General features: G+C 37.8%; 1 protein-coding gene and 1 pseudogene across 5 annotated transcripts; one reads left to right on the top strand and one right to left on the bottom strand.

Annotated features, from left to right (window-relative positions):
- Positions 1–3,375: 3,375 nt before the first annotated feature.
- Positions 3,376–241,553, top strand: CDK19 (cyclin dependent kinase 19). Of its 5 annotated transcripts, XM_036766309.1 has the most exons (14): positions 3,439–3,862; positions 42,985–43,046; positions 67,119–67,194; positions 143,495–143,605; positions 145,750–145,890; positions 188,721–188,778; positions 193,713–193,844; positions 216,062–216,205; positions 216,390–216,459; positions 227,349–227,421; positions 230,785–230,882; positions 231,738–231,816; positions 232,648–232,914; positions 237,017–241,553. In XM_036766309.1, the coding sequence occupies exons 3-14, from the start codon at positions 67,171–67,173 to the stop codon at positions 237,146–237,148; spliced, it is 1,329 nt and encodes a 442-aa protein (XP_036622204.1). In that variant the 5' UTR covers positions 3,439–3,862; positions 42,985–43,046; positions 67,119–67,170; the 3' UTR covers positions 237,149–241,553. The 5 variants fall into 5 exon arrangements, with proteins under 5 accessions (XP_036622201.1, XP_036622204.1, XP_036622205.1 ...); XM_036766306.1 differs by lacking the exon at positions 42,985–43,046 and having other exon boundaries at positions 3,376–3,862; XM_036766307.1 differs by lacking the exons at positions 3,439–3,862; positions 42,985–43,046 and adding an exon at positions 114,173–114,328 and having other exon boundaries at positions 67,121–67,194.
- On the bottom strand, positions 165,940–167,469 carry LOC118856178 (annotated as a pseudogene).
- Positions 241,554–288,358: the final 46,805 nt, after the last annotated feature.

A 288,358-nucleotide genomic window follows, 5' to 3' on the forward strand; every position in this document is an offset into this window, starting at 1 on the left:
ATGGAACAATTTGTTCTGAATCAGTCAATTTGGAGTGCTTGTAGCTTGGTCAGACATTAAAGAAGCCAAGGTCATCCACTGTACCCCAGGCCACTGTCAGTAGTTCTGACTTTTATCTCTGACTTTGATGACTCTGGGAAGAGAGTGAGGCTGATGACTTTGAGTAACTCTGCTTCACTTAAATTCAATTGACATGCAAGTCAAGATATCATCTGTGATGGCACTGGTCCTCCTTGAAAATGAAGGACAAAGAACAACAATGGGCATACCACTCTCCATTCCTTTCCAACTCCTGCTCTTGAAACAGAAATCAAATTAATGCCACCTTTGCTACTGGAAAGGGTGTGACAGTCTACTTCCCTGTGACCTTACTCATAATCCCTGTGACTCCCCAAATAAAAACTCCCTTCCTTTTCCCTCACTTTCTTATGCGTACAGTATTCCCCTATCAGAATGTAAGCTCCTTGAAGGTAGGGCCTGTCTCTCTTATCTGTATCTTCAGCCCTTGGCACAGGCCTGACACAGAGTAGGCATTTAAATGCTTTTTTATTCATTCGTTCATCCAACAAGTTGTCTTCCAAGGATGTATTAAAATTACACAAGATTTCTTGAAAGATGTAGCTAGAGATAAATTTGTTCAATATAATAACATTCAATAATAGCAAACATGGCATAAAACAAGGAGATATATGTTTGCCAAAGGTGTTTGCTGTAGGCATGTAGATGTGTAGCATAACAGAACACAAATGGAAGAGGAATTCCCTATAGATAGTAAGGTCCTGCAGATGCTCTTTTTTGAGGATGTTATTGTCTATCGGTTAGTTCATGTAGCATTAATGTGATCGATGGCCATGAATCTCCCAATTCTGATTCTTCCGCATAGCCATCCATGTAGCTAACCCATTAGCTACCGCCCATCAGTCACTAAATATGTGACATTATTTCATTGCTATCAGTTCAGCATATTGGCTACTTCTACCTATTCCAGAACTTTCCAAAGTTCTCTTAGTACCCGGGTTATAGGCTACTGCTTTCCAATATCTCTTGTGTCCCAAATGTTTTGCTGTCCCATCAGCGAAACAAGCATATTTCTTCTGTTCCTCAGTTAGCTCCTATGGGTATAATTAGTCAAGTGAGCAAGCATTTATTAAATACCTATTACTACCAAAGTGCCAAACACTGTGCTAAGTATAGGGATACAAAATAAGGCCAAAAAAACCCCAAATCAAAAACAAACACAGGCCGTGCTCTTAAGGAACTTAGTCTAGTGGGGGAGACAACATGCAAACGACTGAGTACAAGTAAGATGTATTTGGGAGAAACTGGAGATAATCAACAGAGGGAAGACATCTTGAAGAAGGTTGGATTTTAGTTGAGACCTGGACGCTATGTAAGCGATGCGAATTCTTGCCATGGGGGACAGTGAAAATGCAGTCTGGAGATGGAGGTTTTTGTTTTTTTTTTGTGTGTTATCTCCCATGCCTGGAACATACTATCTCCTTTCCACCTCCTCATAGAATTCCTCTCCTCCTCCAAGACACAGCTTAAGCGTCATTTTCTAAACTTAGCCCTTCATGATTCTCCATCCCCACACCAGTCCACCAACTTCTAGTACTCTTCCTACCAAACTGTGTGTATATTTGCATTTATTTTATATTTATTTTGTCTATATTTATATAAGTATTTAATTTCTGCTCCATTAGAATGCAAGATCCTTGAGAGTGGGGATGGTTTCTTTTTGGTATTTGTAGCCCCATCACCTAGTAAGAATCTGGCACACGGGAAGCACTTCATAAATGTTTGCTGATTGATAGGGTGCTGACTGTATCAAGCCCTGGAAGACTGCAGGGCCTCCACGATATCTGCAATACCTCAAAAAATCCCTCCTAACGATACAAGGGTAGGTAGGTAGGTAGAATGCAGGCTTGGAGTCGGGAAGACCTCAGACACTAGCTACGAGTCTCTGGGCAAGTCACTTAACTCTGTCTTATTTTCTTCATCTGTAAAATGAGCTGGCAAACCACTCCCGTATCTTTGCCAAGAAAACCCTTAGGATGATGAAGGCTAGGACATGACTGAACAATCTGGAGGTGAGAGGGAGCCAGAGGAGTTTGAATGGGACGGTGATATGGTCAAACCTGTGGTTTAGGAAGGTCATTTTGATAGCTGGGTAGAACATGGATTGGAGTGGGCAGAGACTCGAGGCATGGAGACCATCAGGGTATTCTAAATAGTCCAGGTGTGAGGTGAGGAAGGTCTGCACCAGGGTGGTTATGGTATAAAGGAGAGAAGAGGGCATAGGAGAGAGGCGTCAGGAAGGTAAAATCCACACAGTTTGGTACGGATGGTTCCTTTTTTTGAGCCTTTAAAATATTTTTGGCATGGAGCCCTGACGATGGAATCGGTGGGCTCAAAACTGAAATCAATTTTGTCACCATAATCGTGTTGCGATATTGCACTTCAAAATATTTGCAGCAGTCTATCTATAGTTCTACTGATAATTCATTAAACTGTAAGAAATCCTGTTAACAATTCCTGGGGTAATTCGGTATTGGGCCTAGACAATGCATGACCTTTTCAGTCTAATCTTCACTATTGTTCCAAATTGCTGCATCCTCTGTGCACATTCATTGTCTTCTCGAGGCAGCACGGTTTCTGCGGCTTAGGCTTCATGCTAGGAGCCGCACCTGTTAGAAGAAAGGATGATTGGCCGGCCCTGGTTGCTAACACTCACCTCCTACGGCTGAGAGCTTAAACTGCTGAGGGCTCAACATTTGAACTGCGGTTTTGGCTTTGCCATGGAACGGGAATAGCCTATAGGGAAGGACTGTGCAGAGCCATCGACCAACCAGAAGCAAGAATCAGGCTAAAGGCTGGGACTCAGCAGACCAATTAGAAACGCATAGCCTAGCACTGGCCAGTTAGATGTAGGACTGAGAGGAGAAATAGGCGGGCCAATTGCCTTAGAAAATAAACAACAGTCCTCAGCAAAGCATCTTTGACTGACGTGCACTCTCAACTCATCTAAAATCCCAGAAGGGAGTACAAATTGAGCTAAAACACTCTTCACCCTTCCCATTAGCGTGCCGCCTTGTCAGTGTCGGTACGATGGCCTAGCTGCCCCTTTTTCATGTTAGCTTGAAGAAAGCAAACTGCAACTTTTTCCGGGCTATCATAGCATTTAGAACCACCAACCCTCTCTCCCCGAAGTGGGAGTGGCGGCCGTAATAGCGCAGGCGCGGTCACCGGGTGGGGGAGAAGGGGCAGCCTCCGCCCCGGGCATTCTGGGATCTGTATTTCTCCGACGGACAGGTTACGAAGCTTCCACCACCTCTGGGACTACATCCCCCAGAAGCCTCAGCCTCTCTCAGGGGCGGGCGGTCTGATCGTTAATGAGCTCGAGGAAGCCGCGGTGCGGCCCACCGGGTTCCAAAACACGGAAATGAAGGAGGGAGGCGGGACTGAGGGTGCCTGCGGGAGCCGCCGCGGAGGAGAAGGAGGAGGAGGAGGCCGCCGCGATTGCGGCGGTGCTCCGTGCTGAAGGCGAGGGACGCTCGAGTTGGGGAGACCGAAGGGGGGGCGGGGAGCGCTAGTGCGCGCGCCCGGGCGCCAGGCGTCTGTGAGGGGAGAAGTGGAGCGGCGGGCCGCGGGAGGAAGCGGCGGCAGCAGAGTGAGTGAGCGAGTGAGCGGCGGCGGCCCCCGCGTCCCCCGCGCCTCTATGGGGGAAGCAGACAATGGATTATGACTTTAAGGCGAAGCTGGCGGCGGAGCGGGAGCGGGTGGAGGATCTGTTTGAGTACGAGGGCTGCAAAGTGGGACGCGGCACCTACGGTCACGTCTACAAGGCGAGGCGGAAAGATGGGTAAGAGCCCCCTGAGGATGCGAGAGGTTGCGGCGGGGACGAAGAGAGGGGTCAAGGCGCGCGCGCGGAGCAGCCTCCGGCCCCGGGGGTCCCCAGCTCGGGCTCGGGGCCCGGCGCGGGGGGGGGGGGGGAGGGGGTGCGGAATCGCGCCCGGGATGCCTTGGGTGGCGGCTGGCGGCTTGGGGTCTCTCAGTCCTTTCGTCCTGCCCCTGCTCCGTTCGGGAGGCGCCGCCGCCGCGTCCGGCGAGCGTCTCCCCCTCTCCGCTCCCGGTTCGTGGTGCCGGCGGAGAGGCGCCTGAGCGGACCTGGGCTGGAGGGAGGAGTCTGCGGGCTCTGGTCTCCTGGGGAGACGGCGAGGGGCGGGCAGAGCGCGGCGCGGGCCGTTCGGCTGCTGCTGCTGCCGCGGGCATGGCTGTGACGGGCGTCCCTCGACCTCCAATCGGCGGAGGCCCCCTCTCCCGGGGGTGGGGGTGGGGGCTGTTCAAAGTCGGCTGCGGGAGCCTCGGGCAGAGGCGGGGACGTCTCGGGGAGGGGGTGGCCCCGGGTCCAGGTTGGTGTGGATTTCTATCTGTGACTACTTATTATGGGAAGGTCCTCCTCGATCCTGCAGGTTACCAGGCTCCTGCTTTGGGTCCTCTGTAAATCAGGGGAAGAGCTTCCCCCCCACCCCGAAACAAACCACTCTCTCCCTTCATAGTAATAGATAACGTGTATATGGCGCTTACTGTGTGCCGAGTAGTCGTGCTAAGCTCTTTACAATTATGTCATTTGATCCTCACAACAACCCTGGGAGGTAGGTGCTGTTATAATAATAAAACAATAATCGTTGTTGATAATAATGGCTAACATTTATATAGATTACTATGTGCCAGGTAACTGCGATAAGCTCTTTAGTTATCATCTCATTTGATCCTCACAATAACCCTGGGAATTAGGTGCTGTTTTAATAATAATAATTAATAACAATAATAATGATAGGAACCACAACAACTAACATTCATATAGGGCTTTCTGTATGCCGAGTAACTGTGCCAAACTCTTTAAAACAATAATAATAATAATAGCTAACATTTACTTAGCTTACTGTGTGCCAGATAACTGGGCTCATCTCTTTTCAGTTACCATCACATTTGACCCTCACAACAACCCTGGGATGTAGGTGCTGTTATAATAATAATAATAATAACAGCTAACATTTATATAGCGCTCAGTACATGTCAGGTACTGTGACGATCTCATTTGATCCTCACAACAACCCTGGGAGGTAGATGTTTTTATAATAATAATAATTATGGTGGCTAACACTTACACTCGCTAAGTACTTCATAATTGTTTGATTTGAGCTTCACAACAACCTCATGAGGTAGGTGCTGTCATAATAATAATAGTAATAATAATAGTAAGAATAATCATTACTGACGTTTACATAACACTTTTATGGGCCAGGTAACTGTACTGAGGACTTTACCGTGATCTCATTTGATCCTCACAACAACTTTGTGAGATAGGTTCTGTTATAATAATAATAACTAACTGTATAGGGCTTGCTGTGTGTCAGGTGCTTTATAATTACTGTATCATTTTAACCTCCTAATAATCCTGGGAGGAAGGCACTTTTATCCCTGTTTTATAGATGAGGAAACTGAGGCAAACAGAGGTTAAGTGACTTACCCATGGTCACACAGCTAGGAAATGTCTGAGGCTGGATTTGAACTCCCAGTTTTCCCCATTCGAGGACTAGTACTCTACCACTGTGACACCTAGCTTCCTTTCTCCTTCCTCACCCCACTCCTACCGCTTGGACTCTGCTATTATACTCTGTTCTTAAATTCTAAGTTGTGGTTAAGTCTCCACTAAAATTACCTGCGTTTCCTGGATTTCCTTAATTCTGGAGCCTTCCCTCTACTATTTATCTCCAGTAATTTTGTACATAGTTGTTTGCATGTTGTCTCTCTGATTATACTGTGAGTTTCTTGAGGGCAGCCCCTTTTTTTTTTTAAACTATTCTTGGTATCCCCAGTGCTTAGCATGGTGCCTAACAAGTTGTAGTGCTTGTGGGCTTGACTGGGATTGTGAAACATCCTCAGAGAGTGTCACCTAGATTTAAATTACTTGGGGGGAGTGAGAGGAGGGGGGGAAAAGGGGAGAGCAGCAAGGTGGCTGAACTTGGAATAAGGAAAGACCTGAATTGAAATTCAACCTTATCCATCTGTTGGCTGTGTGACCTTGGGCAAGGCACTTCAGTCTCTTTCAGCCTCAGTTTCCTCATTTGTAACGTGGATATAATAGCAAATACATCACAGGGTTGTTGTTAGAATTAAATAACATGCAAAGAACTTTGCAAATTGTAAAGTTCTCTATGTAAATGCTAGCTAGCTGCCTCTATTTCCTGACAAATCCACTTGATTCCTCTGCTTCACCTTGGGGAACTTTGTGCCCAGCATAGCTAGCCTTGTTTTTTATTTAAAATTGGTGGGGAAAGTTGTGTAAAAATGGTAGCTATATGTGGTTATTCTGTACTGGGTGAAGAGTTCACATAGATGCTACCTGCAAGCCTGCCCAAGACAGACAGATGTAAAATTACTTTTTATTTTTTTTGTAGCATAATTAAAAACCCTAGATTCTTAGGGAGAGCTAAAGAATATCTTTATGCCTGAACTCATTTAATGTTGTTTATATACTTTCCAAGAGGGGAAAGATGTGAAAGACTGTCCTCTTTTGAAGTGTCTCTAAATAAGTTGAAGATACATCAACTAGCCTGAAATTTGTCAACTTTATACTTAAGCATTCTAATGATAATATTATTGTAGTTATATAAGGTTTAGAAAATTTTAATAACAAGCCTATGAGTTAGTATCCCTATTTTACTCAGCTAATAAGCCTTTAATCAGAATTTGAACTCAGGTCTCTGCTGATTCCAAGTCCAGCTTTCTTTCCACTACATAGTCCTGAGAAAAAGAAAGAGGAATAAATAGTAAAAGTGAGAAGCGTGCCATCATACTTGGAGTTTGAACTTTTGCTTAATTTTTCCCCCTCAGACTAGAGTTGTACTGTCAGTGTGAGGTCTAAATTCCCCACAACCGCACTCCACAAGAATTTGAGAATAAATTTTTCTTCCTCTCTGGAAGAAAAAAATACAATGTTACACAGATGAATCAGGTTAGCGATAGAGGCTACATGTTTTAGTGAATAAGATCAGGAAAACCTGTGTTCACATTTCACCTGTGACGGTTATGTAATTGTAGACAAGTCACTCTGTTTTCTCCCATGGATAATGGGGATGATAATACTTGTATTTACGTCACAGGGTTGTTGCAAGGCTCATATGAGATAAGGCATGTAAAATGCTACATGAATTTCCATTATTATTGTTACTGATATTTTGAAAACAGGCAGTTATTTTCCAGGCCCTTTGGGTTTTTACCTCCTTTTTCATTATTTTAGTCATCAGATGTACATTAATTTATACATTGTCTCTAGTGGAATCTGCTTTTCTTGTTTCATTATTGGCCATGTGGGCTGGTTAGACCAAAGAGCATAGGATCTGATTATAACTTGTTCTTTTTTTTATGACATTTAAAAATGAATTGGGTTATCATCTTTCCCTCTTAATGTATGCTATAATGTTTTTCACCTTAAAGACTTTGATATCTGTATCTTTATTTTGATTTGTTTAAGCATCATTGTTATGTAGTAGCTAGATAGTTATTCTTGGAGCCAATAAGACCAAGTTGCATCTCAGACACATCCTGATGGGGCAAGTCACCTAAACTCTCAGGGCTCTAGACAACTTCTTGTGGCTGCATCTTTTGGCCTGAGTTAACTATATCAGTAAAATTGTAAGGACTGCCTCTATTCCAGTCTACTTAGAAATAGAATTACTTTTAGAAAAGCAACTAAATGATACTGTTTTTATCCAGGATGTAGCTGAATAAATAGAAACCGCTTTTAACATAGTCCTTATCTGAATATTTTTATTCTTTTCTAATAAAATCACATGTGTTAATATTGATTATCTCAAATAAAATGCATTTTCTTCTTGAGTGAAAGTGAAATTTTATCTAGCGAGAAGGGGCATTTGAACAATATAATAATTTTGTGTCAATTAAAAGAATCATTAAGTATTTCACTAGATTCAGCAAAGGCTTCAGGTGGAATTTTTAACATTTAAGCACTCACATTCAGTAGGAAATTGGAGGAACCAAAAGGCTGCAGTTAATGGCTGTAATTGAACAAGCCCTGTACCATTTCTTATTGAACAAGAATCTAGGTGTTAACAGTTTAGTCATTTCCTCTTCTTGGCCAATAGTGAAAATTCCTAGTGATGCTTCTTTGAGGCAGTCTACCAATGCTTTTTAGTGCTTATACAGAAACATGGTATAAATATAGTATTAAAAAAAAGAGCTATGTAGTACAATGTTGTAACCAGAAAAAAAACCGCTTAAAATACTCATTCTATTACCACAGTCCATAAAACATTAAAAGGGTTGTGTCATTTGTCTTTTACATGTGTGAATTGTATTCATGTTATCTTCATTACTCAGTATTTTGACTTTAGGACAGAGGTCCCCAACAGATTGCTGGATGAATTGTTTTCATGAAGTTAGCCTATGAATATTTTGCAGTTGCTTTTTAAGTATATTATTTCTTTAGGCATAAATGGAAAAAGGCATTTAAACTTTAAAGACTGCATTTCCAAAAGGAAAAAAAGTAATAAAATACTGTACAAATTCCAGGTATTCTTGATCTTTCTGTATATCAGAATTAAAGTAGACTTCATATACATGCACAGTCATTTGGGATTACTTTATGAAACTTAAAAAACTCTTAGGATAGAAACCTTACTCTTTTTATCAGATAAAGGAAAATTTGCCAACTAGTTTTATTTTATTGTCAATAAGCTCTTTATTAGAAGTCATTCTGTGGTGTAGTTTTGAGTTAATACTTTTGCTAATACTATTCTTCAATTTTGTAGACCTGTCATGTTGACTTATTCTTTGGGCTACTTTAAAGTAACTGATGTCTGTACTACAGGGTGTTCCTAAAGTCTGGACACACAGGCAAAAATGTATATATTCAAGAAATGAATGAAATTTTCAACAACATTTTATTTAATTGGAATATTAACAAATAACATCTTCAGTATGACTTCCATCATTTGTGATGCAAAGGTTGATGCGCTTTGCCAGATTCACGTAAACTCGATGAAATAACTCCACATTGCCGTCAATTTTAGCACATTCATTATGATTTCAATCAAGTGTGTCGCATCTGTGATTTTCATTGAGTACACCTTCTCTTTTAACATACCCCAGAAAAAGAAGTCAAGGGGGCTAAGGTCTGTTAATATTCCAAATATATCAAAATATGTGTTTTGTCCTATGTGTCTATATACATACACCCATATTTATTGAGGACTTTAAAATTGGAATAGAAGTAGAGAGCATTTCACTATGTTGGAGTTTGTGCTAAAGAGTTGTCGGGTGGTAATTACCTTAAAAAAACTGTATTATTCTCATGAAATCTTCCATTACAATATTTAAGTTCTTATGTGAGCATGTCGTAGACTGTTTTTCATAGGTTTACAATTCTGGTGGCAGTGTAGTTAGAAATACATTTAATAAATTTTGCATCTCACTTGAAGACCTTGAGAATTTTGAGAAACTAAATAAATAAATGATGGAACATCATAAATGAGGCAGACTCCTCATTGGCCCCTGTGTTGTCTTTTCCCCGTTTCAGTCCGTCTTTCATACATCTGCCAAATGATTTTCCCTGTGAAGGTCCAGCCGTGTCACTTTCCTGCTCATCATTCAGCGGCTCTTGGTTAACTCCAGGATCAAACACAAACACTGGCACTCGAAGCTTTTTACACCCGGGCCTCGGCTTCTCCGTCCATGCGCTCTGGGGTCCAGTCAGATTAGCCTTCTTGTTTCTTAGGCAGGATGCTACCTTGCCTCACCCTCTGAGCCTCCTTTACTTCTTTCAAGACTCTGCTCAAACGACACCTTTTTAAAATTTATTTTTCAAATATTTTATTTTTTCCCCTATTTACATGTAAAAACAATTTAAAACATTTTTTAAAAAGTTTTGAGTTCCAGATTCTAGCCTCCTCCCTCCTCCCTGAGATGGTGAGCAATATAATAAAGGTTTTATGTGTGCAATCATGAAAATGTTTCCATATTAATCATCTTGTGCCAGAGGATGTGAACAAAAAGAAAGTGAAAAATGGTACGCCTCAGACACCAGTTCTTTTTCTGGAGGTGGATAGCGGTTTTCATCATAAGTTCTTTGGAATTGTCTTGGATCATTGTATTTGCTGAGAATAGCTAAGTCATTCATCTAAGTCAGTCCTACTCTTCATCATACAGTATTGCTTTTATTGTGTACAGTGTTCTGGTTATGCTCACTTCGTATCAGTTCATGTAAGTCTTAACAGGTTTTTCTGAAATCATCCTGCTTGTCATTTCTTACAGTACAATAATATCCCCTTACAATCATATTCCACAACTTGTTCAGCTATTCCCCAGTTGATGGGTATCCCCTTGATTTCCAATTCTTAGACTCCATGAAAAGAGCTGTTATAAATATTTTTGTACATATAGTTTCCTTTGCATTTTTTAAACTTCTCTTTGGAATACATACCTAGCAGTGGTATTGCTGTATCAAAGGCAGGGGTGGGGAACCTGCAGCCTCAAGGTCATATGTGGCCCTCTAGGGCCTCAACTGGTGCCCTTTGACTGAATCCAAACTTCACAGAACAAATCTGCTTAATAAAAAAATTTGTTCTGTAAAACTTGGACTCAGTCAAAAGGTTGCACCCAAGGACCTTGAAGGTCACATGTGGTCTTGAGGCCGAAGGTTCTCCACCCCTGATCAAAGGGTACGCACAGTTTTGTAGTCCTTTGGACATAGTTCCAAATTGTTCTCCAGAAAGGTTGGATCAGAGGCAGCTAGATAGCACAGTGAGTAGAGCACCTGCCCTGGAGTCAGGAAGACCTGAGTTCAAATCTGTCCTCACTTGATGAACTTACTAGCTGTGTGACCTTGGGCAAGTCACTTAACCCCAATTGCTCTGCCTTCACCCCTCAAAAAAAAAAAAAAGAAAGGTTGGATCATTTCACAACTCCACCAACAGTGCATTAGTGTTCCAGTTTTCCTACATCCCCTCCAACATTTATCATTTTCTCAAACTGTTCCTTTTAAGTGGAAGCTCTCACACAATTTACTTATGCCCTCTTTCTCAAAATTACCTTGAATTTTTTTTCTTTATGTGCTTATATATGAACATATTGTCTCTCCTCCGAAATTATGCTAACTCTTATCTTTTCATCTTTAGCACATGGTAGAGAACTTGGCAGACAGATCTGTTTTTCTAAGATATTGATAATAATTTGAATCATGAACATTCAGAAACATTCAGGAAACGGAGAAACTTATTTTGCTTAGCCAACAAGCAGATCTCAGTCATTGTTGTATTTTGATATTTTTTTTTTCTTGAGTAGTTGTTTGAAAACTTCTCTAGGATGTCTTTCTGCCAAATTATCTAATGTGCGTGATTCTCAATAACTATGTTTCTAATTTTTGGCAGTTGAACTTTATACAGGTCAGAGTGGTTCATGAATTTCCTTTAATATAAATAAACAAGGAAAACTGGCAGATTTTAAACAAATTTCTTAACTTAATCATCTCTTTTACGAATACTGGAATGCAGCAATCCTTCTCATGTTCTGTTATTTGCCATTTCAGAAATACGCCCAGAAAACTTGTATTTTTCATATAGATATTTAACCAAATGTGGTTCATGTTATGTCATACATAATTTTGTTCATATATTTAAAATTAAGTATTAACAGTGTTTTTAGTTACATTGAATGGTTACTGAATTTAGCTTTGATGGTTTTTTCATTTCTATTACATGGATATCTTGAAATTGGGCTTGTAGCATTTTTGTGGGCTAAGGAAAAGTAGCTTTCCTTTTCACTAACAGATATATAGATTTGTTTGCAACAGAAAAATTTCTCATTCCAGTATGCTAAGTCTAGTTGGTCAGTACAGTTCACTGATTAGTGATGTCACCATTCATACATATGTATCACTACATTTGCAAAAATTGAATTTGTAACTGCATTTGTAACCAATGGAAAACTATTGAGAGGCTAAAGTAGCAAAAGGAGATTTGATATAATTTTTTTGTAGAATTAGGCTGTCCTTTTGTAAATAACAAATTGATGTATAAATCTCCTCGAGTTCTAGATTAAATCACTAGAGATGAGAGGAGACAAGAATTGGGAAGATAAGTGCCAGGTCTTTTATAATTTAAAAAATCTTTCACTGGTTAAAATGGCTTGAAGACTTTGTTGAGACTGGTAACTGAAGATGATATGAAGCAAGTCATAATTTGAAAGGTGTGCTTTTACAGTGTTGAAATTGGAGGGAAAATACAATACATTATATTTCAACATAAAACATGTTTGTGTTGGTGGATTCTGCATTCTTACTGCTTTTTATTTATCTTATGTACCTGAAATTGCTAGATAGTATATTTCAGCACAGCTCAACACAATTAACCTGTTTCTCAAATAACAAAGATCTGTTTGTTGGCAGACTGTTTACTTGAGTACATCAGAGGCAGAGTAGACAATGAGTACTCATAGGTAACTTTCCTTTTTCAGCACTAATGATAGCAAATATAGTGCTTTAAAGTTTGCCAGTACTTTAAGGATCTCATGTGATCCTCACAACAACACTGGGAGGTATGTGCTGTTATTACAGAGGAGGAAACAGAGGCAGAAGTTGAGTGACTTTCCCAGGGTTTTTCAGTGTCAGAATCAAGTTTTAAACTCAAGTCTTTCTGGCTCCAGGCCGAGCATTCTTTCCATTGAGGTACCATACAAATGTGAGGGTGATGATACGGCTATATCACATTGGCATACAAATACTTTTGTGTTTTAGGAAAATGTTATTTTTGGGCATTAGAACTCAAAGTTGTGAAGTGAATGGAAAACTTTTTATTGAACTAACATTTTGTATTGTTAATGTATTTATTACTGTTGTTATCTTTTAAGGCCAATTTTTAGCTCTAGATCAGTTTAAAAAAAATAGTGGTCTTGGCATTTAAGGATTTTGGTCCTTAATAAATAGCTGGTAGCCTTAATTCCTGTGAGGACTGTTTTCAAAATGTGTTTATGTGGTGTGAATTGTGCAGGATGAAAGACTGTCTCAAGAGAAAAAGGTTGTAATTCAGGATGCAGTATGCAGCAGTTTTTTTTTTATTGAGGATTCAAGTTTTTGTCTAGAAAGTAATTTAAACAGATCAAAGAGAGAATTTAAAACCTGTGTAATCATTAAATAGTAATTCTTCTTGGAAAGTATAATTGTTTCCAATAAATGGAGCTTCTTTGAGGAGAAAAGCACCAAATGAAGCTTTGTGGTTAGTTATCTCACTTGGCTAGTACATGCTACTAATCAGGTCATGGACTTAATCCCCATTTCGGCTAGCTAATTTTACTTTGTCCTGTGACCACAGACTGTAGCTCCGACCTTGGCCAACTATAATGCAGATATTTAGAAGGCAAACTGAGTGTGATTGTGATTAGATCTGTATTAATCTGTCACCAGGTCTGGAGGTGGAAAAGCTCATACTTTAGTACTGTGCAGGAAGGACAACATTATTGTGTGATTTTAGTAATTATAATTGCATTCGAGGAAGCACTATTCTGAAAAGAATAAAATTTGTGTTTATTGTTCTTGGCTGACAGGTTTTTGAAATTTTGCTTTTTATTTTCTCTAAAAAGATACAAGCAACATTATCATATGTACAGAGGAATTCCATAGTATTTGGATAACTTGAGTTAACTTTTGTGCAGTTTTTGTAGCAAATACTTAGAAAGCTATGCTAAGCTTTTACTTCCTATGTTTTAAGCCTTTTAGTTCTGTGACAGGAAAATAGAAATGTGTGTGCTAGGTGCTAGTAATACTTTAGATATTTCATGGTCTCTGGTATCATGAAACTTACAGTAAAATAGGGGAATAAGGCACACATACCAGGGAAGGGTACTGGAACAGCAGTCAGAAGATTTGGCTTCTAGTACCAGTGGACCTCTGGTTTCAGCTTTGTATATTTCTTAGGCTTGTTTAGAGGATCAGAATTGGCACAGTAATACACTTGAAACATTATACCAAGCTTCAGTAAAGTATCATTGTAATGAATGTGGCCCAGGGAATCTGACTTCTTATCTCTGCCTTATTGAGGTCACTGTCTCCTCCACTGACTTACTTATCCTCTGCTATTACATGGGGAAAGGTAGTGGGAGGGTTATTTTTAAATCTTGAACCACTCTAGAAGATCACTGGAACAGAGTATTGAAGGGTTTCCTCTCCTTTAAAAGATGACACAGAGTAATAATGGGGAGGAAGGTTGCTGGGCAAGTCATTTAACCTCTCTAAATTTTCCTTTTCCTAATTTGTAAAATAAGGTTAATATATGCATTATCTTTTTTTTTTTTTGCTAAAAAGTACTTTGTAAACCTTAAAACACTATTTAAATAAGATTTATCTGTCACTAGAACTTATTTTTATAAGCATTTATTATCTCTCCCTCCTACTACCCCCTCGATTTGAACAATTAAAAAAAGGAAAAAGACATCATAGCAAATATGCGTAGTCTAGAAAAACAAATGCCATGGCTAGAAATGTGTGTTTCAGTCTGCATTTAAGCCTCACACTCTTCTGCTAGATGGTGGTAGTGGGTGATGTGTTGCAACTTAAGTTGCAAGTTAAGTTTTTTCCCTTGGTTAATGTTGTCATTGTACAAATTATTCTCATTTTACTATGTTATCAGTTCATAGAAGTCTTTCCAGTTTTCTTTGAAGCTGTAAATTTCATCATTTCTTACGGTGTGATAATATTCCATTATATTCATATATTATAACTTCCTTAGCCATTCCTTAATGTCTGGTACATCCCTTAGTTTCCTGTTTTTGGTTACTTTGGTAAGGGCTGCTGTAAATATTTTTGTTCGTGTCTGTCCTTTCGTCATTCTTTGATCTCTTTGGGGTATAGGCTTAGTAATGATATAGGTGGATCAAAGGGTATACACAGTTTACTAAATTTTGGGGCATAGTTCCTGGTTAACTTTTTTTTAAAACCTAAATACAAAATGAGAAAAGGAAAAAAAAAAAACATTGCCATATACACAGCAGACCATAAGGGAGGATTCAATATAAAACAATAAATTTCCATTTCAAGAAAATCTGTATAATAAATACTACATATTGTTTTCAAGCTGTCCAGTTTTATTTTGTTTCCTTGTTGTTTTTCTTTTGTTCTCTGCTGTGCACTTTTTATTTTATTCCCCCTGCCCCCAAGAAGGCTACAATTAAGTGTGGATGTATATACACATATACATAGATATCTATAAACATACACACACACACACACATATATATACACACACATATGCACTTATACACATACATGCAAGACCACTATGCTTATTTGCACCTGTCATTTATTTCTCTGAAGTTGGATAGCCTCTTCCTTCATAGATCCAAGTCTTTCAATGTTTTATTGAGTCCCTTATAATTGGTCTTTAATGTTTACCTTATATTTCTCCTGGATGTTATATGTTGATTTTCCCTTAAGTTCTGGGGCTTTTGTCACAAAAATCTGAAAGTCTTTCAGTTCATTAAATGTCAGTTTTTTTCATTTAGGATTATACTTAACCTTTCTCAGTAAGTTAACCTTGGTTGTAACCCTAGCTCAAAAGCTCTACAAAAAATAGTATTCCAAGACCTACAGTACTTCAGCGTAGTAGCTGCTAAGTCTTGTGTAATCCTTATTGTAGCTCCATGATATTTAAATTGTTTTTGTTGCTTCTAGTGTTTTCTCCTTAACCTGGGAGCTTTATAAGCTGGCTATGATATTCCTGTAAATTTTCCTCCTGGGATCTCTTTCAGGTGGTGATTGGTGGATTTTTTCAGTTTCCTTTGCCTTTTTGTTCTAGAACTTGGGCAGTTTTCCTTGGTAATTTCTTGTAATACTGTATCAAGATTCCTTTTTTTTTTAAAACATAATTTTCAGGTAGTCTGACTACTCTTTATTTCTCTTGGATCTGTTCTCCAGATTAGTTTTTTCTGATGGGATGTTTCAGATTCTCTTCTATTTTTTAATACTTCTGATTTTGTTTTATTATTTCTCAGTTTCTTTGAATGTCATTAGCTTCCCCTTGCCCAATTCTAGTTTTCAGGGCATTATTTTCTTCCTTCAGTTTTTTGGTTCTCTATTTTCAGTTGGTTGACTTTCTTTTCATAATTTTCTTGATTTTCTTGGATTACTCTTTTTTTCCCCTCCAATTTTTCCTTGATCTTTTATTTGCTTTTTAAAGTCCTTTTTAAGTTCTTCCAGGAACTGTTTTTGTACTTGGGATCGTTTGGTGTTTCTCACTGAAAAAAGAATGGCTTTTTTAGCTCCATTATCTTCCTCTGTATATGAATGCAGATCTTCTCTATTCCCACCTATGGTTAGGTTTTTTTTCCTTTGCTTACTCATTTTTATTTATTTATGTTTTGTTTTATTTTGTTTTTAGCAGTTATTGGTGTAACCAAGTTTTGGTCCCAAGGTTTGGGGAGCAATGCCCCAGGCCTCAGGTCCTTCTTATTTTTTGAGGTCTGTCTCAGGGCCCAACCTTGGGGCTCTCCTCTCCACTCCTAAGCCACTGCTGGGGCCCCCAGCCACACTCTCTAGCAAGTGACCTTCTCCCTGGGGTTCCTCAGATGGCTGCAAACTACAGCTGTCCTCTGTGCCCTGGAACTGAAACCAGAGACTCTCCTGCAGGTGCTCACAGCCAATAGGGTCCCACCCCTCGTTACTGCACTCACCAACTGTGTTCTGGCTCCTTCTCCCAGAAGCCAAAGCCCGGAAGGCATCTGGTTAGCCCAGCTGTGCTTGGCATGACCAGTGAAGGTCCTTCAATCTTTTCCTACTCAACCCTCAGACCCCGACCCTGTCTCCAAGATGAAAGTTTCTAAGGCTGAGGTTGCCTCTCAACCTAGTTGCTCCTAGGGCTTGTTGTTTGCTGATTGTGAAAAGTTGGCCTGGAGGTATTTGTGCTTCATTCTGGTGAAACCTCCCTCTGCCCTTGAAGGTTAGGTCTTTCCTGGGGTCTTTTCAAATTGTCTTAGGACAGCTACTTTACCCCGTGTTTATTTCTGTTGCTCTGAGGTGATGTTCTGTCTTTTTTTTGTGGAGGAAATTTGGAGAGCTGAAAGTTTTCTTATGTACTCTGCCTTCTTCCCAGAATCCTCTCCCCGCTGGTTAACCTAAAAAATTTTTTTTTTTTTCCAAATTGCTTTCCAGAATGATTGAACCAATTTGTGGCTCCACTGCTGTGCATGTTTTTCAGAAGTCTCCCCAATTTTTTTTGTCATCTTTGCCAATCTGATGGGTATGAGATTTAACCTCAGAGTTCTTTTACTTTGCATTTCTCTATGTAATTATTAGTGATTTGAAGCATTTTTTATATGTCTGTAGATAGCTCAAATTTTTTTTAGAAAGTTTCCTTATTCATATCCTTTGACCATTTATATTGGATAATTGCTGTCACTCTAAATTTTAAGAATACTGAACTAGGTTGTGATAAAGTAGAGTCAAGTTTGTCAGGAAAACTCCCAGTCACTTTTAAAGAAATCTTATACTTGTTTATAAGTGTGTTAAGACTTTTCATTCATTTTTCACATATATCTTACTCCTCTTTAAAATAATATTCATGCAAATAACAAGGAACATATTTTTCCACGCATAGGCCAATAATTCTTTTTGTCTGTTAATTATTTACTTACAAGGGTAAAGTCCTTGACAAACTTCCAAGGAGCAGGGGAGGAGAGATAGGGAGACAGACAGAAACACACACACACACAGACACCACTTGAAGATAAAACCTGAAATTTATGGGAGAGAAAACTGCACACATAGAGGAGTTATGTGGGAAGCAGTTCTGTCAATCAATAAACACTTTATCAAATGCCTACTATGTACCAGGCACTGTGGATACAAAAGGAAGCAAAAGACAATCCTTTGCTCTCAAGAAGCTCCCAATTTAATGAGGGATACAACAGAGAAATATATACAAATGACATATATATATGTATAGGGGTTCTCAATGTTTTTGCATCATTGGTTGCTTTGGTAGTTTGAAACCTATAGGCTCCTCAGAATAATGTTTGTTATGCATGCTCATTATCGAATAAAATGCTACATTTCCTGTAGTGGTTAATGAAGATAAAGATGTAATTTTTTTTCCATCCAAGTTCATGCATGGATCCCCTGAAATCTCTCTATGGACCCACTGACCCATGTTAAGCCCTGATTGAAAGGACAGCATATAATGTTTAAAAGCTAAGATAACTAATTCAAAAGACAATTTCTAGGAGCATTTATTTTGAAACAAAAATCTAGACTGCAGGTTAATCAGTGGAATAATAATTTATGTTTTCATTACCGTATCAATAAGCTTAGATAAGGTATTATTACTGTGTTCTAGGCACTGTATATGATCTGTTTTGATGACTGGTACAATCTCTAATCGTGTAAGCATTTATTAAATGTCTGCTCTTTGTTAAGCAGTGTGCTAGAGATAAAGACAGAAATATGACAGTTCTTGCCTTCAAGAAGCTTATGTTCCATCAGAGAAGAAAACATGTGCCTATATATGTATAAGATGCAAAATAAACGTAAGGGGATTTTTGTGGTTGTTGTGGGGAGGTTTTAAAAGGTGAGATCCTGAAAGGCTTCATGTAGAAGATGATATCAGCTGTAGGGGCATGAATCCATTCTAGGCATGATAGTATCCTTTGCAGAGCCTTGGGGATGGGAGAGGAAATGTCATGTGTAAGGAACCAAGAGGGCCAAGAGAGTATGTAAGAGAAGAGTAGTAATATATTACAAAGTTGGAAAGGTAGATGGGGCCCATATTTTTAAATGCTGAACAGAGGAGTTTGTATTTAGCCCAAGAGGTCATCAAATCATTGATCTAGACTTTGAAAGGAATCTCAGAGGCCACTGAGTCTAACACCTTTGTTTACTCATAAGGAAAATGAGGCTGACATCCCGTTTTGCCCAGGATGATACAGTAGACAAAATTGGAACTAACTCAAAGCCTAGTGTTCTGGTCACTGCTGCCCAGCCAGGTCCTAGAGCAACGCTGGAGTTTGAGTGGTGAGTGATATGGTTACACGTATTTTGGGAATACATGTGTACTTTGACAATGGTGTGGAGGATCCCACTCAGGTCACAGTTCTATGATTTAGGTGGATCATTCTCATGAATTAGTGTGGCAAAACCCGAAAACAAACAAACTCACACATCAAAACTCCACCTAGTGGCCATCCTTCTGGTGATGAGCCTTTAGATCTACTAGAAAACTGTTTTTCTGTCAGAGCAGTACTTAATTAGGATGGGGCAAATTGGGCTAGCCTCAAGGGAGCCAATTTGATAGTGTGTGGTGTGTGCCTTTTCCCCATGGCAACTATAGCCTTTACACTTCACTTTGTATTCCTTTACCTGACATTTTGCAGGTACAACCATGTAACTGCTACTTTATCTGAGGTCAGGCTCTTCTTCATGATGCTCTGTACCGTCTCTACACTCCCTCCATTTTTCTGCACTTTCTGCTTCTTTTTTTGTTCTATATGAAAGAAATGCCTGTATTAGTAGTTATGCCTGTATTTTCTGGACTAGCTTTCAGAGGAAACAAGGGTGGCTCCTATGACATGATCATAAGAAAAGAATAAGGCTTAGGTACAGGATCAGTGGATGTAAAATTGAAATAAATTTGCATTTTCAAATTGTGTAAAGAAATTTTAGTTAGTGGCAAAGTTAAAGAAATATATACCTTATATTATGGCACTATAGGTAGTGATCGGTCACTAAGCATCTATAATAAGATAACTCTGAGGTTTTGGATCTGGGAGATTAGAGGGGTGGTGGTGTTTTGAACAGAAATTGGGAAGTTTGGAAGAGGGGAGGGTTTTGGGGAAAAGATAGTAAATTCAGTTTTGGATATGGTGAGTCTTTGGAACATCTAGTTTCAAATGTCCAGTAGTCAGTTGGTGATGCGAGACTGAAATTTAGGGGTGATGCTGGGGCTGGATATATATACACCTGCAAGTCAGCTGTATAGAGATGAGAGTTAAAACCCAGTGGAACTAATGAGATTATCCCTAGGGAGAGAAAAGGGCCTAGCATAAAATCTTAATAAGCAGAGGGTGGACAACAGTGTCAGATGTAGCAAAGAGGTCAAGAAGGAGGATATGAACTAAGACAAGACCATTAGATTTTGGAATTAAGAGATCATTGGGAACTTTGGAGAGAGCAGTGATGGTGTTAGAAACCAGATTATAAAAAACTGAGGAATAATTGAGAATAAGTGGAGGCAGTGGATATAGATAGCCAGCTTTTTGCTAGTACTTTCCTTCTGAGATTACTTCCAATTTACCCTGTATATTTTGTATCTATATAGTTTGCCTGTCATCTCCCTCATTAGAATGAGATCTTCTTGATGGCAGGGACTGGTTTTGGTCTTTTATTCCCACCACTTAATACAGTGTTTGAAACATAACTCCTTAATAAATGCTCATTGATTTTTTTTTTTTTTTACTTTTTTCAAGAGTTTGGCTGAGAAAGAGAGGAGAGCTATATAGGATGGGGGATTGTGGGGTTTACTGAAGGTTTTTTTTATAAGTATGGGGAAGACTTATATATGCTTGAAGGCAAGAGGGAAACAACCAGTAGATAGGGAAAGGTTTTTTAAAAATTATTAAATAAAATTTTCACGTATTTTTATTAAAAAATTCTGAACTTACAAGCACCAAATAAAATGTGCTTTTACTAAAATGGAAAAGAGGATTGTATATTAAATTGCTGATCTGTTATGCACATTTTTTTTTCTTAGTGTCCAATAAACAGTATATGGGAAATTCAGCATGCAATTTTCAAAGCTGTCTTGTTTGTGCTTCCTTCTGGATTTTGTTCTGTTAACTTAAAAAATACTCCAATAACCTTTTTTTCTTTTTCCGCATTTTTGAGGCAATACTATCCATTTCTCCCCACCTTAAAAACAAAGAAAAACAAAACTAGTAGGGAAAAAGTTGAAGATTTGAGAGAGGAAGGGGGAGTGATTGTGCAGTCTGCTGGGGATGGGATCAAGTACACATGTAGGGTGGTCAGCTTGAGAAGGAAAAGGAACAGACACCTCATTGCCAGAAACTGGGAGAAAGAAGAGAGTGGGATGATAACAAGAGGTTTTTGAGATGGAAACTCATGACTAATTTTCTCAATAAGTAAGCTGAGGTCCTCATCTGAGAGGTAGAAGGGGGAAAGTGTGGGAGGCTTGAGAAATGAAGAGAAGTTATTTCCTTTCCTCATTGAAGTACCGGTTGAGGTTGGATAACATGAATTTGTGATGTATCCAGTCAGAAAACATAAGCTGTCCTACCATTTATTTGTTTTTTTTTTTTTTTTTTTTTTTTGGGCAGGGCAATTGGGATTAAGTGACTTGCCCAAGGTCACACAGCTAGTAAGTGTGTCAAGTGTCTGAGGCCAGATTTGAACTCAGGTCCTCCTGACTCCAGGGCTGGTGCTCTACTCACTGTGCCACCTAGCTGCCCTGTCCTACCATTTAAAAGCAATTCAAACAAAGGTTCTGTTGACCGTGGACCATTCTGAATGTTCCTTAATGATAGATTGGAGAAGGTAAGTCATTTCATTATCCATAAACGACTTTTCCGTGTGTGTGTGTGTGTGTAATTTGGCTACTGAGAAGCAACAGCATACTTTGTCATCCTGTTAGCAAATATTTATCAGCTATCCATGACGTTTAAACCATTGTGCCAGATGATGTAAATGCAGAGAAAAATAATGTAGGTCAGAGGTAAATTACATGACAGCCCTAGAATTGTAGAGCCATAGAATCACAAAGTTGGAAGGGACCTTTGGGATCTTCACCAACTCCTCATTTTATGTTTGACCAAAATTCCAAGAAGAGAAAAACCTTTTAAGATAAAACTTGAAAAAACTTGAGGGTTTTGAAGGTTTTGACCCTTCAAAGGTAAGATAGGGGTTTGGAAGAAAATTTATTGGCAGTGTTTGCTAATGAAATGCTTTTCTACTTGTGGAAATAAGACTTGTGTGATGAAAGGCAGTAATCGTGTGGTGAAAAGGGCACTCTGGAGTTGGAAAAGGTACATCCAAATGCTTCCCCAGACAATGGCTTCCCATGTGACTGTGGCAAATTATTTAACCTATCAGGAATCTGTTTCCTCACCTTTTTTTTTTTTTTAAAAACAGGATGGGCTTGGATTAGATGGATGACCTCTGAGGTCCTCTCAGCTGTAGATTCCTGATCCTCAACTAACAAAACCACTGAAGAGGATATCATTGTCTTGAACATGGGGAAGACTTCTTATCTCTTAAAGGAAAGCTTTAAAAAAATTTTATGCCCAAAGAATAAATTTTAAAAAAATAGAAATTGCTGATATATTACATAACAATTTTTATTTCTTTTTAATGTGTGTGTGCTTGTGTTTTAAAGATATCTTTAAGACAGATCTTTAGGTTTTTGGAGGTAATGATAACACAATTGTCATTTTAAAAATTGTATCCTGACTTGAATGATAAACCCTGTTTAGTGGGTGGAGGCTTTTGTTTTATTTAAAAAGAATTAGATTAACAATATATTTCTGTTGCTTGGCTTTGCCAGATCCGGAGTAATAACTATTTTCAAGCTCACTCTTGATGGTTTCAGCCATCTGTCTCTGTGTTTATCCACATGCGTTGACTGAACCTGGCTAGAAGCCAGAAGATTCATATTATTTTACAATTACAGTAGAACCAAAGATATTTCTCATTTAGCATGGATAGTGTAAAAAAATCTTTATACATTTCTTGCCAGCAAACATAAACTGTTTGTTCTTTTTCCTGCCATTTAAAAAAAATTTAGTTATTAAGTAGCAGTTGGTGTTAGCCAAAATGTTTGATTTCTCTAGTTGAGAAAATCTCACATGAAAGCCTCTTAGATAGTCAGATGGAAAGAAAATCTTTTATTTTTTCCTCGGTTTTGGTTTCTGTTAAAGAATAGTTTTGTTTTTCTAGTTTATGTCATTTTTTAATGGAAAATTAAGAACACTTAAATAAGAGAGGTGTGAAAGGTCACAAATTGCAATGTAGTTAATGGTTCACAATTTGATCTTGTTAGGTAGAATAAATTCTTTCATAAGGGTAGTGCCATATTGTGCCTTTAAAAAAAACATATTCAGGTGTGTTATACCATAAATGTATGAGCTCTTGGAGGTCAGAGACCATTTTTTTTTTGTCTGTCATCAGTACCTAGCACAGTACCTCAGAAACAGCTTGGGGTGCTGTGGAGCAAGGAGTGATGAGCTTGGAGGCAGGAAGACTTCAGTAAAAATTTGACCTCAGACGCTAGCTGTGTGACCCTAGGCACATCCTTTCATCTCCATTTGCCTCAGTTTCCTCTTCTGTAAAATGGGGATGATAACAGTTCGTTGAAATGTTGTTCTGAGGATCAAATGAGATATAATCAGTATTTGTAAAACACTTAGCATGGTACTTGACATATAGTAGGCACAATATAAATATTCCCTTTCCTCCATCTCCTCTTCCATGTACACAGTAGGTACTTTATTCACATTTGTGGAATCTAATTCACAGAATATAATTAAATTTTTTTTTATTATTCATGCTAGTGTAGGGAAACATTGATACAGATAATATAAGTTAAGTGGTTCTGTTGTGGCCATTGGCATCACTTGAAATGGAAAAACTGTAAAGACTTGAGGCAAATAAAGCTAGAGAGTAATCAGTTTACTAATTCCAATTTGAAACTTTTCCCAGCTTTCTTCTCTAGCTTTACTAAAGTGTCTGAATAATGTATATCAACTAGAAGTGAAGTATTCTTTTTTTTCCTATGTGAAACTATTAATGCCCTTTTATTGGCTTGGGTCACTTGTGATTAAAAAAACCCAGACTATCCATTTTCTGGCAAAATCTGCATATAAGACATTATATCCAAAGCCCCACCTGTGGACAGTGAACATACCTGTTTACCACAATTGATGGGGCTCTTTGAATCAGCTTCTCCTTATTTCACTTCTGTCTTTAAATGCTAAGAACAAGACTGTTCCTTTGTGACAAAAGGATCTTTTTCTTATGTGGTAGAAATTATTTAGTATCATTGTAAGTTTGAAGTATTTTTGATATTATAATACTGTAATATTGTGTTTCTGGAGAAGTTAAGGGTTAAGGCAGAGAGGGTATTAATGAACTGAGAGCCTTAAGAAAGTTGTGATTACTTACTAAGCTCAGGTATGTTGTCTATTGTCTCAGTATTGCATATAGAGATGAGAATTAATAGTTCCCTGTCCAAGCTATTTCGTCCTTGACTATTTGTGGTGCCTTGTTGTAGCACTCCTGCTGTATTAGCTATAGGGCTAGTGTCCGTGAAATCTTAACATTTTTAGTTTTGAGAAAGCATGACATCTTTCCCTTGTAGTGACACTGAATTTGGAATTGGAAAACCTTTGTTCAAATCTTTTGGCTTTTTCTACTACCTTTATGACCATGAGCAAATCATATAACTTCTCAGTTATAGTTTCTTCATTTGTAAAATGAAAAGATTAAATTGATAATGTCTAAGGCCCTTTCAAGTTTGAAATCTGTGATTCCATGCCTGTCTTCTTCTTTTCCTGACTCGAAAGAAAAATCACCTGGAGACGTTTTGATTTTTGAAGAGCAAATAGAATTAGTTTTTGGAGATCAAGCTGACATAGTTTAGTATCTTTATGCTGTGAATGCAGCCTCTTCTGAAAAGTTATGATTATCAAATGCACACAATGTAGTATTTCCAGACCCTTGCCTGTCTTTGTAAAATTATATTCTTGGCTCTTGAGAATTTGAAGAGGACATTAGAGAGCATCTTTTTTTTTTTTTTTTTGGAGGGGGGAAGGCAGGGCAATTGGGGTTAAGTGACTTGCCCAAGGTCACACAGCTAGTCAATGTGTCAAGTGTCTGGGGCTGGAATTGAATTCAGGTCCTCCTGGCTCCAGGGCTGGTGCTGTACTCACTGTGCCCGAGAGCATCTTTTAACCTCCTGATTTTATAGACGAGGCCGTATAATCGAGAGCCAACTGTAGAATCAGAAAGACTTGGGTTCAAATTGTGTCTCTGATAAATATTTACTGTGCCTGTGGGCAAGTCATTTAAACTCTTTTTCCTCAGGTATCTCTAAGACACAGTTGCTGAGCAGGGGCAGATACGCTTTGGTAAATGGAATTTCTTCACTGGTAAGCTTCCTTCTACCAATAAATCACAGGTTAAATAATTTTTTTTTTTAAACAAGGAACTAAAGCCTGAGAAGTTGTGATTTGATCAAGGTCATATGATTAATTTCAGAACTGGGATTAGAACCCTGGCTTCCTAGTCCCTGGTTCAATGCATTTTCCATTATACTATGTTGTCTCTTCCTGTGGTCTTTGGCTCTTGAGCGGACACTGGGAAAGACACTAAAGGTCTGTTGGTTCATCTGATTTTCACTTCCCATTGTCACTTTGTGATGCAGTCAAATGACATAAACTTTGATGATTAGGCTGTCTAATAAAGTTCTAATAGATAAAGAACGTGGTTAGAAATGCATGTAATGGCTGTGGGTGGAGAATAGTGTGAGGAGTTTAATCATAGAGTTAGAAGGGATTTTACATAAATAGCCAGTATTCTAATAGATCTATAATTTGGATGATTTAAGGGTTCCCTCCAGTGATGGAGATCCTAACCGATCTATGCCTCCCCATCATATGTAATTCTTGTTCATGTTCTCCTGAAAGTTCTCCACAGGGGTTCCACTCAACATTGCTGAAGATTTTTCTTGATTTCTTCCAACATTGTTTAGGAGGCTACAAGTGGAACACACTGACACCTGTCATCAACTGCATTCAACATGTAAATGTCTCTTTCTATTATGTGATTCTTGACATCTTTTACTCCCGTTGTTTCTTGTTGCTTGTATGTAGAAGCCTGGACATGTCCAACACATGGCTTTCCATTGCCCTTTGTGTGATGTTCATCCTTAGTCCTTTAGAGGCAGTGTTGTTCCAAGTCTCATTGCCATACAACAATACCAATAAAATGTATTGAAAAGATGAGTCTTTGCTGTTGTAAAAGCTTTGGGGGTGAGTAAAAGTGCTTTGTAATTTTCTGAAAGCAGTCAAGTCTTCTCTTTTTTTCCAACTCTGGACCCATCTCATTTTCATCTGTATTATTTGTCCCTAATACACGTATAAGCTCTAGAGGGTGTCCATTTGGATGGATTTTGAATTCTGAGTAATGGATTTTATTCATTGATTTGCTATTTTTTGTATATATGGAAAAGCCAAACTCCTTTGCGCGATTCCAGAAAGCTCTAAAATGCCTTGGGGCTTGATGCAATCAATAAAATGTTATCTGTGAACTGGAGCATCTGGAAGACCTCACTGCCTACAAAGAATCCTTCCATAACTTAAACTTACTTCTGTCACAGAGGCAAATACTTCTGTCAAGCATATACCTTCTCATTTTATGACTTGTCTGATGTTTGCTAGCAGAGGGTCATTAGACAAGGTAGGGTTATTTCTCTTGTAACATCTTCCAAAGAATCTTTAATAGTTTTGATATTTGGATAGGCAATACCTTTGTCCCAAAGAATTTGTTTTGTTCTGTGAAGTCAAATGCTTTTTTTTGTAATCAAGCAATAGGATCTTATGTTCTCTTTATCTTTCAGTTAGTTATGAGATACTAAAGATATGGTTTATTTAGACAGGTTTCACCATTTACTACTTCTCTTTGCTTTTTGGAGGGTTAGGGGCTGGGACAGGGATCTTGTGTTAGTCCTGGATCTAGGACATCTGCCTCTCTGCCTATGTACTCTGGGACTTTAGCTCCAGATCCAGGCTGCTGGATTTTCATTTCCTACCTGGCTGCCCTCCTGGACTTCATCATCTTTACAGTATAGACACTTGTCTTTCCTGCAAGATCATCTGTTTTTTTAAAAGTTATTTATTTACCTAGCTTTATTTTTAGCATTCATTTAACAATTTTTTTGCATCCCAAATTCTCTCCCTTTGTTTAGCCCTTTCTTCATCCACTGAAAAAGCAGGTAATATCTCTTGATGCTGACATTATTCAAATATATTACCTAAACGAGAGTCTGGGGCCCATTATTTATTGACCCTCCAGGACATTCTTTTTCCTCAATGAGTTTGCTTCCTAGATTACTGTGTTTCTCTAAACCTTATGGGATTTCAACACAAATAATACTTCCTCAAATATCCTAACTACCAAGTTCCTCAGTCTGCTTAATTTTCATGACCAACTTCTCTTCCTCAGTTGCAAATAGATATGATCATACCTTTGATTTTGCTGTCATTTCCAAGTATTCTGCCTCAAAGTTCATGAACTTTGAAATTTGTTTAGTTCTAATCTTTTAACATTCTATCTTTTCTTCTGCTTTAGGACCCCAACTCTATTCTTTGTCTTTACTGTTACCTCTAATCACTCCATCCTTCAGTTCTTTTCTAGGCCATCAAACCTGCACTGACTTCAGTTTCAGTCTTCCCTTTCTAGATGAAAAGTTAAACTATACACTCTCTTCTACCCTGAAATCCCTTGCCCCCTGTTCTTTCCTTGATCTTGTTGCTAACCTTGAATTACTCCCACCATCAGCTTACTTTTGCCCCTATTCACATGCTGCTTAATGAGTTATGTAATCTCATTTGGGCCCTCACTGCAGCCCTTTTACACCTCCCTGACTGATTTCTTTTCCCACTTACCACAGAGGCTGTCCCAAACATCCTGGTATCTCCTTAAACTTCCCATGGAATCCCTCCCCCAGCCTCTTCTTCACTGAAAAAAAAAAAAACAACAAAAAACTGAAGCCATTCAGGGAGACTTCCCTCCTCTTTATCTCACATAACTCAGATGCCTTCCCCCATTACCTCCTTCTTTACTTTTTTATTGCATGAAGAGATGGCTCTTCTCCTTGCCAAGGAAAACCCCTTTACTTGCATCATTGATCCTATTGCATTCCAACTTCTACATGGATTGCACTATCATCTTCATTCTTGGCTTGAATCTCTCTCTTAGCACTTTCGCTGCTGCCTACAGTCATGCTTGTATATCCCCTCTCTTTTAAAAGCCCTTCACTTGATATTGCCATCCCTACAGGTTATTGTTCCATGCTAGTTCTCTCCTTCTCAGCTGAACTCCGTGAGAAAGTTACCTGTACGTAAGTAATACTTCCTCAAATATCCTAACTTTCCAGTTCCTCAGTCTACTTAATTTTCATGAACAACTTCTCTACCTCAAGTCTCTGCTTCCTCTTCTTTCACTCTCTGAAATCTAGCTTTTGACCTCATTATTGGACAGAAAATGCTGTCTCCAAAGATGCTAATGATCTCTCAGTTGCTGTTTCTAATGGCCCCTTTTCAATCCTCAGCCTTCTTGACTTCTTCAATCTTTGGCACTGTCAGTCAGCCCCTTATCTTGGATGCTTTTCTAAGTTTTAGTGAAGCTATTCTCTTTTAGTTCTGCTACCTACTCCCCAGTCTCCATTTCTTATTCTTCATTCGCATCATGCCCACTGACTGACATGCCCCCAAGGTCTCTCTTGGGCCCTCTTCCCTTCCCCTTTTTGATGATTTCATTTGGTGATCTCATCAGCCCCCAGGGGTTCATTTATCAACTCTCCTCAGATAATTCCCAGATTTATGTATCTAGTCCTACTCTCTCCTGAGCTCCAAGCTCATGTTACCGACTGCTTTTTGTACATCTCCAGCTATATGTCCCATAGGCATCTCAAGCTCAACATTTCCAGAACAAAACTCATTATCTTTCTCCCTCAAGCCCTTCTCTTTTCCAGACTTCCCTATTACTCTTAAGGATACTACATCTTTTCAGTCACCCAAACTCTCAGCCTTGGTGTCGTTCTCCTTGTTTGTACTGATTTTACATATCCAGTCTTTTGGCAGATGTTTTTTTTACTTTACAGAATCTCTCCTCTAGTTCTGTCACACACTATCACTGGTGAGGCTCTGGATTTGGTCCTCGAGACTGGACCATTGGTTTTCTTCTTCAAGTCTCACTCTAATCTTTCACTAGGCTGCTGCGAAGATTTCCTAAAACAGTAAATCAGACTGTCAGTAAATTCTAATGTTTCCCTATTACCTCTAGGATCAAATGTAAAATACTCTTTGACTTTTAAAGTTCTTCATAACCTAGTCCTTTTCTTTGTTTCCAGTCTTCTTATACTTTATTCCCCTCTATGAACTCTTATCCAGTGACACTGGCCTTCTTGATGTTCCTTAAATATGGTACTCCACCTCCCAGTTCCGTGACTTTTCATGGTTTGTTCCTCATGACTGGAATGCTATTCCTCCACACCTCTGCCTCTTGGCTTCCTCTAAGATACAGCTCAAATCTTCCTACCCCTCCCCCATATTATTTTCCATTTTTTCTGTACAGTTTATTTACATATTGTTTCTCTGATTAGAGTGTGACCTCCTTGAGGGCAGTGACTGACTGACTTTGTATCCTTATTGCTTGCTTATTACACAATGCCTGGCACATAGTAAGCATTTAATAATGTTTTTTGATGGACAGACTGATGATGCTGTATATAATCATCCATCATCCTGTTTAAGATTTTTTTCTCTCATATTTTATTGTTTAATATTTTAATCTTCAACATTGATTTCCATAAGATTTTGAGTTACAGTTTTTCCCCCCATTTCTACCCTCCCCCCACTGCAAGACGGCATATACTCTGATTGCCCTGTTCCCAAGTCAGCCCTCCCTTCTGTCACCCCACTCCCCCTTCCCCCTTTCCCTGTACTTTCTTGTAGGGCAAGATAGATTTCTATGCCCCATTCCCTTATATATCTTATTTCCCAGTTGCATGCAGTTGCAAAGCGTCTGCTTTTAAAACTTTGAGTTCCAATTTCTCTCCCCTTTTCACTTTCCCACCCACCCTCTCTAAGAAGGAAAGCAGTTCAACATAGGATACACATGTATCATTATGCAAAATACATCCACAATAATCATATTATGAAAGACTAACTGTATTTACCTCCATCCTATCCTGTCCCCATTTATTCAGTTTTCTCCCTTGACCCTCTCCCTTTTCAAAAATGTTTGCTTTTGATTACCTCCTCCCCCATCTGCCCTCCCTTTTTCACCCTTCCCCCTTCTTTCCTGTGGGGTAAGATACCCAATTGAGTGTGTATGGTATTCCCTCCTCAAGTCAAATCCCATGAGAGCAAGATTGACTCATTCCTCCTCACCCTACCTCCTCTTCCCTTCCAATAGAACAGCTTTTTCGTGCCACTTTTATGTGAGATAATTTACTCCATTCTGTCTCTTTCTCCCTCTCTCAATATATTCCTCTCTCACCCTTTAATTTATTTTATTTTTTAGTTATCATCCCTTCATATTCAAGCCACCCTGTGCTCTCTGTCCATATATATGTATATTCCCTTCAACTACCCTTATACTGAGAAGGGTCTTATGAATTACAAGCATCATCTTTCCATGTAGGAATCCAAAGAATGCAGTTCAACTTTAGTAAGTCCCTTATGATTTCTCTTTCTTATATACCTTTTCATGTGTCTCTTGATTCTTGTATTTGAAAGTCAAATTTTCTATTCAGCTCTGATCTTTTCATCTAGAAAGCTTGAAAGTCCTCTCTTTTATTGAAAATCCATATTTTGCCTTGGAGCATGATACTCAGTTTTGCTGGGTAGGTGATTCTTGTTTTTAGTCCTAGCTCCTTTGACCTCTGGAATATCATATTCCAAGCCCTGTGATCCCTTAGTGTGGAAGCTGCTAGATCTTGTGTTATCCTGATTGTGTTTCCACAATACTCAAGTTGTTTCTTTCTGGCTGCTTGTAGTATTTTTTCCCTGACCTGGGAACTCTGGAATTTGGCTATAATATTCCTAGGAGTTTTCTTCTTGGGATCTTTTTCAAGAGGTGATTGGTGGATTCTTTCAATTTCTATTTTACCCTCTGGTTCTAGAATATCGGGGCAGTTTTTTTGATAATTTCTTGAAAGATGTCAGGCTCTTTTTTTGATCATGACTTTCAGGTAATCCAATAATTTTTAACTTATCTCTCCTGGATCTATTCTCCTCGTCATTGGTTGTTCCCCGTGAGATATTTGATATTGTCTTCCATTTTTTCATTCCTTTGGTTTTGTTTTATAATTTCTTGATTTCTCATAAAATCACTAGCTTCCACTTTCTCCAATCTAATTTTTAAGGTGGTATTTTCTTCAGTGGTCTTTTGGACCTCTTTTTCCATTTGGCTAAGTCTGCCTTTCAAGGCATTCTTCTCATTGGCTTTTTGGAGCTCTTTTTCCATTTGGGTTAGTCTATTTTTTAAGGAGTTATTTTCTTTAGTATTCTTTTGGGTCTCCTTTAGCCAGTCATTGACTTGTTTTTCATGATTTTCTTGCATCACTCTCATTTCTCTCCCCAATTTTTCCTCTACTTCTCTTACTTGCTTTTCCAAATCCTTTTTGAGCTCTTCCATGGCCTGAGACCAATTCATATTTTTCTTGGAGGCTTTTGATGTAAACTTTTGTTGACTTCTTCTGGCTTTGTCCCCCCCCAAAATTCAATAGTCTGCACCCTTTTTCGCTTCCTGTTCATGTTCCCAGCCATCTGTTTAACCCTTGAGCTTTGTGTCAGGGTATGACTGCTTGTAGAGTAGAGAGTACTTTGTCCCAACCTTTAGGGGCTGTGCTCTGTCACAGCAGCGCTCTTCCTCCCCCAAGAACCGCCAACCAGGACTGTGATGCAGATACAAACAGGGAAAAGCAAGAGAACCTGACTCTGTGACAGCAAAGCACTCCTTGACCTCCCAGTCTGATCTACACTTGATTTCTCCCACTGTGTGAGCCAGGGACTTTGGAAGCAACTGATGCTGGAGCTCTGGAAGCAGCTTCAGGAGCTTCGTGCTGCTGCTGTTGCCACTGCCAAGCCACCTCCCCCACCCCCAGGTCTGGGGCCAGACTGCTCTCTAACCTGATCCAGCAGTTTTCCCAGTAACTTGCTTCATTGTCTTTGGCGTTTGTGGGTTGAGAAGTCTGGTAACTGCCACAGCTCAGTGATTCATGGCCCTCAAGCTTGTTCCACCTGACTCCCAGTCTGGTTGGTCCTGGTGGGGCCCATGCTGGGCTGTGCTCCAGCACGGTGTGATAGACCCTTCCCAGCAACCATCCAGGCTGTCCTGGACTGGAGACCTGCTTCCTTCTGCTATTTTGTGGGTTTCGCAGCTCTAGAATTTGTTCAGAGCCATTTTTTACAAATGTTTGGAGGGATTTGGGGGAGAGCTTAAGTGAGTCCCTGCTTTTCTCCCGCCATCTTTCCCCCTCCCCGCTTTTAAGATTTTATAGGTGTTTATATTCAAATCTGGTATTGACTTTGACAGCCATCATTATTTAGTTAAATGTTTGCTGACTAAGATTCTTTCTAAGTTCTTTTGTTCACCTCGTTACAGAAATGAATTAATGTTGGTTTAACTTTAGGATTAAATGATTATAGTTGGTGTTGATGTCATTTCCATTTATTTCCAATTTTTGTTTTTCAGTAGCTTGTTCAGGGTTAAATCTTCTTAACTATATATTGCATTTTTCCCATTACTATTTTTTAAAAAAAGCTTATAAATTCTTATGTTAGCTCTGATGAGTCAGTGGCTGTGCACACACAGGTGACTCATTGATAACTCTCCTCCCACATCCATAAAAAGGCTTTTTCTGTCAGTTACAATATAGTCATTTTGATTTTTTGTGGTAATGTTTGGTGCTTGTCATATCTCGGAGCCTACCAATTTCTCCCTCCATTCTTCCCTTCCTCCCTTCCTTCCTTCCTTCCTTCCTTCCTTCCTTCCTTTCTTCCTTTATTTCTTTTTCTTCATGATGGAGAATGAATTTTGGAGGGATGATTTATTTCAATTTCCTGATTTGAGATAGGAGTATATTTCTGCCTTCTCAAACAGAGATAAGAATCTGTCAAGAATCCTTAGGAATTTTGCAGTCTTTAGAAACTCATCCCAGAGCTTAACAATTCTTACTTAGAGGACATTTTCCTATCAATTAAATTGTAATTTAGTTCCATTTCATCTTTTTCATTTTTTTGTTCTACCCTTTAATGAGTATCACATGAATAGTTGCTTAAATGTGCTATTGTTGTAAGTGTTTCCTCAGATTTGGGAAGATTAGAATAGGAGCTGTTGAATTACTGTAGTGAAGTAACTAAGGAAACCTTCCTATAACATTGACTTATTTGCTTGACTTTTGCCTGCTAATCTTTGAATCATTTTTATAGTGGCAGATAAGTGGTATAGTGAAAATTGCTGGACTTCCGTGGTGGAAGTTCTTATCTTCTCTTGGCTGCTTACTAGCTATATGTTACTTTGTCAATCAATAGTCAATAACCTTGTATTTGTATTCCTAGCTCTTAGCACAGTGCCTGGTGAACAGTAAATACTATTCACTTATTGACTGAGGTCACTTAACTTTGCTCAGTCTCAGTTTCCTTATCTATAAAATGAGGATAATAATAGCACCTGCTTGCCAGTGTTGTGAGGATTGAATAAATTCATATATGTAAAGCACTTTGCAAATCTCAAAACACTATGTAAACACTAGTTATTGTTAATACTGTTTCTAGTGTAATGAATTACGTTATTTGAAGAACAAATTGTATGTACTCTTCTCTTTCAGTCTTTAAAGATCAATTACTCAGCTTCATTAATTTAGAAACACACTTAAGAGGGGCAGAAGTTTCTTCTAAATCTTTTTTCTTCCTATTTATAAGGACAATAAAAGACATTCTTGTTACTCCATCCCCATCCCTCCAGATGTTCTATCATTTCTTAGTAAGCCAGATGATTGTTGTAAGTACAGTGCCTACACATGGTAGGTCCTTAATACATATTTGTTGTACTGAATTGATAAAGGCTAGAACCTACAACAAGGCAGTGAGCTAAGAAAAAGAGGGAAGATGAGTTTGGGCTGGAGAGGAAGGATTGTTTATGGGAGGTAGGATTAAGTATGGATAGAATTTGGACATGTAGAAGTATGGTAGAAAAATACAGAAGGATGATGATGGAAAAGGATCATGACGAAATGAGAGTCTAGATCATGGTATGATCTAGAGTTTGTTGTCGAGGGTAGATGTCAGTATAGAGTATAATTAGCGCCAGTGATAATGAGAGTCAGCCAGCTTTTTGGAGTGGAGAAGCCTTCAGTGGTGTGGAAAGAGCAATAAGGTTAATGAGATAAAGATAATGATTTTTTAAATGGAAAATTAAAAGTTAAAATTTTTTCTTGCCTCATATATTAAAAAACTGAAATTAACCTTTCTTCCTCCCCATCTTCCCCTGCCCCCTTGAAAAACATTAAAAAAAAAAAGGAATAATCATGGGCAGACTGGCTTTTTCCTTTGTTACTCATACTTTACTCTGTATTTCCCATCCCCATTCCTTTGAATTGTCTGTCCGCTATGCCTGAAATATACTCCCTCCTTACCTGTCTCTCAAGAAATTCCTCTCTTCCTTCCATGTGAAGCTTTAGAATTACCTTTTACATGAAGCTTTTCCTGACTTTCCATTCTTAAGTTCTTTTGCCCTCCCTACCAAACTATTTTGTATTTATCTACTTTTTTCTTGCTTACTAAAACTACCTTGTACTGAATTACTTTTTTAGGTCTAATTTAATATCCTCATGTATATGCTTACATAAGTATTTATTTGTCTTCTGGCTTAAATATAAGCTTCTTGACAGTAGGGATCTTTTCATTTTTTATATTTATATTCCCAGTACGTAGTATAGTGCCTGCCACATGATAGGTGCTTAATAAATATTTGTTGATTGATATTAAAATTAGATATACTTACCATTTAAAGACTATATCAGTAAATTTGAGGGAAAATGATGTTACTGTGTTGTTTTATTCACATTAAGGAAATTAAATATTTCCGCCTGGCATAGTGTTATACAGTAGTTTGCTTTTGGTCTATATCATAGATGTCATGATTGTCTTTTAAGAATCACCACTTAGATACCTGCCACCTACACATACTTCATAGGGTGAGAAGTCCATAGGTGTTATACATTGTACATGTTTTTGGACTTTTTCAATATATATGCCTACAGTTGTGCTGAAATTTCCTTTCCTCTCTAAAAAAATACTGTTTGTCATATGTGAGGCTCTCTACAAAGGGCAGAGGGAGGGACATTTGGGATAACTATAGGGATATGAGAAAAAGAAAATAACATACATTACCACTTAGAAATGGAGATGTGGAACCTTCATGGAGTATCACCTTTATTTTTTTTCCTATAGTAAACTATCTCAGCTCAGTGGTGCCATCTTCAGGTTTTAAAGATGTCAACATTTTTCCTTGGTTAAGTTAGTCTCTTGTAGAGAGACCACAGAGTTATTTGTTCTTTACCTTCCTGTCTCCATGACAGCTTAGTATTTAAGGTGAATTTCTCAGGAAGCCTAACTATGTTCTTTTATAGAATATTCAGGGTCCCACAGGATAGGAACAAATAAAAAAGGTTCTATACCTCACAATTTACAAAGGCTCTTGGTATTTTTATCTTTTTATCTAGAAGGTATAGGCACAGGGGTGGGAAACCTGCAACCTTGAGGCCACATGTGGCCCTCTAGGTCCTCAAGTACAGCGCTTTGAATCCAAACTTCACAGAACAGATACCCTTAATGAAAGGATTTGTTTTACAAAACTTGGACTGAGTCAAAAGACTGTTCCCAAGGACCTAGAAGGTCACATACAGCCTCAAGGCCACAGATTTTCCACTCCTGGTATAGGGTATCTGACTGCTCTGGGACATGACTCCTTCCTGCATAAAATTCTTTTTGTTCTGGGTCTTGCTGTTCAGTTGCAATTTCATGGCCACAGAATTTGCTAGCTTTGAACGACCCTTTCTGAAACAATCTTCTCCAGCTTTCATATATATTGGAGCCTAAGCAAAGACTTCTTTTCAGTTGGCCCTCCAGCTAGGTCATCTTAGGCTCTCCCCTTCTAACTCTGTGGCCATATCCTGGAAAACAAAAAAAAAACCGGTTCAGCAAACATTTATCCTGTGTGAGGGACTGCTTTAGGGACTGGTGATCTGAAGATGAGACATAACCTATGCTGAAGGAGTTGATATAGGGTTTAATTAGGAGAAAAGACACACAAATAACTATGATACAAGGGAGAGTGTGGTAAGTGCAAAGGAGAATTTTTAAGGGCAGAACATTCCCAGAAATTTGAAGAGTGGGAGACATAGCACTTGAGCGTTGGGCTTTAATGGAAAGGAAGAACTTTAGTGAATGGAGTAGAATTTGATGGCTGCTCCATAAGAAATAGCTAGAGCAAATGTTTGAGATAGAAAAGAGTAAGATGAGAATGTGGGATGGATAGGAAGTAGTTCTGTTTGGCTGTAATACGAGAGTAAACATGACAGAGTGTAGCATGGGCATACCTTGGGGATATTGTAGGTTTGGTTCTAGACTTTTGCAATAAAGTGAGTATCACAGTAAGGTGAGTCACATGGCTTTTTGGTTTCCCAGTGCATATAAAAGTTTATATCTTATTGTAGTCTATTAAGTATGTAATTATGTCTTAAAAATGTATATACCTTAATTAAAAAAATACTTTTTTGCTAAAAAATGCTAACCTTCATCTGAGCCTTCACCAAATTGTAATCTTTTTATGAGTTATAATCTTTTTGCTGGTAAAGGGTCTTGCCTTGGTGTTGATGGCTACTGACTGATCAGGGTGTGGTTGCTGAAGGTTAGGGTGACTGGCAATTTCTTAAAAGAAGACAACTATGAAGTTTATTGCATTGATTGACTCTTCCTTTCATGAAAGATTTCTCTGTAACATGGGATGTTACCCACAGTAGTAAAGTTGGAGTCAGTCTTCACAAACCCTGCCACTGCTTTATCAACCAAGTTAATTTAAAATTCTTCAATATTGCTGTTTCTCAGGGAACAGGGAGAATCTAAGGAGAGGAAGAGAGATGGGGGAACAGCTGGTTGTAGGAGCAGTTCAAACACATACATTAATTGATTAAGTTAGCTGTCTTATTGTAGATGCAGTTTGTGATGCCCCAAAACAATTATAACAGCAACATCAAAGTTCACTGATTGTGGATCACCATAATAGATACAATAATAATAATGAAAAATTTGAAATATTGGGAGAATTACCAAAACGTGACAGAGATATAATGTGAGCATATGCTCTTGGAAAAATGGCACCAATAGACTTGCTTGATGCAGGGTTGCCACTAACCTTTAGTTTGTAAAAAATGCAGTATCTGTGAAGCACAATAAAACAAGATATGCCTGTACTGTAAGGGTAGGTTGGAGCCAGATTGTGGGGAGCAGAATTGGAGCCAGGAAATGGATAGATTGGTGAGGTGTGAAGGCAGGTTTGAATCCCTCCTCATGCACTAACAGCATGAAATTGGGCAAGCCATTTAATCTCTCTGAGACTCAGTTTCCTGATCTCCAAAATAGAAGTAATAATAGTACTTACCTCACAAGATTAAGGATCAGAGGAGATCGTTTATGTAAAGCACTATGCAAATCATCAAGTGCTATGTTTAATTATTAGATACATTCCAGGATCAGGAGTTTATACTTTTATTCTATAGGGAGTAGGGAGCCCCTGAAGGTTTTTTGTTTCTTTGTAGAGGAGTGATATGGTGAGAATGATGTTTAAGAATTATGCTAGTAAACACATGAAGGATGGAAAAGTAAGCCAGTAGCTTGGAGATAAGTAGAAAGATAATGAAAAAGGTCTTTACAGAATCTCAGTATCTTAAGTTTTAGACTTATCTTGGAAGAAACTTAAGAGGACACAGCACCAGAATAAGAATCTCATCTACAAGATAACTCTTGCATTAGATGACACTAGTGGTTTCCAAGCTTGTTTTCTCATGTATCTTATCTGTACCTAAAAATTTTTATTTTAGAATGTGCTCTAAATTTACATATGTCTGTTATATGATTTACTACTGTATTAGTATATTATACATGCACTGTAAAACATAAAAATAGAAATAAAAAGAATTGAAACAATATTTAAATATAATTATTCATTTCATTAGTGGTGTAAAACCTTTTATTTTCACTAAACAATATTGATAAAAATATTTTTAGTGAGGACAATGCAATTGAATATGCTTCTGCATTTTTAAAAGTATAGTTTCAGTGATTTATGATATCTGGTGCTATGTGGATTTTTTTTTCAGTACTTTATAAAAATTGTTGTTGTAACTGAAAAAGATACCTCACAAAGATCAGTAGATTGAAATGGAAGAAAGGCATCATGGACTGTGCTTACTAAATCAGCACACTCATTTTTCAGTGCTGTCCACCAGTCATGCAAAGGTTTTTCTTGAAATTCCTTTGGCTAGTAAAGTTCCATCTTCCATGATGTTGGTTACCTGTATTTGCGAATTGAGTGAAAGGTACTATATTTTTTTTAACAAAGTCCATTAAAATTCAGTTTTGGAGATTTTTTTTGTTTGCAGAGTTTTAAAATGTGCAGATGGTAGAGTTTTTAGAGTGACGCCCATGTCCTTTTTGATAACAAAAAACTTAGTTTTAAGATATCTTGGTAATTGTGATGGCTTTGTATTATGGTTCTCTCATTTCAAGGTGCAATGTACACTTAGGGTGAGACTTCTCAATTCTGTAGACTCTTCCATATTTATAGTGAATTTCAATCTATATTTCAAATAATCTATAATTTTGGATTTTTATGCCAGCTTTTTGTCAGATATGATTTATTTTTACCTCTTATTAAGAAGTGTCAACTGCCATTTTCTTGTTATTTGATGGTGTTTATAATGTCAGTATTATTTTAAAGCTGAAGTTTCCTTGTTGAATCCTTTTACGGTTAGTTTGTACAATATAATCTGCGCAAATTCCCTTAACTGGTTATATGCAAATGGCAATACACCACCATATACTGAAGGCAAATGAGTAAGGGTAGCATTGTCAATCTATCTCGTCTATAAAATGCCCTTTTCCCTCTAAGATACCTTGAGTACTGATTGTGATGCATGGCATATCTTTTTTGATAACAAAAGTGTTTCCTATCTTTTTATACTGTATTCCCTCCCATTTACTCTTTGATATAATGACACTAGCCTTCTTATTATTCCTCACACAAGAAGCTCCTAGTTCTGTGTATTTTCACTGGCTTTCCCCCCTTTTCTCTCTCTCTTCCCCTCCCCCCTTCCCCTTTTATGCCTGGACCTTCTCCCTATTAATCTCTACTTCCTAGCTTCTTTCAAGTTTCAGCTACAGTCCACTTTGAAAGTTTTTTCCCCCCATTCTTTCTTAATGATAGTGCTTTCCCTCTGAGATTATCTCTTCTATAAGTTTAGTATGTTTTATATATAATATATATACATATATATGTGTATATGTGTGGATAGATAGTTTCAGTTATTTTAGTTGTGACTCTTCATGACCACATTTGGGGTTTTCTTGGTAAAGATACTGGAATGGTTTGCCATTTACTTCTCCAGCTCATTTTACAGATGAAGAAACTGAGGCAGACGGAGTTAGGTGATTTCCCCAGGGTCACACAGCTAGTAAGCATCTGAGGCCGGATTTAACTCAGGAAGTTGAGTCTTCCTGACTTTATGCTCTGTACTTTATCTACTGCACCACCTTGCTATACATGTTTGTGTGAGTTCTTTGAGAGCAGGGTTGTCTTTTGCCTTTGTTTCTACAGGGTTATAGGTCTGGTACATAGTAGATGCTTAATGAATGATTCAACTAAACTAATGTTTCGCTTGGCTGCCATGTCTCTCTACTTGGTGAGGACGTAAGGTATTTGTTGTCTAAAGTGGTATCTGATAATGACAACTACTTTAACATTAAGTAAACTAATGAAGGAAATTGTGATAATCAATATCTTTATCTTTTTCAATTTCCTGTTTATTAGCATGATAGCTTGTGGGAATAATTCTTAATGAAGTAGTTGGAGATGTATAGTGTTGTCTTATTACCCATTTAAAAAATAGATATTGATTATGACCTTTGTTCTATCTGGTTAATTTGACTGTACCCAGAGATTCTTATATGATTCCCAGATCGATAACTATTACTTACTATGTGTTAGGATTTAGATAATTTTATTTTTGTGATGTTTTGATGTTTTCAATTTTCTGGCTCTTCTAAGAAAGTATCATAAATAAGTGCAAAATTTCTGAGTAGTCTTCAAATTTTTGGCCTTTTAAATTTCTTAACCTGAATGATTATTTTTTCCACATACTTTTTTGACTTTTCTTCTGTGTTCATTTTTTTTTTTGAAATCTCTGCATATCAACGTATGTGTTAACTTGGAGACCGAAAGCATCCTACAAAATTGTTAATAGAATTTTTTGTACCTCTTCATCCTCTATAACAAATGTTGGCCCATAATCTGAGGCTAATACCACCCCTTCCCATTCCTGCCCTGTGTTCGTTATGAACATTGCAAGAGGAGCTGACCCAAATGTCTCATTCAATGGTTTAGTTATGATGAAACCAAATAATTTTGAACAATTTTTTTTATTTGTCAAATCCTTATTGGGTAAGTGGGGAAGATTGGCAGGGTCCAGTTTAGTCCTTCTTGGCAGCAGCCTTCCTCATGGCAGCTAGGACATTGCTGAGCTCCTCTCTCTTCCTCTTCACCTGGATGGAGTTACCACCCTTTTTTTTTTGATGAACTTAAGGGCTCTCCTATCCTTAGAGACCTTTAACAGTTCCATGGCCTGCCTCTCATAAGGGGCAAATCCACACACTTCCTGGATCATCTCTCTCACAAACTCAGTGTGTTTGGTCAAGTGCCCATGGCAGCGGCAGTGTCGTGGCTTTGAAACGTTTTTTGGTAACTTTGTGGCCCTTGTTGAAGCCCACGGCCATGGGGTATCGGATGTTTATGGCTGTGGCGCGTAGTCCCAATGGCAGTCACAGTAGAAAGTGGGAGAGGTAACCTTGTAGTCTAAGGTGGTATCTGGTATGACAACTACTTTAACATTAATTAAAGGACTTGTGAGCCATTCTTTCATTAAGTTACAGCTTTCTTTTTTTTTTTTTGGATTTCGTTTATAATGAAACCTCCCGTATTGATGTGACTTAATTCTTTTAATAGAATTTCAATTTTTTGGTTTTGGACAATGATACTACATTTACAGTAACAATTGTTAGTTTGCAGACTTTCTATAAATATTGTATCATTCTTGGCACACTCTGACCCTTTTCTACTACTTTATCATTGTCACTTTGGAAGCAAAAGAGGACTGCATAGTTCTGACAGCCTTTTTTCTTTTGTTTTGTTTTGTTTCATTGGTTGTCTTGGCCAAAAAATTGATCAACTAGTGGACAACTTATTGGTGATACACCCGTTTAGGTATGGTACTTTTACTAGGTCTGTACTTGTATAGCTTGATCAACCCTGCCTACTGCTTTTAGTACTAAAGTACTCATTGCCTCCCAGAACTCTGGGATACCCCAAAGACTTAATGATGTATCAGCATGAAACTTTGTGGAGGTTGAAATTAATTTTACTCACATAAAGTATTTTAAAGTAATGGCACCTAAGCACTCTTAGTCATTTAGTGATCTTAATTGGCCCTTACTAAGTTTTGTGGATCTCTCCTGTTTTTAAAATTTATACTTGTTTATCTGACTTCTCCTTAGCTCGTATTATTACATTTCCTTGTATCATTTGAAATCTAAATGTTTCACTTGATGGAATCCCTGATTCTCTTATGAAAATTTGATTGCCTTGTAGGATATCTTTTACTATTGCAATATCATTTTACCTCTTTCTGTTTCTTTAAATAATTCTTTATCGTCTCCTCTTTCCTCTTGGAACTTAATCTCCTCTCTCCTCCTTTAAACTGTAGGTGCTTAATTAGGTTTTAATTGATACTTTTATTAAGCACTTACATTCAGACCACTGTGCTAGTTGCGGGAGAATTGTCATACGTACATATATCATACAAAATAATGCAGAAATGTATTAGAAAGGTACAAAGTAACGTATGAAATCTGGTCAGGGGACATAGCATTCTTGAATTGGGAGGGGGACAAGGGAAAAAGCTTCTTGAAGGGAAGTGGCCAGTGGAAGCTAGACTGGTATGTTTTCTAGATTGAAACCTTGCTCAAGGCATATACCTCTAATACATAAGCTTTATAAAATATTTTCCTCAGAACAACCCTGAAAGGTAGATAGTACAAATATTGTCCCCATTTTAGAGAGTAGGGGAACTGAAACTAGGATCATATAGTTAATAAGTATGAGAGCTAAGATTGGAACTTAGGTCCTCTAACTTTTTTTTTTTTAACCACTTGCCTGTTGTCTCATTATAGATGAGTTAGAAAACTTTTTCCTTTTCAAGATTGGGAAGAGCGGAGTATATTTATATACAAATGGAAAAGGAGCCATTGGAAGTGGAGATTTTGAAGATACATGAAAGATGGAGGGGGATGATTGTTTACACAATATGATCGTTTGAACACTTTCTGAGAAGATGTCCTCCCACCTTTCTAGCTTTTTACTAACCTTGAAAAGTCTTAGTTAAAGGCGAATATAGCTCTAGGGACCATCAAACTCCACTTTGGGAACAAGAGTTTTTGAAAAGTTTTGTATTTAAATTTTTCTCCATACTGTTACGATGAGCTATCACAATCTATTTGCTTAAATATCTACATTTATATTTTATGATTATAATTTTCCTTATCCCTGGAGCAATTATTTTTGTCAGATGAGCCAAGTCCAAATTTTTTATATTTTAAAATTTAATTCGTTAACTGAATGAAATGTAATATCTGGATGTTACTAATACAGTGTTGGTTTGCATGTTGTCAAACCTAACTGACTTTTTTTGGTAAGATGTGTAGACTTGTAATAGGCATTTGGCATTTTATGTTTTGGGAAGTAGAACAAATCTACATAAACTTCTCTGCCTTTTGCCTCTGCTATGTTCATAGATTCCAGAAGGGCTTCCTGTATGGACCTCAAGCCTTGGAGGTAGCAGAATATTCAGCAGAAGGTAAAGAGGAGTGCTGCCTTCTGGTGTCATTGTGTGTGTGTGCTGGATTGGGTGCCATGACTTAATGCTGCTTTTCAGGAAGGATAGCAAAAATATTAATAATTTAAATAGTGTCCTTACATATGATATCCAGGAATGGATCCATGAAAAGATGAAATTATCTTTAAGTCTCTGGACTTCTTGAATATCTTTACTTTTGCCCTTAACTAATAGCATCTCTTTATTTTGCTTGATTACAGATAATTAGGGAAAAATAGAGGGAGAGTTATTGTGATATGTAGTGTTTACCATATATTTTTTTGCACTATCTTTACTAGAATGGGTCTTCGTATTTAATTGGGAGACAGTCTATCAGGATTGGGGAACCTGGGTCCTTGAGGCCACATGTGGCCCTTTGACTGAATCTAAACTTCCAAGTGGGACCCTTTTGTGAACTTCAGATTGAGGGCTGCATGTGGCCTAGAAGCAGCAGGTTCCCCACCCTTGGCTGGATCCTAACGAACTTAAGGGTAAGTATTTTTACTAAAGGAAGACTTGTCCTTGAAATTTTATTATATGAAGAATGTGCCAGAAAGTTTGGTTTTTATAGTAAGTATGCTAATTGCTTGTCCTTTGGGAATTCAGTACTTTCTCTTAGGTTCCTTTTTTTTCCTGTGGCAGGGATTTTAATCTTTTTTACATAGATCTTAATTACTTTTTTACAAGTTAGTAAATATGGCTAATATATTTTGAAATCTTTATTCTGGTTAACATTTTTTATATTTCAGAGAAAGAGTTTGACTTTTAAATGCCAGATGGAGATATTAATTCCTTTGAATTCTTGAAATGGCTTATAAAACTTCTTTGGAAAATTCATGGACAGCACACTTTTTAAGAAAGATATTCCAGCCTCCATAAACTATTCCTGGATAGGTTAAGCATTTTGGGGTACAATTTTCTTTAGGGATACTCATATGAAATGATTCCATTATAGTTCTTTAATCAGCTGTTCAGATATAATAGTCTTATTTACCATTATCCCACTTTGTTGGTAGCCAGTGATAAAAATTATTAGAGTATTTTCTATTGTTCATCTACTTAATTTTCCAAAATTAAAAATATACAACTTAGGCTTTCCTAATGGGAAATATTAATCATTTAATAAAATACTATCTACATGTCATTAAAGAACTATAAGGCAATCACTGTACTAGGTGTTGGTGATACAAGTATGAAGAGTAACAGTGCCTGCATGTAAGGCACTTATATTCCAGTGGAGTAGACAAGTACTTACGCTATAAATAAAAAGTAGCAAAAACAGCAATAAAAACAGCAAAAAATAAAGTGAATAGATGGTAGTTTGGGGGAGGGATGACCCTAGAAGTTGAGAGGAAATCAAGAAAAGTTTCCTTTAGAAGATGCTGTTTGAGTTGCACTTTATAGGAAAGGAGGTAAACTTTGAGTGCATTCCAGGTATATGGGACAGCCAGTGCAAAAGTATAGTGTCATCATGTGAGGAACAGAGAACAGGTCATTTTAGCTGCATCTTAGAGTGTTGACAGGGCAGTTAATGTGTCAAATGAGGCTGGAAAAGATAGGTTGTGAAGGGATTTAAAAGCTTACCAGAGGAGTTTATATTTGATCCTAGAGGCAATAGGAAGTAAGAAAAATTATTTTGGCAGCAGGTGTATAGGGTGGACTGGAATGGTAAGAGATTTGAAGTAGGGAGACCAATCAGGAGGCTCTTGCGGTAGTGGAAGTAAGAGGCAACAAGAGCTTGAACTCTCTGGTGTTAGTTGTGTTAGTGAAAAGGAGTTGGATTCAAGATTCTGTGCTTTTAGAAATGATTAAGATTTAGCAGTTGTGATATATGTATCATGAGGAGGGAAAATGAGAAGTTTAAGATGAACTGTGTGAGGTTATGAACCTGGGAGACTGGAAGGATGGTAGTGCTTTAGGTAGACATAGCAAAGTTTGAAAGAGGGGAGGGTTTGGGAGAAAAGAGGAGCTTTGTTTTGGACATGTTAAGATGTCTACTGGACATCCAGTTTGAGATGGCTAAAAGGAAGTTGGAGATGTGTTACTGGAAGTCAGAGGAACAGCATTTGCGTGTAGATAATGGTTGCATCCATGAGAGTTGATGGATGAGATCACCAAGTGAAGTAAAAGGGAGGGAGACGTGAAGCGGGTCTAAGACAGAACCTCGAGAGATACCCACAGTTGGGTGGCCTGACCTGGATGAAGATTTAGCAAAGGAGCCTGAGAAGGAATGGTCAGGCAGGCTCTGGAGGAGAACAAGGAGAGGGTAGTGTCATGTAAACATAGAGAAGAGAGCATCTAGAAAAAGAGACTGGTCCACAGAGTTAAAGCTGCAGAGAGGTTAAGAAGCATGAAGCTTGAGAAAAACCCATTAGATCTGGCAGTTAAGAGATCATTAGTAACTTTGGAGAGAGCAGTTTCAGTTGAATGATGAAGTCACATGCCAGATTGCAGAGAATTAAGAAGAGAGTGAGAGCAGAAGATGTGGTGACACGTATTGTACAGCCTTCTTAAGGAGTTTAGCTATGAAAGGGAAGACAGATATGGAACAAAAGCTAATAGGGATGGACAAATCAAATAAGGGTTTTTTCAGTTTGGTGAAGATATCCTCTATCATTCAAAGCCCTTCATAACCTATCTCTCCTACACTCCCCTTTCTCCAAAGGATGGGGAACAGGAGAGCCATGGAAGGTTTGAGGAGGGATGAAAAGTTTTAGAAAAGATGTTGTGGTGAGCAGGATATGTAGGGAGGTGTAAAAGGATTGCCTCGCTGCAGTGAGGGCCCAGTTGAGATTGTATAACATAAATTAGAGTGGCAGTAGTAAGTACTGGTTCCTGAGTTTCTTCATCAGCAGTATATAAGTAGGAGTGAAGGCAGCAGATAGTGGAAGTAATCCAAGACTGTGGCTTAAACACTGTAAGGTCTTTGACAGGATATGGAGGCAAGAGACTTGAGAGAAGAGAGCAGTGTAGAGTTAAGCTGGTTCACTGTGGAACCATAATTGGGAAGGGAGGAGAGTGTACAGTGTAAGAGTAAGGGTCTGGGAAAGAACTGAGGAGTGGAGGGATAGGAGATCATGGTGAGGACAAAGAATAGATTTGGGGGTGCGAGGGAGAAGTGGAATAACAACAGCTTGTGGTCAGATAAAAGAATTTCAGAGTTCATGAATATGAAAGTGTTTCATTTGTGGGTGAGGGCAAGGTCAAGGTTATGACCTCTGTATAGCTGTGGTGGGGTGGAAGTAGTAGATCATAGGAAATGAACAAGCTCAGTTACTGGGAGGCTAAGGGTGTTTAAGGGAGTATCTATATGTATGTTGAAATCCCCTACCATGAGGGCAGGAGTTGGAGAAGAGAGAGATTGTGAGCTAGGAGCTGAATTCATTGAGGAAGGAAGGAGAATGTTATAGAAGTGAGTAGGCAACAGACACCAGAACCTTGATTGAGTGATGAATATAAGTTTAATGAACCACAAGGGGGAAGAGGTTACTGAGTGATAGAGGGAGAGTCTGCAAATGCCAGTGGGGACAAAGGGATATTTAAACTCTTCCATCACAGTCAAGGATTGGGGGTAGGGTAGATGTATGAATGAAAGTGCAACCAGTGCCAGAAGGGGTAGCCAGGGAACCTATGCCATCAGGAGGAAGCCATGTCTCAGTGAAAAAAGATGGGAGCAGCTGGAAAAGATTTAGGATCAAAGCTGGTTTGTTTCCTATGGAATAGGGATTCAGGAGAGCACAATGAAAGGCTTAGGCAGGCTTTGAATGGGATCTTAGCGGGGTTTATTTGGGGGGATAGGAATAAGGGAATGGTCAGTAGGGTATGTAGATGGGGAGTTTGCATAATGGTAGCCCAGAGTTTAGAATGCATGGGATGGGAAGAAAATGACAAGGTGGGAATATATTAATTGAGGAATGAGTTCAGACTGGTTATTCTCCATAGGTTCAGTCAGGGGTAGACTTGTCCAAGAGCTTCAGGCAACATTGTGTACTTTGAAAGAGGATGGGGCAGCAGTGTGTAGTTGGAAAGAGGCTGGGGGATTTGTGTGTAAGAAAATGGCTCAGGAGTGGTAGGTGGTCAGCTGTCTGTAATGCGATTAGGTGGCTGCTCTGGGAGGCTAGGAAGCCCTCCTGGACAGACTCAGGCATTAGGACTTTGATTTTAGGTGACTGTAGAGAGTGCCTAGCTCCAGATCTAATGGCTGCTCTGGGACATACCCTTTTCTCATCTGATCTGGAGGATTATTGGATCTGCTGAAGGTGGAGTGAGGGGGGAGGGTGGCACAGAAGCTAAGGTTCAGTGGGATCTAGCAGAATTTCAGGGAGGAATTGCCCTGGGGTTAGGTGCAGCTCAGTCCACATTTGCTGATCTGATAGTCGTTGGCCCAGAGAGGAAGAATGCTTAGGTTAGGTTAGGAGGTACAATGTCTTCTGGGAACCCCTCATACCTGGGGCACTTACTGAGGCATAAAAAGAGGGAATCCCCATCATAGGCAGTGGCTAATATTTCACCTTTACTTGGGAGTTGATTTTGCTTTCAAAATGATTACTCCTTGAGTCTCTTCTGTTTATGTTATGGTCCATGGAATTAGGATTTTAAAATCCTGGATCCAGTAATTGAGGTGAAGACTTGTTCTCTCTCCTCATCCTTTCATACCATGCCCCTGGGTAAGGCCTTTTGTTGTGTATTGCCCTTGAATTGGCCAAATGTAGAGGTATTGTTACTTGCTCCATGGACCATAATTCTCCCTGTAGCTTTTTTTTTTTGGCTTTAGATGCAGAGGTAGATGGGGCATTCATAACAACCCCTCTCCATTGCCCAGAAATTTCATGGAGACAGGGCCTCCTTTTCTTTTATAGGTGGCTTTAGGGGTTCCTTTACTTAGTCATGCTGACAAGTACCTAAATCTGCCCTCTCTAGTTTTGTGAACAAGGCTGTCAGTATTTTCTGAACCACTCCAGGGCTCATTATAACTAGAGCCTAATAGGGGCTTCACATGGGCAGAGTGATAGATTGTGCTGGATCGTTTCTTCTTTGCTAGGAAGGTGGTTAGGTTTCTGGGGATACTGTGATTTCCTTCTTGGTATTTTTGTAGATCTAACCCAGAAATGCCATTCCTGCATGAACTTAGTCCCCATTTGGGGGGTCAACCCATTAATCTAAAACTCCCCTTTTTTTGGCTACTGCATTTGTTTTGACTCCTCTATCCATTGGAATAGAGTTGGATCACCCTATTGGGGTTCTGTTAATTACATTTAATGTTTCTGAGAAATTTCGCTTTGAATAATTTCAAATGCCATGTTCTATTATCTGGTAGCTGAAGCAGCTAGTCAGTGGAGGGAACCTTTTTTTGTTACAGGGTCTCTAATAAGTGGATTGGTACTTGGCCTTCATCCCCTTTCTTACCTTTGCCCTTATTGCCCTGAAATCCTCAGTGGATTAATCTGGTGTTAATGACTAGTCAAGAAGGAGTCTTTATATTCCTCTGAGAGATGTTAGCAGGCAGCCCAATAACTTGCTGACCCTTGGTCTTTGTCCCTTGTTTAGTGGGTGGTAGAAAGTAGATCTTATGGACTGTTAACAAATAGGTACTAGTTCCTTTCACCATCTATACATCGGTCACCTTCTAGAGTTTGTCTGTTTCCTGAATTTGTTTTTAAATCTTGAGGAGTAGGCAGTGTTCCTTGTAATGCCCTGGTTGTTCATCCTTATCTTTAGGCTTCCTGGTCTCTTTGATTGGATTTACTCCAGAGGGTACGTAATAATTGGGTGATGGAATACCTGGCCCAGGTACCCATGAGGGAATATTCTGGCATTGGAGGGTTTTTTTTTCCTCTTGACTACTGTCTCTAAAACATTATGAAATAATTGTGCCAAGGTCTGTGCTCCTCATCATCCACTGTAGTCACTGGTTTAGGCCAATGCCTGCTGTACAAGGGACCTAATTTTGGCGCATCACAATGGCTTATTATGAGTACTAATAATAGAGCAGTAGTTCACTCTGTTAGTGAAAGGGGAAGAAAGGGCTTAGTAAAATAAAAATTAGAGATTTATTATTGAAACCTGGAAGAAAAGATAGTATTCTACCTGGTTTTCCTCCCACAGAAGCTACCCGTATGGCTGAGTTAAAGTTCATTGACCAAGACCGTGGCCACCCTGGGGTCAGGGAGGCTGATCATGTCAGTTCAAGGGTCAGGTCTTGGTCAAGTGTCCAGGCCTACTGCTCAGCATAATTTGCATATGTTAAAGAGGGAGAATGTAGATTAATCCTAACTCAGACAAGGAAGATATAACTATTTAACTTCACTTTCGCTCCTGTATCCTTACTATCCTACTTACGTAAACTGTATAAGTTAAGAAAAGTAAAGAATGTAAACTAACCCTACTTCAAATGGCTGGAGGAACTGGTTACCCTTGCTCCTGCTTCTGTATCAATGTGAGTGTTCCTACTGAGCACTGTACATGTTCTCTCTTGAGGAGCTTAATAAATGCCTTCCTCTGCCCACTCTGGTCCTGAGTTCATTGAGTGAGAATGGGCAAATCACATGGATCTTCCTAAGGTTACATTACCAGGAAAGCAATGAGCTGTGGAAGCATGTCTTGGGCTTACTTCCTGACCCTGCCTTGAGGAGTCCTGTGATCCCCACAGTGGTGTTAAGGGGACTACCACTTGGGTCTGCCTCAGGGAGCCCTGCGGTCTGCACAGTGTTCTTAAGGGGCCATCGCTTGGGTCTTCTGGCCCTGTCTTGGGAGCCTTGTGGTCTTTATCGCCGTTCTAAGGGGCTATCACTTGGGCCTTCCTCAGGGTCTGACCCTGCCTAGAGGGGTCCTGTGATCCCCATAGACTAAGGGACCATCATGTGATTCTTCCTCAGGCAGGGGCCCAGGAAACCCTGTTATCCCCACAACTGTGTTTCTCACCTTTTTCTAGCAATCAGGAAGAATATACCTTGATTCACTTACTGCCCTTGGTTTTCCCTTAACTCCTGTCTAAGCAAGAGTTTGATCTCTCTTTTCTCTTTTTACTGAAAGAAAGTAGATCTAAGTAAAAATTTTGTGAATTGGGCTTATCTGTGGCCAGGGTACACTTAACCAGAATTTTTATACAATCTATATTGTAGCTGAATTTTTCCCTTGTGATACTTGGTACAAGAAGGTATTGATGTAAATTAAAAGGTAAGAGCTTTTGGCTTTCACGTGTAATTGAAAGATTATGGTTTGTTAATCGCCAAATAGTTTGTTCTTACTGGGATACTGAAGAAGAACTATCACAGCAATTAACATTAGCTCTTGGGCATCCACTCACAATTCCAAATTTCAACGAAAGGGAATTTGCCATAGCAAGATCCTTATTTGTGGATTCTTTGTTGTGTTTTGGTAGAGTGATAGTTTACCATTCTTTAGGACATAATGTCTTTAAATGTTTTATATTGATTTTGAAATGCCATGGTTTTTATTTTTTTTACAATTAAAAACAAATTTCAATCCTGGAATAATTATATATTGAAGAGGGAAATTTGAAAAATATTATTGAGGGATCAGCATCAGTGTCCTACTGGGCATAGCAAGTATGGATTTGGTGATAATGCCACATGCTATTTCTATCTATCTCTCTCTCTCTCTCTCTCTCATACACACATCACACACACACAAAAGAAAGGTATAATTGACTGACCTTTTTTATGTATAGGTACTATTTATCCAAGGCAGATTTTAATGTCAAGTTATTATTGTTCTTAGCTGTTGTTGTTTAGATGTAGAAGATGGTTTTACCTTGAAAATGCCTCGATTGTGTTTGGAAAATAATTAAAGGATAGAAATGTTTTGAAAGGTAGAAAGTGGATTTTTGCTAGGAGAATTTTCATTATGTGCATTCAGTTCTGCTATTGCAGTAATATTGAACAAGAATACTGTGGTAGGTGTATCTGCTGGAGTCCCTTGCCATGTAGGGTATCCTATTTCTTTTATTTAAAAGATATTGAAACAGTTCTTGAGACTTAATTGACTCAGGGAACTAAAGGTTTGGGCTATTAATGTAGATTCTGGTAGCACAAAAAACCACAAGGAGCCTCCAGCTTTTTAATGTTTGGCTGTCTGACCACTATGGAAAATTCAGAGGCAAGAGAGAGCTTGGTGTTCTCTCAATATAGTCTTACTGAATATCCTTTCCCTGTTATGGCTAAGTAAATCTCCTCTTGCTAACTGTTAGAAGAACTATGAATAAGTGATTTCATTTCAGTCTTGATTCTAAACTATCAGAGAACCAACTTGGTCAATCCTAGATTTACATAATAAATACCAAATAAATTTTTATTACTGTAATCTGTATAAGGAGGGAATTGGGGATTCATGTCCCAACTCCCAGTCTCATAGATGAATCTTGGGTCAAGTTTTAGGGATAGTACTGAGGGATTTTTCTCTACTACCATCTGCGTAACCTCAACTATTATCCCTTCCCCTCCTCCCTTCCCAGTACAGTTGATTATAGTCTCCTCTCCTTCCCCTGGCCTCTGATACATTCTTTTATAAGCTCATAAAGATTCTAGGGGAAAATGGGCTTCAGCTTAAATAGCACATATAGTGAAGGGGGTAATTATAGATCTTATTTTCTGAAAGTTTTTTTTTCTCTCATTTGTGGAGTTCCTAAGAAGTTTTCTTCAGGTAAGTCATAGTGTATTTCTTTGCTGGACTTCTTGTAGAGCTATGAATCTATGTCTAGTCCATTCTTAGCTTACAAAATAGACACTGTCCTCAGCTGATCTGGAGATGATGCTAGGACACTGCTGATAAGATGAGAAGTCCAAAAGGAGACCTGGCCACGCCAAAGCTGAGGCCTCTCCTTCCTCTCCCTCCCCTCCAAGGCAGCTCTTCCTCAGGAGTTTTATTGGAGGGCACACAGTTCTAAACTAGCTTGATAATTTATAGATGAACCTTAAGGCATGAGCTTCAGTCTTCTGAATGCTCGTACCTATGCAGTGTCATTCTAATTCCAAAGCACTTTTAGCATTTAGTCCAAAGCCTGTGATTGAGGATGATTGATTGAATATCTTATCACTTGCAAACTTATTTTAACATTGATTTTTTTTACATCACTTAAATTTCCCACGTATCCTTTCCATTATCCCCTTCCCAATACCCGTCCCTTATAACAGAGAATAAAAAAAGTTTAGGAAATGAACTAACATATTGAAAAAATCTTACATCACATGTAGTATTACACACCTCTTTACAGAAGGTAAGGGAGGTGCCTTCTAAGCTATCTTCTTTGAGGACAAGCTTAATTATTATGCTTTTACTGCGTTTTGTTTTTATTGTTTTATCATTATTTCCATATATATAGCTATATCATATCTATATCTCTTTATAATGATAGCTATAGATACATAGCTAAATAGATATTGATAGGTAAATGTGTATAGATATAGAGATAGTTATCTGTATCTAAGTATCTATCTGTATATAATTGTAGTCGTGCATATTATTTTCCTGGTTCGGCTTACTTCTCTTTATATCAGTTCATATTCTGAATTTCTCATTTATTGTTTCTTACAGAATGCCAGTTTTCCCTAGACAGCAGTTTATTTAGTCATTTCCTAATTGATGAACATCTATTTTCTTTCTAGATTTTTTGCTACGGTAAAACAAATGCTGCTATTAATAGTTTGGTATATAGGAGACCTTTCTTTTTGTTAATAATCTCTTGGGAATATTTGTTTAGCTTAGGATGTTCCAGGGAGGCTAGACATGACTTTTCAGAATGGTTTGACCAGTTCATGACTCCACCAACAAGTGCATTAGGTCATTTACCACACTGATGTTAAACTATTTAACTTGAAAAGGCTACAAGCCACCACTAAAATGGAGGGAGAGTTGGGCCATGACTTTTTATTAGCAGCTGATTATGCACTCTCAGTGCAGCCTCTGAGGTTGAGGTGCGACACAGTATGGATCAGTTCTCTGTTGTGCTAATTTTGGCCTGACAATCAACACCAAGAAAACAGAGGTTCTCCACTAGTCAGCACCACACCATCCATATGTGGAACCATAGGTTGTAGCAATTGAAGAAATTTTGAGTGCTGTGGATAAATTTGCTTACCTTGACAGTTTACTTTCCAGGGATGTCCACATAGATGAAGAAGTTAATGCACACATTGCCAGAGCTAGGTCAGCATTTGGGAGACTCTGAAAAAAAGTGTGGGAAAGGGGAGGTATTAGACTGCCTACCAAACTGAAGGTGTACAGAGCCATTCTGCTGACTTCATTATTGTATGCCTGTGAAACCTGGACAGTCTACCAGCCTCATGCCAGAAAATTGAACTGCTGCTATTTGAATTGTCTTAGGAAGATTCTGAAGATTATCTGGTGAGATAAGGTAACTGCCAAGCATTCCAACTATACTGCAGAGTGGAACTCCAGGGGCCTGGGCATGTATTTTGAATTTTGAGCATGCATTGACATAAAAGACTATCTTATGGAGAATTTGAACAAGGCAAGCACTCACATAGAGGTCAGAAGCAGTGGTACAAGAACACTATCATAGTTTCTCTGAAGAACTTTAGTATTGATTCTGAGACATGGGAGATACTGGCACAGGACTGCTGAGTATAGCATGCCCACATCAAAGAAGGTCCCCTGTGCTCTATGAACAAAGCAGAATTGCAGTTGCACAAAGGAAACATGAGATGTACAACTCTAGAGACATATCCATCTCAAATGTTTAAGCGAACTATTTGTGCCCAACCTGTGGTAGAGCCTTCTTATCTTGTGTTGGATTGACTAGCCATGGTCAAACACGCTATGTCTTGACCCCAATGTAGTGATGTTATTTTGGTCCTCTTCAGAGTATGAAGAATAGCAGTGTCCCTTTTATTATCTGACTGCTCCAACATTGATAATTACCCTCTTTTGTCATCCTTGCAAATTTTCTGAGTGAAATCTTAGATTTGATTTGATTTATGTGTCTCTTAATGGTTTGGAGCTTTATTTCATATAGTTGTTAAGAGTTTAAAATTCTTTTTTTTTTGGTGAGAACTGTATGCTCATATCTTTTTTTACCACTATTGGGGAATAACTTTTGGTTTTATATATTTCTATTAGTTGTATGTGTATCTTGGATATCAGACTCTTAACCAGAGATGTTTGATACAAAGTTGTTTTCTTTTTTCAGAGCAAACTATGAGACTACCTAGTAAAATTTTTTTTCAGAATAAGTGTTTATTGACATCTTTTGCTTTTACATTGCCTAAATTTTCTATATTTCTTCACTAGCCCCTCAAGAGAGCCATCCCACATAAAATTAAGACTTTTTTAAGAAAAAGGATGAGAAGACAAATTAGCAAAACTGATTAATACATTGGTAAAAAATTTCATAAACATATATTTGACTCCCATGGATTTCCTCACTTCCGCAGAAGAGTTGGGGAAGGGAACACCTAGTTCTTAATTTCTGTTTCAATTTCATCTTCGTAGAAGCAGGTATTTGAATTGTAAGGAACCCTAGAGGTCTCATAGTCCCACCCTCCCATGCAGTTTGGGAATCTTAGTAATGCTTGTAAGAGATGGCTATCCAACCTTCTTAAAAATATAATTAATTAATTTATTTTTAGTTTTCAGCATTCACTTCCATAAGATTTTGAGTTTTAAATTTTCTACCCCTTCCTCTCCTCCCCCCTCCCCAAGATGGTGTGCAATCTGATATAGGCTCTACTTATACATTCATAATATTAAACATATTTTCATATTAGTCATGTTGTAAAGAAGAATTAGAACTAATGGGAAGAACCATGAGAAAGAAGAAACAAAAAATAAAAAAAGAGAAAAGGAGAGCAAATAGTATGCTTCCATCTGTATTCAGACTCCAGAGTTCTTTTGGAGTTGTCTTAGATCCTTGCATTGATGAGAAGAGCTAAGTCTATCAAAGTCATTTATTGCACAGTGTGGCTGTTGCTCTGTACAATGTTCTCCTGGTTCTGCTCACTTCACTCAGCATCAGTTCATATAAGTCTTTCCAGGTTTTTCTGAAGTCCATTTGCTCTGCATTTCTTATAGCACAAAAGTATTCCATTACATTCATATACCACCACTTGTTCAGCCATTCTCCAATTGATGGACTTCCCCAAAGTTTCTAATTCTTTGCCACCATAAAAAGAGCTGATATAAGTATTTTTGTACATGTGGGTTTTTTTTCCTGTTTTTATGGTCTCTTTGGGATATAGACCTAGAATTGGTATTACTAGGTCAAAGAGTGTGCACAGTTTTACAGCCCTTTGGGCATAGTTCCAAATTGCTCTCTAGAATGGTTGGATCAGTTTACAACTCCACCAGTAATGCAGTAGTGTTCCAGTTTTCCTACATCTTCTCCAGCATTTATAATTTTCCTGTTTTGTCATGTTAGCCAATCTCATAGGTATGATGTGGTACCTAAGAGTTGTTTTGATTTGTGTTTCTCTAATCAGTAGTGATTTAGAGCATTTTTTCATATGACTATAGATAGCTTTAATTTCTTCCTCTGAAAACTTCCTGTTCATATCCTTTGACCACTTGTCAGTTGGACAATGACTTGTATTCTTATAAATTCAACTTAGTTCTCTATATATTTTAGAGATGAAGACTTTATTAGAGACACTGATTGTAAAAATTGTTTCCCAGCTTTCTGCTTCCCTTGTAATCTTGGTTGCAGTGGCTTTGTTTGTGCAAAAACTTTTCAATTTAAAGTAATCAAAGTCATTCATTTTGCATTTTATAATGTCCTCTTCTCTTGTTTGGTCATAAATTCTTCCCTTCTCCATAAATCTGTTGGGTAAACCATTCCTTGCATTCCTACTGTGCTCATAGTATCAGCCTTGTCCAACTTTTACTTGAATGTAATTAGTGATAGGAGCTTCTTGGGGAATCCTCTTCCATAGGTGGAGAGTTTTAGTTGTTAGAAAATGCTTCCATATACTGATTTGGTCTTCCTCTTTATTCTTTTTCCTCTTTGGTTCTAGTATAACAATTTGCATCTGCTCCATTCTCCCAAATAGGAATTTTGTTCTTGGATGGGAGTCTTCAACAGGCTAGACTCAGTCCCTGGCTTTATATCATCATTCTCTGACCTCATTTCTAGAATTAATTGTATGGAACTCTTGCTCTTGACAAGTAATTTTTGTTTATCTACAGTAGAATTAATTACCTCGGATGCCCCCAAGGTTGATGATTCCTCTTGTTTGTCATTTTGCCAGTTTTCTGAGTGAAACCTTAGACTTGTTTTGATTTTTATTTCTCTGTAGAAATAGAAGGTGGAGCATATGTGGGAGTCAGAAGACTTGGGGGATCTTACCCTGGCCCTGCTAGTTGATAGCCATATAACTTTGATGTTATCTATAAAAAGAGAGGGTAGTAGTAGATAACTTTATAAGGTCATTTCATTCTATAATTCTGTAAAGTCATTCTAATTCTAAGTCCTGTGATTCTCTTCAGGGCTATATTCAGGAATGACTTTGAGAGCCTAGTAGTGGTTATCTCTGCGTGGAAGGCTATGCGCATTTTAGTGACTTACATGTGAGTATAGTTTTAAATTTCTTTCTAGAGTAACTGGACTAATTCCCAACCTCACAGATTTAGAGCTGAAAGGGACATCAGAGACCATCTAGTATACCATTATAGTTGAGGAAACTGAGGCTTGGAAATTAGATGACTTTCTTGGGGTCACAGAGCTATTAAGTATGAAAGATGGGATTTGAAGCCAGATCTTGCTGATTCCAAGTCTGGCACTCTATCAGCTATACCAGAGGCAAAACACACAATATTCCTAAGTGCAGCTGAACCAGATTAATCAGGAAATATTTGACAAAATGGATAAAAATACAACATAGATAATGTCAGTACATAGTTTTCTAAGTTAGTATGTGCCCACAGGGATCCTTATGCACACGTCCTTTGACCATTTATTAGTTGAAGAATGGTTCTTGTTCTTATATATTTCATTCAGTTCTTATGTATCTTGGATGTCAAATCTTTCACTTGTTGGAAAGTTTTCCCCTAGCCTATTGGCTTCCCTTCTAATGTTAACTTCAATGATTTTGTTTATATGATGTTATCCATCATTAAAATTGCCCATTTTGTCTCCTGTGAACCTCTCTATTCCTTGTTTGGTCAATAACTTTTCCCCTATCCGTGGTTGCCAAGGGTTTTTCCTTTCTTGCTTCTCTTTTTTGTTTATGCTGTGACCCCAACTGTGTCCAGTTGGAGCTTGGTGTAAGGCATGAGATAGTAATTTAAGTCATATCTTTGCCAGATTGTTTTCCAGAAGCTTTTTGTCACATAGTGACTCAGTAACTGATTATTAAATACTATGCTATTATTATTTTGCTTCTGTATGTTGTATACATAATCTTTATAGATTGAGTTTTCTAATTTTTAACCTGTAACAAATAGTTCTGATCAATATTGAATTTTAGTATAGTTTGAGATTTGGTACTTCTAGGATCCCCCTTCCTCCTAGTTTTCCCCCTTATTACTTCTCTTGAGAGTCTTGACATTTTGTTCCTCCAAATTAATTTTATTTCTTTCTACTTCTTTAAATTAACTCTTTGGTAATTTGATTATTGTGGCGCTGGATAAGTAAATTAATTCAGCTAGCATTTTTTTAAGTTGCCCTGGCCTAGCAATAAGCAATGAATATTTTTCTAATTATTTAGGTTTGCATTTATTTCTGTATTTTATAATTATATTAATATATAATTATGGTGTATGTCTTGATAGTTGGCATCCCAAATATTTTATACAGTCTGTAGTTACTTTGAATATTATTTCTGTCTCTTCCTTCTTGGTTTTGTTGGTAATGTGCTGCAAAGCTGATACCTTATGTAAGTTTATTTTCTATTCTACTCTGCTGAGGTTATTAGTTATTTCAGTTAGGTTTAGTTGAATATCTGAGGTTCTCTAAAATAGAATATCATGTTATCTGGAAAAAGCAACAATTTTCTTTCTTCTTTGCTTATGCTTATTCCCTCAATTTCTTTTCTTTTCCTTTTTGTTCTTGTTCTATAGCTAGTTTTTATAGCACTATGTCACATAGTAGTGGTAATAATGGATATTCTTGCCTTATTTCAGTTCTGCAATTTATTTTTTTAATTGTATTTTAAAATTGAAATGGTCCTACCAATTTGTCCTGTTTGTGTCACCTGAACTTTTGGATTTCTTCAGTGTGCTTAAGTATTTTATAAATGTTCTCTTTTTCCTTCTCCCCGCCCTCCCTTTCTATTTTTTTCCTTTTTTTTTAAATCTCTTTCACTGTTTTCTCCTTCCATAGAAGTCTTCCCTTGTAACAAGTAAATATAGTCGAGCAAAACAGTTTAAAATATTAGTCATGTCTGAAAATGTATATCATTTGGAACCTGTAGTATATTGCTATCAATATGTCATTATCGTTCTTCCATATTTTTGACTTTACTATAATATTTCTTATTGCATTTTAGCGTTTTGACATTCTATTTTAATTTTTATTGCATTATGATCTGAAAAGGATACATTTACTGTTTCTACTTTTCTGTATTTGTTTTTTATGCCCCAATACTATGGTCAGTTTTTGTGTTGGTGCCAAGTACCACTGAAAAAAAGGTATATTCCTTTCTGTTCTCATTTGGTTTTCTCCAGATATCTACTGTATCTAACTTTTCTAAAAATCTCTTCTCCCCTTAATTTCTTCATTTTTTATTTTTTGGTAAGATTTATCTAGTTCCAAGAAAGGGAAGTTGAGGTTCCCCAGTAATATACTTTGCTAATATAGTCTATTTCTTTCTGGTAATTCATTTCACTTCTCCTTTAAGAATTTGGATGATATACCATTTGGTGTATACATCTTTAGTATTGATATTACTTCATTGTCTATGGTACCTTTTAGCAAGATGTAGTTTTCTTATCTCTTTTAAAAGACCTATTTTTCGTTTTGCTTTGTTGAGATCATAATTTTTTTTTGAAAGCTTTTTTTACTTCAGCTACAGCCCTTTACTCAGCGTGTTTCTGTGTCAAGTGTGCTTCTTGTTAACATCATATTGTAGGATTCTGGCTTTTAATCTATTCTGCTATCATCTTCTGTTTTATGGATGAGTTCATCTCATTCACATTCACGGTTATGATTTCTAACTGTATATTTCCCTGTATCCTGTTTTTTCCTTCTGTTTATCCTTCTCTCTTTTCACATTTTGCTCCTCATAAGTGTTTTGCTTCTGACCACTGCCTCCCCTGATCTGCCCTTCCTTTTATCGGCCCCTTCAAGGTCTCTACCCTCCTCTTCCTGTCTCCTGCCTTTTCCTCTCTCTCTCTCCTTTCCTACTTGTACAGTAAAGTAGATTTCTCTACCCAATTGAGTGTGTATGTTACTTCCTCTTTGAACCAATTCTGATGAGATTAAGGTTTGAGTGTTGCCTGCCACCTCTTCATTTTCCCCTCCACTCTGAAATCTCTTTTATGTGAGATAATTTACTCCATTCCACATCTCCCTTCTCCCTTCTCTCAGTACATCCCTCTTTTGACCTCTTAATTTTTTTTATATCCTTTCATAGTCAACTCACACCTGTGCCTGCTATGTATACTCCTCCTAACTGCTCTAATGGTGAGAAAGTTCTTAGGAATTATAAGTATTATCTTCCAATGTAGGTATGTAAACAGTTTAACTTTATTTGAATCCCTTAGGAGATCTCTTTCCTGTTTACATTTTGTTGCTTCTCTTGAAATAAAGTTTTCTGTTCAGCTCTGGTCTTTTGATCAGGGATGCTTGAAAGCCCTCTGTTTCATTAAATGCCTATTTTTTTCTCCTTAAGGATTATACTCACTATTGCTGAGTAGGTAATTCTTGGTTGTAATCCTAACTCCTTTGCTTTCTGGAATATCATATTACAAGCCCTCTGGTGCTTTTATGTAGAAGCTGCCAAATCCTGTGTTATCCTGACTGTGGCTCCACAATATTTGAATTGTTTCTTTGTAGTATTTTCTTCTTGACCTGGGAGCTCTGGATTTGGTTATAATATTCTTGGGAGTTTTCATTTTTAAATCTTTTCCAGGAGGTGATTATTTATTTTCTTCAATTTCATTCTTTTTTAATTTCATTCAAAATTTATTCAATTTCTTCTTTACCTTCTAGTTCTAGAACATCAGGGCAATTTTCCTTGATAATTTCTTGAAAGATGATGTCCAGGATCTTTTTTCTTGATCATAGCTTTGAGGTAGTCCAATAATTCTTAAATGATCTCTCTTCCTTCTGTTTTCTAGGTCATTTGTTTTACCAGTGAGATACTTCACATTTTCTTACATGTTTTCATTCTTTTGTTTTTGTTTTATTGTTTGTTGATGCCTCATGGAGTCATTAGGTTCCACTTGCCCAGTTCTAAGTTTTAAGGAATTTTCTTTGCTGAGCTTTTGAACCTCCTTTTCTATTGGGCCAGTACTACTTTTTTTTTTTTTGTGGGAGGAAGGCAGGGCAATTGGGGTTAAGTGACTTGCCCAAGGTCACGCAGGTAATAAGTGTGTCAAGTGTCTGAGACTGGATTTGAACTCAGGTCCTCCTGACTCCAGAGTTGGTCCTCTACTCACTGTGCTACCTAACTGCCCCTACTACTTTTCTTCACATAATTTCAGATTTTATTTTTAGTTTTCAATATTGGTTTCCACAAGGTTTTGAGTTACAAATTTTCTCCCAATTTCTACCCTCTGCCCCACTGCAAGATGGCATATATTCTGATTTCCCTGTTCCCCAGTCAGCCCTCCCTTCTGTAACCCCACTCCTCCCCCCCTCCCCATTCCCTTTCCCCTTACTTTCTTGTAGGGCAAGATAGATTGCCTGTATATCTTATTTCCCAGTTGCATACAAAAACAACTTTTTTTTTGAGTGTCTGCTTTTAGAACTTGGAGTTCCAAATTCTCTCCCCTCTTCCCTCCCCACCCACCCTCCCTAAAAGGCAAGCAACTCAACATAGGACACACATGTATCATTATGCAAAACACTTCCACAATAATCATGTTGTGAAAGACTGATATATTTCTCTCCATCCTATCCTGTCCCCCTTTATTCAGTTTTTTCCCTTGACCCTGTCCCTTTTCAAAAGTATTTGCTTTTGATTACTTCCTCCGCCTATCTGCCCTCCCTTCTATCATCCCTCTTTTCTTATCCCCTTCCCCCTACTTTCCTGTGGGGTAAGATACCCAATTGAGTGTGTATGGTATTGCCTCAAGTCAAATCCCATGAGAGCAAGATTCACTCATTCCCCCTCACCTACCCCCTCTTCCCTTCCAACAGAACTGCTTTTTCTTGCCACTTTTATGTGAGGTAATTTGCCCCATTCTATCTCTCCCTTTCTCCCTCTCTCAATATATTCCTCTCTCACCCTTTAATTTATTTTATTTTTTAGTTATCATCCCTTCATATTCAACTCACTCTGTGCTCTCTCTCTATATATGTATGTTCCCTTCAACTACCCTTATACTGAGAAAGGTCTCATGAATTACAAGCATCATCTTTCCTTGTAGGAATGCAAAGAACGCAGTTCAACTTTAGTAAGCCCCTTATGATTTCTCTTTCTTATTTACCTTTTCATGCTTCTCTTGATTCTTGTATTTGAAAGTCAAATTTTCTATTCAGCTCTGGTCTTTTCATCTAGAAAGCTTGAAAGTCCGCTCTTTTATTGAAAGTCCATATTTTTCTTTGGAGCATTATATTCAGTTTTGCTGGGTAGGTAATTCTTGTTTTTAGTCCTAGCTCCTTTGACCTTTGGAATATCATATTCCAAGCCCTGTGATCCCTTAATGTGGAAGCTGCTAGATCTTGTGTTATCCTGATTGTGTTTCCAGAATACTCAAGTTGTTTCTTTCTGGCTGCTTGTAGTATTTTCTCCTTGACCTGGGAACTCTGGGATTTGGCTATAATATTCCTAGGAGTTTTCTTCTTGGGATCTTTTTCAAGAGGTGATTGGTGGATTCTTTCAATTTCTGTTTACCTCTAGTTCTAGAATATCAGGGCAGTTTTCCTTGATAATTTCTTGAAAGATGATATCTAGGCTCTTTTTTTGATCATGGCTTTCAGGTAGTCCAGTAATTTTTAACTTATCTCTCCTGGATCTATTCTCCTCGTCATTGGTTGTTCCCCGTGAAATATTTGACATTGTCTTCCATTTTTTCATTCCTTTGGTTCTATTTTGTAATTTCTTGATTTCTCATAAAGTCACTAGTTTCCACTTTCTCCAATCTAATTTTTAAGGTGGTATTTTCTTCAGTGGTCTTTTGGACCTCCTTTTCCATTTGGCTAAGTCTGCCTTTCAAGGCATTCTTCTCCTCATTGGCTTTTTGGAGCTCTTTTTCCATTTGGGTTAGTCTATTTTTTAAGATGTTACTTTCTTCAGTATCTTTTTGGGTCTCCTTTAGCAGGCTCTTAACTTGTTTTTTATGATTTTCTTGCATCACTTTATTTCTCTTCCCAATTTTTCCTCTGCTTCTCTTTTCTTGCTTTTCCAAATCCTTTTTGAGCTCTTCCATGGCCTGAGACCAATTCATATTTTTTTTGGAGGCTTCTGATGTAGGCTCTTTGATTTGGTTGACTTCTTTTGGCAGTATGTTTTGATCTTCATCACCAAAAATAGATTCTGTAGTCTGAGTCTGAGTCCATTTTTACTGCCTGGTCATGTTCGCAGCCAGCTATTTGACCCTTGAGCTTTTTGTCAATGTATGTCTGCTTTCAGAGTAGAGAATACTTTGTCCCAAGCTTTAGGGGCTTTGAGCTGCTGTTTTCAGAGCTACTTCTACTCCACAGTCACTGCAAGCTCTGCCACACCAGTGTTCTTCCTCCCCTCAAAACTGCCAACCAGGACTGCGACTCAGATCCAAGCAGGGCAAAGCAATAGAACCCTGCCTCTGCACCAGCAAAGCAATCCCTGCATACCCACTCTGACCCACCGCTTGATTCCTCCCACTGTGTGGACCTGGGGCTGGAAACAGCCTTTGCTGGAGCTCTGGAAGTAGCTGTAGGAGCTTCCTGCTTCTGCTGCTGCCACACCACCTCCGCCACTCCTGGGACTGCAGCCCAGACCGTGCACTTCTCTCACCCAGATCCAGCAGTTTTCCCACTAACCTGCTCCATTGTCTTTGGCGTTTGTGGGTTGAGAAGTCTGGTAACTGCCACAGCACAGTGATTCAGGGCCCTAAGTCCTGTTCTGCCCACACTGTGCTGTACTCTGCTCCCAGCGCTTGTGATAGACCCTTCCCAGCTGTCTTGGATTGGAAACTTGTTTCCTTCTATTATTTCGTGGGTTTTGCAGCTCTAGAATTTGTTCAGAGCCATTTTTTTATACATGTTTGGAGGGATTTGGGGGAGAGCTTAAGTGAGTCCCTGTCTTCCAGCCACCATCTCGGGTCCCATGCTGCATGTTCCTAACATGGGTTTGGGTCTGAGCAACAACAGATCTTTGGACTTGCCTTTTGAAGATTTTGGTAGAAAACTGCCTGACCCAGCTATTTCTAGCCCTGGTAATTCCTGTGTAGGAGAACTTCCTTTCTCATTCCCCTTCCATCCCACCCCATCCCCCTACCTTTGGGCTGAAATCTCTGCCAATAGATCTAGAAAATCTGTCAGATTGAATCTTGATCAGGAATTAAAAAAAATTATGGTGAGTCATTTTTCCAGCCTGGGTTAGCATAGGGAGACAGATATTTGGGATGAGATTCAGACTAGACTGGAGCCTTGAACCTAGACCCCACTCCACTCCTGGTATCTGAGCCATACCTTGCTTTTGAACTTGCTCCTTTCTGGGTACACAGCCCTAAGGCCCACATGGCAATGCCATGCCTCGGTCTGCCCTGAAACTGGGTAGTAAGTGATACAACTACCAGTTGGTACCTGTTCCTATAGCGTACTGAAATTTTACTTCTTCTATTCTGGGTCTGGGACCTCATGTTGGCCCGGTGCACAGCTTTTCCCTCTACTGAAATGTTCTCTTGAGCTGTCACTGACAGTATCTCATCCCCATTGTCTACAGGCCTCTCTGTCTGCCTCCCTATTCTAACCTGGGCTGGAAAAAATGACTTGTGATTTTTTTCTTGGAATTCTTGGTCAGGATTCAGTCTGGTATGTTTTCTACATCTGTTTAGAGGAATTTTTTGTTTTGGTTTGGTTTTGGGTGGGGGAGTTCACTGTATTTCTTCCTATTAACTTCCCTGTCTTGGATCCAAGGCTAATCATTTCTATCTCCAACATGTCCCTTTCTATTCTTGTCCAGGCCTTCATTTTAATATACTGTAGTCCCTGTAGTAACCTAACCAGTCTTCCTGACCTCGCTTTTTCACTCTTCAGCCTACCTGTTGTACTTGTAGCTTCCTAATCTTCCCTGAGAATAAACTTGGTCATCTTACTTACTTGCTTAAAATTTTTTCTGGCTTATTTATTTCCTACTGAGTCAAATTTAGATTCCATCACACAACATTTAAGACCTTTTATAATATTAGGCCCCCATAGCTCAATATTCTTATTGACTGTTATTTCCTGCTTTATACTTTATCATTCAGCCAAACAACTGTCCCCTGAACATTCTGTGCTTCTTTCTGTGACTTGGCTCATATTGTTACCTGTCCATCGAATATTCCACCTCAGCTTTGCCTCTTGAAATTGCTACCCTTCTTTTAAAGTCTATTTTTAATATTTGACTTAAATGCTTCTTCCATAAAGTTCTCTTTGTTGATCCTTCAAACTGGTACTCTTGTTCTTCCTCACAAAGTAGTTTTTGTACCTCTTTAATGCACTAGATGCAAACTAGTGTGTAATTAGACAGCTGGCCTTGAAGCTAGGAAGATGTGGGTTAGTCTTACCTTTGACATATGCTGGCAGTGTGACTTCAGGCAAGTCATTTAATCTGTGTGCTCTAGGTCACTCTAGGCTATAAATTGAAGAGGAAATGCTGATCTGAATTTGTAGAGGGAATTTTTTTCACCAGGGAAATTTCTATTCCAGTGAAATTTCAGGTCCACTACCTATTCTAATGAATTAACAATGTGTTTTGTATTACAGTTACCTTGTATGAGCTACCATTCCACTAGACTTGTAACTTCATGAGGACAGGGATCCTGTACCTAATTTTGTGTCTTGTCTTGTGCTTAGCTTAGTGCTGTGCATACATAATAGATGCTTAGTAAATGTTGGTTGAATTATTGAAGATAGAAACTGAGTCCTTTTTTTCATGCTGTATTCCTCAAGTTATCAAATTCCTCTGACAGTCTAGATTTAGAATCCAAAAGGCATTAATATGTGATAATTTTATTCTTTCACTTGTTGTAAAAAAAAGAATCTTATGGTTTCCATAGCAACTATTACTCCTCCAGATTGTATCTTCCTTACAGCATTAAAAATAAACCTATACAGTTTTTGAGCTTATGTAGTATTTCATGTGAAGGGGGAGATTAAAATATTTCTGTTTAAATTATTGTGATTACATATGAAAATTTTGTCTGGATTCTGACATATAACATTTTAATCTTAGTATTTATTAAACAAAATTGCAGTACCAGGCACTTGATACTTAAAAACATTCATTGCTTTCATGGAATTTACTTGAAAATATCAAATCAGAACATGGAGGATATGCTGGTGCACTAACCCATATATTAATGTGGGACAAAGGTGCATTTGGAGTTTGGTTATTTGGATATTTAGTTACTTGCTACTTATTTTCTATTTTTGCTTCTGTAACATCTGAACAGAAGTTGAATGGTTATATATTAAGTGGAAAGAATGGCACTGGATGTTTTTTTTTTCTTGCAGTATATTAGCTCCCAATTCATGTGTTAAAAAAATTTGTTGATGCTAATTTGAAAGTAAGGTCTACTTTAGAATTAGAATATTTTGAGTTTTCCCACTATTTTTTCTAGTGGTTCCAATTTGTTTATTTGCCAAAATTCAGCTTATTGCCTCAGTCTTTTATAGAAGAATTTGAAAAATGTATTCTTTTTTCAATGTTGGAAGTATATATAACTTAAGTATCCTATAGCCTAAATTTTGACATAATCTAAACATTTGTACATATGAAAATATTTTTAAAATAACTCAACTTTAAAAAAGACTTTTTGATTTCTTGTATCAAATAGTAAGAATAGAACAGAAAAATGAGGGATAGCTGCATACTGTTTTTCAAAGCTACCCAGATATATTTGTGGGACTAGGTGAATATCTGAGATCAGAATAGTTTTGTGTTTGGCAGTTTCCATGGCATCTGGGACTACAAAGCCATGATATCCCACAAATGCTTTAGGAGCTGTTGGTCCTTGTAGTGTCCTTGATGTGTGATACCAGTTGCTCTTTTTGTGTTCTATCTCCTGAGGGTTGGGATTTTTTCCTGTAGCCTTCTCCCACTTTTTTGTTTCTTCAAGTGGTAGAATTTGTTGTAAGGTCCACTTGTAACTTTTACTAAGGAAGTAGTAAGCAGTGATAATTGAGTATAAAACAAAATTCTGGTAACAGCAGTAGCATCTGTTGGATGTTTTAGGCCTTGTTTCTTGTGCCATACAAAAATGCTTAGACAAGTTAATGAGCAAATGTTCCCCTCTCTAGTTCTTGATTCTTGTGAATATTTCCAACATTGCCACCTTGCACTACTTTAAGACATAAGACCGCCAATAATTTGGTTTTTTTGTGAATTGTTCCATTAGAATGTATACTTTTGATTTTGAGTGAGCAGTGATATTTTCCTGTAATATACTTTAGTTTATATTCTTAAAAACTCATAACTTGTATAAAGTAACATTTTTGCGTCTGTGTTCTGATTAGTGTCTTAATGTTTTAATCAGAATTTTATGTCAGTAGTTTTTCTTTTAAGTTGATATGAATTTCTTCTTGAAAGTTCACCTTTCTGTAGTTGAGATGCCAATGCCAAAAATATTTATTGAAGCATTACAAGGATTTTGAAAAGGTTTTCTTATCATTGAGAATCCTTTTTCATTTCATGATTCATTTTAGGGAGATTACTGTATCTGGATTTATAATTTTTAAACCTGAAGATAACTTGTAGAAAAATAAAATGATGATTTTTTGTTTATGTGCAGAAAAGATGAAAAGGAATATGCATTGAAGCAAATTGAAGGCACAGGAATATCCATGTCGGCTTGTAGAGAGATTGCAGTAAGTGGATATAAACACAGTTCTTTATTTTATCATGTTAGTTATTTTAGATGGTATTAATATTAGAAACTATTTTTATGAATACGTGTTAATTTCATAAGTATTCAGTGATTCTTCAGTTAAATATTTGTGAAAGAGGCCACAATCCCTTTTGAATAGTGAATTTGATGGCATAATTGAACAGTAAAACTGTTTGGGTGAAAATATTAATAAGATCACATTGCATATTATTAATAAGAAGTCTCTGAACCTAAGTGATGATTTAATGATTATTTGTTTTTGTATGAGTTTCATTTTCTGTTTCATAGGAGGCTGTTATGAAGGGAAGTAGGGAAGCTTGCAGGGTATTGAGCTAAATACAAACTAAAAAAGGAAGAGTGAAAAGGAGGAAGGTGATAGCATATGTAGCCATTTGAACATACAATATATGGGAAGATTTGAGGAACAGAACAGTATTCCTTTATATTAAAATTGGTTTCTTTTATGGTGACTCACTTTTATTGTGAATATTTTAGTAACTTAATGTTTAAATGAATTATAAATATAATTTAAAAATTGACTGCACCAAAGTTTTCGAAAGTATATGCTGATAAATTCTAAAGAAAAAGAGTGCTATAGAAAGAGAGTTTTTGTTTGTAACCTTTACGGTGGTGGCTGATTCCATGAAAGCAAATCTTTATCACAAATTGCTTACTGGAAAAGTAGAGAAAATGATGGTTGAATGGGGCAGGAGAAATGATATACCATTGGAGTTAAGATGAAAGTTTTCCCATACCCTCTGCTTTTCTCTCAAATCAAGGTACTGATATAGAGCTGTTTTCTTAATTATCCTTCTACACTGAATCATTTTACAAGATTCTCCTGTAAACTTCTAGTTATAGATATACATTAGCTTGAAGACCTGGTCACTTTGCCTTTGCCTCTTGGTTATCAAGATCAAGAAGCAGGAAACAGTGGTATGTGGCAGAAGCTGCATTTATAACTGACGAGATTCTTAAGATTGAAGTAGTAGCTAGAAATTCACTCATAGCTGCTCACTGTATGAATTAATTGTAAAGAGATGTTTTCCTAAAACTGAGCAAACTAGTTTTCAGAGTGAGATGAAACATTTACCTCTGTACATTTTGTTACAATACGAGCAGTAGCAGAGGCATATTCACTATCTCTTCATAATTGATTAAAGAGGCAGGATGAGAGAAGGAGATTAGCATAGGAGAGTCTGAGCTTTTTATAAGAGCATATAAAGAAAGAGAGGGAAAATGGCTGGGTTTCTTCCTAACACTTTGTAGACACTAGCTGAGAGTGCTTCTGTTTGGTTTAAGATTTTGGCAGGAATCTCTTCATTGAAGGTAAGTTGTACTTGAGCAAGCAAGTTAAAGGGTAAAATATTCTGGAAAGGCTCAGAAAAAAGGGCTTTTCATCAGGTATTACCAGGTAGGCAAATAAACATTTAGCTCTTTGATGCTGAGAATTAGCATCTCCATTATAGCAAGTTTAGAAGGCAAGGAGACATTCAATTAATGAATAAACATTTATTTGGTGCCAACTATGTTATATATACTATGTTCATGTTTTTCTTAGGGCAGAGTAACTACTGCATTGGCTTAAAATATGAGTTGACCCCAGTTAGAAGAGAAACTGAAAGGGTTCTACATATGTCTCTCTTCTGTAGGTTATCAGAGAAAATAAGTTCTTGAAATAATGGAAGTACTTTAGAGGGAAAACTAAGAAGAGCAAAGAATCTGAGTAGGCAGAGGGGAATCCTAGCCTGAGTCAGGAGATTGGAATGTGGAAAAGGAAGGTAATACAGAGAAGAAAAGCCATGTTACTATTATAGAGCTATATAATATAGATGAGATACTTCCCTGTGTTTTCTGTGAAAGACACAGCCTTTTAGGTTCCAAGGAATTTTTATGGAGATTGATAGGACCTACTAGTGTAGAGGATATCCAGTATGGTGTTTGGTGACTCTTTGCTGAGGTGGTGGCCATCTATCAGCCTTATAACAAGAGTAAAAAGGAGTGCTCGCTTTCCTGGGCATACATTCAAGATATAAACTTGGCAAAGTTGACCCCTAGTAATGATAAATTATATTGCCTGTAGAGATCTAAAAAGAATTTCTGGGGTTTATGGAGTCCAGAGAAAGGATGAAGACCATAGAGGGAAAGCTGCTCTAATTATCACCACTTCCAGTTGAAGATAGGCACTTTGGAAGAAGACAGCTGTTTGAGCAAATCTTGAGAGTTTGGATTTGGATTTCTGATCCTGGTTTATATGGTGTGAATGCTGAATGGTGAACTCTTGAACAGGGATGGTGTACATTTCCACAATACTAATAAATAATATATTGGCCTGTGAATTTTTGTGAACCTCCTCAAGAGAGCTTTAAATTGAAAATGGAGAGGGAAGGAAAGAATTGCCCATCTATTTTTTCCAAATCAAATACCATAGAGAGTAGCAGGTACTTCATAGGAAGAACATCATTGGAGATGACTAGTGATTTTCAAGGGGATAGTACTCTAGAAGGTAAGCAGTAGAATCTACAGCTTTAGATGTCTTTATGTAAAAGCACAGAATATAGTTGAGAAGGTAAACTGGGAGTCTTACTTCAAGGAGGTAACTCTACTGTACAGTATTCAATGAAGTTTGATCAAAAGTATTAGAGTATGGGCATGGAAGAGTATATGCCTTATTTAACAAAAAGAAACATTGTAGTATTATTGTGTATCGAAAAGTTTTACTTCTGTGAGGCCATGAACTGGCCTGGGAAGGAATTGAGTAACATTAAATGGAAGGACATGTTTGTTGTGGTAGTGTATACTAGTGGTATTAAACAAATAGAAATGGGTGCCACAAAATCATACACAGATTTCTGCCAGCTGCATATTAACTTAGAAAATCACATAATAATGTTATTTTTGTTCAATGCATTTTTTATTTTGTTAAATATTACCTAATTACATTTTAATCTAGTTTGGGCTAGGTGATGTTGAGGTCAGCAAGGGCTGCATGTTTGACACTACATACTACCAAACTAGGATGAGGAAACAGATGAACAAAATAAGAAACAAATCATAAACTTAGCATGGAAGTGCAAATGGCCTTAGTACAGATAGATGACATCAATTACTTGAATATTTGCTGAAATATTGATAAAAGCAGAGCAGATGTTAAGTTCTTGGTTTGTCTTAAAGCTATTTTTTTTTTCAAAAACTGGAGGAAGTGATGACAGAACAGTTATTTTGGATTTGGTTTTGAATAGTGCGAAGTATCTGGTTAATGAAATAGAAATGATGAAAACCTTTGGAAGTAATAGTTACTATATTTTGCGTTCTGTTGTAGATAAGAGGCAGAAGTTGGTCATATTCTGTGCAATTCAGATTTTGGGGTAGTAGATTTCAAAGAGTAAAGAAAGGCTAGGTAGGATCTCAAGGCCTAAAATTCTGTAGGACATGTGACACAAGAGAATATAATCATCAGTCCTCTATCCTTTGTTCTTACATTAACCTCCTTTGCACTACTCCTGTAATACTACCTAACTTCTTTTTTAATGGAGATTTTTTAAAAAAGGAAGAAAAAGTAGTTTAATGAAATTAACGAACAATCATCATGTCTGATAGCATGTACAGTGTTCTACACTCATAGATTGCCTCTCTAAAGAGAGGAGGGAGGTTTATTAACTCTTCTTTGAGGCCAAGTTTAGTTGTTTTAGTTACAGTGTTCAGTTGTGGTCAGACACATGACTCCCAGATTTATCTAAACAGTGCCATTCTCTCTCCTGAGCTCTAGTTTTACATTCTACTGCCAATTGGATGTTTCAAACCGGACATTTCATAGACATCTCAGATTCAACATGGCCAAAACAATTCATTATCGTTTCCCTCAAATTTACCCCTCTTCAAAACTTTTCTGCTCCTAGTAATCATACTCCTTTAATTACCCAGGTTTTGTAACCTCAGTGTTATCCTTGACTCTCTAGTTCAGCCAGACTGCCCTTTTTTCTGTTACTTATGCATGATACTCCAGCTTGTCTCCATATCTTTCCACTGGTTTTCCCCTATGCCTTTAATGTATGCTCTTTTTCCTTCTGTCCCTTAGAAGTCTTTATTTGTCTTAAAACTCATCTCAAAGACCAATTTCTCTATGGATCCCTGAGATTCCCCCCATCTGCTAGGGTACTCCCCTACCCGCTTCATTGCTTTGTGTTTGTTTTGTGTATGCTTATTTGTGTTCTGGAGTACAGGGTCTTTTTCATTTTTGTATCACTGTTACCAATTCAATGCCTGTCCTGTAGTAAGTGCATAATAATGATTTCTGCCTACCTTTTACATATGCCCAGTTGTGAGCTCTTTGGGTCAAAGAGTATGGCTGTTTTAGTCATGCATATTGCTATCTTTCTGGCACAAACTTCCTTTGAAGGAGGAAAGGGAAGTGTTCTAAAGAGATAGAAATTGATACACATGTTTTTTTAAAAGGCATGTATAGCTTTCCAGTCAAGATGGCTTTATGAGAAGTTCCAAGGAAGCAGCTACCACCACAATTTCCCCAACAAACAATGGAAGTTTCAAAGAGAAGAAAAACTGAGTAAAAATCACAACAAATACAAATGACCAAAAACAGAAAATGAGCAAGGTGAAGAAATATGTTGAAACAATTGGAAAAAAATATGAAGCAATTGAAAGACTTAACTACCAGAATAATATAGGTGGAGAAAGAAACAGGAGTTGTTATCTGGAAAGACCTCTTCAGATAGATAAACAACACATTTGAAGAAGTTAGATAATGGTGAATACCAGCAAGAAAATCACAAGAACAAACAGAAGAAGAGCTTAACAAAATAAAAAAAATCACTGATAGAAGTGAAGCTAGAATTGAAAAATACCATAAAAGGTTTTAAGGCAATAATTTTGGCATGATTTTTGTGTTCTTCAGGTAACAAGGATGTATGCTAACAATCAAAGAAGTATGCTAAATTTGTAACGAATGAGGAATGACAGATTGTAATGGCAAGCAAAGTGGGCCTTTCCCTGTTTTTCCTTTTGAAGTGCTTCTCCGCACTAAGGCAATCAAGTGCCTTTGATTGAATCAAGAGTCTTTGATGACCTGCCTAAGTCACATGAATTTGAGTCACATGGCTGTGACGCCCTCTGATGCTGAAGAAGAGAGTATGTATGTATGTATGTGTGTATTTATATATATATATATACACACACACTCAGAGGTTAGCATTTTGCTTTGGGGGCTCATTCATTGGAAGAGTGTTCCTGTGATTTTTCCAAATGAGACTCTGGGAAGCTGTTAAGGAGTGCCCCCCCCCCCCCGCCCCCCTTTAAAAACCTAGATGTTGGTGCTTCTCTTTCTGGTAACTGTATGTATTGCTATGGACAGACAGAAGCCCTGTTTGCTGATTTGTGTTATTTGCTCTGTATATATAATTTCTTTTTTTATATTCTCTGAAGTTCAGGGTGCTGACTTTTTCCCCTGAACTAAGTGAATGACATATGTATGTTTAATTAAAGTGTGATTGTAAAGTTGCTTTCCTTAGAAGAGCAGATGAAAGAACCTCTGCTAGTAGCTCTCCTGTGTGCTGGTGGTGTTGGTCTTATAACTCCAGAGCAGCTGTTAGTAGCATTGTTGTTACACAGATGGATAGCCTAAGTGTTATACTTGAGCCATGGAAAAGACCTGCACAGAATGAGAAGGCATGAGTGGGTTGCTGTCTGCACCTGTTTGGTGGTAATAGCTGAGTTAAGTTATCAGATCCTTTGATGTATGAAAAATATAATAGAAAATGTTCTTTCCTCCCCAAATCAAAAGCAATGACCAATAGACTTAATGCTGTGAAAAGCAGAATTGCAATGCATAAAGTGGAAAAAAAACAAGCTTAGAAAATAACTTGAAAGAATTGAAAAAAAAATAAAGATCAAATGCTGAACTTGGAAGATGTTGATCAAGATGCAGCAACTCCAGAACTATTGATGTTGTAGGACGTTTAGAAAGACAAAAAAATCTTGACTTCATATACTAGAAAATCATTCAGTACAATCTTCCAGAATTATTTAAAACCAGTTATGGCATTTTTTAAAACAAAAACTCTGAAGGGAGAACTCAAGGATTCAACTCAAGTGGACATATCCTAGTTAAACTTCAATTTCGAACAAGGGAAAAATCCCACAAGCATAGGAATACCAAAATTACCATGCTGAAAGGCATGGTCAGTCAAAATCACAGCAGTTTTCTCAAGGAAGACAAGAGTTAATTAGAGAAATTGGATTCCAATGTAAATAAAAGAAGCCTGGGCTGTGAACCCAGTTATCTATCCATCAAAACCTATTAAAATATATGAAGCATTTGGACTTTGAAAAGTTTGTGGAGAGATGCGTTTTGTAGGGAATCTTTGAATGATAACAAAGCTTCCTGTCTATAAAAAGAAGTCTCTAAAGCAATTAAAGTCACTTCTAGAATTAAATGAATTGCTAAGTGAGTCTGGTATTAAATAAACCATTAAATATCCCTGTATTTAAAGGAGATGCTCATTTCAGAACATCTTCTCACATCTCCCATGGCTGTTCTATTCCAGGACTTTTCTTCCATGCCCCTTCCCTATGGTATTTTCCTTACGTAGTCTCTCATCCCTGCAGCCTTCTTTATGTGTTGTATTCCCCCATTAGATTGTAAACTCCTTGAAGGCACTATGTTTCTGTCCCCGATGCCTACCACAAAGTCTGGCACATAAGAAGTGCTTAATAAATAGGTATTGACTGACTAATGTCTCAGAAGCATGTTCCACATAAATATAAAGAGAAAAGAGAATAGGACCAGAGCTATCCTAAAGTAGAGGACCTGTTTTTAAGGTGTAGTAACAGTAATAAGGATAAGAAGTAATAAGGATAAGAACATAATTTAGTCAATACCATGAATGAAGCAAATATTGGTTTGATCCTTAAACTGGTTAAGAAAAAGTCTGAGAACATTTTAGATCAATATAACTAATTAATATCAACACAAACACAATTAATATTCCCAAAAGACTGTTATGATCATAACATTAGATGCAGACACAGCCTTCAGTAAAATGTCATTTATTTGTGTTAGAGAATTTTAAGTCTAAGCTTTGCGTAGCATGATAAACTATATATTCAAAATCGTCAGCTAATAATTTATAAAAATGGAGAAACATTAGAAGCACATCCACCAAAAACAGGGCTGTCTACTTTTCAGTAGCCTTATTTGACGTAAATTTAGAATTTTTAGAAATAGTAATAAAGCATTATAAAAAGAAAGTGAATAAGCATCAGGAATGGAGGACTTAAAATCTTTCTTTGCAGAAGACATAATGCATACCTAAAAAATCCAAGGCTGTTAGCAAAAAAATAAATTTTACAGTAATACCTTTTCAACAGTAAGGTTTTAGATCCTGCTACTATAACAAAGTAATGAGATGTAAGATAAACTCATAAAAGTGTCATCTGCATTTCCTAAGTGCCACCAATAAAAATATAGATAATTGATAATTGCCCTTAATAATAAACACAAAATGTATCAAAGATTTGTGTTAACTTATCGGAACATTGGAAAAACCTATATACAATTTGAAAGACAATTTGAAAATCATTTTGCCAAAAGTCTTGAGAATGGATCAAATGAAGAAAATCTTCCAATTATGGTTGAGTAGAGCAAATAGAAGCAAAATATACTTTATGACATCCCAAACTAATTTACTTAATGTAATATTAATCGAGATATAAATATAACTATCATTTTTCTAAATAACATGATTCACATGGAAAGGTTAAGAATATAGAAATCTTTGCAAAAGAGCATTTGTGAAGAGAGGCTTTGCTGTAGTAGATTTCAAAATGAACTAAAAAGTAGTAGTCTCCAGACATTTTTGATCATATACCCTTACCAGTAAAATTATGGATTTGTACCCTAACCCAAACCGTATATACAAATGCTCATGTAGTAATAATTATGTGTATTGTAAAATTCACAGTAAAAACAGTTATTTAAAGAGGAGATAAATGTGGAGTGATGTAATTACACAATGTTCAGTTGCAGTCAAACAGATGATCTCCAGATTTATCTAAACAGCTCCATTCTTCTCTTGAGTTCTAGAATGACTTGAGTTTGAATCATATCTCTGACCTTGGCTGCATAATCCTGGGCAACTTAACCCCTCTGCCATATTTTTTTTTTTTGGTAAAATATAGATAGTAATAGGGCCTAGATTTTTTTTTTGTAAATAAAATGAGATAATATATTAAGCTGCTTCATAAATTTTAGCTGTTCTTAGCTGTTATATGGCAGTCAGAAAAGGTAATTCTACCTTAGCTTTAGGGGGATAGCATCCAAAATGAGGAAGGTAGTAGTCCCACTACTGATTGCCCTGATTGATCATAACTGATTCCACTTATTTCAGTGACTCAGTTCTAAGTGCCATGTTTTAGAAAAGGCTTGGACAAACTGGAGTGCATCCAGAGAAGGATAGTCAGGATAGTTTGGGGTATAGAGGCCGTGCCTTCTAAGCACCAGTTGAAGGAACTGAGGATGTTTAGCTTGGAGAAGAGTACACTTAAGTGGACATGATAGGTGGTCTTCAATCGGCTGCCATGTGAAAGAAGGCTTGACCTCAGCAAGCTCAACTAGTAGGAGTGGGTAGAAGAAGTTGGTGAGAGGTAAAGTTTGAGTTAGCAGAAGAAAAACCTTTCTAATAAGCAGAGATATTCAAAAGAGTTCAGTGGGCTGCCTCAGGAGGTAATGGTTTCCCCATCACTGAAGATTTTCACCTGGAGCTTGATAGACTCCTTGGGAATTTTGTAAGGAGATTCCTGTTCAGGCACAAATTAAGCTAGGTGAGTTTTTTTTGGTCTCTTTCAACTTTGAGATTCTGTAATTATCTTTAACTATTGCTTAGCTATGGGTAAGTTAGTAGAAGTCACTGAGGCTCAAATTTTTCATCTGGAAAGCAGCAATATTTTTCCTTGTTTACCTCCTGGGTTTTAATGAGGACCAAATGAGATAAATTATGAAGTACTATGTCATTGTAAGATCGCTGCTCTTAACATTAAAAAAAATTTAAAATCCTGTTAATAAAACAATTCCTATAATGTTATTCTTTGAGTGGTACAAAGCAAAAAGTGTGGAGTGCCGGAGTTTATACAGTAACTGTTTAGGCCAGCATGCTTCCATAATGGTGTTTCTTCATTTGGTATTGGGAAAGCTTGTGATCACGTGCCTTTAATTATTAACTTCTGCTATCCCTGTATATTGCTCATTTTGTAATTTTTGAAGGGGAAGGAAAGTTACCCATGACACGCTAGTTACTGTGATGCCTTGGTATATAGCTGTTTAAACCAGTAGAATGCTTCTGACATTTTTCCTGTCAACTAGAGAAAAACATTGGTTTTTTGTGTGTCTTGCAAAATGGAAATGATACAGTAGAGAAGGAATGATGTCTGTGTATACTCATTGGAAGGGAACTTTAAAATTTTATGTAAACAAGTCATATATTTTAGTATTTTCTAGTTGCATAGCCTAATTTTATCTATCATACTAAAATGAAATTTCATGTGTTATATTTTAGCACGTCAGAGAATATGCGTTTAGGCATAAAATCCTACAGCAATGCATGAAATCACTTTATACATGTTTTTTCTTATTGCTTTCATGTTATGCCCCAGGTCGTGAGTTTATTTCCTTCAAGCAGGTGGCTAACCTTAACCAAGCATAGATTAACACACTGTCTTAGCAATACCTGTACTTTTCCTAATACTTAAGAAAAACCTTGATCTCATTTTTCTAAGTACTACAATTGATGATACAGTTCCATGCCTTAGTAAATTGTTTTGTGAATTGGTTTGGTTAAAAATTTTATCACCTGATGGCCAGATTTCTCATAATGAGTATATCTAATCTTAGTCAAGTTGGTCCTTGTATAGAATAATAAATGTAGCAGTTACTACAAGTATGTACAATTGTGCAGTTACATAGTGCCAGGCCCTGAGCTAATCACTTTGCAATTCTTATCTCATTTAATCCTCACAACAATCCTGAAAGGTTGGTGCTGTTTTTATCATCTCTATTTTACAGATGAAGAAAACTGAGGCAAACAGAGGTCATGACTTGCCCAAGATTATATAGCCAGTAAGTGTGTGAGGCTCTCTTTGAACTTAGGTTTTCCTGACTCTCAATGTGGCTCTCAATCTACTGCATCACTTAGGCCCTCAATCCTTTGCAGGACTTTTTTTCCCAAGGTCTTTCTAGCTTGAGCATGCTAACCAATGAAGCATTTGAAAATGAAGGGTTCCTTGTCTACTACAGTGTCATTGGACGTAGCCTTCAGTTAGTGCTTATTAATATTTATTGCATCAGTGCAAGCACTTTTTTATTTTGGATATTATGGAATTTGTTACTCGAGAAAACAAATCACTCTTTAGGAGGTATGGCAATTTTTTTTCTTGAAGTCTTTTGACAGATTTAATGTATTTCTTTTTCAATAATATTCCACCATGGTCTTTCAGCAAATTTATTTTCTGATAAAAGTTTTCCATGAAGTTTAAGAATATAATATTGAATTGTAAATCCTTATCAACATACTGTTATTTGATTGTGTCATTTAATGAAATGGTGTGAATAAGTTTAATCAGAAAGTAGTTTTTCTTCTGTTTATATCCATTGTTGTCTTTTTTTCTCCCTAGGTTAATACAAAAATGTAATTTTTAAAACCTGAAAATCCAAATAGATAATCACCCTTTAAAACTGTTATTATTTTTTGTGTTGTATTGTTGCAGTTTTTTCCTTCATGGTAAGAACTTGGTAAGATAAATGTCTTTTTTGACTCTCTTCACTCAAACCGAAGCAGATAATTAGAGGGCAGTACAAAACCTGTGTCTTGGCAGTGCCGCACACTGTATATAGCTTTTCTGCTTAATGTAATTACCTTAGTCAAACGGGCAGAAGGACAGCTAAAGTAGATATCATATAGAGTTTGCCGGTTTGTATTACAAGAAATTTGTCTAACTGGATTATTATTTAAAAATAGGTAATTTATTATAATCTCACTTGAAACAATAACAAAACCAATGAAGCTTACAGTATCACTTTGTGTACCTACTCTACTAGTGCTGATTATGAACCTTTCTCTTCTTAGGTGATTTATGTCAGTGCCCATCCACCAGTCTTTAATAACATATCTTCCCAGTGGTTATGGATGCTTTCATCTTGACTGTGAATGTTTTGTGAATACCAGAGGAAAGCTAAGGCTGGCTACCCTTCCTCTCATTACATGACTAGCTTTCTTTCTTTTTCATTCATATATTCTCTATGTCTTTTATGCTATATCCTGTGCAGACATCATTTTTAATAATGTGCCTTCAAACACCTGCTATATGACTTTCTAGTACCATTTCAGCCAGCTGCAATTTTAATTCTTTTGAGATGTGATGTTTAAGGGCTTGTATTCATATAGCAATGCTAGGAGAATATTTGTGTTAAAAAATAATGGTTTTTTGTGTTTGTGAACATCTTAGCATTTCTTAAGTGGGATCTTAACCTGTTCTCTCATTCTGTAAACTCATGTTTACAATAATGTAAATTTTTGACAACTGACCTTCAAAACATATGTACATATGTAAAATAAATTATTTACTTCTTCTAGCTAGAGTTGCATCCATTTATGTGATTTTTTGACCTTTATGTATATATTTTCCTTTTAAATAGTGATATAATCAGGGCGTATATTGAATTTTTTGGTACTACTTTCATCACATATATGTATTCTTTCATATTCTTGATATTATTCTTCTGAAATGTGTTCTGTGACATCATTTATATTTATCCTCTCCTGTTGTTTCTTATTTAGGTTGCTTATATATCTTAAAAATTATACTATTGCTACAAATATTTTTGCTCATATAGTTCTTTTTGTTAATGTACTTGGGGGTATATTCAAAATAATAGGAGTACTGAGTCAAATCACGTGGTTGTTGAAATTGATGATGACAATAATGATGATGTAATTCTTGATTAGTCTCCAGTCTACCAATTTGTAATTTTGCTAGCTCATCATAACTAACTCTTCCAATATCTAGCATTGTTTGCAGATTACTTTATATATAACCTCCTTTGAGTCTCACCCTAGCCCTATGAGTTATTTATTCCAATTTGCTGTTAAAGAGATGAAGACATTGAATTAAGTAATTTATTTGCATGTGGTCACAATGCTACTAAGTAGTAGAGGAAAGCTGTGAACCCAGGTTCTCCTGAAGACAAATTCAGCATTCTGTGCCCTAAATAATATAAGGTTATTCATCTTAGCATTTCTGCCTCATTCATACCAGAACTTCAGATCTCCCCTTTTCTTCTCAAGCCTTCTATACCTCCTTCCCACCTCCAACTTTGGATTTGACTTTACTGGAAAAATTGAAACCGTTCAATATGAGTTCCTTCTTTTGTTCTCATTTTCTGAAATCCTCTTGACATTATCTTCTACTCTTTCTTCCTTTCTCCATAGTCTGACAAAGGAATGCCCTTTCTTCTTGCCAAGGCCACCCTGTCTACATGTGTACTTGATCCTGTCCCTTCCTGTCTCCTGTAGGAGACACAAAACCATCACCATGATACTCCTGTGTGTTGCCCAGGCCAAACTAGATTAAAATGTAGTTGGGAAATACTTAACAAAATAGATGAAAATATAGTAAAATATAGATAATGTTAATATGTCATTTACCAAATCAATATGCTCTCATAGGGATCTTGATGTATGGTTTAGTGGCCTCCATTTTTATTTGAGTTCAACTGTCCTAAACCACTGTCCTAAAACTCTCTCACTTTATTTAAGAAGTCATAATTGGGAAACATTTTTATTTAGTTTTAGGGATGAAAGCAAGAAAAACAAAATTAACAGCTACAGAAAATACATGCCTAATGACATGGGCAAAACACTCAGGGAGTTTGGGAAAAATACCAGGAGAATGGCCTGTAAGAGATGAATTATTGCCCATGAACTTGGAAACATTCTTGTTTGATCAGAAAGGCCGTGGAGTTTTCTGGTTAAAATATGGTTCGGTATATTAAACTACTCTTCACTTTATCCTGACTAGCATAATTGTTTATTTTTGGGAATTGTTTGGGATTTCAGCATAAAGTAGGTATAACTGACTGTTACCCAACATTGTTCTCACTTCTTGCACTGAAGTTTGATTCTGAAATTGGGGAATTAGTATTTTTTCTTTTTGAAATTCAGAAACTGCTGAGGAAAAAAAATAATTATCTTTTGATCAACCGCAAGTGAAAAGAGTAAATGAACTCTTGGTTCACTAGAGTACTTAAATTACTGTTCCTATATAGGGAAGTAGCAGTAGGAGTAATATTTAAGAAAAAGTTAATTTTTCTGTGTCTTCCTTCCTTCCTTTTAAAAGATTGCTTTTCAGCTGGAACTGGAGTTAAAAATGATACTACATGTCCAATGATCCAGAATTTCATCAGTATAGCAGTAAAGCAAAATTCATAACCTCAGAGAGGGCGATGGATATGCCTGAGTGGTTTGGAATCACGAAATATAAGGAATTCTCTAGGTAGAAGGCGGAGGAAGTATAACATTTATTTAGACTCCAGAGTATCAAATCCAAGGACCAATGCCCCCAATTTGATATTGTAACAATAATATTCCAAAACCGATAAGTCCACCTCACTGTAGTAACAAGGAAATTATAACAAAGTATTATAGCAAGGAACCAAGGATACTGTAGCTTCCCCTCGATGCTAGGGCCTTCCTATAAAAAGATCGCTGACAAATCCCAACTCTCTGCTCAGCACTCTGAGTTTCTTGATCTCCACCACTCTCTCTTGTTAAGCGCACTCTGCTTCTGAATCCTGCCTCTCTCTGCTCTGCTGCTCCGAGACCTGGGCTCTCTTTTTATACAGTCTTAGCTTTCATCTGATTGACTAGAATTCAGCTCGTATATCATTGGCTGTGGTTTTAGCAACTCGCTTTAGGCCCTGCAGACTTTAGGCCTACTTAAAAACAAAGATATAATCTGGTTTTCCCACCTAGGCCCACCTGAGCCCTATTGAATGGGCGGGGAAGATCTTTGATGAGATTAAGACTACAGTCAGCTTGGGCACTCCCTCCAACCTTGATCGCAACTCCTCTCTGTTTTGGATTCTTAGGTTTTTTTGACTGAAAGATTCATTAGCAGGTGTGCCTCTTGATGTTAAACTTCTCAGAACTTAGCTTGGCTGGTCTGTGGATGACACATGCAAACACACATATGCAAAACCTTTCCAGCTTGGTAGCACCTGTCGGATCATAGATTGGTGGAATTACTTTCAGCAACTTAGAGCCATTTCCATACCGTGATGTAAGCATTGTAGACTCTAGTGGAAGAAACATGATTTTTATACAGGTACAAATAAACCCTTAGAAACAAATTTGCACAAATAAAACTTTTAATTTTTAAAATTTCTTGCTTGACTTAAATATTGTACTTTCTTATTTGAATCTATAAGGAAAGAGACAAGCTACAAACATGTTAACTGAGTGCCACAGCCAAATTCATGCTGAATAAAGCAGAAAAAAATTTGTGATTTTTTGAGATTATACCAAACAGAGGTATTACAAAATAGACAAGATTAGTAGCGAAGATATAGTGGGGCACAATGATAGGAACGTTTTGGGAACAAGTACTACAAGTTGAACAGCTATACCTCAATTATTCTTCCTAGGGATAGCAAGTTTTCTCAAGTTAAAAAGTGATTTCACATAGTCCTTTAGGGTGGCAGTGCCTAGCATACTTATAACTTTTTGTAGATGTGTCAGACTTTTTAGAATCTCTCACTATAAAGTAGAACACATGTAGATCTCTGATTCTATATTCCTACCTTTTTGTGTTTCTAGAGCAAAAGTGTTACTATTCTGGGAATCAGATAATATACTACAAGGCAGTCATTACAGAGGACCAGGACCATTAGGCAGATTTTGTTTCTTAGATTGGAATTAAAAGCTGTGGTTATTTGGCAGAAAACTAGGAACAGTAGCAGTCCCACTTGAGGACTAGAATGATGTCAGAAATGAGGGGAGAGGGATACCCCAAAAATAACAATGACAGTTGTTCAAATCCAAGGCAAGCTGTTCAACATTATAATAATACAAGTCTATGCTCTAGCCACTGAGGCTGAAGAGGCCAAAATTGGTCAGTTCTATGAAGACCTACGACATCTTCTAGAAATAACACCAAAAAAAGATGTCACATTCCTTGTAGGGGATTGGAATACTAATGTAGGAAATCAAAGGATAATCAGAATAACAGGCAAGTTTGGGTTTGAGTACAAAATGAAGCAAGGCAGAAACTAATAGAGTTTTATCAAGATAATTTGCTGGTCATAACAAATACTCCTTTTTTCTTTTCCTTTTTTTTGTAAATTAAAAAAAAATTAAACTTGAATCCAAAATGAGAAAAGAAAAAAAGAAACATTGCCACGTACACAGCCAACCATAAGAGATGATTCAATATAAAACAATAAATTTCCATTTCAAGAAAGCCTATATAATAAATACTAAACATTGCTTTCAAAGCTGAGTACTTGGGTAACATTGTCATTTTTTTATTATATTGGCTTTACCTACCCTTGAACAATAAATATTACTTCAGTTGTTTAGATCTGACTTTATTTGTATAAAAAGTATTTTATGTATGTGTTCATATAATTTCCGTGACTGTTTTGGCAGGTATACTTTCAGGTATTTTAGCTGTCCAATTATTTTAAATGGTCTGAAAGAATATTGAATAATATTACTAACACATAGAATAGTTTTTCTGTTTTTCTCTTTTGGTTAAATCTATTTTAGCTTTACCTTTGTCTGAGATCATGATTTCTGCCCCTGCCTTTTTTACATAATAAATTCTACTCCTCTTTATTTTATCTTTGTGTGTATCTCTCATTTTTATTGTGTTTCCTGAAAGCAACATATTGTTAAATTCAGAATTTTAATCTATTTCCATTTTATGGATAAATTCAATCCCATTCACATTCTAAGCTATAATTAGTTGTTGTGTATTTTCCTCCTTTCTATTTTTTCTCACTATCCTTCTCACCCTTTTTACCCTATCCCTCCTCATTCCTCTACTTTACTTTTACCTGCTGCCTTGTCCTCCTATTCCTTAACCTCTTAACCTACCCATCCCTCTAAGAATCCCTCCTTTATTCTGTCCTCCCACTCTATCCCCTTGCCCTCTTATTTCTTTCTGAATTTAGACGACTTTGATATCTATCTATCTGTCTGTCTGTCTGTCTATCTATCTATCTATCTATCTATCTATCTATATGTTGTTCCCTCTTTAACACATTCCTGATAAGAGTAAGGTTCTAGCTATCCTGACCCTCTCTTCTACCAGCTTCTTCTGTATCAGTTTTTCCTTTTATGCCTCATTTGTATGAGATAATTACTCCTCTTTTTATCTCTTCCTACACAGTTTTTTTTTGTTTTTTGGCAGGGCATTTAGGGTTAAGTGACTTGCTCAAGGTCACACAGCTAGTACATGTGTCAGGTGTCTGAGACTGGATTTGAACTCAGGTCCTCCTGACTCCAGGGCCGGTGCTCTACTCGCTGCCCCAACCGTTTTATTTTTTTAGGTTCACCCCATCATCCTCAGCTCAGCCCATGCCTTTCTTTCAGACTACCCAAATAATGACAACAGTCATAAAAGTACTGATAATACTTTTACATATAAGAAGTAAACAATTTGACTTTATTGAGTCCCTTATAATTGGTCTTTAATGTTTACCTTATATTTCTCCTAGATGTTACATGTCACATTTTCCCTTAAAGTTCTACTGTTTTTGTCACAAGTATCTGAATGTTTTTCTCTTCACAAAGTGTCTGGTTTTTTTTTCATTCAGGATTATACATAACTTTTCTGGGTTAAGTTACCCTTGATCATAACCCCGGCTCTTTTGCTCTGCAAAGTATTACCAGACCTATGGTCCTTTGGTGTAGTAGCTGCTAAGTCTTGGGTAATCTTTATTGTAGCTCCATGATATTTAAATTGTTTTCTTTTTCTTGTTGCTTCCAATATTTTCTATTTAACCTGGGAGCTTTGAAACTTGACTATGATACTCCTGTAAGTTTTCCTCCTGTGATCTCTTTCAGGTGTTGATTGGCGGATTTTTTCAATTTCTGCTTTGCCTTCTTGTTCTAGACTTCAGGGCAATTTTCCTTGATAATTTCTTGTAATATTGTATCAAGATTCTTTTTTTTAATTATACTTTTCAGGTAGTTTGACTATTCTTATATTATTTCTTCTCAATCTGTTTTCCAGATCAGTTGTTTTTCTGGTGAGATATTTCAGATTCTCTTCTATTTTTTTATTCTTCTGATTTTGCTTTATTATTTCTTGGTGTCTTTGAGTGTCATTAGCATTTCCTAGCCCAATTCTAGATTTTGAGGAATTATTTTCTCCCAAATTTTTGATTCTCTATTTCAAGTTGGTTGACTTTCTTTTCATAATTTTCTTGATTTTCTTGGATTGCTGTTATTTTTTTCCCTAATTTTTCCTTGATTTTTCATATTTGCTTTTTAAAGTCCTTTTTAAGTTCTTCCAAGAATTTATTTTGTGCTTAGGACCGTTTGACATTTCTCATTGAAAAAGGAGTGGCTTTTTTTTTTTTAGCTCCATTATCTTCCTCTGAATATGAACCCAGATCTTTATTCCCATAGTAGCTATCTATGGTTCAGTTCTTTCTCCTTTGCTTACTCATATTTATTTATTTATTTTTAAAATAGCTATTAGTGTAATCAAGTTGTCATCCCAAGGTATGGGAAATGATGCCCCAAAGCTCGGGTCCTTCTTACTGTTATTTTCTGAGGTCTGTTTGGAGGCTCAACCTTGGACTCTCCTTTCCACTCCTAAGCCACAGTTAGGCTCCCAGCCACACTGTCCTGCAAATGATCTTGCTCGCTGGGGTTCCTCAGGTGGCTGCAAACTACAGCTGTCCTCTCTGTCCTGGAACTGAAACCAGAGACTCTTCTGCAAGTGGCCACAGCCACCCCTCACTACTGCACTCACCAGCTGTGTGCTAGATCCTTCTCCCTGAAACCATAGCCTGGGATGTGTCTGGTGAGTACAGCTGTGCTTGGCATCCTTGGACAGTGGAATGTCCTTCAGTCTTCTACTCAGCCTTCAGACCCCCATTCTGCAAAATGAAAAGTTTCTAAGGCCAAGGTTGCTTCTCAACCCAGATGCCTCCAGGGCTTGTTGTTTGTACAGAGTTGGCCTGGAGGTGTTCATTTAGGCTAAATCTCCTTCATCTTTCCTGGGGTCTTCTCACTTTGTGTTAGGACAGCTGCTTTGCCCTGGGTTTATTTCTCTACTCTGAGGTGAAGTTCGGTCTTTTTTTTTTTCTGGAGGAAATTTGGAGAGCTGAAAGTTTTCTGGCTGACTCCACCATCTTCCCAGAATCCTCCCTCAACCACTGTTTTTCAACACCCCAAAAGGCAACTCAATGCATGCACATCATCAGATGGTCGATATCAAAATCAGATTGATTATGTTCTTTGCTTCCAAAGGTGGAAAAGCTCTATACAGTCAGTTAAAGTAAGATCTAGAGCTGACTGTAGCCCAGAAAATGAGCTTCTTGTATTATAAAAATCAGATTGTATAAGTATGACCTAAATAACATCCTTTACAAATATGAAGTAGAAGTGATAAGTATATTTAAGGGATTAAATCTGATGAGAGTGCCTGAAGAACTATGGGCAGAGGTTTGCAATATCGTACAAGAGGCAGCAACAAAAATATTATTTTTTTTCTTTTTTTAAAAATTTATTATTTAACATATTTAATTTTCAGCATTGATTTTCACAAGAGTTTGAATTACAAATTTTCTCCCCATTTCTACCCTCCCCCCACTCCAAGATGGCATATATTCTGGTTGCCCTGTTACCCAGTCAGCCCTCCCTTCTGTCATCCCACTCCCCTCGCATCCCCTTTTCCCTTCCTTTCTTGTAGAGCAAGATAAATTTCTACGCCCTATTGACTGTGTATCTTATTTTCTAGTTGCATGCAAAAACTTTTTTTTTGGTTTTTGAACATCTGTTTTTAAAACTTTGAGTTCCAAATTCTCTCCCCTCTTCCCTTCCCACCCACCCTCCCTAAGAAGTCAGGTAATTCAACATAGGCCACATGTGTATCATTATGTATAACCCTTCCACAATACTCATGTTGTGAAAGATTAACTATATTTTGCTCCTTCCCAACCCATTCCCCTTTATTGAATTTTCTCCCTTGACCCTGTCCCCTTTCCAAAGTGTTTGTTTTTGATTACCTCCACCCCTATCTGCCCTCCCCTCCATCATTCCCCCCCCCTTTTTTTTATCTTCTTCCCTCTTCTTTCCTGTGGGGTAAGATACCCAATGGAGTATGTATGGTATTCGCTCCTCAGGCCAAATCTGAGGAGAGCAAGATTCACTCATTTCCCCCTCACCTTCCCTCTTCCCTCCTCCCACAGAACTGCTTCCTCTTGCCACCTTTATGCAAGATAATCCATCCCATTCTATCTCTCCCTATCTCCCTCTCCCAATATATTCCTCTCTCATCCCTCTCTCTCTCATACATATATACATACGTACACATTCGCTTATACGTGTGTGTGTGTATATATATATATACACACATACATACACACACACACACACACACACACACACACACATATATATATATATATATATATATATATATATATATATATTCATATTCCCTTCAGCTACCCTAATACTGAGGTCTCATGAATCATACACGTCATCTTTCCATGTAGGAATGTAAACAAAACAACAGTTCAACTTTAGTAAGTCCCTTGCAATTTCTTTTTCTTGTTCTTTTTCTTGATTACCTTTTCATGCTTCTCTTGATTCTTGTGTTTGAAAGTCAAATTTTCTATTCAGCTCTGGTCTTTTCACTGAGAAAGCTTGAAAGTCCTCTATTTTATTAAAAGTCCATATTTTGCCTTGGAGCATGATACTCAGATTTGCTGGGTAGGTGATTCTAGGTTTCAACCTAGCTCCATTGACCTCCAGAATATCGTATTCCAAGCCCTTCAATCTCTTAATGTAGAAGCTGCCAGATCTTGGGTTATTCTGATTGTGTTTCCATAATACTCAAATTGTTTGTTTCTGGCTGCTTGCAGTATTTTCTCCTTGATCTAGGAGCTCTGGAATTTGGACAATATTCCTAGGAGATCTCTTTTTGGGATCTATTTGAGGAGGCGATCGATGGATTCTTTCAATTTCTGTTTTGCCCTGTGGCTCTAGAATATCAGGGCAGTTCTCCTTGATAATTTCTTGAAAGATGATATCTAGGCTCTTTTTTTGATCATGGCTTTCAGGTAGTCCAATAATTTTTAAATTATCTCTCCTGGATCTATTTTCCAGGTCAGTGGTTTTTCCAATAAGATATTTCACATTACCTTCCATTTTTTCATTCCTTTGGTTCTGTTTTATAATATCTTGATTTCTCATAAAATCACTGGCTTCCACTTGCTCCAATCTAATTTCTAAAGTAGTATTTTCTTCAGTGGTCTTTTGGACCTCCTTTTCCATTTGGCTAATTCTGCCTTTTAAGGCATTCTTCTCCTCATTGGCTTTTTGGAGCTCTTTTGCCATTTGAGTTAGTCTGTTTTTTAAGGTGTTGTTTTCTTCAGTGTATTTTTCGTTATTTTTTTGGGTCTCCTTTAGCAAGTCATTGACTTGTTTTTCATGGTTTTCTCGCATCCTTCTCATTTCTCTTCCCAATTTTTCCTTTACTTCTCTAACTTGCTTTTCCAAATCCTTTTTGAGCTCTTCCACGGCCTGGGACCAGTTCATGTTTTTCTTGGAGGCTGTTGGTGTAGGCTCTTGCACTTTATTGACTTCTTTAGGCTGTATGTTTTGGTCTTCTTTGTCACCAAAGAAAGAATCCAAAGTCTGAGACTGAATCTGGGTGCGTTTTTGCTGCCTGGCTATATTCCCAACCAACTAACTTGACCCTTGAGTTTTTCAGTGGGGTATGACTGCTTGTAGACTAAAGAGTTCTATGTTCCACGTTTGGGGGGGAGGTGCCAGCTCTGCCACACCCGCACTGCTCCTTCCCCAACAACCTCCAACCCGGATGGGGCTTAGATCTTCAGCAGGCTGTGCACTCCTGCTCTGATCCACTACTTAATTCCTCCCACCAGGTGGGCCTGGGGCCGCAGCTGTAGCTGTCCCACCTCCGCTGCCCCAGGGGCGGTGGCCGAACCTTGAACTCCTTCTACTCCCGCAGCTTTTCCCCACTAACCTTCTCTGCTGTCTTTGGTGTTTGTGGGTTGAGATGTGTGGTAACTGCTGCAGCTCACTGATTCAGGGTGGTAGGGCCCGCTCCGCCCGGCTCCTGGTCTGGTTGGTCCGCGCCGCTCCCGCTGGGCTCTGCTCCGCTCCCAGCTCCGTGTGGAATAGACCTCACCCAACGACCATCCAGGCTGTCCTGGGCTGGAGCCCTGCTTCCCTCTGCTGTTTTGTGGGTTCTGCAGTTCTAGAATTGGTTCAGAGCCATTTTTTATAGGTTTTTGGAGGGACTTGGCAGGGAGCTCACGCTAGTCCCTGCTTTCCAGCAGCCATCTTGGCTCCGCCCCCAACAAAAACATTATAAAGAAAAAGAAGAGCAAGAAATCAGAATGGCTGTCTGAGGAAAGTGAAAGGGAAAGACATAGCAAATGGAATGCAGAATTCCAGAGGATAGCAAGGAGAGATAAGATTTTCTTAAATGAGCAATGCAGAGAAATAGAAGAAAACAACATAATGCGAAAGATGAAATCTCTTCACAATATTAGAGATATCAAGGGAATGTTTCATGCAGAAATGGGCATTATAAAAGACAAAAATGGTAGGGACTTCAGAAGTGGAAGAGATTATGACTATTTGGCAAGAATATACAGAAGATCTATATAAGAAAGATCTAAACACCACTGGTAACCACAGTGGTGTGGTTACTGATCTAGAGCCAGGTACCCTGGAGAATGAAGTCAAGTGGGCCTTAGGAAGCATTGCTAACAATAAGGCTAGTGGAGGTGATGGAGTTCCAGCTGAGGTATTTAAAAATCATAAAAGAGATGCTGTTAAAGTCCTGTATTCATGATGCCAGCAAATTTGGAAAACTCATCAGTGGCCCCTGGATTGGAAAAGATCAGTTTACATCCCAGTCCTAAAGAAGAGCCATGCCCAAGAATGTTCGGATATGAAATGGTTGTGCTCATCTTATATGCCAGCAAGATCATGCTTAAGATTCAGCAACCTAGGCTTTGGCAGTATATGAATCAAGCTGTATTGAAGAGCAGGCTGGTATTTGAAGCCACCGAGGAACTAGAGACCAGATTGCCAGTAGTTGCTGGATTATGGAGAAAAGCAAAAGAGTTCTAGAAAAACATCCATTTCTGCTTCATTGACTACAATAAAGACTTTGACTATGTGGCTCACATAACAATGTGTTAAGGTCCTCAAAGAGATGGGAGAAGGAGATCACCTTTTCTTCTGAGGAACCTGTGTGTGGGACAAGAAGCAACAATTAGAAGTTGATTTGTTTAAGATTGGGAAAGAAGTTTGATTAGGCCATGTGCTGTATACTGTCACCTTATTTACTTATATACAGAGTATATCATATAAAATGCCAGTCTGGACATCTAAAAATCTGGAATTAAGGTCGGGGGAGAAATATCAATAATCTCAGATGTGCAGATGATACCATTCTAATGGCAGAAAATGAAGAGGAATTAAGAAGCTTCTTGATCAGAGTGAAAGAGGAGAGTGTAAAAGCTGACTTGAAGCTTAACATAAAAACAAAAACTAAGATCTTGGCAACCAGTCCCATCACTTCCCAGCAACCAGAGGGAGACGAAATCAAAGCAGTGTCAGATTTTATATTCTTGAGCTCAGAGATCACTGAAGATGGCAACTGGATCCATGAAATTAATATGCCTGCTCTTTGGAAGGAAAGCTATGGCAAATCTGAAAGCATACTGAAAAGCGAAGATACCACCTTGCCAACAAAGGTCCATATAGTCAAAGCTATTATGATTTTTCCATCAGCAATGTATGAGAGTTGGATTGTGAGGAAAGCTGAGCACTGCAGTTGATTCTTTTTAATTGTAGTGCTGCAGAAGACTTTTGAGAGTCCCTTGGATAGCAAGCAGATCAATTCAGTCAATATTTAAAGAAATTGATTCAGGCCTTTCACTGGAAGATCAAATATGGAAGCTGAAGCTTAAATACTTTGGGCATATAATGAGAAGATAGGACTCATTGGAAAAAGACACTGATGTTGGGAAAGATTGAAGGCAAAGGGAAAAAGGGATGACAGAGGAAGAGATGGATAGATAGTGTGATGGAAGCAATTAGTATGAACTTGGACAGACTCTGGGAGATAGTAGGGGATAGAAGGGGTCACGAAGAGTTGAACATGACTGAACAATACCACCACCTCCTATAACCCATTCTCCAAGTTTACTGAGGCCTAGGCTGTTAGGAATGCCTATTAAGTGAATTTTTAAGCATCTAATATTAGCTATAAGTCTGTCAAAGAGTTATGGGATGTAAGTATAACATTATTATTCCGTTATGGCACAGACAAACCCTTCCTAACTATAAGGATATTTTGTCCATTGAATCTATATGATATTAATGAATATGGAGTGCAGCAGGACTCTCCTGTTGCTAATGCAAAGGTTCATTCCCATAGACTCAATTATTGGTAAAGTATAGGATTTTGGCAATTAGGGGAATGTAAGTTATGGCACTGTTATCAGCCACAGTCCCAAGTTGATTTGTGCTTTTTCTGGGGTGGCTAAGGGGTAATCTGCTGGACCAAAGAAGGATCATCCAGACAATACCTGTAACACCAAAATATGGCTTGCCATTTTTACTTAGGGCTAACAGAAGACCATGTTTCATTTACAAAAGATACAATCTTTGCTCTGGAGTGGCAAATTCTCTTCTGTGATAGGTGATCTACTTGACTCTTGGGGTTTTCTGTTGTTTGGTGGAAGTGTTCAAAAGATCCAGGCAGAAGTGATGGTAAAGAACTATGATGCTCCTGAAGAATGAGGACTAATTAACATTGTGAGTCATGAATCCAAATTGGAAGGCAATGGAACTTTACCATGTGTAGTGTCAGTGCTGAGGAAAACCTGGTATGGGCCTTTACATTGAGGTTCCCTTGACATCTTAGGTTAGTTGACTTTGATGTGGACCTAGTCATGAGGTTGGAGGGAATGACAGGATTCCTCTTGTTCTTGGAATAAGGCAATTTATGGCTGTATGTGGAAATCTTTTCTATATTTCTTAGTGTTTCAGAATAATTCAAGTTGCTATCATCATCAGTTGATGTCTAGAGTATTGACTGCCTGTTAGATTTATGTGGAGTAAGTCCAGTTTTTCAGATGGGAGAGGCAGAGGTTAAAATATCTGATCGTTTATGTTCCATGTCAGTACAAAATTTAACTAACTTAAATTCCAGTTTTGTCATTCTGTTGCCCCTGAAGGTTTAAGGACTTAGGGTAAGTGAAAATTTTTTTTTTTTGGTATCCATTCTGCTTTACAGACTTCCTTTACCATCTGTCCCGTAAAGTGAGCTCTTTGGTTACTGTTGATGGGCAAAAGGATACCAAATCTATGAATAAATTTTTTTTAAAGCCTTTTCACTAAATATGCAGAATCTGCTTTTGTGTAGGGTTGGCCTCCACACACCCCGAATACACACACACATACACACACAGCAATTAAGTACATGGTATCAACCTTTATAAAAGGCCCCTATGGTGGGTGTAAGGTACCCTCTTTGCTCTTGCGGGCTTTTCTGCATTATTAGTTTAGCAAATAGATTAGCTCATTTAGAACTATTGGACCACAGGGGAAAAATGTAGAACAAGTCAGTCTTTTCTAACGGTCTTTCCTTTTTTGATTATGTGCCTAGTGTGATACCTAAGTTTACTGGTCTAACAGCTGGGACATTTTCCATTCAAAGGGAAAAATCAAATTCTTCCCTTGCGTGGAAGATTGCTGGTTGGCAGTAGAAGCACTTTTTACCAGCATCAGAGTGAGATCGTAAGCAATAAGTAAATCAGTTTTACAATCCCAAGAGATGATACTTCAGCCTGTGATGTTCAGCGCTTACAGTTCAGGCAGGATTCAATTGCCTTTGAGTTAACATCAATACATGCAGGTATTGGAATTTGTTTACTGCTTTTAAATAGTACATGATAAGCAGGGTTCGCTTAGAGTTCATAGTTCAAGGATACAAATCACCACAGTCATTATTTATAGTGTATACAACCTTTTTTAACACTTTGATAACATTTTATATATCTCAGTTCTTATGTACCTTACTGTCTTGGTTCTATGCTATTTGTGCCCTTAAAGTTTTAACTGTGTACTACTTGCAGAGGAAGGTGATTGGAAGATTTGAATGTATTCAATATCATACAGATTCTTTAATAAACTATTATAAAACTTCATCTTGCCATCTCATAGGAATAGTAGCACAAGATTTGGAGTCTCAGCACAAATTTATGATTACAATGTCCAGAGGACTGTTGATACCATTTGTGTGTGTGTGTGTGTAAGTAAATTCCACATATGTATATATACATGTGTTTATGATTTAATTTTTGTGTTAGGCTTAAAAATGATGAAGACATTGCAGTTCACCTGAATTGCTTCTTCCTGTAATTTCTCAGTTGTTAGTTACTTTTGTTTTTCCTGCTATTTAAAAACCCGAATTTAAAGCTATTGGTTTGGACTCAGATGTAATTAATGCTACTAAACTCTTAACTGTATTAAATTTTTTTTCTCTCCTTCTCAAGGTCTTTTGTACTGTTTACCAAAAACGGATCTACTGTTGATATGCCAGGGTATGTGCATTTAAATATGTAGACAAGTTATTGGGAAGGAGACAGATATGTGATGCTTTCAAGTCAGCCCTTCTTTTCTTTATATACATGTTGTCTTCCATTAGAATATAAGCTCCTTAAAGAGAAGAACTCAACTTGTGTGTAGCTACTAGATGATGCAATGGATAGAGGGCTGGCATCTGAAATAAGGAAGATCTAGTTCAAAACTGACCTTAGGCACTTATTAGCTGTGTGAACCTGGGCAAGTTCTTTAACCTCCTGTCTCAGTTTCCTCATCTGTATAACAAAGATAATAATGGCATCTATGTCACAAAGTTGTTGTGTGAGGATCAAATGAAATAATATTTGTAAAGTGCTTTACACATATTAAAGCTAAATGCTAACTAAAATTTTTTATTTAATTTTTTAATTTTAAAAACAAATTTATTTTCCCCAGGTACGTGTAAAGACAATTTTAAACCTTCATTTTGGGTTCAAATGTTCTCTCCGTCTCCCGCATATCCCTCTTGCCTGAGAGAATAAGCAGTTTGATATAGGTTATACATGTTCAGTCATGCAAAACATATTACTATATTAGTCAAGTTGTGAAAAAAGATGCTGACCCAAAGGAAAAAAAATACAGAAAGTGAAAAATAGTATGCTCTGAACTGCATTCAGACTCCATCAGTTCTTTCTCTGGAGGTGGATAGTACTTTTCATCATGAGTCTTTTGAAATTGTCTTGGATCATTGTATTGCTGAGAGCTAAGTCATTCATAGTTGATCACCCTATACAGTATTACTGTTACTATGCATGATGTTTTCCTATTTTTGCTTACTTCACTTCGCATCAGTTCATGTAAGTCTTTCCAGGTTTTTCTCGAAATATCCTGGTCATCATTTTTTATAGTACAGTTATATTCCATTACAATCAGATATCACAAGTTGTTCAGCCATTCCCCAATTGATGGGTATCCCCTCAATTTCTACTTCTTTGCCATTACAGAAAAAGCTGCTAAAATATTTTTATAAAAGTAGGTTACTTCCTCTTTTTTGATCTGTTTGGGTTATAGACCTAGTAGTGGTAACTTTTGCTAACTTTTTTTTTAATTGCATTCCCCAGCTCGTAGCATAGTTCCTAGTATGTAGTAAATGCTTAAAAATTGCTTATTGTTGTTTTATTGCTGCATATAATACACCAATCTATTGTTTCAACCATATCAGTATCTGTAGGCAACACCAAAGTTTCTTTTATTGAATCAGTGTTTATTATGGGCAGTTATGTAAACCACTTAATGGGATACAAAAAAATTCTTATAATGCTTACTTTTAAAAAGTTTGTTTTTAATTGTTAAAAACATTTTCTTTTGCCTGCGTGTTTTGCAACTCATTTCTGTTTATTAGATTTCATGCTGTCAGCAGCTAAAGCATTTGTACGGAACAGTCTCTTCTGCTTCAAAGCAGTTATGAATCCCAGTGTTTAATAGAGTGAATCATATTTTCTGGATTTGAAGAGATTGGAGTTGGGAAGAGACTTAAGTTAGGATCTCAGCTAGTAGGCTATTGGAATAGGATAGGCATAGTATAGGCATGAGGTGATAGAGAGTCTGCCTCAGGGTGGTTGCATTGTCAGAGGAGAGAAGGGAGAATATACTAGAAATGCCAAAAAGGGTAGAAATGATGGGACTTAAAAACCAATTGGATTTTGGAGGAGAGGTGAAAAAGAGTGAGGAATCAAAGACAATAGGCTGGTGCCCTCAGTAGTAATAAAGAAGTTAAGAAGAAGAGGGGCTGATATGGAAGTGTTAGAAATATGCTTGACACTGAAATTCAAGTATCAAAGGCAATTTTTTATTATTGAGGAATTCAAAGGAATTGGTAAATGTTCCTGGCCTGGAGCGGACTCCACCCTTCTCTAGGAAAGGAGAGTGGGGAGTACAGGAGTGAAACCAACTTTATTCTGTTAGACTGACATAGATTGATGCACCATCAGCTCAGTACCTCCCTTCAGAGAATGGATTGGTCCACTCCCTTCTGGGTTACAATCTTCCCTACACGCCCCTGGCATGTTCTCTACTTGATATGTACAAGCATGTCCTGCCTTCGTCATCATATGTCCCATGTTCAAAGTGGCAGAAAACTCCTCCATGTGGGTGTGTCAGGTAATATTCAGTTAGCCAGTCAAGCATGCGTAGTAGCCATTTGACCCAGTTTTCTCTTCAACCCTGATCGTTTATCTGGCCAGTTTAGACCAGTTTTCCTAACATGCTGGATCTGCGGTTTCTGCAAAACCACAAACTCTATTCCCATTGGCTGGGGACCCTCATCCTGGTTAATCTTTACTCCTTCTTTGTTTCAGCTGACAATTATTCTGTGGAACTCAATTAACTCTTCTATGGAAACCTAACTTTCCCTAACTTTTACTCATCTCACAGAAATGTTTTTTGCATGACTGCACATGTATAATCTATATCAGATTGCTTGCCTTCTCAAAGAGGTAGGAAAGAGAGCATTTGGAACTCAATTAAAAATGTTAAAAATGTTTTACATTAAGAAATTAAGAAAAAAATGGAAAAAATTTGAAAACTTTGAAAAAAATGCACCTTTCTATCTATTTAACCAGATAATGATTGCAGTTAGATTAATAAATGAAGCATAGAGATAAGCAGTAAGGTCCAATGCACTTTGTTTTGTTGCTGGTAGATAGTTACAGTTCACTAACAGACAGTTGTTTACTGTTCTCAGTTTCAACGGTAGATTTGGAGGTTGAGAAAAAATTGAGAAATTAAGAATAAAATGAAAGAGATTTTAAAAAAAGAAGAGGGAAGTTTTGGGGAAAAGACAGTGAGCTTAGTTTTGGACATGTTGAGTTTAAGATGTCTATGGGATACCTAGTTTAAGATGTGTATTAGACATTTGAAGATATGAGACTGGAGGTCAGGGGAGAGATTGAGGTAGATAAATAAGTCTGAGAATCATCATCATATTGTTGCGTTTGTCCTTCGTTTTCTAAGAGGAATGTTAGAAACACGCCTGTCACAGAGACTTAGGTATCAAGGGCAATTTATTATTACTGAGGAATGCAAAGGAGTTGGAAAACATTCCTGGCCAGGAGCAGACTCCACCCTTTGTACTGCCTACAAAAGTGAGATCAGGTTTGTAGTGTTAGACAAGTACTGATTGGTCTAGTATCAGCTCAGTACCTCCCTTCAGAGAATGGATTGGTCCATTCCCCTTCCAGGTTACAGTCTTCCTTATACTCCCCTTCATGTCACTCCTTGGTATGTCCCCCCGCCCAACATATGTCCCATGTTAAAAAATGGCAGAAAACTCCTCTGTGTGTGTGCTAGGTAATATTCAGTTAACTAATTAAGCATGCGTAATAGCAATTTGACCCAGTTCTTCAATCCTGACCGTTATGTGGCTGGTTTAGGCCAGTTTTCTTAACGTCCTGGATTTGCAGTCTTCGCAAAACCACGAGCTTTATTCAGATTGGCTGGGCACATCTATCCTGATTAATTAAAAAAATTTTTTTTAAAAAAAATTTTTTTCCGTGCCGGGGGCAGGGGAAGCGAGGGCAATTGGGGTTAAGTGACTTGCCCAAGGTCACAGAGCTAGTACATGTGTCAAGTGTCTGAGGCCAGATTTGAACTTAGGTCCTTCTTATTCCAGGGCTGGTGCTCTACTTACTGAGCCACCTAGCTGCCCCTGTCCTGGTTAATTTTTATTCCCTTCTTTGTTCAAGCTGACAATTATTCTGTGGAAACCTAACTTTTCACCCATCTCTCACAAGGATCTCTACCCTCCCCTGACCCCAAGACGGCATGTGTTCTGATTTCCCCTTTCCCCCACCTTACCCTCCTTCCTATCACCCCAATCCCCCCCCCATCCCCTTCCTCCCAACTTTCTTGTAGGGCCACATAGATTTCTATACCTTATTTCCCAGTTGCATGTAAAAACCATTTTTAACATTTGTTTTTAGAACTTTAAGTTCCAAATTCTCTCCCTTCTTCCCTCTCCACCCACCCTCCTTGAGAAAGCAAGTAATTCAATATAGGTTATACATTTATTGTTATGCAAAACACTTACATAATAGTCATGCTGTGAAAGACTATATTTCCCTCCATCCCATCCAGCCCCCCATTTATTCTCTTTTCTCCTTTGATCCTGTCCCATTTCAAAAGTGTTTTCTTTTGACCACCTGCTCTTCTAATCTGCCCTCTCTTCTATCATCCCCCCCCATCCCTTTCCTCCTCTACTTTCCTGTAGGGTAAGACACCCAATTGAGTATGTATGTTATTTCCTCCTTAAGCCAAATCCGATGAGAATAGGGGCCACACATTCCCTTTCACCTCTCCCCTCTTCCCTTCCATTATAACAGCCTTTTCTTGCCTCTTTTATGTGAGATAATTTACCCCATTCTGTCTCTCCTTTCTCCTTCTCCCAATATATTCCTCTCACCTCTTAATTTTATTTTTTTAGATATCATGCCTTCATACTCAACTCACACTGTGCCGTGTGTGTGTGTGTGTGTGTGTGTGTGTGTGTGTATGTATGTGTATTCCCTTCAACTACCCTAATACTGAGAAAGGTCTCATGAATTACAAATATCATCTTTCCATGTAGGAATATAAACAGGTCAACTTTAGTAAGTCCCTTATGTAAGTCCCTTACTTTAGTAAGTCTCTTTCCTTTTTACCTTTTCATGCTTCTATTGATTCTTGTATTTGAAAGTCAGATTTTCTATTCAGCTCTGGTCTTTTCATCAAGAATGCATGAAAGTCCTTTATTTCATTTAAAGTCTATTTTTTTGCCCTCAAGTATTATACTCAGTTTTGCTGGGTAGGTGATTCTTGGTTTTAATCCTAGCTCCTTTGACCTCTGGAATATCATATTCCAAGCCCTTTGATCCTGTAGTGTAGAAGCTGCTAGATCTTGTGTTATCCTGATTGTGTTTCTACAATACTCAAATTGTTTCTTTCTGGCTGCTTGCAATATTTTCTCCTTGGCTTGGGAACTCTGGAATTGGCTACAGTATTCCTAGGAATTTGCCTTTTGGGATCTTTTTCAAGAGGCGAGATCAGTGGATATTTTCAATTTCTATTTTACCCTCTGGGTCTAGAATGTCAAGGCAGTTTTCCTTGATAATTTCTTGAAAGATGATGTCTAGGCTCTTTTTTTGATCATGGCTTTCAGGTAGTCCAATAATTTTTAAATTCTCTCTCCTGGATCTGTTCTCCAGGTCAGTGGTTTTTCCATTGAGATATTTGACATTGTCTTCCATTTTTTCGTTCTTTTGGTTCTGTTTTATAATATCTTGATTTCTCATCAAGTCACTAGCTTCCACTTGCTCCAATCTAATTTTTAAGGTAGTATTTTCTTCAGTGGTCTTTTGGACCTCCTTTTCCATTTGGCTAATTCTGCTTTTTAAGGCATTCTTCTCCTCATTGGCTTTTTGGAGCTCTTTTGCCATTTGCCATTTGGGTTAGTCTATTTTTCAAGGTGTTTTTTTCTTCAGTATTTTTTTGGGTCTCCTTTAGCAAGCTGTTAACTTGTTTTTCATGATTTTCTTGTATCTCTCATTTCTCTTTCCAATTTTTCCTGTACTTCTCTTACTTGCTTTTCCAAATCCTTTTTGAGGTCTTCTGTGGCCTGAGACTAATTCATATTTTTCTTAGAGGCTTTTGATGTAGGATCTCGGACTTTGTTTTCTTCCTCTGGCTCTATGTTTTGATCTTCTTTGTCACTAAAGTCAGATTCTATAGTCTGAGTACTTTTACACTGCCTGCTAGTTTCCCTAGCAAATTGCTTGACTTTTGAGCTCTTTGTCAAGGTATGACTGCTTCCAGAGGGGAGAGTGCTCTGTCCCAAGCTTCAAGGGTTTTGTTTTCAGAGCTACTTGTAGGCACCCATAATTTTTCAGTTCTTCTGAGGTGTTATGATCCAGTGAGATGTGTTTACTCATCTCCTGGACTGTGCTCTGGTCTGTGAGTGATATCAAGCACCCTTTTCTGCCATGTAACTATCAGGAGGTCTCCCTCTCCACAGCCACCACAAGCTCTGCCACACCAGTGTTCCTCTTCATCCCAGGACCACCAACCAGGACTGTGATCCAGATCCAGTCAGGGCAAAGCAAGAGAATCCTGCCTCGGTGCCAGCAAAGAGATCCTTGCATTCCCGCTCTGATCAGCCGCTTGATTTCCCCCGCCATCTGTGGGCCTGGAGCTCCAGAAGCAGTAGTCACTGCTGCTGCTGCCACTGTCACTGCCTCTGCTGCCCCCGGGTTTGGGCTGGACCATGCTCTTCCCTCACCCAGGTCCAACAGAGTTTTCCCACCGATCTGCTAAGTTGTCTTTGGCATTTGTGGGTTGAGAAGTCTGAAAACCGCCACAGCTCAGTGATTCAGTGCCTTGAAGCCTGTTCTGCCTGGTGTGCTCTGACTGGTGTGGCCCACGCTGAACTGTGCTCTGCTCCCAGCCCAGTGCGATAGACCTTTCCCAGTGACCATCCAGGCCATCTTGGGCTGGAGACTTGTTTCACTCTGTCATTTCATGGGTTCTGTAGCTCTAGAATTTGTTTAGAATCATTTTTTACAGATGTTTGGAGGGATTTGGGGGAGAGTTCAAGCAAGTCCCTGCTTTCGCTCTGCCCTCTTGGCTCGGTCCCCCTCGTCAGGGTTTTAAAGGAATTTATATTGGTCTTGGATGAGCAAGCTATGATAGTCATCTTTCTTTCACTTTACAGATGAGGAAACTGAAACCCAGGGAGGTAAAAATGAAATAATTTAACAAGAATTTAATTGCCTAGTGTTGTGTTCTAGACATTGTACTTGGTGTTGGGAGTATGAAGATAAAAAGTGAAACAATTCTAGTTCTTCTGGATCTTAAGTTCCATAGAGTGAGACATGTATGTGTTGCATGAATGCAAAATAAATAAAAGGTAATTAAATGACTGCAATTAGGGAGAGAAGGAAGGTACTAACAATTGGGGCATAAGGAAAGACTCTTTAAAAGGGCAGTACTTGATCTGCATGGAAGTGAGGGATGTTAGGAAGTGGATGTGTGTGTGTGTGTATTTACATATATACACACACACACACACACACACACACACACACATACGGGGGGAGGGAGGGAGGGAAGGGGAGGAGAGAGAGAGAGAGAGAGAGAGAGAGAGAGAGAGAGAGAGAGAGAGAGAGAACGAGAACATTTCAAACATGGAGGATGTTCAGTGCAAAGGCATGAAAATGGAAGATGACCTGATATACATAAGAAACAGAGAAAAAGCCAATATGGCAGGAGTCTAGTTTGGTAGAGGAATAACTGGAAACTGGAAAGATTGGGTATATACCCAGCTGCCATGTGTATCTACTACCACCTGGTAGGCTGCATGGGATATGTCTGATAAGCTGTTTCTTCCTCCCTGACCCTTCTATTCTCTTCCAAAGAGTACAGGACTTGGAGTCAGGAAGTCCTTTGTTTGAATCTTGTCTTAAACATTCTCTAACTGTATGAGCAAATCACTTAATCTCTGTCTGCCTGTTACCTGAATTGTAAAGAGGGGATAAGAATAACATGTACCTCCCAGGAGTGTGAGGATCAAATGAGATAATATTTGAAATACCCCTATTTTCCTTTTTTTTTTTTTTAATTAAAAAATATCTTTTTTCACTCATTGTTCCTTTGGTTAAACCTCAGGCTATCTTTCTGTATAGCATTTTCAGAATACTTCATTTTCATCCCTTTTCTTCCCCACCCTTGTCTATAGTTCTTGTGTTGTTACTTCAAGATAATATTTTTCCCTTTTCATTACTAGTTATTTCATTTGTAAGCCAAAACAAAAGTTTTATTATATCTGTTAAACATTGAGTAGTAGAAGAAACATACCTCAATTGAGGAAAAGTTCTAGGTTATGAAATGAAATCAGATATAATAAGAAGCAAGATCACCATCCCCTAAAGATCTTGAAAATTCCTTGGAGTTTCTTTCATAATATCCTTAAGTCATTTCCTCACTCTTCATGCTTGTTTAATTAAACATTTTTCCTCAATCACTATCCTCAAGCATTCACATAATCATATAATTTTACAATTCTAGTCAAACTCAAACATGGAGAAAATCCCCTTTATAATATCCATCAAATGGTCATCTAGGCTTTCCTTGAAGAGACCTAGTAAAGGGCAACCTATTGCTTTCTAAGGTAGCCCATTCCACTTTTGTTTAGTTATGTTTTTTCATCTTTAAAATGTAAATTTACCTCTTGGTAACTTTTGTCCATTACTTCTGCTTGCATTTGATGTATCTAAATAGAAAAAGTTTAATTATTTTTCCATATTATAGTCCTTCATGTAATTAAAGACAAGTATCATATGTATTCTTGAGTCTTCACTTCTCCAAGCTAAAGTTCCCCTGTTTTTTTGGCTGAGAAGTAGTATGGAAAAAATAGAAATAACAATCTTTGGACCATGTGCGATATCTTTAACCTTTTTGGACTTCGAGTTTTCATTTGTAAAATAAGAGGGAATTGGACTAGACATATTTGAATGTTCCTTCGATATCTAAAGCTGTGATACAGTGAGCCTATTAGATAGGAACTTTAGGCCTTTCGTCATTTTAGTTGCTCTCCTCTTCAGTGTGTCTGATTTAGCAGTCTCCTTAAAATATGCCTATCCTTGCCCCCCGCCCCATCTTGTACTCAAGTTTTTGAACCCATTTAAAACTTTAAATTCATCTTTATTAAATTTAATCTTCCATTCCACCAAATGTATCTTTCAAGATCTCTTTGATTCTTGACTCTTATCAAATGTGTTAATTAGCCCTTTTGTTGTACGTTTTGCTATGCCCGGTGTACTTTCTGCCATATCCCTCTCTCTCTCAATGGAAGTGGAAAAAGAAATCATTTAAGGTATCATCAGAGTTGCATACAGATGAATAACACATTCAAACACATCTGATGTGTCCAAATAGGACAAGAAATTAAACAAGAATGAAAAAGACTAAGAAAGTCAAGAGACTGACTATAAAAGAAGAGCCTTAAAAAATCAAATGAGGAAATTGAAGAATTAAAAAATGTGGAAAAAAAGAAGTTATTGAAAGTGAGCAATATAATGAATGCATTAAAAAACCTAAAAAATTATAGAAGCAGCTGACTTCTGAATTGTTACAGTCAGAAAATAGATTGTATATAATATAGAACAATTGGGAATACAGGCTCAAAAATTTTTGGAATTATTCAAGCTAGTGGAAAGCATGGATCATAGTGTTGCAGTTTCAGAATCATGGGGAGGGAGAACAGATCTGAACATTCTGTTTCATTAAAGGAAATTTTTCATAACTAGTGTAAACAATTAGAGAAATACAAAGTAATACATTTTCCCTAACAGCTATATAGCTAGAAACATTTTAAATTACAACATTAATAGACCTTTTGAATGGTTGTCATATTTATAGTATAAGTAGAAAGAATGTGTTTATTGGTATTGTAGGATTAAGTTAATTTGATGTCATTCTGAATTAGTTCCTCTATGAGTATGTAGAAATGGTGCCTGCCACCTTTTCCCATCTCATGAAAATATGCCAAAGTCCAATGGTGTATATCTGTCCCTGAGGATTTCTTTATGAAATGATTATTGAAGCAGCACAGAGTAAGGGTGTTTCCTAGCACCAAAACCAAGATTGAAATTGATGTTCAGGCATGTCCTCTTTTTTTTTTTCTCTCCAAAAGATTAGTGGGAAATGATACATTTACAGTAATATATTGTTAGCCGTATTGGTCTATGACTCAGAGTCGGAAGGGCTTTTAGAGAGCATTGTCACTTCCTCATTCAAATGAGGAAACTGAAGTCTAGAGAAATTAAAAATGTCCTCTGGGTAATATAGCAAATTAGTGACAATGCTGGTACTAGAGTCTCCTGAGGCAAAGTGCACTGTTCAATATCATGATGCTTCAAGGGATGATTTCCTTTTTTCCCTCCATTGGTTACCCTGGAAATAGGTTCTGTATCTTCTTTTTACTGAGTAGGGGAGTACTTAAATATATATAATAAAGAAGTTAAGGGCAGAGAAGGGGTCTGATCTATATTTTCTCTCAGTGAGAAAAACTGGAAAATAGTGTTAGCAGATACTATTTTGTTATCTGGAGAATGGATTATTTTGGACTAGTTAAATGGGTGTCCTGAAGTCTGAGGCCTGATCTGACATTCTAATGTAGGTGTTGGCAGTGCAAGGCTGTATAGAAATAATTTTGTTGGTGTTCTGGCCACTGCCAAGATCCTATGCAAACTTTCCATGTAAGCAAACCAATATAGACAAAAATAAAACAATTGATGCCTTTAAAAAATATAGTCTGTCTGAGGAAACAACATATACAAAATATACACAAGCTTCTCTTTTGGAGGGAAGGCATTAGCAATTGGAGGATCAGGAAAGGTCTCAATATACTTAACCTTTGGTTACCTTGCGGTTGACACTGATAGAAAGAGGCCAGTTGGCTATTTCAGGGGCTTCACTTGGTGGGGTAAACTTCTTCTAGAGTTCTCTTTTCAGCTTATTAAGATTTAGAAACTCAGTTTTGTAAATTCATCACAATATGATTAGGTCTCAGGGCACAGACTAACACTAACTAAACTTACAGAGAACCAATTAATTAACTAGAATTCCTATTTATTAATTTATAATGGGAATCATGTCTACTACAACATATTGTACCAGTTGTTTATATAATGTGTTGCCTTCTGGTAACTGTGCTCACTCAGGAAATCAAAGTGTAGATTAAAGATTTGTTGAATTTAAAATAGAACAAAGGGAAAGAGCTTTAGACTGAGAGGCAGAAGGCTTGAATAATTATTTGAACTTTACAACGTTGTTATTTTGATTTTATAGGTGATGAAACACTTTCAGAGAAGTTGTGTGATTTGCCTGGTAAATGGAGCTACTGATTCTGATAAACTGTCTTCCACTCTTTGGAAATTCCTATTTAAATAACTGCAAGTAATTTTTTAGGACCATAACACCTTTTTCCTTGTTTCATGATGGAGACATTTGAAAAAACATACATTTATTTTGGTAATCCTTTGACCTTTTCCTGTTTGATTCAGCAGGTGTTTATTAATTGCTTTGTTCTATACTAGATACTAGGTATACAAAGACCAAAAAGCAGAAGCAAACCAAAAAAAATCTTACCCAAGACAGTCATTTACATTAAGGAACTTCAATTCTCCTGGAGCTATATAGCATATACACAGATAAACACTAGCTATATGCAAGTATACAAATTAATACAAAGTAATTTCTAGATGGAGGCCCTAACAGCCAAGGTAATCAGTCAATAAATACTGTTTGCCAGTCACTGCACTAAGTACTAGCGATATGAAGGCACAGAAAAAAACAACCCTTTATATTCTTTTGGGGGAAATAGTGTGTATACATGTTAAGTACAAAATGAATACATGGGAGAAGGCACTAGAAGCTGAGGGAATCTGGAAAGGTCTCATAGGAGGAGAGACACTTAAAATCTTGAAGGGAGCTTGGGGATCCCAAGAGGCAGAGGCAATGAAAGAGCATTCTAGGCTTGCAAAAATGTACAAAGACATGGTAGATACAATATGATATAAAGGGAATACTGAGTAGGATATTTGAGTGTGGGTATTAAGGGAGAATAATGTGTAATAAGCCTGGAAAGCCACATTACAGAACACTTTAAGTATTAAATAGAGGAGTTAGTATTTTATCCTTGAGGTGATAGGGAGCCACTGAAACTTCTTGAGTAGGTATGGTTAGACTTGTATATTAGGAATAGCATTTTGGTGTCTGATTTGGAAAGAGGAGAGAACAGATTGTGTGGGACAATAAAAAAAACAGAGGTGTCTCGGTTTTCCCAAGGTAGAAACAAAACAGAAGCTTTATTTGATCAAGTCTCACGAGAATTGGGCATCTCCCACTACCAGGGCGGAGATGGTAGTGAAGAGAGGCAAGGGAGAGAAGGCAAGCAAGGGGATAGATATCCTTGTACAGACAATTCTAAGAAATCCCACCCCAGAGGCTGGACCTCTGTCCCCATTTGCGGGAACAGGTGGCCTCACAATCTAACCAAGAATAAGTTTTACCCAATACCAGCACAGAAACTACAGAATTACCTTATAAGGAAACTTTAATGTTAAGATGGCGGTTTGTGAGTAGGCTACGGGAGGGGGAGAGGGGAATACCACCTGATTTCCCCGAAATCATATGATTTACAGGAAAACGAAACTTAGGCCTAGTGAAGTCCGCATCCTAACTAAATTTGTACTATTTGAGTATCACCTTGCCTGAGTTATTCATAGGGAATGTTGTATTCTGTTCACAGCTGAGGTGACATCTACAGATCTAAAGAAGAAGGGGCAGAAAGACATTCCTAAAGGCTAAATAATCAGATTCCCACAGACTCAAATTTATCCCATTTCCCTTTTCTCTAAATATTGATTCTCAAACATTAATAATACATATATACATATACACACACACACACACACACACACACACACACACACACACACACACACACACACACACACACACACACACACACATACCCTGTGAAGTCTTCACACTTTATTCTCTCACTACCTCACACAAGATGCATGTCTCTCCTATCTTATTTCTCAAGTCTTTAATGAGGCTGAAAATCCTATACTGCCTAATTCTTTCCCTCTCTCTGGTTTTTTTTTTTTTCCTCCCTCATATTCTCTCTCCTTAGTACCTTTTTTCCCTCATCAGTTTACTGAGACTATTTTCAGGTAAAGGTAGATAATATTAAAGCAGTTCCTTCTAAGGTGTATAGACTTAATCCTCCTAGCATGGATTTGTTGCCAAAGGGAGCTTATTAGACCCAAAGACTTTTGGATTAGTAGAATCTATGGGGGAGAAATTTTTGAATAGTTGGACCTTCGAATTCTCTTTGTCTCTAGCCCTTTTTTTCCCCCTCCCCCCCCAATTTTTTTTTTAACAGGGAATAAGATGTATTAAACATTGTTTATTAGACCACAGCCATAACCTCTGCCCTTGCCCCTGACCCACATGCTTTATTTGTGACTTTAAGCCATAGGACACTCAAGTCATTTGTGAAGAGGATGCGTTGGCCTAGTAAATAATGAATTAACAAAAATGGAAATGTTCCTGAATGAGTTTTTCTCCTTTGATTTTCTCCATTGTAATAAGTAGAAAATAAAATTTCCATGTAAACTCCTTGTGCTGGATGACATTGCAGAATGCTGAAAACCAGAGGTTGTTTGTTTTATAGAATCATAGAATATTTGAAGGTAGAAGGCAACTTGGTGTCTATCTAGTTTAGTTTATACCTGAGAGGAATTCCTGTTGCAGCATACTTGAAAAGTGGTCTGTGCTTGAAGACTTTCAAGGAGGGAGGGGGAACCCATTACTTTTCCAGGTAGCCATTCCACTTTTGGACAGCTCCAAAGGTTGGTAAATTTTTTTCTGTCATTAAGTCTAAATTTGCCTGTCTACAACTTCTAGTTGCTTCTAGTTCTGCCCTTTAGGGCCAAATAAAACAAGTTTAATTTCTTTTCCATAGGACATCCTTTCAAATACTTGAAAATTGCTATGATCCTCCTGAATACTCTCTTCTCCAAACTAATTATCATTTGACATGGGCACAAGGCACTTCACCATCCTGCCTGTCCTCCTGGTTATTCTTGTTTTTCATTGTGTTGCTCAGAACTGAACATGCCACTCTTGATGAAAGCTGACAAGAACTGAGTACAGAGGTTTATCACTTCCTTTGCCCTGAAGGAGGAGGCAACCAACTAACCAGTGTGTGGTAATGAAAATAGCTTGGGGGCAGGACCTGATTAATGCCTCTAGAGTAGGCAAAGGGGATTCTCATCTCCCGCTTGTTGAGTGCTAGAGATTGTCCTGGGATGCCTGACACATAATAGTGGCTAATAAATGTTTGCTTGATTCATGTCACTGTTCTTTTTGGTTCTTTTTGGCCACTCCTGTCTCCTTTGCTAAATCATCCTCTGTCTGTGATCATGCTATATCTCTAGCTCCTTACTCTCGGTGTTCTTCCAGGCTCTGTCTTTGGCTCTCAACTTTCTCTGAACTTTTCTTGGTGACCTCATCAGCATTCATGGGTTTAATTATTATCTGTCTGGATGATTCTCTCCAGAATTCTAGTGTTAATGACCATATGGATATTTCAAACCGATTGTTCCATAAGCATATCAAACTTAATATGTCTTGAACAAAATTCTTTATCTTTCCCTTTAAATCTTTTAATCTTCCCCACTTTCCGTTGAGGTAACTACTATCCTTCCAGTCACCCAGGTTGAAAACCTCTACAAAGTCATACTTTAGTTCTCACTCTTCCTCATCTCCCCTATCCAGTTACTTGCCATTTCTTTCTCCACATTATCTCAACTGTCTATTCCCTTTTCTACAGTCACTTGTCTACTACACTAATAACTGGTCCTAATTGCCTCTCACCTGGACTATTGCAGTAGCCTTAAAATTTTTATAGATGTCTTCTGCTTTTTATACCATCATCGTTTTCCCTGGCATCTCTCCTCTTTCTCCTCCCAGAGAATAAACCCATTATAATAGTATTTTTGAAGGCTCCCAGCCCCCTAAAGAAAGAAAAAAAAATAGAAAAAAATTAGCCCCAAACCACGTGTGATGTGCAACACCTATGGATCAGACCTTACACCTTCACAAAGGGGATGGTTGGGGTGTTCTCTTACCTCTTCTTTTAAGTCATGGTTGTTCTTTATTTTGTTACGTTCATTTTGATTTTTGGGTATGTAGTTCTTTTTACTTACGTTATTGTAGTCAGTGTGTATATTGTTTTCTCATGCTTCTCTGTACCATCATATACATCATTTCTTACATTATAGTAATATTCCAATACATTCTTGTACCACAATTTGTTTAGCCATTCTCCATTTGATGGTCATCTACTTTGTTTCCAGATCTCTGCTGTCACAAAAAGTACTGCTATAAACATTTTGGCTTATGGGGGAGTACGAGCTTCCTTGGGGTTTAAGCCCGGTAATAGAGTTTCTGGTTCAGAGGGTATAGATGTTTAGTCACTTTATTTGCATCATTAAAATTGTTTTCTAAAACATTTGTACTGTTTCTCAGCAACACAGCGTATTAATGTGTCTGACATTCCACAACCCCTTCAGCATTGACTATTGCCATTTTTTGGTCATTTTTTCCATTTTGCAGGGTGTGGAGTATAAAACCTATTATTAGTTATTTGTAGCATTCGTTCATGTGGTTGTGAATACTTTACATTTGTAAGAACTTTTTGTTACTATCTTTTGACCACTTATCTGTTGGAGAACGGCTGCAATAGCCTTCTAATTGATCTTCCTGCCTCAGGTTTCTCCTCTCTGCTATCCTCCCTACAATTGTCAAAAAGATTTTGCTAAAACACAGGTCTGACAATGTCACTCCCCTCCCTCTTAATAAATTCAGGTGACTCCCAATTACCTTTAGGCTCAACTACAAACTTCCCTGTTTGTCATTTTTTTCTCATTTTCTTTTTAGAAAATTATGAACTTGACAAATAGCAACAAATTCAAATATCCATACACAAAGAACAATAGAAAGAAAGAGAATGGTTATATGAAACCATGAATATATCACATATAGATTGTTTCTTTTTTTAAAGTGTATATTAATTTATATTAAGTATGTATATATGTGTGTATATATACATATGTACACATACATATATACACGTATATACATACATATATATACATACACACACATATACATACATACACACACACTTATAGTTTAAATTTAACATGGTAGTACCAGCATGGATTGTCTCTATTCCCTTTTGAACTCTTGTTTATTCTCTTCTGCATGCTTTATAAATGATTCTCTCTCTCCCTTTCTTCTTTCTTTCTCTCCTTCCTTCCCTCTTCCCCTCCCTCTCTTCCTTCCACTTTTCCCTCTAACATCTCAACCAAACAATAAAAGCTGTCCCTTAAAACAAATAGTATAGTCAGGAAAATAAATTGATAAATTCATTGTGTCTAAAAAGTGCATGTCTTGCTTTGTACCTCTAGTCTATCACCTCTTTGTACCCCCCAGCATCTGCCACATCACCTGGCACACAGTAGTTACTTAGTAAGTATTTATTAATTGATTGACCACAGTTTATAATTCATAGCTCCTTTTTGGCTTTGAACTTTGGGTTCACCTAATGAGAGCCTACAGTTTTTGATAGTGTTCTAAGTTCTACTCCATTTCAAGTTTGAGTTCATCCTTTTAGTTCCTTTTAGCTCCTTAGGTTCCTAGAAAAGTCGATTATTTTCTTTTTGGGTCCCGGGCCTATTTTACTTTTGCTGGCTTCAGGTAAAAACTTGCTCTCTTGGCATTTATTTGATTTTCTTCTTCTCTTTTTCCTTTCTTTTCTTTGTTTAATTTTCTTCTTCCTTTTGCTCCATTCTGAAAACTAAATTTTAATTCCTACATTTTTAGTACCATTCTGTTGACCACTTTTTTTTTTTCCTCCTGTTCCCGTTCTTTAAGACAGCATACTATCATGAAAGAGCTCTGTCTTTAGAGTCAGAAAACTTTGGTTTGAATCTTAGCTTTTCCACTTAGTAGATGAGTAGCCATGGGCAAATCAGTTGACCTTTCTAAGACTAAATTTCTTTAGGTCATAAAACTACTTGTGTTGATATACCTCAGGGGGCAGTTGAAAAAATGATTTGTAAATTTTAAAGCCCTCAAGGTATTGCCATTTTTGTTTGTTGGAATATAGTTTTGGAGGGTCTGTGATAGGATAGACATATCAGTTACACTGTGGATGGAGTTGTGAATTAGTCCAGGCACTCTGGAAAGTAATTTAGAATTATGAAAGAAAAGTTATTACAATATTTTGATCTAGCATCCCCATTATTAGGTTTATATCCTAAGGAGATCATCAAAATAAAAAGTTTCATACGTGCTGACATAGAGTAGCACTATTTGTAGTAAGAGAAAGCTGGAAACAAATTATATGCTCATTCATTTTCACTTAACCCCTCAGTACTCTAGGTTACTTTCTAAGACTATAAGTTTCAGAGGAAGTTTCACTTGTGTAAGTAGAGGGAGTTTCCTCATCTGAAAGCTCCTTTTAGCAATGAAATCGTAGATCAGTACCTATTGTTATCACTAGTATAAGGGATGGCTCTCTTGGAGGGGTCAAGGGGAGGAGTGAAGTGGTAAATATGGGGTGATGCAAAATCCAAAGCTATTAGTTAAAAAAAAAAAGCAAACCATGTTCCAATAGATTGGGGAATAATTGAACGAATTGTGGTTTATGACTATAATGGAATGGCTACTGTGCCAAAATGTGCCAAAAATGACAAATAGGAAGATTTCCGTCTGAAGTTGGAATACCTGTATGATGAACTGATGCATATCAAAGAACCAAAAGAACAATGTGCACAATAAGTACGATAATGCAGATGAAAGTAACACTAAAAACAACAGATAAGTTCAGTGACCAATATTGGTTAGAGATGATTAATATTAAAATATACTTCTTTCATTTCTGTTACAAGAGTAAACTGTGAGTGGAAGATTCTCAGTCACAATTACTATCTTAAATTGTTTTGCTTAAAGCAAAACAGTTTTAAAGAGAAGTTACTATGGAGGTTTATTGGGAGGTGATTGTTTTGTCAAAACAATTTTTTATTAATTAAATGTTTTTTTAAAGCAACAGAATAGGAAAAAATTCTTAAAGTATGATTTGAATTGTGCTGTTACCTCACTGATTGATTAGCTCCTCCCTCTGGACCATTTCAGTTTAGGTTGTCTTGGTCTCTGTTCCAAACTCTCATCAAAAAGTCTGTGGCTTAGTCAAATTTTCCTGTCTGCGTTAGGAAAGTTTCTATTATCCATTCTCTGAGTTTAGGATACATTACTATACTAAAGATGATCTGAGCTCTCCCTGGGAAGTCCCTTCATAATCTTCCACCTCTTAGATTTTCTCACATCATCTCTTTTACTCTAGGGTGGTTACCTCTCAATCAGCAATAACTTTTGTGAGGGAAAGGTGGCATGTGGCCATAGTACAAACTGTATTCTGCATACACATGTTGCTTTGGCTTTAACTTCATTTAATTTCACAGCCAAACTTCATTTTTCTGACTTTTCTCATTTATATCACTTGTTATCACTGAAATTATTAACTTACTTTCCAGTCCCCAATTCTGCCCCTGCCCATCTTCCTGGAGACAGATATATATGGCAGGTAATACTTTAAGGCTATACTAATCAGTATTTGAAAAAATCTCTCAATGCTTTTTAAGTTTGCTAAACTTTTTGAATTATGCAGATATCCTAGCAATTGGTTTTTTATAAATTAGTATCATTCAGTGATTATATTCTTTTACAGCACAATGTGGTGGTTTATAATTTCTTTCTTATAATTTTGAAAGAATTGTTTTTGAAAGATAATTTCCTTATGTTTTAACATTCTATTTAAAATAAATCCCTCCTCTCCTCCATGTTTCCCCCCTGCCCCCACCTCATTAGATTAGGTAGACAAGCAGTTAAGGAAGTATACAGATATAAATCTAATAATTAATTGCCATGACTTTTTTTCTTCCCCCACCCATTCCAATCTCAAAAGCTATGTTGTTTATACAGGTTCTTTTTAATGAGTCCCAAGGATTTAAAACACAATTAGCATTGTTCCATTTCCTTCACTTGAGAAAAATATGCTTCTTAGTAAATGTAACTTGCTTTTGTTAGTGAAGAATGCCATTGAATAATGCCAAACTATTTTAGGAGCTTGAAATTAAAATATTTATAAACAAAACATACTTCAGAAATTAGGTATTTAAAAAAAAGTTTTCCCTTTGTTTTGGGTCTATAGCATGATAATGTTTGTAAATCTCTCCAGTAAATTTTAGAAAGTTTTGAAGTTGACTGATTATGATGGTCACTTTTTAAAAAGAGAACATCTTTGCAATACACCCTAGACATAATGATACCAGCAGTCCTGTTCACCCTGATAGTGTGCTTCACTCTTGATGTATGGTAGAGGTCTTTGGGTAGTGATCCTGAGACTTCCCGGTGTACCACATCCTGACTCTCATGTACTCTAATTTTTAAAGCTCATGAAAACCCAGGAGAGAGAGGAGTCAGATTTTTTTCTTAGTAGTATTTAAGAATTTCCTACTTGGCCATCTTTTGATGTGGAAGAGACTGGAATAGTAAGGTCCATTACTGACTAAAAAAGCAATTAACTGTAGTTGGGAGAGGAGGAAGCTCCTCTTTAAAGGTAAATAGGAAAACAGTCTCTAAAGATTTTTTTTTCATTACTATTGAGTGAGATGAACTTTTAAACTTCTTCCATTAAAACATTCCTAAACCAAAGAGAGCTTTAATTTTTAACATTTTCATTTTGTACTTAAAAACCACACGAAATAAATTATTTTGGTGGAAATATACCAGAAACTCAATAGTACATTGTTCACCATAGACCAGAAGCCAGTAGAAGGCTGGTCCTTCTTGGACAATATCCAAGGGACTCTGAAATATCAAAAGAACCTCAGTATAAGACCCTTTCACCTAGAAGACAGTCCTGTGACATAGTTCTCAGGTGTTATATTGAGTTCTAGCATATTTCTGTAGGAAGAAGGAAAGGGATTTGAAACCTGAGGCTACATTTTCTTGAAATCTTTTTGAAGAACAGGTGCTTGTAGATAGATATTCATGCTTTATCTTCATTCTTACACGCATGTGTACATGTACAGATAAGAGACCAGACTTTGGCTAATGTCCATAGTGAAGAATAGAGCCAAATGCATGAGGTTTTTATTTAGCATTTTGTTTGTAAATCTTTAATTCCTCTTTGTTTTTGTGATTTTTCTCCAGAATTTCTTTCTTTTTTTTTTTTAAAGAAATTCAGAAGGATGAGGATGAATTTAGTTCCCTATTCTTTATTTTTTTTTTGAGGGGGAGGAAGGGCAGGGCAATTGGGGTTAAGTGACTTGCCCAAGGTCACACAGCTAGTACATGTGTCAAGTGTCTGAGCCCGATTTTGAACTCAGGTCCTCCTGGCTCCAAGGCCAGGAGCTCTACTCACTGCGCCATCTAGCTGCCCCCTTCTCCAGAATTTCTATTAGTGTTCATTTCATTTTGCCAGAAATGTTTTGAGTGGGGCAAGGAATAATTTGCCCTGGGCCTTGGAATAGATCTGAGCCCCTGTACCAGGCTCGAGAATCCTGCTGAGGCTTAATTGCTAAGTAAGTCTTCTGCCTTGACAACAGTTATAGCCTATAAAAATATATTTGCTGAGCCTGGTATAAAATTCAAGACTTGTATAATTAAAATTCACTTGTGAAATCTAAACCACCCTTTCATTGACTAAATAGTGCAATCAAGTCAGAAGCCCTTGCTTAAGAAGTTATTAGATGGAGGTATAAAAGGCTCAGCTAAGGAATAGAAAAATAATTCATGAATTTTTTAATCCATCCCCATGGATAATTCCTGGCTTTGAGTCTTTTTATTTAAACAAAACTGCACGTATGTATGTAAGGCAGCTAAATGGTTGATAGAAAATGGCTGTTGAACCAGAAAGCCTCTCTGGCAAAGTCACCCTGGGCCAGTCATTCACTTTCAGTGCCCTAGGGTAGGTCTCTGAAGCTGAGTTGCAAAGAAGATATTGACCTGCATTGGTAGACCAATTTGCCTGTTCCGCTGAAATCACAGAGGGGGTGTGTGTGTGTGTCTGTCTGTGTGTCTGTGTGTCTCCACACTCTAGATAATATAAGAATATCAGTCAAATGGCTCCTTATTGAGATAGATTTCTCTCATCTAGAATTTTTTAAAAAAAGTTATTGCCCTGCCTCTTGTGTTTTTATATATATGTCTCTAATATTAAGGTATGATGTTTCTCTTTAAAAATATTATGGACATTAATGAATTGACCTTAGTTGTGGCTTTCCCTTATTTTTGCTTCGTGTGTGCAGTCTTTTAACCTAATGGTGAAATGAAGCCTAATACCCTTTTGGTTTTAGATTCACGTGTTGTATGTTTTGGGGGTGACATCTATATTGTATTTCTGTTTAGAGCTGATCTCTCTTATGACTGATGAACACCAGGGTTCTGTTCAGAGTTGCTTCTCATACTTGGATCCTGATCCTAAGGGGAAGCCAGCAGGGGTTGGCTGTGCTAGAGCAGCATGGACTCAGAGCTCCTCCCAGAGGATACAAAAATGACTCCCAGGTGAGTTGGTCTAGAGCCAGAGGAGATGGGCTCTTATGAGATTGTGCTTTTCAGAAGCTTATAGTGAAGGACCGTACAACTGAGCCATTCAGAGTTTTAGGTCCTAGGATTAATTTTGTTTGTGAAACTAGAAGTTATTCTTTTTTATCAGGCCCTTCTTTTCCTAGTCAGAAGAATCCTTTGACTTTGTGCTCTTTTTGTGCTTTGTTTTAGTAATGTAGTTGTATTTCACAGTGATCCCTCCCCTCCCCCCACTGTGGTTAATACCATAGACCTGAAGGAATACATTATAAGTTGTAATAATCTTAATGTTGGATTAATTTTGCTAACTTCCTATGATACTAATGGCTTACTTAGGAAACCTTTATCTGGTTTAAGGTAGAAATGGTAAGGAATAATCCTGGAATGTAAATAGAATTGGCTTAGATTTTTTGCTTTAATATGTAAATGTCTTTGTCAGAATATACCCTTATACAGATTATGAAGATATGTAGAAACTTCAGAATGAATCTGATTTTATCTGTTAACTTAAATAGTTTATTTTTTAGTTTATAATTCACATTTAAGAAATTTCTGATTCTTATTTCAGTATAATTGACAGAGCATTGAACTCAGAATTAAGAGACTTGGATTTGAGTCCTGACCATCATCACTTGCTGGCTAGGTGATTTTTGACAAGTTACCCTGGGATTTAGTTTCCTCATCTGTAAAATGAAAGGGTTGAACTAAATGGTCTTAAAAATCTCTGAGCTCTAAAATTTATTATGATATACAGATTTCTATTGTGATATTCTTCTGTCCTATAATTTTCAGTTCCAAGTTAATTGGAACCCAAAATTTTCCATTTGCTCATCTTAAAAGAAAAATTTAGAATGTTTGAAGACAGCCAGCCAGTGTAACTCTTTGAGATACCAAGGCAGAAAAAAGTTCTGGTTTATACAGCAATATAAAATCACTTGTTTATCTGAACTAAGAATGGGAAAATTTTTCCTGTGCCTATTCCTTACTAACAAAGGATTCAAAAAGTGAATCATATTAAGTAGATGAGAGATTTATGGCACATGTATAATAAGATTTCGAGACTGGTTTAAGAGTTGTGTAGACATTTCTCTGAGTAATGAAATTACATAAAATGAAGGCCAAAGTATTATGCTTTAATCATAAGTAGGCATAATTGAAATGCATTCCTGCATGTAGAATTACATTTTGAAACACACCCACATTGCAGAGCTGTGTTTTAACTTGTATCATTACATAGTTCTGTGGAAAAACAAGAGACATGAGTTTCTGCTTATAAGCCGTTCCTTTTGTTTGTTCTTTCAGAGGAATGCGTAAATTTAGTATTCCTAATGGTAGTCTGAATTGTTTTATAGGCAGTCTTAGGTCATGTGTCTCTGGAAATTTTGTGAGAGATTGTTTTATGTTTTTATTTTCTTCAGTACTGTTAGGAATATTCATGGGATATCAGAAACAGACTAGATGCTAACCAACATTAATTTGATGGGTAAATCTTTAAAATACGTTCAAGTCTAATAGATTCCACAATTTTAAAATTGAGGTATTCACAATTCAGTTCGACAAATATTAAATATCTGCTTATGTGCAAGGAACATAGTGAATTTGAAATTAAAAGATTAAAAATAAATTTCCTGTCTTCAAAGAATTGACTATTGGACTATAAACACAGATAAAGATAGAGTGCTGGTAGAGAGGAAAAAAAAGAGATTCAGACAAATTTCTGGAGTAAAATTGGAGGAGGGAGCAAAATACCTCTCAAGGTATTAAAGGTGACTTTGAGACTTTTGATTTTTTTTTCATGCAGTTGTGTTGAATTAGAAATGAGATTATCAAAGATTGTCAGTGCAGTGTTACTTACAATTGCAAAAAATGAAGTAATCTAAATGCAATAAAGGAATGGTTAAATAGTGGTATATTCCTGTATTAGAATATTTTAATATACTTAAGATATTGACAAATATGAGGAAATAGAGAATATAGAAAGACCTTTATGAAATAATGCCAAGAGAAAATGAAGGACCAGAAAGCTATGACCACCACATAGGAAAAGAGAATTAGAATAAATGGACAGATAAAGGTCACTGATGGAGATAGAGAGTGACCAAAAAGTTACAATATTTTGTGCATTTAAATTCATTTTAAAAAATGTAAATAGTTACAGAAATCCTTTAATTGATTTTTATTAATATTTAATATTGTTTATAATAAAATATTAAAAATATTTTACATCAATAAGTAGGACTATTTTTAGTATTTTATACATATAGTCAGTTCCTCCTTTGATTTAGACGTGACTGATTTAAATCTCTTCATTCACTATCCAATTAACTCTTAACTTTTAGGTAAGAAAAGGAAACAAAAACATGTTATTTTTAATTAATCTGTAGATTCAGAAGCTATAAAATGGGGCAGTACAGGTAAGGGATGCTGATCCTTGGAGCAGGATTCTAGGTAGGATTAATTATAGTTTGGCCAAAGTTACCTTGGTAGTTTTACCCCACCCCCTCTTTTTAAAAATGTTTTTGGTGACCTTTTGTAACAACAGTGTTGCCAGCAGCTACTGTGACTGTATAAGACCAACAACAAGAGTACGCAGAAGGGCTGCCAACATAGATTCTTTGATCTGCTTTGCTAAGGAAAACAACTTTAAGGAGTTAACAGTCTCAGTTTAATTAAACATGCATATATCATTCACTTAGTTCAGGGGGAAAAGATCAGCTCCCTGAACTTCAGGGCAAATACAAACAGAAATTACAAATCACATGCGTTATATAAACAGATCAAATAACACAAGTCAGTCTAACCATAGTAATAATACATAGGTACCAGAAGCACTGTCATCTTGTCTGGGTTATCAAGGTGGGGGGGAGATGTTGCTTGTTCAACGGCTTGCTTGGAGTCTTGTCACTCTTTCAATGAGTGTACCCCCAAAAGGGAACCCCTAATCTTGTACACATATATCCAGTTCAGGGCCTTGAGGGCTTGAGGCTAACCATCCAGGGTGTGGGAAAGTTAGTTAATCACTAGTGCCACATCTATACATTTTTTTCAATGAATGACTCTCCTTCTGAGAAACACTCCAAGACAAAAGATCCCACTTTACCTGCCTCATTCAAACAAAGGCCAGACTCATCAAAGGCACTTGATAATGCCAAAAGAGAAGAACAGCAAAAAAAAAAAAAAAAAAATCCTTCCCTGATTACTATTACCCCTTTCCCCCCAAAATGTTTTCTATGTAATTATTTTATAAATATTTATGTATATGTTTTCCCCCTTGAGTTGGAAAATTTATATGTTACTCTGTACCTACACACAGCCCCAACACCTTTCTGCAAAGGAAGTATGCCTCATTAGTCTTGACTGGTCATTTTATTTATGTGCATATTGGTTCTTTCTTTCTGCCTTTGATTTTTTGAGGAATTTATCGCTGGGTCAAAGGATTGGGATATTTTAGTGCATTTTTGGATATAGCTCTAAATTGCTTTATATAATTGTCGAACCAATCTGCCAATAACAATTTTTCTGTGTAACTTTCATCCTGTAATTGTCACTTTCCTTTTTTGTCCTATTTGCCTGTCTGATGGAGGTGAGATAGCATCTTGGAGTTATTTTGATTTGCATTTTAATTAATCTATTCTTATTGTTGTATAACCACTGAATTTAATGGTACAGAGAGAATAGGAATTTTGATTGGAGAAATAGTAGATACTTTTAGATAGGCACCAAAATTATTTGATTTGACCTTTGATTGTAATTCCATTGAATTTGTAAGGTATGTAGTTATAATTTAAGTTATAACTAAATGTTCTAAATAAATCTTTAGTTTTTTGACTTAGGATTTGAGTCCCAAGGGAGTGCTATTTTAGAAATACAGGAAATTGCTTGGAAGACTTGGGTTCAAATCTTGTGTCTGTCACTACTTGTATGACCTTGGGCAAGATACTTATTATGGGCCTCAGTTTACACATTTGTAAAGTGAGAGGTTTGGACTAGATGGCCACTGAGGGCCCTTCCAGCTCTAAATCTATGAATGACTTTTCAAAACAATTTAGTTACTCTTTTTCGTATGCATTCTGTTCTTTTCCTATTTTACTTGTTTTACACAATCTTTTGGTATTACCCTTTTGTTCTTTTACTACTAACACCATCAGTATATAACAGGACAATAAGATAAGTGTCTTTACAATCCTGTTATGTATTGGTGGTGGTGTTTTATATGAGAGCCCTAGACCTGGCCCCCTATTTTACATGGAAACTACCTATTCTGTCCTATATTGTGTGTGCGTGCATGCGCGCGAGCGCACATATGTACCTTGTTAGCCTGCCATTACCACTGATGTTCATGTGAGTGGTGACTAAGTTGGTGGCAGTAAGACAAACCTATTCAGGTGAAAACCTGAATTTCCTTTCCTGTCATTTATAAGGGAAAAATACAAAGTCCTGGTTTTTCATAATTATGGAGAACATATGTGTAAAGTACTTTGCATACCTTAAAATACTATACCATGATGAACTGTTGTTGTTATTAGAAAAAGCTGTGTTTGCCTCTGAAGTTCTCTGTCATCAGCGCTGTACTTTGGTTGGATTGGGCTTCAGTTCTGGCTCCCCAGGAGTTGAATCTGGAGGCGTTCTTGCCTCATTGCCTATGCCAGTCTTAACAAACTTCCCTTTATCCTAATGATTTTCCTTTTAATCTTTCCCCATCTTTTTGCACTCTCAGAAATGTGACTCCTTCCAGAAGATGCTGTATCTCTGGCTATCTTCTCCTGTATTCCATGTTATGTCTTCCATTCTCTCCTCCACCTCCTCCCCCATCACTGGGCCAATCTCTCCCCTTCCCTCCAATATTGATCGGACCAAACTTCTAGTGCTTCCTTCTACCACTGTTACTTACTAAATCTCCTTTGAGGTTTACTACATTTCTGTCACTCAAGTCATGTAATTTTTGTGGTAGCTTACTGGTTTCAAGGTCATCCTATTTTCTTTCTCAGCAACAGTCAGTGTGCTTTTGTTAAGTGCTTAGTATTTCTGAAGCTAAGCTCTGGGGATTAAAAAAATGGGAAAAGCCCGCAAAGCAGCTAACATTCTTCTTACTTAGGAGATTTAGTACCTGACTCAGAAGTTTTCTCTATCCTAATCCTCTCTTTAGACTTTTGATTTTGTTTTATTACTTATATCTCATGGAGTCATTAACTTGCATTTGGCTGATTATAATTTAAAGGATTTATTTTCTCCGATAAGGTTTTGTACTTCAATTTTACCAAGCTATTACCTGTCTTCATAACTTTCTTGTATAGCTCTCATTTCTTTTCCCATTTTTCCCTTTAGTGCTCTTATTAAGTTTTTAAAGTTTTTTTTTTTTTTTTGCTCTTTTTAAAAAATCTCTTTCACTTGCATGAACTGATACAAAGAGAAGTGAGCAGAACCAGAGGACCTTGTACACAGTAATGGCAACATTGTGTGATGATCAGTTTGCCTCAGCTGTGATGATTGACTGGCCTCTTCTCAGCAATACAGCGATCCAAGACAATTCCAAAAGATACATGATGGAAAACTATCCACATCTGGAGAATGAAGTGGTGGGAGTCTGAGTGCAGATTGAAGCATACTGTTTTCACTTGATTTCTTTCAAGGTTTTGTCCTTGTGTTCTATTTTTTCTTTCACAACATGATTAATATGCAAATATGTTTCACATGATTGCACATATATAATTTATATCAAATTGCTTATCATCTTAGGAAGTTCAAGAGAAGGAGGGAGAAAATTTGGAACTCTGAATTTTATAGAAAATGGATATTAGGGGCAGCTAGGTGGTACAGTGAGTAGAGCACTGGCCCTGGAGTCAGGAGGACCTGAGTTCAAATATGGCCTCAGACACTTGACACACTTACTAGCTGTGTGACCTTGGGCAAGTCACTTAACCCCAATTATCCTGCCTTCCCTTCTTCAAAAAAAAAAGGAAAAAAATGGATATTAAAAATTGTCTTTATATGTAATTGGGAAAAAAGTAAAATGCTAGTTATAAAACCCAAAAGACAAAAGACAAAAAAACTCTTTAACTCTTTTAAGAATTCTTGATGGGTTTGTGCCCCACCTACATTTTACTTTGGGGGCTTTGCTTGTAGATGCTTTCAAGTAATTGTCTTCTTTATTTGTTTCTTGATCTTTACTGTCACTGTAGCAGCCCTTTATGATGGAGATCTTTTTTTTTTTCCTCTGTTTGCTCATTTTTCCAGCCCACTTCTTGACTTTGGGCTTTATGTTAGTGTCGGACTCTACTCAGTGCTGGGGGAATGTGTATCCTGAGCCTTTGTCTTTTATGTCTTGCTGCTACTTTCATACCTCAGGCTGGGGTCTTGAACATTTTCGGGCTTCCACAGTGGTGTGATCCATGGAGAGGTTTTTGGTTTTTTTTTTTACTGCCCTGCTGGTATGAACTCTGCAAATTTCTGACCCAAGTTTCAGTCTGTTAGCTTATTATGTAGTTGAGTTTCAGTAGACTACTTCTGGTCTCAGTCACCACTACCCCACAGGGAAGTTGTGCAGGTTCAGAATGGCTGAACTGCTGGCTTCCCTTTTGTCTTAGTTTCCTGCCCTGGTTATTCCACTGTAGGCTTGTGTGTCATGAGAGGATTGAAAGGATTAGTACAGCAAGTGGCTAATTGTGGGAATTGAGTGAACCACACAGACTCCATCTTGTGACTTAGTTCTGAAACTAGCTCAGTTCCCTTTTTATTCAGTTATGAGTCTAGTCCAACTAATGTCTTGTGAGAAAAATTTATTCAATTGTGGGAATTGGAAGAAACCTTACTGTATTGTTTGAACCTATACCTGTGTGGCTAGGAAGCTGGATCACCTCTACCTACTAGAGACCCCTAAGGACCTAGGTTGTACTGGCTAGTTGTATCCAAAGATAGTTTTCTTACAAGTTTACGTTTCAGGGGCAGCTAGGTGGTGCAGTGAATAGAGAACTGGCCCTGGAGTCAGGAGGACCTGAGTTCAAATATGGTCTCAGACATTTGACACTTAGTAGCTGTGTAACCTTGGGCTAGTCACTTAACCACAACTGCCTTGCCTTTCCCCCCTCCAAAAAATTAAAAAATAAAAATAAAAAAACCAATTGTACATTTCAAACAATCCATATGTCTCTGCAAACTGGCCTCATATTGATCAATCAGTTATTGTTTCCATGTTCCTTTGATTATTTACAGACACTTGGGGTGAGTGCAACACTTCTTTTTCTGATTTCAGAAAATTGTACCTGTTCACTCTCCCCCTTCCTACTTAAAAAGAACCTAATCTTTCATCTAATTAGAAATCAGATTACTTAATGTTTCATTATTTCCCTTTAATTAACTGGCCTTATTTAATTGTTTTTAAAAGTATAAAAATCTGTCTTCCCCAATATTCAGGTCCAGGCCTAAGCTTTGGAGGTCTAGTCCCAGTTTGTCAGGTAGTTGCCCTGTATTGCTTAATAAATTAATATTCTCAGAAGATTCTTCAGCCATTTCATCTTTCACCTGCTAAAGGTTAGAACTGAGTGAGCACTCTGTTGCCTTGTTATGGCTTTACTTCACCCTGAATCTATGACCTCGAACTAGGTACTATGAGACAGAGTTGCCAGCTGGCACCTGTTTCTTGCTCTTAGTGCCAGTTCAAGGATCCCCCTAGGTATTTTACTCTCCATTCCTGCCCCTGCTCCTGGCTAGCCCCTCTCCCCATCTTGGTGTCCTCAGACCACTTTGTCTATCTTCCTAAGTTGCCTTGGTCAGGAAAAATGACTCACTATGACATTTTCTTGGTTTTCTGGTCAGAATTAGGTCTAGCAAGTTTTCTAGGTTGTTGTGGAGTAGGTGTGCTTAGTGAGTTAGGCAAAAATGCTTCCTTTCACTCCACCATTTTAACTTAACCCTCCACCCTTAAATTCATACTTGGGGATTTTAGAGTTTGTGTTGATGTCCTCCTTAATACCCTTGTCTCCCTTCTCCTTTCTCAGTCACCAGGCCTTTATTAAGATCTTACTATGTGCAAGGTACTGTAATGAGGTTTAGGGATACAAAACCCCACATTCCTTCCCTGTAAGGAGTATGCATTCTAATTGGGCAAAATTAGATGTTTAAATAACATACAAAGTATGTACATAATATATACAGACTAGAAAGGTTATCTGAAAGGGGAAAGCATTAGGGGGAATAGGGAAAGCTTTCTTTAGAGTGGCATTTGAGCAGAGGCTTGAAGGAAGCCAGAGTTCCAAGTGGTCTAGTGTTGTGGGCTCACATATAAGAAGATTGCAAAGGTAGGAAGGAGCTGGGTTATGGAGATATTTAAATGCCAAAGGACTTTGTATTTGATCCTGGAAGCAGCGAGAAACTACTGGAACTCATTGGACAGAAGGTGACATGTTTAGGCCTTCAATTTTGTAAATCCTTTTGGAAACTGAGTGGGGAATGGATTGGTGTGGGGAGGAACTTGAGGCAGGGAGATCATTTAGAAGGCTTTTACACTGCCACACAGGAGTGATGATGAAGGCCTATACTAGAGGATTGGCTGTATGAGTGGAGAGAACCCAGATCATTAGCTCTTTACTGGATTCATTCTCTTCTCATCACTATTGGGTATTTACCCAACAGTTAGCTGATAAGTGTAACTATACCCTTATCTCTGCCTTTGAATTCCTTTCTCTTTCATCTTTGTGCTGATGTATTGCCAAACTTCAGCTCTTGTTTACTGCACCATTTGCTTTCCTCTATGTTGCTGAACACTGCTGAAAGATGTTTCACAACTGGTATTGACTGGATTAGCTTCAACTTGATGTTATCTAATATTAACCAGACCCCTGATACTACATAGGAATGTTTTATTTTTTCCTCATTTAGTCTCCAACGTGTTCCTCGCAACAGCTATATTGAATCTTCACCTCCCTCTCAATAGAGGATCTCCCTTATTTCTTGAGAAAATTGACACAATTTTTTTGTGAGCTTCATTTTCTTTACAACTCTACACCTCAGAACCCCTGTGTGTCAGTTCTTATTTACTCCTCCTTTACTACTCCTTTGTCTCTCAAAAAAACGTAGTTGTTCTGCATGCCAAGTCTGACCTATCTATTTAAATCTTAGATCAAATATCCTCTGGGAGATTGCCTTTTTGCTTATTCCCTTTCTTTCATCTTCCCTTACCCTACTTTCTATACTGCCTACAAATTTGACTACCTCTTACCTATCCTTTAAAAACCTTCTGGCTTTGTCATTTTTTTGAATTATTGTACTATAGCTCTTCTACTTACATTATTGTGGTCATTTATACTTTTAAAAAAGTTTATTTAGTATTTTATTTTTCCCCAGTTACATGTAAATTTATACTTCTGTTAAAACAAATGTCTGTACTCATTGCCCTACTTTTCCTCTTGCAATATGGTTTCTGACTCTACCACTCTACTCTCCAAGGTCTCCTGACTTTGATACTAACTAAAATCTGAGCTCCTCTTCCCTCCTCCCTTCCTCTTCCATTACTGTTCTTTGGGGAGGAAGTCATCTCACAATCCTTAACCTTTTTCTCTGTCCTTATTCTTCTTGAGTTCTCTGACACTCTGTACCTCCTCCTGGATTTTTTCATCCTTTGGCTTTTGTGACATTACCTTCTTCATCTCATAATAAGTGATAGCAATAACAATAATAATTGACATTTATATCCATTATTGATCCTCGCAAACTCACGAGTTAAAAATACTACAGTTGTTATTATCTTCATTTTATAAATGAGGAAACTGAAACTCAGCGAGGTTATGTGACTTGCCCATGGTTACCTATGTGGAAAACGTTGGCGTTGAAGGCTTAAATTCAGTCTCTATCCTCACTCCAGGTCTGGTGCTCCATGTGCCTGTCTCCCTCCATACCTTTTGCCTCCTACAAATCTGAGGTTTTCTTCTTAGATTCCTTTATTGTATAATCATTTATCTTCTGACCATTAAATATGGATATGACTCAAGGTTTTGTCCTGGTCTCTCTTTTTATGTTTTTCCTTGGTGATCATATTAGATATGCTAGATCAGGTTATTACTATGTTAATTACTTTCATGTCTGTGTATCTAATCCTTTATCTCTTGATCTCCAATTCTATTTTGTCAGCTTTTAATTTAACATTTCTACCTGGATATTCCTTTGGCATCTGAAATACCAAAAAAAAAAATGTTCAAAATGGAACTGTCTCACCCCTGAATCTCCCTCTTGTTCAACTTTCCCAGACTCTAATGATGAAATAGCTATTCTAGTCTCCCATGTTGGCAGCCTTTGTTATTCTTGACTCTTCCATTTCTCTCATCCCATGACGTATACTGTTAGTTGTTAAATCTCATCCTTAGCAACATCAGAGTGTCATTAAGTTGTAGTGTACAAGTGAAGTGTAAAGTGTTAAGAAGATTGGAAAGGCAAGGGTTCACGTTGTGAAGGCTTTTAAAAGTCAAACAGAAGATTTTATGTTTGATCTTGAAAGTAATTGAGAACATTGGAGTTCTTTGAATAAAGGAGTGAATCAAATGATCAAACTTGTGCTTTAGGAATATCACTTTGGAAACTGAGTGCAGGATGGTATGGAGTAGGGAGAGTCTTAAAATGGGGAAACCAACTATAAGGTAAATGTGGTAATCCTGCCCTGAGATGATGATGGTCTGTAGTAGGATCTGACTGTGTGAATGGGGAGATATGAGAGGTGAGAAGACAGAAATGACAAAACTTTGGAACAAATTGTATGAGAGGCATAAATGCTAATTGAATAGTTGAGTATGTTACTGAGATTATGGATTTAGGTGACTGGGAGGATGGTGGTGTCCTCAGCAGCAATGGAGAAACTTGGAAATAGTGAGGATTTTTCAAGAAAAATAGTGACTTCTGCTTTTGGATGTGTTGAGTTTGTGATGCCTGTGGGACATCAACTTAGAGCTGTATAAGAGGCAGTTGGTGATTCTAGACTAGAACTCAGGAGGGAGATTAAGGCTAAATAGATAAGGATCATTCAGCAGTTGATATTTGAGTCAAAGGGCATATGTATCCTTTCTTGTGTCATTTTTAATTGTTTTCCAGAAATATTTCAGCCAAATTAGTCTATTTCCTGGAACTCAGAATTCCACCTCTAGATTCTGTACTTTCATACAATCAATAAACATTTATTAAGCGCCTACTATGACAGTCCTCCAGGTTCTCATAATCTAGTGAGGGATACAGCTAACAAGCACATGTATACCACAAACTATGTGCAGGATAAATAAGAAATTATTAACAGAGGGAAGACACTAGAATTAAGAGGAGTTTGCCTGACATATACCCCCTTCTCATTGAAATCCTTATTTTCCTTCAGTCCAGATGCTACCTTTTATAAAAAGCTTTTTTAAATTTTTAAATTTAAATTTTTTAAATTATTCTCCCATCCTAACAACAAGTTGTTAGTATTTTCTTCCTTATAGCATTTACTCGTTTGTGTATTTGTTTTCTAGTCAACAGAATGTAAGCTTCTTGAAGGCAGGGGCTATTTTGTTTTTGTCTGTGGCTACCTGGTCCTACCTTTGTATGGTGCTGAGAAGCTTGTGCTCTTTGCCATTACTTGAGCTGGGAAACATCAGTGTCAGCTAGAGGTCCTTTCGGGAACCTGGTTTGGAGGTCTTTTTGCCTAGGAACTTGGTATTATGTGTGGAGGTTGTATGTAGTCGATGCATAAAAAATGCTTCGTGAATTGAAATGAGAAAAACCTATGCCAGATCAGATATTTTCTCATTATGTTTTTAGGAGTTACAATCAGTCATGAAGGTTATGCTTGAGGATCTTATGCAGTATAACTGATTAAATAATAGCCTAGTGTGATTTTTCTAAAGGGTATAAAAATAGAATTCAGTGTTGGTGACATTATTTCTGTGAGGATACTAATTATTTAGGGAATTGGACATTGTTTTTTCCCCCCAATGTTTTTCTTCAACATCCTTGAAATAAAAATGACATATAAAAATATCACCATACTTACTGTTTTTATGAACAAATTAGTATTATTTTCTCTTTATATGTACTTTGCTGGATATAATAGTGTATGAAAAGCTGAAGTACTATGAGCTGTTTTTCATAATCCTAATTGATTTCTGTCTTTTACTTATTAGCATAAAATAATGATTGAGTGGCATAGTATTCTTTTAGTATTATACTCATAGTAGCTTTGGAAATATTTTAGGATTTGTTAACTAAAGCATTACAGGATTTTTTTTTTACCTCATATAGCAGATATTGTCAGTTGAAGTTTAGTAGATTTATTTCTATTGATAGATGATTGGTTTTTTTTTTTTTGTGCTAACTGAAAGCATTTTTATGCATTATTATGCAGAGGAGACAAAGTTTTCCAACTGAATTGAAACAAGCTTTTGGCCTCAGTGATGCTATCCTTTTTCTCTGAGGGTAGGAAGCCTGTGTCCTCTTGGCCTGTCCTCCTCAAGGGTCTCTGATTCTTCTTTACCCATCATCAGCAGTGGGTAGCACTTATTAGCCCGTGTGTGTGTGTGTGTGTGTGTGTGTGTGTGTGTGTGCGCGCGCATGTGTGCATGCACATGCCATTTGTCTGTGTATGCATGTGTGCCACCTGCTAGAAGTTTACGGTATTACTGAAATGACATGATATGCCCCCAAATTATTTTCATTTTGTATTGTTTGTATATAAATGTATAATTATAAGGCCACTATTCTGAAATTTAATTTTAAAGATAACTTGAGCATTCTATTTTAAGCTCTTTCCCAATCACATCTCAATCATACCTTATTTAATATTGAACATTTCCTCATTCAAAGAAACTTACAAATTATTTTGAGGATAGATCTATTTATTTTGTTTTAAAATGTTGCATTTTATACTTTGAAAATTAATGGAGTCTTCCTTTGTTTTCTTTGCTCAGAAAAGGAAATTTCTGAAAATGGTCCAATAAAGCATAGATATTAAATTTATCTGCCCATATGCATGAGTGGAGGCAGCTTGATGCCTCAGTGGATAGAGCACCTGGCCTGAACTCAGGGAGACCTGAGTTCAAATGCAGCCTCAGGCACTTAACTAGCTGTGTGACCCTGGGCAAATCCGTTAACCTCTGTTTACCTTGATCTACTGGAGAAGAAAATAGCAAACCATTGCAGTATCTTTACCAAGACTGTATGGTCCATAGTGTCCGGTAGAGTGGGAGATGGCTGAATGACTGGACAACAACATCATTTGCATGGGTAGATGGTTGAAAAAGCATTTATTTAGTCCTTATTTTGTCTTAGGCTTGGTGCTTAGCACTGGAGAAACAAATATAAAAAGAAAGCTAATTTATGCCCTCAAGAAGCTTTACATTTTAAAAGCAGAAGACTAGGCAAAGGAATGGTGTCCTGTAGAGGTGTTTTGGACTGGGAAGTCACAGAAGTATTCAGTAGATCCAATCAATTGACTTTTTCAGAAATGATAATGTTGGTTTTATTATTTTCCTCCTAAGCTTGAGGTGGAAAGCAGGGGAGAGAGTCCTGTGGAAAAGATTTTTTTTAGGGTTGTGTCATGGCACGATGTTGACCAGAGGACAGCAGTCCCTTGGTCTGGGTGAACTAAATTTGAAGAACTCTACAATCTCAGTTGAGGGTCCCAAGGACAAAAAAAGTATATTCTCCATATTTATTAAGCATGAATTATTTCTCCCCCCTCCAAAAAAAATACGGCTTATTATTTCTTATTCCGAACTTAATAAAAAGCAAATAAGCATTTCCATATACAAAACAGAACAGAAAAAAGAGGCTTGTGTATGAAACAGTATGACTTGCTTTAGTTTTTAAATATACAATAAATTCAATATGTTTCTTTCAAAGGTAACTTGCTTGTCTTTATTTCCTTCCAACCTTCTTTTCTGGGCATTAAAAAAAAAGTCAGTGACCCTCTTTTCCTTTTTTAAGCAACCTGTTTGCTAATTCCACTTTTCTCCACCTTTCCCCATAATTTTTTTAAAAAGAAAAAGAAAAAAACCCTGCTAACAATATCTAAATGCAGTTATATAGTCAAGGAAAAAAATTCTCACATCGGTCACATATGAAAATGTATGTCTTATTCTGCACCTTGGGTCTTTCTGTCAGTAAATGGCTAGCATCCTTAATCACCAGTTCTCTGAAACTTTGATCAGAGTTCTTAAACCTTTGAAAGTTATTTTTCATTACAGTTTTTTTTGTTATTGTTGTAGAAATTGTTTTCTGGTTCTGGTTACTTTACTCTGCATAAGTTCTTACAATGTTCCTAGATTTTTCTGAAACCGTCCTTTTCACTATTTCTTCTGTTGGAATATTTTATTATATTTATCTACCACAATTTATTGAGCCATTTCCTAATTTATAGGCACCCATCTAATTTCCATTTTATTGTTACAACACTTTCTTTAGTTCCTTTGGGGAGGATAAGCAGACAGTTAGGATTCCTGAGTGATTGTTTACGGGAGAGCCTTAGCAGGGAGGAAGGTTATGGAATGACTTAGTTCCTTGCTGTAATACTGTGTTATAATTGCCTTGTTGCTACATTGAGGTGGGCTTACTGGTTTTGGAATATAGTTAATTACTGCTATATCAAATTGGAGGTATTGGTCCTTGGATTTGATCTTCTGGAGTCTAAATAAATGTTATACTTCCTCTGCCTTCTATCTAGAGAGTTTCTCATACTTTTTGATTCCAAACCACACAGGCATATTCATGGTCATCCTCGAGGTCATAAACCTTGCCTTACTGATACACCTGATCACTATACTTTGTGGTGTTAATGTGATTAAAGATCTTCCCCAACCATTTAATAGGCCTCAGTTGGAGCTAGTTAAGGGAACCTTGATTAAGGCAGGCTTGTTTGTGGGAATGCCTGTATCAGCAAGGCAATAATCACAATATAGATGATAATTGTCAAAATACCTATGTGGTTCTGTATAGCAAAATATACAAGAAGGTAGAAGAAGTAAACCATTTATTCAGACACCAGAGGATCAGATCCCATAACCAGTACACCCAATCCATCACAGCAGAGAACCACTTCATCCCAAAACCTTCTGCCTGCTGCTGGGGCCTTCCTACTAACAAGCAAACTTACAGCACAGCACACCTCTGCTCTTTCCTTCACCTCTGTCATAACTGCTCTTTCAGCATTTCCTGTGACGCAACTTCCTTTTCCTCTCAGGAAGCTACTTCTACACATGACTTAGGCTTCCTGTGATGTAAGCAGGTCACATGGCCTATTAGTGGGTTGGAAAGATCTTCAAATCTAAATTGTTATTACAAAGGCCACACCCTTTGCTAAGTAGGTGCTAAACTCCAGGCCCACACTCTTTTGCTGATTAGAGGTGAAGCCCTCAGGCCCTGAGAAGAGTATATATACCCTGAGAGTAACCATTAAGCTTAGAGTAGAGACAGCTTCGAAGAAGACAGAACTGTGAGAGAAGGGAGAACTTTGAGAGATGGAGAACAGTAAAAAAAAAAAGTCTCACTGTAATTACCAATACAGAGGATTGTATGAAATTCATAAGCATTAGTCAGAATCCTTTGGTGCAGCAAGTTTTGAGGCATTATCATCTGCAAGGAAGTGGCAACACTTCCATTAGTCTGTTAGCTTTAGCAGGAGAGGGATGTAATAGAAAATATCTTGCTGATTCTATATGGCCCAGTGGTAGACCCTGGTTTTCACTTAGAAGATTGTATGAGTAAGTTAAAGGAGGAGGTAATGAAGACTGCTATTAAGATGGGAAATGCAGATGCATACTATGATACTCCCTTAGGAGTCTCTCATAGAAATTTAATAGTTAAGAAAGCTCCTCTTGCTTATAAACAACTAATTCTGACCCTGCTAATTGGGATAGTAGGGCACCCTTTTTCGGAGGTGCTAGATAAGATTTCACAGTTAAGTGACTTAGGAGATGGGGGAAAAGATAAATTTCCTTGAGAAGAGTGAATAGCCAGCAGATTCAACCTCAGAATAGAGTAAGAAGAAAAGAAATGTTTACTGCTTTATTGAGAGCAGGGGTAGATTTTGGAATGATAGATGGTATTCCAACTAATGAACTGTACAGAATGTGCTGAGTTAAAGGGCTTAATGGTAGACAGGGTAGAGAAGTGAGAACTGCCCCTACAGGTCCTGGACCCTTGTATCCAAGTTTTTCACACCTTCAGGGAGACCCTGATTAAAGATAGTATACCTCTAGGTAGAATGATGGCCCTAAATCTGCAAATACATTAGATTTCATACATTATACTGTGAATAAGGCTATGATAGTGGGTTCATGGACTCCAGGAGCATGACTAATGCCAATAAATGCCACAACAATGCTGCTTGCGGCTGTTGTGGAGGTGTGAGGCCAATAACAGCACACAGGAGGACTGCTAGCACAGATTCTTTGATCTGCTTTTCTGCGGAAAGCAACTTTAAGGGGTTTATAATCTCACTTTAATTAAACTTACATATATCATTCACTTAGTTCAGGGGAAAAAGTCAGCACCCTGAACTTCAGAGAAAATTATATATAAATGTATAAATTACAAGCAGAAATTATATAAATAGAGCAAATAATACAAATCAGCAAATAGGGTTTCTGTCAGTCAATAGCAATACATACATAGCTACCAGAGAGAGAGAGAGAGAGAAGCACCAACATCTGGGTTTTCAAAGCCAGGGTCTCCTTAATGGCTACCCAGAGTCTTGTCTGGCCAAATCACAGGAACACTATTCCAATGAGTAAGCCCCAAAGCAAAATGCTAACCCCAGAGCATATATACTGTTTCCAATCATGGACTTTTCGATTCAATCAAAGGCTCTTGATTCAAACAAAGGCAAGACGCAATCAAAGGCATTTGATTGCCTTAGTGCTGAGAAACACTCCAAAAGAAAAAATAGCCAAAGGTCACACTTTGTTTGCCATTATATACCTCTATTAATGCAGCCTTAAGCTGCATTCCTTGTTTTGTCTGCCATGTCATACTGTTTGTTGAGTTATACTGAGCCTATAGTTCACTAAAACCTCTGGTATTTTCCATGGAAGTGTTACCTCCCCCATCTTGTATTTGTATAATTGATTTTTTTTGAGAAAGCAAATATGCCTTATTTTAACTTTTAAAAATTTAAGTAAGGGTAATTCTTTCATATGGAAAAAATGAATACAATAGGAACTGAAATGGAAGGAAGGCATAAGAGAATTGCCATTGCTGGCCTGATGATCCTGTGATTCTAATTTTCCATCAAAATTAAAATAATTTCCAAAAAATAACACATAAAAACATTGCACATTGTACTTTTATCCATTGTCCTTTCAAAAATCTGCTTTATGTGAAAGATAGAAAGGAAGTTGAAAAACAAAGGTAGCTAAACAAAATCTATTGTACTGGTTGCAAGCTTAAAAGGTTTAAGGAATATAGTATCTCCATTATAAATAGTGAATATCATCCATACAGCTTAAATAGAAGATTTCCACTAACAGATACTCCACATGCTAATGTGAGTCAGTAAGTCAATGAACATTTTATTAAATACCTAGTATATGCCAGGTACTGTGCTTAGTGCTGGGGATACAAAGAAAGGCAAAAGATGGTCCCTGCCCTTCAGATTTAATGGGGGAGATAACATGCAAATAAATATGTACAAATTAATTGTATACAGGATAAGTAGAAAATAATCAGCAGAGGGATCACACTAGATTCAAAAGAGCTTTTCGTAGAAGGTCAGATTTTAGTTGGGATTGTAAGCCAAATCTACCATTTGTAGGGCCACCATACTAAGATGGAAAGCGAATTTAGGAAAAATGATGAACCATAGCCACATACATTGGCAGCAGTAGTGGAGACCTGTGTCTAGATGATCATCAGTTTAATTTTTTTTTTCTGAATCATTAGGAGTCATTCTGTTCTCAAACTCCTTGTGTCATACCATTGAGTTGGGAGGAATTTTTTTTTTTTATTTCCCATCTGTTGAAGACTGTACCAGAAGAAAACTTCACTGCCTGGTACAGCTAGTGGTGAGGTAGATAAAAGCCTGGGCCTAGAATCAGGAAGACCCAAGTTCCAGCCCTTCGGCATACAGTTACTAGCAGTGTGACCCTGGACAAGCCACTTAACCTCTGTTTTGCCTCACTTTCCTCAAGTGTAAAGTGGGGATAATAAATAATACCTACCTCTTTCAGGGTTTTTGTGAGGATCAAATGAGAAAATATTTGTAAAGTGATTAGTACAGTGCCTGATATGTAATAGGTTCTATATAAATTATTTTTGAGCTCAAATATATTGTTTACATTTACCCCTTGAAATTTTGTCATCTTTTATTTGGCTCACTGTTTTAGCCTGTCAAGGCTAACTGGAAGAGTCCATAGAAGTCCTCTCTCTAGTCCAGCACTTTAATTTTAAAGAAAAAAAATTTGAGACTCAAAACTACATGTGAGGTAGGTGGCAGAATTGATACTTTGCAGTTTTCTAATTTCAGATCCCTAGTGTTTTTACCACTATACCATACTATATGCTAAATTTGTAGTTTAATGTATTTAGCTGTCCTTTTCTGTTCTGTCATTGAGAAGTTTTATAAATATGTTCTCAGTCCTTGCACATGTCTGACAAAAATATGCACCTGAGCAAGGGCGAATGTCTTTCAACTAGTTCTAAATTTACTGAACTCTGCTTTCATCCAGCCCACAGCTATCTTTTCTCCAAGCATGATATGAGAGAACTTTGAAATACCTTGCTAAAATCCAGATATGTTCTTTTTTGTGAAATTCTCTACCTACTGTCTAGGATATAGTCCAGTAAGAAGTACAGGCTATTGATTGGATAGGATAGCCTTCAAGCAGGTACCTTCAAATAAATTTAGGTGTCCTTGGGAAAGACTGAGAAACATGAACGTTTTATTGCATGTTCTTCTTTAGACTTCTATTAGGGATCATGTCACTGCATGAATATCTGTCCCAGGAACTTTTACTACAGGTATGGGCCATGCAGAATTTACAGTGTGTTTAACTTGGAAATGATGAAAGCTCATTTACACTTGTGTGCTATAATGTTGAACAAATGTGTATGAGATAGGAAATGTCAAATTCCACAAAAGTGTTAAATGTTGAAATGTAATTTTGCCAAGCGGTAGGGGGAAGTATTAAATGTGATATTCTGTCATAGGCTATACTGTTTAATTCATAGTAGAGCTAGAAATAAAGGGGGGAGCCTGTTAAGAGTACCATCTATACTTTCAGAACTTGTTAAGAACCTCACTATCTCTTATGGACTATTACAATGGCTTTATTATTGGTCTCATTGCTTCTCATCTCCTCCATCCATCCTCCACATAATATGTGTCTAAGTCTGTTGTCTTAACATGTTAGTCCTTTGCTGAAAAATTTCCAGTGGTTCCCTACTGTCTTTTAAGATAAAATACAAACTCATTATCATATTCAAAGACTTCTACAACCTGGCTCCCAATCAACAAGTTAGTCACATCTACTTATTAAGTACCTACTGTGTGCCAGGCCTTATGCTAAGCATTGGGGTACAAAGAAAGGTAAAAAATAGTCCTTCTCAGGGAGCTCACAGTCTAACGGGGGAGACAACATGCAAACAAGTATGTTCAACCAAATATATGCTGGATAAATTGCAAATAATCTTAAAGGGAAGGTGCTAAGATTGAGGAGGACTAGGAAGGGATTTTTGGAGAAGGTAAGGCTTGAGCTAAGATTCAGAGGAAGCCAAGATGTGTAGATGAGAAGGAAGATAGTTCAGGGCATGGGGGGTTAGCTAGCCAGCGAGAACATTTAGAGTCTGGAAATTTAGTGTTTTGTGTGAGGAATAGCAAGGGACTCTGTCATTGGATGGAAGAGTATTTTTCAATACTCAGTTCATATTATTCCTTTTATGCATTCTCAGTTTTAGCCAAACTGGCAGTTTCTGGAGCTCAAGATACTGTTTCCTGTCTCCCTGTCTTGGTACACTCAAAAACATGCCTGGAAAAGACTCTTTCCTCACCTCTACATTTTATAATCTCTAGCTTCCTACAAGGCTCACATCAGATAAAATCTTGCACAGAAAGCCTGTCCTGCTTCCTGCAGTTGTTAGTTCCCTCTTTGTCTTGAAATTACCTCATCTTTACTTCTCTGTGAGTGTTTTATCCCCCTAGTAAGTACCTTGAGGGAAAGGATTGTTTTTATTTTTGCTTAATTGCAGTCCCTGATACAGTGTCTAATACACGGGTACTTTCTAAATATTTGTTAAATTGAAGGAAATTTGTTACATGTATGTACATGTAACTTGTCTTGTATGCGGCACAGGAATTTTTATTTTATTGTTCAGTTGTTTCAGTTGTGTTCGACTCTTTGTGACCTTATTTAGGGTTTTCTTGGCAAAAATACTGGAGTGGTTTGCCATTTCCTTCTCCCACTCATTTTGCAGGTGAGGAAACTGAGGCAAATAGGGTTAAGTGACTTATCCAGGGTCACACAGATAGTAACTAAGGCCAGATTTAAACTCAAGTCTTTCTGACTCGAGGTCCAGTGCTCTGTCTACTGTCCTTATTATTTATTTTATTACTACTGCTTAAGTCTTTTCAAATAAATCAACCTCAAAAATAATTTCTCATTTCCATATACAAAGTAGTTATCGAAGCATTAGTTCCTTTGGTGTGTTTCCCAGTTTCTTGCTTTTGTGTTCCAACTGTTCAAAGTAGCTCTCTTTCTTTTCTAATTGAGTGATATTTTTGAGGGGTCTGAATCATTTGTGTAGTATCAGAGTTGGCTATGTACCTCAATACAAAAATATGTTTCGTAAAGCACTAGAAGGCAATAATTTATTAAAGGAATAGTAACTGGTTTTTCCAATATTGGGAACTAGATAGCTAATTGTTTTTGTGTGACCCAGGAATCAGGCGGCATGTAAGCCACATTTTTTTGTACCTATTATCTCCTTTTTTCTTTCTTCTTTTACATTCATGTTAATTACAGTACACATTATAGAGTATAGATTAGAACTCAACTTGACAGAAAAACAGGTCAGACTTGAAAGTGTACATATTATTCTGGAAGCTGTGTATTTGGGGAATGTGGCAGAGCTCCCAGTAGATGAATGTGACTAACCTCAAATCTCTGGCACCTATATACATGCAATTTGGCCAGGCAAATTGATTCATTTTAGAAAGATTTTATACCAGGGAGTATTATTATGTGAGCTAAGATAAAGCTGAATGTTGCTTCATAATGGAAAGTGTTTTATAATAACGTTTTGTTGTTCAGGTGAATTTAAAATACCTCACCAAATAGAAATACTTGTTGAATCTTTCAAAGATCAGCATGTTTTCATCCCTTATAATAACCAGAAGAATTATCTTGTTTTGGTGTTGAGCACCAATTAAAATGTTTAGAAGATTTCATACTTGTAATTATTTTAGTTATACCATGTAGGAACTTTTTGGCTATCCGATTTCCTAATTGAGGTTTTTTAGTCCTATGGTAGCTTTCCTTTAGATAGAAACAACTGAATTTTCCAGAAATACTGCATATAGCAACAAAAGATTGTTTGAAACCTCTCTACTGAAAACAATAGATCTGTAAATTGAATTTGTCTAATCATATTTTACCAATATTATCATGGAACAGTCAGTTCAGTTTCCAGCTACTTCTAGCTTTTTCTTACTGATGTTTTGTTACTTAACCTAGAGTAGCTGCTTGTCCCAGAAAATTCTGATTATATTTCCTCCATTCTAGATGCAGCTTTTGCTATCCTAAATGGGATAATGTGTAGATTTTTATTTTATTTTATATTACTGAGAAGCATGGAGAGACTGGTTTATTTAGAGAGTAAGAAAAATGGGGAAAAATGATAGTTAATGGTAGTACCTCAAAAAAGGCAAATGAGAACAACACTGTTGACTCATACTTTCTCATTTTAGTAAAATGTTTGAAAATATATCTTTGAAATGTATACTTGAAAAAAAAATATGTTAACAGAACAGATGATCTCGTACAAGTGTTACTCCCTAGAAGGTGACATCTTTATAATCATAGTTGTATAACTGGAGCAATAGGTGGAAGTTGGAAAGGGGCAAATTTTGGCTTGATGTAAGAATAATCTTACTAACAGTGAGAGCTCTTCAGAATCGAAATGAGATGCCTTAGTGCATGCGTGTTTACATTTGTCCACAAAGATATGTTCAGCGCTTACATGGAGGTAATTTTAGGCAAGGTCTAAATGGAAGAGGCATTTCCTATGGATAGTAAGGGTATATTTCCAGCAAGGTTCATGGCTATTCAAAAGACATCATTGGTACAATCAATGGAGGAGGTAGAGTCAAGGTGGTAACATGAAAGTCAACATTTTGCCCAGCTCGCTGAGCACATGTCCCCTGGTACAACCTAGAAAATGGGATAGACCTAATTCTTAGATTTTGAAAGCCAAGAAAAAATCACAGTGAGTCATTTTCCTAGTCTAGGACAGTTTATAGATAGAAGTTTTTGAATAGGGGCTGACCAAAAGTGAAGCATAAGAGCATTGGAGGCAGCAGCTGCAGTGGTGGTGAGGAACATTCTAGCATCCAGGGATGGTAAGGATGCTGAGACTCAACAGCAGAGTTAGAAACACCAGATACTAGGGCAGAAAGACATCTCAGGGGACCCCTAAACTGGTAATGAGAGCAAGAAGAGGTACCCACTGGCAAGTCTTTTGCACATTATCCAGTGATGGTTCCAGGGTAGAGGGGACGAGTCATGAGCGAGAGAGGCTGTGTTTGAAGCAAGGAATAAGTTCCAGAACCAGAGCTGTGTGACTGAGACCAGGGTGGGAGTAGAGTGAAGGGAAGAGGGGTGGACTCATTTCTAGCCTTTAGCTGCCCCCTATCCCCCAACCTGCCACAGAATAACCAGGGCAGGAAACCCAGACTAAAGGGGAAGCCAGCAGTTCAGTTGCTCTGAACATACTGAACTTTCCAGTGGGTTAATTGTGACTGAGTCCAGCAGCAGTCTGCTGAAACTCAACTACACACAAACCAACAGACCAAAACTTGGATCAGGGACTTCCAGAGCTTAGACCAGTGAACACACTTCTCTTGAGATCACACCACCTTTGAACCACCAAAACCTTTCAGGCCCCTAGGCTGAGCTGTGAAAACAGAAGGGCATAAAAAGATAGAAGCTCAGGCCAGACATTTTCCCTGGAAATGAGCAGAGCCCAAAAAAACATAAAGTCCTTCTTCATTGAGTTCAGAACTTGACTCACAGTTTTTCTCCCCTCTTCAGTTCTAGCTTCATGCTAAAGCACTTCACTGTGCGTATTAACGCTCCCTCAAGCACACTAACTACTTACTTTCTCAACCTACTCACCTTTCAGGGGCTACTCCTCTACCCACCTTAACCACGCACAAAGATACCCCTGATCTTTTCATTATCTACAAATGTATGACCTCCACGTTCAGGAATTCCCAGATCCCCTTATCCATTCATAGTCTTGGCAAAATCCTACTCTTTGTCCACACCATGACCTTCAGTCCCTTGACCCCTCAGTTCTCTCCCAGGACATCTCTCCTGCACTACCTACTCTTTCCTCTTTTCTGCTTTTGACTCTGTGTGAACCACTTCACCTTTACTTTTTCCTCCTGTCTTGAATCCCTGGCTCCTTTATCATACCAAGAGTTATGCCAACCAGACGTTAGCCTTTGATGACTCTCACCTTTTGTAGCCTTCACTCCTTAACGTGTGCAGCTGAATGAAAGTGGAGGAGATCAAGCAGCTTTTCTGACTGGATCCACTACAAATGTATGTTACACAACCTCAACTGGTCTCTCTCTGCTACTATACCTCCCTTATCCACTTACTATCCTGTTCTCCACATTGACTCTTCCAAGCCTTTTTTCATTGTTCCTTAAACCTCCCATGGCTTCCCCTCCCCCAACTTTCTCAGCTGAGATTTTTACAGAAAAAAAATTGAGGCCATTTGCCTCAAGCTTCCTCTTCCACCTAAAATTCCATGTTCTACAGGGTTTCCTCCCCATCTGTCTGACACCCCTCCCCAACTCTCTTAGTTCTAGCCTTCCCTCTGTTAGCTATTTGCTTTTTATTCTGGATATAGCTTGTTTTGTATATATTTGTTACACTGGCTTTTCATTACCTCCAGGGTCAAACATAAAATCCACTGTTTGTCATTTAAAGCCCTTCGCAAAACCTACCTGCCTTCCCAGAGTTCTTATACTCGACTCCTGTTTTTGATCTAGCTACATTGCCTACTTGACACATGACTTCTAACATGATGCATTTTCTGACTCCATATCTTAGCACTAGTTGTCTTTCATGCCTGGCACTCTCTCCCTCTTCATCTTTGCTTCATGGCTTCCTTTAAGACTCATCTCAAATCCCACCTTGTGCAGGAAACTGAAGAGCCTTTCCTTCTCCCCCCAATAGTCCTTTCTCCCTAACTTTATTTTCCATTTACACTGTATATATCATATTTATACATAGTTATTTGCGCATCCCATTCCATTTGGATATGATGTCCTTGGGGTGAGTGACCATGTTTTTGCCTTTCTTTGTGGGCCCAGTGCTTATCACAGTATCAGTAACATAATAAACAGTTAATACTTGTTAACTGACTTAGCAACTATTTGCATATATGCAGAGGAATGAGGAAGAGTGAAGAATCAAGAATGACTTTAACTCTCAATTTCTAACCTGAGTGACTGGAAAAATGGTGGTTCCCTAGAAAGAAATAGGGACAGGGCTAGAAAGAAGGGCGATTTTAGGAAAAAAGATATACCAACTTCTGTATTTGCCACGTCAAGTTTGAGGTGAGGGAGAAATATCCCACAAACTATTGGTGGTATGGGGACAGAACTTCAGAAGAGAGACCATAGTTAGAGAAAATAGTTAAATGCGTGAGAGCTCATGAGATCATTGAGAGTATATATAGAGAAGAAAGTCCAGGGCAGAGTTAATAATGTAGTTGTACAGACAAAATATAGAAGAAAAGCTAAATAATTATACAGCTAAAAAATTCCACAGGAGATGTCACAAGGAAGTTTATAATTGCATTAAGTAATTATTATTTTACATAGCATTACATACCAAGAAAAAGCACTTTCTAATATAATCTTATTTCATTCTCAAAAGAACCTTGTGATATACATTTAGGTAGGTGTTCTTAACATCACTTCATAGATAGTAAGGCTCACAGAAACTACGACTTGGAGTGTGTGGCTCAGGACAAAGTTGTTAGCAGCCAGATCTAGGACCTAGGTTTCTTGATTTCCTGAAAGCTTCTTTCTCCTATATCATAGAATGTCTTGCCATAACTTCCTAAGCCTCTTATTTTTCTTAACATCAACACAGTTAATCCTCCTTACCCGGCTAATGCCACCTAAAAGACTTGCTGGGAACTGAGGTCATATATCCACTTTGGGTCCTGAGGTCTGTGTCTTTTCTGGGGAATTTAGTTGTGGGAAGAAGAGTGACTAGCAGATACTTAGTAATCATGCTACATGTTAAAATGAAATAAAACTTAGGACTAGATTTGGCCTGCAGCCCAGAAAGTCCCCATTTCTGTTTAAATATATAATACACCATAACTGAATTTGCAGTACTCTATAAGGGATTTTTAAAATAGTCAATTAAGTGCTGCTTGTTTGTTCAGCTCTTCTTGCAAGATTGAATTCCAAGGGGAACTTCTTCTCATTTCACTTTGCCTCTATTCATCTGTACGTCCCACTTTCTTCCAACTTTTCTATAGCATACCTAGGATTTGATGCCATATACATTACTCTTTTTGAGATATGTAACAGACTCACTCCTATCCATGATGTCATCCATATGGACACTTATACTTGTTTTATCTGAGGGAATGGATTTTTTTTTTTAAAACACTTCGGGGGAATGGTAACGTCCTTTTGATTAGGTAGTGTGTTTTCTTTTTCCCAGGTCTTATCTTTATTTCATGGATGGTCTTGCTTTTTATATTTGTTTTCCCAGAACTTAGTATAATGCTTAGCACAAAGCAAGGATTTAATAGATGATTTTGTATGCATTTTCTCATTTATTTATTAATTAATAACACATTTAATAATGTGATGGGGATTTTTTCTCTATATCATCTCTGATCTGCTGCTTTTTCCAACTTTCACCCATTGTTCCAAATTTTGAACCAAGCAGACAAAGTTTAATTCATTTCACACATGGAATTCCTTCAGACATTTGAAGACAGCTCTTATAGTCTCTTCAGGTCTGTTCTCCTTCAGAATAAATATGTCTAGTTCTTCAATAGACCTCATATGACATCATCATCATCACCACCATCATCAGTCCTGGCATTTATGTAACACTTTCACTTTTGCAAAATGCTTTATGTAAGTTGTCTCATTTTATCCTCATGACAACCTTGTATGAAATAGGTCCTATTATTATCCCCTTTTACACTTGAGAAAAGTGAGGGTGAGGTTAAGGGACTTGCCTGGGGGTCACACAACCAGCAAAGGTATGAAGCAGAATTTGAACTCTGGTCTTACTGTCTTCAGGTCTGTCTTTCTGTCTAATGCACCACCTAGTTGCCTTGCTGACATGATCTCAAGGCCTTTTTCATCTGGTTGCCTTCTTCTGGATACTCTGTAGCATATTGGTGCCCTTCCTAAAATGGTGGTATCTAGACCCAAATACAGTGTTCTAGTTGTCATCTGATCAGGGGAGAGAATTGTGACACCTTAATTCCCATGCCCTGGACACTATACTGCTATGAATTTTGTCTAGGATTATATTACCATTTTTGGCTACAATGTCATGCTATTTATAAGGATGATGTGTGGAACTATAGGGAAGTGGATTGACACACCTTTTCCAGTTGCAGTAGCAAGTATTGTTTGGATTTTAGGTCTAGAAATAGAGGGGAGAAGGACTGAGGCTTAGAGGGAACATGTAAGGCAGCTGGCAAGGGAGTGACCCGTATCTAGGCCAGCTCCAGCCATGTGAGTCAGTGACCAGTAAGGACAGGGGGGCTCAGGGTGAGACTTTCCAGAACTGAAAGAATAAAGACCTCTAGGACATGATCTCTAATCCTGGTGGAAAGGTGGCTGGAGAGATAAGGTCTTTTTCTACATAAACTTCTGTCTAGTCACTTCTCCCCAACCTTATTCTTGTATAATTGATTTTTTGCACCTGAGTGGAGGGCTTTGTATTTTCTCTATTCAATGTCATCTTTTAGATTCAGTCCATCTTTTCTAACCTTTCAGAATAACATCTGTCATTCATGTAGTGCTTTAAAGTTCACAAAGCCCTTTACTTATGTTATCTCATTTGATCCTTACAACAGTCTTGGGAGGTAGGTGTTTTATTGACCTCATTTTACAGATGAGGAAACTGAGACTGAGGGAGGTTAAGTACTTTGCCTGAGGTTACAAAGGTAGGAAGTGACTAAGGCAGAATTTGAACTCGGGTATTGCTCATTCCAAATCCAGTGTTCTATCTACTACACCAAAGATCTTTTTGGATTTCACTTACACTATTTATCTTAATAGCAGTCATTCAAAGCTTTGTATAATTCATATATGTGATAACTGTGCCATCTGTCTTCATTTCATTGTGCTAAAATGATATAATTGCCTTCCCTAGAGGGATAGCATAACAAGGTGGATAAAATTCAGATTTGGATTCAGGAAGACCTTGTTTCCTACCTTTCTAATACTTAGTAGCCTTGGATGACTGTGAGCAAAACCCCTAACAGCTTTCTGCCTAATTTTCCTGTAAAACAGGGATAATAAAACCTCTAGGACCTTTCTCACAGGATTGTTAATGAGGCTTGTCTAAGAATGGATATAAAATGCTTTATAGATCTTAAAGAGTTGTATAAATGTTGACAATGTTAATTGAAGTTTGGGACAAGTACCTTACGTAATTGTATATATGCATTTTAAATTCTATGACAAGAAATGTATAGAATAGAAAAGAAGGTAAAATGTGGCCTGTGGTTAGCAGAATTGAAGTTATTAGCTCTCAGTGACTTATGGGGCTGCCTACCCCAAGATTGTGAATACTTTCCTCAGCAGAATGGATGGGTGTGAACATTTGGTTCTAATGACTGTAAAGACCCTTGAAGCAGGTGCTTTGGAGCTCTTAGAACTTGGTCAGACATCCAAGATGCCAAGGTCATCCATTGTATCCTGGACCATCATCAGTTGTCTTGACTCTTGTCTTGCCACTGAACTTTGACTCTGGAATAGAGAGTAAGGCTGATGACTTCATGTAACTCTGCCTCACTTAAATCCAATTCATATACAAGTCAAGATATCACCCGTGATATCATTGGTCCTCTTCAAAAATGAAGGACAAACAACAATTTTTTCTTCTGTAAGACCTTACTTCTGTTTAAGATGTAGAATGGGTGTAATTTGTATCAATGGAGGAGGCATTCATGCTGATGTGATAATGGATACTTAAGCTATTAGATGAAATAAATTGTATTCCACAGTAGGCTTATGTTGAACAGGAAAAGATGACGTTCTTTTTTTTCCTGAATATATCAAATGAGCATCTGATGAAACAAATTGGAAAAACTGCCTTCAGCAAAAAGCTTTTTGAAATTGTGGTCACAAGCAAAGACGAAAGGGCAGACTATGTACTCTTACTCATTGTGGGAAAGGCTACAGGTTCCAGTAACGTTTCTTTTTGGTGTGACACATGTTAGCGGTAGTAGGTTTTTGAGTTCTTCATGTAAAATCTCTAGAAACTTTTGCTTTTACCATCTCCCATTATTCCCTCTCTCATAATATTAGATGTCCTCATTAAAGGAGAGTTCTTAAAAGCCTAACTGTGGAAGATTTAACTAGTCTATGTGAGGTGACAGAGCACTGGGCCTGGAATCAGGGATTGTGCACGAGAGAGAGTAAGAGAAAGGAGGAGGAGAGGTAGAAAAGAGGGGAACAGAATATCCAGATATTTTGGAAAAAAGCTGACTAATGAACATTCATGCTTTTTAATAAGCTAAAATAATTTTTGTGAATTCAAGTTATAGAATGAGAGTATCTCTGCCATTTGACTGAACGTGAAATAAATGGATTATCTTTTTTTCCTGGCTGATAGCTTGTCATTAAATATAATGTTAAGAAATGATTCTTTCCCCTTGGTCAGTGCAGAGAGTCATCTGTTACCACTTTCTTTTCAGCTTTTACGGGAATTGAAGCACCCTAATGTGATCGCGTTACAAAAGGTGTTCCTTTCTCACAGTGATAGAAAGGTTTGGCTGCTATTTGATTATGCCGAACATGATTTGTGGGTAAGTTCAGAATTCTTGGTCATATTTAGGCTTTTTCCCCAATAGGATTATTTTATTTGTGCATGTGGTAGAGATAGGCTAATACATAGAATCAGAAGTCCAGTCTACATGTTTATTGTTAAGTGTTAAAATTTTATGTATGTATCTTACACATACACACACAGAGACACAGACACACACACACACACACACACACACACACACACACACACACACACATATATATATATATATTTGCATGTAATATTGATTGTATTTATTTTAAAACTTAGATATTTTGTTCCTGTAGCACTGTACTGTGTCTTAAGAAATGGAGTTAACTTGTTTTTAAATATTTGATAGTTAATAAGCTTACTGATAAAAAACTGAAATTCATGTTTATTTTGTGGTACATGCTGTAGTTTGGATTTAACTAGTGTTCTGCATTTGATCTTGAGCAAATTACTTAACTTCTTAATTGCCCTCAGGCAACTATCTTAAGACGCAAAGTTGTGAGGATGTGGTAACTTACTTTGATGGAGAAAATTTCCTCATCTGGAATTTCTTTATACTGATCACAGGGCCAATCTTTGTCCATATTCACATATAGTTCACTTTCCAAGTTAAAGTTTAGCAAATATCACATCTTGGCATTTTATTTACAAGTTGTTTCTCTTTATAGAAATTTCTTTATAGAAAGGAGTTTGATATGTTAATGACAGTATACAGAAACCAAAAGTTCTACTTCTTGTCCCAAGTGTATCTTAGCTTTTTCAAGTACTCTAGAATATTGAATGTTTTTTAAAAAAAAGGTGACAGGTGGAGATAATAAACATAGAAATATTGAGGTCTGGTGACAAGTCAGTCAGGAAGCATTTAATAAGTCCTATCATGTTTCAGGCCCTGTACTAAGCACTTGAGATACAAAGAAAGGCAAAAATAGTTCCAGCACTTAAGGATCTAATAGTCTATTGTTAAGTCTGATGACAAGACTGAATTATAATATAAATGATGTAATACAAGTTTTTTGTTATCTATGTTTTATGAATCTATACTACATTTTAAAGTTTTATTGATGTTATTTGTTTTTATTTCACATTTCATTTGAAAATAAACCCATTCAACTTCCCCATCCTTAGCAAGGTTTCTGAGACTTGCAAATTTCACATTACTTATGGTAGATATTTGTGTGGGTTTTGTCTAAATCTATAGAATAAACAATAATTTTCTAATATTATCAATTAAATGAATGTTTTCTGCTATTACAATAAAGCACTAGGACTTTCTATAAGCAATATGTTTTACCTCTTCTGGTCCTGTATGTGCACGTCTCAACTGGGATTGACTTTCATAACTGCTTGACTCTCAGTGACTGACTATAATATTAGCCCCAGGGGTGAATGATTAATTATGTGGCAAAAGAATGTAAATTATGATATGCTAAAGGCTATTGGTTATGCAGTATTTATTTTATTATAAGGAGTATTTTTGCTATCATTGTTAATTGACACTACAAAAGCAGGATTTTGTTTTTGTTAACTGGGAGTTTTCGTTTCTATAGTAACAGAGTAGAGAGAAGCTTGATTTTCTCTGTCAGGGAAAAATGCGTGTCATCAAAACTATCTCATTTTAAAGGTATAGACTATGAATGGAAGCAACCTGTATTTGGACCATTACTATGTATCTTACCTCATAGCTGAAAATGGTGCTTTGGATTGGTCCAAATATATAATATATAATATATAATAAAATGTAAACTCTTCCTGGATTGAATGATTTTTGGGGTATCTCTTCTAGTTTAAATTCTTTCTTAATAGCCATAGTAAGATTTATCAGCTTTTGTTACTGTTTTAATAGAAATCCTTAATAGCCTATGTTTATTCACAATACACATGGAATTTTAATTTGTCTTAATAATTGAATTGCTTTTCATTATTGGTCTTGAGTGATCAGGAATTTAGAAACTGAGGAATTATAACCTTTTTCTGATATATATATATATATATATATATATATGTGTGTGTGTATATATATATATATATATACATATATATATATACACATATAAACATACATACATATATATGTATGGGGGGGGTGTTGTGTGGAAATTTTTGTTCTGCCAAGTTTGTACACAATTAAAGCAACTTTTACAAAATTTCTAGCACATCATTAAGTTTCACCGGGCCTCAAAAGCAAATAAAAAACCAATGCAGTTACCAAGATCGATGGTTAAATCACTGCTTTACCAGATTCTTGATGGAATCCATTACCTCCATGCAAACTGGGTGCTTCACAGAGACTTGGTAAGTATTGTTCATTTTGTCAGATCAGTTATTATATTAAATGATTCAGTTACATGTTTTTAAAAGTACATATTGATCACTGCTGTTCTTCCTGTTATTGTTGCTCATTATTAGTAAAAACTTAAAAAGGAAAACAGAGTTCTCATTGTTTCTGTCCTCAAGATCTGAACTGAAACAATTGCACTGTATCCGGTAAAAGGAATTCAGATTGCATTATGAACAAACAGTGATTGACCACATGGTGTATATAGTTTTGTTAAGAAAAGGTAACCAGAATTTAAATGTATTCTTTTATGTGAAAGAGCTTTTGTTCATTGGGAAGTATTGATAATTGTGCCCCACATTAAGTTAAATAACATACATAAAATGCTTTGCAAAATTTGAAGCACGGTATAAATACTAGCTTTAACTATTATTATTGTTGCTGCTGCTACATTTGGCATGTGGAAATTCTGTAATGTAATCGTTTACTATATTGTCTGGGGTTTTTTGCTCATACACTTCTTCCTCTCTAACAAACTATGTACCCTCTTCATTCGCAGCCTTTTCTTTGGATTTCCTATACCTTAGTTAATTTTGTTAAATTGGTAGGTTGGTTTGTAGGCACATATGCTTATAGCTATAATTTAATGTGATTTTTAAATATCGCTTTCTTCTCGTTTTGCCCAAGGCTGTTGAAGGAAGTCTTCTTTCAAATCATTCTTTTGGCTTTTGGAAGGTACTATGAATATGATTTTACTATATTTCGTGTATGTACATCAGTAGCCAAATGTGCTGAAACTTTTTCAGTTGATGAGTAAATGTTTATTATCAAAAGTAATGAATGAGATGGAGAGTACCCATGTACTCTGGTATGGAAAGATCCTTGTTAATCAATTCATGCTTTTCTCTATTTGTGCTCGTTTCTCATTCCTCAGTTTATCAAGATCAGGATTAGACAGTCGTTCAATAATTTCAACATTTATTAAGTTCCTGTCATATCCAAGTCACTTTACTAGATTCTGTGGGAAAGGGGGGACAATGGTCCTGACTTTAAGGAGCTTATATTCTTTTGGGATTTGGAATATTGGTATAGGAGAGAACGTACTAGGCACACAGATAAATACATACAAATTAATCTGAGAAGTAATCCTTTCCAAAACTGTGGCACCTTGAGGAAAACAGAGGTGAAGTTGCAAAGAGATTGTATTCTAGGAATGGAGATGACTTGAGCAAATGTGGCAAAAGAGATTTAGTGTTAGGTTCAAGAAACAAGTGGGACTTAATTAAATTGAGCTCAGTACATCCACTACAAATGTTATCTAGTCTCATTTGGACCTCCCTTCAGTAAGGCAGTCTGTTTATAGCTCCCTAATTGATTCTCTTTACCACTTTTTACAGAACATGTTATGGATCTCTTCTAAATAATTTCTTTTTTTAAAAAATTTTTTAAATTTAATATATTTAGTTTTCAGCATTGATTTTCACAAGAGTTTGAATTACAAATTTTCTCCCCATTTCTACCCTCCCCCTTCACTCCAAGATGGCATATATTCTGGTTGCCCTGTTCCGCAGTCAGTCCTCCCATCTGTCACTCCACTCCCCTCCCATCCTCCTTTCCCTTCTTCTCTTGTATGGCAAGATAAATTTCTATGCCCCATTGCCTGTGTATCTTATTTCCTAGTTGCATGAAAAAACTTTGTTGTTGTTGTTGTTGTTTTTGAATGTCTGTTTTTAAAACTTTGAGTTCCAAATTTTCTCCCCTCTTCACTCCCCACCCACCCTCCCTAAGAAGGCAAGCAATTCAGCATAGGCCACATGAGTATCATTGTGTAAAACCCTTCCACAGTACTCATGTTGTGAAAGATTAACTATGTTTTGCTCCTTCCTAACCTATCCCCCTTTATTGAATTTTCTCCCTTGACCCTGTCCATTTTCGAAAATGTTTTTTTTTATTATTACCTCCTCCCCCCGTCTGCCCTCCCTTCTATCATCCCCCCTTTTTTATCTTCTTCCTCCTTCTTTCCTGTGGGGTAAGATACCCAATTGAGTATGTATGGTATTCCCTCCTCAGGTGAGATCTGATGAGAGCAAGATTCACTCATTCCCCCTCACCTGCCTTCTCTTCTCTTCCTACAGAACTGTTTTTTCTTGCCACTTTTATGCGAGATAATTTACCCCATTCTATCTGTCCCTTTCTCCCTCTCTCACTATATTCCTCTCTCATCCCTTAATTTGATTTTATTTCTTTTAGATATCTTCCCTTCATTTTCAATTCACCCTGTGCCCTCTCTCTCTCTCTCTCTCTCCATATATATATATACACACACACACACACACACACACATACATACATATATATGCACATACATACATACACACTCACATATACACACACACACACACACACACACACACACACACACACACACACACTGCATATTCCCTTCAGCTACCCTAATACTGAGGTCTCATGAATCATACACATCATCTTTCCATGTAGGAATGTAAACAAAACAGTTCAGCTTTAGTAAATCCCTTGCAATTTCTTTTTCTTCTTCTTTTTCTTGTTTACCTTTTCATTCTTCTCTTGATTCTTGTGTTTGAAAGTCAGATTTTCTATTCAGCTCTGGTCTTTTCACTGAGAAAGCTTGAAAGTCCTCTATTTTATTGAAAGTCCATATTTTGCCTTGGAGCATGATATTCATTTTGCTGGGTAGGTGATTCTTGGTTTTAATCCTAACTCCGTTGACCTCAGGAATATCGTATTCCAAGCCCTTCGATCCCTTAATGTAGAAGCTGCTAGATCTTGGGTTATTCTGATTGTGTTTCCACAATACTCAAATTGTTTCTTTCTGGCTGCTTGCAATATTTTCTCCTTGATCTGGGAGCTCTGGAATTTGGCAGCAATATTCCTAGGAGTTTTCTTTTGGGGATCTTTTTCAGGAGGTGATCGGTGGATTCTTTCAATTTCTATTTTACCCTCTGGCTCTAGAATATCAGGGCAGTTCTCCTTGATAATTTCTTGAAAGATGATATCTAGGCTCTTTTTTTGATTATGGCTTTCAGGTAGTCCATTAATTTTTAAATTATCTCTCCTGGATCTATTTTCCAGGTCAGTGGTTTTTCTAGTGAGATTTGACATTGTCTTCCATTTTTTCATTCCTTTGGTTCTGTTTTATAATATCTTGATTTCTCATCATGTCACTAGCTTCCACTTGCTCCAGTCCAATTTTTAAGGTAGTATTTTCTTCAGTGGTCTTTTGGACCTCCTTTTCCATTTGGGTAATTCTGCCTTTCAAGGCATTCTTCTCCTCATTGGCTTTTTGGAGCTCTTTTGCCGTTTGAGTTAGTCTATTCTTTAAGGTGTAGTTTTCTTCAGTATATTTTTCAGTAGTTTTTTGGGTCTCCTTTAGCAAGTCATTGACTTGTTTTTCATGGTTTTCTCGAATCCTTCTCATTTCTCTTCCCAATTTTTCCTTTACTTCTCTAAATTGCTTTTCCAAATCCTTTTTGAGCTCTTCATGGCCTGAGACCAGTTCATGTTTTTCTTGGAGGCTTTTATTGTAGGCTCTTTGACTTTGTTGACTTCTTTAGGCTATATGTTTTGGTCTTCTTTGTCACCAAAGAACGGTTCCAAAGTCTGAGACTGAATCTGAGTGTGTTTTCTCTGCCTGGCCATGTTCCCAGGCAACTTACTTGACTCTTGAGTTTTGTCAGCGGGCTATGACTGCTTGTAGAGGAAAGAGTACTTTCTTCCAAGCTTGAGGGGATGCTCTGTTGTTTTCAGAGCTATTTCTATACAACCAGCTCTGCCACACCAGCACTTCTCCTCCCCCAAGAACCACCAACCTGGACCTCCACTCAGATCTTAAGTAGGCTGTGCACTCCTGCTCTGATCTGCCAGTTAAATCCTCCCACCAGGTGGGACTGGGGCCGGAAGCACCTGCCCCTGTATTTCTGTAGCTGCACCACCTCTGCTGCCCCCAGTGTGGTGGCCGATCCTCAAAGTACTTTCACTCTCTCCCCCATAGCTTTTCCCACTAACCTTCTCTGTTGTCTTTGGTGTTTGTGGATTGAGAAGTCTGGTAACTGCTGCAGCTCACCGGTTCAGGGTGCTAAGGCCTATTTGTCCTGGCGCCTGGTCTGATTGGTCCTGCCGCCGCCCACACTGGGCTCCACTCCCCTCTTAACCCTGCTCCGTGTGCAACATCCCTTACCCAGAGACCATTCAGGCTATCCTGGGCTGGAGCCCTGCTTCCCTCTGCTATTTTGTGGGTTCTGCAGTTGTAGAATTTGTTCAGAGCCATTTTTTATAGGTTTTTGGAGGGACCTGGCGGGGAGCTCACGTAAGTCCCTTGTTTCCAGCCACCATCTTGGCTCTGCTGAGATAAGTCCCCTTCTCTCTATCTAGCTTCAGGGAGCTTACCATATTTCCCCATGCATAAAATGCTTCCATATATAAGATGCAACTTAATTTTGGGGCCGGAAATTTGAAAAAAAATGCATTCCATGAAGTTATTGAACTCAAGTTTTATTCATCATAAAATTCATACAGTAATACAATGAAATTCAAGGACCTTCTGCTCATAGCTTTCAGTCATCTTTTGGGCAAGTCTGGTGCATGTAGGCATGCTTAGTCTATTCAGTTTCATGAACCTGAAGCACCAATTGTGTCCTCCTTTGAAATCAGTAACTTCTTTTTCATCAGCAAGTCTTCTTGCTTCATGTTGAACCATCTTTGTGGATGTGAGAATTTCAGTTGCCCTTTGCTCTTCAATTATATCCTCATTTCCCTCTCTAAATCAGGCTATTTGGTGACTTGCCTCTCATGGCCTTCTTCTGATGTAGTGTTTTCAGTAGGGTTTATTCTTCCCGTAGCCAGTCTCAGATTGTTTTCTCAGTTGGAGGAGAACCAAACTTACGTTCAGCAGCACGGTTTCCATTTACTTTTGCAAAGCGGTTCACTTTTAACTTGAATTCAGCACCGTATGAAAATCTTTTCTGAGCCATTTCTGGGCAGAATGTGGCAAGACGTAACCTAATATACCTGTAACAAATGCGAAACAGTGAGCATAAAGACAACAAGCACGAAAAAGCGGGAAATGCAAGTAAAAAGCTACAACAATGAGTGTAAAAAGAAGCGCGAAAAAGCAGGAAAGGGAAGTAAAAAAAATCTACAACCACTGTATAAGACACACCCAATTTTTAGACTCCAAATTTTTTGAAAAGGGTACATCTTATGCGTGGGAAAATACGGTATGTTGTTTTGGGATTTGGAAGTTAATACTCACCCCTGGGATCCACCACTCTCCTGGACTATTGCAGCGCCCTTCTAATTGATATCTCAGCCTCCAATCTTTTCTTATTCTAGTTCATTCTCTGTAGAAGTGCTGAAGTGATTTTTTGCCCCCAAAGCACAGGTCTGACCATGTCATTCCCCTGTTCAGTAACCTCCCCTGGTTCCCTTTTGCCTTTAGGAATATTGCTCTATATTGGTTCTCCAAAGCTCTTCATAACCTGACCCCTAACTACCTTTCCAGCCTTCTTATACATTACTCTCTTCATATTTTCCTATACCCTGAAGTCCAGACAAACTGGCCTTCTTACTGTTCTTGACACATCATATCCCTGTATCTTGACTCTGTGCCTCTATGCTGTCTGGCCTGCATGTTTGAAATCTCTCCACATCACTTGTCAAAATTCTTTATTTGCTTCAGAACTCACCTCACATTTGACCTTCTTTATGAAGCCTTTCTGCTCCTATATTTCTTTTGTATATTTTTATATGTACTTTCATATATAGCTTGTTTCCTCTGATAGAATGTAAGCTACTTAAGGGAGAGGGACCATTTCATTTTTGTCTATCTCCCAGTTCCTAGCACAGTGTCCAGTACACAGCAGGCCCTAAATAAATGCTTATTGAATAATAGATATTCTATTTGGCATAGAGCATAATGTGTGAACACTAATAATGGGACTTGAGATCATTGTTTATGTGCTATAGGTTGATGCCAGTTTGTGGAGGACTAGACTAAGGAATCTGTACTTTGTCTTATAAGCAATGTAGAATTACTGAAGGCAAAACACAGGATGCCTGTTACAAAGGGGGGAAAATCTCTTTCAAGGTAATTAGAACAAATGCCATGAATTTTTTATTCTCAAAAGTCTGCCATAAGGCTCTATCATACAATTTGCCATGAAGCATCTAAATTTTGAGAGTTTATTGTATGAATAAATTTATATTAGATCTATCTCCTGATTGAACAACCTGTTTTATGGAATTTTAGAGTTAGAAGACAATTTATAGGGTCGTCTAGTCTTTCCATTCAGTGCAAACTGTTATCTTCATGTGACATCATTTCTAATCATCCTTTAGGCTCTGGTTCAGAGGGAACTCAATACCTTACAAATACAGTTCATTACATTTTTTGATAAAGTATAATTGTTAAATTATTGAGGCTCAGATGAGAAAAGGTTTCTAAGCTCTGTGTGATCCTTGTCATTTTTCTCTGTTAACATTCCATTTTGTGTTAATACCCTGAGTGCCTCATGGCAGGCAGCCAATATAGGTTAGCAATATTTCAGATGTAGTCTGATCAGTGTAGAGTTGGAACTATTTTCTCCCTTCTATAGAGACTACTTTTATTAATGCAGTCCAGCTTTGTGTTACCTTTTTCAGTAGATGGCTTATCCTGTTGAGTCGTGTTGAACTTGCTATCAAATAAAATGCTTGTCTTTTTTTAACAAGTCTTAATGTTAAGTCTTGAGCCTCCCTTCCTTTACTGATAGATTTGATTTCTACAATCTAAATCTACTTATCCCCACTAAATTTAATTATGTTAGTCTTTGCCTGTCACTCTAGCTAATTGGAATGTTTGCGATTTCTGACTCTGTATGAGCACAGACATGTCACTCCCTGAGTCTCAGTTTTCTTATCTGTAAAGTAAGGACAATGATGCCTACTTTACAGTTATCGTTTTTCTTTTTAATGAAGTGAAATTCAAATGAAATAATATATGGAAAGTTCTTTGCAAGCTTTAAAGCACTGTACAAATGTTGGTTATTATTCCTCTTCACCAAACAGTTTAGTTTCTTGTGTATAAAATGGAGTGATTATTATAATACTTGGACTGCCTACTTCATGGAATGATATAAGGATAATTATAAGTCTTAATGCATTATAGAAATGAGAACAGTTCCTTTTTAGTCAGAATTAGGCTCACAGTTGTTCTTTTGTTGCTACTTCTAACTGCTGAGATGAAATGGCAACCAGGCAAGTCTTCTTTTTTTCCAACTTCTACTACTGTTTTTGAATCTTCTCTGCTCCCTCACCATCTTATTTAGCCATCTTTCTTCTTGTTCTATACTGAACATTTTGAGTTCTTTCAGTTTCTCCCAACCTGGATTGTAAAGAGGTGATGCTTATGGTCCTTTCCTTAAGCAAGATGATCACTTTTCATTTCTAGTACAATTGATTGGCTAGTGATTAAATTATGAAAACTTTTCTTAAGCACCTTCTTGCATAAGCCTTTGTGTTTTGGTCAGGAAGATGAACATAGTGTGAACCTTGTTAATCATTAAAATAGTTACTTTTGTTTCTATTCCTCCTGGTTCTGACTGGGAGTTAATATTCTTTTTTCTCTTTTGTGCAGGGATGAAAATATCTCTTGTAGACTCCTGTGGCAAAGTTGTCATTTTTCTTTACTACCAGATTTCTGGAAACCCTGTCTTTAAAGTTAGTCTGACCCTTTTCTTCTTTTTCTGTTTTAGTCTCTTTCTATTGTTCTGGGCAGATATGGTTAGCTATTATTAACTTGCTCTGCTGGTTGTTGGATCATCCTTCTTACATAGTCACCAAACAGAAAGATCTTTGCAGTATGCCATAATCTTTGGCTTGAACTCTAAGCTTTTTGTCTACTAGCATTCTTCTGACTCGGGTATCACCCCCTTGGTCAGTCTATAGGGAACCATCTCTAATGTACAATCTCACTTGCAAGGATGAAGTGCTGATAGCATCCATGTATGATATGCCACATCATTAATAATTCCAAAGTCAGATAGTATATCTGACATGAAAGGCAACTCTGGGTACAAGTATTTTCTATAGCTGTTCCTTGGAAAAATGAAGCAGGAAAGACCATGATGTTTCCAAATGTGTTTCCTCCTTTTGTGATGCCATACCTCCTACTACCAAAAGGATAACAGTAGGGATAGTAGTAGTGTCACCAATGCTGTTCCTTTTAGAATTATCTTCCTTCAAGGCTTTAGCTCCTCTTTGAAACCTTACTTGATGGCAGTTATTAGTGGTCTCTCTATCCAAAGTAACTTCTTATCCCCATCTGCATACATTCTGTATCCCACTGGTAGACTGTCAGCCCACTGAAGGCAGAGACTGTTTTCATTTTTGCCTTTTTATCTCCTAAACCTTGTAGGAAGGAGTCATATGAGAAGTAACACAGCATAAATGGAGCTGAGTGCAGTTCCACTCTGGTACTTAATAACTGTAACTTGACCTCTCTGGGGTTCAGTTTCCTCATCTGTAAAGTGGAGGAAGTCTTACCTGTAGTACTTAATTCACAGAATTATTGTGAAGCTTAAATGGTGTAATCTACATAAAGTACTTTAGAAAAGTTAAAGTGCTACATGTCATTGATTTTTTAAGAAACTTAATAAATGAGTGTTAAATGAAACTTGAAGGCTTCGTGTGTGTGTGCTCTTATCACAATGCCTCTTTCTATCTCTTCATCTTTTAGAAGGGTTTTGACTTTTTATTTACTCTATATTTCTTCTTCTTCCTCATATCGCTGTCTGTGGTGATAATACCAAGCCTTAATAGCAAGAAGGCTTCTCATTCTCTTATACATGTTTTGTTAGCTTACTTTCCTTGGGATAACAATGTTTTATTAATGATATCATTATGTTTTTACATATAGCTTAAAAGGAATTAGAAATGTCTAAAAAGAAGTTAGAGGCAATTACAAAACACAGAATAGAATATTTTGACTACATGAAATTTAAATACTTTTTCATAAACAAAATTAATACATCTAGGAAAATAAAGGGAAAGTTATTGACTGTGAAAACAATCTTTGCATCAGATATTTCTATATTTGTTTTCTAAAATACATAGACAACAACTATTATAAGACCAAAAGAATTTTCCTAGTAGACAGTGATCAGAGGCTGTGAAAAAGTTCTCAAAGGAGAATCACAAACTGTTTAAAACCCTGTGAAAGCATGCACCAAATCACTAATGGTAAGACAAATGCTCCTCACAACTGTGACTCAGCAAATCTGCAAAAAAAAAAATTTTTAATAAGATTTTTGAAAGGCAAGCCCATTAATGCATTATGGATAGAGGCGTGAAATAGTGCAACCATTCTGGAAAGCATTTTGGAATTATGAAAAACATGTGGCTAAGATGTCTGTAATCTTTGCCAGTGATTCTGTTACTAGTTGTATGCCCCTAAGCAGGTCATTGATAAAAAGAAAGATACCAAATATACCAAAATATTTACAAAAGCATTTTCTATGGTAGCAAAGAACTAGATACAAATAGAAGCCCATCTTTTGGAGAATGACTAAATAAATTATGATACATGAACATAATGGTATATTCCCGTGTTGTAAGAAAGTACAGATTTGATGAATACAGAAGAAGCATGGAAAGACCTACATGAACTGATGCAAAATGAACTAAGCAGAGTCAAGAAAACAGTATACATTATAATGACAATGATGTAAATGGACACACACACAACAACAACTGAAAATTAATGTTGCAAAATTATAGAGTACCCAAAGATGATGATGATAAGTGCTGCTGCTGCTGCTGCTGCTGCTGCTACTACTACTACTACTACTACTACTACTATTACTACTACTAGCATTCATATAGTACTTTTAAGGTTTGCAAAGCACTTTACAGATATCTCATTTGATTCTCACAGCAACCCTGGAAGGTAGATGCTATTATTATCCCTGTTTTACAGATGAGGAAACTGAGGCTGACAGAAAGAAAATGGCTTGTTCAGAGTTACACAGCTAGTAAGTATCTGAGGCTGGATTCCATCTCAAATTACCTGACTCCAAGTTTACCATTTTATCCACTATGCCAGTTATATTAGTAGATACCTCCTCTTACTACTTTGCAAAAGTGAAGGAAGGGGCCCATTGATGTATAGCATTGCATATAATTAGATTCTTACAATGTATTGATTGGTTTTGCCAAGTGTTTCTGTTCTCTTCTTCCTTTTTTTTTTATCTTTTGTAAAATACTTTGTTATAAGGTATGGCTTTCTGGGGAATACAGGAGGAAATTTAAGAGATGTAAAGAACAAAAAATATCATCTACTTAAAGAGAAGTATCTAAATTAGAAGAATACTGCTTCTTAAATTGGTTTATAAAATAAAATCAGTAATTTTTTCTGCTGTAGGAACAATTTTGTTAGGTATTTGAAAAGTTATTTGTAGCTTTATAGTTGTATGTTTGTTTCTGATTATAAATCACTGATTATAAATCTTTGTTGCGGTTTGTTGAGGTTGAACTACATGCTATCTCCCAGAATAGGCTGGGACTTCTTGAGAGCAGAGACTGTTTATATTTTGACTTTCTTTGTATCCCAAGCACTTAGGTTGCTCTTGGCACTGTGCAGGCTTTCAATAAATGTTTACTGACAGAATAACAAAAGCCCTGAGAAGTAGATAGTCTTACTGTTGCCATTTTACTGGAGTGGGATTGAGAAACCTGGAGAGAGTAGTCAAGTCCAGAGACTTAATGGAATTAGAATAGACATAAATTCTTAGTATAATCTCAAAACCCAGAAAGCCAATTGTGGGGCAGGGAGTGCTGCGAGCTACCCCCCTCCACCCCCCCCCCCCTCCCCCAGCATCATGGCATGGTATAAATTGGTACTTATGCAGGCTTATGAGTATGGCCAGATTCCACAGAAATTAGAGGAATTAAAATAGAACTACAAGATTGGTTAAGTGAATTGAGGGATTCCTTTATAAAGAAGGATTAAAGGAACTAGACCATGTTTTTCTTATCTAGGTGACATTGAAGGGAGACAAGTCCATATCAAACAGGAAGAAGATAGATTTTACATATTACAGTAGGGGTAAGGAGTAAATTGATAAACTCAAAGTGTTGAATTAAGTTGACTGTCATTTTTGAGATTACTAATCTTGGTAGAGCAGGAGAATGTCATAGTTAAATATCCTAATTACAGGCATCATCTTTCCATGTAGGAATGTAAACAAAGCAGTTCAACTTTAGTAAGCCCCTTATGATTTCTCTTTCTTTTTACCTTTTCATGCTTCTCTTGATTCTTGCATTTGTTTTATTTTATTTTTTTGGAGGGGGGGAGGCAGGGCAATTGGGTTTAAGTGACTTGCCCAAGGTCATACAGTAAGTGTGTCAGGTGTCTGAGGCTGGCTTTCAACTCAGGTCCACCTGACTCAAGGGCCAGTGCCGTACTCACTGCGCCACCTAGCTGCCCCTTGATTCTTGTATTTGAAAGTCAAGTTTTCTATTCAGTTGTGGTCTTTTCATAGAGAAAGCTTGAAAGTTCTCTATTTTATTGAAAGTCCATATTGTGCCTTGGAGCATTATACTCAGTTTTGCTGGGTAGGTGATTCTTGGTTTTAATCCTAGCTCCTTTTACCTCTGCAATATCATATTCCAAGTCCTTTGATCCTTTAATATAGAAGCTGCTAGATCTTGTATTATCCTGATTGTGTTTCCACAATACTCAAGTTGTTTCTTTCTGGCTGCTTGTAGTATTTTCTCCTTGACCTGGGAACTCTGGAATTTGGCTACAATATTCCTAGGAGTTTTCTTTTGGGGATTTTTTTCAAAAGGTGATTGGTGGATTCTTTCAATTTCTACTTTACCCTCTGGTTTTAGAATATCAGGGCAGTTCTCCTTGATAATTTCTTGAAAGATGGTGTTTAGGTTCTTTTTTTGATCATGGCTTTCAGGTAGTCCAATAATTTTTATATTATCTCTCCTGGATCTGTTTTATATTATCTCTCCAGGTCAGTTGTTTATCCAATGAGGTATTTCACATTGTCTTCAGTTTTTTCATTCCTTTGGTTGTTTTATAATTTCTTGATTTCTCATAAAGTCACTAGCTTCTACTTGCTCCAGTCTAATTTTTAAGGTGGTATTTTCTTCAGGGGTCTTTTGGACCTCCTTTTCCATTTGGCTAGTTCTGCCTTTTAAGGCATTCTCCTCATTTCTTTTTGGAGCTCTTTTGCCATTTGGATTAGTCTATTTTGTTTTTACTTTTTTGGGGGGGGGAGGGGGAAGGCAGGGCAGTTGTGGTTAAGTGGCCCAAGGCCACACAGCTAGTAAACGTGGCAAGTGTCTGAGTCTTGAGTCTGGATTTGAACTCGGGTCCTCCTGACTCCAGGGCTGGTGCTCTGCTCACTGCGCCACCTAGCTGCCCCAGTCTATTTTTTAAGGTGTTATTTTCTTCAGTATTTTTTGGGGTCTCCTTTAGCAAGACATTGACTTGTTTTTCATGGTTTTCTTGCATCACTCTCATTTCTCTTCCCAATTTTTCCTGTACTTCTCTAACTTGCTTTTCCAAATACTTTTTGAGCTCTCCATGACCTGAGACCAATTCATATTTTTCTTGGAGGCTTTTGATGTAGGCCCTTTGACTTTGTTGACTTCTTCTGGCTGTATGTTTTGATTTTCTTTGTCACCAAAAAAAAAAATGATTCTGTAGTCTGAGTCTGAGCCCTTTTATGCTGCCTGCTGCTTATGTTCCCAGCCAACTACTTGACCTTGAGCTTTTGGTCAGGTTATGACTTCCTTCAGAGTGGAGAATGCTTTGTCGAAAGTTTCACGGGACTTACACTGCTGTTTTCAGAGCTACTTCTAAGCCACCACAAGCTCTGCCACACCAGGGCTCTTCTTCCCTCAAGAACTGCCAACCAGGACCGCAACCTAGATCCAAACAGGGCAAAGCAGGAGAACCCTGCCTCTGCACCAGCAAAGCACTCCCTGTACTCCTGCTCTGATATGTTGCTTGATTCCTTCCACCGGATAGGCCAGGAGCTCTGGAAGCAGCTGCAGGAGTTTCCTGCTGCTGCGCCACCTCTGCCACCCCCCCCCCCCCCGGGCTGGGGCCAGACTGCGCACTTGTCTCACCCTGATTCAGAAGTTTTCCCACTGACCTGCTCTGTGGTCTTTGGCATTTGTGGGTTGAGAAGTCTGGTAACTGCTATAGCTCAGTGATTCCTGGCCCTAAGGCCTGCTCGCCTGGTCTCCTCTGCCTCAGCCCACGTTGGACTGTGCTCTGCTCCCAGCATGGTGCGATAGACCCTTCCTAGTGACCACCCAGGCCGTCCTGGGCTGGAGATCTGCTTCCCTCTGTTATTTTGTCGGTTCTGTAGCCCTAGAATTTCTTCAGAGCCATTTTTACAGATGTTCGGAGGGATTTGGGGGAGAACTTAAGCGAGTCTCTGTTTTCCAGCTGCCATCTTGGCTCCAAGCCCCCCCAGATCTCTTTTAAAGCTCACACTTCTATGCTCCTTCTCATGTCTATTTCCCTGAGATTAAGCCTGTCCACTATCTCTTTTCCAAGCTTCAAAACCTTCCCTTTCATCCCATCTTCTCCTCTGTGACTTTGTTTAATTATTCATTCTCTCTTCCCCTTCTCCCGTCTTCAGTGTCTTCTTTATACTGATGCCTTCTTTTTTGCCAACAAACATGTTTAGGACTCCTCTTTAAAAAACAAAAACAAAACTTTTTTTATCCCTGTCACTCCATTAAGTTACTGTGTTATTTCACCTCTTCATTGTTGCCTACCCTTTTCTAATTTAAAAAAAACTTACTGTAAATTGATCAAAAAACACAAGCATTTCATTATACAAAGAACAGTAAAAGAGGATTGTATATGAAACAATGAACTTCCTACATATAGCTTTTTTTAAAATTCATTTTAATATAGTAATTTAAAATTGCCTTTCTGATTTGTGTTCCATATGTGAACTTCTGAAGTTTTTCTTCTATGTATCTCTAATATTTTATTAATGCTTTTCTTTCTTTTCTACAGCTTTATCAGTACCCACTAACTCTACCCTCTATTTCCCTCCTCTCATAAGTCCTCTCTTGTAACAAGTCACACAAAACAAATGAACATATTGCCTTTCTCTGAAAATTCATGTCTCATTTTGGTACCTCTAGTCCATGACCTTCTGGCAAAATGCCAGAGGCTTCATTATCAGTTTTCTGAAGTCATGGTTGATTGCTAAGTTGATCAGAATCCAGAAAAGTCTTTCAGAGTTGTTTGCCTTTACATTTTTTGGTCATTGTGTAAGTTGTTCTCCCCCTCTTCCTTCTGCATATTCTGTTACCCTGTTTTATGCTAACTTTCTCTTCTTTCTCTTCCTGCCATATGACTTCTGCTTATTAGTTTTCTTTCCTGGATTATCATTCATATCACATTCCCTCATTGCGCATATCTCCCAAGAGCTCCCAAGGCTCTGTCTTGGGACCTCTTGTCTTCTGTGCAGAACATCTCTTGGTGATTTCATCAGTTCCAGAAGTTTAAGTATAATCTCCATGCAGATAACACCAAAAATCTATGTCTCTCTATTTCTTGTCTTGAACCACTGACTACATTAATGGACATCATTACCTGGGTATTCCTCATGTATCTCAAACTCGCTACACGTCTAAAATAGAATTCTTTCCTCTTAAACCCACTTGTCCAGTCCTCTCTACTTCTTTTGTGGATACTGCTGTTCTTAAAAACCTTAGATTCAACCTTGACTCTTCCTATTTCCTCACTCTCAGTATCCAACAAAATGCCAACTTTTATAGACTCAGCTTTCATATCATTCCTGTTTCTCCACTCAGATAACTACCACTTGAATTCAGGTTCTTTGTTATCTCTGGGTTGAGCATTGCAATAGCTTCCCTGCTTCCAGTCTCTCTTTCGTCTAATCCATCTTCCAGGGGATACAAAGAAAGTCAAAATATAAACAGTCTCTGCTCTCAAGAAGTCCCAGCCTATTCTGGGAGATAGCATGTAGTTTCAAGCTCAATAAACCGCAACAAAGATTTATAATCAGTGAATTAGAAACAAACGTACAACTATAAAGCTACAAATAACTTTTCAAATACCTAACAAAATTGTTCCTACAGCAGAAAAAAATATTACTGATTTTATTTTATAAACAGGTGCTAAAATAATTTTTCTGATATATAGGTCTGACCAGGTCATTCCACTGCCCAAGAATCTTTAGTGGTTCCCTGTTACTTCTAGGGTAAAATACAGTCTTCTCAGTGTGGCATTTAAGTTCTGTCACAATCTGTCTTTAGGCCATTTTCCAGGCTTATTTCATTCAACAAACATTTTTAAAGCACCCGCTATATTCAGGGCTTGGTGCTAGGTAGTAGAGATAAAAAGCAATTTCTTAAATGATCTCTGTTCTAGGAGCTTACATAAGATAATTTGAGGAGAAGGATCATTGGCAACTAGGGAGATCAGGGAAGGTTTCAAGTATGGACTGTAATACCTGAGTTGAACTTTGAAAGAAGTTAATTATTCTAAGTGGTAATATTGAGGAAGGAGTACATTTCAGGCAAAAAGAAAGCCCATACAAAGTCACAGGCAGAAGATGAAATTTATTGTTTGAGGAATAGTAGGTAGATAGCAATATTTATTGGAGAGTAGTGTGAAATAAGTCTGGGAAGGTAGGCTGAAGTTAGACTGTAAAGACTTTTTACTATACCAGGCTGAGACGTTTTTAACTTCTCTTAAAGGCAATTAGATTAGTTCAATAAATGCCTATGTTCTGTACAGGGTATAATTGCTCATAGAAGTATTTCCCCTCTGGTTCTTATATTGTGAGTACTGTGAGGCTATACTTTTCTGACAAGATTATTTTTAGATCCAGTGAATGAGTATATGTGAGAATGCTTTAGAGACTGTAAAACGCCATAGGTTGGGAAGATTAAAGTCCTGCCTAGATGTGCAGATAGGACAAATGAGAAATAACAAATTTCTAGTATCTCAAAGAGCCAAGTGATTGGAACTCTCCTCAGAGTTTTCTTACCTGACAGTTTTAGTTAAAATTAGGAATTGAAATTCATTCATTCATTGTTCTGGTAGCCCCCCTTTTGCCCGCCCCTTTCATAGTCAGGTATATCTGCTTTATAGAAGATGAACTTCAAGTGGCCCTGAAAACACTCTGCTGCATGTGCAGAAGTGTATCTTCCTGAGATTTAATTTAGTTGAATTTTAGATTATGTCATAGATCTCGCTTATTTGTCAGAAATACTGAGTAGCCAAAACTGACCAAAGGATATATATTAGAAGCCTGTTTCAAATTAAATAGTCTTTTGATGCCATTTGGCTGATGGCAGGGAAGTCTATCTTTAAGGTAAAATTAAGTTTATAGCACCTTACAAGTAAGAATTGTTAATTACAAAGCCAAGTTTTTTGTTCATTTTATTTAAAAAAGCTGTTTCGTATGGTGTGTATCTGTGTGAATGATGGGCCTTGTTACAGAAATAATAGTTTATCATATAGTAGTTTATAAATAGTTACCCCATTTAATCCTCACATAAACCCTGGGGGCAAGGTCACACAGCTAGTAAGTGGGTCAAGTGTCTGAGGCTGGATTTGAACTCAGGTCCTCCTGACTCCAGGACTGGTGCTTTACTCACTGTACCACCTAGCTGTCCCTGTTGGTTTTATTTGAAATACTTTTATTGATGTCCTTTCTTTTTTCTTATAACAAATATTTCTATTTAAACAAAATAAATCAACACATAGATTGTAGCTGAAAGTGTATGCCAGTTCCTATATCTCTCTCGGAGAGGTAGGAGATGTGATTGATTTGTCATCAGTTTTTTGAAATCATAATTGGTCACCGTGGTCAGTGTGCAGATTGTTTTTCTGGTTTTGTTTACTTCCCTAATACATGGATTCCTACTTTATTTCCAGTTATTTGTTATTAAAAAAGTTGTGATAAATATTTTTGCATATATGTTACCTTTCTTCATTTGAACTCTTTGGGGTGTTTTTCTGGTATTGGTATTGCTAGGCTAAAGCATATGTTGCTGTGAATTTTCCAAGTGATTTTGCTTTTATAAACCCAAAATTGCCTTGTTTAAATGAATAGATTTATATAATGATTAGACATTAAGCACTTATTTTCTAGTAAGTATAAAATGGCTTTATATTAGTTATTCTGATTATATGTGATGGATTATACATATTAAAGGACAAACTAGATTCCAGAATATAAATATAGTATATTTAGGTTATATTAATTTTCATGTTTTAGTAGTTGCATTCTAGTACGATCTTGGAGTTTGGTCAGGAGCTTTAGAGATACCTGTAGTTGTCTTCTTCCAAGCTATTTTATAATAGTAGCTTTTGTCTGGGTTATTTGTTGGAGAAAAACCTTATCCCTGTTGTTCAGGACTGAAACCACTCCTAAAAAGCAGTTGGATGACCCCACCCCACCCCCAAAAAGCATTGTTGACGTTTGCAGTATTAGCAAACTGTGCTCAAAATTAGAATAAAAAGTTCTGTTTTTATAGGTGCTATATACTAAAGAAAATCCTCAGCCCTTTAAATGTGATATACAATTAAAATGTTTAATATTATAGTATGATATAATCTATATTTACTTTTTATATTTCTATATTTCCTTTTAAAATCCTTTTCTAAATTAAATTCTGTAGCTAAATGAAATAGAACGGTAACATGACAAAACACGTCAAACTCATATGGGCACTGGCATATCATAGTTACAAATAAGTCTGTATGCCTCAGCCATATTTTGAGGCCCATTAGTTGACATATTGTTGGCTGAGTTCATGTGGGTGCCACCACTGGAAGGCCTCTTAATTCCACTTTTGCCTCTTGGTTGTTACTAGGTTCCATCTGTAGATAAGCCACTTTTGGTTATATCCAATAAATCCAATGGTATATACCTGTCCTGTAGACATATTAAACTCAACCTGTCCAAAACCAAACTCATTATCTTCCCCCCTAACCCTCTGCCTTCCAGATTTCCTTATTAGACAGTGGATAGAGTGCTAAACCTGCAGTTAGCAAGAGACATTAACTAGCTGCATGACCCTGGGCAAGTTACAACGGCTTGTTTGAGCTAGGCATTGTGCTAAATACTTTTTATAAATATTACCTCCTTTGATCTTCACAACAGCCCTAGGAGGCAGGTGCTATTATTACCCCCATTTTGCAGTTGAGGAAATTGAGGCAGAGAAGTTAAGTGACTTTCCTGGCATCACAAGACTAGTAATTGTGTGAGGTTATTTTTGAACTCAGTTCTTCCTGACTCTTGGCTATGAGGTACTTCTAGATGAAGGCAGAGGATAATGAGGATAATCAAGGGTTGGAGTTTGTGCATGACCGTCTTTTAGGACAAAGAAGCGAAGGAATTGCAGGGTGGAGGACCATGTAGAGTTGATTTGGTTTACCAGCAGGCTGAAATGGTGAAGAGAAGAGTGTAGCCTGTGCTGAGGTTTTGGCTTGGGAAAGAATTAGGGGATTGGAACTTATCATGAGGATGAACATCAGGGTTAGGGTTATGGTTACTATTATTTTTATCTAGTTGGCATCATCATTTTCATATTAGGTGTGTTTTTTCCTTCTGTCTGTTTTTTCAGTTGAATATTTTCACGTGTATATTTCTGGCTCCCTTATTTTGTCCCCGTTTTCGTTTAACAAGGTACTACCAACATTTCACATTATTTCTATCCTGTAGACTCTTCTCGCTTAAGCAAATACTCTTTAAAAAGGCCTTTAGAGTTAACTTTCTCTATCAGTAACCTCTTAGGTTTGTGAAATAAAAGAAAAAAGAAAAGCTAACTTGAGGTAGACTGATGACATTTATTGACTGTAATAATGTTCAGAGAATCCGATGAACACAACTGGAAGCAACCTCAGAGGCATTCACTTTAGAAATGAGCAAACTGAGGCCCAGGGAAATTTAGTGTTTACGTCAGGGAGAAATAACCTGGAATACAGAAATTGACAAAAGCATTTTGCATATCTTAAGTGAAAAATGTGGTGATATTTTAATTTAATTTTCCTGTTGCTTCTGTTAGCATCCTTTTGATGATGGTCACATTAGGTCAAGATCAAACATTGTCAGGGTTTTGGTTTACAAATTATTATATTAGTATAACCATGATACAAAATAGTATCTTTATAAATAAATCTTTGTAAATCAATGCAGCTGAGTAGGAAAAAAGAACAGCTTGGATTTGTTGATAGTGATGAGGTACTCTGGTCCTTGGAATGCACCCAAAGAAAGAGCTTATTGCTGATACAGAATATTTCCTATGCCAGGTCATTATGACCCCCATATGTTGCAGCAGTAGTTGGGAGTACCTCCTTTTTCAGTTCGAGCAACAATCATTTTCTTGGGTGCTCCCAGAAACAGCCTATGGTAGTTTCCTGCAGCCTAGAACATGCTTTTTAATCTCTAATCCACAGAACTTTTCAGCTATTTAGGTCCTGTGGCAAATGAAGCAGACTTCTCAACATACATTTCTTTCCATTACAGTTGTACTTGTTGATCAATTTCTGCCACCAGTACATTATTCAAAACCCTTCTAGCAGTTTCATCAGACTCCTTTGACACAATCAGTTCTTTTTGCTTTTTTAAAAATTAACTTGTTAGCTACAAAAAATAGCAACCAGATTTAAAGCTGATAATGTCTACTAATTATTCCACTTACAGAACTGTTCTTCTAAAATATAAGCTAAGATAGTTCAAGTGATTAGCTTGTCATAAATATCCTGTTTGGAAATGTCTCTGTGGCCAATCAATACAGTGTTGGAAGTTTTTCTTTTTTTTTTTTTTTATGTGAATAAGTCTGTATTTACCATTAAAATGTGAAACAAATGGTAGGCACTTCTGTTCAATGACCAGAACAGTCCCATTAAGTAGGTTTGAGATTTGTGCATAAACTTAAAATATAAAAATCTTCAATCTTTTTTTCATAAGTCCCCAAAATGGTCTTTTCCTTCTGATGGCTTTTTATCAAGGGTTAGGCCCATTCTTAGGCCCAAACCTCTTATTTCATATCAAAGGTTTCTTGAGCTGGCAAGCCAGGAAGGGCCTTAGAGATTATCCAGGTAGAGCCCTTTAATCATTTTCATGCCTTCTTTATGAAACTTAGAAGTTCCTCCTTATCCATCTGGTAGCTACTCTTCTTCCACTGTTCTCGCAACTGCTGTAGTATTAACCCAATTTCTTTTCCTGAAGAAATACCGACTTTTCTTACATCATGGCCGCTGACAGGAAACGGAGGAATAGACCACTGCTGCATTTCCTTGAGAAGACCCGTCTCTCCTTGGTATTTGAGCAGTTCACAAATTCAAGAAAGTATATCAGGTTCCCTAGAGTCTAAAACAAAATCTTGATATGGTTTCAGTGGTTCCGAACTATCAGCAGCTTTAGTTAAATCTTCCCTATATTTCACTATAAACAAGCCAAGATTTTTTTCTTCTTTTGCAATCATCAATCTCAAATCAAGGTTTTTAACATCATCCTGTACTTTGAATAATGAGGCCAAAACAGCCATTGGCTTTGGAGAAAGAGTTTCAACATTTTTGCTGACTTTGTTAAATTCCTCTAAATTCCCAGCAGCAGGTAAACCAATGTAACGAGCCACATCAAGATCATACATAAGATGAACCAAATGATTTGCATGGTTACCAACAAGAATTTTTTTCAGTTCCACCCAAATCCTCTCTCCAGAAATTCCAGCCAAACCTTTCGCATTTTCTTTAATTGCTTCCAAAGTCTTTGAATCATGGGCACCAGGTCTATCTGCTATTCTTCCATAAAACCTGAAATATCTCAAAATTCGAAGATAATCATCTTGAATTCTCTCTTTAGGGGTTCCTACAAATCTAACATTCTTATTTTTCAAATCTTCATAGCCATTAAAGTAGTCATAAAGGGTACCATCAAAACCTAAAAACATTGAGTTGATGGTGAGATCTCTTCGCTCAGCATCTTTCTGCCAGTCAGTTGTGAATTCCACCTCTGCATGCCTTCCATCTGTAATGACATCAATTCTTAGTGTCGTGATCTCAAAAATTTCTTCATGAAGTCTGGCAGTAATAGTTCCATGTTTTTCTCCTTTGTTATTGATCAGATGAATCCCAGCAGCCTGGAACATCTCTTTCATTTGAGCTGGAGTAGCAGTGGTAGCAAAGTCCACATCTTGTGGTTTTGTTCCATTTAATAAATCTTGCACAGCTCCTCCTGCTATTCTTAATTCATAATTTTCCTTCTTGAATAATTCTGTCAGGTTCTTCAGTCCTTCTGTAAAAAGGGACTGAAATTCTGGTGACTCCACTTTCATTGTGAATAGATATTTCTTCAAAAGGGAGACTTGACTCCAACTGCTGGAGAGTAGTGTTCTATGCCCCAAGAACAAATTCCTCAGCATCTGTTTTTTTTTTTTTATTACTTTCTGGTGGAGGCAGCAGCAGGTGAAGTAGATCCAGACTGGGTTTGGAGTCAGAGGACAAAAGTTTCAATATACCTCTGCCACTTCCTATCTGTGTGACCTTGGTCAAGTCACAACCTGTCCAGCTTTGGTTTCTCGAGGGGCCAAAATCCCCGGCCTGGCCAACCACTGCTCCTCCACCCGCCTCGGTGAGGCAGGGACGGTAATACCCTGTCCGTAGGACCGGCGTACTTCCTTAGGCTCCCCAGCTCCTCTTAGGCCGCCCGCTTGCCCACTCTGTCTTGGCCCAGGTGAACGGGACCTGGGGTCCGGGACGCGCCGGTGACCACAGGACCCCGGCACCTGCGCTGCCGCGGCTTACCTGGACGTCAGCCGGAAGTTTTTCTTAAGAGATGTCCTAAAATAATTTCAGTTGTCCCTGGAAGCAATCTGAGCCCAAGAAGACTGAATGGATTTAAATACAGTAACTTTTCACCATAGTTCTATATGGACTGTGCAGATGAAGTGATGGAGAAGATAGGGTTAAAGATATCTATAAAGGGGTTTTGCTTGAGAAGGAAGCACTTAGCAAATGGCCTCAACATTTTTAGTGAAGTATGAGGCAAGGTCTTTATCTCTGAAGTTGGGGACAGAGGGTCCCATGGGAGGTTTGAGGAGGGATGAAAAGATCAAAAGCTTTAGAATAGCAGCTATGGTAAGTGGGAAAGTGAATCATTTATGCAAGAGTTGTCTTACTACATTGAGGACCCATTGGAGATTATGTAACAAATTTATAGAGCTCCAAATTACATAGCTTCTTGAATTCCTCCAGCTCTTTTCAGAAGCAAGTTGCTACCAGAGATGATGGAGAGCTGTGAATGCCAGTCCAAGAAATTGGACTTTATAGTATAGACACTGGTGAGTCAGTGAAGCTTTTTCAGCAGGGGAGTAGTTACATTAGTATTACATTTAGGGAAGATTAGTCTGACAGCATTGTGTGGGATAGGTTAAGGGAGGGAGAAAAATTGGAGAAAGGAGAATCACCCTTCTGAGAACAAGACTAGTATCAGTCCTAGCATTTAATGGATTTTCTCAAATTTCACTTTGCCATAGAAATTATAGGATCATAGATTTAGACCTTACAGCTTATAATGTTCTTGAAATGATGGAGGAAAATAGCAGTGGAAAAAAAAAAGCTTACAAATGAAGTGATGCTATATACTTTCTAAATGAAAATTTTAAGGTATATAAATATTGGGGGGCGGGGGCGAAGCCAAGATGGTGGCTGGAAAGCAGGGACTAGTGTGACCTCCCTGCCGAGTCCCTCCAAAAACCTATAAAAAATGGCTCTGAACCAATTCTGGAATGGCAGAACCCACAAAACAGCAGAGGGAAGCAGGGCTCCAGCCCAGGACAGCCTGAATGGTCTCTGGGTGAGGTCTATCCCACACGGAGCTCGGAGCCAAGCAGAGCAGAGCCCAGTGTGAGCAGTGCGGACCAACCAGACCAGGCCAGGAGCCGGGCGGAATGTGCCCTACCACCCTGAATCAGTGAGCTGCGGCAGTTACCAGACTTCTCAACCCACTAATACGAAAGACAGCGGAGAAGATTAGTGGGAAAAGCTGCGGGAGTGGAAGGAGTTCACGGTTTGGCTACCAGCCCCGGGGGCAGCTACAGCTGCAGTTGCTTCTGGCCCCAGGCCCACCTGGTGGGACAAATTAAGTGGCGGATCAGAGCAGGAGTGCACAGCCTGGTGAAGATCTAAGCCCAGTCAGGGTTGGGGGTTCTTGGGGAAGGACGAGTGCTGGTGTGGCAGAGCTGGCACATCCCCGCCAAATGTGGAACATAGAACTCTTTAGTCTACAAGCAGTCATACCCCACTGAAAAACTCAAGGGTCAAGTTGGCTGGGAATATGGCCAGGCAGCGAAAATGCACCCAGATTCAGTCTCAGACTTTGGATTCTTTCTTTGGTGACAAAGAAGACCAAAACATACAGCCTAAAGAAGACAACAAAGTCATAGAGCCTACAACAGAAACCTCCAAGAAAAACATGAACTGGCCCCAGGCCATAGAAGAACTCAAAAAGGATTTGGAAAAGCAAGTTAGAGAAGTAGAGGAAAAATTGGGAAGAGAAATGAGAAGTATGCAAAAAAACCATGAAAAACAAGTCAATGATTGCTAAAGGAGACCCCCAAAAATACTGAAAAATACACTGAAGAAAACAACACCTTAAAAAATAGACTAACTCAAATGGTAAAAGAGCTCCAAAAAGCCAACGAGGAGAAGAATGCCTTGAAAGGCAGAATTAGCCAAATGGAAAAGGAGGTCTAAAAGACCACTGAAGAAAATACTACTTTAAAAATTAGATTGGATCAAGTGGAAGCTAGTGACTTTATGAGAAATCAAGATATTATCAAACAGAATGAAAGGAATGAAAAAATGGAAGACAGTGTGAAATATCTCATGGAAAAACCACTGACCTGGAAAATAGATCCAGGAGAGATAATTTAAAAATTATTGGACTACTTGAAAGCCATGATCAAAAAAAGAGCCTAGATATCCTCTTTCAAGAAATTATCAAGGAGAACTGCCCTGATATTCTAGAGCCACAGGGCAAAATAGAAATTGAAAGAATCCATCGATCACCTCCTCAAATAGATCCCAAAAAGAAATCTCCTAGGAATAATGTCGCCAAATTCCAGAGCTCCCAGATCAAGGAGAAAATACTGCAAGCAGCCAGAAAGAAACAATTTGAGTATTGTGGAAACACAATCAGAATAACCCAAGATCTGGCAGCTTCTACATTAAGAGATCGAAGGGCTTGGAATACGATATTCCGGAGGTCAATGGAGCTAGGATTAAAACCTAGAATCACCTACCCAGCAAAACTGAGTATCATGCTCCAAGGCAAAATATAGACTTTTAATAAAATAGAGGACTTTCAAGCTTTCTCAGTGAAAAGACCAGAGCTGAATAGAAAATTTGACTTTCAAACACAAGAATCAAGAGAAGCATGAAAAGGTAATCAAGAAAAAGAACAAGAAAAAGAAATTGCAAGGGACTTACTAAAGTTGAACTGTTTTGTTTACATTCCTACATGAATAGATAACATGTATGATTCATGAGACCTCAGTATTAGGGTAGCTGAAGCGAATATGCATATATGTATATATGTTTATGTATATATATGTGAATGTGTATGTATGTATATATCTGTGTGTGTGTGTGTGTATACATATATATATATATATATATATATATATATATATATATATATATATATATATATATATATATAGACAGAGAGAGAGAGAGAGAGCGCAAGCGGATGCAGGGTGAGTTGAAGATGAAGGAAAGATATCTAAAAGAAATAAAATCAAATTAAGGGATGAGAGAGGAACATACTGAGAGAGGGAGATAGGGTAGATTATCTTGGATAAAGGTGGCAAGAGGAAGCAGCTCTGTGGGAAGAAGGGAGAGGGCAGGTGAGGGGGGAATGAGTGAATCTTGCTCTCATAAGATTTGGCCTGAGGAGGGAATGCCATACATACTCAATTGGGTATCTTAACCCACAGGAAAGAAGAGGGAAGAAGGTAAAAAAAAGGGGGGGATGATGGAGGGGTTGGCAGATAGGGGTGGAGGTAATCAAAAACAAACACTTTCAAAAGGGGACAGGGCCAAGGGAGAAATTCAATAAAGGGGGATGGGTCGGGAAGGAGCAAAATATAGTTAGTCTTTCACAACATGAGTGTTGTGGAAGGGTTATACATAATGATACACATGTGGCCTATGTTCAATTGCTTGACTTCTTGGGGAGAGTGGGTGGGAAGGGGGGAGGGGGGAAAATTTGGAACTCAAAGTTTTTAAAAACAGACGTTCAAAAACAACAAAAAAAAGTTTTTTGCATGCAACTAGAAAATAAGATACACAGGCAATGCAGAGTAGAAATTTAGCTTGCCCTACAAAAAAGGAAGGGAAAAGGGGATGGGAAGGGAGTGGGGTGACAGAAGGGAGGGCAGACTGGGGAACAGGGCAACCAGAATATACGCCATCTTGGAGTGGGGGGGTAGAAATGGGGAGAAAAGTTGTAATTGAAACTCTTGTGAAAACCAATGCTGAAAACTAAATATGTTAAATAAATTAAATTTAAAAAAAAAAAGAAAAAAAATAAATAAAAGCAAAGCATTTGACCAAAAAAAAAATATTGTGTGGATAAATAGAAAAGTAAATGTAAAAATTCTCTTGTAAAGTCAGAAGACAGCTAGAAAACATAGTAGATAAAGTGTTGGACTTGGAGTCAGGAAGATCTGAATTCAAATTCTGTCTTAGACATTTATTAGCTGTATGACCTGGGCAAATTGTTTAACTTCTCTTAGTTAGTTTTCTCATCTGTAAAATGGGGGTAATAATAGTATTTCTATCCCAGGGCTGTTGTGAGGCTCAAATGAAATAGTATTTGTAAAGTGCTTTACAGACTTTCAGGTGCTATATAAATGCTTAGGTTATTGTAATCATATCATGCCGAAGGTGAAAGGAACCTTAGGAGGCATCTAACCTCCTAATTTTACGTGTATGGAAACTGAGTACTGGAGTTTGTGACTTCTCTAAGGCAATACAGCTTGGGCTGTGTGGAAAGTGAGGACTAGAACAGCCTTTTAAAGTTCCCAGTCTAAAGTTCTTTCCAACACACCATACTTCCTCTTTCTGTAGGATTTTCAGCAGCCAATGTAGTCAACCTCAGGTCAAAGCTTAATATAATACAAACAGGAAAGATAAAGTCTAAAAAAGGAGATGTGTGTGAAGCCAATAAAATTCTGAGCAGTATGGATAAGGTGAACATTAACATTATAGAAATCAGACATTTCTGAATTTATGAACACCCAATTTATAAATGTTATACACATTGATATCATTCTTCACTTCATCAGACTCAGGGGCCACTGTCCTTATTTAGGTGAAGTATCCTCCTCAGTCACTTTCCATTTCATTAATGAGTCAGAATAAATGAACCTAATTATGACTGAAAATGAATAATGATAGTGGTTCACTTTTACTGAGGAAAAAGGAAAGTTATGAGGTTGAAGTAAAATTGAATGTTATAAAGATTTAATGCTGTCGGTTTCTATGAACACCTCTGGTGCCCCAAAAGCTCCTTTCAGAATCTCCGTAAGTCTTACTAAAAACCTTTATCTTTCATCATTGCTTTTTCTCATGGACCAAAACATAATTTACAACATTGTTTCTCAGGGAAATAATCATGTTAGTTCCAAAACATGTTTTCTATTCTAATACGCCTTATATGTGAAATTTTGAAATATAAATACTTAGAAAGTTGGGGATTGTATGTACTACAACAAGGGGACATCCTGTAAAGCTTAAGAATTTAGTTTAGGGTAAGTGAAAGGAAGCATTACTTCATATGGTGGGTTATGAACTTAGGAATCAATTATCCCCCCAAGAAATGTGGGATAAGCAGAAAAATATAAATACATTTTTAAAAGCTTAGATATCTTCATGGATGACATCTGTGATGTGATACTAAGAAACACACACACACACACACACACACACACACACACACACACACACACACACAATTCTACCCCTTACATTTGTGAGTCAGTAGAGAATACTGGACTTTAAACTATCTGTAGGTCTGCCCTAGTCTGTCAGTTCATATGTTCTTATCCTTATGATTTTCTAGATGTTTAAAAATGAGATGTATAGTATAGTGGATAAAACCTTGGACTTGGAGTCAGGAAGACCTGAATTCAAATGTTGCCTCTGGCATATGCTTGCTGTCTGAAACTCATAAACACTTTCATGAGCATCAGACAGCTCTCCAAGATGTTGAAGTTTTAATGAGTTCTGGAGGAAATTCTCAAAATGATGAAATCACAGGCCTTTGACCTATTGATGTATTAGTGAAAAACACAAACTAGGAAACTATGTTATGTTTTAAATACTATAATAATTGATCAGCAAGCTTTTTTTCCTCCAGAGATTAGATGCATTGAGATACTGCCGCTATTAGCAAGTGATTGTTTAAGGGGTGTAGCAGAACCTTTCATTTCACAATAGATCATTCTTTGTGCTGCACATTACAACAGACATTTCATTTCTTTGTTCAGTAGAAACAATAGAGAATAGTGTAAGGAAAGGAGCATAAAATGAGTCAGATGTGAGGTGAAGTGTGTGCCAGCATCATATTTAAAAGAACAGATATAGTTGTTAATATTACTGCATAACTATTCATTTTTACAGAATTATTCCTGTTACGCTTTGGTTGTTTTTTTCTTCTTCAGAATTATCGACAGTTATATTTGTGTATGTGATTCTCTAGTATCTTTGACTTTATAATTTAGTTGGCCACATGTGGAGTATTTTTGAGTCTCAGGTTTATTTTTCATATAGTTTTATTTTACCGTACACTTGGGACATGCTTACTGTTGAGGAAAAACTGTTAAGGAAAAAAATTTTCAGAGGTTTGATAACCATAAGTTGTTCTATTTTGTGATATGTATCAAATAATAGAAATCTAGTTTAACACCTTGAAAAAGCAGTTGTGTTGATAGCTTAAAGCAATGTCAATATTAAATAAAGAATTAACTAAACAGTTTAAAATTGTGCTTCTATGGCATGTTTCAAAGACTTACTTGGATATTATTATGTATAAAATCCTTTTTTTTTTTGCCTTTAAAATAAATTCAAATTAAAATAATACTTCCTATCGATTTGTCTGTTTGCTTTTATTGCTGATAACTTAAATATGACATTTCCAACTTCTGCCATTTCTGCAGTTACTATGGTAACCAGAGTGTGCAAACCCAGCAGTATCGTTTTTCTTTCACAGCTGGCATTTTGTGTTCACAGTGAGGGGAAGAGTTTTTAATAAAGCAAGTTTGTGTTAATTGGAATGTAACTAGGTCAGAACAGCTTTTGTGCAGTTTTCTCGCTCTGGAAGGTAAGGGGGGGGGGCAGATTCCTTTTTCTTTAGAATATAACATTTATATTCACCACTGCTGAAACTAAGTCAACCAAAATAGGTAGAACATATTTAAGTATTTCTTTAAATTCAAGCTGTACATGGGAATGGATATAGCTTGCTCTGATTTTATCCCTACCTTCCCTCTGATTCTGAGCTGGTAGATATGAAAATACTTTTAAGGTTTCAAAGTAATTTACTCATGTAAATTACTCTTGTAGTTATTATCATGTTAAGAAGCATTCATTCAGATGTAGTTCAGGTCCCACTTGAACCTGACTCTGGTTTACCTTTAGAAAGGGGGAACTGTAGTTATGACTGTCCATTTGAAAAGGTGAATCCTGCTGGAAGAATAATAATTCTCAGCTTCTTTCTTCCCCATACAGACGTGATTACATTCCTTCCTTTTCTCAATAAATTCACTATTCTTATTAAATAATTACTGTTGAAACTTTGAATTAAAAAAAATTTCACTTAGTATTCCACTTTTGATATTTTCTCCTATGATTACTTTTGACACTACATATTTTTTCCTTTTGATTTAGTTTTCTTTCCACTACTGTTTTAGTACTTATATTCTCTGTTCTAACATGGCCTTATAAGGACCTTTTATTCTGCTGTTTATAGGTTTCTTTATCTTCAGTATTTGAGTTTTAATCTCTTTTCTCTCTTACTGAAAATACTTTTTGTTCCTTTATCTTTTGTTTTTTGTTTTCACCTTTAATATCTTCAGTTTGTTATTTGGTATTATAAGTTACATAAAGATCTATCTAAAAGAATGGTATGTGAAAGTTGTAAAAAATGTTTAATTCTAATATCATTAGTTTTATTATGCTGCTTAACAGTAGATATTCTTCAAGGATCATTTCTTGTTCCTTTCTTCTCTCTGTGGACCATCTTTTCTTTTCTTTTCTCTTTCGTGAGTCCAATTATTACTTTTTCTATCCTGATACTTTGCTTCTTTATTGGCACCCTCAGATGTATTTATTTCAGCTTACCTATGCATGTCTCTTTTGTGAACAGCTACACCCATCTGATTTTTCAGTAGACACAAGAACTCCTCTCTCTTCCTTCACTGCCTCCTGCTTCGAAGTTTTCTTACCCTTCTATATTTCCTTCTCTCGTAGTTTATGCCACTTAGGACTTTCTCTTCTCCTCTAATCCCTACCCTAGATGCGTACACTTTTCTCCTCAAACCCAGATCGATTCAAGGTAGAGTAGACAGGGAGAGGTCCAACCTTTCCTCCACTTATCTCTTTTCTAGCCCCCAGTATTGGTTTTATTTGGCATCATCTCAAGCTTATTAGGGCCATTCGTATTCTTTGCTTTAGACCCTCTATACTTGACCTGTAAGGAGATGAGTAAATAATCAAAATCAGCCTTTCTTCTGAAAAATGAAGATGAATCTTCACCGAAGTCTTTTGTGTACCCCAAAGACTCATTTTTTTTTACTGTAATATAGTGGAAAAAATTCTGCCTTGAAGTCAGAGTTACCTGGATTCAAGTCCCTTCTGTACAATTTACTTTGTGTGACCTTGGGGAAAATCACTCAACTTTTCTGTTTCAATTTCCTTATCTATAAAATGAGGTGGATGTACAAAGTAATCTCTACGGTCCCTCTACAGTCAGGGTTCTGTGAAAGAGCTATGGGGAACATTTTAACCTTGCTTAGTAGAAAGGGAAGCAAATTGACCAATTCATGGAGTCTACCCACCCCTCCTCAATATGAAGTGATTGAGAAGCATAGAGTGTCCCTCGTATACCCCTACAGATCTTTACCCTTACTTCTCTGAAGCCTTCCCCTTGTTCCTTTTTGTAGTTCCTTGCCCAAGATTCCTTATCTAGCCCTTTCTGTGGCCCATTATGTCCCACCTTCTAAAGCTGCTGCCCTTGTTACTGAGCTACCAACAAAAGCCTGAGTCAGTGAAACCTTACACTGTAGGAATAGGGGGTAGGGGAAGATGTGTTTTCCCAGTTGAAGTGGAACTCTTAAGTATATTTTCTTTTTTTTTTCCACTTTCCTTTCATTTTTTTCTTTTATTCCAGTCTTCTTGTATAAAATGACTAATATGGGAATGTTATACATAATTGCACATGTATAACCTATATTTGATTACTTACTGTTTCAGGGAGGGGAGAAGGGAGGGAGAGAGAGGGAGGGATTGAATTTGGAACTCAGAATTTTAAATAAAAATGTTTTCTTTTCTCCTTCTTTTAAATTTATTTATTTAACATATTTAGTTTTCAGCATTGATTTTCACAAGAGTTTGAATTACAAATTTTCTCCCCATTTCTACCCTCCCCCCACTCCAAGATGGCGTATATTCTGGTTGCCCTATTCCCCAGTCAGCCCTCCCTTCTGTCACCCCACTCCCCTCCCATCCCCTTTTCTCTTCCTTTCTTGTAGGGCTAGATAAATTTCTATGCCCCATTGCCTGTGTATCTTATTTTCTAGTTGCATGCAAAAAATTTTTTTTTGTTTTTGAACATCGGTTTTTAAAACTTTTAGTTCCAAATTCTCTCCCCTCTTCCCTTCCCACCCACCCTCCCTAAGAAGTCAAGCAATTGAACATAGGCCACATGTGTATCATTATGTATAACCCTTCCACAATACTCATGTTGTGAAAGACTGACTATATTTTGCTCCTTCCCGACCCATCCCCCTTTATTGAATTTTCTCCCTTGACCCTGGTCCCTTTCGAAAGTGTTTGTTTTTGATTACCTCCACCCCCACCTGTCCTCCCCTCCATCATCGGCCCCCCCCTTTTTTTTATCTTCTTCCCTCTTCTTTCCTGTGGGGTAAGATACCCAATGGAGTATGTATGGTATTCCCTCCTCAGACCAAATCTGAGGAGAGCAAGATTCACTCATTCCCCCCTCACTTGCCCTCTCCGCCCCCTTCCACAGAACTGCTTCCTCTTGCCACCTTCATGTAAGATAATCCACCCTATTCTATCTCTCCCTATCTCCCTCTCTCAATATATTCCTCTCTCATCCCTCAATTTCATTTTATTTCTTTTAGATATCTTCCCTTCATCTTCAACTCACCCTGTGTCCTCTCTCTCTCTCTCTCCATATATTTATATATATATATATGCATATTCCCTTCAGCTACCCTAATACTGAGGTCTCATGAATCATACACATCATCTTTCCATGTAGGAATGTAAACAAAACAGTTCAACTTTAGTAAGTCCCTTGCAGTTTCTTTTTCTTGTTCTTTTTCTTGATTACCTTTTCATGCTTCTCTTGATTCTTGTGTTTGAAAGTCAAATTTTCTATTCAGCTCTGGTCTTTTCACTGAGAAAGCTTGAAAGTCCTCTATTTTATTAAAAATCTATATTTTGCCTTGGAGCATGATACTCAGTTTTGCTGGGTAGGTGATTCTAGGTTTTAATCCTAGCTCCATTGACCTCTGGAATATTGTATTCCAAAGCTCTTCGATCTCTTAATGTAGAAGCTGCCAGATCTTGGGTTATTCTGATTGTGTTTCCACAATACTCAAATTGTTTCTTTCTGGCTGCTTGCGGTATTTTCTCCTTGATCTGGGAGCTCTGGAATTTGGCGACAATATTCCTAGGAGATTTCTTTTTGGGATCTATTTGAGGAGGTGATCGATGGTTTCTTTCAATTTCTATTTTGCCCTGTGGCTCTAGAATATCAGGGCAGTTCTCCTTGATAATTTCTTGAAATATGATATCTAGGCTCTTTTTTTGATCATGGCTTTCAGGTAGTCCAGTAATTTTTAAATTATCTCTCCTGGATCTATTTTTCAGGTCAGTGGTTTTTCCAAGGAGATATTTCACATTGTCTTCCACTTTTTCATTCCTTTGGTTTTGTTTTACAATATCTTCTTCTCATCAAGTCACTAGCTTCCACTTGCTCCAATCTAATTTTTAAGGTAGTATTTTCTTCAGTGGTCTTTTGGATCTCCTTTTCCATTTGACTAATTCTGCCTTTCAAGGCATTCTTCTCCTCGTTGGCTTTTTGGAGCTCTTTTACCATTTGAGTTAGTCTATTTTTTAAGGTGTAGTTTTCTTCAGTATATTTTTCAGTATTTTTTTTGGGTCTCCTTTAGCAAGTCATTGACTTGTTTTTCATGGTTTGGTTGCATCCTTTTCATTTCTATTCCCAGTTTTTCCTCTACTTCTCTAACTTTCAGCATGGTATGACTGCTTGTGGAGTTGAGAACTGTGTTCCACGCTTGGGGGGATGCGCCAGCTCTGCCACACCAGCACTCCTCGTTCCCCAAGAACCCCCAACCCAGAGTGGACTTAGATCTTCAGCAGGCTCTTCCCTCCTGCTCTGGTCCACCGCTTAATTCCTCCCACTAGGTGGGCCTGGGGCCAGAAGCAACTGCAGCTGTAGGTCTGTAACTGCCCCACCTCCGCTGCCCCCAGGGGCGGTAGCTGAACTGCAACCTCCTTCCACTCCCGCAGCTTTTCCCACTAAACTTCTCTGTTGTCTTTGGTGTTTGTGGGTTGAGAAGTTTGGTAACTGCTGCAGCTCACTGATTGAGGGTGGTAGGGCACACTCCACCCCACTCCTGGCCTGGTTGGTCCGTGCCTCTCACGCTGGACTCCACTCCCCTCTTAACTCAGCTCTGTGCGGGATAGACCTCACCCAGAGACCATCCAGGCTGTCTTGGGCTGGAGCCCAGCTTCCCTCTGCTGTTTTGTGGGTTCTGCAGTTCTAGAATTGGTTCAGAGCCATTTTTTATAGGTTTTTGGAGGGACTCGGCGGGAAACTTATGCTAGTCCCTGCTTTCCAGCCGCCATCTTGTCTCCACCCCAAGTCTCTCCCTTAAGTATATTTTCTTACAGAAACATTGTCACACAGCAACAAGGTCCCATGATATATATGGTATTATACTTTAAAGTTAAATTAGAGTTTTTTAAACTGGGCTGAAAACTTAAACACTATTTGTAATATTTCTAAACATAAACATGAATTTTAGACTATAGAATGATTGTGATTTGAGATTACCTTTGTCTCCAATTCTTACCTCTGCCTCCCAGACATTTCAAATGGGATGTTATAGTGTTCTTTGCTTATTAGATCTTAAACAGAATTCTCTATGCTAGCCTCCTCTCCCCAGTCTCAAATTAGTATTCTTGGTCTTAGATATTTTTATCAGTTGCATATACATACACAACATATGCATATGTGTGTGTGTATTTATGATGTCAGACTTTGATCAAAATTATTTCATACTAAGGTGGTATTTTTCCCCTCCCCCATTAATAGTTTCTCTTCTTCTAGGTGGCATTAAGTTTTGTTTGTGCAAAACTTTTTATAATTTTATGTAATAGAAATAATCTTTTATCATCCCTTTTATCCCTTGTTTTGGTTAAGAATTTTCCACCTGTGTATAGTTGTTTTGAAAGTTACTTCTTCCTCTTGTCTATTTTTATTGTTTATTTTACGATAAAATCTTTCATATTTGTTGAGTATCCACTTGGAGATTCTTGTGATGTGTAGTGTAAGATGCTTGCCTATGTTGAGCTGCTGCCAAACTTAATAAAATTTTGTTTTGTTAGAAAATTGGAGTCATTAAAAGCACTACAGAATTTCCCAAAGGCATCCCAACCCCATCTCCTCCTATTCAGGAAGTGGTTCAATTCATTATTCATTTACAGTGTTTAAACAAGGTATCAGTGCTAAAAGAACAGCTCTGTGGGTTATCCTTCCAAATCCTTGCCTAGTTTTAGCCATTAGGCATTCTTTATTCAGTTTTTTTTCCCCTTCTCTATATGGAAAGTTAAGGACAAACTTTGGAGTGTTATTGGATCTTAGGGAGATTCTAAAATGTTTTAGGATTTGATTCAAGAAAGAATTCACCATGTCTAGAAAGTCATTCCTGCATTTGCATTCTGTACTGAACAACTTTGTGATGATGACAAATACTTTTGGTGAACATATATCTCTCATTTTATAAGTAATTACAGAGGCAAAGAAATTATGTGTATGTATCTTTGTGTTTAGGAATACATATATATGATTTTAATATATAAGTGAGAGGATCTTTGAAAGACAACTTTTGGGGTGACAAATTGCCCTACGAAATCAAAAGCTTTTTTATAGTAAACAAACAAGTACAGAAAGATCTTGTGTTCTATATACCTTTCATTTACTTATGTGCTGGCATAGTGATATAGTAGAAGTGAAGCACTGTATTTAGAATTGGAACGCTTAGGTTTAAACCTTGGCTCTGCTACTTACTGTTTTGACTTTGGCCAAATTACTTATTAACCTCCTTTGGGCCTTTATTTCCTCATCTGTACAGGGAAGTTGGATTTGAAGGGCCATTTACCTTGATCACATGATGCCATCTAACTTGAAATCTATGGTCATCTGGTCCTTTGTGGCAAAACAATCACTTGTGAAAGTTTGCTTGTTCCTCATATCACCATTAAGGATTCTATTGATATATAAGTACATTATTTTTATATACTTTTTGTAGAAATGAGAAAATTAGGTATCCAGATTAGTATTTATTGATTGCACGTTGACTTTTTTGGATATTGTTAAGATTCACAATGAACTTGACAAGACTCCTCAAATTAAAGCAACTTTTGATTTAGTACTTACCTTAAATATAAATTCTGGTACCAAAACTATTTTGGAAAATATCGTTCCAGGAGGAAGAAGTAAGGGAAGTTACAGGCTTGTAGGCTTTTCAGAAGCTTCATTCTTATTTATTGCAAACTTTCTTTAGAGAAGAGAGCTGGGAGGTACTGGATGTGGTGATAAATGAGGCCACAACGTATAACAAATGACATCACAAAAATGAAATTGCTTATATTCTAAAATGTAGGAAACAATTTAATCTACATAGAAGTTATTTCTATATCAGTTGTCTGTCTTTTCTCAAGATCATTGACTTGTTAGGGCAAAGATAAAAATTAATAACAAAATACAAGACTTAAAATGGGTATATACTATGTACAACTGAGGTAGTTTTAGCCTGGCCTATTTAAACAAACTGAAGACACCAAAAAATGGAAAATGGATAAAAGAACAGACAGAACAGGTTATCATCATCCTAAGGAATTTTAAGCATAATAAATCAAATGCCACAATAAGTAGACCAGATATTCTTGAAACCACCTTAGCCATTAAACATTTGCTATGATAGACTGTTATATGACACAAATAATTATTTCACAAAAACTGTTAGGAAAATAGTACTGATAAAGAATAGTATTAGAATCATAGCTCATTATATATTTTAATAGCAGATCAATAATCTAAATATTTGAAAAAATTTTAAAATAGAAAAAATTGAATAATATTTCTCGCAGTTGTGTGAAGAAAGAAAATTCATATCTTTTCAATGAACAGGAGAAAATAGAGGCAAAATAGATCAATTTAATCAAAAAATGTTTTTGACGTTTGGGGGAAAATGAGGAAAGAATTATTTAATAAATGTGCTTTGGAAAATTATCAGTTTGAATAGAATGTAATTTGGCTTTACACCGTATACCATATGCCCCCACTGGATTTCATTTGGATAATAAACACAATGACTACAACAAATATAAATAGTAATGACGACCCTCTCAACCCCTACCAACTAAAAGTGACTTTTTTTTAAAACTGCAAAAAGCATATCTTGAAGAAGAGATGAGAAGACACCCTTGCCTCTTTGCAGAGGTTGGGAGGGCCACCTTGCACATATTTTCAGACTTGATATTCACTGGTTTTGCTAATTTTTCTTTTTTTATCTTGTTCATAATATGGGATAGGTTCTTCTATGAAGGAAGGAGGGATGATGTTAAAAACAAAAAAAAAAGGTATCAAATATTTTTTAAAAAAGAATTCCATCTGGATGGTATACTTAACCACAAAAACAAAAGAACACACACAAAAAAAGGAAGACAGTGGAGTTAAAGTATTCATCTTAGTTTTGGAGGAGAAATGAAAGTAATTTGAGGGAATAGAATAAATGTGCTTGACTACATTAAAATTTTAAAACTTTACAGCACAAGCCAATATAATTGAAATAGAAATAATAGACTTAGGAAATGTTTACCAAAAAATGACAAAATTGATGTAGAAGATAGAGTGAGATATTAAAAATCAGATTGGTAACTCAGTCCACAGTAAATAAATGGTCAAAGGAAATGAATAGATGGTTTTTGAAGGAGGAAACACAAAGTATTAAGGATCAACTAGGAAAAAATGTTTAGCCTTAACAACTTTGAGATAGCACCTCATACTGGTTAAATTGTACCTAGTTCTCATCTTTACAAGCCTACCACTGACTGAGAAGTTTAAACAATATAAGATTCCACCGTGACTATTGTTTGTTGATTTAAAAATTGGGTAGAACAAAATGAAGTTTTGAAGACTTTTCCTCAAACATATCACTTATACCACCTTCTAGAGTAGAAGTGACTAGAAAGGTAATATTGTAGAATGATCCCCACCTTCAAATAGTAGTGTCATGCAAGGTGTTGTGATGGTTGAAATATGAAATAACTGGAGGCGGAGCCAAGATGGCAGCCGGAAAGCAGGGACTTGCCTAGGGCTCTCCCCCAGGACCCTCCAAGCACTGATAAAAATGGCTCTGAACAAATTCTAGAACTGCAGAACCCATGGAATAGTGGAGGGAAGCATGGCTCCAGCCCAAGACAGCCTGGATGGTCGCTGGGTAAGGTCTATTGCACACGGAGCTGGGAGTGGAGCAGAGCAGAGCCCAGCGTGGGCTGCACCCGGACCAACCAGACTGGGAACTGGGTGGAACAGGTCCTAGCGCCCTGAATCAGTGAGCTGTGGCAGTTACCAGACTTCTCAACCCACAAACACCAAAGACAGCAGAGAAGATTAGTGGGGAAAAACTTCAGGGGACAGAGTGAAAGGAGTTCACACTTTGGCCAACACCCCAGGGGCAGCAGAGGTGGTGCAGCTGTGAGGACAGAGCTACAGCTGTAGTTGCTTCTGGCCCCAGGCCCACCTGGTGGGAGGAATTAAGTGGCAGATCAGAGCAGGAGTGCAGAGCCTGCTTAGATCTGAGTCTGGTTTGGGTTGGCAGTACTTGGGGGAGGAGGAACACTAGTGTGGCAGAGCTTGCTGTGTAGAAAAAGTTCTAAAAACAACAGCGCAGCCCCTCAAGCTTGGGACAAAGTACTCTCTACAAGCAGTCATACCCTGATGAAAAACTCAAGGGTCAAGTAGGTGGCTGGGAACATGGCCATGATGGGAAAATGGACTTAGATTCAGACTCAGACTTTGGAATCTTTCTTTGGTGACAAAGAAGACCAAAACATACAGCCTAAAGAAGTCAACAAAGTCAAAGAGCCTACATCAAAAGCCTCCAAGAAAAACATGAACTGGTCTCAGGCCATGGAAGAGCTCAAAAAGGATTTGGAAAAGCAAGTTAGAGAAGTAGAGGAAAAATTGGGAAGAGAAATGAGAGTGATATGAGAAAACCATGAAAAACAAGTCAGTGACTTACTAAAGGAAACCCCCAAAAATACTAAAGAAAAATATACTGAAGAAAACAACACCTTAAAAAACAGACTAACTCAAATGGCAAAAGAACTCCAAAAAGCCAATGAGTAGAAGAATGCCTTGAAAGGCAGAACTAGCCAAATGGAAAAGGAGGTCCAAAAGACCACTGAAGAAAATACTACCTTAAAAATTATATTGGGGCAAGTGGAAGCTAGTGACTTGATGAGAAATCAAGATATTATAAAACAGAACCAAAGGAATGAAAAAAATGGAAGACAGTGTGAAATATCTCATTGGAAAAACCACTGACCTGGAAAATAGATCCAGGAGAGATAATTTAAAAATTATTGGACTACCTGAAAGCCATGATCAAAAGAAGAGCCTAGACACAGTCTTTAAAGAAATTATCAAGGAGAACTGCCCTGATATTCTAGAACTAGAGGGTAAAATAGAAATTGAGAGAATCCACCGATCGCCTCCTGAAAAAGATCCCAAAAAGAAATCTCCTAGGAATATTGTTGCCAAGAGCTCCGAGATCAAGGAGAAAATACTGCAAGCAGCCAGAAAGAAACAATTTGAGTATTGTGGAAACACAATCAGGATAATACAAGATCTAGCAGCTTCTACATTAAGGAATAAAAGGGCTTGGAATATGATATTCCAGAGGTCAAAGGAGCTAGGATTAAAACCAAGAATCACCTACCCAGCAAAACTGAGTATCATGCTCCAAGGCAAAATATGGATTTTCTCAGCAAAAGGACCAGAGGTGAATAGAAAATCTGACTTTTAAACACAAGAATCAAGAGAAGCATGAAAAGGTAAACAAGAAAGAGAAATCATAAGGGACTTACTAAAGTTGAACTGTCTTGTTTATATTCCTACATGGAAAGATGATTTGTATAATCCATGAGACCTCAGTATTAGGGTAGCTGAAAGGAATATATATAATGTGTGTGTGTGTGTATATATATATATATGTATGTATGTATATATATATATATGTATGTATGTATATATATATGTAGATATAGATAGGTAGAGGGCACAGGGTGAACTGAATATGAAGGGATGATACCTAAAAAAAATGGATGATACCTAAAAAAATAAAATCAAATTTAGGGATGACAGAGAAATATATTGAGAAAGGGTGAGACAGAAGAAAAAGCAGTTCTGTAGGAAGGAAAGAGGGGGCAGGTAAGAGGGAATGAGTGAATCTTGCTCTTATAAGATTTGACCTGAGGAGGGATTTCCAAGCACACTCAATTGGGTATCTTACCCCACAGGAAAGGAGGAGGAAGGAGATCAAAACGGGGGGAACAATAGAAGGGAGGGCAGATGGGGGAAGAGGTAATCAAAAGCAAACGCTTTCGAAAATGGACAGGGTCAAGGGAGAAAATTCGATAAAGGGGGATAGGATAGGAAGGAGCAAAATATAGTTAGTCTTTCACAACATGAGTATTGTGGAAGGGTTTTACATAATGATACGCGTGTGACCTATGTTGAATTGCTTGCCTTCTTAGGGAGGGTGGATGGGGACGGAAGAGGGGAGAGAATTTGGAACTTGAAGTTTTAAAAGCAGTTGTTAAAAAAAAGTTTTTGCCTGCAACTAGGAAATAAGATGGGGCATAGAAATCTATCTTGCCCTACAAGAAAGTAAGAAAAAAGGGTATGGGGGTAGTGGGTTGACAGAAGGGAGGGCTGATTGGGGAATGAGGCAATCAGAATATATGCCATCTTGAATTGGGGGGCAGGGTAGAAATGGGGAGAAAATTTGTAATTCAAACTGTTGCGAAAATCGATGCTGAAAACTAAAAATATTAAATAAATAAAAAAAGTCAAATTAACACTACTATTCCAGGAAAAGGACGTGTCACTCAATTGCTCTGTGATCTGTTCACTAATCCTGTGACGTTTTTGCCAAAACATTCTGTACTGCTCACCACTTTCCAGTATGTGTTATCTACTTCAATTAGGATGAAAGTTCTTTAGGGGATGGAATTGCCTAAATTTTTTCTATTTGTATCACTAGTGCTTAGAAACGTGTCTGGTACATAGTAAATGCTTAATAAATGCTTTTTCATTTATTTTAAAAAAAAGAAATATGAAATACCTGAAGAAGCAAAGGTCCAAGCTTCTTTGTAAGCATATTGATTCACTAAGCGGTGCATGCCAATAATATAACAAATCAGGACCAGATCTCCTCAGCTTAGCACTGAGTTCTGAATGTAGAGAGAGACAGATTTTTGTTCTTTAAAAGCATACAATTGACAGGTTAATTTCCAGGATCTAATATGAGATATTCTCATTTTTAATTGGAGGAAAGATAAGAGAGAGGGAGAGTGAATAGGTTTAATTCCTTGAAATCAGAAAAAGATGTGTCTCTCCCCACCCCTTCCCTTCAGTGTCTGTTTTCAGTCAAAGGAGCAAAGAAACCATAACTGGCCAATATGGGGCCAGTTTTAACATAAGACCCCAGTTTCTTGAGATGTATAATTATGAGAAACCTCCTTGCATCAGTCTTTGGATCTGACTGGGTTTCTGGTCAACAGATAGAGGTAGTTACCTAGCTTCCCAGCCATGTAGGGCTTGGTTCAAATAGGCTCGTAGTTGAATAGAACGTGGACTGAGTTAGATCCAAAATTGAGTCACAAGATAGTCAGTGTGGTTCTCGATTCCCACAGTGTAAAAACTGGGAGATTGTTGTTAACCTGTTCCCTAGAGTCATGGAGGATTTCTTAGAAACTTCCCTATTAATGGTGAAGTTTTGCAAATGCTCATTTTCTCAGATGGCAAAATCTTACCTGCATCAAGCCCAAAGTTCTGCAAATGGTCATCTCAAATGGCAAAGTTTTACTTGCATCAAACCCAAGAGTATTACAGAGCCTTTTCTATGTACTCCATAATTAATTAAAAATTTTTTGCTCTTCATCCTAGTAAAACAAAGTGAGTGGTATCTGTGGAGTGACAACAGATATTATCTATATATTAAACAGACAGCCATTGAATTATTAACTTTACTCAGTGAATTAACAACTTCGGCATTGTCATATCTCTAAAGGCAACAAAAAACATCATTTTGCGGAACCCTTAGTCATCTGTTTTTTATCATTAAGAGCCTGGAAAACACCAACAATTTTGAACATTTCCTTATGCAGAGAAAAACTAAGAATGAAGATTAATTGCATATGAACACTGTCAGTCTATATTATACAGCTTGTTTTTTTAAAAGTACATCTATTCAGTATATGTTTGTCTCATTTCCTTTATAAACTTGATGTTATTCAATTCTGTATGTGTTAAAATATTCAATTTTTTCTTGTTTTAAAAAATTTCACTATCACTGCTCTCTTCCATTGCCCTGTTGTAACAAATGAGTATAGTTAAAATAAATTCATATATTGGTCATGCCTGAAAATGTGCCTCAGAATGGTTTCATTCTTCAGAGTATGCATAGTATGAAACGCATTTGACTAAATGGCTCTTAGTTGGCTCATCAGTGTATGTGTATGTTAGAAAAATATGACAGTTGAACCTAGAAAGGAGGCGTGTAGACTGGATTGCCTTTAGGAAATTATATAGTGTACTTAAGATTTTCCTGGCAATGAAAGACCATTTTTAAATGTCATCATCCTTTCAGTGAATTAATGAATGAAAAGTATTTTTAATGCATTTATTCCAAGTCCTGTGACAATTGATGGTGATACAAATATAAAAAGGAAATGGCCAGAAGGGAAAGTGTTTTGCCTTGGAAAATCATAGGAATGATGAGCGAAGCTATAGGGGAGTTAATTAACAAACATTTTCCAGAAACAGTGATAATATTTACTTTATTATAATATCTAGAACCATGGGAAACTAAAAGAAGGGGGATGGCAGTTTTTTTTCACCAAGCAAAGAAAATGACCAGAAGATGGCAAGGGTGGGTGCCCGGGTGCATGGGTTAGTGACTTCAGGCTGGCTAGATAAAGTGGGCTTTGTGAATTTATGCTCCTTAACTCAAATGAAATTATTCTCTGTACCTGCAAGTCATGAAATACTTGCCTTCAAATAGTTGTACGTATTACACACAAAGGGCAATGATGAATAAGAGTAAATTGTAGCACATTGCCAGTGAAGAATGGCACAGAAGTGGTATATACCAGATGGGACGACCATGTAGGGTAACCAGTTGACAGTTCAGATATTCTGTCCAACACAATGTTAAGAGATCTAGAGGAAGACCTTAGCATATTTGATGGACCCACAGTTAGGATTTATGAAAAGATATGGATAAGAGTTACACAGGATGACTATAGCTTACAATCCATTCTTGCCTTCCCATTCTGTGCTAGGGTTTTTCTTTATATCTCTTAACACTGTATGGATAACAATCTTGAAAAAAATGCAATCAGTCTATAAAATGCGTGAAAATATTTTGTATTTCTCATTCTTGCGTAAGAGAACTGTCAACTATCTGTATTTAAAAATAACTGTTGAACTTTTTCCACCAGTACAGTTTCTCTGTGTATTAAAAATGAAAGTATTGTATCTATTTATCTGAATGAAGGAAATGGCTAGGTACAACATGGTTAGCTATAAAGATTTACATAAACATTTTGATAAATAATTTCTTTTAATAAAATAATTTTATGTGTCAGTGTCTCTTCTGTATCTTCATATGAAATGAAAGCAAATATTGACTTTATATAAAACAAGCTAGCTTCTAAAATACATCTTATTTTCAGAACTCTTACTGACAAAATAGTATTCATTTGAAATAAATATAAAAGATATATGCTGTGTATTACGTTCTCAGTAAATATTTACTAATTGGTTTGGCATTTTGAACAAAATACTGATTTGTTATTTCCATCCTGTTATGAAGACATTTTTGGTAGTTTTGAGCATGTCAGAAGTATTCATTTAATTGTTTGAATAATCTACTTTTTTTTTTTTTTTAGAAACCAGCAAATATCCTAGTAATGGGAGAAGGTCCGGAAAGGGGGAGAGTCAAAATAGGTAGGTAAACATGGTTAAAATAATTTAGAAAGTGACTATCATTGCTTTATCAGAGCACCATAAAGCTCCTTGTAATAGTTATCAATTATAAAATTAATTCCTTGTCACATTTTGTGAGAAATAGGGAACATTTTTAATATTGGAAAATCTAGACATCAATTTTTTTATAAAAATGCTCTTCTTAGAATATTTTTCTTTTTCACTCAAATTTCATGAACCTTATACAATCTTTTTCACTTGAAGATTCCATGAATCTAAGATAGAGCCTCGTTGGTAAGTTACTAACCCAGAAAATATTAAATTTCATTTAATAACTTCTGTAAATTGGTTTTGTGTGCTGCTGCCTCAGTTTAAGAAACATGCATACACATAATCACTTAACCATAATTTCTTAGACCCAGCACTACTAATAGTACCTCACTCAACATAATTACTCTTTCGCACCTAACACAGAGCCATGCACATTTAATTCCTATTATGTACCATGTCATAAACCTTTATGTTTATCATATACCTGCCACTGCTGATCTCTAGAATACCCCAGAAATTTATAATTATATGTAATTTTATCTATTAAATCCCTGTACAGGATTAGTGAGAGATAGAAGACCACTCAGTGCAGAGGAAAGAATTCAGACTTTAATCCAAGATCTCAGTTCAAATGTTATCTCTGCCACTTTACCACCTGTGTGACCTTGGATGAATCAACCTTTCTGGGTCTCAGTTTCCTCATCTGTAAAATAATTGTCATAAACTTTTTAATCTTACTTAGAATTTAAGTTAACAGTAGCTGCTAGGCAGTGCAGTGGATAGAGTCCTGAGACTGGAGTCAAGAAGTTCTGAGTTCATATTCAGCCTGTCACTTACTAGATGGACAAATCACTTAACCTCTGTCTGCCTCAGTTTCCTCAGTTGTAAAATGGAAGTAATAAGAACATCCAACTTCCAGGGTTGTTGTGAGGATAAAATGAGATAATATTTTAGCACAGTTCCTGATACATGGTAGGAACTTAATTAATGCTTGTTCCCTTTCCCTCCAACCTTCTGCCAAGTGCTTTGTAAATGTGTGTATGAAACTAAAGAAAGTTGGATCCTAGATGTTCTCCTTTCTCATTCTCCTTAAGTCCTAAATTCTTACTCCTCAGCTGCATCACATCAAACTTGGTGGATGATCTAGCCCACGTACTTAGCTCTTCATCTCAAATTAAGTCTATCTTTGAATGAGTCATAAGGGACGAGTAACCCTTAAAGGCTAACTTTTTTACATGGGACTCATCCTTTCCTGACTTGTATTTTGTTTCCACACATATCATCTTTCATTCAAGCATCTTTACTTCCTCCTTCTTTGAATACTCTATTTCATATATATACGGATCTCTTACCTTTGCTTGACCTTGCTGTACTCAAGCTTCTTTTCATATTTCCTCTTCCTCCTTGACTCTTTGAGTATGGTGCATGCTCACTCCCTCTAGTTTCTTTATTATGCATTCTTTTTTAACTCTCCATTATCAAATTACTTATATTCAGTAATTTTTCTTTCTGATTTTGTAGCATTTACATTTTGTAGCTAGTGTTAACCACTTGCTCTAACCTATTGAAACTCCTTTATGACTTATGTGATGCCCCCGAATCTTGGTTTTTTTCTCTTATAGTTCCTTCTTTGTTTCTTCCCCTGTATCTTAACTGGAAGTTGGCAAAGGCTTTTAGTTCTTAGCCATCACTTCCTCTTTCTGTTTGTTGAGTCAGAAAATTAATCCATCACTGTCTCTATTTACCAACCTGTTTTTTCACTCAAGTTCCATATTTAGTTAAACATTTCAACTTGAATTTCCTCCCATTGCTTCAAATCCATTACGTCCAAAACTAATTAGAATGCTTACCTATTTCTGTCAGTAGCACTGTAATTCTCCTATTCACCCCCAAACCTAAGCATCATCTTTGACTTTTTTACTTTTTGTCCTTACAGAGGCAACCATTCACCAAATCCTGGTGATTTTTCTTTTTAAATCTCTTTCCTTTTTATTACTACTTATAACTGTTTTCCAGGTTCTTATTACCACAAGTTTTGAATCAGTTCAACAGATATTTATTAAGAGCCTGCTGTCTGCAAGGCACTGCACTATATGCTAGAGATAAGAGTGGAGATAAAAACTGGATCCATGATTTCATTGGTATAGGGAGCTCCAGGCTGAGGAAATTCCACTCACTAGTGTACATTTTCATCTTAGATAATTGCCTAGGAAACTGAGAGGTTAAGTGACTTGCTAGGTCCACAATGCCAGTATGTGTCAGAGGCAGGACTTGTCCCCAGGTGTTCCTGACTCCCAGGCCAGTCCTTTATCCAGTATTCATCCTTTCAGTCACCTTGATTGTAACCTTAATGTCACCCTTGATTTCTCACTTACACTCACCCCACACATCGAATCTCTTGCTTAGTCTTATCATTTTTACCTTCACAACAACTTTTACATGTGTCTCCTTCTTTCTTCACTCAGCTACTACCCAGTAGGGCCTCATCACCACATCTGGATTATTGCTTTTTTAATCATTGCCTTCTGCCCTCCCTGTTCCAAATCTTTCCACTCCAATCCATCTTCTACTTACTGTCAAAGTCATCTTGTTTAAGCACAGATCTGATCATGTCACCCTCTTACTTAGTAAATTCCAGTGGCTTCTTACTACCTTCAGGATAAAATATAAAATCTTCTACTTGGCATTTAAAGTACTTCAAAACCTGACCCCTTCCTACCCTCCAGGCTTCTTGTACTTTACTTCTCTCCACATACTCTATAATATAGCAGCATTAGACTACTTGCTGTTCCTTACTAGCTGCCCACCCTTTCTTTAGTATCTTTGTATTTGCCCTTCTCTGTGGCTAGAATACCCTCACTCTTCACTTCTGCCTCTGGCTTCCTGGACTTCTTTTCAAAATTTACCTCAAATTCCACCTTTTACAAGAGGCCTTTTCAGGTTTCTTAATCTGTTAATGCCTTCCCTCTGAGATTACTTTCTACTTTGACTGTATAGATTTTGTTTTGTCTACTTGTTTTCATGTCATCTTCCCAACTAGAATGTTGCTCCTTGTGGGCAGAGACTGTATTCTTACCTTTCTTTGTAGCCCCAGTGCTTAGCATAGTGCCTGACATATATTAAGTCCTTCTTAACTTGTTTACTGACAGCGGGCAAAAGCCAACTAGCCTGTGACCTCAAGGAACTCATATTGTACTGGAGAATACAGTATGTAAACATACGATAATTTGAGGACAGGGAGAATGCCGGGATTTCAGGTAAGGTCTGTAGGAAAAGAAATAAATTATTCAGATTAATAATAGCCACCTGAGTGGTCTTTTTGACTTTATTTTCCAAGTGTTGATTTCATCCTGTTATTCTCCTGGTCAAAAACCTCTAATTGTTCCTTATTAGAAATTAAAAAATTTTGGAGATGGAAGAGAGCTAGCTCCTAGGTTTTCTCACCCTTAGTCCATTGTCATTTCCAGTACATCATGATCTATTCATACTCATAGGATGAAGTTCAAATCCCTTAATATGTCTTTCACAGTGTACCAGTTTCACTCTACCCTATTTATCCAGTTTAATTTCACATTACTCTTCAGTAGAAACCATTCACCCTGGCCCATCCTTATTATTAAGAATTTCAGAGTGATGTGATAGTTTAATTCAATTCAATTCAGTACTTATTTATAAAACACTATGCTGGGCTTTCTCTGTTAGGTGCTAGGGTACATTGATAAATAAGAAAGAGCCCCCTTGTTCTCAAGAGGCTTATATTCTACTTTGTATTTCATCAAAAACCAATCCTTGAATGTAATTAAGGATTCATAAATAAGGTAAAGCTTTATAATAATGTGGAAATTGTTTCTATAGCTCTCTAAAAGTAAAATACTCTGATAACTGTCAACAAAGTACCAAGTAAAATAACTTTTTTTCTTTCATTTTTCTGTGGTTTGGTATACCAAATAATTACAAGTTTATATGATTTTGAAATGGAATAGACCTAGAGCATATCTAGTTTAAATTTCTTAATTGAAAGATGGAAACATTTTGAATAAGTAGGAGTCAGGAGAAGGTAAAGGAAGTAATGTTAGTTTAGATTTTTATTTTAAAAAACAACAAAACTGCTTAGTGGAAGGAATATCATATCAATAACAATAAATATTTCTTAAACACCTGCCACTGTACTTAAAGCATATCAGTGAAATGATTTTGTCTCTGTGATTGGAAAATTTATTGAGAGAAAACATCAGCTCAAACTTAATTTGCATAGCTTTTTAAGAAAGTTGGGCCATCTCTACAAATCTCTTCTAAATTCTAAGAAGAAAAACATTATTAGTTAAATATTTAATGCTTGATTTTAGAGCAGATTTGTGATGCTGTGTAGCTGTCCATGCTTGATGGTTCCTCACGTAATCTTTGTTGTTTATATCTATTTTCTAGAACTTGCAACACGATTTTCTCATTTTAAATTCAAACTGAGCCATATAGTTATAATTTCTTGGTTATATCTGTAACTCATTTGATGGCGAGTCCTTAGTGAAGACGTAGCTGTTAATTGTATTTGTCTTATGAGAAGATATAACTCTTTCTGATAATCTCCAGTGATCTATTATGGAATGAGTAGAGGGTAGTCTCTACATTTTTAGTATCCTTCATAATCCCTGTTCATCAGAATACATGCAATTAACTCAGTAATTATTCATGAATAATTATTTGTTAAGTGAAATGGTGTATGTAAACACACACATACAGATGTTCTTAGGGCCCATTTTGTGGTTTAGGAAGCTTAGACTTCTAGGCATCATAACTTTTAAGATTTATAAGACACAGTAATATTATTTTAAGAATAGGAAAATGCTGAAAAGTAGTATTTTGTTTTGTATAGTGTATTAAGTTAATTCTTTTTTTTTATTTTTTAGCTGACATGGGTTTTGCCAGATTATTCAATTCTCCCTTAAAACCTTTAGCAGACTTGGATCCAGTAGTAGTGACATTTTGGTATCGAGCTCCAGAACTATTGCTTGGTGCAAGACATTATACAAAGGCCATTGGTAAGTTAGCTTAAAATAATTTACCACTTTGACAATATTCTATCATAAAGATTTTAATATTATGAAGTGGTTTTAGCAGACTAAGCTATCACTTTTGAAAACTTGTTATATTATTTCATGTCTTTTCAAAAGGTTTGATTTGGTAAGCTTAGACTTTGTACCTGGAAACAGGATATGGTCCCTTTAACAGAAAGAAATCTCTTTCATTTAGCAAAGATATGTGATCCTGTTGCTATGGAAATGATTGAGTGCAAATTTTATTTTGTACAAAATCTAGTCAGGCTGTCGATTATGTGGGTAGAGGAGAAGATTAGAACAGTTTCCCTCAAAAACAAAAGAAAGAAGAAGCCAATAACTGGTAATAGAGGAATTTTAATGTTGGGAAAAAGACAATCACATTACTAACCAGGGGAGGGATTGCATCACTATAATTTTTTTTTTAGTATCTATGTTTCAGTAGATCAAAAGTATATTTTCTCTCAAAGCAGGAGACAGGGAGACACTACTTAGGAAGTAATAATAATTTTAATAGCTGACATTTGCCTGGTGCTTTTTTTGCCTTTGAGATTTGCAAAGCACTTCCTATAGACAATCTTATCATCAGAGTGCTGAGAATTGATGACTGAGTGTGGGGCCCTGTGACAAAAAAAAATTAAGCAAAACAAAAGCTTATTATGAGAGCTGAAATATGTTGCAAAAGAAGCCCTTCAATTCTGATAACTTGGTGAAACTGCTGAAGGTTCTAGAGACCTGCATAAGCATTGAAAATTCAGGCTTGTAAAGGGGTCTGAACTAAGAGATTCAGAGTAAATTCATTCCGTTAAAGCCTTTGGATAGTTAAGGATCTGTCACCGTAATAGGAATGAGATACCTTATAAGAATAAGGTACCTAACTATGCCCAAGTATTTGTATTTATTTAAATCTTGATATAAATTTGCATTTTATAATTGGCCTTAGATCGAATCTGTTTTAGTCTTTTCATTTTACGGATATGGAAATATAGTCCAGGGACATACGTAAAGAACAGTATCCAATGTCATAATAAGTAGTTAATGGCTGAACCAGAACTAGAACCTGGATTTCTGATCCCAAGTTCTGTGTCCTTTCTACTACAACACATTTATAATAGAAACCTACATCAGTACTAAACTTTTGTATGTTTGTATGTATGTATAAAGACTTCATTAAAAGCATAATTGAGTGGTAATTATGTTTACCCTGCCAGTGGGAAATCTAGATGTTTCAGTCACAAGCCTATAATGTAAGTAATACTGTCCAAGTGATGGCAGTTATATCTAGATTATTGGAAATATACGTAGAAAAATACAGAAATTCTTTATATAATCTGGAATGCCCACAAGAGTATTAACTTTGAAAATCCAAATACTTCGTCAGTGAATCAATGTTAAAATATGATATGATCTGGAAGTTTTCAAAAGAAAAACCACAAGCTATCAATAGCGATATGAAAACAGAAATTTTGGGGATGAAGTGCAGGAAGACAGCCCCATTAATATGCTGTTGGTGCTTTGTATTGATCCAACTGTTATGTAAAATAATTTGGAAATGTAACCAAAAAGTCGCTCAATTGTGTATACCTTTGACATAGTGTTACCACTAATTGCCATATACCCCAAAAAAGTAAAAAATAGGAGAGGACCCATACATATAAAAGTACTTTGAAAGACTTGGGAGCTCATCAATGCAGTGATCCATTATGACTTCAGCAGCCAGTTAATGAGGCATGCTTCCTGCCTTTTGATAGAGAGGTGATGGACTTGAGGCACAGAATGAAACATACATTTTCAGACATGGCCAATGGATTAATTTCTTTTCTCTTGATCATATTTATTTAAGATAAATATTTACTATTTTTTAAAAGTATCATTCAAAACATCTCCTATTCTTTGTATTTCTGAGCACACATTTAGCTACAAGATTTTTATAAGTCTTTTATTATCTAAAACTATTTTAGGTTAACATTTTCAAGTCCACTCTCTTTCTGCTCAGAACAATGTTAAATTTTGAATTGAGGCCAGTTGGTAGATAGGTAGGTGGAGGGGTGTGTGTGTGTGTGTGTGTGTGTGTGTGTGTAGGTCATTCTCATAAACATTTTTATATGGTAGATTAAGCATGTAGATGAACAGTTACTGGTGTTCCTTTATTAATTTGTCACTTATTAGTACTAATAATGATAATAATGATGCCCAAAATTTCCTCCCCCAGTCTTAGGAGTCTTCTCCTTCAGTCATCTTGAAAATTGATTCTTCAAAGCCTTTACAGTCTTGTCGTGTTGAGCACAAATCTCCTTTATGTGCATTTGGACTAATCTACCTACTCATCATGCCTTTGTTATCAGTACTACCCTTACTTCTGAAAAGAGGATGTCAGTTGTATTCCCGGTGGATCATCTCATCATCTCTGTGACTCCTTCAACCAAAATTCCCTTCTCTAGTCTCTGGTCCCCGATGTGTTTTTTCTTTCATATTCGAATATAAGCTCTTTGAAAGTAGAACTATCTCACTTTTCAATTTGCATTCGTGGCACCAGCACAGTGCTTGGCATATGGTTAGCCCTTGATGAATGCTTTTTCATTCATTCATTTCCACCTCTAGGACTGTGGTGTTAGATTTCTAAATTTTGGTGGTTCCTTGTACTTAATGTATAATACTAACTCAAGTTACATCAGATGCTGCCAAGATAGAAAGGCTTTGAGATTGACTGTTGCCTGGCTAATGGACCAACATAGTTAATAGAGACTCATCAAATAAAGTGTTGGCTACCAAGTAATGGATTTTCTGTGAGGGACACATCAGCTCCTGAAGGATAGTTTAAGAGAGCTTTTGGGGCAGCTAGGTGGCACAGTGAGTAGAGGACCAGCCCTGGAGTCAGGAGGACCTGAGTTCAAATCCAGCCTCAGACACTTGACACACTTACTAGCTGTGTGACCTTGGGCAAGTCACTTAGCCCCAATTGCCCTGCCTTTCCCCCCCCCCAAACAAACAAACAAAAAACCAACAAGAGAGCTTTTGATCCAGCTCTATGGAAGAAATAATTATGTTGATAAAATCAGGAATCCTTTGAAGTAGTTGAGGAAAAACATATTCTGGTCCAACTTATATTATCAAGTTAAAATTGCCTATTATTTTGTCAATGTCAGTACAAAAATTACCTTAAGAACCAATCTCATGATAGGCCTCTTAGAACTTAGCTTGATTGGCCCTTGGCATACATATGTTCATCATTGAGGTCCTTACATTATGAAGATAGAGATGAATAATTTGCAGGAGCACCTTTAGTCTTAAGTCCTAGTACATAATATGAGTGAGGATGTTTTCTAAACATTTATGTAGGCATAGCCCCCAAGGGCACAAAGGTAGTGGAGAGGCATGAATGGAGAAGCAAAGTAATCAGTGAGTTTGGTCCATATTTATTGCATTGCCACACTGTGAAGAATCTAGATCTGGCCCATATACCTTGGACAATGCACATCCGAAAGAATATCTTTTTAATTGAAACTTATCCAGTGACCTTTAGTTTTAGATCCACAAAGTACACACAACAAAAATTTTTTAGGTGCCTATAACATGCAAGGTATACTGTACTTGGCATTTGGGACACAAAGACAAAATATTTCCTATCTGCAAAGATGAATTTGTCACACACGTACATAAGTAAATAAAAGTTAATTTGAGGAGGGAAGAGAACACAAAGAACATGCAAGTCCTTACAGAGGAGTTGACACATGAGCTGAACCTTAAAGAAAAGTAAGAATTTGAAAAAGTAGAGAAAAGAAGTCATAACCCCATTCCAAGTGTAGGACTTACGGCTTTATATATATGTGTAGAAATCAGAAATGGAGTATAAAATTGAGAGAATAGCTAATAGAATAATTTGGGTAGAATATACAATCACTTAGTAAGCATTTACTGTGCTAAGTGCTGGGGATAAAAAAAAGAGGCAAAAAGTAGTCTCTGCCCTCAAAGAACTTATAATGTGATAGGGGAGACATCATGCAAACAAATGTATGTAAATAGGAAATAATCAGTAGAGGGAAGACACCAGATTCCTCTTAAGGATTGGGAAAGGCTTCCTGTAGAAGGCAAGATTTTAGCTAGGACTTGAAGGAAGCCCGGGGAAGCTAAGAGATGGAGATGAGAAGGGAGAACATTTTAGGCATGGGGGGACAGCAAGTAGAAATGCCCGAAGCCAAGAGATGGGATGTCTCGTTCTAGGAGCAACAAGGACTTCAATGTCACTGGATTGAAGAGTACTTAGGCATAGGAGTGGGGTGGTGTAAAATGTAAGAAGATTGGAAAGGTTTGGGGAGGGGAGGGGGAGGTTATGAAGGATTTTGAATACCCAACAGAGGATTTTGTATTTCATCCTGGAAATGTTAGAATAGCCAGTGTTGTTTGTTGTGGGGAGAGGGGATGGTGACATGGTCACACCTACACTATAGGAAAATCACTTTGGTTAAGTGAAGGATGGACTAGAATGGAGAGATACTTGTGGCAGGTGGACCAACCAGCAGACCATTGCAGTAGTCTAGGTGTGAGGAGATAAAAGTCTGTGAAGATGAGAAAAGTGGGTATGTTTGAGCAACGTTGCAAAAGTGAAGTTGACAGGCCTTGGCAACAGATTGCATTTGGAGGCATGAGAAGTGCTGAGGAGTTGAAGGTTACACCTAGGTTGTGAGCCTAGGGTATTGAGAGGAAAGTGATGCCATTGACAGTAATAGGGACATTTGGAAGGGTGGAGGGTTTTTTTTGTTTGTTTGTTTGTTTTTAAGGTAATGAGTTCTGTTTTGGACATACTAAGTTTAAGATGTCTACAGGTCATCCAGTTTGAGATGTCAAATAGCCAGTTGGAGAGGAGAGTCTGGAGATCTGCAGAGAGGTTAGGGCTGGATAAGTAGATTAGAGAATCCTTAGCATAAAGATGATAACTGAATCCATGAGAATGGATGAAATCAGCAAGTTAAGTAATATAGAGGGAAAAGAGAAGAGAGCCCAGGACAAAGCGATATGGTGTACTCACTCTAAATAGGCATGAGGAAGATCCAACAAATTGCTTAAATCTCAGATAGTTCGTATTTGGCCATAGAAAGAAGGGAGGGAATGTCTGAAAGAGATATGCAGTTTATTTTTGTTTTTTGTTTTTTTTTGTAATTTGCAGGGGACTGTTATTGACTTTCAGGGAGGCCCTTGATATTTAAAAACCCAAATCTGTTTCATTTAGGGACTTTCTTTTCTCCCCTGCCACTTATACCTGTCACCTAGTTGCTCCCATTGATTTTTTTGTTTAATATTTTTAGTTTTCAACATTGATTTCCACAAGATTTTGGGTTACAAATTTTCTCCTCATTTCTGCCCTCTGACTGCTCCATTCCCCAGTCAGCCCTCCCTTCTGTCACTCCACTCACCCCACCCCACATCCCCTTTCCCCTTACTTTCTTGTAGGGCAAGATAGATTTCTATACCCCATTGCCAATATATCTTATTTCCCAGTTGCATGTAAAAACAACTTTTTTTTTGAGCGTTTGTTTTTAGAACTTTGAGTTCCAAATTCTCTCCTTTCTTCCCTCCCCACCCACACTCCTTGAGAAGGCAAGCAATTCAACATAGGCTACACATGTATCATTATGCAAAACACTTCCGTAACAGTCATGTTGTGAAAGACTAACTATATTTCCCTCCATCCTATCCTGTCCCTCTTTATTCAATTTTATCCCTTTGACCCTGGCCTTTTTCAAAAGCGTTTGCTTTATATATACATATGTGTGTGTCTATGTATGTGTATATATATGTGTGTGTGTGTGTGTGTGTGTACATATACACACACACACATACACAAAGGGCACAGGGTGAGTTGAATATGAAGGGAAGATATCTAAAAAAATAAAATCAATTTAAGGGATAAGAGAGGAATATATTGAGAGAGGGAGAAAGGGAGAGATAGAATGGGGTAAATGATCTCGCATAAAAGTGGCAAGAAAAAGCGGTTCTATGGGAAGGGAAGAGGGGGCAGGTGAGGGGGGAGTGAGTAAATCTTGCTCTGATTGGATTTGACCTGAGAAGGGAATACCATACACACTCAATTGGGTATCTTACCCCACAGGAAAGAAGGAGGAAGAAGATAAAAAAGGGGGGGTGATAGAAGGGAGGGCAGATGGGGGAGGAGGTAATCAAAAACAGACACTTCCGAAAAGGGACAGGGTCAAGGGAGAAAATTCAATAAAGGGGGATAGGTTAGGAAGGAGCAAAACATAGTTAATCTTTCACAAGATGAGTATTGTGGAAGGGGTTTACATAATGATACACATGTGGCCCATGTTGAATGGCTTGCCTTCTTAGGGAGGGTGGGTAGGGAGGGAAGAGGGGAGAGAATTTGGAACTCAAAGTTTTAAAAACAGATGTTCAAAAACAACAACAACGAAAAAAAGTTTTTGCATGCAACTAGGATATAAGATACACAGGCAATGGGGCATAGAAATTTATCTTGCCCTACAAGAGAAGAATGGAAAGGGGGATGGGAGGGGAGTGGGGTGACAGATGGGAGGACTGACTGGGGAACGGGACAACCAGAATATACATCATCTTGGAGTGGGGGAAGGGTAGAAATGGGGAAAAAAGTTGTAATTCGAACTTTTGTGAAAATCAATGCTGAAAACTAAATATATTAAGTACATTTTTTAAAAAAAGTGTTTGCTTTTGATTACCTCCTTCCCTGCTCTGCCCTCCCTTTTTTTATTCCCTCCCTCTTATCCCCTTCCCCCCTACTTTCCTGTGGGGTAAGATACCCAATTGAATGTGTATGTTATTCCCTCCTTAAGTCTGATGACAGCAAGCTTCATTCTTTCCCTTTCACCTGCCCCCTCTTCCCTTCCAATAGAACTGCTTTTTCTTGCCACTTTTATGTGAGATGATTTATACCATTCTATCTCTCCTTTTCTCCTCCCAATATATTTCTCTCTCACCCCTTAATTGTATTTATTTATTTATTTATTTTTTGTTCTCATCCCTTCATATTCAGCTCACTCTGTGTCCTTTGTCTATATATATATATATATATATATATACACATACATGTATATTCCCTTCTACTACCCTTATACTTAGAAAGATTTCATGAGTTACAAATATCATCTTTCCATGTAGGAATGTAACCAAAACAGTTCGGCTTTAGTAAGTCCCTTATAATTTCTCTTTCCTTTTTACCTTTTCATGATTCTTGTATTTGACAGTCAAATTTTCTATTCAGTAGTGGTCTTTCCATGGAGAAAGCTTGAAAGTCCATATTTTTCCTTGGAGCATTATACTCAGTTTTGCTGGGTAGGTGATTCTTGGTTTTAATCCTAGCTCCTTTGACCTCTAGAATATAATATTCCAAGTCCTTCAATCCCTTAATATAGAAGCTGCTAGATCTTGTGTTATCCTGATCGTGTTTCCACAATACTCAAATTGTTTGTTTCTGGCTTCTTGCAGTATTTTCTCCTTGACCTGGGAACTCTGGAATTTGGCTATAATATTCCTAGGAGTTTTCTTCTTGGGATCTTTTTCAGGAGGTTATTGGTAGATTCTTTCAATTTCTATTTTACCCTTTGGCTCTAGAATATCAGGGCAGTGCTCCTTGATAATGTCTTGAAAGATGGTGTCTAGGTTTTTTTTTTTGATCATGGCCTTCAGGTAGTCCAATAATTTTTAAGTTCCCTCTCCTGGATCTGTTCTCTAGGTCAGTTGTTTTTCTAGTTAGATATTTCACATTGTCTTCCATTTTTTCATTCTTTTGGTTCTGTTTTATAATTTCTTGATTTCTCATAGTCACTAGCTTCCACTTGCTCCAATCTAATTTTCAAGGTGGTATTTTCTTCAGTGGTCTTTTGGACCTCCTTTTCCATTTGGCCAATTCTGCCTTTTAAGGCATTCTTCCCCTCGTTGGCTTTTTGGAGCTCCTTTGCCATTTGGGTTAGTCTATTTTTTTAGGTGATAATTTCTTCAGTATTTTTTGAGTCTCCTTTAGCAAGCTGTTGATTTGTTTTTCATGATTTTTTTGCATCACTCTCATTTCTCTTCCCAATTTTTCCTTTACTTCTCTTACTTGCCTTTCCAAATCCTTTTTGAGCTCTTCCATGGCCTTAGACCAATTCATATTTTTTTTGGAGGCTTTTGATGTGGGCTCTTTGATTTTGTTGAATTCTTCTGGCTGTATGTTTTGATCTTGTTTGTCACTGAAAAAAAAAATTCAATAGTCTGAGTCTTTTGCTGCCAGGCCATGTTCCCAGCCAACTACTTGACCCTTGAGGTTTTTGTCAGGGTATGATTGGCTTCAGAATGGCGAGTGCTTTGTCCCCAGCTTTGGGACGTTGCACTGCTGTTTTCAGAGCTACTTCTACAAGGCTAGCTCTGCCACATCAGTGCTCCTCCTCCCCCAAGAACTGCCAACCAGAACCTCAACCCAGATATGAGCAGGGCTACCTCTGCACCAGCAAAGTGCTCCCTGCACTTCCTCTCTGATCCACCACTTGATTCCTACCACTGGGAAGCAACCACAGCTGGAGCTTCCTGCTGCTGCAGCAGCGAGGCTGCACTACCTCCTCAGCCCCCGGGGGCTGAGGCCAGCTTGCACTACTCTCACCCAGTTTCAGCAATTTTCCCACTGACCTGCTAAGTTGTCTTTGGTGTTTGTGGGTTGAGAAGTCTGGTAGCTGCCACAGGTCAGTGATTCGGGGCCCTACGGCTTGCTCCACCCAATCTCCTCAGCGCCTGGTTTGTCCTGGTGGGGCCCAAGCTGGGCTGAGCTCCACTTCCATCATGATGCTATAGACCCTTCCCAGCGACCATCCAGGCTCCCTTGGGCTGGAGACCTGCTTCCCTCTGTTATTTCGTGCGTTCTGTAGTTCCAGAATTTGTTCAGAGTCATTTTTTACAGGTGTTCGGAGGGATTTGGGGGAGAGCCTAAGCGAGTTCCTGCTTTCCTGCCGCCATCTTGACTCTGCCTGCTCCAGACATACATATAATAGTGGCAAAGGCAAAAGGGAGAAAGCTATTTAGTGATCAGGCATTAACCTTTTTAGAACAGAAAGACGGACTCAGGAACCAAGAAAGTCAGGAGGGCTTAGTGCCTTAAGTTGAAGTTTAAGAGCTCAGCATGAAGTTTAGCAATTAGAAAAATAGGAAGCGTTAATCTTCTCCATAGAGTATATAAGGGGATATAATTTAAAATTATCAACCAATAAATATTTTTTGAGCATCATTGTGCTAGATGGTATTTGTTGGTCAGTCACGTTCAACTCTTTGTGACCTTGTGGACCACAGCACACCAGTATTGTCCATGGAGTTTTGTTGGAAAAGATCCTGGAGTAGTGTGCTATTTTCTTCTCCAGTAGATTAAGGCAAACAGAGATTAAATGACTTGCTCAGGGTCACACAGCTAGTAAGTGTCTGAGGCAGGATTTGAACTAAGATCATCCTGACTCCAGGAGCATTGCTCTCTCCACTGAGCCACCTAGCTGCCTCTAGCAGCTAGTACCTGCCAAGTTCAGAACACTTCTTGTTGTTTGGCCCCCTTGTGACCACTCCTAGAGGAGAATGGGCTTTGACCACTAGGAATACTTTAGACTAAGCTTATCTGTTTATAATCCCAAATAGCTAATTAGCTGATTAAGGAAGCTTCTTAATTTCTCATAGGATTTTGGCGGTCTACTCATTTTAATGCATTTCATTGGCTAACTAGATGTCATCTCCTTTTCTTGTTTCCAAACAAAAACAGACGTAAAAATTTGTTATTGACCATTAGAGAAATTTAGAATGATTCAGCCTAATACCTAGTTCCTCCAAAGACTTCACAAACAACAGTTATCATTGTGATACTCAGGACCAGTTTTAATGGTCAGCTAGAAAATTATAGCAATGAAGAAATTTTGCCACAGGAAAAAAGTTTTTTTTTCTTAAGCAAGACCCTTATTTATATATTTTTATATAAACATATCACATTAAGAGAGCCTCGTCTTTGAATCGTTCTTATAGATGCGTCTGAATTGCATACAAATGCGATTGTCTCGTTTTCATTTACCAAAGTGAAAATTATGATACGCATGCCAAGTGACTTGCCAAGTTATACAGTTAGTGAGTTGTGGAATCATGCTAGAACTTGTGTTGCTTAGTTCCTACTCTGATGTTCTTTGTGCCATTCCATGCTGCCTCTGAAAGTAGCCACCTGCATCTTCAAGGCCAGAGTTAGGAATACAGCCTTTGACTATAGAACAGAATGAAGGACCAGATCCTTCATTATCACTGGGTACCACTCCTGAAGAACAACTGATGTACAAGTAAATATGAGGGGGATTTAGTAATAAGTAAAGTGAATTAAGTAGATCTTCAAAATACTGTATTTTAGAATCACAAAACAAATTGCCAATCTTAATATTGCAGAAACCGAATACCATATAATAGAACGTAGTAAGGTGGGTATACATATGTATATATAAATGTATACGTTATAAGTAAATGCTTATGGAAAATTAAAATTCATTTTAGTTTTTTTTTACTTTTGTCCCTGAGCTTAATCTTTACAATTAATTAGAAATGAGTTTCTGAACTTTACTTCCTAAATGATACAGCTCTTTAGCAAAACGCTAACTACCCTTTTTAAACATAATTCATATAATTTTCATTGTCATTGAACCAAAGTGATCTTTGCAGTATAATAGGATGTTGTGTTCTTTTTGGGCACAACCTAAACATTTTTCCTCTCTCTTGCACAAAATAGCATCATGGTTCAGGAGGTAGAGAGATATTTTACAAAGCCGTTGTATCTAATCCTGTCTTACTAATTTTTTTACAGCAAAATATGTCTAAGTGAACTTCGATCTTAATTGAAACAAAATATGACTTAAATAATTCCTTAAAATAAACTACTATTCAGTTTAACCTTTTAAAAAATTGTGCAAGGTACTGTTCTTGCCACTAGAGATAGAATAACAAAAGCAAAACAGACCTCGCTGTCACAGAGCTTATATTCTACTACTGTAAAGCATTTAACTATCATTGTTTTCATAATAAAACACTGTGCTCATTATCATTACCCTTGGGCATAAATAAAAGGACTGTTGGCTGATATGCAGTTTTTACCAGGAAAGGTCTTGTCATTTCTCTGTGAATTGCATGATTAATTGTTTACACCAGAACTTAGAATGTTTTTTGTCATCCAGACAACCATCCAAATTGCTGAGTAGATGCTGAGGCTTGCCTAAAAGGGGAGGTCATCTTTCTGCATTGTCTACAATCTGTTTTCTTCTGGCCTCAGTTTTCAACGCTGTTATCAAAATAGCCCAGATTTCTTGACCAGTCTCTCAACTGAGAACCTTACCTCATAACTTCGTATTTTACAGGAAAAATTGAGACCATTTACCACACTCTCCCTTGTCCCTCATCTCATATCACTCAGATGCCTTCTGCTACTCTTTCCTCTTTCACCTCTGTCTCACATGAAGAGGTGGTCTTATTTCTTACTAAAGCTAACTCCCTGCTTGTTCAAGTGATCCCATTCCATCCCTTCTCCTCCAACAGATTGCCTCCTTTGTCATCAGCACTTTATCACTTATTTCCAATCTCTCCCTGTCTGCTGGCTCTTTCTCTACTGCCTACAAACATGTCACGTCTCCTCCATTCTCAAAAAACCCTCATTTGATCCTATTATCCCCAGTAACTATTGTGCTAAATCTCTTCTGTGCTTTGTGGCAATTCCTTTAAAAAGGCTTTCTATAATAAGGTGCCTCTACTTTCTCTCCTCTCACTTTTAACCCCTAACCCCTTGCTTTTCATTCCACCAAAATTTCTTTCTCCAAAGTTATGAACAATCTCTCAATTGTCAAATCCAGTGGTCTTTTCTTGGTCCTTATTCGTTTCTACCTCTTTGCAGTCTTTGATACTGTTGATCATGTTTTCCTCCTTGAACACCCTCTTTTTTCAACTTGGGACACCACTATCTTCTGGTTTTCTTCCTACCTGTCAGACCACTCCTTAATCTCCTTTGCTGGATCTTCTCCAGATCATGCCCTCTAATCTTAGGTGTCCCACAGGACCCTGTCTTCCATCCTCTTGTCTTCTTGTCTTCTCTTCTTCTTCTATAATACTTCACTTGGTGATTTCATCAGCTCCAGCTATCTCTATGCTGATAATTCTCAAATCTACCTTTCCTGCCCCAGGCTTTCTGCTGACCTCCAATCTTGTGTCTCTAACTTGCCTTTCAGACATCTTGAACTAGATGTCCAGTAGACACCTTTATACTCAATATATCCACAACAGAACTCATTATCTTTCCACCCTCAACTCTCTCTCTCCCCTGTGGTCATTCCTACTTTACCTACTTCTGTAGGTCTCGGTCTTCCCAGACCTCGGAGTCATTCTTGATTCATCTGTCTCACCCCCTGCCTCCCCCCCAATATCCAAGCTGTGGCCAAGGCCTATGGATATCATCTTTGCTTGTTTAGTAAAGACACAGAAGCAGGAAAAGGGCTACTTCTGATCTTGGTATAATAATGGAGACTGCTTTGCTAGAGCAGTGAACTCATATTGGGGAGTGGTGAGAGATGAAGTTGATTGGGTAAAGCAAGAAAGTTCAAAGAGCTTCCAGTTAATAAAGAGTGTGTGAAATTCCTCTTCCCAGATTGTTTTGTAGTTTCATAGGGAGTCATCAATAATTTCATAGATTTAGAACTAGAAAACGACCTCAGATCATCCATTCCAACCCCATAATTTTACAGATAAGGAAACTGAGGTCAGAAAGGTTAAGTGATTTGTCTGTGATTAAGAGTCGACCCTTAAACCCACGTCCTCTGGCTCCAAACCCATTCCCCACCCCACTTCTCTCAACTGAACCATGCTTCACTATGTATCTAAATTATCAAACTATTTTTTTTCGTTCTCCATCCCATTGTCCATAGTTTCTGAAATAAGAAATAAATGTTTCATCTCCTACCTCATTTTCTCAGTTGCTGTTTTCCTAAGAAATAAAGGAAACATTTATTTTTCTACAAAACTATTATCATCAAAGGAATCTAAAGTCTTTGGCATCAGTTTGAAGGATGGAATGGAGAGGGAATAGTTTGGAGACAGGTTGCCCAAGAGTAGGCTGTTTCAATAATGGAGGTGAGAGATAACGTGGGTCTGAACTAGGTTTCTAGCTCTATGCGTGGAGAAGAGAGATGTTGTGAAGATTGAAAGGACAAGATTTGATAACTGACTAGGTACGTGGGATGGGTGACAATGAGGAGTCAAGGATGACCCCAAGATTGTGAACTGGGGTGATTGACTGGGAAGATGGGGGGTGGGGCATTCAACAGATTGAACAATGGTGCCTTATATGACAGAACCTCCATTTAAGGAAGGGGTTCAGCTCAGACATCTCATTTTTCACCTGGCTTCACTACTCTGGGACTTTTTTTTTTATTTTTCTATCATGCTTCAGGTACCTCCTTATCACATACACCCTCTGCTTTCCCTGCTTTTCTGCTTCCTTTTGTCTTCCCCCTTTGGATTTTAAGCTTCTTGAGGGCAAGAATTATCCTTTTTTTTTTTCTTCCTATTTGTATCCTCAGGGCTTAAGCAGTGTCTGACACATAATAGGTGCTTAATAAATGTTTCTTGATTGGCCTTTAATTAAAAGAGGAAGCCTTAGTGAACTTCATTTTGGCAAGTTCACACACAGAGTTACTTGCTCAGTTTTGTGAAGCATAAAATCACTTTTGCTTTTCTGTGCAGAATATGCCTTTCTGGGAAAAAAAAAAGTAAGAGCTCCAATTTTCTTTTGGATAGTAGTATGACTACATTTTCTCTATTCTGGCCCTGTTAACTCTATCACTTTATCTGATAACTTCTTTCAGAAATTGTATTAAGCCAGGGAATATGCTGCTCTACTGTACTAAATTGACTTCCGGTAAACCATACATATAGGAATAGTGTATCATTTCTGTAGCACAGTCACCCATGGGCCTCAGAATTCCTGATTTTAGTATACAAAATGGGATGTAATTTTTGGAATATTTACCATCTCTTAGGGGCTGTTTGGAACCTTAGTTTAGGGCAGGGCTGTCCACCCTTAGGTTTTTATTGAAACAATAGATAATATATTTTGATTTGCCATTTTAGTGAGAGCTCTGCGCTAGCTCGGCTTCCTTTACTAAAGCATTTATGTAAATTTCTATGCTTGTAGGCTCGAGGCATAAATCGCACTGTGGGGCCACATTTTGGACAATCCTGGTCTAGGGCAACTTCATAGATGGAAGGGATTAACAGGCCTAAAACCGAAGGATAAACAAAGATATACCATAGAAGTCCTCCTTGTAACAAAGGATGGTTAAGCAAAATAAACCAATACATTGTCCATATCTGACAAGATAGAACAAATTATTCTACAATCTCTTTTCCAAGAGGAGAGAGGGATGATTTACCATCCATCCTCTGAAGTAAATTGGTAATTACATTGATCAGGTCCTTTTGGTATTTTTCCTTACATTGCTGTGTTGTTTACTGTGTAAATTGTCCTTCCAGCTCTGCTTGCTTCAGTCTTCATCAGTTGGAATAGGTCTTCCCAAGCTTCTCTGAGTTATTCATGTTTAAGGTGGCACAGTGGATGGAATACTGGGCCTGAAGTGAGGAAAACTCATCTTCCTGAGTTCAAATGTGACCTCAGATACTCACTACCTGTGTGACCCTGGGCAAGTCGCCTAACCCTGTTTGCCTGAGTTTCCTTATCTGTCAAATGAGCTGGAGAAGGAAATGGCGAACCACTCCAGTATCTCTGCCAAGAAAACCCCAAACGGGGTCACAAAGAGTTGGACAAAAGTGAAACAACTGAACAATATTTTACTACATGTGTCTATTACAGTTTGTTTAGTCATTCTCCAATCAGTGAGAACCCACTTTGTTTCTAGTCCTTTACTACCACAAAAAAAAAAAAGCTACAATGAATATTTTCATAAATAAGAGACCTCTCCCTCTATCTCTGATCTCCTTGGGATATATATTTGTTGTTGTTCAGTCATGTCGTACTCTTCGTGACTCTGTGAATCTGGGGTTTTCTTGGCAAAGATACTGAAATGGTTTGCCATTTCCTTCTCCAGTGGCAAACAGAGGTTAAGTGACTTGCTCAAGGTCACACAGCTAGGAAGTTTCTGAGATTGGATTTGAACTTGGATCTTCCTGACTCCAAGCCCAGCACTGTTATGCATATTCTCTGACAGCTAGGTAGCACAGTGGATAATTTAGTAACTTTTCTACTACAGTCTTAATTTTTTTATTTTTACAAAACATTTGGATGTCACAGTACCACAGTATATTCATGCGCCTGTTTTCCTTTAATCCTTCCAACATTTATTATTTTGTCTTTTGTTAACCTGTGTCAGTCTGAGTGTTTTCTAGTTCTTTGCATGCACCTGGATTATTATAGTAGCCCCTTAATTGTTCTTCCTGCTTCTAGTCTAACCTTTTTCTAATTCTGTATCCCCACGTAATCTAAATTGGTGTTCCTAAAGCATTGGTCTCAACAATTGATTCCCTTATTCAGGAGGCTTTAGCAGGGCTCTATTGCCCTTTAGGATAAAATATTCCTCTGTTTGGAATTTAAGGCCCTTTGTAGCCTAACTTCTACCTGTTTTTCCAAAATCCATAAGTTACAGCTAAACTGGTCTCTATGCTGGCTCCTGCATGTAGCATCCCCTATCCTTTCTCAGTAGCTTTGCACAGGTTTTTCTCTGAGTTTAGAATACTCCTTCTTCATCTCAACCTCCTAGAATCCCTAGCTTCTTTCAAGGATTAGCTCAAGTACTGTCTATCTTCTTTCAGTCACTCAACCTTGCAATTTAGGTGTCATCCCCAATTTCTCAACTCTTATTCCTCATGTCCAGTCAGTTATCAAGTCTTGTTGGTTCTGCCTTGGAGACATCTCTTGTATGTTCCCCCTTCTCTCCTCCTCTGACAATTCAACCAAACTGGTTTAAATCCCATTACCTCTTGCTTTGCTATTGCAGTAGACTGCTGGTTGGTGTCCCTGCCTTAAGTCTTTCCCCCATTCCAGTCCATCCTCTGCTCACTGTCCAATTTTTCTTCCTAAAGCATAGATCAGACCATATCACCTCTTCAATTAAATAAAGTCCACTGTCTCCCTCTTACCTCTGACATCAAATATAATTTCTTGTTTGGCTTTTAAAGTCCTTCATAACCTTGCTCCTTCCTACCACTTTACTCCCTCCCTTCCATGCTCTGTAATCCGGTGATGCTGGCCTCTTTACTGTTCCCTGAGTACATTCAACAGTCTGTGTCCCATCTCAGAACATTTTCCCTAGCTGTCCATGCCAGGTGTGCCCTCCGTTTTTTATCTCCACCTCCTTATTGCTCTGGCTTCCTTAGGTTTCAGCTTAAAGTCCCACATTGCACAAGAAATTTTTTCCAGATCTCCTTATTCTTAGTGCTTCCCCTCTGAAACAACACTCAGTATATCTCATATGTAATTATTAGCATGTTTTCTCCTCCTTTAGGCTGGAGCTCCTGGAGAACTTTCTTTGTATCCTTAGCACCTGGCATACTGTCTAATAAATAGTAGGTGCTTTTAAAAATACTAGTTGACTGACTTACTGGAGAATCTTTCTATCATTTTCTCTGTGTTCGTATTGTTGGCTTCCAGTGGAGTGTAAACTCCTTGAGGACAGTAACTGTTTCTTGTTTTTGTTCTTGGTTTGGGGATTGGGGATGAGGAGTGGGGGGAGAGTTGGTCTTTGTATTCCTGGTCCCTAGGATAGTTCCTGGCACATAGTAGATGGACACTTAATAAATGCTTATTGATTTGAATTACATGCATGAGCCAGAAGTAGATCCAGCATGGATTATCATGCTTAAAACCAAAGCGTACACAAAAGTGCCCAATATACCCGTGGTTCTGATAAGAATGATCTTAATTGAAGTCTGATATTCACTGTAGCTAGTAACTAGCAGGGAAACTGTAATTTCAAGATCTAGTTTGAACTAGTACTATGTGTGATTGAGGTTGTTTCAGGTTTATTTTGAAGAAAAGATGGAAAAATTCAACTTTCAGAGGTATAAAAGATACAGAATCAGAGATACAAGCTTTGACTACAGTGTAGAGTAGTGTAAAAAGTATTGGATTTGAAGTCAGAAGAACTGGGTTCAGACCTAGGTCTTCTACTTAAATCATTAATCTTGAGCCAAATCACTTAATTTCTCTCTTTTAGTTTTCAGGTCTGTAAAACTTTAGGGGGTCGAATTAGGTTCTCTGAAATCTATTCCAGATCTATCAGTAGGAATGTAGAGAACTACTCTCAGGGGAAGGTGACACATTGGAGTATATATGAAAAATAAATTATTGAGAATATTTATTTACTCAATGCTGAGAAAAGAGAGTGTTTGAAGAGTGTAGATAGCCAAGGAGCTGTTGGGGGTGGCAGTGGTACCAAGATAAAGATGTTCACTAAAACTTGTTTCTCGTCACTTTCTCCATTCCTGCCCCTGAATTACAAGATCACTGTCTTTTGTTAGCAGTGTGCAAAGACAGGAACATCAACAACCAGTTTCGGTTAGACTTTTACACAGATAAATTTTGTTTTTATTGTCAGCATGCCTGGTAGGGAAAAGACACACCTACCACTGGGAAACAATCCCCATCCTTGAGCATAGTAAATTGGAAGGCACTGAAGGACTCAATTCTAAGAAGTGCACGCATGTTTGCCCAAATGCCTTATATTTCTGCTTCCATCTATAGCTCTAATTTAGGTTGTTTTTAAGTTGCTCAGGTGTATAGACAAGTACTTGTTGGCATAAGAACATTTTATCAAAGTTAAAACATCAGTATGTTTTATAAATCTGGGTATTAAGAGTAAAAGACATTACAGTAGAGTGAGAAAGCTATACTAGAATTAACCAGTTATTTACCTAGGACATAGAGGCGTCCTTCCCTATACTGCTTCTTACATTAAGAGGATGACTTATACTAACACTCCTTTTGTAAACAGGAAGACAAAAGGATGCAGGCAGTAGGCTGTACTGTGAAAGGCTGCCCCCTCTAGTAGGACACCTCAGATTGTCCAAAGGAATATTCTAGGTCAAGAATCATTAAAGGTCAAGGGAGCAGTTCTACTTGAGAGTACAAAGAGAAGGATATTTGGAGGATTTTTAAAGATGTTTATGAAGTCATTTGCATATAATATAGTCTTAAACTCACTAAGTGGTAGGATTGCTTAGTGTTAAAATTTTTATTTTAACTCTCAATTACACACCTATTTTTTCAACATTCATTTTAAAAATCCCATTTAGATGTTATCTACATAGTAAAGTACTTAGTACACTTGTAAGCTTTAATATTACTAGAAGTACAAATGCTTCAGATGTTAAAAAAGTAACATTTGCAAGGTTACACACTTAACATTTTAAGATATTCATGTTTCTTATTAGAATTTAGACATAACAGCATAAATCACTCCAGTAGTTTTTGAACTTTATAAAAACTTTTGTCAGCTTCTGCTCAGTGACTGAAGGGATTACATTTGTAATCCTAGCCTTAACACCATGTAAAGGACAAGGTTTTGATGCAACCATGACAGTTTTGATTTGACAACACAAGAAAAAGGCTAAAAGTGGCCAAAAATGAGGGTCTCCTCTACCAATCCACCAGTCTAAGAAAGTGTCAAAGAGTTGCATACATAATACAGGGTACCCTATCTTGGTGAAAATTAAAAAGAAAAATTTATTATTCAAAATTCACAAAACTAAGTGTTAAAAGAAATTTAAGTAAACTTTACAATCTGAAGTTTTAAGGCTTAAAACTGCACTAAGACTTTTGGGACACCTTGTATTTCAAAATGTCTCATTTAGAGGTCTCCTACCAGAGAAATTTAGGTTAAACAAAAATGCATTGTTTTTAAATAAATCCACTTAATAAAATTTAATACTGAAATTCATAAAGTCAGATTAGATAACTCGAAGCCTCAAGTGTAAGACATTTTTTAAGGCTAGAGAACCAATTATGAATTATCATGTTACATCCTAGATCTGTAAGAGGAGAAAAAAATACATAAACAAAAAGAGGCCGATATAGAATAAGATTAGAATAAGTTCTTGGAGCTTCAAGAGAGTGAGGTTACAAGCCTAGGAAAAATGTGAGTGATTTTTCAGGATGGGAAAGGTGCCACTGTTAGGAAAAAGTATTTTTAAGGTCTAGAAGTACAACATTACATTCCTAATAATCATAGCACTACTGAGGTGGCACAGTACCCAGCTCACCAAAAGGATTTGGCAGTTTTATTCTTTTCTTCACCAAAAGTTTTAAAATCATATAATCATATATAATCATAAAATGGAAGGGTCATTTTCAAACAAGAACCCCTTCTTCTGCATTCCCAATAAGTTACCACCCATCCGATCTTTACTTGAAGAACTTCTGATGAGGGAGAATCCACTCACTACCTATGGATTGAGCTTTTCCACTTGGCCCTAACTCTTACTGGCAGGATGTTTTTCCTTGCATCAGGACAATAATTTGCTGCTTGCATCTTTGACCCATTGCTCTTAGTTCTGACCTCTAAAACCAACCAGAGTAGGTTTCATCCCCCTTCTACATGACAGCCCTTTAAACTCTTGAACCATGGCCCCCTTAACCCTTTTCCAGAGTAAGCATCATTAGTTCCTTTAACCATTCCTCATGTGGCAGGAACTCAAGACCTTTTATTCTGATCTTGCGCCTCTAGATTTCTCCACTTTGTCAATGTCCTTCCTAAAGTGTGGTGCCTAAAACGCTATTTGAGGTTTTTTCTTTTCTTTTTTTCCCACTGAGAACTTGTCTCCATTTGAAAATCAGCGCGAAAACAGGATTTACTTTATAGTAATTTGTTGTTAGACTCAGTTCTTTTGAAAAATAATTTATGCCCCCCCCCCCCCAAAATCCATTGTTAATTAGCTGATTCTTAAATCACATTGATCAACTGATATTATGGTGCCTCTGTGGCCTGGTTAATCTGTCAATCACCAACTCATTTAATAAGTACCTGCTCTATGACAGTAACTGTGCTCAGCACTGGGGATACAAAGATACATGTGAAATAGTATGTGCCCTCAAGAAGCTTATATTCTATTGAGGAAGATATGTATGTGTATGCTTGTATATGTGTCTCACTACAAAATATATGAGACTGCTAGGTGGGGCAGTGGAAAGAGTGCCAGGTCTGAATTTAGGAAGACCTGAGTTCAAATCGGGCCTTAGACTGCGTGATCCTGGGCATTTCAGTTAACTCTGTTTTTCCTTCAGTTACCTCATAAATAAAATAAAGCTGCAGAAGGAAATGGCAAACCACTCGATTTATTGTCTTTGCCAAGAAAACCCCAAATGGGGTCACAGAGAGTTGGACACAACTAAAATGACTAAACAACAGACAACAGCAAAATATATGAATATATTTATACGTTAGCCTCATGTCTTCTTAAATATAAAATTTACTAACTTTAGTCTTTCTTAGAAAAATATTCTGTCTTAATTTAAAAAACAAATCAAAACCCAAAAGCAGCTTGATACCCTGTATTCTACATTCTCTCTCCTTCCCTAGCCCAATTCTTTATAAAGTCATTGAGAGCAGGAACCTTACTTACTTCCTGGTATCATTATCATTACTCATAGTATCTAATGTACTGTTTCACTCACAGTAAATTCTCAATGAATGTTCTTTATTAGTGATAAACACATTATTCTTAAGATGGTAATCATCCTATTTCAAATGGAAAGTTTGCCCCTCTTTAAAATGTTTTTTACATTTTAACTTTGTAATAAGTGAAATGCTGCTTCTCTTTCCATTGTTGACCTCATATTAAATTTTGTATAAATGTCTTTTTAGATTTTTCATAAATCCTCCGTAGAATGACTGCATATAATTTTGTATATAAGTTAATTTTGTAGACGTCACTCCTAAGATGATTGTACTTATAGTGTGTCATCTCCACTTTAAATGAAGGCCAGACTTCTAGCAACCCCAACAGGAGAGTTTCCAGAAAAGGCTTATAAGCATCAGGAATAAATGTCACAAACCGTTTATGCTGTAGTATGCTATATGCTATAGTCTTTACTCAGAACCTCAGTGATCCTTCTTTAAGATAAGTTCTTATTAGCAAATTAGAAATAGCATGCTAGAAGAGAATTGGTACAGTGAAAGTTAATAGTCTGTCCTGGAGGAAGGATTAATAATCTATATTATTTTTCCTATGAGGCATTTTGTCAGTTTCATATCACAAATGATAGAACCTGATGACTTTAAATTAGAACTTGTTTTCATTTAGTTAGCTAATCAATCTGCTGAACTGTTGAATCACACATTTGTTAGACTTGTATAGACTACTCTGCTATCATTGTTACTTACCTCACAGTTGGGCCTATGTACTCAAGCCGAAGTTAATAGGCTTTAAGATAAAAGTTGCATCTTGTGTAGATACTTGGTCTAGGATGTACTGCTTGTTTAGATTCAAAAGAACTGTCATAAATAATACTTTATCATTGTATTTGATTACCTTGAAGAAATAACTATACTATCTGGGGCTTTTGTTTCACAGTATCTTATCTAAGGCATTATGTTCCGGTTTAAGTTATCATTTGAATATCTTGATATTTAAATTGTCGGTGAAGACTTTTACTCTAAGTCAATGGAATACCTTGCTTACTGAATTGAATAGTCAAAAAGGAACCTTACCTAGATAGATTTATTATTATGTTTTGGTTGGCTTTTGATCTGGAATGTGGTGATACAGCTGTCTTATCAGCAACACTAGCATACAATCATATAGCTCTTTAAAGTTTGCAGATTATTTCATTTTGTCCTCATAATAATAACCTAGTGAGATAGGAATTCTTATTAGCCACATTTTATAGATGAAGAATGTGAGGCTCAGAAACGTTAAGTGATTTGCCTGGTAGTCCAAAAGCTAGTGTCTGAGGTAGGAATTGAACCCAGGTCTTCCTGACTTCAAAACCAGCATGCTAGCCACTATATAACACTGACCCTCATATGTATGTACCAACCATATATACATAAATATCTTTGACGTACTTCTTATTTAGTGAAAAAATTGAATTGCATATGTAGAGTGCAGTTGTTCTGTGATAAAGAGAAATTAAACCAATAAATACAGTATATCTATATAATAAGCTGTCTTTTCTTCCTTCACAGATATATGGGCAATTGGTTGCATATTTGCTGAACTATTGACTTCAGAACCTATTTTTCACTGTCGTCAGGAAGACATCAAAACAAGCAATCCTTTTCATCACGATCAACTAGATCGTATTTTTAGTGTCATGGGATTCCCTGCAGGTGATTTCTTTTTAAAGGAAGTGTCTATAACATGTATGCTTTATTTTTAAATATGATAGTGAGATTTTAAGATAATCATATCTTAGGATCCAATAACCAGTGATATATTAAGGAAGTATAAAACATAATATCTCTCCTTTGTAACAATCTATGTCTATTTTTATACCGTTTTTTCTTTTGTAAGATAAAGATTGGGAAGATATTAGAAAAATGCCAGAATATCCCACACTTCAAAAAGACTTCAGAAGAACAACGTAAGTATTTTTATGTAGATAACTAGAAGATGACTCCTAATGGGAATATTTAAAGCTTTTTTTTAAAATAGTATTTAATTTCCCAAATTACATGTCAAGACAATTTTTAGCATTCATTTGTACAAGATTTTGAGTTCCAAATTTTTCTCCCTCCCCTTTTCTGAAAATGGTAGGCAGTTTGATACAGGTGCTGTCATATAAAACATTTCCATACTAGTCACAGTTGTGAAAGAAGAAACATATTAAAAAGAAAAAAAAATACAAAAAAGAATGAAGTGAGAAAAAAATATGCTTCAATCTGCATTCAGAGTCCATCAGTTCTTTATCTGGATGTTGCCAAGAAGAGCTGAGTCCTTCATAGCTGATCATCACACAGTGTTGCTGATCATGTGTACAGTGTTTTCTCATTTCATTTTGCATCAGTTCGTACAAGTCTTTCCAGGTTTTACTGAAATCTCCCTGTTCATTTCTTATTGTACAATAGTATTCCATTACATTCATATACTACAGATTGTTCAGCTATTCCTCATTTGATGGGCATCCCCTCAATTTCCAATATTTTGCTACCACAAAAAAGGATTGTAAAGGTTTGGTTATTTTTTTTTAAGTCATGCCTTCTAGTATGTGTGAATCACTTTTTGAAACTAGAAACTATTCGGTAGGAATAGCTATGGAAAAGATGGCTCCAAATAAAGGAAGAAATATTAGATATGCAAGAGGTATTATCCATAAATACTTTAAATACTTTTTTTATGCTAGCATAATAAAGGTCTGACTACAAGGCCACATTAAGGCCGCATTGTGATTTTATCATCATATTTAAAATGATAAAATAACATGTACCATTGAAATGTCAAAGTAGTAGTCTGCTGAATGGGGGAGAGAAAACCAAAGCAGTATATTTATTTACAGGATCCTAGAATTGATGAAAAGTAGTAAGTAAAGAATCTGTTTGAAGGATAAAGGGAAAAAATAAAGGTATTATCTAGGAATTTATTAGAAACTCTACACTAGGAAGAAAAGGTGTTAAAGAGGCTGTGGATGTGTTAGACCAATTTAATAAAGCCATCATGTTAAGGCATTTAGCAATGTGAACTATCCAGATGTTTCCTGAAAGAGAAATAAAATAATCCTCCAAAGACTAGACCAGTGGTTAGAGTATGTTGAGTGTAATTTAACAGTATAGAAAATGGAATAATTTTTAGGGGCAGATAACCTTTGAATTGTATAACTATAAAATAATACAGTTGATGTTTTAAAAATGGAGTGAGAATCTTTACCAGAATGATCAGAAAATATAGCATTTAGAATCCCTCAAAAGGGAAAGAAAAACAATTAGAATGAGAAAATGGATTTCAGGAAAGCTTCAGTCAATTAACTTTGAGAAATATTAGTTAAGATTTTAAAACTGGTGAATACTTCTGAAATTAAAAAGCGGTCTCAAGATCCTATTTCATTGAGAGGAAATAAAAGGAAAAGCTTACCTAAATTTAACATGCTACTTGAAGTGCAAAAGAACATCCAGAATAGAGAAGTACAAGTTCTTGAGGAAAGGTACAAATAAAGGGAAAAATGGGAAAGCCAACAATCATTTCAAGACCCTTAAGAGGGAATAAGATTGCTTTAGTCACATACACTAATGGATCTTATTGTTGTGGGCATGTTGAGATGTAGGTTAAAACCACCTCCATATCTGCTCATCTCATACAACTCTTTTCCATGTCTTCATACTAGTTCACAACAGGGTCTATGTAACATGTTGAATACTGTCTTTTTAAAGTTCTCTTAACATTGTGAGGATATCAGTAGAACGATGGTCTTCCATTGGTTATTTATTGTCATGTGAGCAGCTTATCTTATTTTAAAATCATACATTTCTTTGATATCATTTACATCATTTTTATAATCCTTTGTAATGAGTTATAGTCTGCTTATATCTGTGTACCTCTCTATTGCTTTTTGATGGCTCCTACACTTTAATTCTTTGGAGATTAGTGTCTCCTGCTGGCTTACAACAACGCCAGAAAAATGTTAGTATTAAAAAGATGAACTCTTGTTTCAAGAGAAGTTTGAGGTCATTAATAGAACCTTACAGTTTCCTAAAGGCAATTCAGCCTACTCTCTTCCTTTTCCAGTTTTGCGCCCAATTCATTGCAATGTCTGTCCAAGATTTTATGTTGATTAACAAGGACTATAAATTGTATATCCAACTGCATATCATAGTCTGGACAATAGGCATTTTTCATCTGTTTGGTCTTTCCCCTGTGGATAGTTAAAACCAAAACTCCTTTTGGGTGATTTTAGATCTTATTTAGGAAACTCTGCAGTGATCTGGAGCTTAGTCAGGATGATATCATTCACAAATGGCTTCTGGTGGACCTTACCATCTATACAGAATCCTTCTTTGACTTGGACTCTGCGTTGAATCTCCTCCATAACAATGTCAAATACGTACTACTGTTGCAAGCATGCTTCTCCCTGTTTTATTCCTTGCTTGTTATTAATGATCATAAAATTGTCAAACAAAATTATCTCTTTCACGTATGAACGGATAACATCTTCTTGAAGAGCCTTTAAGGTAGCATTTGTTTTCCCAAGTTAGAATTTTTGTAGTTAACAAAACAATAAATAAGTACCTTGAGATCTAATACTCTTATCTTTCAGTCAGTTGTGTGATAATAAAGATATGGTTTGCTGTAGAATATTGTTTATAAAAGACTTCCTATTCTCTTCTAATATTCTTATCAGAGGAGTCCTCAGTGCATGGGTAGGTTATTCTCGTAATATTATTATTTAGATGGGAATTTAGGCACATAGACAAATAATTGCTGATTTTCTCAGTCACCCTTTTTAATGATGCTGCTGCTGCTGCTAGGTTGTAGCATAGTGGATAAAGAGCAACTTTGGAGTCAAAGTAACTTCGGTTCCAGTTCTGCCTTTGTCATATGCACTTTATATCTTATTGACCCTTTTCAAGTCACTTAACCTCTCAGTGCCCCAGTCAACTCCAGTATTATAATTCGTAGAGTCATTTCTGATTAGCTTTGGTAGGAGTTTCATCACAGGGGTGTACACCAGTGAAATCATAAGTCTAGGGGAGAAAAGAAGACCCAATTTTTTTATATGCCTTTAGATCCCTTGAGAATCAGTCCTACCACATGTTCAAAAAGATGTCATCTCCAACATGTTGCCATCTATATGTACAATTGATCTAATCCAACAGCTTTTTCTATCCTTACTTTCTGAAGGGCCATTTCTACATTTTTTTATAAGCAAATCTAGGATTGTGATGTTAGAGTCTAAGTGTGATGGTTTCATTCTCCTTCGGGGGAAAAAAGGTTTGCTGTGTATCTTTGCACAGTTTTTCCCATCATTTGTTTACCTGTTATCCACCTTACAGTTTCACTTTTAAATGTCTTAGGATGACTTAGGTCATTCAAAATTCTTTCTTTAAACTGATTTTTCTTTCCACAGCTTCTTGCTATTTCGTAATGGGCTACTGTTCATAATCTTCCATTGTCCTTCTTAAGAGTTTACAAATGACTTTATATTTGCCGGTGTTGCTGTACCTGCTATATCTCTCCACATGGCAAGTAGATGAAATGTTTACTGACAAAGATTATTTTTTGGTCTCTTTTCTCCGTCCTTATTCTCTTCGACCTCTCTGCAGTCTTTGACGCTGTTAATCACCTTCTCCTCTTTAATACTCATTTTTCTATAGGTTTTTGTGATACCACTCTCTTCTGGTTCTCCTACCTAGCAGACCGCTTCTAAGGTTCCTTTGCTGGCAGCTCATCCAGATCATGCCCTCTAGCCATAGGTATCCCATAGGTTTTTGTTCTGGACTCTTTTCACTTATGTGCTATCTTACTTGGTGATCTCATCTATTCCTGTGGATTGAAACGCCATTCCTATGCTGATGTTTCTGAACTCTATCTCTCCTGCCCCAGTCTCTCTGATGACATCCAATCTCTCATCCCTAGCTGCCTTTCAGACGTCTTGAACTGGATGTCTGGTTGTCATCCTAAACACATCTTGTCCAAACAGAATTCATTATCTTTCCCTCTAACTCCTACCTTCTAACGTCCCTGTTACTGTAGAGAGCAATCCTCCTAGCCCCCCAGGCTCACTACCTAGGAGTCATCCTGAATTCCTCACTGTGTCTCACTCTATAATATCAGATCCTTTGCTAAGGCCTGTTGATTTCATCTTTGCAACATCTCTCGAATACACCACCTTCTCTCCTCTGACACTGCCACTGCTATGGCACTGGCCCACATCACCTCACACCTGAATTATTTCAATAGTCTGCTAGTGGGTCTGCCTGACTCAAGTCTCCCCCTCTTCCAGTCCATTCTCCATTCAACTAAAGTGATTTTCCTGATGTGCAGGTCTCACCATGTAAACAGACCACCCCTCTGCCCCCAGTAAACTTTAGTGGCTTCTTCCTACCTTCAGGAGCAAATACAAAATACTTTGTTTGACATTCAAAACTTCATCACCTAGCCCCTCCTACCTTTCTAGTCTTTACACCTTATTTCCCTTACTCTTCAATCCAGTGGCACTGGCCTCTTGACTATTCCACAAACAAGATACTGCATCTCACCACCCCAGGCATTTTCCCTGATTGTCCCCCATGTCTGGAGTGCTCTTCCTCTTCCACTCTGACTGGTGGCTTCCTTTAAGTCCCAACTAAAATCCCATCTTTTGCAGGAAACTTTGCTCAGTTTTCTTAATTCTAGTGCTTTCCCTCTATTAATTATTATTTATCATATATGTAACTTGTTTATACATATTTGTTGTCTTCCCAAATTTGATTGTGAACTAACTCCTTGAAGGCAAAGACTGTCTTTTGTTTCTTTTTGTATCCCCTATCCCCAGACTTAGCACATTGACTGGCACATAGTAGATGTTTAATAAATAAATATTGATTAATCTTTTGGTCTCCTTGTTATGGCAGCTGGTAATATAATCAGTTAAATTTCTGTATGAAATTATAATCAGTACCTTTTTCTCATTCATTTTGCAATATTTGGCATCAATAACTTGTTTAAATTGGCCGAGTTGGAGTTCTTTCAAGTTCATGTAATGTCATTTTCCTCATTCTTATTTTTCTATCTTTGTATTCATTTTTGTAACAAGTTGGTAATCTGACTGTATACAGATAGCTGATTGAGGAATGGGTACCACATCAGTATAAAATTGCTTCCTGTCGTTAAAATATAATAAATTTTATTTTTATGAACTAATTCAGTAGTTGAGAGCATAACCTAGATTAGAGAGAGCATCTTAGAGTGAAGAATACCTGTGCTTAAGTACTAGCCCTGAAACATCATGGCTTTGTGACCCTGGGCAAATCAGTTAACTTCTCAGGGCACCGGACAACCCTCTAAGGCTCTTAGGTTGCAGAAAAGATGCAAAATGTGAGGAACTTTGCGCACCAATGAAGTCATTAGTCTGTTCCCTCCCTCTCCCCTAAAATAATCAGTGGTCACCATGTCCGGCCCCTTTTGGTTCTTGTCTTAAGGAAAGCCTTCAAAAGGTTTGGATTTGAGGCTTCTGTTTAATTTCTAAATCTGACCCTTCCCGTTGCCTTTATGCATCTTTTCAGTGAAGTCATAAAATATCAAAGTATACATTTTAAAGGGTGATTTAGTAAGTATATTTCTCTACCTCTTCAACTTGGTGTATAAGCTGCAAATATTTTGCCAGTGATCTTTTTAAAAATACTTCTCATGAGCACAGCAGTAAACATGACCAACTGCCCCATGAAATAATGTTTTTTTATTGTCTTTGGAGGCACAGTAAAATAAACATGGCCATTTCTTTCATGTGTTTGACCAAGGAGAACCTGTGAACCATCCTTCCATTTAACTGCAGCTTCCTTTTGTCTTCTAGGTTTGATTATGGCAAAAATGTAGATTTAGTTTCTCTAGTAGTGTGTTTACTTGTTGGTCACTGGACAAGAATCTCACATTTTGAATACCAACCACTAAGTTAATGTTCATATGTCATCTAAAAATAGTGTATTTCTTATCCCTTATCCCCCCTTTTCTTTCCTTGTCCCCTTTTCTGCCACTTTGCTACCATCACTGCAGAAACTGCCAGTGGGGAAACTATTTTAAATTTTTGTTCATTTAATGGCCTGCTATAGCCAAAGAATTTATCACTAAGTGGCTAGCCTACTTTAATTATATTAGGAGAAGGGAAAAAAAAAACACTTCCTCTCTGCTTAACTAGGAGTTAGCATTAGCTGGGACTGGGTGATCTTAGGTTTGACATTTAACCTAGAATAGATTTCATTCAGCCCATTTGAAGTAATGCCATTGGGCATAATACCTTGCCTGTAGTCAGGAATTTGACTCATGATCCCTTAAAGTCCCATATAGCTCTCAGATCTATAAAAAGGAAGAAGATGCTCATAAAAAAAATCAGCTACTTTTTTAATGTCTTTCTAAAATGTCAACTTGAATCAGCTCATTGGAGTTTAAAGTGAAAAGAGGAAAGGAATTGGCTAAATTAACTTGAATATGTTCAGATAAGCAAGGCCCATAACAGGTTACATAAGAAGAATAAGTTTAAGTAATTAACAGGTGTTGTTATTGTCATTAACCATCCCTTTTCCCCATGGCAAATCCTTGCAATAATCAAACCTAAAAGATAAGAGGAAGCCGCATTCAAGTGGAACAGTGATTTACAGGTTCTCCTTGAACAGACAAATAAAGGAGTTGCCCAAGTTTATTTTTTGTGTCTCCAAAGACAATAAGAAACATCATTTCATGGAAGGAAGTATTAGGTCATGTTGTATTGCAGTGTTCATGATAAGTATTTTTTAAAAGATCTCTGGCAAAATAATTGCAACTTATACACCAAATTGAAGAGGTAGAGAAGTTCTACCTTAGAAAATTTCTAAAGGATAAAAATGCTTAAACAAGAGGCTACTTTAGCAACAGGTTTGGTAAAACACAGCCCTAGAATTTTCAGACTGGTCAACTGAATTTTGATAATCAGAAATCAGTCAATCATTTTATAAAGCACTAGGAATACAAAGAAATGGCAAAAATAGTCACCCTTGAGGAGTTTCCATGTTATAAATCATTCCAGTAATCCAGTATACCTTTATTAAGTGACTGCTCTGTGCTAGGCACTATGCTAAGCGCTGGGGATACAGCCCTCAAGTTTATAATCTGAAGGAGGAGGCAGCACACAAAAGGAGGCAAGAAAGCAAGGCAGGGGTGAGGGAGGGTTCTAGAGGAGCTAAAGGGACGCCGGGGAATATCCTGTTGGACAGACTTAAAACTGGAAAGGGAAGAAGATGCAAAGTAGAATAAGCTAAGTCCAGTTTCTGTACTTTTTTTTTTAATTCAATTTATTTAATATATTTAGTTTTCGACATTGATTTTCACAAGAATTTGAATTACAAATTTTCTCCCCATTTCTACCCTTCCCCCCACTCCAAGATGACATATATTTTGGTTGCCCTGTTCCCCAGTCAGCCCTCCCTTCTGTCACCCCACTCCCCTCCCATCCCCTTTTCCGTTCCTTTCTTAAAAGGCAAGATACATTTCTACGCCCCATTGCCTGTGTATCTTATTTCCTAGTTGCATGAAAAACTTTTTTTTTGAACATCTGTTTTTAAAACTTTGAGTTCCAAATTCTCTCCCCTCTTCCCTTCCCACCCACCCTCCCTAACAAGTCAAGCAATTCAACATAGGCCACATGTGTATCATTATGTATAACCCTTCCACAATACTCATGTTGTGAAAGACTAACTACATTTTGCTCCTTCCTAACCTATCCCCCTTTATCCAGTTTTCTCCCTTGACCCTGTCCCTTTTCGAAAGTGTCTGTTTTTGATTACCTCCTCCCCCATCTGCCCTCCCTTCTATCATCCCCCCTTTTTTATCTTCTTCCTCCTTCTTTCCTGTGGGGTAAGATACCCAATTGAGTGTGTATGTTATTCCCTCCTCAGGTCAAAACTGATGAGAGCAAGATTCACTCATTCCCCCTCACCTGCCTTCTCTTCTCTTCCTACAGAACTGTTTTTTCTTGCCACTTTTATGCGAGATAATTTATCCCATTCTATCTGTCCCTTTCTCCTTCTCTCAATATATTCCTCTCTTATCCCTTAGTTTGATTTTATTTCTTTTAGATATCTTCCCTTCATCTTCAACTCACCCTGTGCTCTCTCTGTCTCTCTCTCTCTCTCTCTCTCTCTCTCTCTCTATATATATATATATATATACACATACATATATACATAAATATACACACATATACATATATATATACATACACACACACATATATGCATATTCCCTTCAGCTACCCTAATACTGAGGTCTCATGAATCATACACATCATCTTTCCATGTAGGAATGTAAACAAAACAGTTCAACTTTAGTAAGTCCCTTGTAATTTCTTTTTCTTGTTCTTTTTCTTGATTACCTTTTCATGCTTCTCTTGATTCTTGTGTTTGAAAGTCAAATTTTCTATTCAGCTCTGGTCTTTTCACTGAGAAAGCTTGAAAGTCCTCTATTTTATTAAAAATCCATATTTTGCCTTGGAGTATGATACTCAGTTTTGCTGGGTAGGTGATTCTTGGTTTTAATCCTAGTTCCATTGACCTCCGGAATATCATATTCCAAGCCCTTTGATCTCTTAATGTAGAAGCTGCCAGATCTTGGGTTATTCTGATTGTGTTTCCACAATACTCAAATTGTTTCTTTCTGGCTGCTTGCAGTATGTTCTCCTTGATCTGGGAGCTCTGGAATTTGGCGACAATATTCCTAGGAGATTTCTTTTTGGGATCTATTTGAGGAGATGATCGATGGATTCTTTCAATTTCTATTTTGCCCTGTGGCTCTAGAATATCAGGGCAGTTCTCCTTGATAATTTCTTGAAATATGATATCTAGGCTCTTTTGATCATGGCTTTCAGGTAGTCCAATAATTTTTAAATTATCTCTCCTGGATCTATTTTCCAGGTCAGTGGTTTTTCCAGTGAGATATTTCACATTGTTTTCCATTTTTTCATTCCTTTGGTTCTGTTTTATAATATCTTGATTTCTCATCATGTCACTAGCTTCCACTTGATCCAATCTCATTTTTAAGGTAGTATTTTCTTCAGTGGTTTTTTGGACCTCCTTTTCCATTTGGGTAATTCTGCCCTTCCAGGCATTCTTCTCCTCATTGGCTTTTTGGAGTTCTTTCGCCATTTGAGTTAGTCTATTTTTTAAGGTGTAGTTTTCTTCAGTATATTTTTCAGTATTTTTTTGGGTCTCCTTTAGAAGTCATTGACTTGTTTTTCATGGTTTTCTTGCATCCTTCTCATTTCTCTTCCCAATTTTTTCTCTGCTTCTCTAACTTGCTTTTCCAAATTTTTTTTGAGCTCTTCCATGGCCTGAGACCAGTTCATGTTTTTCTTGGAGGCTTTCGTTGTAGGCTCTTTGACTTTGTTGACTTCTTCTGGCTGTATGTTTTGGTCTTCTTTGTTACCAAAGAGAGATTCCAAAGTCTGAGACTGAATCTGGGTGTGTTTTCGCTGCCTGGCCATGTTCCCAGCCAACTTACTTGACCCTTGAGTTTTTCATCGGGGTATGACTGCTTGTAGAGTAAAGAGTACTTTGTTCCAAGCTTAGGGGGGATGCGCCAGCTCTGCCACACCAGCACTCCTCCTTCCCCAAGAACCCCCAACCCAGACTGCGCTTAGATCTTCAGCAGGCTGTGCATTCCTGCTCTGATCCGCCGCTTAATTCCTCCCACTAGATGGGCTTGGGGCCAGAAGCAACTGCAGCTGTAGTTCTGCCACCTCCGCTGCCCCCAGGGAGGTGGCCAGACTGCAAACTCCTTCTTTCACTCTGTCCCCAGCAGCTTTTCCCACTAACCTTCTCTGTTGTCTTTGGTGTTTGTGGGTTAAGAAGTCTGGTAACTGCCACAGCTCACTGATTAAGGGCGCTAGGGCACTCATCGCCTGGCTCCTGGTCTGGTTGGTCCGCACGGTCGACACTGGGCTCTGCTCCGCTCCTAGCTCCATGCAGGATAGACCTTACCCAGAGACCATCCAGGCTGTCCTGCGCTAGAGCCCTGCTTCCCTCCGCTATTTTGTGGGTTCTGCAGTTCTTCTCTGTTGTCTTTGGTGTTTGTGGGTTGAGACGTCTGGCAACCGCCACAGCTCACGGATTCAGGGCACTAGGGCCCGCTCCACCCGGCTCCTGGTCTGGTTGGTCCGCACGGCCCATGCTGGGCTCTGCTCTGCCCTGCTCTGCTCCCAGCTCCATGCACGAAAGACCTCACCCAGCAACCATCAGTTCTAGAATTGGTTCAGAGCCATTTTTTATAAGTTTTTGGAGGGACTTGGCAGGGAGCTCACGCTAGTCCCTGCTTTCCAGCTGCCATCTTGGCTCCGCCCCCCCAATTTCTGTCCTTGTTAAAGGAAGGCATTGGGAGGAGTTTGATGCTCTGCCCTGCAACCCTCCAATCAGAATGAAAAAAAAAAACCTGAATGGAAATAGTACAGTAGGAGGCCTCAGTAACAGGAACCTACAAGTTCCTTTCTTAAGGGTAAAAACATGGAACTAAAAATAGTGAAGATTACCCAAAGAAAGAGAAGGTCTATCGTGAGGGCCAAGGAAATATAGATACTTGTCACTTCTCCTTTATCTGCAATTCCTCCACCCTCAACCCTACTCTTGGTCATTTCCCAGATAAACATTCTTTACTGAATGTACACGCAGGTAAGAAAACCAGCCTGGAGATCACCATTAAAAGGAAAAGTTATTTATGTGTGGCATAGGTGGCAAAGTATGTAATACTTCTTTGTGGTGACTGACTTTTTTAATCAGAGACTTCTGTTACTATTGAATTGTGCTTTCTAATGTGGTTTTTCAGGTATGCCAATAGTAGCCTCATAAAATATATGGAAAAACACAAAGTGAAGCCTGACAGCAAAGTTTTCCTTTTGGTAAGTTCATTTCTTTAAAACATAATTTATCAGGGAAAAATTACTACTATACCATTGCTTAAAAAAATTTCATGAGAATGGGAGGGAATTTTATGTTATTAATATTTAATATTTTATTGAAGAATTTATAATATTCATTTCCAGGAAATGTAGTTGTAGTAAAAAACTAGTTTTGTGATGATATGGAGATTAGTGGAAAAATGGAGGACCCTTGTTTCCATTCTTTCCTGAAATCTTTTTTTTCCTTATCACCATTAACAGCTATGGAATTTGGTCCATGTTAATCTTTGAATCTCACTTATGGAGTTCTAATCAGCAATAAGAGGTTGTTTTTTACTAATCATTGAATCTAGAGCACACCCCACTAAACTCCGACTATTCACATCTATTATTATATTATGTCCTTAGCTACAGTGACTCCAGTGCCGTTCATCTGTAAAATGGGGATAATAATGGCACCTGCCTCAGGGGATTGCTGTGAGGATCAAATGAAACAGTATTTGTAAAGTGCTTAGCACAGCATCTAGTGTGTAGGAGGTGAGGTGCTAGCTACACAAAGGCAGGTGCTCTTTCCTCACTTCTCTCAAATTCCTTCCTCTTTACCTCAAGATTTTTCTTTATCTTCTGTCTTCTCCACCATTTTTGAATATTCTCTCCCTGTCTCTTTTGTTGCCTCTTTTTCTTTCTTGGAAAGCAACACCCCTCCTTTTCTTTTCCAAGGTTCTTCACTAGTCTTCTGTCTTTAAATCCCATCCCCTTTCATCTCTTTGAGAACCTTGCTTTATCAGTAGTTTCCTGTTACTTACGTGTCTGTCTCTCTCTCTCTCTCCCCCCCCTCCCTCTCCCTCTCCCTCTCTCTCCCTCTTTCCCCCTCCCTTCCTCCCTCCTTCCTCCCTCCCTTCCTCCCTCCTCCCTCCCTCCTCCCTCCCTCCCTTTTCTGATCATGATTCACTGTCCTCAAACCTTCTTTGAGCCCTGCTTATACCTTCCAATTAGTGTCCTGTCTCCTTTCTTTCACCATTTCAGTGTTTCACAGAAGTAGTGTACACTCACTATTTCTACTCTACTCATTTCTGCCTGTCTTCTTTGCAGTTTGATTTCCATCCTCATTACTTTACCGCACCTGCTTTCTTACCTTATAATTGTTAAATCCAGTATCCTTTTTCCTTCCCGTTTCTTATCCTTTCTTGACCTGGGTTCAAACCCTTCCCTGGACGCTTTTCTAGCTATGTGACCTTGAGAGGAGCTCTCTTGACCTCTGTGCCTCAGTTTCTTCATCTGTAAAATATAAAGTTGACTTGTCTTCTCAAGGTCCCTTCCAGTTCTATATCTATGATTCTATGGTCTGTTGCATTTGACCCTGTGGAACACCACCTTCTCTTTGAAGTGTTTCTGAGATTCTTCCTTTTTAAGGTCATAATCAACAAGTAGTCATTAAATGCTGGCTATGTGTCAGGCCCTGAGATACAAAGACAAAAATGAAAGTTGCTGTACTCAAAAGAGCCTGCATTCTGTCAAAGAAGATGACGTGTACATAGAAAAGTATACGCAGCATGTACACATACACAGAATAAGTATAAAGTACTGGAGAGAGAGGAGACGTTGGAAAGGTCTCATGCTGGAGTGAACATTTGATCTGAGCCTTAGAGAATTTTAGGGATTTCCAAAGGTAGAGATGAAGAGAGAGTTCATTCCAGGGATTCTGACAGCCTTTGCAAAGGAACAGAGATTGGAGATGAAATGTCATGGATAAAAAACCAACAGACAGCCAGTTTCGCTGTACCGTAGGTAACGAGGATGGAACAAAACATGGATCTAGATTGTGAAGGACTTGAAATACTTAGCAGTGGAATTTGTATTTGATAAGTAATAGGGAGCCACTGGAGTTTATTGAGCAGGGCATGACATAACATTTTGATAGTGCTGTGAAGGATAGAATGGAGAGGGGAAAGATTTGAAGGAGGGAGACTAATCAGGGTCTATTGCAGCACTAGAGGTGAGAAGGTATGAGAGTCTGACTAGAGAACTAAAGCAGTAACTGTTTGGACCATTCCTGTCCTCTCTCCTCCAATTGCCTCTTCTTCCTTCTGTTTCTAGATGTGGGTGGCATTGTCCTGTTTTCAGCCCATCACTGTTTTCTTCCTGTACTCTCCACTGTAATATCATCGATATCTGTGGCACAAGCTGTCACTTCTGTGCAGATGCCTACCTGCCAAATCTCTGTCTAGTTTGGATCTACCTCCTGATAGCATTTCCAGCTACCTCCTAGATAGTCCTATCCTAGCTGTCCTGCCACTCCTCAACCTCAACAGAAGCAGCTCCTTTTCTTGACTTTCCTGTATATCGACTGCATTGGTAATTCCCCAGTCACTATGAATTAAAACAAGATTCTCATACTCCATTCCTCTCTTCCATTTCCTGCCACCCTAATTCAGGCCTGATTTCCTTTTTAGTTCACATTCATTTCTCATTTCCTCTCATCAGAGGCTTCCTAAATGATCTTCCTCTAATCCCTTAACTCTCTCTCCATCTATCTGAAACTTTTAGCTCAATGAGAAAAGCAGCCGTGTTATTCTTCCTTTTAGTCCCCTGTATGTATAGCACCATGCCCTTTTAATACATGGTATACTCTCAGTAAATAATTTTTGAACTTAATTTCATTTATTTGCAAGCCATTTCTGTGACCTTGATGCACCGAAATTCACCATCTGGAACAAAAGGTCATAAGCTGAGAGCTAGAAGAGACCTCTGGGGCCGTCCGGTCCAACTGCTTCATTTTGTCGTTACTGTCTTTCAGTCATATCTGATTCTTGGTGACCCCATTTAGGGTTTTCTGGAGGGGTTTGCCATTTCCTTCTCCATCTCATTTTACAGATGAAGAAACTGAGGCAAACAGGGTCACATAGCTACATGTCTGAGGCCAGATTTGAACTCAGGTCTTCCTCACTCCAGTCACTGTGCCACCTAGCTGCCCGCTTTATTTTACAGATGAGGAAATTGAGGCCTAGAGAGCTTAAGTAATTTGCTCAGAGTCATACAGGTAGTAAGTGTTATTAGAGGATGAATTTTTTCCTTTTTTTTTCCTACTATAGCACCTATTTTGACATTCTGAATTTATTTCTAGTAATTGCCATCAATAGGAAATGATAGAAAGTCCTCCGTTTGCTGATTTCTGTCAGTTATATAACCATGTTATGTAAGTAAGCAAATCCTGCTCATGGTGAAATGAGCCAAAGGATACCTTTGTAAAATACTCACACACGCACGCACGCACGCACACACACCCCTCTCTTAGAATAAAAAACCAGATTTAATTGTAAATATTCATTCCATATATTGTCTCTTCATCTCATGTCCCTGTAGCTTCAGAAACTTCTTACTATGGATCCTACAAAGAGAATTACCTCAGAACAAGCTTTGCAGGATCCCTATTTCCAAGAGGATCCCCTGCCTACGTCAGAGTATGTATCCCACTCCATATCTTTCTTCCTTCTTTGTATATATTGAGAAAACCTGGTGTTAAAAATGTCACGGGGGTGACATTTTGAAACAGAATTTGTGCTTGAAAACAAAGAATCTTCTTCTCCTAAGTTTACCTTAGAGAAATTGATAGAGAAAAAGAATTTGAGATTCTGGGCTCCCTACCTCTACTCCCCTTCACTCCCCCCACCCTGAAAAAACAAAACAATTTTCAGCAAGTTGTGAACCAGGGCAGGTTTAGAGTGAGAAAAACTTCAACGAGTAACTAAGAAGGAGCGTTCCGTTTTATGGTCCAGAACTGCATCTAAAAGAGGCAAGTGGCCTCTTGTGGTTCCTTCAGCTCTGCAAGAGCTAATAAGCCAGCAAAAGAATACAGAATTGGAAGCTTGTGCTGCATGCTCAGTCTCTCCAGCCACACTCTCTTTCCACTTAGAGAATAATGTCATCATCATCCTCTTTGTCATGCCCATTGAGGCAATTTTATGCACTGGTTCAGAAATAGAACAAATATCCCTCCGAGAGAAATTTTTTCCAGTTATTCAGACAAATTTGTATTACACTTTAGCTGTTAAAAGTATTTTCATTGTGGTATGGTTTGAGGTCAGAGATGTCAACTGAACATTAAAATAGCATATAAGTAATCGTACTTGTATTTTTGCTTATATGAAGGGGTATTGTAATGGAAGACACCCAGGTAGTGTTGGAAATTTGGGATTAAACAGACATAGAAATGTGGCAAGGGTGAGCAACCATATAACATTATTATACTCACAAGATTTAAAGATCTATATTTTTGAGAAATAATGCATGATCATTTGTCTTATGATATTTTCCAGTGTATTTGCTGGCTGTCAGATTCCGTATCCCAAACGAGAATTTCTTAATGAGGATGAACCTGAAGAAAAAGGAGACAAGGTACAAATTACATGGTATAATTTAAAGGCCCTTGTTTCTTGTCTCCCTCACCCCACCCACCACAACTTTCTCCAGACAAAGAAGTATAATTATTATGCCTAGGAAAGTATAGTTCTTAATTTCACTTAGCTATATAGGAATATATATATATATATATGTATGTATGTATGTATGTATGTATGTATGTATGTATGTATGTATGTATTATATATATATATATATATATATATATATATATATATATATATATATATATATATATATATATATATATATATATATATATATATATATGTATGTATGTATGTATTCCCAGGGAGGTCTGGGTACTATGAGAGATACCTACAAGTCCAAAATACAGTAAACAAACTTACAGGTGCGTGTTATTTATAGCTAATTATATTATAGCTAATTATTATTAGCTACATTGAGTGACTGATTTGTTTTCTGACATTACTACTGTCTTCTTTTAAACTATCTTTTCTAAGCAGTTCTCATCTTGGTCTTTCTATGCCTTTGTCTCCTTGAATACTTCCAAGGTAAAGACGGAAAAGACTCCCAGTAGTTATTTTTAGTCTGTACAGGATTAATTTCATGATGTCATCTTACTTTGGTAGCGGTGCTTAGAATCCTAGCCAGTGGAACATGCCCAATTTGAAAGATTTTTGACTATAGTATAAATAGATGCTTGTTGGGAAATGTATCCAGTTACCTGCCCATCACATTTCATTCCCATTAGATCTGACAAGGGAGAGTAGCATTTGAATACTCATGTAACAAAGACAATAATCATACTCAAGTTTCATACCCTGCCTTTTGATTTTTTTTAAGAATCAGCAGCAGCAGAATCAGCATCAGCAACAAACAGCACCTCAGCAGCCGCAGCAGGCAGCGCCACCACCACCACCGCAGCAGCAGCAGCAGCAAAACAGCACCCAGACAAATGGGACAGCCACAGGAGCAGGAGGAGGGGCTGCTGGGGCAGGGCTCCAGCACAGCCAGGACTCGGGCCTTAATCCAGTGCCTCCAAATAAGAAACCACGGCTAGGGCCTTCAGGCACTAACTCAGGCGGGCCTGTCATGCCTTCTGAATATCAGGTATTAGTTTATGTTTTTCATATATTTTGGCAATTATATATTTTGTAGACTGATCAAAATGTTCATGGTGGATCATTTTAGAGTTTTTTAAAATTTAATTGGTTTTTATTGATATCTTTTATACATAACATAGATTTTCCCCATCTCTTCCCCTTCCCATTACATAGAACCATCCCTTAAAGAATTTTACTTAAAGTAGAAATTAATTAAATCTTAAAACTGATCAGTACATCAAAAAAAAATCTGATATATATGCAATGTTTAACCCTGACTCTCCCCTACTCCATTTCTCATATACTCTTTTGAAAAGGCAAAGGGCAGAGTTGTACTTATAGCTATCTCTTCTTTGGGACCAAACTTATATTTTGTATTTTTGCAGCAATCACTTTTGTTTGTTTTGTGGTTCCTTCCTACATTGATGTCGTCATTGTATATATTGTCTTCCTAGCTCTGCTTACCTCACTTTACATTAGTTCATATGAGTCTTTCCATGCTTCTCTTTATTTATCATATTTGTCATTTCTTGCAGCACAAGTAACAGTCTATTACATTCACGTATCCCATTTTGTTTAGCCATTCCCCAATTTATGGGCAATTACTCTCTCATTCTTTACTAAAATTTTGCTATAAATGTTTTGGTTTATATAGACCTTTTCTTTTTGCCAGTGACTTGCTTGGAGTATACAAGAATTTTAGCCACTCTACTTACATGGTTCCAAATTGATTTCTAGAGTGGTTTTATTCATTCACAGCTTTATCACCAATACACTACTAGTATTCCTTTTGTAAGGTGTAAAATATTATTGAAGGGGACCCTATAACCTGGTATATCAAGTGTCCCCAGCATTTGGACACATTTTTTTTTTCATGGAAATGAAGGTTGGATTATCATGTTAAGTATAATTCCAAGAGTACCATGAATTACTTTTCTGTTATGGTTTGAGTCTTTTTATTCATAGTCAGGGAGTAAGACAAAAATATTCCCTTGATTGGGTGCTACCTATCCACTTTTGATCAGGCAGTAACCTAGATAAGCAGCTAAGACACAGAAAGGAAGAAAAGGCATCTTTACTTTGGACAAAACAGTGTGAACTGGTTTTCTCTTAGTAGAAGACAGTGGGAGCTAGCCATAATAATGGAAGAGAAAGGAAGTCAGACTTATAAATCCTAAGAAATAACTATTACAGGTGAATGGAATTTCTGAGACTAGAAATCACTTCATAATTATTAAGAATCTACAACTTAGGGGAAAACCAGAAGGTGAAAAAGATCAGTGCTGGGAGAAAGAAAAAATCAACAGGGGAATCGGTAGTTACGCTTTACAAAAACTTCAGAGAAGCAGTAAGATAAAAGAAAATAAAGGTGAAATATGAAGGAACCCAGAAAAAAAGAGATCATAACTAAGTTAAAGAATACAATCCCCCAGGAAAAAGAGAAGCAGAAAGACTTAGAGGAACTGGAGATGGATAATATAAGACTGGAACTAAAGGAAGAATTCCTTCCTGCGGGAGTGGAGATTATCAAATAGGAGATGTAGGACTAGCATGAAGCTGGGAAGAACAATAGTCAGGAAAGATATAATAAACGGCTTGCTTACCTTTTTGGTTTTCCATTTTGAAAATTTCAACAAACTGCTTTTTTTTCCCGCAATAATCTTTACTGAAAATTGCAAAGATTCAATGCAAGTAGAACTGTAATACCTGTACTTTGCATCAATTAAACTAATAAAGACTTCAGATTTGATTCACTAAAAACAATTTGCCTATTTCAGCAATTAGGATAAAATGTAAATTTAGCTTGCCTCTTTTTTTTTTTTTTTTTTTTTTTTTTTTTTGGCAGTAGGGTCTCTTTGTTCCCAGTAAATGAGCAACAGACTTAAATCATGTATTGGGTCATCTTCTTGAATTTGCTGCCATTTCTTTGTTTTAGTTAAGCAGTTAAATGGGGAAAATACAACTTAAATTCTGCCTTTTCCTATGAGAGTTAAGAATTATTCTTTCTATAAAGCTCAAAATTCTTCAGTCTTCTTTTGCTTAAAATTACCACACCATCTGATAAAGCAAAAACCTTCTTAATGTAATGTTTCTGTGTAGTGGATAACCCATATGCTGTTTCTTTTATTACCAATTTAAAGGAAAAGACATTCTTTGGGGCATTCTTTGTTTCTCATCCCATATAATTTGCCTTCTACCACATTACAGAATCTTTTTTTTTTTTAACATGATCCCGAAGGCTTATTGTTTTGCCATGTCTAATGTATTGGCCCAGAAGTTCTTTCTAGAGTTTCTAAAGTAATTATAACCTAATAATTGTTTGGTATTAATCTTATGGCAATCCAGTTTCTGTGTTTTGTCATTTTAGCCTTTTCAAGAACCTGTCTTCACGTATGGACTTGAAATTTATCATGAGCAGTACCGTATTACATAACAAATTTTACATTAATGGCTTTTACAAATACTATGATTAGCAGTTTGGCCTGGACCGCTGCACTAGAAGTAGAAGACCTTAAACTCTAGTCTCAACTGACTCTAAGTCTATGTAATGTGACTTGAGTAAGATGCGTTAGTAGCCTGAGCTTTAGATTCATGGACTAATACACTTTTTAGAGCAAGAAGGAAATGTAACATCAGCCAGGCCACCTTCATTAAAAGGAGGATAAGGGGAAAAAACCCTAAAGGTTAAGGGAATTGCCCACAGTTACATTATTAAGAAGTGTTGGAGCTAGAATTTGAATTCAGGTCTTAGAACTCCAAGCCCAATTCTCTTTCTACACTGGCTGTTTCAAATGATTGTGAACTTCGTAGTCCTGATCTTATTTAATTGGCTGATTTTTTTTCCCTTTATCACAAAAGTTAGACCCTTCACTTATCTTTTACAGGGAAGCTGTATCTTTATTTTAGTTCGTGCTGGTAGTTGTACTGTGAGTGATACCTTTGAGAATGCCTTAGCACTGAGTTGTGGTGTAGTACAATCAGTCCTCATAAACCAGGCACTCTGGCATTTATTTAGCTAGAAGGTATCTTTGAAATTCTTGCCTTTAGGGTACAGAGGAACATACTGGAATCTTATATGCCGCTAAGTCACATCCTAACATAAATTGTTGTCAGTATTTTATGAATGGAAATAATCAAATGCATTTTATAATAAATTACAGAGTAGAGTAGTAGAGTTAAGAATTTCAGAGTTGCTAAAAGTACTTTCCCATGCCATAAGTTATTACAGTTATATAACTGAAGGGCCAGGAGGTAGAGAGGTATTGTCAGATTGTTTTTCACCAACACTATTTTATTGCAGTGTTGTTTTGGTTCATATGTTGCAAATCAAGTTTGACAATTAGTGTTGAGCACTCGTAAGAGGACCTCTCTGCCTATTCTTCTCTCCTTCATCCCTCAGTGATACCTCAGGGTGTCCTGAGTTAAAATTTTTCTGTGCACAATGTTTTCCTTCCAAGTTTCACATAATAGAAACCATCCCAAAGACTCCCTGGAATTAATGATGCCTTCTTTTTCCTATAGCCATTTAAGCCACCTAACCCTAATCTATTCTTTATCCAGAGGTGGTTTTTTTTTCTTTCTTTTTCAAATGGTCGGAAGGTTGGGATTATGAGAGATTAGAAAACAGCCATGTTGGATTCAGCAATGTGACTACATATTATTTAGTGATATAAACTTCCTATGCCTGGCTGACGTATATGTGTGTATCTTTTTAGAACCACTTTATTTTACTTGTTTCCCTCGGTATTATCTTTAAAAAAAAGATTCTATAATGTAGTAGAAGGCAAATCATATGGGATGAGAAACAAAGAGTGCCCCAAAGAATGTCTTTTCCTTTAAATTGGTAAAAAATAAAATAAAAAAAAAGAAAAGAAAAAGAAAGAAACAGCATATGGATTATCTACTACCCAGAAACATTACATTAAGAAGGTTTTTGTTTTATCAGATGGTGTGGTAACTGGAGCCTAAGATGAAAAAGTGAGCTCATGCTCTTTCTCTCCCTCTCCCCCTCCCCTTCCCCTTTCCCCTCTCCTCTATTGTCATTATAATTAACATTGTGAACATTCAGTCCGTCTGACTACACTTTGCCTTGTACTTTTCCCTTGCAGCACTCCAGTTCACGCCTGAGTTACCAAAGCAATGTTCAGGGATCGTCTCAGTCCCAGAGTACCATGGGCTATTCCACGTCATCTCAGCAGAGCTCCCAGTACCATCCAGCTCATCAGGCTCACCGGTACTGAGGAGTCCAGCAGACTCCCCTCAGCATGGAATGAATGAACCAAAAGTCAAAGGCTCCAGCAATATGAAGGTCACAGTGAGAAGAACCAAAAATGCAAACTGTGATACAAATAGAAGATTCTGAAGTATATGAGAAGAACCTTATTGATTGAACGTTTTGCGGTGGACTTAATCAACCTTCTTTATTAGCTTAAAGAAGGTCTTTGTGAAGTTTCCCAGCTCCCTTCCCCTTGCATGTGTTCATTGTGGTTACTCTGATAAAACGTCTGATCTAAACCCAGCACTTAACTTTTCTAACCTTCAGCATTGTTTTGAAGGATTCCTGGTGCACCTTTCTCATGCTGTAGCAATTGTCATGATTTGATCTTTTCAAAGCTCTTTAATAGAATTTTAATGTTTTAGATTGGAATTTCAGCTGTATATAGTTTTATACTAAGCAAATTGGTTCAACAACACAGGTTAAATGCACCTTTTTAAAGCACTACGTTGTTTTCACAGGATGTTACTGTTTTGCTCATGGATGTCACGAACAGAACATTTTAACTATTCCAGAATACTTAGTGATTGTTTTTATTAGTCTAGTTTTCAGGAAAGTTAAAGGGGGGGAGGGAAGAACCCACAACAGAAAAACATTCTAGGGCCTTGCAGTTGATACGCTCCATGCTAGTGAACTGAATACCAATTAAGGGATCGTGATTGATATGTTAATCATTCATATGGAACACCATTTTTAGAATCATTGTCTTGTTCCATATAGTTTTCAATAATTAAGTTTCATGATTTTAATCTACTTCTAGGACATCCTTTAATATAGCTAAGACCACCTTAACAGAGGTTTCAGAACTTTGGTGGAATGTAGTCCTCTGGCCAATCATACCAGCTAGCAAGAAAAACATTTTAACTACCTTAGAATTTTATTAGAAAGGAGTGAATGTTGATTAAAGGATGCATTACTTAACCTTTCAAATGAAAATTTTTCATGCATATTGTATATAAAGTTGGCTTCTCTAAAGATTTATCCATTTCTTCGATTTTGGCCAGCTTGCATAAATAGCTTAAATAATCCAAGTTAATTAAATAGAAGCTTACTAGTTAATCTTTTAAAATAAAAATTTGATGATTCCCATTCATTTTTGCATTAGATGTAAAGTAACTATTTCAAAAGCATGTTAAAACATTTAGATTGTTTTTCATGTTTAAGATAAGTATTATGTATACATAATATTGCTGTTGTTGATGAAACTTTCCATTAAGAGGCTTTACATTGCACTGAAATATTTCTTTTGCCCCTAGAAAAAAACTTTATGAGTGTGCCTGAAATCTATAGGCAGATAAGTGTAAGACTAGAATAGCTATCGTGAATATTGCAGTTACCATTATCCTCGAATCTGGCACTAAAAATCCTATCACTGTCTAGTTGTAGGAGCCTCTGCTCATCAGAAAAGTAATGATTTGGGGAAGGTGTTTTTTTTTTAGTGTTTATAAAGTAATATAAAAATTGACAACTCTAATCATAGTTTAAAAGGGAAATTATCTGGGTTCTTCAGAATGCTTTTAACTATGGAAGTGGCACCAGCCTTATTTCACAAATCCTTTTCTAGAATTAGAAGTAACCGTGATTACTATATACGATTTTTTACTATTTGTGAACTCATCTACCTGGTTTTGATAATCTGGGTCCCGACTCAAGTAAAATAAGACTCTAGATAGAATCCAGTCTACATTTTGCACTAACAATGTGTTGTTATGGCCTTCAGAGGGCCTTACTTCTCTCAGCATAATGTTTATAATTAATAATCATTTATAAAAACTATAAAGACTAATTATAGACCAGGCCACAGGCTGCACTCAAAGCAATTTTCTATTCTCCATAATTGGTTTTTTTTTCCCCTTTCATTCTGTTTGTGAGAAAGCAGCTTATAGCCGGTGTCTAGTACAGTGCCTTGCACATAGTAGGTATTCAATAAGTGCATGTTGAATTAAATCATTATAGTCATGCCAGCATTATAAGTTTATCATAAACACTGAATCACAATATAAAACTGTCAGTTAAGTAATCGTTGAACATGTACTATGTGCCTAGTGTTGGACTAGATACCTTGTAAGATGAGAAATCAAACTAAGATGTCCTTTGTGGTGGAGAGTTCTACATCTTGTGATAACTGCCTTATTAAAGGTAGGCTTATAGCAAGATTCTTTAGGTGTTAAACCCACTAAGGATGGGTTTGTATAAGCGAGCATTGTTCTATTAGAGAGGTCCCACTGTGTATCCAACTTCAGTAGAAAGAAAGCACCAAATTAAATGCAATGAAAAGAAATTCTATTTGGAATGCTAATAAAGGTTTTTCAGTCATCCTCTAGTGTCAATTGTGGCCCAAGCTAAACTAAGTGCTTTAGGGAGTTAGAAGGAAAGTATTCCTGTCCTAAAGGAGAGATTACATTTAGCAGGGGAGATAGAACAAAGAGAGAGGAAAAGAAACAGAGGCCGGAATGCCATGCTCTTTAGGACTTGGGACATTTGCAAACATGTATGTCATGAGTTTAATGGGCTGGTACTGAATTTTATCTCTTAGATTTTTAACTTCTCAGAGTGTGTACACACACACACACACACACACACACACACACACACACACACAGTCACACACACAGTCACACACACTCACACTGCAGCCAGAAATCCTTGTAAGTGACTAGTTGTTTTACACTCTAACCAAGCCTATTAGCTTTTTTTTTTTTCTGTCAGCATTTTCTTTTTTTCCTCCTCTTCTGGTCCCACCCCATCAATGCTCATTCTCACCTAATTTTAGAACAGTTTAGTTTTGTTTTAATTTTTTTTTATTTCACTTCAAAGGGGAGAATTTGAAAACACTGCATTTTTACATTTGAATTTTCCTGTGCCCAAATGAACATAGCTTCATCTGAAAATAAGGTAGATAGTTCTCTGTATGCTCAAGGGTATAGTGTATAGAGACACCCAAAGCAGGGTACTTAAAGTTAAAACAGTAAATTAAGTAAAAATAGACATTGTCTTTTGGGCATGTTTGCTGCCATTCCTATTGCAAATCATCTTAGAACAGCTTTCTCTCTGGTTTTACAGTGAGATGAATGTATATCTAGAAGAAAGATGTTCCAGAATTCTAAGATATATGAGAGTAAAGGTTAGACTTCCTCCTGTCAGGGCTGATATAATGAGGTTGGAATTACCTTTGTAAAAAGATAAATAATGCAGTAACTTGAAAAAACCAAGGACTAGTAAGTATATTTTTGTACCTGTGTGATTTTTGAAAAATGACTTAGTGCTTGGAATTTTGGCCTTCTGCATAGCTTCTCTTTGCCCTCACAAAAGCATTTCACACTTTGCAGTTAAAAATAGGAAGTGACATTTGCTTATTTATTTGTTTATGGCCTGGTTCCTTTAGTAAAACAACAGATCACTCCCCATGATGATGTGATTCTGTTAGTTGAAAGGGTTAAAAAAAAGACAGAAATGGGAATCAGATTAGCCACCATCTACTTTGAGTAATTGTATGTAGCAAAAAAAAAAAAAAAAAAAGCCAAACCCTATACAATGAAGGAAAAATTGTATGAAAATTGCAAATCCTGCCTGCACTGTTATCTGTGATACTATCTTCTTGATGGGTGAGGGTTCAGAAATAGCATTCAGAAAAGAGTCTTGAAGTATTCAAATACATGTAACATTTTATATAAAACGTAGCAGTTTAGGTTCCCTTTATAAGCTTCAGGAATGGTCCACAAATATCATTAGGCAAAGATAATTGTTGTAGGATTTTAAAAAAACAAAACAATGTATTGTACATAAGGCCATACATACTCTTTTATGATGTCACTACAAAGGAGTGATATGTATTACTATATTAAAAAAAATCCTTAATGCACTGTTATCTCTTAAATATTTAGTAAATTAATACTATTTAATTTTTTTAAAGATCTGTCTGTGTAGACACTAAAAGTATTACACAAAATGTGGACTGAAGATGTCCTTTTTAATAGCAATTTAAATAACTTTTTATATGTCATGTAGTATATACTTTCCAAATTGCTCTAGTTTGTATTTTCCCATGTTTCCTACTTGTGAAAGTGTGCCTGTCTGTTTCCTCTTTCAATAATTACATGCACGCGTTCTTCATTTTCTAATTATTACATGGAGTACTATATAGGCTTTTCATGCTACCGCAAAGGTTTGCTGCCGTAGTCATGTGGTAGCCATGGACAGCTGTGCCCCTTGTGGTGGGTGTGCAGGAAGAGCCGCTTGCTTACTTTCCAGTTAAGAGTTTACTGCATTTGAGTTGTCTTGACATCGTTCTCTAAATGACTGTTGAAACTAAAATGAGTTAATTGCATTTATTTTATATTCTTGGTTGTAATAAAATTTAATTGACTTTGCTTCTGTGTGAATTTTTTTAATCTGAAATAATATACATTTGTAATAACAATAAAAAAAGGAAGTTGAGATGCAATCAGTGTGCTTGCAAGTTGGTAAAGATTACAGTGGGATTGCAGAGCAGCAATCTGTAATTTTGTTTAGGATGTTTATGATATCACAAAACCACAGAAATCAAACTTGCAAAACCTCAAGGCTAGAATTGAGGGTTTTTTAAGTGCACTTAAGAAAATGTCCTTGTTTTTGTATATACATGCAAATATAAGGCTATTTTCAAGAAACAAAAACAGATAAAAAGGCCTCTTCACTAGGGATTTTCTTCTATTTTATGTATTCTGTTTTTTACTGGATGTGTATCTTGTGACCAAGTAAATCTTACAAATATTTTCTGTTAAAGGCGCTGCTCCATGAAGAAATGAATCAAAAGTACAAAATCAGTAAGTATATAACATTTCTACTTCCATTTTAGTTACTCATTTTCCCAAGTCTGGGTTGTTTTTTGGCCAGTTGGAATATGGTGCTTAATGCTTGTTCTCTATGTTAATTATGTATGATTTCCTACTAAAAGGGAAAAAACAACAGACTGAGCCCCTTCTCCACTCAGTTGGGCAAAAGTTCACTAGTGATTAAGCACAACTTCTCACTACTATTGCAAAAAATTCTGACAGTAGGCCATTAGCACTATGCTCTATGTGCACACTGAAAGCATGTTACCATCAGTTCATATCACTTACTGTGCCTGTTTGTAAGAAGGAATGAGCCACAGTTGGATCAAGGGAACAATTAAATTCCCTGTAATATGGCTGTCATTTGCTTTTCTCAGAATAGATGCCTTCAGTATAAAAGAAATTTTAGTTAAGTGAAACCTATTTTTTCTATCAGCTTAAATCATAGGATTGCCAACATCTTTCTCAAAAGGAAAAAAAATTGCTTTTCTGAATACAGTTAAGTAGCGCCTAATGCTAACTTTTTTTCATTCAGAATTGAGTGGAAAATGAAGCAAAATTGTGAAAACCTGCTAATGCCCCTTAGAAGTCATGTCTTGTTAGCTGCCTAGTAATAGGTATTGTTTCTTTTACTGTGAAGAACTTTCTGCATCCAGCACCCAGGCATTCGAATAGCACATATCATTATAGGTAATTCATTTTCTTAGGCAAAAAGCAATACAAGTTAGGGGAAAGAGGGAATATATGCTAGTTTATGATCAACTGTAAAAGGACTTAAATATTCAGAGAATGTACAATCTAAAGGTTTGTGTAGACATCTGTTATTATCATGTTAGACTACATGTATTCATAACATTTCTTATTAATTGAATTTATTCATGGAGATATAATTTGTCCTAGCTTCGTGACTTGAACTTACTGAATTCAACCAGGTATTTTCTCATCTCCTCACTCCTTACTATTTTTATTCCATCTTTTGCAGCGTAAAGACCATCATTAGAACAGAAGAAAGTTGAATTAGTGCTTTCTTCCTGTCACCTTTTGTTCTTACTCCATTTCCTCAAGCAAGATATCCCTTCTTTGATCTTGCTCTTGATAAAAACCTAATTCTGAAAGCTCTTTTCAGTGTCTTTTAGTATTCATTGCCACCCTTAACTACTTCTGAGTTTTAATACTTTAATACTCTTTTATGATGTCATTACAAAGGAGTGATATGTATTACTATATTAAAAAAAATCCTTAATGCATTGTTATCTCTTAAATATTTAGTAAATTAATACTATTTAATTTTTTTCATCATCAGTTCTGCCTCTGCTTCCATTTGCCATCCATGTTTTTGGTTTTTTAATCTATGTTGATCATTCATTACATTCCTTGGGCATCCCCTTTGGTCTCTTTAGACATGTCTCCTGTTATCCATCATCAGAATTATCTTTGTTTAATATTGTTCTTTAGAGTATCCCTTCAGATAACTTCTATAGAATTTTAGGCCCAAGGATGATGACGACGACCACCACCGTCACGAATAATAGTGAACTTAAAAGGCTTTAAGCTTTGTGAAAGGTATTGCATATATTTCTCATTTGAGCTTTATAACCACTCTGACATTAGGTGTTACTATTATCCATGTTCTATAGATGGAGAAATGAAGACTTAATGACTTACATGGGGTCACACAGCTAATAAATGTCTGAGGCAGACTTGAAGCTGATTTTCCTCACTCTAGGTCCAGCACTCTATTCACTACACTGCCAACCTGCCTTTCTCTGAACCTTTTGAAATCTACTTCCCAGGATCCAATGTAGGCTTTTCCATCCTTATTTTACTTTATGAACTCCAAGATAGCGTGGTTATTTCCTACCAAGATCTCTGTCACGTCTACATTATTAGTCAGAATTAGGTCCAAAATAACTTAACCATCATTATATCTTCAACCTTTTGAAGAATTGAAATAATGCTCATTAAGGCAAGTCAGGAGTTTATTAGCTGCTCCACTTGTAATAGATAAAAGCTTTAGCAGATATCTGAAGCCCCTATCACTGCCTCCATGCCAGATCTGTGATATTTCAAGGCCGCCTGACTCATTCAGAACCACATCTGAGGGAGTATATGTGTGGAGGTAGGGGAAGATCTGTAGTATTGTCATTCAGTCGTTTTTTCAGTCCTGTCTGATTCTTCATGACCCCATTTGGGATTTTCGTAGCAAAGATCCTGAAGTGATTTGCCATTTCCTTCTCCAGAAAACAGGCGAACAGGGTGAAGTGACTTGCCCGGGGTCACACAGCTAAGTATACATCTGAGGAAAATGAGTCTTTCTGACTTCAGTCCTTATGCTCTTATCTGCCTAGCTACCCCTAACTTTTAACTTAAATCCCAAATGAGCATCTACACAGAATGAAAAGAGAACTGTGCATGAATCCACAAGTCTCTACTAAATACAATTTGTTTTCCTAAGTGTCTAATATTCAACTTAAATTTTAAAAAAAATTGCCAAGTTTTCTCACATGAGCTTTTTTTCTGGTATGTAATACTATTCCACACTCTTCTGTTTAATCCTTTGAACTCCATTACCATATTCTAGTCACTTCCTAAGTCTGTGATACCATTGAGCTAGAATTTACCTGCTTTTGATGAGAACTCTTTGTTGTACCCATACTCCGAATCTTACGATCCAAAGATATATGTAGGCTGTTTCCACCCTCTCCTTTTAATTTAAAGCTCTCTTGATCAGATCCTGTAAGTCTCCAGGGAAGGAGATTTTTACCAGCCCTTATTATAGCAACTCAGTTCTTAGCAAAGAATCCATCTTTTCTGTACCTGGCACAGAAATCCAAATCCCATTCTTAAATACTATCTTCTTAATTAACTATTAATTCTGCCCCTCTTTTCTAAAACTTTTGTTGGTAGCAAACATAAAGAAAACACCAGGGGACCTTTCCTGGTACCACACCCGCTCCTTTGTAACTTGTACTTTCTTTGTATTTATTCCGTACATATTTTTTCTTATATATTTATGTATGTGCATGTTTCCTACCCTGATAGAAAGTAAGCACCTTAAGAGCTGGAACTGTTTCATTTTTTGTTTTTAAGAGAACCTCCCATAGTGCCCAGCATGTAGAAGGCACATAATAAATTCTTGCTGATTGATTGATACCTGGTGCTGATCCCTGAGCTGTGCAGTTTGTAGATTATCTACTCTACCCCTTTGGTTTCTTCTTACTGCCTGCCTTTTATTCATTCTTGTGCCCCCAGTCCCTAGTAGTACAGAAAGTGAAGAAAGGGAGAAAAAGGATAGAATATTCTCTTTTTTTTTTTTTGGAGGGGGGAAGGCAGGGCAATTGGGGTTAAGTGACTTGCCCAGGGTCACACAGCTAGTAAGTGTGTGAAGTGTCTGAGGCCGAATTTAAACTCAGAACCTCCTGACTCCAGCTCTGGTGCTCTACTCACTGCCGCCTAGCTGCCCCAGGGTGGAATATTCTAATAAAGGTACATAGAAAAGGATGGCTCTGTTCTTTTATTTTCCTGTGAATTACAATACTATTCTACCTTAATTGATTTTTTTTTATTTGATTTGTGGTTCCTTCAGAGTTTGTGATTGCATGCATCAAATGGGGGCCCAAGCTGTGATTTATGTAACTACCCACCAAAAGCATTTGTCCCCAAGTCTTTTCTTTTTTGCACAGCTTTTGCTGAAGCGGGTGTTAAATATGAGGCATAGTAGAAACTTCATGGGAGTTTTTTTGTGACAACCAATTTCTACAAACATGGAAAAATCCCTCATTAAAGTGGAGCAATATGGCTTGAAACTATTGCTTTGATGTTGTTTAATAAGCAGAACTAATTCTCATGTTAAGGAATCTGTGCACCAGATGCACTAGTTAGTAAATGTCCTCCAGAACTTTTCTTTATTACTGCATAGACATAACCAAGTCAACAAATCACATTAACAAGCATTTATTAAGTACCTGTTATGTAACAGGCACTGTGTTAGTGCTTGGGGGTATAAAGAAAGATTTTAAAGACTTAAAAAAACCCAACAACACAGTCCTTCTCAAGGAGCTGACAGTCTACTGAGACAACATGCAAACAACTGTGTACAGATAAGATATAGACGATAAATAGGAGATAATCACAAAGGGAAATGCACTAGCATTAAAGAGGATCAGGAAAGGCTTCTTGTAGAATTTTAGCCAAGACTTGAAGGAAATTGGGGAAGCTCTGTAGGAAGTAGTGATAAGGAGGGAGAGTGTTCCAGACATGGAGGACAGCCAAGGAAAATGCAGATGGAGTGTTGAACAGCAAGGAAGGCAGTGTCACTGTGAATAGATAATTGATGAAATTGGGGTTGGCATGCCTGGTTCTTTGGGTACTCGCCGGGAAAGACCACAATTGGCAGTGGGAAACAGGGCGGCAATCACACTTTAATTAAATACAGAGGGTAAGGGGGCAAAAAGCCCAGAAACGCAGAGACAGGCAGCAAAAAGTGATATAGAGGCAGATGGTGGTGTGAGGACAGAGAATGGCAAAGTGGTAAAGAAAGGCAGAAGAAGGTGGAGGGGCAAAGAATATCTCTCGCATCACTATGGATCAGAATTGGGAGCATGGAGATGGGTGGATACTGAGTGGGTAGAGGGCAGGAGTCTTGAGGTTTCATTTTTATAGGATTTTGGTAGTGGTGGTAGTTGTTTAGAAACAGGCCAACTCCTATCCGTGCCAGCTTGGGGTTAGTTCATTAACATTGAAATCATCTCAGAGTTATTGGTAAAACTTCAAAGTCATCATCCCAAAATCATTAGCATGTTACTGATACTCCTCTGGTCTGGAACTTCCAGGTTCCCCTTTTACAATCTTATCTCCTGCTATTACCTTTACACAGGCTACTAATAAACTATTTTACTGACTAGAAGGGGAGAGGGTAGTTGGAGGAACCAGAATAAGATACAATTTTAACATATGTGATCTCGGAGTATGTAGACGAGAAAAAGGTGTAAGAAAACTAGAAAGGTAGGGAGGGGTCAGGTTTCAAAGGGCTTTGAAAGCCAAGCAGATGATTTTATATTTGATCATAAGGGCAATAGGGAGCCAGCGGGGTTTATTGAATAAAGAGATCTGACCTGCACTTCAGGAAGATCAATTTGACAACTGAGTGGCAGATGTACTAGAGTCCTTCAGCTGGGAGATCAACAAGAAGCTCTTGCACTAATCTAGGTGTTAGGTGATAAGGACCTGCACCAGGGTCGTTGCATTGTCTGAGGAGAAAGGGATGTAGAAAGAGATGTTACAGCCCAATAGAAAGAGAAATCCCATTTAAAGTTACTGTAGACATTATAAAATATTTGGGAGTCTGCCTGCCAAAACAAACCCAAGAACTATATGAACACAATTACAAAACACTTCTCACACAAAGTCAGATCTAAATAATGAAAACATATCAGTTGCTCATGGAAAGGCTGAGCTAATATAATAAAAAATGACAATTCTATCTAAATTAAATTAAATTACTTATTTAGTGCCATACCGATCAAACTACCAAAAATTATTTTATAGAGCTAGAAAAAACAATAACAATTCATCTGGAAGAACAAAAGGTCCAGAATATCTTAATGAAAAGAAATGTAAGGGAAGGTGGCCTAGCTATACCAGATCTTAAATTGTATTATAAAGCAGCAATTATCAAAACTTCTTGGTACTGGCTAAGAAATGGAGTGGTAGATTAGTGGACTAGGTTAGGTATGTAAGACACAAAAGTCAATTACTATAGTAATGTACTATTTGATAAATCCAAAGACTTCAGTTTCTGGGATAGTTCCTTGCTATTTAACAAAAACTGCTGGGAAAACTGGAAAATAATATGGCAGAAACTAGGCATAGACCAACATCTTACACCCTATACCAAGATAAAATCAAAATGGGTACATGATTTAGATATAAAGACTGATACTGTAAGCAAACTAAGAGAGCAAGGATTAGTTTACTTGTCAGATCTATGGAGAAGGGAAGAATTCATTTTGACCAAACAAGATAGAGAACATGGCAAAATGGATGATTTTGATTACATTTAATTGATAAGTTTTTGCACAAACAAAGCCAATGCAACCAAGATTAGAAGGGAAGTAGAAACCTGGGAAGCAATTTTTACAATGAGTGTCTCTGATAAAGGCCTCATTTCTAATTTTAAATTAAGTTAACTTTCATTTTCAACATTTACTTCTATAAGCTCTTTTGAGTTTTAAATTTTCTCCCCCTCCTTCCTCTCCCCCTTCCCCAAGACAGCATGCAATCTGATAAAGACTTGATATGTACATTCTTATTAAACATATTTCCACATTAGTCATGTGGTAAAGAAGAATTAGAATGAATGGGAGAAACCACAAGAAAGAAAAAACAAAACATAAGAAAGAAAATAGTATGCTTCCTTCTGCATTCAGACTCCATAGTTCTTTCTCTGGACATGGATAGCATTTTCCATCATGAAACTTTTGGAGTTATCTCAGATCCTTACATTGCTAAGAAGAGCTAAATCTATCAAAGTTAGTCATTGCACAATGTGGCTGTTACTATGTACAGTGTTTTCTTGTTTCTGCTCATTTCACTCGGCATTAGTTTGCATAAGTCCAGATTTTTCTGAAGTCCTCCTGCTTATCATTTCTTATAGCACAGTAGTATTCCATTACATTCATATACCACAACTTGTTCAGCCATACCCCATTTGATGGGCATCCCCTCAATTTCCAATTCTTGGCCACCACAAAAAGAGCTGCTATAAATATTTTTGTACATGTGGATCCTTTTCTCATTTTTGTGATCTCTTTGGGATACAGCCCTAGAAATGGTACTGCTGGGTCAAAGAGTATGCACATTTTTTAAAGGCCTCATTTCTAAAATATATTGAGAACTGAGTCGAATTTATAAGAATACAAGTTATTCTCCAATTGATAAATAGTCAAAGGATATGAACAGGCACTTTTCAAAGGAAGAAATTAAAGCTATCTATAGTCATATGAAAAAATGATCTAAATAACTATTGATTAGAGAAATGCAAATCAAAACAACTCAGATACCACATAACATAACAAAACAGGAAAATGATAAATGTTGGAGATATGGGAATATTGGACCACTAATGCCTTGCTGGTGGAGTTGTGAATTGATCCAACCATCTGAAGAGCAATTTAGAACTATGCCCAAAGGGCTATAAAATTATGCATATCCTTTGACCCAGCAATACCACTTCTAGGACTGTATCCCAAAGAGATCATAAAAATGGGGAAAGGACCCACATGTACAAAAATATTTATAGCAGCTCCTTTTGTGGTGGCCAAGAATTGGAAATTGAGGGGATCCCCATTAATTGCGGAATGACTAAACAAGTTGTGGTATATGAATGTAATGGAATACTATTGTGTTGTAAGAAATGATGAGCAGGCAGACTTCAGAAAAACCTGGAAAGACTTGTATGAACTGATGCCAAGTGAAATGAGCAGAACCAGGAGAACATTGTACGCAGTAACAGCCACATTGTGCAATGACTGAACTTGATAGACTTAGTTCTTCTCAGCAATGCAAGGATCTCCTACAACTCCAACGGACTCATGATGGAAAATGCTATCCATATCCAGAGAAAGAACTATGGAGTCTGAATGCAGATGGAAGCATACTCTTTGCTCTCCTTTTTTTTTTTCATTTTTTTGTTTTGTTTCTTCTTTCTTGTGGTTCCTACCCTTAGTTCTAGTTCTTTACATCATGACTAATGTGAAAATGTTTAATATGATTGTGTAAGTAGAGCCTATATCAGATTGCACACCGTCTTGGACAGCAGGAAGGAGCGGGTGGGGGAGAAAATTCAAAACTCAAAATCTTATGGAAGTGGATGTTGAAAACTAAAAATAAATTAATTATATTATTTTTTAAAAAAAGAAAGAGATGTTACAAGGTAAAATTGGCAGTACTTAGCAACTAATTGGACATGGAGAGTCAGAGAAAAAAGATGGGAATGACAGCTATCACTAAATTCCTGTGTGCTTCAGTTCCCTACCCTTTAAGTAGAAGGACCTCATCATAGCCCATTGAGATTCCTGGTTTGGGATGCCAAGTGGTGCCAGAGTCTAGGCAAGAGAAATGACTTAAAGACTAATGAAACAAGAAAAAAATGCCAGCCTCAGAATCTAGCTAGGCTGGAGGTAAGAGTTGGAAGATGAATGAGGATTGATATGACTGAACCCAATATAACTTAAGTGTGCAGAAATTGCAAAGGTATGGTATAGAGAGGAAGCGGGGAAAGAGAGTCATATCAGTCAGATATAAGCATTTATTGTGTTGTGAAAATCAGACATCTTTTTAAAATGCTTCATTAATATGCAGTCCTTTTTTAAAATATCACTATCACTAATTTTCCAAGCCAGTAGAATTCTCCCATACAAAAAGTAAGTGCAGTCAAACAAATTGTGTGTTGACCATGATTAAATAATATGTATGCTTCATATTTACCTGTTGTCTATTGCCTCTCTTCTGGAAAGTAGGAATCATACTTCAACATCAGTCCTCTGAAGTGTAATGTATTAGTCATCATACTAATCTGAATGTTGACATTTTTGTGTTCTGTTCCTTTATACTGTTGTGGTCATTGACTATGTTGTGCTACTGATTCTACTCTCTTTGCTCTCTCTCAGTTCATACAAGTCTTTCAGCTCTCGCTGAATTCTTCATATTCTTCATTTCTTACAGTACAATAATATTCCATTAATTCCACTTATAGACCACAATCTGTCAGCCATTCCCCAGTCTACAGGCATGCACTTTGCTCCCAGTTCTTTGCTACTTATCAAAAATACTGCTAATTTTGTACATCTGGGGCTTTCCCTCTTTGTCTTCCTTGGGCTATATGCCTTCTTTATTAGAGGTATCACTGTATCAAAGGATACCAGAATTGTTTTACAGAATAGTTAACCCATTGCTGCTCCACCAACAATACATTACATGCCTGTCCTCCCACACTCCTTACATTTACTGTTTTTATCTTTTGTCATCTTTTCTAGTCTGAGAGATGTAAAGGGAAGTCTTAGAATCATTTCAATTTTCATTTCTCTTATTTTAAGTGACTTAAAGTATTCTTTCACGTGGTTGTTTATCCCTGGGTTTCTTCTTTTGAAAATATATCTGGATTTTGGAGGGGGAGGAGCGGAGCCAAGATGGCAGCTGGAAAGCAGGGACTTGCCTAGGGCTCTCCCCCAGGACCCTCCAAACACCAATAAAAAATGGCTCTGAACAAATTCTAGAGCTGCAGAACCCACAGAATAGCAGAAGGAAGCAGGGCATCCATGACAGCCTGGATGGTCACTGGGTAGGGCCAATGGCCTGGAGCTGGGAGCAGAGCAGAGCCCAGCGCGGGCTGCGCCTGGACAAACCAGACCGGGAGCCAGGTAGAACAGGCCCTAGCACCCTGAATCAGTGAGCTGTGGCAGTTACCAGACTTCTCAACCCACAAACACCAAAGACAACAGAGAAGGTTAATGGGAAAAGCTACTGGGGGTCAGAGTAAAAGGAGTTCGTGGTTTAGCCACCGCCCCAGGAGCAGCAGAGAAGGTGCAGCTACAGAGCTATAGTTACAGTTACTTCCAGCCCCAGACCCACCTGGTGGGAGGAATTAAGTGGCAGATCAGAGCAGGAACGCAGAGCCTGCTTAGATCTGAGTCAGGTCTGGGTTGGTGGTTCTTGGGGGAGGAGGAGCACTGGTATGGCAGAGCTGGCTGTATAGAAATAGCTCTGAAAACAACAGCGCAGCCCCTCAAGCTTGGAACAAAGTACTGTCTACTCTACAAGCAGTCATGCCCCGATGAAAAACTCAAGGGTCAAGTAGGTGGCTGGGAACATGGCCAGGCAGTGAAAACAGACTCAGATTCAGACTTAGACTTTGGAATCTCTCTTTGGTGACAAGACCAAAACATACAGCCAGAAGAAGTCAACAAAGTCAAAGAGCCTACATCAAAAGCCTCCAAGAAAAACATGAACTGGTCTCAGGCAATGGAAGAGCTCAAAAAGCGTTTGGAAAAGCAAGTTAGAAAAGTAGAGGAAAAATTGGGAAGAGAAATGAGAAGGATGCGAGAAAACCATGAAACACAAGTCAATGACTTGCTAAAGGAGACCCAAAAGAATACTGAAGAAAATAACACCTTAAAAAATAGACTAATTCAAATGGCAAAAGAGCTCCAAAAAGCCAATGAGGAGAAGAATGCCTTGAAAGACAGAATTAGCCAAATGGAAAAGGAGGTCCAAAAGACCACTGAAGAAATACTACCTTAAAAATTAGATTGGGGCAAGTGGAAGCTAGTGACTTGATGAGAAATCAAAATATTATAAAACAGAACCAAAGGAATGAAAAAATGGAAGACAATGTGAAATATCTCCTTGGAAAAACCACTGACCTGGAAAATAGATCCAGGAGAGATAATTTAAAAGTTATTGGACTACCTGAAAGCCATGATCGAAAAAAGAGCCTAGATGTCATCTTTCAAGAAATTATCAAGGAGAACTGCCCTGATACTGTAGAGCCAGAGGGTAAAATAGAAATTGAAAGAATCCACTGATTGCCTCCTGAAAAAGATCCCAAAAAGAAAACTCCTAGGAATATTGTTGCCAAATTCCAGAGCACCCAGATCAAGGAGAAAATACTGCAAGCAGCCAGAATGAAACAATTCAAGTATTGTGGAAACACAATCAGGATAACACAGTATCTAGCAGCTTCTACATTAAGGGATCGAAGGGCTTGGAATATGATATTCCAGAGATCAACAGAGTGAGGATTAAAACCAAGAATCACCTACCCAGCAAAAATGAGTATCCTGTTCCAAGGCAAAATATGGATTTTCAACAAAATAGAGGACTTTCAAGCTTTCTCAGTGGAAAGACCAGAGCTGAATAGAAAATTTGACTTTCAAACACGAGAATCAAGAGAAGCATGAAAAGGTAAACAAGAAAGAGAAATCATAAGGGACTTACTAAAGTTGAACTGTTTTGTTTACATTCCTACATGGAAAGATGATGTGTGTAATTCATGAGATTTTTCTCAGTATTAGGGTAGCTGAAGGGAATACACACACACATATGATATGTAGACAAAGGGCACAGGGTGAGTTGGATATGAAGGGATGATATCTAAAAAAATAAAATCAAATTAAGGGATGAGAGAGGAATATATTGAGAGAAGGAGAAAGGGAGAAAGAGAACGGGGTAAATTGTCTCCCATAAAAGTGGCAAGAAAAAGCAGTTCTGTAGGAAGGGAAGAGGGGGCAGGTGAGGGGGAATGAGTGAATCTTGCTCTCATCAGATTTGACCTGAGGAGGGAATAACATACACACTCAATTGGGTATCTTACCCCACAGGAAAGAAGGAAGAAGGAGATAAAAAAGGGGGGATGACAGAAGGGAGGGCAGATGGGGGAGAAGGTAATCAAAAACAAACACTTTTGAAAAGGGACAGGGTCAAGGGAGAAAACTGAATAAAGGGGGATAGGATAGGAAGGAACAAAATATAGTTAGTCTTTCACAACATGAGTATTGTGGAAGGGTTATGCATAATGATATACATGTGGCCTATGTTGAATTGCTTGCCTTCTTGGAGGGTGGGTGGTGAGGGAAGAGGGGAGAGAATTTGGAACTCAAAGTTTTAAAAGCAGATGTTCAAAAAAAAAGTTTTTCATGCAACTAGGAAATAAGATACACAGGCAATGGGGCATAGAAATCTATCTTGCCCTACAAGAAAGTAAGGGAAAAGGGGATGAGGGGGAGTGGGGTGACAGAAGGGAGGGCTGACTGGGGAACCAGGCAGTCAGAATATATGCCATCTTGGAGTGAGAGGGGGAGCATAGAAATGGGGAGAAAATTTGTAATTCAAACTTTTGTGAAAATCAATGCTGAAAACTAAAAATATTAAATATTGAAAAATAATAACACATTAAAAAAAGAAAAATATCTGCCCATATCCTTTGACCACTTATCTAGAGAGATCATTTTTACTAATTTAAATTACAGCTTTACTAATTTTAAAACTACTCAAAACCATTTCCCATCCAAACGATTCATGGGCAGTAAATTCTGTTGTCACCACTCTAGCCTGTGACTTAGTAAACAGGGCACAAATCTTATTTGGAATTTTTCCTAGTCAACCGAATTAACTTTTGTTTTACCCTGAAGGTCAAGGAATGAAAACAATGGTTATAGTTTTTCTTTTTTGGCTCTATATTGTTCCAGCAAGTAAGAAACTAGCCAATCTAATATAACCACACCCCTTCTTTGCATTATGAAAAGGCCTGGAAAGTAATTCATATGATATTTGCGTGCTTTTTTAAAAAAAATCCATAAAAATAAAAATGTCAAGTTAAAATATTCACGGCTGAGAGAAACCATGATGTTGTGGAGAAGAGATCGCTTTTATAGTCAAAGGACCTTAGTTCAAGTCTTGGTCCTTACCAGGTGTGTGAATTTTAAAAAGTCACTTGACCTCTCTGAGGTTAAGCCTCTGTTTTTCCTCTGTAAAATTTAGATAATACTTATGCTGGCTACGTCCTAGAATAGCAGTGAGGAAAATATCATGTAAACCTTAAACAAAATGCTTACATAAATGTGAGTTGTTATGAAAACCTTTATAAATGCATTTAAATAATAATAGTAACCAGCATTTACATAGTACTCTAAGATTTGCAAAGCGCTTCAACAATATTATCACATTTGATCCTTACAACAACCTGGGCAGCTAAGTAGTTCAGTGGATAGAATGCTGAGTCTGAAGTTCAGATCTGGTCTCAAACACTTAACTCGCTATGCAACCTTGGTCAATCGCTTCATCTCTATTTGCCTCAGTTTCTTCAACTGTAAAATGGGGAGGGTCAAATGAGATAATATTTGTAAAGTACTTAGTACAGTACCCGGCACATATAAGGCACTATATAAATGCTAGCTATTATTATTGGGGGTGGTGGTGGTAGCAGTAGTAGGTGGTAGTAGTAGTAGTACTAGTCACCTCTGAGGTAGGAGATATTATTATATCCTTTTTACAGATTAGGTAACTGAGGCAATCAGAGGTTAAGTGACTTAGCCAGAGTCATGCATCTGGTAAGTGTCTATGGCAAATCTTCTTGATTCCAAGGTCAGCGATCTATCCATTGTGCCACCTGGCTGTCTCATTTCATTTCTCCATGAAACTTTATTAACAAGCAAATCAATGGCTCAACATTGTTAGGAGTCAGATAAGTTGGCAAGGTTTTAGTAATCTTTAATTAATTAGTCCATCAGGGTATTAACTGATATCTATATCTCTGATATGAGAACTTTCAAACTGCTAGCGCTTTAGAAATGCTTGTCAATAACAAATAGTCACCATTTTTGGTCCTCATCTGTAATTGTGATGAAAATTCAATGGCTCTCATTGTCATCATTTGAATGTCTTTAGGTTAGATCAGGGCTTCTTAAACAGTGGGTTGCAACCCCATATGGAGTTGCATAACTGAATAGGGGGGGGGGGTCGAGAAAAATTTGGCAACAGTAAAAGATTTCTGAACATGCAACAACAAAAAATTAATCAAAATCAAACACATAATGAATCTGATGTGTTTTCTGGCAGCACTTGCCCATGTTATATCACATGACTTCACTGCAGCCTTGGTTCTGAACACACAACATGACTGTGAACTGCCCATGCTAGCATGCCACAATGCCAAAGAACACTGCCGGAAACACCTCGGCTCAGATTTGAGACTATTGTATATTATGAATTGCAGTGTTTTTACTGTACATATGAAGTTTTCTGCTGTTACAGAAACATAATAGTTTATTTACAGAAAATAAAGACTTTTAATTTTTTCTTACCATCATTCCTCAGCATGTATCAAATTAGTATATCTTTGGATTGTATTGTGTTAGATTAATGTTTGATTTAAAAAATTGCTGTTATCTCCTTCTTTTATAGAAACATAAATGTTTAATTTCAGCAAGTAAAGACAAAAGCCCTTTAATAATATTTCTCTCAGGACAGCTAGGTGGCACAGTGAGTAGAGCACCGGCCCTGGAGTCAGGAGGATCTGAGTTCAAATCCGGCCTCAGACACTTGACACATGTACTAGCTGTGTGACCTTGAGCAAGTCACTTAACCCCAATTGCCCTGCCCAAAAAACCCAAAACCAAAACAAAATATTTCTCTACCGTCACCACTGTATGTGCATGTAAACATCAATTTTTAAAATTAAGGACAAACAAATGTAATTTCATAAACTACAGCTAGTATTTATTTGAGAAATTATTAGCAATATTTACATTTTAGGACAAAAATATTTTTTAGTTATGGTTAAGTGGATAAATTTAGACAGAAGAGGCAGAAATACTGATGACAATGTGTCAGAGTCTTCACTACCAGGTTGGAGCACGCCTAAATTGACAACAAAAAGAAAATATGTTGAATCATTTTTGTAATATTGATTTACTTTTAATAATGATGATGGTGTGGAAAAACTTCTTTACTTAATTTGTAATGAAGTTTTGGATGCAGAGAGCATGAAACTAGCCAAACTAAAATGACATCTTGATACCACATATGCAGCAAACTGCAATAAACCAAAGGAATATTTGGAACAACTTTCAAAATCTTCAGATAAAGAAAAACAATGTTTTGAGAAATTTGTTACTGTCAATGAAAAGCATTTACTTGCATCTTATGAAACTTCTTATTTAATCATAAAAATTAAAAAGCCCTACACAATAGGAGAAGATCCCATGCTACCTGCTGCTATTAAAATGTCAGAAATAGTTCATGGGAAAAAGTATGGGGATAAAATTCAAATTCACATTCCTTTATTGGATGATACTGTTTCCAAAAAAATTTCTGAAATTAGTAATGACCAATTCCAGCAGCTTATTACAGGGCTTAAGGGTGGCCCAAAGTTTGCAATTCAGTTAGATAAAACAGCTGATAATTCCAATATGGCACAGTTGTTACTTTATGTAAGATATGTTTATGGAGGAAGCATATTTTAGGAATTAATGTTTTGTCACCCTTTGGAAGGGCACACAAGAGGGGAAGATATGTATCTTAAAGTCAAAGAATTTTTCACAAATGAAAGCTTACAGTGGAAAAATTGCATTGGAGTCTATATAGGCAGTGCTGGAACAATGATGGGCAAGAATGTTGGATTTGTAGCAAAAGTTAAAGCTGGTGGCAATGAACATATCACTTTCACTCACTGTATGATCCATCAGGAGGCACTCAGTCAAAAAAATATCACCAGGGTTAGATGTTGTGCTTTGCGATACTATCAAAATCATTAACTTCATTAAAAGCTGTACCCTTAACAGTTGTTTGTTTTCAAACCTTTGGAAAGACATGGACTCTGATTATAAAAGCTTATTGCTACATGTGGAGCTAAGGTGGCTCTCAAGAAGGCAAAGTTTAAACAGATTACTGAAACTGAAAGATGAAGTTATATTTTTGAGCAGAAATCCAATTTTGTTAATTTTTTTCATAATGACTTAAGGCTTTCAAAACTGTGTTATTTGTTGAATATTTTCAAAAAACTCAATAATTTAAACACATCACTTCAAGGAAAAAAATGTAACATATTTATGTTAAAAGATAAAATTGAAAGTTTCACTAAAAAAGTTAACATGGAAAAATAGGGTGGAAAATGGTTCTTTAGAAATGTTTATAGCTACAGATTATATTATAATTGAAAATAACCTTCTCATAGATTTAATTGTAAGAATTACAATTGATCATCTAAAGTGCCTGGAGAGAGTTTCAGAAATATTTCCCTTCAAATTTTGATTCTAAAAAACTAAGTTGGGTTCATAAAGTATACACAATTGAAATAAAAAACATCAGTCATCTGCCATTAAAAGTTCAAGAAGAATTCGCTGAGTTATCAAGTGAAACAGGTTTAAAACTCAAGTTTCCTAAAAAATCATTGAATGAATTTTGGCTTAGGGTTAGGACAGAATTGCCAACAATTTCTGAAATGGCCCTAAACATATTTCTACCACTTTGTACTATATATTTATGTGAAGTGGCGTTCTCAGCATTGATAATTATAAAATCAAAATATCAGTCAGCTCTGAAAAACAAAATGCTCTGTGTCCTGTAGTATCAAATATTCCTTCAAGATTTAATTCTTTATGTAAAAATAAACAAGCACATAAATGGTAAAATTATGTTTACAGCAAAGAATTGTTTTAAAATAAATTTCATTATGATTTATTATCAGCAAATGTTTGATTTGTATGCCTATTTTATATAGCTATATATACCTGGGATTATGTAAAAATTTCTCAGGCGAAAAGGGGTCATGAGTGGAAAAAGTTTAAGAAGCCCTGGGTTAGACAACAAATTTTTATTTCCCTAGAAGTTTTGAGAAGGTCTTGGAGCCACAGCCAGGAAAACAGTACCTTTCAGCTACATTCTAAAATTCTCATGCTTTTCTTACAATGCTTCTGCAGTAGAAAGAAAAAGAAATGCTCATGTGAATTTAAAATAGTGTTACATTAGAAGCTGTGTTGTCTTGAGCAAATTTTCCCTCCCTCTGGAGTCCTGTTTCCTCACCTATAAAATGAAAGGTTTGGATTAGAGGATCTTTAAGGTTCCCTTCCCACTCTAAATTCTGGATACTCTGAAGAAAGAAAAATAAGACCTTTAAGACAAAAATGGTAAAGATGACAATTTCCCACAGCCCCACTCCCCACCGGTCAGCCACAACCAAAGCCATTCGTATGTACATGGTGGCTGTTCTGAGCAGGGCACCAGCCTATGTGCAATATCCTCCGTCTCTTGTCCCTCTCTGTGAGGGAAGGAGGCATTCCTCCCACCGGCCGCTAGGGAGTTACTGTGACCCTCCTCTCTGTTGAAACAACCAGGGAGGAAGGTTTTTTTTCTTCTTTGCAGAAAAGGATGGAGGAGTAATGGACATGGGTGCTGGAGAAATTATATGGGGTCCTGTGTGAGGCAGCCCAACTTTAAGAGATGATTTGTGAATCATGCCTATGGACATGGACTGGAGAAGAAGGCAATCCCAGGCACAAACTTAGCCCTTCACTGAAGTTTTCATCCCTGCAATCATTCAAAGTTACCTCCAGATATAGTTATCCTGCCCACATCACAGGGGTTAGGAGCCTGCAATCTGGAAAATCCACGTAAAATTTTTGGCCCTCTCTTCTTAGCAGGGAAGTCTGAATTTTTTCTTTTTTTAATGAGGTGTTTATGGTACCTTATTGTAAAATTTGAGTTAAATATTTTTCTGTGTTATCTGCTGGCCTTTATGTGTCTTCTGAGGCTTCCACAAGACTCCCCCCAAAATTCCCATTTAATTTCTTTGTGCTGACCTATGACAAATTGAAACCGCGGTGGGTTGTCATAATGAGGAACAGATAACTGTATAGAGAGACTGAGCCTGCGATTTCCTTACCAGAGGAGTGAGTCTAGAGTAGCATGAGGGCAATCTACTGAAAAGGAAATGGAAAGATGCTATAGCAGTTCAGCAATGTGGCTGATATGGTTTTTGTTAGTTTAATGTTCATTTCCATCTCGTTTAAATATTTGTAGTTTCATTTCAGTCTAGTGGTGTTGTCCAGAACTGAAAGTGCAGGGCAAGCCTGACTTCAAATGTTCTTATTTGCAGACTAGGTGGGGACAAATGAGTCAAGATAGGTAAATTAGCATCAAAAGTCCTCACAGTTCAAGTCCTTGCAGAGGGAGAGACCTAGGGCTGGCTACATATAGAAATCAGCTTGGCTCTCAAATACCAAATGACAAATGACAAAGAACCAATCGTAGCCAGAGAGTTTGCAGGGGGTGGTAAGAAGTGTGCTGAAGGGGGAACACAGAGACCATGTAACCTTGTGCAGGTCAAGGGCATTGGATTTATAGCTGACAGCGAGCTTAAGGACCACCTACTTCAACACCCTCATTCTGCAGACAAGGAATCTGAGGCAAAGAGCTTTGTAAGCCTAGAAGGACCAGGTACTTCAATAGACACAATTTTTTTTTATTATAGTTTTGTTTTGAAATCAAAGTTTTCATCCTATTCTCTACTTCTTTTGGATAAAACAAAATGCCACATCAACTGATACAGTCTGGCCCTTTGAGGTTTTCTTAAATTCTGATCCTTCTAATAATAAAGTGATTTGCCCCAAACCACACAGCTTATAAGGCAAAGAGCTGTGATTTAAATCTAGGTTTTTTGACCCCATATCCAGTGTTCTTTACACAATTTAAACTAGATGGCCTCTGAGGTCCCTTCCAAATCTAAGCTGCTATATAGCTAATGGGAAAGATTTGCACATGCTATTTCATAAAATAGCTTTTTAAAAATTTACTTGACACATAGAGCCTCTTCCAAGGGCATCATACCTTAAAAAACCAAAGCTATAAAAATAGAAGGCAAAAGCAGAAAGAAGTAATTTGTCAGTATTTCACCTATTTATTTCCACCTTGTATCAAGGATTGATTTACTACAAAAATGAAAGTTCCAGCATCAAAAGCTAAACTATGAATCTTGGGGGTAGCTTCCACTCAATCCATCCAAGATTGGGTGGTCACTTTTCTCTGTAGGTTACTCTTGCATTTAATTTGGCATATGAGATATAGCTTTTTCTCTGGAGTCCTAAAGAATGTGTGGCACCCACTCTGGGTGCACTCTCCCAACCCACCTCTCCTACTCAAACTGACAGATTAAGAGTCCATAGGGTGGCTGACTACTCCTATGACATGGGTACTAGGAGTAACCCTGAGAGGTTCGAATACTCTTACAAGCCCCCCCAACCAATGTGCTCCCCAATATTAATCTACCAGATAGCTTCAGTTTGCTTTTACAAAGGAGACATTGGCTGAGAAGGTATAGCAAGGGCAGAAGTACAAAAACATTAACCAAAACTGGGGGTAAGTTTTTTCCCCCAGGGGAGGAAGAGAGAGACAAGGGAGAAGGAGATCATGCTTAAAGTAGTTGGTACAAGACATCTGTCTCTCCCTCTACCCCTTCCACCACCAACTGCACATACATAAAGTACCTGGGGAGAGTGGACTCAGACTTGAAGCACAAAGACACAGAAGGCCATATGTAGGGGATGTTTGGAGACAAGGGGTACCCCAAAACTCCTGACCCTGAGGAGTGTCTCTACTCAAGTTAACTTATATACAGAGTACATCACTGTGAAATGTCAGGCTACATGAATCAAAAGCCAGAATTATGGTTTGCCAGGAGAAAAATAAAAATCTCAGATATGCAGAAATTATCACTTTGATGACAGAAAGTGAAGAAGAATTAAGAAGCCTCTTGATGAGGGTAAAAGAGGAGAGTATAAAAGCTGGCTTGAAGCTTAACATAAAAAAAAAAAAAAACAAACTAAGATCTTGGCAACTGGCCCCTCACTTCCTGGCAAATAGAGGGAGAAAAAACGGAGGCAGTGTCAAATTTTATATTCTTGGGCTCAAAGATCACTGCAGATGGTGACTGCAGTCATGAAATTAAAAGATGCTTGCTCTTTGAAAGGAAAACTATAGCAAATCTGGACAGCATACTAAAAAGCAGAGGCATCACCTTGCCAGCAAAGGTCCATGTAGTCAAAGCTATGGTTTTTCACATAGCGACGTGTGGCTGTCAGAGTTGGAAAAGGAAAAGCCGAGCACCTCAGAATCAATGCTTTTAAACTGTGATGCTGGAGAACCATTTTGAGACTGTCCAAAGGACAGCGAGAAGATCAAACCAGTCAATACTTAAAGAAATTAGTTGAGGCTGTTCACTGGAAGGTCAAACACTAAAGCTGAAGCTTAAACACTTTGGCTACATCATGAGAAGAGAGGATTCATTGGAAAAGACCCTGACGTTGGGAAAGATTGAAGGCAAAAGGAGAAGGGGACGACAAAGGATGAAATGGGAAGATAGTGTCATGGACACAATGAAGATGAGATTAGATAGACTTTGAAAGACAATGGAGGATAGAAGGGTCTGGCGTGCTAACTGAGCAACTGAACAACAGCAACTCAAGTTCACTTTAGTGAAAAGAACTCCCTTGCTCGGGGAGGCTATTTGCTTGCTAGGTACAGTGTCTCAGCTGTGGGGTCAGTCTCCTGCTAGGACGTGTCAGGCAAGTTACTCTGCTGTTGTTCCGGCTGGTCAGACTCAGATACATCTATAATCGGCTTCAGTGGCCTCTGCTAACAACTCTGGTTACTGAAGGGGACTCTGATGGCTCTTCTGACCTTTGGAGGCTCACAAGGTCATAATCTGGTCAAATCCATCTCTAGAGGAACATTCATTCATGATCAGGAAAAAACAAATATGAGAGTCCAAAGAAACAGAAGTACTATGCATTCATGGACACAAACAAGATAGCCAGAGTGGGGGGAGGGGAGGAAGAGAGAGAGAGAGAGAGAGAGAGAGAGAGAGAGAGAGACAGAGTGTGTGTGTGTATGTGAGAGAGAGAAAGAAGGAGAGAGAGAGTGAATGTGTGTATATGTGAGAGAGAGGCAGACAGGGAGAAACAGAGAGAGAGGGAGGGAGGAGAGAGAAAGTGTGTGTGTGTGTGTGTGTGGAGGGGGGGGTCAGAGAGGGAGAGAGAGAAACAGAGAAGGGAGGAGGGAGAAAGAGAGAGAGTGTGTGCATATAGGTGTGTGTGTGTGTGTGTGTGTGTGTGAGAGAGAAAGAGAGAGAGAGAGAGGGAGGGAGCCAGCTTGACCTTTCCCCATCTGGTGACTCACAACAATAAAAATAAAAAGGGCCTTTCCCTCTTCTCTTACTTTATAATTGGTTCACTCCCTTCTTGTGCTGCCCTAAGGATATACCTGGATTTAATTCACTTCAACAAGCATTTAAATACCCACTGGGTTCAAGGCATTGTGCTAGGTGCTGGGGATACAGAGACAAAACGAAACACAATCCTTGTCCTTGAAGAGCTTACATTCTCCTGTGGAGCTGCCACATTTATGGACTAGTATATAAAGGTGATTTAAGGAGGATCAGAGCATTAAAAAGTACAGTGAATCAGGAGAGCTTTCTCATAATAAGCAGTACTTAAGTGGAGCCTCGAAAGTAGCTAAGAATTTCAAGAAGTGAAATGTGAGGTGGAAGTACATTCTAGGAACAGGAAATAGCTTATGCAAAGGGACTGAGGCAGGAGGTAATACTGTAAGCAGGTCAGTTTGTCTGGAACATAGGGTGCTTGAAGGCATGTGAAATAAGTTTAGAAAAGTAGGCCAAAGACCAATGGTGAAGGGCTATACGTGCCAAGCCAAAGAGTTTGTATTTTATCCTAAAGGCATGGGCAGTCATTGAAGATTTTTGAGCAGGAAAAAGGACATGATCAGAATAAAGTCTATTTTGGCATCTGGGTAGAGAATGGATTGGAAAGGAAATGGACTGGAAATAGGGAGACCAATTAGAAGGCTATTGCAACAGTCCAGTGGAAAAGTGGGGGAAGCCTGAACCAGAACCTTATATGGGTAGAAAGGAAGGGTGAATGCAAGAGATATTATGGAGGCAGAATGAATGACAAAGGAATGAAGTAGCATTTATTAAGCACTTACTGCATGTAAAACTCTGAGCATTGGTGATACAAATAGAAAAGCAAGATAGCCCCTCCTCCCAAGGAGTTCACATTCTAATGGAAGAAGTGACACATACAGAAAGTTTCAGCTTCAAGTCAAATGAAAAGGTCTCATAGGCATCAGCAAAACAGAAGGTGGTACATCTTTAGTATCATTTCTACTGATAAAATCATTACAGTTTCTGATGTTGAACCATTTGACAGTGCCAGGTACTTTGGCGGCAAGAACCTACGGTGGCCTGAGGGTTGCTCTTATTCTAGGGGCTCTTTGGCATACCCTTCCATTGGGTGGCAGCTGGCCAGCAGAGGATCTTGGTGGTGGAAAGGAAGTGGATTAGACATCTCTCCCAGCTTTATATCTTCTGCAAATTTGATAAATATGACATTTTTACCTTTGTTCAAGTTACTAATAAAATATTAAATAGCATAGGGCCAAACTCAGATCCCTGGGGTGCTCTCATGGAGACCTTCCAGGTTGACACTGAACTATGAATAACTACTTTTTGGGTCCAGTCATCCAACCAGTTCCAAATCCAGCTAACAGTACTATTGTCTAGCTCGTATCTTTCTATCTTTCCTATAAGAATTGCATGAGACACTTTGTCAACTGTCTCACTAAAATACAGATAAATGATATCTAAATGTTTTCCATAACCTACAATCCAGTAACCCTTTCCAAAAAAAGAAATTGGTTTAGTCTAACATGACTTGTTCATAATTAAGGCGGGCTGGCTGTTTATGATAACATTTTTTTAAAAGATATTCATTACCTGTTCCTTAATTAAAGTGTTCTAGAATTCTACCCGGAATTAAAGTCATGGTCACTGGCCTCTAGTTTGCAGTCTCCATTCTCTTCTCTTTTTTGAAATTTGTAACAAAATTCTCCGGCCCTGCAGTACTTCTCTCATTCTCCATGAGCTTTCAAAGCTAACCGCCAGAAGTTCAGTAAGCACATCTCCCGGATCTTTCAGTACCCTGGGATACATTTCTTCTGGGCCCAGAGACTCAAACTATACTAGGGCAAGTACATACTCCCTACTTATCTTGAACTATGTGTAGTTCCCTATTAACCATGTTTTTGTTATATGCTTTACTGTCCAAAGATCGTTCTTCTTGGTAGAGGAAACAGAGCTAAATAAGAGGCATGACTCCACCTTCTCTCCTTTGTCCATTATTATTGTCCCATCCCCTACACCCTGGGCAGCTGTCCTTACTTAGCCCTTCCTTGGGCCTTTCTCCCAATATGCCTAAAAACAATCCTTTATGTTGCCCCTAGTTTTCCTGACCAGACTTCGCTCACACTGAGCTTTAGCTCTGCTGACACTATTCCTACAGGCCTATGCTATGCTTTTTTATTCTGTTATTTATCCTTCTCCCCCACCCCCATCTTCTATTCACAGCTTTTAAAAATCAAAGTTGGTTCATGAGCTCCCTATGCGTCCACATCGGCGTCTTTACATAATTCCTCTTTTTTCTTTCCACTGGGCGTTTTCACCAGCTGATCCCAGTGCCTGGAATTTCTCCCTCCTCATCTCTACCTCCAGGCTTCCTTTAAATCACAGCTAAAACCTCATCATCTACATGAAGACTTTCTTGATCTCCCTTAATGCTAGTGCCTTCCCTCTCTTGATTAACCCCAGTTTTATCTGTTATATATATATATGACTAGGCCATCTTTCACCTCATTTCCTTTACTTTAAGTTCTTAACGTTTTTACTTAAAGTTTTGAGTTCCAAATTCTATCCTCCTCTCCCTCACTCCCCTCCCCCCTCCCTGAGATGGTAAGCAATCAGATATAGGTTATAGATGAACAATTATGTAAAACATCCATATTAGTCATTTGGCCTCATTTCTTACCTAGCCTTTAACGACTGAATGGGCGCTGCTTCAGACAAACTGAAACCTGGGAAACACCTTAACTTAAAAAGGTCAAGGTCTCCCACTGCATCCAGGTCCATCTCCAGTCGTCCTGATCTATATTTTGCCGCTAGACCCAAATGGCTCTGAAGAAGAGAGTGAGCTCTGCCTCACTTAAATCCAATTCACTTGCAAGTCATAACATCACCTTCCTGATGTCATGGTCCTCTTTGAGAACAAAGGACAAACAACAACAAACAACAATTTGTACATAATTGTTTGCATCTAGTCTCTACCATCTGATTGTGAGCTCCTTGAGAGCAAAAGACTATCTTTTGCCTTTCATAACGTCCCCAGGGCTTAGCACAGTGCTAATAAATTTAGGTCTTCCTGACTCCAAGCTGTTGTTCTATCCATTGGGCCATCGAGCTGCCCTTAATCAAAGCTCAGCTCACACCCCACTTTGGACAGAAGGCCTCTCCCAATCCCTCTGATTGCTAGTACCCTCTTCCTACCCCATCAAATCACATTGTCTCTATTTGTATATCATTTATGTTTACATTTTTCTGTTCCTGTTGTTTCATTCATTAGAACAGAGGTTCTTCAAAGGTAAAGAATGTTTAATAAATGCCTCTTGACTTCAATTTGAAATCTATTTTCCCAAGGCCTAACATACAGTCAGATTATGCTCAACTTTCATGTTCTCCTCTATCACAGATTTCACCCAGGTTTACCGTTGTTTCCATTCCAATAAGCCAACAAGCAAGATAAGGAAAAACCATTTATTAAGTACCACCTATGTGCCTGACACTATGCTAAGAACTGGGATTACCAAGACAAACAAAAAGAAAATCTCTGATTTCAAACAACTTAAATTCAAATGTGGGACAAAACAGTTCCTCCTTGTTAATAAGGGTTAGATCCAGAATAGGAATTGCCCTCATTGGTTCCTCCAGTTTTTGAACAATGAAATGCTCATTAAGGCAAATCAAGATATCATTAGGTACTCTGTTTTGGGCTGATGAAGTCAAACCCAGCAGATGCCCAGGTAATCTACAGTATGCTGCACTGACAACACTGCTTCTGTTTCTTCTTCCATCTAGGGAGTCCTAAGGAACTCTTTTCACTCTTAGTTCTTTCCCGCTCAGAATCTACCTTTCTTTTGCTTTTATGTTCTTTTCTGTTATTTCTATGCAGGATACCCAACAAAGGTTGAAAACTGGCATATAGAACTCCCTTCCGCCTGTCAAACTTCTGTGAGTTATTCCAGAGTAACTGTAACTTACATTTATATGATGTTTTGTGATTTCAAAGAGTTTCTACTTCATTCATTCAATATTTCATAAAAGCTTAGTGCTAGGCACTGTCATAGGTGCCGGGAACACGAAGATAAAAACAAAACATTCTTTGCCTTCGAAGAACCTCTATTCTAATGAATGAAACAACAGGAACAGAAAAATGTAAACATAAATGATATACAAATAGAGACAATGTGATTTGATGGGGTAGGAAGAGGGTACCAGCAATCAGAGGGGTTGGGAGAGGCCTTCTGTCCAAGGTGGGGTGCGAGCTGAGCTTTGATTAAGGGCAGCTCGATGGCCCAGTGGATAGAACAACAGCTTGGAGTCAGGAAGACCTAAATTCAAATTCAGCCTCAGACACTAGCTTTGTGGGCCAGTCATTTAATTTGCCTTAGTTTCCTTATCTGTAAAATGAACCGGAGAAGGAAATGGCAAACCACTCCAGTATCTTTGTCCAGAAAACCCCAAATGGGATCCTGGAGAGTCAGACACAACTGAAATGATTAAACAACAACAGATGGAGAAACTGAGGCAACGGAAATTTAAATGACTTACCCAAGGTCACAGAAGTAGTTAGCGTCTGAAGCTGGATTTGAACTCAGTTCTGACTTGAGGCCCAGTGTTCCATCCACTGCCCCAGGTGTGTAAAAGGTTTTATTAGGGGACTATCCCTATGAGAAGAAAAGTTTTGGATTCTTCTGGACTTGTGGGTTTGGGGCTGTATACTATAGTTTCCTAGAGAGAATAAAAATAATGTATCTGGAATCTGTCTGCATCAGAAGCTCCCTATCAGCAATTGCCCTTCCTACTGCTCTCACTTCCAACTCTTAACTAGGTGCTTCCACTTATCTCCACTAGCAGGTCACAGGCTAGCTATGCTTAGGGATCAGCTGCTCCAGTCCACGTGAGAGACAGTGTGGTAAAGTGAAAGTGGCACAGAATTTGGAGCTGGCGAATCTGGTGTAAGTTCCAGGTCTGTCATTTACTCCCTGTGTCACCTTGGACAGGTCATTTAATTTCTTAGAGTCTTTATCTATAAAAATGTGTTAATAGCTGCATCCCCCTTTCTTCACGTATTCAATCAGTTGCACGGTCTTGTTAATTCTGTCTCTCCAGTATCTCTCAAATGAGTCTGCTTGTCTCTACTCACATGGCCACCTTTCTATTTCAAGCCCTTTTATCACTTTTTTGCTTGGATTACTGCAAGAGCCTCAATATAGCTGCCAAAGTGATATTCTTAAAGCACAGGTCTGACAATACCACTCCCCTATACCATAAAATCCAGTGACTGTCTGTTGTTTCTAGCATCAGATGGAAACTCTTCTGTTTGGCATTTCAGGTCTTTTGGAAAGGAAGAAGAAAGAAAGGAAGAAGGGAGGAAGGGAAGGATGGAGGAAGGAAGGAAGGAAGGAAGAAGGAAGGAGGGAAATGAGGGAAGAAAAAAGGAAAAGGAAGAAAGAAGAGAAAGAAGAAAGAAAAGAAAGAAGGCAATAAGGAGGAAAGAAGGAAGGTAGGTAGGAAGGAAAGAAGGAGGGAAGGAGGAAGGGAGGAAAAAAGAAAAGGAGGGAAGAAAGGAAGGAAAAGGAAGAAAGAAGAGAAGGAAGGAAGAAAAGAAAGAAGGCAATAAGGAGGAAAGAAGGAAGGTAGGTAGGAAGGAAAGAAGGAGGGAAGGAGGAAGGGAGGAAAAAAGAAAAGGAGGGAAGAAAGGAAGGAAAAGGAAGAAAGAAGAGAAGGAAGGAAGAAAAGAAAGGCAGAAAGAAGGAAGGTAGGAAGGAAGGAAGAAAAGAAAGAAGAAATGAAGAAAAGATGGAAGAAAAAAGGAAGGAAAGAAGGAAGGAAGGAAGAGAAAGAGGGAGGAAGAAAAGAAACAGTATTTATAAATGCTTAGTGTGTGCCTCGTACATTGCTAAGTTCTGGGGATACAAATACAAGCAAAAAGAATGATATTCTCTCCCCTCAAGGACCTCACATTTTGATGAAGAAAGACAACACAGAAAAGGGAGGTGTGGAGAGATAAAGGAATCCAGAATGAGGGCATGGTTTTGAAGTCCAGGAATCAGGAACAGAGCCTGGAGGTTCCAAACTACATTTCCAATCTTATTATACATTACTTCCCTTATGCACCATTCTGTCCAGCCAAACTGGCCTTCTTACTGTTCCCCTCACAAAGTAGTCCATGTTTCCTCCTTGTGTCTTTGGTATAGTCTATCTCCCATGCTTGGAATGAGCTCTTTTCCACAACTAGGAATTCCTAGTTTCCTCAAAAATTCAGCCCAAATGCTATCTCCCACATAAGGCTCTCTTTGATCCTATAAGATGCTAGTAGTGCCTCTCTACCACTCTAATTATCTTGTATATATTTTGTGTGGTTCTTCCTAAAGAGCTACTCCCCTCAACTCATGCTTGCAAGTTGGGTCCTCCGAGAGTACAACCACCATAGGTTTGAGATGCTCTGTGAGTCCTCACTCTAAAAATTATAGCTCATGAGCCCCCACTGATGTGTTCCTCTTTTAATAGACAACCCATAGTGAAGGCATTTACTAAAATGACTTAGTAGCAAACATAACATTTTGGGGGCACACTGCCATGTAAATAGTACCACCAGTAAAAAGAGTGTATGCATTGAAAGACCAAAGACAGAGGGCATCCACATAAGCAAAACATTCAGCCAGGGCACACATAAGGAGGAACAACTTATGTCTCTACTGCTGTGAGGTTGGCATTGACTTCCTAGTGTTTCCATATGCAAGGGCTGACACCGTCTGAAAAGGGAAAAGTGTGAAAGAACCCATACTCTATACCCTTATGTACTTATATGTATACATATTGTTTCCTCAGACAGAATGTAAGCTCCTTGAAGGCAAGGACTTTGATTTTTGTCTTTCTATTTATAGCATAATACTTGGCTCATAGAAAATATTTAATAAACGCTTATTGACCAATTTATTGTCCTTCCCTCTAGTCTCTTTCTGAACAATGTCTTCCTGACTCTTTTAGCCTTTCTCTTACCCCTAACATTTACCTAATTCTTTTTTTAATTTAATTTAAATTTATTTATTTAACATATTTGGTTTTCAGCATTGATTTTCACAACAGTTTGAATTACAAATTTTCTCCCCATTTCTACCCTCCCCCCCACTCCAAGATGGCTTATATTCTGGTTGCCCTGTTCCCCAGTCAGCCCTCCCCTCTATCACCCCCCTCCCCCTCTCATCCCCTTTTCCCTTCCTTTCTTGTAGGGCAAGATAAATTTCTACGCCCCATTGCCTGTGTATCTTATTTTTTAGTTGCATGCAAAAACTTTTTTTTTTTGAACATCTGATTTTAAAACTTTGAGTTCCAAATTCTCTCCCCTCTTCCCTTCCTACCCACCCTCCCTAAGAAGTCGAGCAATTCAACCTAGGCCACACATGTATCATTATGTATAACCCTTCCACAATACTCATGTTGTGAAGGGCTAACTACATTTTGCTCCTTTTCAACCCATCCCGCTTTATTGAATTTTCTCCCTTGACCCTGTCCCCTTTCCAAAGTGTTTGTTTTGATTACCTCCACCCCCATCTGCCTTCCCCTCCATCATCCCCCCCCCTTTTATTTTTTTTTATCTTCCTCCCTCTTCTTTCTTGTGGGGTAAGATACCCAACTGAGTATGTATGGTATTCCCCCTCAGGCCAAATCTGATGAGAGCAAGGTTCACTCATTCTCCCCTCACCTGCCCTCTCCCCTCCTCTCCTAGAACTGCTTCCTCTTGCCACCTTTATGGGAGATAATCCACCCCATTCTATCTCTCCCTATCTCCCTCTCTCAGTATGTTGCTCTCTCATCCCTTAATTTCATTTTATTTCTTTTAGATATCTTCCCTTCATCTTCAACTCACCCTGTGTCTGCTCTCTCTTTTACATATATATATATATACATATATATATATATAAAGACATATATATACACATACATACACATACATACATATACACATAGATATATACATACATACACATTCTCTTATATATATATATATATACATAAACATATACATATATATATGTGTATTCCCTTCAACTACCCTAATACTGAGGTCTCATGAATCATACACATCATCTTTCCATGTAGGAATGTAAACAAAACAGTTCAACTTTAGTAAGTCCCTTGCAATTTCCGTTTCTTGATTACCTTTTCATGCTTCTCTTGATTCTTGTGTTTGAAAGTCAAATTTTCTATTCAGTTCTGGTCTTTTCACTGAGAAAGCTTGAAAGTCCTCTATTTTATTGAAAATCCATATTTTGCCTTGGAACATGATACTCAGTTTTGCTGGGTAGGTGATTCTAGGTTTTAATCCTAGCTCCATTGACCTCCGGAATATCGCATTCCAAGCCCTTCGATCTCTTAATGTAGAAGCTGCCAGGTCTTGGGTTATTCTGATTGGGTTTCCACAATACTCAAATTGTTTCTTTGTGGCTGCTTGCAGTATTTTCTCCTTGATCTGGGAGCTCTGGAATTTGGCAACAATATTCCTAGGAGATTTCTTTTTGGGATCTATTTGAGGAGGCGATCAATGGATTCTTTCAATTTCTATTTTGCCCTGTGGCTCTAGAATATCAGGGCAGTTCTCCTTGATAATTTCTTGAAAGATGGTATCTAGGCTCTTTTTTTGATCATGGCTTTCAGGTAGTCCATTAATTTTAAATTATCTCTCCTGGATCTATTTTCCAGGTCAGTGATTTTTCCAATGAGATATTTCACATTGTCTTCCATTTTTTCATTCCTTTGGTTCTGTTTTATAATATCCTGATTCCTCATAAAGTCACTAGCTTCCACTTGCTCCAATCTAATTTTTAAAGTAGTATTTTCTTCAGTGGTCTTTTGGACCTCCTTTTCCATTTGGCTAATTCTGCCTTTCAAGGCATTCTTCTCCTCATTGGCTTTTTGGAGCTCTTTTGCCATTTGAGTTAGTCTGTTTTTTCAGGTGTTGTTTTCTTCAGTGTATTTTTCAGTATTTTTTTGGGTCTCCTTTAGCAAGTCATTGACTTGTTTTTCATGGTTTTCTCGCATCCTTCTCATTTCTCTTCCCAATTTTTCCTCTACTTCTCTAACTTGCTTTTCCAAATCCTTTTTGAGTTCTTCTATGGCCTGGGGCCAGTTCATGTTTTTCTTGGAGGCTTTTGTTGTAGGCTCTATGACTTTGTTGTCTTCTTTAGGCTGTATGTTTTGGTCTTCTTTGTCACCAAAGAAAGAATCCAAAGTCTGAGACTGAATCTGGGCGCGTTTTCGCTGCCTGGTCATATTCCCAACCAACTAACTTGACCCTTGAGTTTTTCAGTGGGGTATGACTGCTTGTAGACTAACGAGTTCTATGTTCCACGTTTGGGGGGGAGGTGCCAGCTCTGTCAGACCCGCACTGCTCCTTCCCCAAGAACCCCCAACCTAGACTGGGCTTAGATCTTCGGCAGGCTGTGCACCCCTGCTCTGATCCGCCACTTAATTCCTCCCACCAGGTGGGCCTGGAGCCGGAAGTAACAACAGCTGTAGCTGCCCCACCTCCGCTGCCCCCGGGGCTGCAAGCCCAACCGCGAACTCCTTCCACTCCCACAGCTTTTCCCACTAACCTTCTCCGCAGTCTTTGGTGTTTGTGGGTCGAGGGGTCTGGCAACTGCCGCAGTTCACTGAATCAGGGCACTAGGGCCCCCTCCGCCCGGCTTCTGGTCTGGATGGTCCACGCCACTCAGGCTGGGCTCCGCTCCCAGCTCCCAGCTCCCAGCTCCCAGCTCCGAGCTCCGTGTGGGATAGACCTCACCCAGAGACCATCCAGGCTGTCCTGGGCTGGAGCCCTGCTTCCCTCTGCTGTTCTGTGGGTTCTGCCGTTCTAGAATTGGCCCAGAGCCATCCTCCATAGGTCCCTGGAGGGACCCGGCAACGGAGCCCACTCCAGTCCCTGCCCACCAGTCGCCATCTACCTAATTCTTTTAACCACTTTCTATCCATCTCCAAGCCGGGTTGTCTGCCAACCAGCCTTTTTCTCCTCCCACTGGAACTGTCTTCCATCCTAGGGACCCTGGCTCTGACTGGTAAAATTTCACCTTCCCTTCCCTTCCCTAGCTCCACTATGCTACTTCTTGGTCATTTTCAAGTCATTCCATTAGACTCGAGTACTCCCTCCATGTCTTGGTAGCCAAGAAAGGGTATTTTGATTTGTAAAGTTATGGGGATGGTAAGTGGAGCTATAGAATGATAGATGGGTAGGCCCTGTCTAGTAGTAATAACAGTGTTGATTTGAGTATGATTCTGGAACTGAAAAGCAGGATGGGAGACATAAAGGGTATATTAATGGTGGCAAGGAGCTAGGGAGAAAAAAAATAATAATAGCTAGCCTTTATAAAGTGTTGCGAAGTTTGCAACATACTTTACATAATATTATCTTATTTGATTCCTTTCCAGAGGATGGCTGGGAGTAACATGAAGCACAGCTGTGTCCAGCCTAGATGAAGTGGGCTGTATGAGGTACTTACCAATCAGGACCACGGGGCCCTGGAGTTCTGAGGCTGGAGTTGTAGAGATGAAGGATTAAGAACTCCAAGGTGTGGCATAGTCATGTAAGGTATATGTAATGTGTCTGGGGAGAAATTGGCCAGGAATAATTATAACCCAAATAGATAGTCCTTTTTGGACTAGTCCGATGAAGAATACCCAAGTACAGAAAACCAGTTAGGGATCTTAAAAATCGAAGTCTCATTATACTTTGAATAAACCCTGACTATAACATTGATTAAAGAATATGGAAGAATAAGCACAACAATGGACATGGGTACCTAGAAATGTTTAGGCCTTGAAAGGTTTACTCTGATAATTTTGAAAGGTAGAGGGTAAGAATTTATTTATTCTTTGTAAGTAATAGCTAATGTCCCAAAGAGTCCCAAATGGTTCTTCCCTTTTTGGGCAGGGCTGGTAAATTTCAGCTCTGCAAATGGCCAGATGTCCCCAAGTAAACTTCAGCTGGTGTTAGAAAAAGTGGTCTTCTTGTTTTGTGGTCGGTTTAAAATTCACTCTACTTTCTACATTTTGCCGGAACAGTTGGTACTGCCTGACTTTCAGGTGGTAAGATTACCTCCCTAAGGCTCCCACTGGTCCAATAAAAAGTTGTTTATCTCGAGCCTTTCTAAAGCAGGACTGCCTAGAAACTTCCTCTTGTACTTAATCTGGTCAGTACAATAGCTCGCCATCATCCCTCTGCTCAGGAGAGATGCTTCCAACACAAATAATCAAATTTCCTGTGTTTCAACAATCCCAGTAACTGGAGCGCCTGTTCCCCCAGGCTTCCCCTTATTTGTCTAGAGTCCTCATTTGGTGGTGAGGGATATTGTCTCTTTCCAAAAAAATGTAATGTTCTTAAAAAAAATACGCGATGTTGTCTACAGCCAAAATAACTTAACTAGCCACACCCAACATTGATTCCATTCATCCACGAGGAGCCAGTCCATCAGATTAACACAAAATATGGCCGGGAGGGCAGGGGTATCACCTGGTGATCCCTTTTCTCATGATGTCCTATGAAGGGAGGGAATGCTCTTTTGGATCTGGGGAGTTTGGGGTAGCTAGGTGGCACAGTGGGTAGAATGCCAACTCTAGAGTCAGGAGGACCTGAGTTCAAATATGGCCTCAGATGTGTACTAGCTGTGTGATCCTGGGCAAGTCACCTAACATCTGCCTCAGTTTCCCCAGCTGTAAATGGGGATGATAACAGTACTTGCCTCACAGAGCTGTTGTGAGGACAATATCTATTAAACATTTAGCACAGTGTCTGGCATACAGTCAGCACTTAATAAGTGTTTATACTCTTCCTCTCTCTACCTTTCCATGCTGCTCCTTAAACTTTGTTCTTTTTGTTTCTGTGTTCCTGTGGAGATGGTGGCACAGTTGGTCCTAGAGTGTAATCCGTAAAGTACGCGTAGATGGTTCAGAAGTCACCCTGCAGCCTCTTTTCCTCCCGTCTAAATATTACCCATTGCTTAAGCCATTCCCCTTGGGCCTTTTCACCATCATTGGTTTCTGAGATGGGCTGAATATAATAGGACGATTACATCATGGTTTCTAATTGCTAAATATAGGGCTCCAACCAAGAAAGCTGGCTTGTGGTGAAGCCTGATGCCCTGGCCTGAACCAATTCCAGTTCAAAGGAACTCGGCCCCCACGCTCCGTATGATTGAAAGCTCAAGAAGCATTCCAAACCTGTTGAGCACATCATTGTATACAGCCTATGTCCCTTTCATGGTAAGCTGATCAACCTCTCAAAATGAGCAGGCTATTTCTGTCAGCAGGCAGTGTTGCTTCTGAGATAACTACCTGGCATAGACTCTGTCCTGCTCGGCCCCTTTCGGTCACAGATTCCTCATGCCTCACGTTCTGTGTCCAAAACAGTCACAATCCAAAGACCCCTAATTTCAGGGCTGGGGCTCCTTCAAGGTCTCTGATGTGTACCCAAAGTCCTCAGATTATTTTAAGCACCTGCAGTTCTGAGCAGCAAGTGGCACAGGCACAGCATGCTTTGAGACATTCAATTTCCATGCTACTGGAATTCTACTGGCAATCACTGACATTCCTTGTGCTGAGAACAAATCTCACTTGCAGCCTCCCTGTCCCGTGCAACACATGAGTATAGCTTCATGCTCAGCTTTCAGAGGCACTAATATCTACAGCCACAGCTGCGGGAAAACCTAGAAGTTGTAGCCAAATTTAATATTGAGCTCCAAATCTTTGGGTTCTAAAACTTGGAGCAAAACTGGACACGGTGAACTCCCACCTCATTACTACTGGTCAAGATCAGGCACAGATAAAATTGTGAAGTTTGGCAAAGGGTATTTTCAACACTTCCTTGCTCAGAACCAGCATATCTGGGGGGGTCATAGAGGTTTATTTACAGGAAGGAGATACCCAGGTAAGATGTTAATTTGTGGATCAAAATTAGCACCATTATTGTATTTGTTGATACCACTAGCATCTGAGATTTTGCTGATAATATGGGTGCTCCTTCCAACAACCCAGATTGGGACCACTATACAACAAAGTATACCAGCAGACAAGCATTTGTTAAGCACCTAATATGTGCGAATAATAATATTAGCTAACATTTATGTACTGCTTACTATGTTCCAGGCACTGTACTAAGTGCTTTATAATCTCGTGTAATCCTTACAATAACCCTAGAAAGTAGGAAGTAGCTAGTACCCCCATTTTATGGATGAGAAAATTGAGGCAAAGAGAAGTTAAGTGGCTTACCCAAGATCACACAGCTAGGAAGTGCTTGAGGCTAGATTTTAACTCAAGTCTTCCTGACTCCAGGCCTGATGCTCTGTCCAGTGTGTGACCTAGCTGCCTAATGAAATGAATAAATGAAAAAAAGCATTTATTTATCCCTTACAATGTGCTAAGCACTGCTGATACAAGTAGAAAAGTAGGGCAGTCCCTGTTTCAAGGAGATCTCTTTCTGTTTGGGGGAGATAACACATATAGGAGGGTTTGCTACTGGGTGGACCGAAAGTCTCACGGTCCCAAGTGAGTAATAGCAGAGTAGATGGCAAGGGCCAGGGATCCTTATGGTGACAGGGGGTCCTGGAGGGTGTGGTGGGAGGGTAGCTGTTCAGGCCCAGTGGTCTTCCATTTTACTCTAAAGATTGTAGTAAGCATAAGTAGCCATGCCCTTAGGGCAAAAGTAGAGGGGTGGAATGTTGTGGGACTCTGGGGTCCTTCTTGCCGAGAAGGGAATGGGGGTAAGGCAGAGATGTCAGCACTCCCAAGTGCTGCAGAATCAGATTAAAATGTAATTGGGAACTATTTAACAAAATAAATACAAATTCAATATAACATTAAGTCAATTTATGGTTTTCTTAATCAATATGAACTTGCACTTCTATTTGAGTTTTCTATGCCTGGGGTAGGGCATCTGTGTCTATCTAGGATCCGGGAAGGGAAAGAGAGGATCAGCCTTTCCATGACTCTTTGGATTGCCCTCAGTTTGGATGCTTCTGAGATCATGGTGATCTATGATTCCCAGACATATAGCATCTGAATTGAAAATATTACAAATGTAGAGGCAGTATAGCTCAGATACTAGCTGTGTGACCCTGGGCAAGTCACTTAACCCTGTTTGCCTTAGTTTTCTTATCTGTAAAATGAGCTAGAGAAAGAAATGGCAAATTACTCCAGTATCTTCACCAACAAAAACCCAAATAGGGTCATGAAGAGTCAGACACAATTGAAACAACTGAACAACAACAGCAACAGCTTAGTGGATAGAGAGGTGGCCTCAGAACCAGGAAAATATGGGTTCAAATCCTGCCTCTGATATATATTGGCAGAGAGATCCCAGGCAATCCTTAACCATTAAGTGCTTTCCAGTGGTGTCAAACTCAAAACAGAAATGGGGGTCACTAAACCATACATAAAGATCCCCGAGGGCTGCACATTAGCTTAGAAAACCACATCCTAATTGCTAACATTTATACAGCACTTGCTATGTGCCAGGCACACAGCAAGCACTTTACAAATATCTCACAACAACTCTGGGAGAGAGGTGCTATGGTTAACCCCATTTTACAAATGAGGAAACTGAGGCAAACAGAGGCTTAAGTGACTTGCCCAGGATCACACAGCTGCTAAGTGTCTGAGGCTGGATTTGAACTCAGGTTTTCCTGACTCAGGCCTGATGTTCTATCCACAGCACAACCGAGCTGCCCCTAATATGCCCCATAGAGTAACATCATCTATGTCCTATTGTTGTTTTATTTATTTTGTTAAATATTCCCTAATTACATTTTTATCTGCTTTGGACTGAACTTGGGAATGTTATCCATGGCAATGTGATCCATGTTTGATACCTCAGCTTTAGGCAACTCTGTAAGACTGAAAATAGAGGGAATTCCCTATACCAATGAAATCCGAGTTCTACTCTCTCTCTCTCTGAGTCTGTCCTTCTGTCTCTGTCTCTCTCTGTCTCTCTCTCTGTTTCTCTTTCTCTCGTTTAGTCATGTCTAACTCCTTGTGTTCCCATTTGGAGTTTCCTTGGCAAAGATACAGGAGTAGTTTGCCATTTCCTTCTCCAGTTCATTTTACAGATGAGGAAACTGAGGCAAACAGGGTTAAGTGACTTGCCCAGGGTCACACAGCTAGTAAGTGTCTAAGGCCGGATTTGACCTCAGGAAGATGAGTCTTCCTGACTCCAGGCCTGACACTCTATCCACCGTACCACAGAGAGTAAGCAATTTTACCTAGTTTCCAATATGATTTTGAGGCGATAGAATTTTTTTCCCTCAGCCCCAAGACTGTTTGTGCCAAGTGGAATGGACCCTCTTTGTTTTAAGTACTCTGCTATCACATATACCCTCCTCCCTTCCTCTTTTTTTTTTGGAGGGAGACCAGACCTGTGATTTCATTGTTATAGGGAATTTCCAGTGAGGAAACTCCCTCTGTCAATGCAGACTAACACCTCCTCCTCTATGTGCAGTGACTCTGTGCTCAACCTTTCAGACCACCTCTGTGAGGTCCCTAATTAGCAATTTTACAGTCAGGGCAAGCATCACAAACTGTAGTCTCAAATGGGGTGGGGAGGAGGTGCAGAGCGAGCTGAGCACAAACTGGGCTGGGGGCCCTTCACCTGTGCTCCACCTGTCAGCTTCCAATTTTAACCATCTATATTTACTAAACAAGTGCTAAGCCCAATTGTTATTATCATGCTAAAAGCCTCGAATGCATGTCCTGTCAGCACATCCTTTCTGTATCTCAGCACCATGGGGCAATGCTCAGTCACAGGATACTAGTTGTGGATCTGCTCCCTGAACTTAGCCATACTGCTCCTCTCCTAGGCCCACGCTGGAAACCCTGCCAGAGCTCGTGGTCTCCGGGACATAGCCTTTGATTACCTCCATGCCATGATAAGGCATCAGAATAGGTACTTAATAAATGCCCATTAAATTGAATTGTTATCATTTGTCCTTTGTTCTCGAAGAGGACCATGACATCAAGAAGGTGATGCCATGACTTGCAAGTGAATTGGATTTAAGTGAGGCAGGGCTGTGCAAAGTCACCAGCCTCACTTTTCTCCTCTGGAGCCATCTGAAAAGGTTAAATACCATGTGTATGTTTGTGTGTGTATGTGTGTGTATAGTGTCTCCTGCTCCACGTTAGACTTTCCTGAGTGTTTTCCTGTTTTTATTCCTGCATGGAAGGTCCCAAAGGGACAGGCAAGGGCCTGTGATTTATCTGCCCTCAGGGAATTAATGCAAAATGATTTGGCGAATTGTTTTTGCCTTCCTACGCTAAAGGTAGCATAGTGTAGTAGAGACAACGCTGGCCTCAGGGTCAGGAACACCTGGCTTTATGTCCCACTGACATATTCTGGTTGAGCAACCCTGGACAATTTACTTAATGTATTTGAACCCCAGGCAACAATCTGAGACTACTAAATTGCAGAAAAGATACTGATCTGTTTGAAAGAGGGAGTTTCATCACTAGAAGTTCCCTATAACAATGAAATCACAAGTCCAGTCCAAAAGGGGAGGGCAGGGGAGGGAGGCACCTTATGTAGCCGAGCATTTACAAGGGCAGTGAATGGCATTATAGCAGAAATATCAAGAGAGGCTCAAATGAGAATACTACATAGGAAGCCAGCTTCAGATGGAGCATGGGGATTGCAGTAGAGTTTGTGGGTAATGCAGACTGACAAGGGTAGCGTATGGTGATGTCGGAGACAATACACAACTGCCAGGCACAAAGAACCTTCAGCTGGCAATTCACTAGGAAACAACTGTTACATCCACAGGAGTCAGAGTGGGGATTGCCAGTTGTCATTTGATGAGACACTTCCTCTCCCCCTTTATGACCTTGATATTGGAGGGATGCTTGATAACTCTTCTGCAAACAGCCTTTGAACACATCTGTTCCCTTGGCAAAATTGAAGTTGAGAATTCAGAACTTAATGGAAATGGATATAACAGCTGCGAGGTTGGGAGTTCAGGCAGCAGGTTGTCAACCATTTAGGAATTTTTAGTATTGTGAGGTTATCTTCAATTCTGTTTGGTAAATATATCCTAACCCAGGAGTGGGGAACCTGCAGCCTCAAAGCCACATGTGGCCCTCTAGGTGCTCAAGTGCGGCCCTTTTTGACTTTCAGTCAAGGCCATACGTGGCCTTGAGGCTACAGGTTCTCCACCTCTGAGCTAACCTATAAGAAGAATATATATTCCTTTGGCTCCCATGAAGTTGGTAAAAGCATAAAAATTTCAGTAAGGATAGCAGCATGAGCCAAATATTGTGTGATAACCTGTGTCTTTTGAACGCTAGATTAAAGATGAGACAGAACTTGGACAGTCACTGAAAGGAGGGTTAGAAAAGGGAGGATCCAGGTTGATCTATCCATGCATTGTGCAGAAATTTGGGTAGGCACTCAACCTTTGTACATGTGTACAGAGGGAAGAGGGAGTGGTTTGAGCCCAGAGTGACACCTGAACCTCTATTCCTGCCTACCCACTCCCCTGCCCACCTCCAGGATTTATGATAGATAAATAAAATATAAAAGATAGATGCTTTTATAAAGATGAGAAATATCTGTGTTATCACATGTATCATTGTAGATAGACACATACATGCATATGTATAAAGCACCATATGTGATATATGTGTGTGTATAAACATGTATGAAGCTAATATCTTGAGACATTCTATTTCAAACTATTCCAGAGAGATGTACTATGCACGTTAACATGCCAACAGTAAGTACTCTTTTCATCAAGTACCAGCATCACTGATAACAGAAACCAAAAATATCCTAAAAGTCACCCAGACAGAGGGAGTTCAAGAGGAGTACAGTTACCCTTCCATATCATGACTTTCCCCATCATGGTTTCAATGTATCACAGGTCAGTGTCAGAAATTAAATGGAAATTTTTGAGGAGTTTTGTAGAAACCACAGACGAAGGCCATGTGAAGGCCAACAGATGACACAGAAAATGTTTAGAAACTTACGAATGCAAAAACATGTGCATAGTGTTATATAATATCAATATATTTTATCTTTTAAAACCACAATAATTCAGACTTCTTCTCTGGTATGAAGGGAAGGCCAAAAAATTGTACACAGATTTTCCAAATCGTGGCGCCACACCCCTAAGCCTGCAATATGGAGGGGATAACTGTACAGTATTAGAGAGTGAAAAGGACATCATCTCCAATGTACCTCCTCTAGTTGCCTTTCGTGGACCAATTTCAGGAATCTATTGGTAGATTTAAAACCTCAAAAATAGCATATGCTATTTTTTTCTTTGTCTACTCAACAAATATTTACTTATTCTTCATTATCTATAATTCTCATGGAGACTTGAAATTTTAATTTCTATTTCCAGCAGATCGGGTCCATTTTCACTGAGCAAACAGATGATTTTTACTTTGGTTAATGGAGCAGAAATTAGCATACATTTCTGTTACCAGTGATGCTGGTGCTGGGTGAAAACACTGTTGTCAGCACATATGCAGACATTAATATGACTTAACTTTTGCTAAGGGAAGCCGAGGAGAAATAAGACAAAGAACATCTTTCTTTGCTTTTCCTTACTTGCTGTTCCAAAATCCCTTTACTTCCGCCACTAGGCCTGTACCTGGTTCTGGAGCCAATGCATAAGGAATGGTTAAGACCAGAGGTCTTAGCTCATCTCATTCACACATTCTCCTACCATTCCTTTCTTTAAACATACTTCTCCCCGACCCCACCTTCCACCCCGCCCCCCAGCCCCCAGCACCCACTCACTGTCCTTGCTACTCTCATTTGACGCATTTCCCTCTTCACCTCAATGCCTACCAAAATTCCTCTCACCCAATGAGGTATAATGAAAAGATTTTGACTTAGAGGTTTGAATATTAGAGTCTATATAGCCCTAGGTCAGTTGCCCATTTTTCTAGGTTTCCATTTCCTTACGTATAAAATGAAGGGGTTAGGTAGATGATTTCCAAGGTGTCTTTCATTTCCAAATCCTGTGACTCCTCCCTGTCTTCAACAAATGAAGGAGATTCTGGCAATTCTCTTTTATTTTACAGCAGTGGTTCTGCAAGGGTGTGCTGTGAGTTTTGATAGGAATGCTGTAAAAATTTGAATGTTACTTTCCTTCATGTAATAGACTATAATTAATTGTGTTTAATAAACGTTACTTAGGGCAACTAGGTGGTGAGGTAGATAGAATTCCAGGCCTAGAGTCAGGAAGACTCATTTTCTTGAGTTCAAATTTGGCTTAGACACTTATTAGCCATGTGACCCTGGGCAGGGCACTCAGAGTGTTTGCCTCAGTTTCGGCATTTGTAAAATGAACTGGAGAAAGAAATGGCAAACTACTCTAGTATCTGCCAAGAAAACTCCAAATGGGGTCACAAAGACTCAGAAATGACAGGAAATGGCCAAACAACAACATGTGCTTTACAAATACTATCTCGTTTGATCATCGCGACAAACTGAAAAACGACAGAACAACAATTTTCTTACTTTCCTACTACTGTAAGGAACTGAGGAGAAGCTTCCCTAGGGTATGAATTTTACTTTTCCAACAGTTAAGTTATGTTTTTCATTCATTAAAAAACAAACAAACCTCAAGTGACTTATCAACACCATCCTTGGTTTTCATTCATCAGCTTCCCCAACTCCTAACTCTAGAAGTAATCAGTTCTGCTCATCACTCATGGTTGAGAGACGCCATCCAATGGAGAGCATCCAAAGGAGAGCAAGAAAGATGGTGAAGGACCATGCGTTTATGCCATCAGAAGATTGGTGAGAGAAACCAGGAATGTTTAGACTGGAGAAGGGAAGGCTCAGGGGAGACGTCTTAGTAGTCTTAAGTACTGAAGTACAATCAATTCTACTGCCACATGTATTATAAAAATGCAAATTTATCCTAACAGGATTGGGGTTTGGGTTTTTTTTTTTTTGCTTATGCATGATTTCTTCTGTAAGAAACAGTGAGAATTCATAAAAACCACTTCACAATAACTCAAAAGCTACAACCTTTCTGATGCTCACAAGCAAACTTCAGGTCTTTATCAGGGGTCATTTATTATATTTATTATGTATCTTCTGGAGCAGTAGGAACGGTAAGTCGAGAAGGGCTGGTGAGCACCTCACCACTCCCACCCCCAACTTCTGCCAAGGCCTCCAGCCCTGAGTCTTGGAGTTGAGGCCATGTCTAACTTGTTCCTACAGGGGATAGCCTGGGATGCAGGCCCTGAGGTCCTGACTCCACTCTCTAGCATTTATGTATTTCTTAACTATTTAACTTGTGTAAAACTGTGCTACCATTTTTATTAGGGCCCTATCTTGTTTTTTATGTGTCACTGATGAAGTTTTTGAGTACTGTATCCACACACTCATTTCCCCCATAAGCCCTGTGGTTTTCATTGCCTGATTTTGCATAGTGCAGTGCTTTGGGGGAACTGTATGCTGTGTTATAGCAGAGCTGACTGTATTTGGAAGGCTGTCATGTGGAAAAGGGATTAATCATGTTCAGTTTGACCCAAGGGGCAGAATGAGAAGTAGTTGGTAGGGGACAAGAGATTTTAGCTTGATGGCAGAAAAAATCTTAACAATCTGTCCCAAAGTGGAGTAAGCTGTCTTGGGGGCCAGTCATTTTCCTCCTGCTTCATGGTCTTCAAGCAAAGGCCAACTGCGACTTCTTGGGGGAGATTTTAATGTTCTTTTGCAGGTATGGGTTGAACTGGAAGTAAGGAGTTCTTAAATGAGGGTCTAAAGATAGATTTCCATAATTCCATGAACTTGGATGGGAAAAAAATTATATTTTATTTCAATATAATTGATTTCCTTTGAAATTCCCTATGTATTTTACTTAATGTATTTAAAAACATTATTCTCAGAAGGTGTCCCTAGGCTCCACCAAACTGCCAAAGCAGTATATAATACAAACAAAGGTTAAGAACCTCTGGATTAAGTAGAGATAATTTAGTCTACCTGAAAGCCAGGATCAAAAGAAGAGTCTGGACAGTGTCTTTCAAGAAATCATCACGGAAAACTGCCCCAACGTCCTAGAACCAGAGGGTAAATTAGTCATCGAAAGAATCCCCCATCACCTCATGAAAGAGACCCCAAACTGAAAATGCTAGGGAATATTGCAGCCAAATTTGTTCTTCAAATACAAGACGCAAGAGAGGCATAAAAAGGTAAACAGGAAAGGAAAAAAAAAACCATGGTATTCAATAAGGGCAAATTTTACCTCCCTACATGGGAAGATAATTCTTGTAACTCTTGAGAATTGTATCTTTATGATCACATTTAGAAGGGGTATACATAGACAGAGGGTTGTGTTGGTAACCAAAAATGGGCTCCTTAGCACTTAGTCAACAAGTGCCCTTGACTAGTTTGGCTTTTTCCCCTGAACAGAATGCTGTTTGTATGTTGGATTGGAGTAAGCTTGTCGGCCCCTTCACCTTGCTTCCCTTGCTTAAGCTGATCGAAAGAACCTGTGCTTTCCCGGTCAACCCCTTCACCTTGCTTAAGCAGATTGAAAGAACCTGTGCTTTCCCCAGTGTACCTTACCCCCCCCCCCCCCCCCCCCCCCCCCCCCCCCCCCCCCCCCGCAGAAGCTGGATGGTTAAAAACAGCTTCCGTTAGAGCCAGAGGCTGCTACAGCTACAGCCACAGCCGAAGCTGAAGCAGGAGCTGCCAGTAGCAGAGCTGACCTACGGGAGGAAGCTGAACAAGGACCTGAGGCCAGTGGGTAATCTTTTTACCATAGAGGGGGAAGCATGATTTTGCTTTACACCATCATGCTTCTCTGTAGCCTCCTGGTTACTCTTGTGAGGCGTACTTATTGGGCCTGGAAGCTTTTGATCAATATATCAAAATGGGCATGCTGGTTCATGGGTTGGTTACTGTGGAGCCTAAATATATGTTTTGATTCTTCTGCCTCCTACTTTGAGAGTTTCTCATATCCAGCGGTTCCAAACCTTTCAGACATATATATGATCCTCTTTGAGATTATAAACTCTGCCCTCCTAATACAAGGGTGTGGCTATAAATTGACTTTGATGTGATGATAAAAAAATCTAACTAAGTGATGAAAAGGGATTGTACTGGGAGAAGAGGAAAGGAAGAGGCAGAAAAGAGTAAATTACATCACACGAAGTGGCACAAAGACCTATTACAGGAGACGGAAAGAAGGGAGGGAGATGAGCATTGTTTGAACCTTACTCTCATACTTAGTTAGGTATAGAAATCTAACTTACCCTATAGGAAGTAGGAGGGCAAAGGGGAAAGAAAAGGGAGAGAATGTGTAGAAGCTAGGGAAGAAGTAGGGGAAAAGGGAAAGAAAAGGGAGGGGGCTGATAGAAGGGAGGGCAGATTGAGGGACGTGGTGGTCAAAAGAACTCCTGGATTAGATGGACAGCCCATGTTCTCCTGATTTAAACATGCAAAGTGTCCTGAGCAAAGCATAACCACAATTTTGGAATCATACAATTTCGGACCTTACATCTATCATTAACAGATGAGGAAATGGAAGCCAGAAGTGGTTTAAAAAAAAGATTTGTTCAAGGTTACTTAGTGTGCTTAATGCTTAGTTATGGGATTAATGTAGACTGATCAAACATTGCATGTTTTCAAAAATAGTATTTAATGGAAAAAACATTCCACCCAGAGTCAGGAGACTCGAATTCAGCTCCTAGCTTAGGCACTTCTTACTCATTAGCCCCATGATCATGACCAAGTCCTTGCAAAGAAAAAAGCTTTGGGCCTAAGGAAAGGATTTGAGTTCAAATGTCTTCTCTGACCCTAACTGTCTGGGTAGCCAAAGGCAAGTCATGAAACCACTCGGAGTTTCAGTTTTCTCATCTCTAAAATGGGAACAGTAATACCTCAGGTACCTACCACATATGGTTGTTGTGAAGATCAAATAAGGCTATAAAGTGTTACAAAATTTAAAGGGCTCTAAAAATATTAGCTATTGTGATGATGATGATGATGATGATGATCTCTCTGATCCTCAGGGTCCTCATTTATGAAATGAGTATTATTATTATTGTAGAGAAAAATATGTGATCATTATACATTTACTACCTACCTCATGGGTTTGTCAGGAGAAAAGTGCCTAAGTCTTAAAGTACTATACTAAACTATATCAATTCTGTGAGTAGGGATTCAGTTCTTTCATTTGAACAGAGGACTCCTAGATGTATATACCTGTGTTGAAACTTATAGTCTCGGCTACCAGGGAAACTCAGAGTATAAGTGACTTGCCCAGAATCACATAATCAATAACTTTGACAGATAAGTGTCAAAGGCAGGACTTGAACCCAGGCCTTCCGGATTCCAAGGCTGGCACTTTATTCACTATACTGTGATGCCTCTCCTCACTTAAAGTAACAGTAATTAAACAGATGTTTGTGGATTTCTAAATTCCAGCAGTTGATGTCTGCCTTTTTTACCCCTCTACCACTGTCAGTACAGAAATGGAAATACACTAACCTGAAGACCATTTTTTTCTATTTCATGGGTTGCCAGGGCTGACTAAACTAACTAGCCTAGGGGCTCTTAATAGATAATCTTTTTAAAATAATATTTTATTTTTTCCTAATTACATGTAAAAACAATTTTTAACATTCATTTTAAAAATCTTGAGTTCCAAATTCTCTCCCTTTCTCCCTACCCTTTCCCCTCCCTGAAACAGTAAGTCATTTAACATAGGTTATGCATGTTCAGTCATGAACATTTCCATATTACTCATGTTGGGAAAGAAAACACAGACCAAAAAAAAAAAACCCCACAAAAAAAAAGAATGTGAAAAATACTCCATCAATTCTTTCTCTGGAGGTGATCAGCATTTTTCATCATGAATCCTTTGGAATTGTCTTGAATCATTGCATTGCTGAGAATAGCTAAGTCATTCACAGTTGATCTTCATATAATATTACTGTTACTGTGTACAATGTTCTCTTGGTTCTGTTCACTTCACTTTGTATCAGTTCATGTAAGTCTTTCCATGTTTTTCTGAAATCACCCTGTTTGTCATTTCTTATAGTATAATAGCATTTCACTTAATGGATATTCTTGATAGATTTCAGGGGTGTCCTTGAAGATGGATGAGAAAAAAAATTACATCTCTATTTTCATTAACCTCTAGCTAAAATTTAGCATTTCCTTTGATTATTTAAAAACAATTCTGAAAAGCTTCATCAGACTGCCAAAAGGACACAAGACATAAAAAAGGAAAAGAAATCCTGGTCTAACCCTTTCCTGGTGCTCCGTTTTCTCCTCTTTAAAATAAGGCTGATCTTTCTCTAAGATCTCAAGTACAATGCTACTTCTGGTGATGAGCCTCTTGGTACTTAGCTGTTGTTCATCCCTCGTTCTGGAAGAGGACTAGTGACCTCAGGAAGGTGATGTCTTGACTTGCAAGTGAATTGGATTTGAGTGAGGCAGAGCTGGGCAAAGCCTCACTCTCTCCTCCACACTCATCCCAGTCCAGTGGCAAGACATATGTCAGGACAACTGGCAATGCCCCTGCTGGCACTTATCTAGACTGGTCCCAAAAGAGTAGAAAGTCTGCCCCATGACAGTCTGGAAGATTTCCCCCCAAATTAGGAGGCAACCAGTACTTTGAGAGTTGAGGGTCCCATCCATGCCCCACTGAGGCATCAGAGAAGAATTTTTGAGCTATTGTTACCCAAAGGAAAAGGAAAACTTGTATTTTACATTGCATTTACTTCCTTGTTTCCCTACTCTAACAAATTAAGGGAAACATCTGTATAGCGTGAAATTGGCTTATCTAATGCATTACCTATGTTTTTCATTAATTAAAAAAAAACCCCAAGTAACTTGTCAACACCATCATTAGTTTTCATTGATATTTCTCCTTGACCTGTGACTACCCAGAAGTAAACAGTTCTGGGCATCACTCACCATTCATAAGCTGGAAAGCATCCAAAGAAGAGCAAGTAAGATGATGAAGGGGCATGAGTTCATGCCATCTGAGAATTGGTTGGAGAAACTGAGAATGTTTAGCCTGGAGAAGGGTCAAGAGAGACATATTAAGGGATGGCTAGGTGGCACAGTGGATAGTGCACCAACCCTGAAGTCAGGAGGACCTGATTTCAAATCCAGCCTTAGACACTCACTAGTTGTGTGACCCTGGAAAAGTCACTTAACCCTGATTGCCTTCCAAAATAAATAAATGAGAGACATATTAGTTGTCCTCAAGTATTTGAAAGGCTGACATATGGAAGAGAGATTAGATCTGTCGTGTTTAGGCCTAGAGGGCAGAATGAGGAATAGCAAGTCTGCTTGATGTCAGGAAAAATCGAGAGGGAGGGAGAGAGAAAGAGAGAGAGAGAGAGAAAGAGAGAGAGAGAACAAGAGTTGTCCCAAAGTGAAATGGAGCTATCTTGGGACATTGTCTCTGCTGTGAGGTCTTCATGCAAGGGCTAGACGACTACTTGTTTGGCGAGATTGTGTTGTACTAAAACCCCCTTGGGGTCTGAAGATAGAATTCAAGATTTCATAAATTTGGATGGGGGAAAAATTATACCTTTATTTCAATATAATTTTCCTTTGTCATCCCATGTATTTTATTTTATGCATATTGAAGTGTTATTCTGAAAAAGG

Source organism: Trichosurus vulpecula, chromosome 7 (assembly GCF_011100635.1).
Source record: "Trichosurus vulpecula isolate mTriVul1 chromosome 7, mTriVul1.pri, whole genome shotgun sequence".
NCBI lineage: Eukaryota > Metazoa > Chordata > Mammalia > Diprotodontia > Phalangeridae > Trichosurus > Trichosurus vulpecula.

Bases quoted from the DNA above. Each gene is read 5' to 3' on its own strand.
- CDK19 (XM_036766306.1), top strand. From the start codon at position 3,735: ATGGATTATGACTTTAAGGCGAAGCTGGCGGCGGAGCGGGAGCGGGTG. The intron at 67,195-143,494 runs GTAAGTGGATAT...CTTTCTTTTCAG, and splicing joins CGGCTTGTAGAGAGATTGCA to CTTTTACGGGAATTGAAGCA. The intron at 193,845-216,061 runs GTAAGTTAGCTT...CTTCCTTCACAG, and splicing joins ACATTATACAAAGGCCATTG to ATATATGGGCAATTGGTTGC.